The sequence below is a fragment of the Astatotilapia calliptera genome, chromosome 16 (assembly GCF_964374335.1).
Source record: "Astatotilapia calliptera chromosome 16, fAstCal68.1, whole genome shotgun sequence".
Classification (NCBI taxonomy): domain Eukaryota; kingdom Metazoa; phylum Chordata; class Actinopteri; order Cichliformes; family Cichlidae; genus Astatotilapia; species Astatotilapia calliptera.
Window position 1 is genome coordinate 11,281,101 of NC_137437.1, and position 282,163 is coordinate 11,563,263.

At 41.9% G+C, this 282,163-nt stretch overlaps 4 protein-coding genes and 1 long non-coding RNA gene across 7 annotated transcripts in view; 2 read left to right on the forward strand and 3 right to left on the reverse strand.

Annotated features, from left to right (window-relative positions):
• The window catches only part of hspd1 (heat shock 60 protein 1), a 10,230-nt gene extending 9,789 nt beyond the window's left edge, over window positions 1-441 (reverse strand). The window contains exon 1 of the mRNA XM_026143687.2: window positions 302-441. The gene's annotated coding sequence lies outside the window, so the exon portion shown is untranslated. The remainder of the gene's footprint in view (window positions 1-301) is intronic.
• Window positions 442-667: 226 nt separating this feature from the next.
• LOC113007291 (MOB-like protein phocein) lies at window positions 668-14,637 on the forward strand. 2 transcript variants are annotated; one of them, XM_026143693.2, is made up of 9 exons: window positions 668-993; window positions 3,215-3,370; window positions 6,925-6,987; window positions 8,640-8,740; window positions 9,196-9,238; window positions 9,536-9,622; window positions 9,719-9,798; window positions 10,468-10,579; window positions 12,834-14,630. In XM_026143693.2, exons 1-9 carry the CDS (start codon window positions 874-876, stop codon window positions 12,966-12,968), a joined length of 897 nt encoding a protein of 298 aa, XP_025999478.1. In that variant the 5' UTR covers window positions 668-873; the 3' UTR covers window positions 12,969-14,630. The 2 variants fall into 2 exon arrangements, with proteins under 2 accessions (XP_025999478.1, XP_025999474.2); XM_026143689.2 differs by lacking the exons at window positions 668-993; window positions 3,215-3,370 and adding an exon at window positions 6,106-6,252 and having other exon boundaries at window positions 12,834-14,637.
• Window positions 14,638-17,150: 2,513 nt separating this feature from the next.
• rftn2 (raftlin family member 2) lies at window positions 17,151-41,207 on the reverse strand. The gene is made up of 9 exons (XM_026143688.2): window positions 40,750-41,207; window positions 26,244-26,424; window positions 23,988-24,096; window positions 23,584-23,758; window positions 23,170-23,388; window positions 20,074-20,180; window positions 18,770-18,873; window positions 18,601-18,682; window positions 17,151-17,691 (listed from the first exon to the last, which is right to left on the reverse strand). The coding sequence occupies exons 1-9, from the start codon at window positions 40,886-40,888 to the stop codon at window positions 17,506-17,508; spliced, it is 1,302 nt and encodes a 433-aa protein (XP_025999473.2). The 5' UTR covers window positions 40,889-41,207; the 3' UTR covers window positions 17,151-17,505.
• Window positions 41,208-79,443: 38,236 nt separating this feature from the next.
• Window positions 79,444-222,519, forward strand: plcl1 (phospholipase C like 1). 2 transcript variants are annotated; one of them, XM_080291197.1, is made up of 12 exons: window positions 79,444-80,825; window positions 152,837-152,911; window positions 154,685-154,972; window positions 155,102-155,392; window positions 156,523-156,914; window positions 159,701-160,826; window positions 161,840-162,016; window positions 181,696-182,058; window positions 187,768-187,971; window positions 195,025-195,100; window positions 195,665-195,774; window positions 222,304-222,519. In XM_080291197.1, the coding sequence occupies exons 1-12, from the start codon at window positions 80,637-80,639 to the stop codon at window positions 222,310-222,312; spliced, it is 3,300 nt and encodes a 1,099-aa protein (XP_080147323.1). In that variant the 5' UTR covers window positions 79,444-80,636; the 3' UTR covers window positions 222,313-222,519. The 2 variants fall into 2 exon arrangements, with proteins under 2 accessions (XP_080147323.1, XP_026001786.2); XM_026146001.2 differs by lacking the exon at window positions 222,304-222,519 and adding an exon at window positions 202,632-208,864.
• A 37,339-nt stretch (window positions 222,520-259,858) lies between these two features.
• On the reverse strand, window positions 259,859-265,086 carry LOC145421149 (uncharacterized). Its single transcript, XR_013902459.1, has 2 exons — window positions 263,996-265,086; window positions 259,859-262,505 (listed from the first exon to the last, which is right to left on the reverse strand). It is a non-coding gene; the product is annotated as an uncharacterized LOC145421149 (long non-coding RNA).
• Window positions 265,087-282,163: the final 17,077 nt, after the last annotated feature.

Below are 282,163 nucleotides of genomic sequence, written 5' to 3' on the forward strand. Positions count from 1 at the left end.
TTTTAATCACTCGCTATCTTCCTCTTACTCCACACGAGCAAAGCACATTTAACAGTCGAGACAATACACTTACGAGGAGAGCACAGAGACAGCTAGCCTGTCGGTTAAAGTCTGTAGTCACACTCGTGTGTCCTTGCAGTTAGAAGGGGAAGAAATATGTTAGCGCGGAGCTATCAAACTCGAGCCTCCTGAGCAGCATGCGCAGAATGTACTCTACATAAAAGCTAGCGCTATTCGCGAGTATTCGGGCTGTAACGTAAACTGAGTAGCTTCAGACACTTGCAGCAGTGTCCACACTTACCTGTGAGTTGAGGTAAAGGCTTGCTGCTAGCCGGTCTGCAAGACGGAATGATATAACGACTGGAGGAGAGAACAGTCGTGTGGAGTAACGGAGACAGAACTGCACATGGCCTAGCACATCCGGGTTATGTACCGGCCCGCCCAGACTGTGTATAAACCATAACTACCTAATAAAAGTGCTCTTCTTTTAAAATTCATAATGACGTGCGGGCACACGATTACTTGAATTATAGTTCTCGATAAAATAAAGTCAAAACAGTGTGTAAAATAGGCTAATTAGGATAGAAATATGTAGAATTATAAATTAATGCTCGTTCCTGGGCAAACGGTTCCAGAATTTTCTGGCGTGCCATTGGCGGAAAAAAAAAGGGTCAAAGTTGACATTGTGCAACATTGCCTCAGCTCGGAGTGTTTCAAAGACCGAAAAGTCACTAAAGCAGTTTTAGAAAATGTCCCGTACATGTTTTGCTTTTATTAAATAATGTGTGAGCTTTTAAAAAATATTTTGATGTTGGCCTTGGGTGTACTAGAACTTTCCCTTGCGCCTGACGAGTTCAGGGCAGGTTAGTGCGCATGCGCATTCTGGATATTTCTTCACGTGGAGCTATCCTTCAGCGTACCATATTCACGCTCACCAAGGATTCGGGGTGCAGATTCACGCCGGCTCTCAGACCTCACACACGTCCAGAAATGGTAAGGTGCCTGGTTAATTTAAAAAAGGCGAACAAAAAACGAGCGTCAATCACCGCCGAGTTCTTTGATATAGGTGACGCAGTCAGTAGACGGTTTAAATAAACTGACCAGCTTTTAGTTATTCTTAGCCGCATGTTAGCTAAAGTGAACATCAGTGACAAGGTCACGCTGCAAGGGAGCTAAGAATGAGCTTAAACAAATGCACGTTTGTCTTAATGGCAAGCCACAAAGCCTAAAACTAGATGAGGGATCATAAGACCTGTATACAAGTACAGCTATGAGCGCACTGTTAGCTGAAGTAAAAAGGTAAGTAATTGCACTTAGTGTAGCCATTTATTCATTCATTCATTCATTCACACACACACACACACACACATACACACACATAAGGTGCAGCAAGTTTGCGTTTACCGTCAAGCTCAAGGTCACAAACCTCCAGGCATGAGATTTAGTGAGGAGCGACATGCAGTCCCATTGTTCCTGCTGAACTACTACTGACATCATGGCCTCTGAGTCAGGAGCAGCGGAAGTTTCGTTTGCTTGAAAGTAGTTTTTACAGCAGCATCCACTCAGATTGCATTCAGGACAAATGAGGTACTCAAGTACTTTATCCACCGCATTTGAGGAAAATTGAGTGCTTTTTACTGCAGTAAATCTCTTTAAAGGCTTATCAGTGTAGAGGGAGTTATACTTGTCTGTACACATTTGCTTTGGAAAAGTTGCATCACCCCTGTGTAGAAACATTGTCACAAGTAAAGGTAATGCTAATATTTAAAAATGTACGAAATCAAAAGTACTCATTGTATAGAACAGGTTACTACTAGAATTGAGTCTTGCCACTGGTCAGCCATCTTGAAATGTTATGAGACACTTAGGTGGGTAGTTCTTTTGAACCCTTGTTTAAGTAGAAACCATGTCTGCCAAAACTAGATCCTCAACTAGCTTGATACTCAATTTAAATGTAGATGTCTAGTATACATCTGGTTTTCTCGTCAGGTCATAAGCCAATCAAAACACTATCAGTGGCTAAAGTATAAGGAGAAAAGTTGGTGCATCTGACAGAAATGTGGGGCTAATCATAATGAGCTTATGCAACTTGTTAAGAACTTTGTGAAAACTGCTTCGTCTGGCCTTGGATTTTATCTGGTACCAGTGAGCAGGAGGATGTTTGATCCAGGCTCAGGGCTGATTGATGTTGGTTAGTTTGTTTTATCAGTGGAGAGGTGAAGAGTCCTTGGCCTGGACCCCTCAGACATAGTGTGGAAGCTCCGCCTCCTTTCCCTACTTATCAAACTGGGACCAGTCCCACTCCATCACCCTCCTCCATCACAGTCACAAATGGTAAATGGCCTGTATTTATATAGCGCTTTACTAGTCCCTAAGGACCCCAAAGCGCATTACATATCCAGTCATCCACCCATTCATGCACACATTCACACACTGGTGATGGCCGCTACATTGTAGCCACAGCCACCCTGGGGCGCACTGACAGAGGCGAGGCTGCCGGACACTGGCGCCACCGGGCCCTCTGACCACCACCAGTAGGCAACGGGTGAAGTGTCTTGCCCAAGGACACAACGACCGAGACTGTCCAAGCCGGGGCTCGAACCGGCAACCTTCCGATTACAAGGTGAACTCCCAACTCTTGAGCCACGATCGCCTTTACTGAAGGTCACTCATGCAGTTGCTTTTAAACAAATGTTGTCCTTAAAGTCGTGACAGAAAAAAGTTGATCAGTGTCTCTTTGAAAGGCTGCACAGCTGCTGTCCTCCCTCGTGATTTCAGACTCAAGTAGATAAGTGAGGAAAAGTTAATTTTCAGTTTAGCGGAAACTGATTGACAAAGGCTGCCTCTGTCGCTGACCTCCACCCGCTTTCTTTAACTCAAACCCAGCAGTTTATTATTCACTCATGCATTATAACCAGCACGTTTCTGTATTAACTTACAGCTTGACTTAACTGTAAGCATGTGAAGCACTGAATCTAGTTAATGTTCACATTTTAAAACCTTTGCAGCAAATCTGTGTGTGTACAGATAACACATAAGTCAGGGGAGTGGGGCGTGTTACACAAGAGAGCCAACTTAAAAGTTTGGAGTCAAATTTGTAGGATTTTTCTTTTCCTCCAACTTTTTTTTCTAATGATGAATCATTAGCTGCCCAGTTCACCTAAACATAGTGTGATAGTCGTGCTAATATGTCCTGTCTTTGTGTGGTCTCCAGGCTTTCAGAAAATTCCTTCCTCTGTTTGACCGGGTGCTTGTGGAGCGCTTCACAGCAGAGACGGTAACAAAGGGGGGCATCATGCTGCCAGAGAAGTCTCAAGGCAAAGTGCTGCAGGCTACAGTGGTGGCAGTCGGACCTGGCTCTGTCACCCAGGTAAGCATACATGGCATAGCTGCTACAAGAAGAGTGTATGGTTTTTGTTTTATTTTATAAACTAAAGCTTGTTTTAGCAGTTGGTATTAAATTACATGAAAATCTCACAATTCACAATACCATTAATAAAAACAATAATTAAATTAAGAACTCTTAAACAGAAACTTTATTCCCCTCCAAAACAAGACAGTTATGAATCAGTATATCATGCTTGAGATGGGTTTTACTTTGAAAAGATTCCAATATTATAGTTATTGCTTATCCTTCAGTGTCCCTGATTGGGTTTAAAGCAGGGGTGGACAACTCCAGGCCTCGAGGGCTGGTGTCCTGCAGGTTTTAGATCTCACCCTGGGTCAACATACCTGAGTCAAATGATTAGTTCATTACCAGGCCTCTGGAGAAGTACGAGAATTGTTGAGGTCATTTAGCCATTTGAATCAGCTGCGTTGGATCAAGGACGCATCTAAAACCTGCAGGACCCCAATCCTTGAGCCCTGGAGTAACCCACCCCTGCTTTAAAGGGTTAGGCTGATGCAGCATAATTCTTTTTATGTGCACGACTCTTATTTCTGTATACACAGTTGCTCCTGCAAAAGCAAAACTGTTCAAAATAAAGTCTGTTATAGTTTTTACAATTTCTGGTTTTAGTTTTCTGAAGGTGCTGCACCTTTAAATATGATGCATTAAGAGAATAAAATCTGGACTTTACTATTTCCTGAACCCTGGTTACAGAATTGGGTTAGCACTGCTAACATAGTCAGTGTCTGGTTGACCTTCAGACTTGATCTAACCTAACCTAGGATTTTTCTCTCAATGATGCATTTGAAAACTGCAGTAAAAATGTATCTCTAAATACACAGTAGTGAACAGGACTCCTGCTGAAGCACAGATCCTCAGCCATCTGCCCTTTAAAAAGCTGTTAGGATCAGGGAAGCTACGTGTCATGTGACCATCCACTGCATGACTGTATTTTCTTGTAAATTATAGGGTGAAACAAAAATACAGATTTTTATTGATTTTTAAATATAAAAGACTCAGTAACAACTGTGGTGTTACTTCATGCCTAACATGTTTTTCTCCTTCTTTCAGAAGGGAGAAATCCATCCAGTGAGCGTTAAGGTTGGGGAGAAGGTTCTTCTACCAGAGTACGGTGGGACTAAAGTCATTTTGGATGACAAGGTGCGGTGCAGTTTCCTCAGACTCCGTCCACACTTTTGTGCTGAAATTAGTTACATTTTTTCTTGTCTTTTCTCCCATAGGACTATTTCCTGTTCCGTGATGCAGATATCCTCGGTAAATATGTTGAATGAGTCGCCAGTCCTCATGTAAAGTCCCTGACATCCCCGGAGAGAAGAAATTAAGTTCATTCATGTCTGTCTTTTTTTTTTTTTTCTTCTTTGTTCCTGTAAATAATTCTAATCATGTTTTGTTACAATAATAAAAGTGAAGACTCATTGTTGGGCTTTTCCTTTGACACACCTCCACCTGAAACTGTGTGATACTTGTGTAATCTTGGCAGAAGGAAAGTTTAATAGGCTTTTGTTCACATAAAGAAAAAAATGCAAGCACAGAAAAAGCTAAACACAAAAGGTGCTGCTATAACTTTTAGCTGTTTTGGTTTTGCTGTAGTTTTAGGTTGGCAGAGGGTGTTGTAGTTTCAGATGGTGTTGCTGCACTTCAAGTGATTGCTTTAAACCTTTGAAATCACAGTAAAACCCCAGCATTTAGTAGTATAACATTTGTAACCATAGGGTTAACGTGGGCTGGAACCAGGAATGATGTAAAGTTTCTGTATTTTCAAAGCAGAGAAGAAACAAAAACGAAACAATGTGCGACGCTGAGAGATGGAGAAAGATTTGCGTAGCTGAAAGGGAAATGAGAAATTATGTTCAAAAGTAAGGACTGCACAATAAGTTACATCTGCTAAAGTGGAACCATACTGTTCTAATTAATGTTTTTAAATCAAATATCGAACTTATATATAATGTACTGATGAATGTGGTTTTGTGGAAAATAATGCAAACCAGAAGTATATTCATTTTTGACTCATTTGAACTTCAGGCAAAACTGGTTAGTTTGTAGTAAAGTATATATTAGACCGGTACAGAGCAGACCAGTTGTTCATGGTTAATACTAGGTTATAGCAAGGGTAGCAGATATCAATCTATATTTAAGGTTATCTATTAGATTCACCCACTAAATTCTCACTTTTATTCTAACTTTCAAGTGTGTTTGGGTTGGGAAATCAGCCACATGCACCCTGAAATACCTGCTTATATCTTAAATGCATATGACTAAACCCACAACGAGCAGTGCATGTGGAAGGAGCAGCACAGATCAGCTGATCAAAACAAATTATTTATTTCTAAGGAATTCTTTTCTCAGCGTTACTAAATTCGATTTTAAGGTTTCCCAACCAGCCAAATCCCACTTGAGCCTGTAACTAAGGGACCCATGACACAGAAAAACATACAGTAAAACGAAAAACTACAGATTCCTAACTAAATCACAGCGCCTCTCTTTGTAGACAAAGTGAGTAAGCTGGGTTTCCTTATAATTCAGACTTTGAGGCAGTGCACCCAGATTTCATGCGTAGCTGTAAAAACATTAAACACTGTTTTTGGTGTTTGTCAGGTTGGTCTGTGTCTTTCTCATTGGCACTTTGCAGGTATGCGAACCCCCTGCATATTGGCTAAAGAAGAGTGCCCTATCACTGATACGGGTCTCCTTACATAAGAATGAAGTTTGAGCCTCTTTGTGTTACCGTATCCGCTCAGCAGCTACAACACCGCGGCTGACGAACATCCGGGTATTCTGTCGAGATGGTCATGGCGGAGGGTACTGCAGTTCTCAGGAGGAATCGGCCTGGAACCAAGGCGAAGGTGAGTTGTGGTCTGTAGAACCACTCCAGCATGAGTACAAGAACCCTCTCCGCGGCTGGGAGAAGCTGCGTCTGTGATGCTGTACAGCATTATCGTCCTCATTTTCGCGACAACTTTGTCGCAGACAGCGTATAGGAAGGGCCTGACCTGGAAATAGCCAGCTAGCTAAGATTAGCGGTTGCTCCGTCTAGTTCCTGGAGTAATGTTAGCGACTCTTGGTCCTGCTTTCCCTGTTCTGAATAAGTGTTCGGCTTGAATAATTCCTTCGCCAGTTTGATGATACATTTTTACACATACCTCGATCCACGCGTCCGAGAAAAATTGTTAATTTCGCCGGAGCTTTGCAGGAAATAGTCATATCCCAATAGACGATACATAACTATGTAGCTAGCTATCTGCCTTCGGAGCTCAGAGTAATGTAGGAAAACTATGGCTGTTAACTTAGGTACTAACGTTTTACCCTCCGAAAAACTTCACCTGTCACCGACAGTTTGTCATCCCGTTACCCCCCTCTCCGTGTGTGTCATATATGATTTATAAACTGCCAGGATTGGCAATTTCTTTTCATTTTACGTCAGATGACAGTCACATTATATAGACTAGCTTTTGGATAACTGGCGATACATTCCAAACACTGAGTGCACACTAATACTGTCCTCCTTCATTGTGCAGGATTTCTACAACTGGCCAGATGAATCATTTGAGGAGATGGACAGCACCCTGGCTGTCCAACAGGTGGGTTGACATTTCGTGTGTGTGTGTGTTCCCCACTCAATTTTAGACTGTCTGGTGCTGCTGTCTTATCGCTTGAGCTTAAAGTTGCTCAAATTAGACAAGAATTTGACTACATAGAGCTCGGAAATCGCAAAGCATGTTGATAGGCACCATGTTGTTCACATAAACAAAACAAAGTTAGATCCTAGCAGGCATTAGGGAGGAAAACGGGCTAATGAATTTAATGTTGCACTGTAATAATAACCTTATGTTTACTACGTACTTTAACTAAACTGTACTGTGAGTCTGAAGAATGAGTCATTCAGATGCATAGCAGTTTTGGCTTTTATTATGGCAGGTCGTGTCATTGCAACATTTTGTGCTGTGGTGTAGCACCAGCTGCAGGAGCTTTTTTTTGTTCTCCACTGATACCAGTCATTGATACCACCTTGACTTCTGTGTGTTCACTTTCGTAGCCCGGCCACGATCACACTATCGCAGAATCTGTTTTTCAAAATCAAAGCATGAAGACTTTCTTTGATTCCAGCTATGCTGCCAGGTAGCTACAACCCAGATAACTGACACACCTAGGGTGTGTAGCATAGCAACAGCCCTACAGCATGTAACCACAACAGTTAAATATAGTGTAATTATAACTTTGTGGTATGAAATTCCTGTGATCACACTAACATATTTTTCAAAATGTTGTTGAAGGTGATACGTTTCCTTCTTCCAACTGCTACCCAAGCCAAGCTCCTTGTTGCTGCTTCCTGTCTGGAAAAGGGTTTCCATTCTAGTCACATGTGCTGTTTTGTCATTTTAAAACGTTTTAAATGTTTTAAAACGTTTATATATTCCATTATCAACTCGAACTTGCTTGAAAAACAATCCCATTATGCATTACATTAGTGATGTCACAATCCTGAGCTCTATATTCGGTCAGTGTAAATGTTGTTAAAGGTTTAAAAAACTGTGGGGGGATTTCACACTCAACCTAGTGAAGTGAGTTTATATGTATAGTAGAATTTAAAACCAAACTTTTAACCAAAGAGCTCTCTAGGTGAAACTGGATGAAGTCCTGACACAGAAAAACATTGAACTGAGGGTCAGTGACTTTAATCAGCCGGTTAAATTTGACATTTTTGACTGTGCTTGCAGGCATCATGTGTTGTCTTTACATGCCTTTGTCGGAACATGATTTTGAGACAGTTTGCAGTGTTTGCTGCTTTTTCTGACTTTAAGTAACCAAAATCTCTCCAAATTCCTCTGTGCCTTCTTTTAAGCAGTAGGGTTAGCACTGTGAGCTTTGGATTATGAGCTGTGCTTGTTGTGACATCTTGTTTTTAATAATGTTGTCACTCAAGTTTTTCTCAACATTTCTGTTGTTATTTTCTTTTTTTCCATCTGACTCACTCCTAACGTACCGGTGTGGCTGACAGTAGCCCAAACATTTACACATGTGCTGCTCTCTGCTGTGTGTGTCAGCCTACCTGGTGCGGCTCTGACTTTATTCCAAACACATTATTGGTTTGGTGCGGCACTGTTCGCATTGTCATTGGCCTTTCGTGATGTATGAACACATTCACTGTGTGTTCATCATGTGTCAGGTGATGAAAGTCAGACTGGACTGTAAGTGAGAGTCTGTACTAATGTGTGTGTTTTCTCTGTGTCAGTATATTCAGCAGAACATCCGATCAGACTGCTCCAATATCGACAAAATCCTGGAACCTCCTGAGGGTCAGGATGAGGGCGTGTGGAAGTATGAGCACCTCAGGTAAGAAGTCTTGGGGCACATATTTCTAAACAGGATCAGAGCTGCAGACAAGCATTTATAAAATGTCCTTTTATATTCTGGCAGCTCCTACACAGTATAGCAAATATATACTGTACTTTTTGTTTCTAAAACATGAAATGTTTTGCAGGCTTCATTAGTTCTGTGTTCAGTCCTGTGCTTATTTCTACTGTGTGCAATCAGTTTTTAGTAACATCTCTGAAGAAATTATTAAATTAAGTTGAATATGTAGACCAGTGCCGTTTCTAGAGATTCTTTGAACCAGTTCTTTGTTCAGATATGAGGAGCTTTCAGATAAAAAGAAAGTGAAGTATAGGCGATCGCTACTTGCTTAAATCTTGTGCTCACAGTTGGGCTAAAACCTGGCTGCAGAAGAAAAAATCATGTGATCAGAGGATATTTTGTTTTAACTCTGCTTTCATTGGATCCTTTTGTAGGCAGTTCTGCCTGGAGCTCAACGGGCTAGCTGTGAAACTGCAGGTGAGTACACTAAATCACCACAAACTTCCTTTGGTTATTTTGGGGTTTGAGCATTCTTTCGCCCCTAGAAATTCGCCTTAATCCTCTATAGATCCCGAATCAGGTCTCATTTAAGGTTTAAAAAAAATAGTGCAGTCTGCAAAAATGGTCATTGACACATAAGTCAGCAGCATGTAGGCTTGCTACTCTTTGTAAACCAGGAATATTTCTCTCTAGTGCAGAACGGTTCAGGAATATCAAGTAGTTGGTTTAGTAAGAGACTGTTAGCTGCAGTGATTTTGGTGTTTCTGCCTGCAGAGTGAGTGCCATCCAGACACCTGCACCCAGATGACAGCCACGGAGCAGTGGATCTTTTTATGTGCTGCCCACAAGACACCCAAAGAAGTGAGTCAAAGCTTCCAGCTGTCACTCAAGCTTTTCAAGCAGCTGCTCTCACATTGATGGGTTTGTGTTTGTTTTGTGATGCTGCTGCTTCCACAGTGCCCTGCCATCGATTACACCAGGCACACGCTGGACGGAGCTGCCTGCCTTCTTAATAGCAACAAATACTTCCCCAGCAGGTCAGTCGTTTTCCATTAAGCAGCTATAATTTATAGAATAGTATCAAATCAATTTCAGGTCATTGTTTAGCTGCTAAGCTGAATAACCAGACTGTTTCTGTTCACTCTTAATACTCTTGAGGCATCATTTTCAGCAGGCATCCGATTTCAGTATCCAAGCTCCAAAAGTACTCTTCAAGCTTCAAATTGACTCCAATAGGTGCTTCTACTAAAAAATCTCAGATGATTTAAAAAATGTGACCTCGATCTAAAGGTCAGAGGTCAAGTTCTCTAAAAACCCTTGTGAATGTGACAACTTGAGAACGAGGGGGGGATGTAGGATTTTTCAAATTCATACCACAGGTGTGTATTTTATTAAAAGTTATGCACAACTGTATTACTTTAAATTGCTGTTTGACAGGCATCAGCCACCACAGACATGACTTGATTACATGAGAGACGGAATAAAGTGTTGGAGGTGGGGTGGTAGTGGGTTGTAAAGTGGCTTTCATGTGCGCACACTGTAGACAGGCTAAAGCACATTTATTACAATGCCTTAGATGAGGTTGGATTTGTATGGAGAAAGTAATGGGGCACCTATACATTTCACCAGCAGCTGCTCAGCTATGGAAACCCATGCTGTGATGCTCCCAGTGCACAAGCTAAATCACCACTGGTTTGTGTCTACAGGGTGAGCATCAAGGAGTCATCAGTGGCCAAGCTGGGCTCTGTTTGTCGTCGCATCTATAGGATATTCTCTCATGCTTACTTCCATCATCGCCAGATATTTGACAAGTATGAGGTAGGCGTTTACAACCTTTGCTTCCCATCGCTCTCTGGTTGTTGCTGTCAAGCTAGAAATTCTAAAATGTGATTTTATTTGTTCCTTCCTGGTATATGGATTTGTTTTTTCTTTTTGCTGTTACAGAAATCAAACTTGAAGAGGTCATAAAGACTGTTATAGTCTCTCTTGTATTTTTAGTGTGTTCATCATTGGTTTTAAGTAAATGTGCTCTGTTCAAGTTAATTTTTCCCCATTTCATTTCCATTTCAATTGCTAAATTGATTGTAACAAAACATAGAAAAAGTGAGGCATTCCCCATCTTTGAGTGACTTCACACAATAAACTGTGGATCAGTTCTCTGCAGAAATCTAAATGATGCTTACGAACAATCACAGTGCTTTACCTCCACTGTGCTCGGTGGCAGCAAACTACACACAGACTCCACGTCAGTGCATCAAATCAAACTTTTAGCCTTTTAATGGTGACACTGGTGAGCAAGCACGTTAACGTTAGCCAGCTAGCTGCTGCGTGGGATATAAGCAGTTTGTTCACAATAGCTTAACAAAAGACTATTTATACAAGTCCATAATGTCTAAGGAAAGAGGAATTTGAATGATGTGTCAACTAGTTACCATCAGCAGGGCATCCCATCCAAGGAGGGTTATTTTGAGTTTTTCTTTTCAATTATTTGTCGACATGTCCAAATCACAACTCTGAAACTGTAAGTGAAGATTTAAGATTTGCACATTTGTCTTTTTTTAATCACAGTTCTCCTCCTACTTCATCTGCCTCACCCACCACTGCTGTGTCCTCCCTTATTTCCACCTTATCTCCTGAACTCAAGTCACGGCTCCAACATAAGAAAATGTACATAAACATGTCTATTTATTACAATATTGTTACAGTTTTTGTCAGAAGATGAAACATGAGACCCTGCTGTAGCCAGCTGAACAGCTGGTTATAAGCTAACATTATGCTAGCTAATGTTAGGTTCAAGTGTCGTTAAAAAAAGAGAAAGAAATCACTTGTGATAAGCTGTTTGATTATTCTTTATTTATTTATGAAGTGTTTGAAGTGAATTCAGCAGCAATGGCAGTAGGGCTGGGCGATATGGCCTAAAATCCATATCATGGTATACTTTGAAGCATGTGTGGTAACAACATATCGCGATATAGTCTTCTGTATAAAGTATTTTACACACTATAAGGCGCAGTTACAAATCCTTTAATTTCCTCAAAAATCGACAGTGCACCTTATGTATGAATTCTGGTTGTGCTTACTCACCGCAAACCGATTTTATGTGGTACATGGCGTGCAGAAATCTGTCAAAAATGTTTTAGTCTGACTTTGGTAAGCTATGAAGCCACACAGCTTGATGGATTGGTGGAGCATTACGGCTACCGTAGTCAGGAGCCTCTCGGAGTAATCTGGGTCCAAAACTACGTGTACTTCAGGTCCCAAAGTCAAACGAACACTGCGGCATCACTGAGAGTTAAAAACTGTTTCTTTCATCTTTAATAAAATGATCAGCATTGCTGCTTTACCAGGTGCAACAATTAAGTTTAACATCCAGACGTCCATGAAAACAGGATTTATTAAATTTAGTTAGAGTAGAGTTAAAAGTTATCAGGAAGTTAGCTCTCTAGCTTCCACCTAAACATGATATGGCATGTTCTGACAGAGATTTCTGAAAAAATTCAAATGTACAGCTCTGCTATCACTTCCAACATAAATGAAGACAGAAAACTAAACAGCAGTGACATTTGTAGGGTTACTGAAGTTGGGCTAGCTGGTATATAATGATGTGCTACGTGATCGTAGCGTCAGAGCTAAGCTATGTTAGCATAGCATTAGCACAGTGAAGCTGGAGGATGAACGCTAACTTTTTTCCACTCAATAAAAGTTAACGTGAGGGTTCCTGATGGTTAGGGACAAATGCAATTGCATGGCAGGATGCTGTAAACGGACCAAACTTCTACCGTGTACAGTTTATACCGCCCAGCCCTAAATGGCAGCATGCTTTGTTCTCTGCCATCATGAGGATTAAGGTTCATATATGCTTATTTCTCAGAAAGTAAGAGGAATGTGATCATAGGACAGGAGTGTGTTCTGAATCCATAAAGTAGAAACACACAAATGCCTCTCACCGTTCAGCTTTAGAATAAAACATTTCCAGCAGTGGAGTCTCGTGGTCTGTTTCCAGCCTCTTATAGAACACTGAACTGGTAACACACTGGCTACTGTGATCATTGCTACATATGTCTGTGTGCAGAATGAAACGTTCCTGTGTCACCGGTTCACACGCTTCGTGATGAAGTACAACCTGATGTCCAAGGACAACCTGATCGTTCCCATCCTGGAGGAGGAAGTGCAGAACACCTCTTCAGCTGGGGAGAGCGAAGCCTAAGAGACAGCTCCTGCTGCTGCCACCATAAGGGAGACACATGTAAACATATTTCTACATTACAGAGGAGACTCATTCATTACACACACACACACACACACACACACACACACACACGCACACACACACCAGTGTATTGAGGCTCCCGTCTAGTAACACTGTCCATGTCCCTCCTCCCCAGTCACCTGTATCTCTAAAAGGATGTAAGGGTAAAGATGACCAGGAGCAGAGTTCAGTCATGCCTGCAGGACACAATTATTTTTTCTATTTCCACTCAGAGGTTGGGGGTACAGCCCTGCTCTCACTTCTCCTGTAGGGAAACCCTGTTCATAATCCCGCATGTCCACAGGATCCAGCTTGTGTGCTCACGGCTCCGTGGCTGCTTCCCAGCACGCTGGAGGCATTTAGTTTTCCAGCAGATGAAAACACTCATTTAGATCAATTGTGGCTGTACTTGAATTTAATGACCCTCTGTGCCTCTTTACTTCACTCGCCCACCAGTATAGCCCATCTCAGATTTATCTTCACTATATTTAGAATAAAGGGATAAATTTTTTGTTTTTTAGCACACATGAGCACCTATAATCTTATTTTAGATAAGAAATAAAGGAATCATAAATACCGTGTAAATAAGGACAACTTTAACAGCATTAACCATGAAAGCTTAAATACTGATGGGGGAACTGCAGTGTGAAAGGTTTTACCCTCCAGCAGTTCCTGATTAGAGGAGCATTCTTCAGATTTGAAGGAAATATGCAGCAGCTTTAAAGCTTGCAGTCAGTGTTTTGTATGGTTGGCTAACGTTTTAACGTTTGGAGCCCTTTTTAGTTCCCACACACTTTGACTGTCTACGTTATAACACCTTGTACTGAGCATAGAACACGAAGCAGTTCTTGCAGGTATTCATCCATCCTCAGCAGCGATGGAGCCGTGACACCACGCTGCCTCTCGCTCTGGACATCGCAGGCTAATCTTCCTCAGGCAGCTGGATTTGCAGAAAGCCTCTGTAACTATGGTGACCTGTATTGTTGAGAAAGGCCCACACTGACAGCTCTCCCTCCTTCTGTGTATATAAACCCTCTGCCACTCCTCCCTGTTTAAATTCACTCATGTTTTCTGTGCACTTTTCTCCTGACTGCTTCTGTTCTTTTTGCTTGTATTGCCTACCAGTCTGATTTGGGGGTGTCCCATGAGATGGATCACTAAATTAGCCTGCTGACTTAATAATGCTATTAAAACACAATGTAGGTGTGCGGTTCGTGTGGTAGTGAACAAAGAAAACCGTAATCTCTTAGCTCTGTATGTGTACTAGCAGTCAGATAGTCTCTTCGGCCTTTGACGTGTATAGGAAGGCTGTTTGGCTAACTCTGATCCTGCATCGTGACATGTCCCCACTTCATAATACTGTGTCCAGTGTGCCTGATGTTCTCATCTCCTGCAGCAGTGGGCAACGTTTGGCTGCTTTAAGCATTCAATAAGTCATCCAGGAAGGAGAGAACATTGGCCACATTTACATGTCGGAGCACAACCTTCTTTTACCCTCTCCCTCATTAAGTTATTTTGTGGGAGGAGCCTGATCCAACCCACTTTTTTTTTTTATTGGACTAAAAAAATTTTTTGTTACTGTTGACATTTTCATGTCTGTTAATAAAAACAAAAAGACTATTATTCAGACGTGTGTGGTCGTGTGGTTAATCAGTGAGTCAGACATGGGAAATACTGTTTAATAAAAAATAACAGCCACGATAAAGGAAGGGAAATGTACAACTCTCGGAAAAGGGAAAAGCTAGAATATTAATACTGACAGTGAACACCCATTTAATACATTTCCATTCAAACTAAAACAGCACCTTATTTATAAAAGTCCTCAGATTAACCTGAAAGTTGATCTTTAAGGAGACCTGCTCTGCTTTCCTCATTTCCTGACGCACTGTTCTGATCATCGAGCTCATTAAACAAAGCAAACATTAACATAATGAGTTCAGGGTATGTACACGTTGGCCATTTCTACTGTTTGCTCTAATAAAGCCCCCTCAGGCTGCAAACACAGAAGCCCCACCCACCTGTAAACGCTTAACGAAGGGCAGCCAATCGTAATAAAGTTGGCTTAAAGGAAGCTAAAAGTGGCTTCAGACGGGATGAACTGAAGATCAGCGCTAATAAGAACGGTTCACTGGGAATAGTGCAATGTGACTGTTGAAACCAGTCCAAGATCAAATCTGAAAATGAGAAGAACAGGTCCGCTTAAAAGTCATTCCTGATTCATAAGGTCACTCCATATTTTTGTCCCAATTGTGTCCTATTATAAAGTAACTTCCCTTTATAAAATCCCAGAACAAACAATAGTTTAATCAGGAATTGGCATGGAAGCTCTCCCTCATCCTGAAATCTCAAATCTCCCTTCGAAAAATTAGTTTCCAGGGTCTTTTTTTAAAAAACATTTTGATACTATTCACACAACATGGCACCTGTTAGAAATTCATGTTTGTGGCATTTAACTCACATTTCTTGTATTTGTGCATCACAGACTGCAAACGACATCGATCGCTTCTATTTCAAAGCTCAGCTTTAGAAATGTTTTATATAAATGAGACAAATACACTTATCATCTAATATACTTATACACACACATGCACAACAGCAGAAAAAGAGCCCTCCATCCATTTAGGATGTGTGTAACACTGAATGTCTGGAAAGCAGCAGGAATATTAGCAGTACCTTTAAAATGAAGGAGGAAAAATAATACTTTTAAACAGGATGAGCTGTATGAATGACTTCCAGAGTAATAGCTGAAAAAGCTGTAACATCTCAGAGAAATAGGCTTTTCTATACAAATATACTGTTTCAGGCACCTCGCTTTCATCATGTACTGGGGAGGCATATAGGTTAACTACATATCCGTACGGTGGCTCAAGTAGTTCAGTGACTTTTCTCTTTTTGTGTGGTTACCTGGTGAAACTACAAAACAATTGTGAAACATCATATGTGACAATAGAAACAAAACTTCAGTGGAGAGCTAAATATCAGATAAATGTATTCCAAAACATGTAAACTGTGTGATGATCTCATCATCAGAACTTGGATGTAATGAGCTGTGGGTGTAGCTCTGACTCAGACCATGTGCTCACCGACTGTATGAGTCGTCCTCTCTGACACTTGGAGTGACCAAACTTTACAAAGCGGAGCGTTTTCATCAGTATGATCCAAAATACGTCACTGAACTGGTGTTTATAGAGGTCCAAGCAGGGGGCTGTTTCCTCATAGACTTGTATAGGACCTGCAACCTTTGGTATCACCCCCTGGTGGCCATTAGAAAGAGTGCAGGTTTAAGGCACTTGTGTGTCTGCTTCACTTTTCAGACAAAGAAGCCACGCCCACCATTTATACCTGGTATGTTTTCAGCACAGAGCCTTCATCACAGCGTAAGAGCTACACACTGAAGTGATGCTCCAGTTGCCCTGTGTCACGCACACCAACATCCCTCACTCTCCTCACGTCACACACCTGACAGACACTTCCAGTTCACCTTTAAACTCCAAATGCTCCCATCTCCTCCTTTCACACGTCAGAGCTGCTGCCCTGCATCGCCACGTTTTAGCGCAACACCTCCACCACCCCGGCATCTTCCTCGAGGCTCCAGGAGTCTTCCTCGTCGATTTTTATGAGCAGCACATTAGCAAAGAGAGAAAAGAACTCCGAGTCCAGACGCTGAACTTCTGCTGCTTTTCTGACTGAAAGTCAGTTATACACACACGCCAGCAGAAAGCGCACACAGCTGGGGCTTTAAACCAGTTATGAAAGAACAAGTCAAATTTTTACTGATCGAGCTCCATCGTGTACGATATTAAACCTAATAGAGCCACTGACACCACACAGTGATCACACAGGACGATGGCAGCCGCACCGAGCAGCTACATCCACACACTTCAAGCTGAGGTCACCGGTCATATGTCAAAGTCTGGAATGTGCTACTTTCTTTTTCCTTCCACAGTTTCTGGAATACATTTATTACTGACAACTGATTACTTGACTGAAGGATGTTGTCTCACTGATATATAAATCTAAAGCTGACATTCATGAACTTTCTCAGGAAACATGGATTTTAGAGGGCTGAAGTAAGAACAAGTAGGCCCTTTTAACCCAAACTGCCTGTGACTTTTTCCTATTATGTTTAGTTATAGTTCCACATCACTTTTTGTACTCTTTCTAAATAACTATAAACTAAACTAGATTTCTTCCTGCTTCAGTATGTTTCTGAGCTGTGAAGGAGCATAACTCCAGACTGTAAGCAGAAAGCAGAGCCCCGCTCCTTCAAGTTCTCACAATAACATTAACATATTTCCTGTGCTTTATAATACTGGGAGCACCTGTTATTAGGCGTGCATCACTCTGCACATCTAAGTCCAACCGTTTTCTCGTTATGGCTTCGTTAACAACATTTTCAAAGTGCAGAGCTCCTCTACATTAAAGTCTCTGTCAGATGGTGAATAGTCTGAACCTTCCACAGTTCATATCTCTTTGCTTGGGTACTTCCACCTGCTTACATACAGGTGACCTCAGCTTTCCCCTCGTCCTGCTCAAAGCCACCTTCCTCCATGTGGGATAGGGAGCTGGGGTACCCTCCTCCGAACACTGGGAATCCCCCGATGCCTCCCGCAGGCAGAGCAAGGGTGTCTGGAGGGTCGGGGCTGCTGGCTGCCCGACTCACAGAGTGACTGGACACAGACTGGAGACAGAGAGGGACACCAGTCAGAACCCATAACAGACCATGAAATGACACAGATGGACTACGATTTAAAATAAAAATCTAAAGACAGATTTTCTTGAGGGCGGCTCTGCAGACTGGCGACTGGAATAAATAAAGCAGCTTCATGAAAACTACACCTGGAATAGTTTGCAGGTAACTGCTGTTTTGTTTTTCTGCCCTCCTACGAGTTTGCAGTACTACTGCAGTGAACTCCGAGTAGTACCGACTTTCTCCACCAGGGGGGGGACTTTAGCCACACAGAGGATATTCCTGCTTATCCAACAGAGCCATTTTTCATTCATCTTCATCGGGGTGATGCTGGTAATACAGGTCAGCTCTTTACTTCCACTAAACACTGCTGCTGTTCTCCAGTCACAACATTAAATAAAAGCAATGTATACTTTCTAAAGAAAACTAGCATGTTTAGAAGTGCTTTCTTGAAAATCCCAAAGAAAAAACTCTTCAGCTTAATGTGAGGAAGCTACGCTGAGAGGTGGAATTATGAAATGTTGGCATGGGTAAGGAAATTAAAGGGAAATTTGCATCCCTGCTGGCGTCTGAATTTACAACCTCCTCACACACACTGTAAACCAAACTGACTTTGGGAAAGCAGGAGCACAACACTGACATCGCTGAGTGCAGTGATGTCTATTCTAGCTCTGTTTCGGGTCTCCACCTGCACCTGAGAGACTTATTAGCAACTGAAGTTGCTTAACATCCCAACGTGTTCACCAGCTCGCCTCTTTCACTGCTGCACAAGGCTTTTGTAGGTCTATCCAACAGAGAACGCTGATGCCAGATGCAGATTAAAGACTATTTAAACATTTGCTTAACGTTCAGCTGCCTCATCATGTTTCTTGGCCACAGCGAATGTGGAAAAGGTCTCACCTGGTTCCTCGGCTGTCCGGCTGTCTCACCTCTGACCGGCCTCTGGAGGAATACAACATGCTTTGTGGCCAGATTCCCGTCACTGCACACATCAACGGGAGCATGGTCAGAAATGAAACTGAAAAACATGTTTCAGGAGAGAAAACATCTTCAAAGCATCTTCTTCTACCTGTCGTGCCGGATGATGGGTGTGGGCAGCACGCACGTGAGCAGCCAGCCAAACTCAGCCAGAGTGTGGAGGAGTGGCCCGTAATCTGTTTTCACATTGGAGTCCTGCAGGAGAGCAACGTGTCCAGATATAACAGAAGGGCTCAGAAAAAGCAACCTCTCTGGCTAAGAGCCAGCCGTGAGTCTCAGTAAACACCACTTCTGACTTGATTCCATGTTAACATTTGATTATTTTAGAGCCGCTCATTAAGGGGAGCCTTTGAGAGCCGGTTGCTCCAAAGCACACCTGCTTTAGGGGGCCAGGATCTGGTCTCTCAGGAGTTCCTTGGAAATGCGATGTAGTTATGATGATTGGTCTATACTGAGGAATGAAAAGCTGGCAATGATATTGTTTAGAAATGCTGTGGGGGTTTTCTCTCTCCATGGAGACACTGATAAAGTGGACAGCTGAGCTCAGAGAGCTGTGAAAGAACGACTGGATTGTGCTTAGTAAACAAAGAGTGTTTGGGAGTATTTTAGAGCCAACAAACATGGAAGAAGCTGCACAATTCTTTGCCTCTAGTCACATCCTAAGTGTATAACACTTCACACTGGACCTCAGCTCTGCTCTAAGGTGTCATGTCAGGGTCCTCAACCAATAAGCACAGCAAAGGTCTCAAACCTGTGGCTCCTGAAACTATTTTATTTAACCAGTTACTAACCTATGGAATAAAAATGAAATCAGTGGAAGAAACTACAGAATTTAACAAAAGTTGATTTCAGTTTCTAGACCGGATTTGCTGTGATGCTTTTTCTTCACTTTCATGCCTAAATATGTTTTGTGGCTCTGTGCTTTGCTCTTAACCGATCCCTGGTGTAACTACACGGTGAGTTGTGCATTAATGGCATTATAAGTTTACCAAACGAATATTTGTAAAGACAGACAGCAAAAGTAACAACGTGGAATTATCGAGTCAGCCAATCCATCACTACAATGATTTCTATTGATTAGATAAATACTGTCATATGGTGTATAATGTGAGGAGGTATGAAGGTATAAAAAAAACCAGATGCCTCACCAGCCGACCAGCTTCAAACTCTTCAAACCGTCTATTTGACTTTCTAATTCTGTCCCAGGTGCTCACAATGTTAACCACACGTACACATACGGGTCATTTTTTATCTCAAACTGTGTTAAAAGCTACTAATGTTCAAAAAGAACTTTTTTTTGTCTTGTTTAAGCCTCACAGTTTAACCTAAGCTTGCTCTTAAAGAGTGGATAAAACATCTCTGTTCCACAAACATCTCTCCAAAAATCTCACTGACCTCGATGACGGTCCACTGCTCGACAACAATTGTGTCATTGGCAGGAGGAGACGTGCTTCTCTCCTCGTACACGAACAATCCCTCCAGCGATCGAGGCACCGGCTCGCCTGAAACACACAAACAGTGGCAGTGACACAAACGTCTGTTTGGAAGACACACGGTCACGTTTTTGTGGTGAAAACAGAAAAATTCATCTTCATATTTTTGTGTGGCATGGTTCTTATTGATAAAGTCACAGTTGTGGAACTCAAACTGCTCAGAGGGCGCTGGATGACATTACGCAAGTCAGCTTTGTGAATCAAGTGGTCTAACTGTGCAGTTTCACAGCTAAAAAGAGCAAACAACTAAATGCTGCTATGAAAACGTACAGAACAACAATCAAACATTTACCAGATTCTTGACCTTGTCTGGCAGCACATACATGATTCACACCGCTGCAGCTAGCCAAGTTTCAGCTGCTGGGGAAATGAGAGCGTCGCTGGGTTGATAATGACCCAGTTATTAGAAATAGGTTGAGAGTTCCCACGTGTTCATGTGTGAGAGGACAGCAGCGCGGAGGGTTCGTGTTGTAGTCCGTCTGTACAAACCTCTCCATCACCCTGCACCATCAGCGAGCTGCCTAATGCTCCCCGATTCATTAGGAAGAAGGATAACAAACCCAAGTTATCTGATTCTATGCACGCAGTAAAACGACTTAAAATAAATTCATAAAAGACTAGAAAGTATGACTCGAGTTTGCACAAAATAAACTGTGGCCAAAATGAAACACATGAAAAACATATGCGATCCATTTCTATCTCATAAAAAACCCAAAAACCAAAGACTGACATAAACACAAAAAAGTCACTTCCTGTTTTGGCTCCTTTCTCCCACTGCATCTATATTTGGAGCAGTCTTCCCGACTTTGGCGACCTCGCTTCCTGTTCATCTGCAGAGCACAGCTCTGCAGCTTCACTTGGACTTATTCAAGGTTATTGGGAGGCTCGTTGTTCCAGCGTTTTGGACAACGGGGGGTAGAGCAGGTCATCTACTGATCGGAAGGTTGGTGGTTCGATCCTGTGCTCTTCCTAGTCTGCATAACCCCAAGTTGCTCTCCGATGCATCCATCGGAGTATGAATGTGTGTGAATGTGGTTAGTAAGCACTTAAAAGCATAGAAGAATGGATGCCTGTGGCATGTTGTACAGAAAGCTTTGAGTACTCTGGGAGAGCAGAAAAGCTCTATACAAGAATCAGTCCACTTACAACGTGACACAGGTGGCTTTAGATCAGTGTGACACATTTCAAACTTGTTTTAGTCTTTTTAACATTTTTTTGACAACTCTGGTTTCATTTGTGGATTTCAAGCTGACGTCAGACTAGTTAAACATTTGGAACAGGTTCTGACTTTGGGCCCATTTTACAGTGTTGTTGGGCTGGACGTTAGAATCACAATCGTGTTTATTGGCCATGCAAACGCGCAGACACATACAAGTTACGTTAGATGGTGACTCTCAAGCACAGCAATGTCAATCACAACAATAAGTACACAACACACACACACACACACACACACACACACACGTGTGTGTATTGTGTATACATACACAAAGCTGTGTAAAGTTTAAGATTGGGTCTGAACTTGGTTTTGGACCATCTTATAACTTGTATTGGGCTGTGATGTTAAACAAATTGCTACACTTGTTTTGGACAAGGATGTGGAATGTTTTTATACCTAATCTTTGACTTGGTTTAGACTTGGATTAGCTTCTAGCTGTGGCTCTGGTTTGGGGTAGGGCTGGGCGATTTGACCCAAAATTCATATCTCGATATTTTTTAGCTGGGTGGCGATATAAGATATATATCTCGATTTTTTTTAAAGCCATAAGTTAAGAACAAAAAGAGTTCTTAGTCACACTGTGTCCCAGATGTCACACAGGCATTTTTATTTACATACAGCATAGATTTACATGAAGAAATTACTCAAAAATAAATTATCAGCATTTATTAAACAATCATGCTCCATAAATAAAAGAAAACGATGTTGTTTTTGTGCATAACAAAAAGCTCATAATTGTGCAGTCAAAATGTAAACTAACAGACGCTGAGCATAATAACAAAGAGACAGATTTCACTGCTGCTCTGTTCCCAACTTCTACTGCATGACTGACAGCCTGGAGTTTGAAATCCTCTTTGTAACCATGTCTCCGAACATGTGCCATTTATGGCCCTTATACACACACAATACGGTAATATTACGTCGAAGCACAGTACGTATCACTCCGCGAGGCTCCAGACTACAGTAGCCGCAATGCTCCGACAATCCATCAAGCGCTGCAGCTCCGTAGCTTACCAAAGTCGTAAAACATTTTTGACAGATTGCCGTCACCTAAAATCGGTTCGCGGTCAGTAAGCACAACCAGAATTCATACATAAGGTGCGCTGTCGATTTTTGAGAAAATGAAAGGATTTTAGGCCGTGCAGCCCCTGTGGGCTGCATGTCGTTAGCGTGGTTAGCTCGCTAACACGTTGACGCCGTCCAGCCCCACAACTCGCTAACGGAGATTTGCCGTGTCCATCTGGTCGCTGCCTGCAGGTGAAGCTATGGGCGAGGGGGAGTTGTATTCAGTGAAGGAGAGGCGAGGCCGAGTAACGTTGCGTAGAGACAAAAGTGGACGAAAGAGAGGCAAACTTGTGGCTCCACAAGTATAATTATAACGTAACATAGACTATATCAAGGATATTGTCACATCTTATATCTTGTATGAAAATATATCGATATTTTTTAAAAACTCGGTATATCGCCCAGCCCTAGTTTGGGGCATAGTAGAATGGTTTGAAACTTGGTTTTGAACCTGACTTTTGGCTTGTTTCAAACTTGGCTTTGGTCTGGATGAGATTTTGCAATGACTTTGAAAGTTGGTGTTGGTTCTGAATCTGAATGGGTTTTAGACCATTTTCAGACTGTTTGAACAATACCTGTTGTCACCGGACAGCTGAGGTTTCTTCAGTCTTTTAGTTTTGGAATCATGACTAATGTTTTTAAGTGCTCAAGCCTGCAGAGGACAAACATACATGCACCGCTCCGTGCTTGTTTAACATCCACCATCAGACCAACCTTTAGGTGTGTCCCAGTAAACAAAGGAGTCTACCAGAGACCAGCCTTTGCGATAGTAGGCGGCAGTCAGCTCCAACCAATCAGCCTCCAGAGCACTGACCACGTGGCCTTTCCTGGAAACACGCATGGAGAGTGCCCCCTGGTGGTACTGACAGCCCAGAGAGTCCAGAGGAGCACAGCCAGGAGCCCATGAGTGGAAGAAGACCAGCAACCTCAAATCTGGAAGGAGAAGGAGCAAAAGTATGACTCATTTTACCATTTTTCTTAAAAAAATAACATAAAATACAAGGTTCAAGGGTGAAATCTTCTCGACCATTTGACAGTCTAACACATAACACCATTATTGTCACCATGGATGTGAACCTGAGGTCACACAACCAGTCAGAAAGTCCCCACATGAATATCTTGTCTTACCGGGACTGTAGGTGTTGTCATCCAGCTCTCTGTCTCCAGGCAGTGTTTCAGGAGGTGTACGTGGAGGCGAGCGACAGGCCCTCTTTGGACTGTGCACCCGGCCATTGGTGATCCCACTCACCTGCTGGAGGACGGAGCCAATGAATCGAACCCCTCCCCGTGCACTGCTGTTCACCTACAGCAAAGATAAATACAGATTAAGAAGTTTAGATGAGGTGAATGCATTTTCCAACATTGCTTTCAAACATTTTTCAGCCATTAAAAGTATTTATTTATTGCTTTTATCATACATTGACCACTCATTTATCTTGAATCCATTGAGGATGTCTTGATCGTAACATATATACTAAAAATCCCTTCTTTGATACTTTGATCTGACTAATGCACCGGTAAAGATGGCTGACCCTATCGATGAGTGCTCTGACAGTGTCAGCCGTCAGCGAGTCTCCAGGTAAAGGCCACTCCTCCACCCTCAGCACCGGCACGCTGTGATACATGGATGCTGTCTGCTTACTGAAATCACATAACAAAGATAAGTGTTAGACCCCAGGGAGACTTGTTCAGCAGAGTCCAGCTGTCACAGAGCTGCAGACACAAACAAATAAATCATTTACATGCTCAGCAGGCTGCTGCTACTGTAGTGATAAGAGTACGCACAGACCGTTGTAGCACCATTTCAACATGAAGGTAAACGTTTCACTTTGTTCTCATCAGTATGAGGAGACAGCGACTCGATACGAGCATAACACCACAGTCTGCAGGAAAAAAATCCCCCCACACAACTAACAGAAAAAAACAACACAACGCTCCACAAACCTATGTATTTTTCGGACCATAAGGCACATTAAGTGAAACAAAGCAGTCAGATAAGTCAAACTTTACTCAACTCATTCTTCTTGCTTCCTCCACTTCCGTACCATTGATTCATTAATGTTGAATTCTCTCCAGCTGCTCTATTCCCATGTTGTTGCAGTATATTAATGACTAACCTCGTATTGTGGATGGATTATCTCAGTTGTTCTCGAGTGGAAAAAGGTTAGCGTTCATCCTCCAGCTTCACTGTGCTAATGTTATGCTAACATAGCTTTGTCGCTACGATCACGTAGCACATCCTTATATACCAGCTAGCCCAACTTCAGTAACGGACTAAAACATTTTTGACAGATTTTTGAGCGTCGTGTACCACATAAAATCGGTTCGAGGTCAGTAAGCACAACCAGAATTCATACATAGGTGCACCGGATTATAAGGCGCACTGTCAATTTTTGACAAAATTAAAGGATTTTAAGTGTGTCTTATAGTGCGGAAAACACGGCAATACAGTGGTCCCTCGCTATAATGTGGTTCACCTTTTGCGGCCTCACTGATTCGCAGATTTTTTTGGTGCAATTTTGCATTTTGTTTTTTGTTTTGTTTTGTTTTACAGCACATTGTGTTCTGTGTCCCGATCAGCTGTAGACCATTGTCAATTAACCTCGTGCTGTGTCTCCTGTACAGTACAGAATGCGTTCAGCTTGTCAAATTTACATAAATCTTAGATCGCTACAGTGTGACTCTGAAGTGCTGCACTTTTTAAGTTTTCTCTCCAACAAACAACAATGTCGATGAAGCGTTTTGCACCGTCAAAGGCTCCTGCGGTAGCACCTAAAAGGCAGAAGAAGATGCTAACCATTGCACATAAACTGGGACTTCTGGACATGCCAAAGGAAGGTAGAAGTTACCATTCTACTTGCTTCCTCCACTTCCGTACCATTGATTCATTAATGTTGAATTCTCTGGCAGCTGCTCTATTCCCATGTTGTGGACCTGAAAACAGGGTTTGATCTTTGGTTTCATTCTATAATACTGGACTTATTTTTCTACGAAGGTTTGAACTTTGAGAGTGTTTAAACAAGAGAGAAAAGTGTGAAAATGTTCGTGCCTCGTATTGGTTGATTTGTGCAACTTTACCGTCATGTTGCTAATAATCATGTTTATTTCCTCTGTGGTTGATTTTAGTCTCCTGGTATTTAGTCTGTTCGTGGTTGTTTTGTGTTGCTGGTAATCATTTTTAGACTCTTCTGGTTAGTTTGGCTTCCTTGGTGGCTGTTTTATGTTTCTCGGTTTCATGTTTAGTTTCTTTGTAGTTTTTTTCCGAATGGTAGTCGTGTTTAGTCTTGGAGGTTTTATTTCTCTTTGTAGTCAAGTCATGTTTATTCTGTTTGCGGTTGTTTCAGCTGTGTATGGTGATTCTGGGTCCCTTTGCGACTGTTGTGTGGGTATTGTGGTTTTGACCTTCCTGGCAGTGGGTTTTATATCTCTTTGTGGTGGTTTTGTCGCCCCCTTGGGTCCCTCAGCAGAGCCCAGTAGGCTTGAGAGATCAGACATACTCCATCCTCATTGGCTGCTGAGAGATCCCTGTTGTCAGGTGAATTTTAGCCAACAGAAACTGAACAGTAGTCAAACCAAAACACCGTCTCCTCTCTCTGCTAGCACGCAAGTCAGACCTCCTATCAGCAATCTGCATTAAATATGCAGCTGACTTCATTTATCTTTCATATACCTACTAGACAACATCATGGCAAAAGCTTTCTTTGACCATGACATACAAGAAAAAAAAAAAATCAATAATAGGCCAGTTTTAAGATAAATTTGATGACGTTGGACTAGGACTGGCGTACCTGGGTCTAGGACGGGCCAGGATGGCGCGGTAGAGCAGGCTGAAGGGAAGCGAGCGAGTCCGACCCACAGACAGGATGATGGGGTGAAGTGCAGCCAAGAGGTAGCCTTGGGTGTAGTATGGCTGTAGGGCCTGAGGCAACTCAGACAGCGAGGACACATACTGGACTGTCGGACGGCTACCTGCACACACAGACATCATCTGCTCAGTTTTCAAACCTGCGCTCAGAGTTGAATGACACATCCGAAGACTTTGACACACAAACCATTTATTGATTATTCATAAATCAATCCAACTTTTATGACGTCTGAAAATGACATGTGACCACCGGCTCCATCAATCACCTTCCATGATCTACCATCAAATAAACACCTTTCCCCTTACGACTCTAAAGCCTTAAGGGGAAGAGATCCTTTCTGTTTTCATTTTATCCATTTGTGAGCCATCAGAGGTGTGAAGTGAGCAGAGAGAGCTGGAGAGTTTGTGAATGGCGGAGTCTTGTGCCATTTTTCCTAAAGTCCTGGCTGGAAATCCATGCGGCTATCACCATACTTCCTGTGTCCACAAAGAGCAACTGTTCAGAGGGGTTTGGCTACACGCCGTTTGTGCGCGCACACACACACACACACACACACACACACACACACACACACACACACACACACACACACACACACACACACACACACACACACACAATGCATTCCAAGACTTTAAAGAACAATTTGCACATTTTGGACAAAGGATGATTAAAAACAAGGAAAGAAAAAGGACACAAATGATAAAGAGCAAGAGCCTTCAGAGCCTTACTCCTGTTTATACAGTCACATTGTGGAGATTCATTGTTTGTTCTGACAAAACTTCCACTAATTGAGCTTGACTGAGGGTTAGGGCATGTCAGCATCAACACAGCTTTGTGTGTTCTTCTCATTATTCTGTGTACAACTCATGTTGTGGGTGGGTACTGATGTTTAGGTAGAAAATTAATGTGGTTACAGTCTCCTGATGTCAACTCATCTTGTGTGTAACAGTATTACTAATCTTGCGAGATACAAGTTTACACAAACAATGTGGGGAATTCCCGTCTCCCTTACTGGGACAAACTCTGGATAAGACTTAAATTTAGGGAACAGAGTGAAAGACTGTACAGCAGCCTGTGAAGCGATGAAAACAAGACTGTGTGTGTGTGTGTGTGTGTGTGTGTGTGTGTGTGTGTGTGTGTAAAAGATGGCAAAAAAAGCATTCACCCCACATTCTCGTGAACAAACACCCAAGAGACCTGGGAGACCAGCATGCAGCTGACATCACTGCAGCCTCTGAATGAGCTGTCTGGCTGGCTCCCTTCATGAGAATGAAGACCACCAGAACCTCAATAAAACCAGTAAACACCAGGGTCGGGCGACTGCTGCAACAGTTTACAGGCATTCCTGTGGGCTTAAACCCCGCTTTCAATGCTTGAGGTGAATTTAAATTTAACACATGTTGCAGCTGCTGGAAAACAGTGATGCAGCTCTAAAGAGAACTTGTGCACAGGACAGCAGTCATGAAATGAAGTGAATCCAAGTACCTCAACACAGAGAAAGTCCCATAAAAAGTGGTAGTTTTCCTGGAATTTATGAACTTTTTTTTTTTGAAAAACTTTTTGAACTTTAAAATATAAAAAAAAAGAAAGAAAAAAATCAGACGTACATGATAAAAGTTAAATATCGCTGTTGTAGCAAGTAAATCCTATATTTTGATGCTACTGGTTGCTACTTGTTTGTTAGTAGGCGTTGCTTTTACGTGCACTCAGTCACAGTTCACCGTGCCAAATCTTTGTTTTCATTTATATTCACGATATTTATATTCAGTCATTTATTTCTAGGGGTGGGTTTTGATAATTGATTTATCAATTAAAATCGATTCTGGCTTGGATAACGTGATATTGATTCATTAAAATCCTGAATCGATTTTTTAATATAAATTTATTTTGCCCGAAACGCCAGAATCTCAGGTTAAACCTCACAACAGTTCAACAACCAGCAAACAGCTAAAACAGTAAATGAGAGCAGAAACACGGATTCTGCACAAAGACGTAAACACAAAGCGTGGACCCGCCGATGGATCAGAATCAGTGAGGTGTCGCCTTTCTCTCACCCGATGGCACGACACGGTCGGGGCTGAATGCCGACAGCTCGCTGATTCTGATGTTTCGGCAGGTCCGCGCTTTGTGTTTACGCCCTTTTTGCGCTGATTCTAAAGCTGTTAGTTTGATCTCTCTCCAAACAATATTGACCGAACCAGCAGCAAAAGCAGATCCAAACTACGCTTCACATAAACATCGTCATGGATTCCCTCCGACTTTTGCTGTTTTGCTTCCACCACACTTCATGCACAGCCCTCTCTCTCTCTCTCTCTCTCTCTCTCTGTACTTCAAGAACAGTTTCCCGTCTAAAAATCTGTTTTCTACATTATTCGCTTGCTTGTTACGCACAAGTCTACCGTTGTTTACAGCGCTGTCGGCCGCTGTTTTTTTTTTTCCTTTTTCTTACTTCTGAAAAGAAAACCTAATTTCTGCTGTTCAATAGGCTTCTGAACAAATGTCAACTTTTTAAAATTATGCAAAATGCAAAACGCTCAGCTGTGTCTCTAATAAAACAGCTGTAACGTCAGAGGTAATGTTCATATGTTGATTAATGGTTTTCTTTCGTTTTTGATGTACTGCAGAATATTTTTATAAAATCCCAGGCCAGGAAAATCACCTTCATGTTTTTCTGTGTTTTATCTTCAGTTACTTTGACACAAAGGCATCTGCTGTGACGCTCACACCTTTGATAAAGTCTTGCGAGTGTCAGCTTCCTTTTTATAGATAGAAAAATATGTTAATGTACTGATCTGAATTATAATATTTCTGACTGTCTGAGGCAAAATTCTCCAGATTTAAATCAAATTGAATCGAATCTAATCGAATTGAATCGTGGATCGAATCGATTCGGGACCTTGTGATCGGAATCGAATTGATTCTAGAAATCAGTGACGATACCCAGCCCTATTTATTTCCTTTGCAATGCCCGTTTATCTTTCCATTTAAACAAAGACAATATTTAACCAGACTGAGCACAGCAGAAAACCGTTTGCCCCGTCTCATCAGCAAGACCTGAACAGAATTAACCTTGACCCTACATAACCTCATACCTGCCTGTCATAACAAGTGCATAAAATGAAATACAACCCCCTAGTGGTGATAAAGATAGGGGCACAAGAAAAATGACTCCTACACCAGTTATCTTCCTATACTACTGTTTTTATTAGCTCGTGGTTTGTTTGTTTTTTTAGACAAATATGAAATTGTAGCAGCTTTTGTTAATGCTTTTATTTAAAGGTAGCAATTTATCTTCGGTTCTTTAGGCTAATGTAGCAGCTAATGTTCAAAGGATTAGGCTAGTATATCAGCTAAAATTAACTTGTTTTACATGCTGTTAAATTGTTTAGGCTAACATAGCAGCTAATGTTATCTTGTTTAACATAATGTAGTACTTTATATTAGTGCCTTTATTTTAAGCTAGGAATGTGTCTTGTTTAAGCTAATTTTAGCTTGTTTAGGATCATGTCACATCTTATGTTAGCTTGTGTAGCGGAACATAGTGGTTTACATAGTTTGTTTAGGCTAATGACGCAGCTACTGTATCATGAAATGAGGCCTGTGATATAGAGTGGCCACATCAGAAAAACAGACCACCACAACTGGAGTTCAGTGCTCCCAGGACGTCTGTGTTAGCATCCAAATACACCTCTAAACAAGGCTTTTGTGACAGCCTTTTGCTCGTCTCCTCCCCCGTTTCAATCCTCACACCCCCTCCCATTCTGCTGCCACTTGGCCCATGGACCCGCACACTGAGGCCTCTGTTCAGTGGGGTATGGGAGAAAAAGGAGGAGGTGGTGGAGGGGATGAAGAAGGGAAGCTTAGAAAGGACGTGGTAAAAATGTAGAAGCCGTTCAAGAGGAGTTGAATAACAGGAGGGCACACAGAGGGGTGACAGAGCTGAGAGAAAGGGAGGTAAAGCCAAAGGGAGATGGAGGGGGGAGCGGGTTACAAGACGGATTTCACAAACCCATGTGTGAAGGTGTGAAAAAGGGAAAGCTGCCTAGCAACGAGGAGCAAATAAATGAAGAGCGACATCCACACTACGAACCTCAACACGTCTGTTTTTTCAAGTCCTTGTATCGTTTGTAGTCGAGGAATAAAAACGATCAGCAGGGAGAAAATCTAAGGTTCTGGAATTACAGAGCCAAAGCAAGTTACACTTTCTGCATTAATTTTAGAGAAATCTATAATACTGTAAAAGCAACAAATTAAGGTCACTTGAAGACTGTGTGCGTGTGATGGGGATTAACAAAGAGTTTGTTCCTTTATTAAAATGCCCATTTAATGGTATGCAACAATTCAACAAAATCAGCTGCCTCTGCGGTGAGTCGTCCACCCCGTGGATGAAGTTTCTTTCTCAGACCGTTGTCTGATGTCCATGTCAGTGGGGAGTCTGTCTGACTGAGACACTCCCAGAGGAGACAGTGAATGACACCGAGGACCACCACATTAATGCTTTTGGCACATAAATTCCACACAGGGAGAACAGGGACTAGTATGTTTTGAACTTTATTCTTATGTGAAGTTATTGTCCTCTATTAAACAGGGTTGGAGGGAATAAAAAAGACCCAGCATAGCATCACAATATGGCAAATAGGGATACCAAAATACTTAAAATACTCTGGGGCACTACAAACGAGAGGGTCACCTCATGCTCAGGGCTCATCATGAGCTGAGCCCAGCCAACACTGGGCACACTTAGCTGACAAAACTACCTCATGACTTCACACAAGTGAAGAAAGGAGAGCAACCTTTAGGTTAACTGCAGTCGCTCAGAGAGATTGTTGAAGGTTTGGACTTGAATAATAGTTTAACATGAATTTCTTTGTAGACAGACGACTGCTGTGTGATTTTTAATGATTTATCACAGTTAATTGATGTATTTCCAAAAACAGATTGCATGTTAACTTGACCCCATCCAGTTGCAGACTGATAGCAGACTGACTCCAAGTTATGGCAGGTTTTAGTAACAATGTTGGTGTGATTGATTGATCTCACTTTGAACCCCCCAAAAAAAAGAAATAGAAAAAAAAAAGAAAAAGAAATGTCATAACTTATTATTGAATAAAACTGATACTGACAGTTTAACTTTCAGGACATTATTAACCTTTTTTTTTTTTTTAAAGATGATAAATTGCACGTGTTATTGAAAGATACTAAAAATCACAACAATATCATATTGTGAGCAAAGTATTGTCAAATGGTATCTTGGCTTGTCTGGTGATTCCCTCTTTTAAATGGATCGTAGATAGAGTCATTATCTTTAACGTATCTTTTTTTTTTTTTTTTTTAATACCAGCGTAGTCTCACAATTAATCTGTGTAGAAATGTCGGCCCCAAAAAAGGATGCTATTACAAAACAGTAATAGTAAAACACACATGCACAGAAGTCTCTATCGCTACATGTTTATTAATTAATTATTAACGCAAACAATATTAATTGACACATTTTAGTTTTCAAAGCCACTATCAGCTCATCTGCTTCAAATACGAATGCTGCTGGTGAGGAACAGTAACTGATCAGCAGGATCAAGAGGTGAATGCAAACCTCTAAGCTGTGATTATGGTACAAACAGTGTGTGTGTGTGTGTGTGTGTGTGCGTGCGTGCGTGCGTGTGTGTCTGCAGTCTCCTGCAGCAGACCTCATACCAGAAAAAAAGCGATCCAGGGCGTGTCTGAAATCAGTGGGTGCTGCACAAGTCCTGACATGATCACTGTTTGCCTAAAATCAGATCTGGATAAAAATGAGGAAAAGCCAAAACAGCTTGAATGAGCTCTTTAGTTGTTAACTCGCTTCATCAATTATAGGAAACAAATACCTCCAAACTGCTGAGCATTTGATGTCAGCTTCCTACACCATGTAATGTCTCCCGCTGGAGAGACCAGTCCACTGCTTCAAACACATCATGTAATAAAATGAGGCCCACAGATGGTTTCCTGTCATCATCTCCAGCTTTTTGAGTCAGGGGCAGATCTGAATACTAGAAAAGCAGCTTTCTGTTTCTCAGTTGACCAGTAAGCATGACTGCTGACTGTTGGCTGTTAACGTGCTCAATGCTAATGTTAGCTTTCCTAACATCAACCCCCCCCCCAAACAAACAAAAACAAAAAACACCAACAACACATGTACTTTCAATATGTATCATTTCAGATTATTCATGTCATTCATGGTTACATTTTTAGGTCTGCATTACCTTTCAGTGTCCTTGAAATCTCCTTCAAATTTAATACCTAAAACACAAACTTTAATCTGAAAGGATCTGTCGTGGACCTTTAAATACTAGGATTAGACTGAGATTACAGACAACTGCGCTACCCTCTGGAGATAATAAATAGACCTGGCAGGCAGAAACAGTAAACGCCTCATCACAACTGGGACAGTCATCTAAGGCTGAGGTCAGTCAAACCACTTCACAACCCAATCCTCTCTCAGAGGAAGGCGATTGAAATCACCGTCAGTCATGAATAAACATCACTCCAACCATCCTCCAGTTTATTGATGTGGTCCTCACGTCACCTTACATCACCATCTACTCCCTGATTTCCCTCAGTCCTGTTCAGTTGTTGCACAAAGCTAGTCCATGAGCAGGGAAATACAGGACAAGGCTATTCTTCTGTCAACACTGCTTCTAGCCTGTACAGGAGTAACTCACTTGTTACAAGAACAAACAGGAGTTTGAAGGAGCATGCTACACAGGAACCTATAAAGCTACCTGGCATTTTTATATGAGACAAACAAACATAAGAAAACAAACTGCGCGGAAAACTGCTTCAAAAAGCGAAGGTATTTCTGTAGTCTATTGATACTAGATAGTGGAAAAGGGGTGGGATTAAATAAGCTTATGCTTCTTCCTGCTCCTTTTTGAACATGGACGTTATTTGGAGTTGTGGTTGCTCGTTTTCCTTTTGTTTGCTTTGTTCATTTGTCTCTTTTAATTCTATTTTTTTTTATACTTTTTCAACATGTTCAAAATAAAGATTCAATCAATCAATCAATCAATCAATCAATCAAGGTAACACCAGCAATCTGTTGGGACGTTTACCGTGTAGCTGATATGAGCCCATTTAAGTCCACTATTACAACAGGCTACATCATCCATCACTTTATGTGACAGGCTGAGTTAAGCTTAATGACGCTCTGTTTCTGGAAGACTAATAATTTTCTCTTCATTCAGGAAGTCGTAAACAAGCTCTCAGGTCTTAAGAATATGTTGATTTTTTTAAAATAAAGAGCTATATATAATTTTTGTAATTATTATTATTTTTAATTATTATTATTTTTCTGTGCACCTTCTTGATTCGCAGAATCTCTACAGCTGAGGTAAACAGTGCAAAGGAAAGATGACCCATGGACAAAGTGTAAACACATGCCTAAACAAAGAGGAATCATTTAGAGATGATTTAGCCATCATTTAAAACGTTTTTAGAAAGTTTCATTTACAGATGGAAATTCTGCATTTTAGTGTGAAAGCTACCAAAAACAGACGGGAGATGCTGCAAGTTTGTTGGCATAACATGATCGGGATGCTCAGTGCTGTCCGGATGTAAGATGCACTGTGAGCAGTTTGCTATGAAAAGATCAATAACTACAAAGACTCAGCTCGACATGCTTTCTTTCCCCTACAGAAACAGAATATGCATACCATATATGAGATATATATATATATATATCCCTCCGCTAGTGATAACCTCAGGAAGCATTAGCCATTGATGTACTGCCTCGGGCTCCAGGCCCCAAGTCCAGTCTCCTCTCAAAGTGGAATCAGGCCAAGCTGACTGGGAGCACTGGGAGATACATGATGGGTGTGTGAGTGTGTGATCGCCACTACGTGTCCCAGAAATGCTTCACTGCTTCAAGGAGAGGTGATGATGTCCTTGAACAAGGGGTAGAATTTCATTTATTTATTTAACACACACCAATTAGTTAAACTGCAGGAATGTCTTAAAGACATAAAGACCTGGATGGCCGCTAACTTTCTGCTTCTTAATTCAGATAAAACTGAGGTTATTGTACTCGGCCCTGAAAATCTTAGAAATATGGTATCTAAGCAGATTCTTAATCTGGATGGCATTACCTTGGCCTCCAGTAACGCTGTGAGGAAACTTGGAGTCATTTTTGACCAGGACATGTCCTTCAACGCACATATTAAACAAATATGTAAGACTGCTTTCTTCCATTTGCGCAACATCTCTAAAATTAGAAATATCCTGTCTCAGAGTGACGCTGAAAAACTAGTTCATGCATTTATTACTTCCAGGCTGGACTACTGTAATTCATTATTATCAGGATGTCCAAAAAACTCACTGAAAAGCCTTCAACTAATCCAAAATGCTGCAGCAAGAGTGCTGACAGGGACTAGAAAGAGAGAGCAGATTTCTCCTGTTAAATCCAGAATTGAATTCAAAATCCTGCTCCTCACATACAAGGTGTTAAATAATCAGGCCCCATCTTATCTTAATGACCTTGTAGTACCATATCACCCTATTAGAGCACTTCGCTCTCGCTCTGCAGGCCTACTTGTTGTTCCTAGAGTATTTAAAAGTAGAATGGGAGGGAGAGCCTTCAGTTTTCAGGCCCCTCTTCTGTGGAACCAGCTTCCAGTTTGGATTCGGGAGACAGACACTATCTCTACTTTTAAGATTAGGCTTAAAACTTTCCTTTTTGCTAAAGCATATAGTTAGGGCTGGACCAGGTGACCCTGAATCCTCCCTTAGTTATGCTGCAATACACGTAGGCTGCCGGGGGATTCCCATGATGCATTGAGTTTTTCCTTTCCAGTCACCTTTCTCACTCACTATGTATTAATAGACCTCTCTGCATTGAATCATATCTGTTATTAACCTCTGTCTCTCGTCCACAGCATGTCTTTTATCCTGTCTTCCTTCTCTCACCCCAACCGGTCGCAGCAGATGGCCCCGCCCCTCCCTGAGCCTGGTTCTGCCGGAGGTTTCTTCCTGTTAAAAGGGAGTTTTTCCTTCCCACTGTCGCCAAAGTGCTTGCTCATAGGGGGTCATATGATTGTTGGGTTTTTCTCTGTATCTATGAAGCGCCTTGAGGCGACTTTTGTTGTGATTTGGCGCTATATAAATTAAATTGAATTGAATTTATGAAATCCAGTTGTGATCCTACTTAAAAAAATAATAATCTAAAGATTTTCATACATATTTAGTGGATTTTGTTTCCCTCAAAAAGGCCCTCTGAGCCAAGGACAGGACCCTTTAACAATGAGGTCTTGTTTTCCCAGCACAGGCACCACACTCACCCTCTCTGCTCTGTTCAGTGAGAAAGCAGTGAGGCTGAGCTAACAACAACGAGCAAAGCTCTTAAACCCAAAATGTGACATTTGGGTTGTTCAGAGTACTGTTGAGTCAGTTCAGTTTTACTTATATAGCACCAGTTCAGGACAACAGCTGTGTCAAGGTGATTTTACATAGTAAGGACCCAACTACCCGCCTCCACCATACAGCTTTGTAATGTGTCACTTCCTGTTTGCCAGTGAGACACCAATGTCCAGTGTAACTCATCCTTATTCAGGATGAGCCAAATTACTGACAAACTAATTAAATGAATAAACAGTATTCTGGGCAAAATGAGAAATGTTACATTTAAATATTTTTATAACTGGATGAGAGCCGACTTGCTCACTGCCCCACAATCTCACTAGTGCACTTCACTGTGGGATGTTTCCTATGTTTGCATATTACATTTCCCAACATTTGGCATAATACTGGACAAACAACACAATTTTTAGAGGTACTAACAAAAATCTACCTAAATATTAAACAAACATAAAGATACCCAGCGATTCAACTGCTTACCTCTGTATATTGTGTATTTTATTTTATATATATGCACACACACACACACACACACACACACACACACACACACACACGTATATATATACATATTTGGTATACATATTCAGTAAAGCGCATACATTCTTATATTTGTACATATATTTATCCTCATAATTCTCAGATTCTTATTGTATTTTGCACACCTCTGTTGCTTGTGAAGCTTGCACACAAGAATTTCACTCACATGTGCTGTCCCAGTGTACCAGCACATGTGATGTGACAATAGAAGTGATTTGATTTGATGTGTTTCATAAATAAATATGCACAGGCATACAGTTCAACCTGACCTCTGGTGGCTGAAAGACATCTGCAGGCCAGGTGCTCATCAGGAATGTTAGTCATGCTCTCAAACATTAAACCTACATAAAATCTGTCCTTAAAAACAATCCAACTGAAATCTGATCACCAGCCAGTAAATGTGGTGCACATTTGGTGGCACAGATTGGCTTTTTGAGGATCATTTTCGTGGCTCATTTGGCAAGAAAAAATCCAACTGACTAAACCACTACAGACCCCCCACACCCCCCCTTTTTTTTAATACACAAAATCATAAAATGGGGAGATTAACAGTCTGTACTAGACCTTCACAGACTGGAATCATTCCAGTTTATCTTTAGCTGTGCCAATTATGGAGCTTCACACTCAGCAAGAGATATTTGCACATTTCAAGTGAGATTCCATGACACGGATCCAAGAATACAGGAAGCCTGAACATTAATGTGCTATTCTCACACTTAACTCACAAAAGAAAAGAAGCCCCCTTCAGACAAACAGTCATAAACATGCAGCGCTTCTGAGCCTCGTGTCGAGGTTTGATAGAGATATAAGTGACCGAGATTTACAGGATAACTTCAGATTGTTTATTAATACTCTTATTGTCATTTAAGCCCACTAGCCCTGGTGTGATCCATCACTTTGCTGCTGAGCACAAATTAATTTTGTGTTACAGAAATGAATCCACTGTGAAGCAAGGACTCCTCACAAAGCTCATTATTGTTGTAACTCGTGTGAACCAGAGTTTGTCTAAAGTAGATCTATGACTCACACACACTCTGTCTAAAATACTGTATTTATAAGTGTGTCTGAGGGCAAAACCCATGACTGCCCGCTCATGACTGGCTCAGAGAACCAGAAGATTTAAAATAATTTTCCACAGTGGGTCATGAACCCACTGCTGGTGGGTCATACACAGAGCTGTCAACAAGAAAAATTCCCATGGCAACATTAAAGATTCCACAGAACATATAGAACAATCCAACGAACCTGTTACTTTTATTCACCCATATGTTATGTAGTATCTAAAGTATACTAATAAAGTTAATCACCATCTGAACTACTTTTTAGAACCGTTCCTTAAATACAAGTACCAATAACATGCTACGAAAACACCTCACTACAAGTCAGACTGTGTATTATTAGTAAAGTGCAGTTAACCCTTTAAAGCCGGTCAGAGCGGACACGCTCCATTTTGCGTAACTATTTTTAAATCCCGGTAGTACTGCAGCCACGTAAGCTAGCGCAATAATTTTTTTTGTATATGAAACCGGAGGAGTTGTACTTACATCTTATGCCATCAGCTTGTCCTAGGTCACAGTTTCCTTCCACATATAGCTTTGCAAAAACTGCATAAAAAGCACTTGCAGCAACAAAAACATAATATTCCAGAAACACGCTTTGCCGATCCGATCAGCTGTTCATAACACTTCCTACGTCCATCAGCGTGAACTATCGCATGTCTGCCATTACCTGCCCGAAACCGGAAGTGATGTCATTTTGCGGAAATGTACGGTAGTTTTTTTTTTACCATCGGGGCCTCATGAGCCTATACTTGTGTTTTTAAGAGTTATGTTTGACTTTATGATTTTCTGTGTCGTTTCTGGGATGCTTAGGACTCATATTGCACAGCTGGAAATAGTTTATTTTGATGCATATGCTGTTATTTTGCAAATTTGCAGTATAATATTTATTTTCGTTTTTCCTGCAGTATATGAAAATTGGTATATTTCAAAAATAAAACTATGAAGACACTTAAAATAAATTTCCTGTGGTGGGAAACTAGTTTGTGCAACTTTTTTGTATTTACAGTTTTGAGGGATAAGCCTCTTAAATTTCTCTAACTAGAAATATATGTTAAAAAAACAAAAACGATTTTAAATTTTTTTGTAGTTTATTGCACTTTTTTGCAATTTATGTGATTACTATGCACTTAATGCATGCATATTATTAAAATTCGGGCTATAATGGTTGTATTGATGTATAGCAACTTGAAATGATCCCAAAAATGGCTCCACAGCATGTAAAAATATAATATAAGCTCTGGCAGACTTGGTTCTATGGTAGGTCTTAAAGGGTTAAAGTAAAAGTAATGATTCTGATGAACAAATGTTCAATCAGTGTTATACGGATCAATATTACTGCTGCAGATGTTTAAGGCTGTGTTCAGATATTATGGTTAACTGTCACTATCTAAGGCAGGAGTTAAAATCTTAATGAAACATTAAGGTGGCATATTAGCAAAAAACAAAACAAAAAAAATCCTATACTTAGCCACTAATTTTATAATACATTTCACCAAAACTACTACTGTTACTACTACTACAAAAATAACAAAGATTATAATAGTAACTATAATAGTGCAGAGAAATCTGCAGCTTTATCAGTCAATAATGACAGCTCAGACAATGGTAGCTTCTACTGCTACCTTCTTGCAGACAGCACAACAGGAGCACTTTGCTCCCCTGACCTCCTCTAACTTTGGCCGCAGTACTTCTCCCCCAATTCATCATTGTGCTGGCCTGACGTTAACGTGCTCAGCTCCCATTCAGAACTTAATCACCATTTCCTTCCAAATAGGTCACAGTGAAAACAGCCAGTCGGGAGACCAGATGAAGGGATTAGCCTTGAAAAACAGCAACCTTCGCATATGTTCAAATGAAACTCCACATCAGAGCAGGTGGTGTTGTTTACTCTGGAAGGATGCTGCATTTAACTGCATAAGAAGGTACGTCAATCTGTGTGTCCGTGTGTTTGCTGAGGTAACAAGTGACTAGCAAAGGCAGGGAGGAGGGCACAAAAACAAAAAACCTTTGGTGACCTATTTCATGATAGGCTAGGCAAACAGCCCTGTTACCAGGAGAAACCAAGAGTTAGATGCTAACTCATTACATGTATGCTAAACACTTGAAAGTAAACTAACAGGTCATTTCCTTTTTTTCTAAAACAGTGATCTGGACATCAGATGCTTCCTGTCTGGCTGTAAGGTGCTTTTATTACACTTTTCCCCGGGGAATAACAAACTACAGTATCATAACGTTTGCTATTTATGGTTATTTTAGGGCCAAATAAACAAGAGGAATGCTTGAATTAGAAAAAGGAACACTTTCAGGCTTTTGTTAAGAGGAAACGGGAAAGAACCTGAACTATTTGTTCAGCTGAAGGGTCCATTAAAATTAGCAACAATGGTTTACTTTGAGGCCAGTCTAAGAGGTACCAGAAGTAAACTAGAGATGCAACTGCAACTGAATTAGGTGCACTTGTCTTATCTAAGCAACAGCCCCAAAAATATGCACTTTATACATTTATAAAACAGAGGAGAATACAAAAAACAGCCAAATGTTTAGTCCTTTTAATTTGAAAAACTGACAACAAGCCTACAGCTACAACAGCTGACCAAAAATGTTCAATCAACATTTTGAATAATCAAATCACTGCCTCAGAACATCTCACAGCATACTTGATTGTAAGGCTGGGAGATTAGCTAAAAATTAACCTCTTCAGATCCTCTGACCGATATAATCTGCCCGTGTTGATTGCTGTTATTGGTTTTAAATTCTGTTAATACTTCCCCATTGTATCTTGTCACATGACTCTGCCCTGTCCAGCCTGTGACATGGTGACAGGAGGAAAAGTCAATCACCGAGCAGACACTAATACTACTACTACTACTACTACTACTAATAATAATAATAATAATGATAATAATAATAATAATAATAAAAAACAATAATAATACAATGATATTTTTGTTTGTTTTTAAGTTGCTTCATTTGTTCTGAGCATCAGGTTAAGAATCCACCAAAACTGTTGCCATCCATTTGCTGTCAATCAATTGATTAATCAACTAATCGTTTTAACTTTGAAGCACTTGGAAAATGTTAAAAGTTAAATGTAAAATTTTTCTCATGAATCATTTGCTGTATAAAACAGTAAACATGTTCCAATATCAGTATAAACAATAAGATTACGCAAATAGATTTCTGATAAGACAAAGAAAACCTGCTATGTGCTCATGAATATGATGTTGCAACACAAAAAGCGACGGACTATCAGAAACTGTTAGTGGGTCATTTTCTGTCAGTCCGTTTATCTTTGCTGTAGTTTGTATTCAGAGTGTGAAGCAACAGAGGATGAATATCATCGTTATAAGAAATATGTGCAGCTCTAAAACACTGATGGGACATCTTCAAACAAGACATTTTCTGTCAGCTAATCGATTGATGGATTAAATATGCCACACGCCTACCTTCCAAGCTGAAGTCTAGCAGTACATACTCGTACACGGTGTCTGTTTTGGTCTCCACCTGCGGTCTCTTCAAGGTGGAGTAGATTTTCCCGGGGCTGCTATCCTCCGGGTCTTCTAGTTTTCGCAAGCCGCAGCCCATGGCCTCCAAGGCGGGGACTGGCGTTACTGTGGTGGGAGCACCGGAGGAGACTCAGCCTGTCTTTAGCTCGCAACTTCAACTGGACCGCCCCATCCCGCCTCGGTCCACGCTGTTGATTCCTTGGAATTTATTTTGAATTTCCACTGAAAAATAGCAGGAAAGGCTTTTGCTCGGTGGTTTTAAGAAAAGAAGTGAAAAAAGCCCGAGAGATGACTTCGTAAAGCGGCTAATGCTTAAAGAGTACGCCGCTGAAGTGGCTGCACGTCAGGAGCGTGAAGAGGAGGAGCGCGAACCTTGGAGAAAAGTTTCCCTCTACAAACAAGTTAGCAAAAAGGCACCAAGAACACAACTTCCGCTAAGATTTCAAAATAAAATAAGAAAAACAGGAAACGGCTCATTTCAATTACATTTGAATGCACGCTGGGGTTTGAGGATTCTACAAACACTACTGCTTTGCTTTATTAAGTGGTTCACTTTCATACCGTCGCCATTTTTGGTGAATAAAAAAAACAATAAAATATTTAAATTATAAAAAGTATCAATATAAAAGCTGCCATAAAAACTTATACTTGTTGCTCATGTGTCGTCTGAGATCATAACATTAGTAAATATCAAAACTTAAAAGCACAAGGAAATGCAAAATATTACTATTATATGCTATACTATTATAAGAAAACTAAATGAACCAATTACTTCTCAGAACCAAACAGAACAAAAACCTAGACCCAAGCACCCAAGAACCGACGACCATGACTAAAAGGGTATGTTTCCTGCTTTCTTGTGTTTTCTGTTTTGCTGTTGTGTTGCTTTCAAAGACTGTGCGGGTGTTAAAGCCTCTTTTTAGTTTACTTTGGTCTGTTTGCTTCATGGAGGCCATTATGTGTCTCTCTGTGTTGTTCTGCACGTTTTTATTGAAGGTTTTCTTTCTGTTTGTTGTCGTTTTCACTGTTGGGGTCCGTAGTCGAAAATATAAAGCATTACACTTTACTTTTCTTAAAAGTCACGCAATGCATTACTTTCTTACTCTCCGAAGAAAGTAATTTATTACACTACTCATTACGTCACGATTGTTTTACTCACTAACATAACCTGAAGTGTGCAGTCACATACCATTACAGTCTTCCACGCCAACGCATACACTCTTTCTTTTATTGTTTAAGTTTGAACACAATGCTGCTAACATAAAGCAAAAAGTGGTTTAAAGCCAGTCCAAAGAGACTTCAGTGTCCCCACGGTGATTCCACCGTAGAGACATGTAAAGGTAGAAATGAAGTCTACAATGCTACAAGCCTGACTCCTCGTCCCTCAGCAGATGTTTGCAAACAGTCGATGTTGTGTTAGCAGTATAATACTTTGATGCATTTTGCACTTTACCGTTGCACTTTGTCCTTTGCTGATATAAAAATCTGCAAATCTCTGCTTCTCAAAAGTTAGATACCGCTCCACCACTGTCCTCCTCACTGCACACAAACCACAATCAGCTGACTGTAGCACAACTGAGCAGGAAGAAAAGGACACATTCGATGCTGGTGTGTAGACAACTCAACAACCTTTGTGATGCAAGCAACAAGATAATTGTAACCATAAAGTGATTACTGACTTCAGTACAATAACTTGTTGCACTGCAGTGACAAATGTTACACTGAAACATGTTTTTCCTCCCTCCTTTGGCCATAACGATGAAAGCATGTTTACAGCATTTTGAGCCCCTTATGATAGTTATTCTGACTCGGAGATATTGACTAAAGATACTTAAAAAAAGAATTGTTGGGTAACTTTTAGTACTCAAAGACACTCATCCTTTCTAAATAATGAAACGACAGCAAAATAACTAAAGAGAGTCTGAGTTAGAAGTTTTTGTCGTCATAAAAATAATAACAAGTAGAGCGGAAACCAGAGAGAAATTCAGGTGTTGGAGACGTGTGACCCAGCTTAAACTGTCGAACACATTATTAAGGAGCAGTTCTTTGGAAAAATGTCATGTGTGTCGTTCCGTCACTAATGAGGGCGCCTCCTGTGCATCAGCCTGCTGTTCTGACTCCTAATAGTCTTCAGTGGAAATCACAGAGTGACAGAGGTCTAAGGTCAGCATTGTGAAGGTGTGTGCAGGGGTCACTGGCTCAGTCTTGCAGTTTGATGCCACATGTTCTGCTGCCCTCCAGCTCTGCTCCAGATGTTTTTAATTAGCACCCAAAGATGAAGCGACAGCAGTCAGCCTCTCAGTTCCAGATAGCTTAAAGAGTGTGAATCCATACAGTGTGACACGAGCATGCTGGTAAAAAGGGCTCTGATTAAATTACGCACTGGCAGCTATGTCAGTGAAAGCAGATGGGCAGATGGCTGACAGCGGGACAGGGAGGCGGAGGTGCGACAAACTGTTCAGTGATTGTGCGTGTGGCTCTGGGAACTACACAGTGTCTTGGATACATTAGTGAAGAGCAGGTGATGTGGAGTATTTCCCTCACTCGATGTTTCCTCTGTTAATGTTGACTGATTATTGAGAGTTTGGTGCACTGAAACCCTAAACTGTTGCCAGACAGACTGTGAGACAGCTGGCCTTTTAGTCTGTGTTAAAAGCTTGGTAATAGTTTTCATATTAGTGCCACTTCCTCAGAGCTCTGGCGCAGCTGTAAGAAAAACCCCAACTTATATCTCCTGAGTCTGGGACCCCAACTCTGTTCCTAAGTTAACTCTCCAACCCCCACCACCCCATGCAATATGATCTTCTAACACATGAATAAAGTGTTATTTTTTTATCTGTGTCTCAAGTAGGTGTTTTACATTTCGGGTACCTCCTTAAGTGTATCATTGGCAACAATCAATGCAGAGGACTCTAGAAGAGAGTTTTCACCATATGTATATGAAAGAGTAGACACTGTGGAAAGGCTGTGCAGTGTAGGAGATGCTTTTTTTTGAGACAGCCATAATACAAACTGACATAATTTGGAAATCTTAGTTTTCTATAAAACGTTTATTAAAGTGACTACAGACCACAGTAAGATTATATTAGCAGGCACCTATTAATATATAAAATAATTATGGTGTAATTTAACCTACTAAGCCCCGAACTCTTCCACAGCATGCATTTTTAATTTCTCTTTGATATTTGGGCATATTGGGGCCCATGAATGTAAAAACAAAGAATTACCAGATTTTTTTTTTTTACCATATTTTTGTTTTTAAGAAAAATAAGAGCCACATATGAGGATATTAAAATTTTCATAGAACAGTAGCAGTATAATATCCTCGTAAGTGGATATCAGGCCCATGTAGAGCAAAATTGAGTATTTTAGTCTAAATAACCCAAAATGTGATGTCCACATATGTGGACACAGGGTCCTAGGAGGTTGAATTGATATCGTGCCTGTTTTTGCTTCGTTAATGATGTTTTCACTCATGTTAACTATTGTTTGGTCTGAAGGAACGAAAGGAAGGAGACAAAGGAAGGAAGCAGCTTGATGGATGAAGGGCATTATGAGAGGAAAGGAAGACAGCTGCAGAAATCACAAATATACACAGATATTTGACATTTATAAACTGTGTGTAAAAATATGTTTGTTATAATTGTCCTCCAACTGTCTGTGTGATCTTATTTTTGGGTCACGCTTGCTCCATGTGGGTTGTTTTTTTTTTTTCATTTTTACCCAATGCACTGCATACATAGAGCTGCATAATACTGATTAATTAGAATGCTTGACTCAATTAGGGGTCAAGTTCAGTGTTACCTGGCTTTATGTTCAAAATTAAAACAAACAGCTTGCAAATGACTACCACCTCAGCCTCTCCGTTAAAGGGAAATGTACCAGAATGACATGAAAATAATGTGAGCACAGAAAAAACCCTGCCAGACACATGATGACCAAACCCACAGGGATTTGGGATGAAACTTCTAAAATAACTCTGAATAGTTTAGGCCTGTCTGAGCCTCAAGCAGGAAAACCACTGTCATCCAGGAGCTCCACCCAGTCAGGATGTGCTGAGAAGGAAACCCGGGGTCCTCCTCCACTAAACACAGACTGGAATACAGGAAGGAAGGAGACAGTTTATACGGCAGTACATTAAACGTTTATGGCATTAATGTCTTCCTCCTAATAATCCCATAATTACTACAGACATTATTTTTATGTAGTGAAAAAACAGCACACAAATGAATGCTATGTGGCTTATTAGTAATATGGTTTTGTATAGAATAACAATTTTATGAAACGGGCTTCTTTACTTCAGTGATACAGTACAGGTATAGCATCAAAATGCACTTAAAGTACTAATGTAAAAGTACTCAGTTCCAGATTCAGAGGCATCCCCTGCCCCATATCTATGTATCTTTAATTCTTTTCTCTGCCTTTTTTAAACATTTAATTTGAAATTTTTTAATTCTATCAGACTTAAAATGAAAATATATTTAGCGTATAACTCATTGCAATCTTTTTTTTAAACAGGGTTTCTTGAGATTTACAGTAAAGCAACAGATGCCACAAAGTATACTGTCAAGGTACAAATAATTGAATTTTGTATCATTGCCCTAAAGATGAAGAGGCTGAGTCGCTCAGAGCTGATGGTTGGGTTGATGGCGCCATCTAGTGTTAAAAACACACACATATGCATTTTAAACTGCTGATCATGTGTTGCTTTAGCTTATTTTAGAGACCAGTGGACTTCTGTATTTCTGTGGGCTTTTTCAGCTATATTTATTTGTTTATTTACATATTTATCTGATTATTTTACTTCCTAACTTTTCAGAAGAAGAAGAAGAGGTAGGTGTACAGCCTCTCTGTATTCTTGATAAACTTTACTTCTCACCATCATTTAAGAAAATGTTTTCTTTATTTTATTTCTTTAGTTTCACACTACTTTTTTATTCCTTTGTAATCCCTGCCCTAACTCCTGCCATCAAACACAAAGTGACAGATCATAAGACATCATGCATCATATATTGTCATGGTCTGTGTGCAGCAGGCAGGAACGGAGGACCCAAGTGCAGGACTCAAGATGGCAAAACTAAACTCAGAACAGCTTTATTTGGTGGACGCCAAAAAGAACAGAAAACTAACTAGACTGGGAATCATGACAAGGCTTAACAGGCAGACAGAACACACAGCCAAGTATGAGGGTACAACACAACGCAGAGCAAGGAAAATTGTGTGTGTAAGGTGTGCAGCAACATCTCCTCAGATGGACAGGGATGCTCAGAATGGAAGTGCTGTTTGTGTAAATAAAAGCAGTTGGTGGTGGTGTAAAGTATTACCTTACTAACTTCTGACAGGCTGCACAATGAGCAGACGTCCAGGACAGCTTCCTGTTGTCTGTGCATTATTGTTTAAAGAAAAACATTCGGTCTCAGCGTGATGCTGAAAAATGAGTTCATACATTTGTTATGTCTAGACTGGATATTACCAAGTTGTTCTAAAAGGCCCATGAAAGCCTTCAGCTTCTCTTCATATTAGCTGCCCTCTTAAATCCAACATTGAATTTAATCCCAAATGATCTAAAAGACCTTGTCGTTAGTCCCAGTAGAGAGCTTCGCCATCACACTGCCAGCTTACTTGTGTTTCCTGTAGTATTTAGCATTATAATGGGAGGCAGTGCCTTCAAGTTTTAGACCCCTCTCATCTAGATCCACCCTGGTTTCGGGAGACAGACACTGTCTTTACTTTTAAGAATAGGCAGTAAACTTTATAGTTAGGGCTGGATCAGGTGACCCTGAACCTTGTGGTTATCCTGCTATAAGGTCAAGCTGCTGGAGTCTTCTTTAACTTGTGAATTTACATGTCACTATTGCATGTCATTAACTTTTGTCTGCTATTTTGTGTACCTTGTATTTTGGCCTGTTTTTCCTACTAAATAAAACTGAAGTAGTTATTTTTGAGAATCAGAGAGAATGCTTAAAGTTCAGTTCCCAGGTTTACTCTAAAATGAATGACCACTAACCGAGCCAGAAATCTTGTAGACGTGGGTGAAAACCTGAATTTTACCAGTCACAGAAAGACTGACATTTAGCCTACTATCACCTTAACATTCTGAGAAATAATTGCCATGATCAGAAGAAGTTTGGTTGACTCAGAAGTGAACTTGGAGTTGGGACACGTTTAACAGGTTTATCTACAGAAAGTGTGAAGGGTTTGGTGATGGGGCTCACAGAGCAAGGGCAGCTGGGCTGATGATGGAACAGGCAGACAGTGATGGCTTCCATCGGTGTTTCAGAGCTGTGACAAAAGAGAAAACATGAACTAAAATAAAGAAAGGAACTATCAGTGCTACCACTAACAAAGCTGTTTAATCAGCAGAGGTGGGAAGTAACAAAGTACAAACACTCATTTACTTGAGTAGTTTTTTTCTGACTACTTTTTACTTTTAGTTCCTACATTTCAAACAAGTATCTGAACTTTCTACTCCTTAAATTTTCTTTTACTTACTTACTTTAATTACTTTTGGTTTAAGTGGGAGCTATTATTCCTCGTCTCTGCAACACTGGAACGACTGCAGGTATGTATGGTTAGGCTACTTCAGCATCTAGCTAGCTGTACAGAAGACGAGTGAGCATTTATGCTTTGAAGTGACCTGAAACAACATGTTAAAGGGAATAACATGTTGTTTCAGGTCATTTCAAATGCAGCATTTCTATGAGTTCAACAAACATCAGCAACACACAAACTGTTTGTGTTCAGTTTGTTGCAGAGTGTGTTGCTAGCTCAAGGTTCAGAGAGCTAACTTCACTCAGAGATGGAGTGTCATGGTCCTGGGTCGGTGACCCAGCGCTTTTAGTTTGTTATCATTTTCTAGATGATTGTTTAAGTTCTGTGTTATTTTCGATCTTCCTCTGAGTCTGCGTCTGTATCTGTCTGTCTATGGTGTCTCCCCATCTGTTTGTGAATCTGTCTGTTTAGTTCAATGTCTTGTCTGGTTCCATGTATCTGAGTTTCCTGTTTTATTGTGAAGGTCCGTGTCGTATGTGAGTGTGATCAGTTTACGTTTCCCCTGTCCCGTCAGCCCAGATTCCTCCCAGCTGTGTTGCCCTCCTGTCTCTCATCCCCTGATTACTGGTGTGTGTATTTAAGCCCTGTGTGTTCTCCTGCCTGTTGCCGGTTCGTCTGTGTTCCTCCGTGTCAGTCTGTGTTCCTCCGTGTCAGTCTGTGTTCCTCCGTGTCAGTCTGTTACCCTGTGTTCCTCGTCTGCGTCTCTCTGCTATTCATCATCCGTTGTCATATGCTCCCAGGTCTGTTATTTTTAGTTCTCCCAGTTTAGGTTTCTTTAGTTGTTTGTTATGCCCCACTGTTTGTTTGCCACTACACCTCTGTAAATAAAACCACCGGTATCTCATCCACTGCCTGCATCTTGGGTCCTCCTTCTAAATCCACACGGCTCGCCTCGGCAGCCGTGACATGGAGAAAGATAAGAAAGACAGGACAGGAGAGGAGAGGAAGAAGAGAGGTTAGATTTAAAGGACCGCTCAGTGGGGTTGGATAAACTGTATATTTAAAGCTTACATGTAAGTCCTCATGTTTGAAACCAGATATCAGGTCTGTACACGTGACATTATGTTTTTTTTTTTTCATATCATGAAACCTGCTGCAAAACAAACTTATTTAAAGTCTGAAAATCATGTATTGCGAGCAGAATCATCTGAAGCTCAACGTGGCACAGAACAAAGTTTGGATTGTGGACTTTAGGAACACCAGGAAAACTTTGACCCCTGTTTCAACCCAGGGGGTCAATGTGGATTTTGTGGAGGACCATAAATACCTCGGATTATATGTAGATAATAAACTGGACTGGGTTAAAAACACCACTGCACTTTACAGGAAGGGCCAGAGTTGTCTCTACTTTCTGAGGCAACTGAGGTCCTTCAACATCTGACAACGCTCAGGATTTTCTGTGAGTCTGTTGTGGTCAGTGCTATCCTCTTTGCTGCTGCATGCTGGGGTAACAGGTTGAGGGTCGTTGATGCCAACAGACTCAATAAACTGATCTGCAAGGCCAGTAATGTGGAAGATGGAGCTGGACTCCCTTAGGGTGGTGTCTGGGAGGTGGATGTCGTCCAAGGTACGGACAATGTTGGATAATACCTCCCACCCACTCCATGGCATGCTGGCGTGAAGAAGTCACAGGTGAAGAAGTCACAGGAGCACGTTCAGTGATAGACTGAGATTATTAAAAAGCACCATTGAACGACACAGGAAGTCATTCCTGTCTGTGGCCATCTCCCTGCACAACTCCTCCATCTAACACACTGTAAACTCTGCAATAGTTACATCCTTTCTGCACATGCCCTGTAGTAAAATAGCAAATGACAAAGTTCACAGGTTAGAGTCAAATGTCAGTCATTTATATTTATTAGGGATTAATAAAGTATTGTGATTCTGCAGACAGGACAAACCGTGTACTTAGAGCTGGGCGATATAACGATAACGATATGTATTGCGAAATAACTTTTTCTCGATAGAAAAATTAAACTATTGCGATAGACCTCACCGCTCTTGTCCTCTTAAAAAAAAAAAAGAACAGCCAATCCAAATAAAGTAGCGCAGAGCCGAACCAATCACAGCGCACACGTAACGTCACGTGACTTGTTACGTACAGCACAAGAGCCAAGCCTCACATGTGTATTTGTTTGGGAAGCAGCCAGCCACCGTGCCGCCCGGGTAATGGAGGAAACGAGTGTGCTGACTAGAGAAAAATCAACCGAGAGCTTGGGTGACCAGGTTACCAAAGAGAAAACAGATGATGGTTCCAATGCCGGAGAGACTGTCGAACGGAAGAGCCATAGAAGTTCCGTAGTGTGAAGGTATTTCGCTTATCAAGTCTGACAAAAAACAGAGTAGTGCGCACTGTAAATTGTGCCGAAAGCAAGTCTGGAAATACAATAAACCGGTGCATGCTCAATCTCTGACTGGAAGCGCTAATTCGGCTTTTGTCAGACTAAAGTAACTGTTAAAACTGTTTGAAAAGCTAAGCTATACAACAAGGAGAGATTGAGAATTTCCTTTTAGTTCTCAGTTTATTTGATATTGACAAAAGTTAGTCAGTTTTGTCTGTTCTTCTGTAAAACAAACTAAGATTTATTTTTAGAATTAATATTTTGTTTCTAAGTGGAATTGACAATTTAGTCTGTTTCGTTTGTTCTATTTTGAAACTTAAACGCTTTAGCGGCTGCCTTTTGTGTAGTTTGCAATATTTGCCTTTATTTATCTGAAAAAGTCTCACGTTCCTTAAGTACATCTACCCTGTTGAACTTATTATGGGAAATAAATATTTAAATAAAAACAAGCTGCTGATTATTTCACATTTTACTTGTGAGCAACGGCACATTTAAATCTTACAAATATAGTTATTTGGCTTATATCGTGATAGATATCGTTATCGCCTGAAATGAAAAAAACATATCGTGATATGAAAAAAATCACGCCCAGCTCTATGTGTACTGTCAGTATAGAGGATGGAAATCAGCCAGGACACGTTAGGAAACATCTGCTGACATCTTATTGAATTCAGCCGTGTACATCCACAGAGAGCAGCAGTAGCCCAGATCAGCTGATCACAGCCTGTACATATGGAAAATCTACTGAAGCTCTGATTAGAAATTACTGAGTTGTGATTCTTTTCCTCACATTGAGCCAATAAAACTGAATTTAGGGTCCCACCACCTGCTGAATCCCTCTGTTTAGACGAAAAGTCAACCTCTGCAATGTTGGCAGTACAAGTAGGATTAAAAATTAGACGAAAATAAAGTTTGTATTCCCATCTACTGATTTTATTTTATTATTACATTAATATAGCAAGAGGTCCAGTTAGCTTTGCCCTAAATATCTGGTAGAAACCAGATTCCAAAGAGCTGCTTTTTACTTTCTTACTTTGAGTACAGAGCCTGTATTTTTTTTTTTTAAACTTTTCCTTGAGTAAAGAAGTTGAATCAGTACTGTAACTTTTACTAGACTAGTAAACTGCAGACTAGTAGAATACAGACATCACTAGTATCTATACTTCTACTTAAGTACAGAATGTGTGTACTTATTGACACCTCTGATAATCGGGTGCAGAGCGGAAGGCTTCCTTATATACACAGATGGGTAATGAGCTTAAGGAGAGCAGGTGCAGCAGACAGAGATCTATTGAGAACTGGAAAGACGACATGATTCCAGGAGGACCTCACAGAGACAGTAAGACCTGCTCACTCACACACATTCACAGAAAAGGAATGAGCGGGAGAAGGAGAAACAAAGGAGAGAGGAAGAAAGGAGGAAGGAAAGGAAAATATGGGGACCAGGGACATTAGACACTTGGAGGATGTTCATTCAGCCTTTTTTACTTTGTGGTAAATAAACAAACCACAGATATGACCCCAAACTATTTTATGTTACATAGCTGGACATTCTTGCTTGATAAAAAAGAAAAATTATTCAGATTAAAGACATTTTTTCCCAGATCGAGTAAATGAAAAAATATGGAATTATCTTTTTAAAACAAATACCTACATAAATCTGAATATGCAAATTAGTCTGCAGTTAAAAAGTGAAATTTTGCAGAGCTATTGCACCTGGCTGATTGAAAGGAAGCATGGCAAGAGAGCTGTCGGTTAATACAGTGGAAAAGATTAAAGAACGAATTTAAGCCGTAAACCCAACATGGAGTGTGCAAATACAAATAAAGCAGGAAGATTAAGAAAATAATAATATACCAGTAGATAGGACACTGCAATATGCCTTTGATATCTGAAAAATGCACAACAAAATAAATGAAAAATAACTGTCAGCAGTCAGTGTGACAGAAGTGAAGAAGGTGGATTTATGTCCATAAAAGCCAAGAAAACCCAGCATTGATAGCTAAACAGAAGAAAACAAGGTTAAAGGGTGCAGAGAGAAGCAGTGGTGGATTGTGGATGACTGGTGCAAAGTGATGTTCACTGATAAATCTGTATTAGCTAAGGAGATGATGCTGGAACCTTTGTGTGGTGCCATTCCAGTGACACGTGGAACAGGCATGACTACTGGAAGAAAAGAATGAATTCACCCACTCATTTGTGATATGGGTTTGCATGTCAGGGAAAAGCCCAGGGGAGCCATTACCTCAACTGTAAGTGCACAGCTTACAGATTTTGGACACTTTTGTCATCCCACTGACAGAATTTAGGCTCACTGGAGATGCATTCATTTTTTAGGATGAAAATGCATTTTGCCAGACATCAGTTCTAAAGCTTTTCTCGGGAAAGGCCTCAATGAAATGGCCCACAAACAGTCTAGATCTCAGTCCAAATGAACATTTATGTTGGAATTGGAGGAAATGATCCATGATAAAACTGCATCCTTCCTGTGACCTCTATTTCAGAAAGTTGGAACCAGCATGATGGAGAATATCTGTGACGGAGTGACCCGTCTCAAGGCAGAGTCCGCTGAGTATGGCACCGCCACCATTAGATCACCACCATTAGTTCGATTTGGCACCCGGGGCGGCGTATCTTTCTGACGACCGAGTAGAGGAATAAAAGGGGTGAGGAGCAAGTTGTGAGCCGCATCGGGGGAGGCTAGATTTTGGTTCCCACTTACTTGTTAAGGGCGTCGGTCGGGGGGACGTGCGGGGGATCGCCAATCGTGCAGGGTGACGCAAGCCGATGGTATGGGGGTGTGGGGTTTAAATAATGAGTTCACGTGTGTCTGGACCGTCATGAGAATGGCCTCATTACGTGGGCCGTTAATGTGTATATGAAGTCGGGTAGACTTCCGGGAAATAGTTGAGAGCCTGTATCAATGTATATGTTTTGTGAGTGTATAATGAAAAAGAAATTCTGGGGGAGGGAGACGGGGATTAAAGTTAGAATAAAGAATTGGTGGTGACGCCAAGGGGGAGGGGTTACGGGATATAAGAGACGGCGAGCCGGATATGAAGGGGGGTGTGTGTTGTAACATACAGGCTGTGTAGCGTGGCTCTCAGTTTTATGTCTTTGCAACCATCTTTTTATGCACTGGGGAGGCCGTTTCAAATAAAGTATCCACACTAATACCTTACCGACTACGCCTGTGTTTGTCCGGGAGAGGTCTGGAAGGGGACCCCGTGACATATGGTGGCAGCAGTGGGATGGCTAGTCGGAAGAGGAAAACGCGCCTCCCAGCGAAGCGCACAGGGCTGCGGTCCCAGCAGCATGAGCTTCCGGGGGAGAAGACAGCAGAGGAGCTGGCGTGGGACACAGTGCCGGCGTCATCTTCTTCAGCAGAGGAGGAGGAGATTTCCGGCAGGATTGGTCCGGAGTTGCCTACAACCTCGACCGCAGCACGTGATGGAGAACTGATTGCGATGATGAGGGACTTCCTGGCGGGACAGCAAAGGAGAGAGACGGTGTTATTGGCAGAACTCAGGGGGCTGAGGACCGTTCCCTCTCCTAATGCGCTGTTGCCGGCGGATGCAGCTAGTCAGCAGAGCTCAGGGCAAGTGTTAGCGGGAGCTAGCACTACGGCCGCTACGGCTACACCGAGCACGGTAACAGCGAGTAGCCCCAGGATGGTGCTGCCTACCCCGGCCCGGCAGCGAGAATCCCGGCCGTCGTTACTGGAGGAACCGGCTCGCCAGTCCCTGGCAACGACAAGCAGCCTCGACCAGACGGGCGGAGAGTGGAGGCGATCGGAGGGGCCAAAGATTCCACCGTACCAGATGGGGGAAGATATTGAGAACTATTTGTTGCGCTTTGAGCGAGTGGCCAGAACCTGGAGATGGCCGGAGAATGAATGGGCCTGTCGGCTAGTTCCGTTGCTAGCGGGGAAGGCGTTGGAGGCCTATACCGCAATGGATGAAGAAAGAGCCCACTGTTATGAGGATTTAAAAGCTGCCTTGTTAGTTAAATTTGACATTTCCCCGGAGACGTATCGGCAGCGGTTTCGCTCTAATATTATTCCACCTGGGGAGAGCCCCACCGAGACGTACTACCGGCTGAAAGGACTGTACCGGCGCTGGCTTCGACCAGAGCAGCATACGAAGGACGAGATGGGAGAAGCGATTATTTTGGAGCAGCTAATTCGAGTTCTTCCAGGGGAGGTGAGGACCTGGGTGAGGGAGCATGAGCCCGCGGACGGACTGGCCGCAGCCAAGTTGGTGACGCAGTATTTCAATGCGCGGAGAGGAGCGGCCCCGGTCCGCTCAGCTGGGACGCCACAGCGATCGTCCCCGCAATCCGCGGGTCTGCCGAAGCGGGAGAGTAACCCCGAGCCATCCGGGGCCCCCAAGGTATCCACTCTACGAGGAGCGGGTAAGGACTTTCTTTGTTATTACTGCCAGCAGCCAGGCCATAAAGCCTCGGTGTGCCCCATCCGGAAGGCCAAAGTCACTGGGGCCTGCTATGCACCTCGGCTGGAGGCGGAACCAACAAAGGTCCAGCCAGCTGAGGGGCAACGCTATAAAACTGTAAGGGTAAATGGGCAGCAGGTTACTGCTTTGCTGGACACTGGTAGTTTTATGTCATTAATTAAGCAAAGCTTGGTACCAGTGAACTGTGTGGACTATAGTCGACAAGAAGAAGTGTTATGTGTGCATGGTGACAAACATCCCTACCCAAAGGTGGAAATAACAGTGACTATTAATGACCAGCCATATTTATTGTCTGTTGGGGTGGTACAGAATTTGCCGGTAGAGGTTATTCTGGGGATGGATGTGCCTGTGCTTATGGATTTGTTGCAAGAAAAAGAAGAGCGGGACACAGAGACAAAAGGGAGGGAATCGAGGAATGTTCAAATGAAGGTGTTAGGCCCAGTGGTCACTAGGGCCCAGGCGAAGGCGGGATGCCAACCCCTGCCAGACTTGGACAGTAGTCTGTGCGAGGGTGGCACGAAAGGGCCGAGAAAATCTCGTCGCCAACGCCGCTTTGAGAAGCAGCTATGGTCCCAGGGACCGGGCAATAAGAACATGAAATGGGATGTACCTGAAAATATTTCTGTGTTGCAAAGGGAGGATGAGACGTTGGAAGTGTTGTTTGCTAATGTGCCTGAAGGGGGAACAGGGAAATGGGGAGGAAAAGAGAAGTTTGTGGTTGAGAAAAATGTGTTGTATGCAGTTGATGGGGACCACCAGCGGCTTGTGATCCCTGCTAGTTGTAGACCTCTCATTCTGCATTTAGCTCATACCCTCCCCTGGGCAGGCCATTTGGGTCGCCAAAAAACCTATTTACGGGTTAGTACGCGTTTCTTTTGGCCGTCAATGTATACGGATGTACAGAAGTACTGTCGTGCATGCCCTGTGTGTCAGAAAACTTGCCCAGCGCGCAAATCGGATCGGGCTCTGCTACAACCCTTGCCGGTCATCTCTATCCCCTTCCGTAGGGTAGCTATGGACATTGTGGGTCCGTTAGTAAAAAGTGGTCGGGGTTATCAGTACATATTGGTGGTGTGTGATTACGCGACCCGTTTCCCAGAGGCGTTTCCGTTGCGAGCGATCACAGCCCCTAATGTTCTGCGCGCACTGATACAGTTGTTTTCTCGGGTGGGGATACCTGATGAGATTTTGACCGACCAAGGGACTAACTTTACGTCGAAGTTAATGCAGCTCTTCCACACTCAGTTAGGCGTTTCGGCCATCAAGACGTCACCGTACCATCCACAGACAGATGGGTTGGTGGAGAGGTTTAATCAGACTCTCAAACGGATGTTACAGAAGTTTGTGTCAGACACGGGAAAAGATTGGGACCAGTGGTTACCTTTTCTTTTGTTCGCGTATAGAGAGGTTCCACAGGCGTCCACGGGGTTCTCCCCCTTTGAGTTACTGTATGGGTGGGAGGTACAGGGGCCGCTTGATCTCGTTCGAAAGGGGTGGGAGTCTTCGACCGTGGCTCCAAATGAGAAAGGGGTGGTGCAGTTTGTGCTGGAGATGAGAGAGCGGTTGGAGCGGTACCAGGCCGAGGCCGAAGCCAATCTGCGGGATGCTCAACGAAGCCAGAAGATCTGGTATGACCAACAGGCCCGGCAACGTGAGTTTCAGCCCGGACAAAAGGTGCTGTTACTTCTCCCTTCTTCCAACAGTAAACTGCTGGCGAAATGGCAAGGGCCCTATATCGTGCTTCGCCGAATGGGACCAGTGACGTATGAGATCCATCATCCGGGAAAAAAGAAACCGAAACAAACCTACCATGTGAACCTCCTGAAGGAATGGGTGGAGCAGCCCCGTCCGGCTCCGAGGGAGGCACTGATGGCCAGGGTGGTGCAAGGAGGAGGACAGAGTGAACCTGAGCAGGCTACGAATCCAAGGTCTCCGGTATTGACTCATCTGACCTCACAGCAGGCTGCGGAGCTACTGAAAATTCTGCAGGAGACGCCTTCGCTGTGTTCCGTTAACCCAGGTCGGACTACCTTGGTTGAACACGTGATCCGGCTAAAAGAGGGACAGCCCATCCGGCAACGGCCCTATCGGGTTCCGCAACACTTGGTGGAGAAGCTGCGACAGGAGGTGGAGAAGATGCTGGAGCTTGGAGTGATCGAGCCGTCCTGCTCCGAATGGTGCAGCCCGGTGGTCATTATCTTCAAAAAGGATGGCTCTTTACGCATCTGCATCGACTTTCGAAAGCTAAATGCCATCTCCGAGTTTGATGCGTACCCCATGCCGCGAATTGAGGATTTACTGGAGAAGATTGGGGCTGCCCAGTATATCACCACTTTGGACTTGTGCAAAGGCTACTGGCAGGTGCCACTGGAGGAGACGTCGAGGCCGTACACTGCTTTCAGGACCCCTGCCGGGCTCTTCCAGTTTACCGTGATGCCCTTTGGCCTACATGGGGCACCGGCTACCTTCCAAAGGCTGATGGACAAGTTGTTACAGGGCTGTGACGGTTATAGCGCCGCCTACCTGGATGATGTCGTCATCTTCAGCCACACGTGGGAGGAGCATATGCAGCATTTGTCGGAGGTCTTGGGAAGAATTCATAAGGCCGGGCTGACTCTGAACCCCTCGAAGTGTGAATGGGCGCGGCAGGAGACTCGCTACTTGGGCTACCAGGTGGGACGAGGAGAGGTGCGACCGCAGCTGGATAAGGTGGAAGCTATCCAGAATTGTCCTCGGCCTCGCACCAAGAAGGAGGTGCGGGCTTTCCTGGGACTGGTGGGTTGGTACCGAAGGTTTGTGCCCCAGTTTGCAACAATGGCGGCGCCGCTGACGACATTACTGGGGAAGAACCAACGAAATCCGGTCATATGGACCGCAGCATGTGAACAGGCGTTCCAGGGACTGAAAACTTGCCTGTGTTCGACCCCCGTGCTCTGGAGTCCGGACTTTAAGAAGCAGTTTTTGGTCCAGGTGGATGCCTCCAAGAGCGGCCTGGGAGCCGTGTTGGTTCAAGGGGACCCGGGCGAGGAGCACCCGATCCTATATCTGAGCCGCAAGCTGCTGCCGCGGGAGACCAATTACTCGACGGTGGAGAAGGAGGCTCTGGCGATTAAGTGGGCGCTGGAGAAACTCCGGTATTACTTACTGGGAAGAGAGTTTGTGTTGGAGACTGATCATCGGGCGCTTACCTGGATCCAGTCCATGAAGGATCATAATAGCCGACTTACACGCTGGTACCTCTCACTGCAACCTTTCAGGTTCGCCATCCGGCACAGACCAGGTACACTCAATGTGGTGGCGGATTACCTCTCTAGGTTGCCGCACATCGCCAACCTCCGGGGGGAAGGGGATGATGTGACGGAGTGACCCGTCTCAAGGCAGAGTCCGCTGAGTATGGCACCGCCACCATTAGATCACCACCATTAGTTCGATTTGGCACCCGGGGCGGCGTATCTTTCTGACGACCGAGTAGAGGAATAAAAGGGGTGAGGAGCAAGTTGTGAGCCGCATCGGGGGAGGCTAGATTTTGGTTCCCACTTACTTGTTAAGGGCGTCGGTCGGGGGGACGTGCGGGGGATCGCCAATCGTGCAGGGTGACGCAAGCCGATGGTATGGGGGTGTGGGGTTTAAATAATGAGTTCACGTGTGTCTGGACCGTCATGAGAATGGCCTCATTACGTGGGCCGTTAATGTGTATATGAAGTCGGGTAGACTTCCGGGAAATAGTTGAGAGCCTGTATCAATGTATATGTTTTGTGAGTGTATAATGAAAAAGAAATTCTGGGGGAGGGAGACGGGGATTAAAGTTAGAATAAAGAATTGGTGGTGACGCCAAGGGGGAGGGGTTACGGGATATAAGAGACGGCGAGCCGGATATGAAGGGGGGTGTGTGTTGTAACATACAGGCTGTGTAGCGTGGCTCTCAGTTTTATGTCTTTGCAACCATCTTTTTATGCACTGGGGAGGCCGTTTCAAATAAAGTATCCACACTAATACCTTACCGACTACGCCTGTGTTTGTCCGGGAGAGGTCTGGAAGGGGACCCCGTGACAATATCGTTTTTAATTAGCATAGCCCAAAGAGTTCAGGCTGTTATAAAAGCCAGACGAGATGGAAGAAAGTGCTAACAGTATTTACTTAAGTTTCATTTATGATTCTATTCTTTTTTTTATGTTCCACAACCAGGTCACCGTGTCCATTTCACACTTTGCGTGTGAAAGAGACGCATGCAGAAGTTGCAGTAAGCTGCAGTACCAGCAGAGGGAGATATTTTATTTCAAGCCAGCAGGAAAAGCATTGAAAGAGAGATTACTACATGTTTACATCAAAGGTCGTGTCCAAATTCATGGGCTGCATCCTCCTCAGGACCCGGCCTTCGCGGTCTACGTGGGCCGGGTCCTCAGAAGGTCGGGTAGGCCGGAAGTAAACGGCCGTGAAATTGGACGGTCTAGCCTTCTGATTAGCGTCACCGCTGTCTCGGTGGAGTTTAATAAACTCAGCCGTCTGCTCCTTGCTATCTAAAATATAACGGGACACTGGCGTAAATTCTCGACTGTCTCATACTTCTGTTTAATCAGTTTTCTGTTTGACGTTTAGTCAGCTGTGTAAAAACCAAGGAGGAACCCACCCGGGGGGTTAGTAAAGTTTTATTTTATCTAATCTAATCTACTAACTTTAATCTCAGCCAAACCGATTTACTCACGAACAAACAAAACACTGAAAAAAGCCCAACAATAACATTTTTAGGTTGTCTAAGTGACTTATATATTACGTTTAACCCGAGCAGCGAAAGTCCGCGGTGATCTGAAAATGATGTGCCGGGAGTTGTGCCGTTCTCGGCCGCATCAGTAACCCTCGAGCTCCCGGCTAGCTGTCGAGCTGGTGGGTAGCAGACGCCTCCGAAAACGTCGAAGCACTTTTGCAAATATGTGATATCTTGATAAACCGAGCAGATATTTGATGTTTACACAACTACTTTCTCGCCTGAAAATATGTTAAAAGTTTATTTTGTGACCCAGAAAGATTAGTATGAGTAATTTTAAAACTTAGTAGCGACCGCCATTGTTGGAAACTGGAGTTTGGCTGGGCCGCGCTATGAATTCTGGGATATGGTAGGCCACGAAGGACACACCCGACCCATCCTTCAAATTCGGGGAAAAGGAGGACGCATTTGTCGGCTGCATTCGGAGGAGTCTACGAATTTGGACAGCCTTCGGCGCGTCGCTGTGACGTAATCGGTCTACAAATGCAGCCTCAGGAGGATGCAGCCCATGAATTTGGACACGACAAAAGACTGTAGAAAACATGGATGACTCGACAGCTCCCCAAAAATGAAGCCAAAACGTCTCTATCACCCCCTGGTGTCTGGCTGTGGTATAGGTCATAAACCCCGCCTCCTCTATGTTAGCGGATGGGACTAATTAATTCTCCTCAGATAAATTTTTTCCAAAGACTCTTTCTTTTGTTATCAGTAGTTCTCATCACACTGATTTTGTCACGGTTTAGCATGGCAAACCGTGGGAGGTGTGGGGAAGGAGGACCCAGGCGCGGTGCTCTATGTACAAACAGTGCGTTTATTTACAGTGTATGGTACAAAACAACAATAAATCCCCCGTGCTCTTTCCCTGACTCCCGTGTCGTGTCTCTCTGTGAATAGTCCGTGTCTCAGTGCTCTCTGCTCCCGTGTCTCAGCACCCCTCGTGCTGGCTGCTGTCTGGCGCTCCACACTTCTCCTGGGGACACAATAGGGCTTTGGAGCGTGATATCACGGGAGCTGGGCCACGCCCCCTCCCGCCATGACAGTAGGCCAAAGAAAGTACACGGAAGCGTCAGCTATGGTTCGTACGTGCTGTGTTGTCGGTTGCAACGTTAGATCACACGATAGGGAAGGCAAGAAGCTGGAAAATGGGCTCACTTTTAATCGTTTCCTCTCCTGGAGGCAACGGGAGGGATTTCATGTATCCGATATTACTAAACGAAGATGTCAGGCTTGGATTGCAGCGGTCAGATGAGCGGATATCGAGTTCTCTGCCATCCCCAATTTTTTGTTGGTTTGCTCGCAGCATTTTCCTTCCGGTGAGTTCTAAATAAATTCATATCTCTCTTAATAGGCTTTTGGTGTATTTCGAATGCGCTGAGGTCATAGATAATTAGATAAAACATCGTAATGTGTGATGCTATAGAATCACGTCATGTTGACGGAGTAGCTTAATATTTGGCATTATTGCAGGCAAACCAGCATATGAAATATGAAACAGAAAAGAAAATTATGTTTATTTTTTTTTATTCAAGATCTGTTCACCTGTACTTAGCAAGTACATACACATGAAATGCAAACTATTTACATGGCAACGCACAGCTGGCAACCTGGCTGTATCTTGGTCATATGGTCAACGTACTCACAACGTGGAGGCTTAAAAACGGCCAAATCTTGTACCCAACTAGAACTAGATGTGTGTCTCCAGGAATTTATAATTCCGAAAATGATTCGCCGTGTATGCGCTGACTCCACAGACAGGGTAAGCGAAGATATCGGGATAGGACAACGGCGGTAGGCTGTCTGGGTTTCCACTCCACTGCCTTATTTCATACGGGTCCACATTACCGATGCACGCTATTTTTTTCCAAGTATCATCTCTTGGCGTCTGGGCACAATCGGTCGCGATACAGCCCTTTGTCTTTTGCGTTGATTTTAAGCAAGGTTCTGGCAGTCCCGCTTCCAACACAGTGTGTTTGATTTGAGGCCTTCTGACATGGTGCCACGATCCCACAATGCACTGCGGCGTGACGTCAACTCCAAAGCCCTATAGACGCAGCCGTCAGGACACATATAACCGCGGGCATACACACTAACTCAGTTCAACTGGATGACTAACGTAGATTCTCATGGAATGATCCCATGTCGGTGGGAGCTCCAAGACTCTCCTAAGTAGCTCCCCTGACGAGGCCTGATCAGCAGCAGGTGTGTGGCTTCGGGTGTGGCCAGACCGTCAGCAGGGCCACACCCACCAGGCCTGAAGGCGCCCACCGAAACACAAACACATACACACGCAAACAGGGAGAAGGGCAGCAACACCAAATATAATAATAATAATTAATAATAATAATTAATAATAATAATAATAATAATTCATAACTGCTCAGGGATCCTGGGTCGCTCAGACCCAGGATCCCTGACAGATAAGTTTGATTCTAATTCCTACCGTGGCGATGTTAAATTGGGGTGTAATGTCATCATAACAGCTTTGACTGGCAGCTGCAGTCATGGAGAAACTTGTGTTGTTAGGATGCCTGGGTCGTCGACCCAGGGTTTTTGAGTTTTTGATATTATTTATACTTCCTAGTTTTTGGTTTCTTTGAGTTCTGTCTTATGGCTTATGTCTCTGTCTTCTTTAGTTGCTCTGTCTCCCCTATCACCTGCATCCCCTTGTCTAGTTCGCGTCTATGTGTATCCTAAGTTCCTATATCCCCGTGTTCAGTCAGTGTTTGTGTCTGCCCTGTTCCCGCGTCTCTGTTCCCTTTGTAGTGCCTGCATATGAGTCTGTGTCTTTGTTCAGTCTGTGTTATGTGTTTCCTGTTTTACTTTGAAAGTCCATGTCTGATGTTAATGTGTCTGGTTTTGCTTCCTCTTGTCTCGTTAGGCCTGATTTGCCCCAGCTGTGTTTCCCTCCTGTTACCCATTCCCTGATTGCTCCCTCTGTGTATTTAAGCCCAGTGTTTCTCTGTGTCTGTGTCGTGATCTACCGTTTACGTTGCTGTGTGTTTTGCGCATCCACCGGTGTAAGTTTATTTTGAGGTTTTTCTAGTTATATGATGTTTGCGTTCAGCATTAAAGCTGTTTTGTAGTGATAGCCAAATGAAGCTTTCCGAAGCACTGAAGCTTGTATTGAAAAACGGTTCATTACTCGAAGCTTTTCAACACAGTCCTCTCCGGTGACATCTGGTGGTGAAAACTTTGAAGAGCAGCTTGAATCTGCAAAATAAAACGGACTGCTCAATCATCGCTGCTCACTCAAGAGTGGAGTCCTCTCCGATATTGGGCCACCGTTCCGTTGCTTTGAACATGTAATTGGTTTTGTTTTCTCGATTGGGGGGCTGAAAAAATGTAATGCGTATTTGCGTAATACATGTTGATCAATAAACTTTCCCTATTTAAACATGCACTATGGTGTGGCCTTTCTTTGCTCATAACTCCTTGATGTTGGTAAATACAATAAGTGAGCAATATATATAATATACATATGAGACTGCACAGCACATTATGGAGTATGCCCCTGCTGTGAAGTCCTGCCTCCATCTACTTGTCGTTTAATCACTGGACAGCTGGACAGGTTCATACAAAATATTAGATGAGGCCAATTGTCCTATACATATTTTTGACCTAGGGGTGGGATTGATTGTGAACTGGAAAGGGAAAATGCTTAGGAAGCTGAGTACGGCTGCATCGTTACTGATTTGTAGAATCATTTTGATTCGATACAGGATCCGATTCAATTTGATTGGAATCTGGAAAGTTTTGCCTCAGTCAGAAATATTACAATTCTGATCATTTAACAGTATATATCCATAATTTCGTATCTATTAAAAGAAAGCTGACACATGTGAGACTTAATTAGAGATGTAAACAGAGAGTTATGAAACCTGCAGCTGCAGAAGCCAGCGAAGAAAAAAGAGGCAAACACAGCGCGGACCCGACGACACACCAAAATCTGACTCTGACGCGTCGGGTCCGCGCTCTGTGTTCACGTTTGTATGCAGAATCCGTAAACCTGCTCCCAGTTACTGTTTTAGCTGCATGGTGTTTGACGACATGTTGTGAGGTTTAACCTGAGATGCTGGCGTTTCAGGCATAATAACGTTAATTTACAAATCGACACGGGATTTTAATGAATCAATATCACTTTATTCAATTTAGCATGGATTGTAATCAGAAAAGCGATAATCAAAACCCATCCCTAATCAAGAACTTGCAAAGTAAAAACATGATCTATGTAAGGTAGCCCTTTTGTTATTTACATTTAAAAAGAGGATCAGTGTTACTGTGCGCTGGCTGAGTCTGTTTCTTTTCTTAGAAATAGTTTCTCCTGCCCTGGAGAAAATCCACTTGCATGGAACAGAAGAGGCTGTGGAGTGCAGGAACCACACTGCAAGCTGGTAGATATGCAGGTATTCCTGGGTCCTGCAGACTATCACCTAAAAACAATAAACAAAATGATTTTCTAAACTGTAGCAATGTAATGTACGTATAGTGTCAAATACATTTTTGTAGTCTTCATTAGCTTTAATTCACATGGAAGTGTTCCTAAAGTCATATGCTGTAATGATATTTACATTATGAAAACATGATTTTGGACATTTCAAGTTTTTCACTTCGGCAGATAAAATGAATTGAGCAAAATCAACTCAAAATATTCCCACACGCCAGAACGTCCTCTCTTCCTCGCTGGCTCCATATCTGTCAGTGGAATGATCACCTCTTCGCTCTCTGTCACCATCAACACACTCCACGAATCCCGTGGATGATTCACTTCCTTATATCCGTTTGAATCAGGTACCGAAGCAGTTACGTGCGTAATGAAGCTTCGGACGTCACTGGTCACGTGACTTTTGCCAAACGAAGCAAGCCTCGACACAGTGCTTCTGAACCAGTGTGTTGTTTTTTTCGACACACGCTCCGGAGCGTCAGCTTCAAGCGGGCCATCACTACTGTTTTGGTTTAAGTTCTGTCTCCGGAGTCTGCACCTTGGGTCCTATTCCTGTCTGCACACAGCCACACCTAACAGAAGATCGCGACCATACTATGGACCCAGCAGACTTTGAACTCCAGGAGCGACGCCGAGCAGCCTTTGCCCAGCTGGAGGAGGAACTCCGCTGGAAGCCATGGCTCACCCCTGACGTCGGGCGCATTTTCCATGGCACTCGGTTGGCTCTCGGCGGTCCCCGGAGCTGCCAGAAGTCTCCACTTGTTGCTCCGCTAGCACGCAAGATGCGGCCGTTTCAGTTGGGAGTCCTCCGGGTGGCTTCAGGCACTCACGCTCCGGCCTCAGCGTCACCATTCTGTGCACCGGAGGCTCAGTTGCTCACGCCGCCAGCTACCTCTGCCCGAAGGAAACGGCGCTCACGTCGCCGTCATATAGACACGTTTGAGCAACCTCCGGTGGTGAGTCAAAAGGACTACACTTTCCAAACTCCACATGAGCCAGTTTTCAGTGAGCCTGCTCCTTTGCCTTCCGGTGCTCCTTCGCCCAGGGCAACTGCGGTCCAGCCATCTCCTGCACCTGTATCAGTTCCTCAGGTGAGGGGGGCTAGGGCCCAGTTTGTCCCTGCTCCAGTTTCCAGGCCAGCTGAGGCTCCGCTAGTCTCTGCGCCCATGTCTATTCCGCGGGTGGGAGCGGCTACTGCCCAGCAGGCCACTGCACCGGTTTTTGTCCTCGCTGGAGGCTCGGGTGAGCCCGTCCAGCAGTTTTCCGTAGGCTCTGAAGCCATAGCTCAGCTTAGTGCTCATCCACCACCTCACCTGCCATTACTACCATCTTTACAACAGTCGATACATATTAGACTTCTCTCCATAGCTCAGACATTAGCTCACCTATCAGCTCAGTCACCTGCTCAGTTTCTGCCTCAGTTGTTTGCTCAGCCTCCTGTCTCCGCTGGAGGGTCCGAGGGGCCCGTTCAGCCTCCTGTCTCCGCTGGAGGGTCCGAGGGGCCCGTTCAGCCTCCTGTCTCCGCTGGAGGGTCCGAGGGGCCGCTTCAGCCCCCTGTCTCCGCTGGAGGGTCCGAGGAATCGCTTCAGCCACCTGTCTCCGCTGGAGGGTCCGAGGAATCGCTTCAGCCACCTGTCTCCGCTGGAGGGTCCGAGGAATTGCTACAGCCGTCTCTTCCTGCTGGAGGATCTGATGGGCCAGTTCAGCCTCCTGTTTCCGCTGGAGGGTCCGAGGAATCGCTTCATGGCCTCCTTGACTCCGCGCTCAAACCAGCGTTCCTCCCTGTCCAGGATGTGTACATCCTTATCCTTGAAAGAGTGTCCACTGGCCTGCAGGTGTAAATAGACTGCAGAGTCCTGGCCTGACCTGTTGGCTGTTGATCCGAGGGGCCAGTTCAGCCTCCTGTTTCCGCTGGAGGGTCCGAGGAATTGCTACAGCCGTCTCTTCCTGCTGGAGGATCTGATGGGCCAGTTCAGCCTCCTGTTTCTGCTGGAGGGTCCGAGGAATCGCTTCAGCCGTCTCTTCCTGCTGGAGGATCCGAGGGGCCCGTTCAGCCACCTGTCTCCGCTGGAGGGTCCGAGGGGCCCGTTCAGCCTCCTGTCTCCGCTGGAGGGTCCGAGGGGCCGCTTCAGCCCCCTGTCTCCGCTGGAGGGTCCGAGGAATCGCTTCAGCCACCTGTCTCCGCTGGAGGGTCCGAGGAATTGCTACAGCCGTCTCTTCCTGCTGGAGGATCTGATGGGCCAGTTCAGCCTCCTGTTTCTGCTGGAGGGTCCGAGGAATCGCTTCAGCCGTCTCTTCCTGCTGGAGGATCTGATGGGCCAGTTCAGCCACCTGTCTCCGCTGGAGGGTCCGAGGGGCCCGTTCAGCCTCCTGTCTCCGCTGGAGGGTCCGAGGGGCCGCTTCAGCCCCCTGTCTCCACTGGAGGGTCCGAGGAATCGCTTCAGCCACCTGTCTCCGCTGGAGGGTCCGAGGAATCGCTTCAGCCACCTGTCTCCGCTGGAGGGTCCGAGGAATTGCTACAGCCGTCTCTTCCTGCTGGAGGATCTGATGGGCCAGTTCAGCCTCCTGTTTCCGCTGGAGGGTCCGAGGAATCGCTTCATGGCCTCCTTGACTCCGCGCTCAAACCAGCGTTCCTCCCTGTCCAGGATGTGTACATCCTCATCCTTGAAAGAGTGTCCACTGGCCTGCAGGTGTAAATAGACTGCAGAGTCCTGGCCTGACCTGTTGGCTCTTCTGTGTTGTGCCATCCGCTTTGCCAGAGGTTGTTAGGTTTCCCCAATGTATAAATCCTGGCAATCCTCCTGGCACTTAACAGCGTACACTATGTTACTCTGTTACTCTGCGGGAGCGTGACACAGTCGCTCCACCTCAAGACACTACTGCGCAGACTCCAAAAATGCAAGATGGCAGCCTCCACAAGCGGGATATTTTGGCTTCATTTTTGCACAATGTCGCGTCGTCCATGTTTTCTACAGTCATTGGTTTACATATACATACATATCAGCCACCTAGCTTAATCCTTTTTGGTGATTAAGGACCCTGGAATGTACGTCATGCCTTCCTCTGCTCTGCTGGTAATGCAAATTCTCTCCACTCTGGTTTTTTCCTGCTGTGGAGAGGTGAAGAGTGAAACAGACACGCTGAATTGGTCTATTACACACTTTGCTGTGATATTGGATTGTGCTTGGTTTTTTCCTTTAACGAGGGAGTTCTTTCTCCCCGCTGTTGCCAAGTGTTGTTCACAGGGTTTTCTCCTTGATGACTGGATGAATTCTAAGCTAACTTGTTCCTTAATTCTGTAACAGTTACACAGGTGTAATTAATTTTGAGAGATGTTTGACTTAAGAGGTAAGAAAAGGATTTCAAAGTACTTGTTATTAATCTCTGTCTGTCTTCCACAGCATGTCTTTATCCCGTCTTCCTTCTCTCACAACCAACCAGTCACAGCAGATGGCCCCGCCCCTCCCTGAGCCTGGTTCTGTCTGAGGTTTCTTCCTGTTAAAAGGGAGTTTTTCCTTCCCAATGTCGCCAAAGTGCTTGCTCATAGGGGGTCATATGATTGTTGGGATTTTCTCAGTATGTATTACTGTAGGGCCTACCTTACCATATAAAGCACCTTGAGGCGCCAAATCACAACAACAGCTGTGATTTGGCGCCGTATACATAAAATTGAATTGAACTGAAAAGCTGCCACAGAAATGTACTTCTTCTGAGCAAAGGAACCAGAACACAACATGAAGACATTTGAAAAGGGAGATTCGTGTTATGAAGAAAGAAAACTCCTTCATTCTGTGTACAGCAATTTGGTGAACAACAGTTGCTCTGTAGTGCAGGTGTAGGAAGCTTTTGTCACTCTGACCCAGGAGACAGAGAGAGACAGATTTGCAAAACACCCTGGGATATGTAGAAGTTCAGTTCTCAACACCTGTTCTTCTTTCTCTTCTTCACAGGTGAGTACTCCCTGTGGAGCATTCGGAACACTTTGACATACAGATCCTCCCCCACACACCTGGCAGCATACACAGCACAAGGGAATATTCGAGAAAACTTGGAAAATTGTTTTGTTTTTTTTTCAGAAGTAAAGCACCAAAGCCCAGTTTAGCAACAAAAAAAAGTATATTATTTACCAGGCTTGATTTGATGGTCTTAACACATACAGAAATAGCTGTTCTGTGTCAATGCTTCCACCTTAAGCTGTATAAAAGTGGGTTATCTGCTGACTGATAGGTGGAGTAGTGTTTCAGGCAGATTTCTTTTCATCTACTGAGATTATAACTGGAGCCAGAAGGCAACATGAAGAGCAAGGAACTAGCAGGAGAAGAATTTGCCTGAAAGAAGACGAGAACAGAGCAGAAAATAGATGTGCCAAGTACAGCAGCAGGGAAAAAAAAGAAGGAACCACGGGACAGGTCACGCATGGAAACCTGCTGGATGTGATAGCAGAAAAATATTTTGATCAAGGCCAATGCAGACAGAAGAGAAGGGTAAACATCAGACATGTAGAGGGTGTACTGTAGGATTTAAATCTCTCATCAACAGCAGTGCAGAGAGGTAGTGGAGATGAGACCAGTTTGAAAAATGACAAAAAGGGAAAGGAAGTGTGTTCCAAACTGTAGTAGCTCATCAGACCAAGCATGCAGGGTGTTATATGTGATGGCCTGGGTGCTACCTCTGGACCTGGCTTAGTCATCTTCATGGATGATGGTGCAGGTGATGACAGCAGCAGGATTTTGCACACAAACAGTCCTTGTTATGTACTCACTGTCACTGCTATGCACCAACTCACACCATAGACTGTATAAAGATAGTCAGCCATACAGCTCTCCAAAAGCCAAACCAAGATATGAATAGCTATTGTACACATAAGTGTATCTCCAAAATGAGTCAGTCACCATATGTTTTGGTAAAATGCCCAACTTTCAGCATCTTAGTTGGGTTTAGATTTTAAAGGACTAATTTGAAATCATGATTGTTTTTTCTATTTCAAAGATCCTCCATCTGTGATGTAGCTCACTGCTTTCTGCTTATTGAATCCTCAATGTTAGCATTTCAGCTGCTGCCGTGCTGGTTTTCTGAAGCCAGAATTGACCATATTTAGACCCCAGAGTAGCTTTCTTTATCAGCTAATGCTAACAAGCACGGTTAGCTATCTGTTCCTGTAAACTGTATGGGTGCACTGACACACAGACGTGGATGCAAATGAGAGACCAGTAACGCATTAATAAACCAGAATTTTCACCACACAAAACTTAATGGGCAGGCTGCACCTCACAGCAAGCTGTGTTCCTTAATCAGGCACTAATAGCAAAGACATGGTTGAGAGTTCGAGTCCAGTTTTAATGGGAGGCCTAGTACACAGGTGCCATTAGAGGAACTCCAGCTGTTTGGCAGTTTAGCATCAGCTTGATTTTCTAGCTCCAGAGGCTGTGGCCTGTGCATCACCTAATGCCTCCTACTCTTCAGGTGTATTGCTGCCCTCAAATTCTCTTGTCAAAAAGCTTCATGTTTTCCACCATCAATGATTGCATCCAGGCTCTGAGGAGGCAAAGCAACTGCAAACCCTGATGCCACCTCCATCGTGCTTTAGTGCAATTTTAAAGATATTTCAGAGTCCTTTAATTCACACCATTTTTTACCCAGTGTCACGGTGTGTGATGGCAGACCGTGGGGATGTGGGGAAGGAGGACCCAAGTGCTGGACTCTTTATGATGAACAGTGCGTTTATTTACAGTGAAGTAAATATAACACAACAAATCCCAGTGCGCTCCCCTGACTCCTGTGACTTTTCCCAAAACTCCGTGTTTAGTGCTCTCCGCTCCCGTGTCACCACACTCCCCGTGCTCGCTGCTCTCTGCTGTTCCACGCTCCTCTGGGGGAAACAATAGAAGCAGCCGCCAGGACACTATAAAACTGCGGGCATACACACACTGAACTTGTTACACTAAGACACTGACATGGAGTCTCACACAACGATCCCACGTCAGTGGGAGCTCAATCACACTCTTAGATAGCTCCCCCGACGAGGCTGATCAGCTGCGTGGCAAACAAAGGGAGAGTAGCGACTCATAGCATGTTAAATAAGATCTGATAAAGCACAAAAGGAACGTGAGACACTGCAGAGAGCGAATGTATCTAAAGACAGAGTTTCCATGACACAGAGAAGGAGCTTGTAGGATCACATGAGCTGTTTCTCAGCATCGGGAGTTTGTTTTTCAAGGTCCTGACGAGAACAGCACGCACCCTTATGCTGACCAACATTTTACACACCTGCAAGAAGCCTTTACTCTGACTTTCTCACACTGCGGTGGCAGCATAGCATGAAGGCACGAGTTTCAGCAGAGGGACACTCTGGAGCAAAGTCATGTTCCCGTTTTTATCCTTTGCAAAGTGTCACCCAGGAGTCAAAGCACAAACTTAGCTGGCACCTCTTCTCAAAACTGGTTTGTCAAGTCGCAGCAGCAGTGAGCGTGCTCACATTTGAATGTCAGTCATAAGCCTGGAATTCCAAGTTTCAGCAAACGGGAAGCTGAATGAATCTCCACTTTGGAGAGAAGTGGCCTCGTATCATCTTCTAGCTCTTTTTGCATGAATTAAAAGCCTCACATTAAAAGATCACATTATTAAAAACAACAGTAAACCTATTATTCTAAATGATAAATGATGCCACGTCACACCTTGAAATATTTTAGATGCCTTCCCTTCACTTTAACCCTGATGCGACCGTATTAAGGACGTCACTGTGACATCAGACAGAGCCAAGAGTGGAAGATTGAGATTACTTGTTCACACGCAGACCTGTATCATGTGAAACTTAGCCATATTTAATTTAAGCATGCATAAATAGAACACTAGAGAGAAAATAAAGAAAAGCACAATTCCAGTTTACCTGCACGTGACCTGACACCTGTCTGTCTCTGTTGTGGTTTCATGGGTCATGCTACCTTTGCCTTATTATTCACCTTTTCTCTGTCTGTTTTTGTTTAAAGAGGGTGACTAATAAATCTTTAGAAAAAAGATTATAATCTTGGAACCTTGGGAACATTTCTCTTGTTTTACCCATATGCTAAATCCAGTTTCCCCCTATTAGCTACCATTTTGCTCTGCACGCCTACTTGTTACAAGGAAGCTATTGCCCCTGTGGTAAAATAACTTACACAGCTTGAATAGTCAGGCTTTGTGCTTTCAAACAATACATAATTTGATTTACCAATAGGCCAGCGTCAATCAATTCAAATTACTTTTATTGCCTAAAAGAGGGGTGGGAGACATTGTTAGCAAAAAAAGGGCTTAGCTGTGGAGTCACATCTATGTGGGAGAAGGTGAATTCAGCATAAATCAGACGATCTGACGGATGAGAACAGTGGATTGATAAGACAAAGGGAAAAAAAAGTGCATTTCAAGTTTAGAATACAGAGTAACTTAGAGACTTTCACTCGTAACTTTTAGAAAGCAGAAAGAATAAGTCACACATGCAACATCCATATTAAAATCTTCCTGGATTCCTGCCACTGCTCCCAAACAGCTGATGAATGAATCACTGCATCCTGCCTGAGGCTCTGACGAGGTGGCTGAGCCTCACCACCATCTAAAGACGTCAGATTAACATTTTCAGAGCTGATTCTGTTTTCTTCCTGTTCCCTTTAAAAAGACAGAGACTATTAAAATATTCTGCAAGGAAGCAGAAAAATCCAACTTAGCGGTAAGAAAAACGCGGATTTGTGTATTTTCCTTTTTGTGTTTCTACGTCCTTTGCGTGCCAGTGCTTGCTCTCAATATTGAGGAATAAATAGTGAGATAATTACAGTAATGTAAATAACTAATAAGAAAAGATTCCTCTCTGCTTTCTCTTATTCTTTTCCCACTATCATAAAGTTCTTCATGCTCTTTCATGTTCCCGTCTCTTTGACCCAGGAGTTCATAGATAAACTTTATAGTTTGTGTCTATTTGAATATCTTCTGTTTGCTTTCTGTTACTATATTTTCTTCATGTATTTCCTAAGTGCATTTAGTCTGAAGCTCTTAGTTCCTGAGTACAGTTTTGTTTATATTGCTTTCCTTTTATTTGATTGATTGATTGATCATACTTTATTCATACTTTATTTCTCGTTAAGTCTCCGTTTCTGTTCTTGTTCCTGTTGGATATTGATAATCTTTTGTCGCTCGTGTCTTGCTTTGACTTTTACTTCCTTTATCTTGTTTCCCATGATTGGTTACACCTGTTTTTTAACTCACCTGTTCCACATTTACTGAATCAGCCTTTGTGTATTTAAACCCTCAGTTTGTGTCTGTCCTTTGTTGTGTTGTCTCTCATTGCTCTGTGTTTTGTGAGTACTTTAGCCTCTGAGTATCCTGTGCCAACTTTTCCAGGACCCACAGAGCTCCTGTAAAACTTGTATATGTACACGTCACATGAGCCTTAGGGGGTCTCCACCTCTGCTGCTGGCTTGGTCAAAGTCAGTCCTCAACCGAACCACTTGACGGTCTTCCTCGCTGGTTGCCAGCCTCCAGAGGAGAATCGTGACGTGCCCCATCTCCTTCATCGCTGCCTGCTGCCTCCTTGACCTCCAGTCTCCAGCGTCCTGCATTTTGGCTCCACAATATACTGTTTATACAGCAGAATATGATACAAAAATGTCAAGCTGTTCCTTTTATTTATTTTTGTTAATATAAACACAGCCTTGAACAGATGAAATAGGATGGAAAAGTTTAAATCTACAGTAGAGATTTTCCTTTGAATGATTTTGTACTAAAATAGATTTAAACTCCAGTAACAGTAAAACAAGCTTCTCCATGTTCCTGGTTATCATGGAGACAAGCTTCATAACCAGAACAATAAGTACCACGCTATCTATTACATGTCTAAAAATAAGCAACGGTGATTACACCTCCGCCCACCTGAAAAACCCTGACATTGTACGTGCTACTGTGCATATTAGAAACACACACCGTGTAAACAGAAATGTACAACCAAAGGAATGTGGTAACTTAAAAAAAACATACACAATCTTTAAAACTGTATCTGGAGGAACAGATACCATAATCTCTATAACATTGCTTTATGGGAAGAGCTTTCGAACTGGTGTAGCAACCTTTATTCAGCAGAAACAGAATGATGTGGTTTGCATAACTGCCACCTGCTACACAACAAATTCAAGGGAAGACAGCTGACCTCAACTTGAATCACAATGCATAATAACAACCATATGTATGTGTTGTGCTCGCAGACAAACGTAGCCACGATTATAAAATGTAGGATTCATCTCTTTGATAGAAACGTGCACAAAGCAGGAAAGAGATTTTCTCACGGTGCACAGGTGGATTCATGAAATCAGCAGCACTGGCACACCTGGAGGCACTGAGAGTGAGTGCAACACATTTTCAACACATTCAACTGAAAAAGAAAGAAAAGAGAAAAAGTATTTGCATATATTTCATTAAAATTTGTATCTGTGTATGAAAATGCTGTGTGGTCTATGTGCATTGTGCAGATACCTGAAGGTCTTTTCAGTTTAAAGAGATATTATTGACAAAAGATATAATAAATAACTAAATAAACGGCCAGCAGCAGCAACAAATATTGAGAACCGTTTAAAATAAAAGGGAAACAATAAATATTGAGAGAACAAAGTTTTTAATCTTCAGGATTATTGTACATCTATTTAAATGATAAATTAACAGTTATGTTACAGTAATGTACAAAGTCACAATAAAATCCCCGTGCAGCATTTCCTGTTTGCCTATAAGTTTTAAATATAAGCAATGATGTATATTCTATTTTTTAAATATAATATTTAATATATTTGCAAGAGTTTCAAGTAAACTTTTGTCATTTATGGGTTATTGTGTGCAGAATTTTGAGGTGAAAAATGAATTGAATACATTTTGGAATAAGGCCTTCTGATCAATCTATTACCCTTTAAGGAGGGGTCAAAGGTCAAACATGACAGCACTACCCATATTGGTTTTGATAGAGACAGTAAAGCAGGGAGAGAGAGGGGAAGACATGCAGCAAAAGGTCGGGGGTTGGACTTGAACCCGGGCATACTGCTCGCGGTCCTTAAGGCATGTGGTTGCCCACTCACCCTGCTGAGCTAAACCGACGCCCCCTTGTACAGTATTTTACAGACATTATATAGACAATACACGGCGCACTTAGTGTCATAGAATTATAGTTTCTAAGTTTCAAGGTTTTTTGTCAGTTTTGGACCAATAAGTCATTAAGATGACCTTGAAGGCCTTGGTGGTTGTAAGCCAGATTTTAATGTTAACATGGGCTCGCTCTGCAACTCTAACACATTTTATCAGCATGCATTCAAAGTTTCTCAAGGTATCGTGCTCATAGACAGAATGAAGAAACACAAGCAAACGCTACCAAAACACGACGTAATCGTAATTATTAAACAGAAACTAGAGTTTGAAATGATAATAAAGGGAGGTGCTGTGGTGTCAAGGCCTCAGATGCAACCCATGGTGGTTCAGAGGGGGTCAATATTGGCCAGATCAGGAGTTTTTCTGTCGTTCGGTGGTCAGTAAATTGTTCTTTTAAATAAATTAATGGGTATATGGTGTAACATTCCTCTTATCTAGACAAGAGTAGCTGCTCTGGTTGCCCCCAAAGGCTGAGGAGGATGCTGATCTAGTGCATACCACAGTATGTCCCAGTGCTATGTGTGGCTGTCACCCCAGCCATCTGAACCAAACCAAGAAGAGGTAGGAATGCGTTCCAGGTGTAGTGTTTCCATGGTCAGTTACTGCCATCCAAAAGGAGTGGACGGGGGTGACGAACCCACATGGCATGAAAATAATCATCTGTGCTCCTTGAAGTGCACTGTGAACAGGTGTCTGTGTTACTTAAACTCATTTAAACTGCAGGTAGCTCAAAGTCAAGTCTCATCACATGTACTTCCCAATGTGTGACTTGGCCTCCAAATCACAAATGTCACTCTTCATCATCTGCTTAACCACCGCGGTCTTAGTGTCTTCAGACAGACCAGTTACCTGCATTAACCCGAGCTGGGTTATTCCAACAATAACTTCTTGCAAATGTGGATCGTTAACACTTTCATTACCAACCTGCATGACATAATTATATTTATGTTTGTAAAAATATGATTGTATGAATTCAGCTAACTTTTTCGATGGCCCTGACCCTCAGAGCTCACCCATAGCACCACTGCTGTCCTTGTAAAATTCCTTCAGCTGCAACACATATGATAGGCTCCTGTCAAAATCACGGCTATTTAAGGTCACCCGTGACATTTCAACAGTATTAAAATCGAGGCCATTCATTAAGCCTCCACTTATTCTTTCTGAGCCATTCCTTGGTGGATTTGCTGGTCAGCTTAAGATCATTATCCAGATCAAACGTGTACTTTGGAATCTGCAATTTTCAGACAGCTGGTGTCACAATATGTTCAGGCAGCATCTGATATGTTGGAGAATTCATAGTTTAAATAGGCCTAATAGGCCTAATCTCATACACCTTATACTACTATAAATAGATTTGAAGGTGTGGTAAATGTGAGTTCAATTCCACCATCTCCACACCATCTTTCTGTGTGGAGTTTGCATGTTCTCCCCGTGTTTGCGTGGGTTCTCCCCGGGTACTCCGGCTTCCTCCCACAGTCCAAAGACATGCACTTTGTGGGGATAGGTTAATTGAAAATCTAAATTGCCCATAGATGTGAATGCGGGAGTGAATGTGAGTGTGATTGTCTGTCCACCAACCTATGACTCTCTCCCCCACCGATGTAGGAGCGGTGCTGAGCAGGATCAATGTCCACAAGGCTGCAGGCCCTGATGGCATCCCCGGGCGTGTTCTCAGAGCGTGTTCTGGGGAGCTTGCAGGAGTGCTCACAGACATATTCAATCTGTCCTTGGCCCACGCTGTGGTACCGGCCTGCTTCAAATCCACCTCCATCGTCCCGATACCCAAAAACTCCAACCCATCTTGCCTCAATGATTACCGCCCAGTAGCACTCACCCCCATCATCACTAAGTGCTTAGAGCGACTGGTCCTAGCACACTTCAAATCCTGTCTCCCCCCCACCCTGGACCCCCACCAATTCGCATACCGCTGGAACAGGAGCACAGAGGATGCAGTCTCCATCGCAATGCACTCTGTCCTCTCACACCTGGACAACAACAACACCTACGCCAGAATGCTGTTTATAGACTTCAGTTCAGCATTCAATACAATCCACCCCTCACAACTCATCAGGAAACTGACAGACCTGGGTATCAGTTCCCTCATCTGCAAATGGTTACTGGACTTCCTGACCAACTGCCCCCAACATGTCCGGCTGGATAACCGCTGCTCATCTACCATCACAATGAACACCGGTGTACCACAAGGCTGTGTGATGAGCCCTTTCCTCTACTCCCTCTTCACCCACGACTGCAGACCTGCTGATGGTTCCAACACCATCATTAAGTTTGCAGATGACACCACGGTGATTGGCCTCATCAGTGACAACGATGAGGCCGCCTACAGGGAGGAGGTGGATCGTCTGGCTGAGTGGTGCGACAGAAACAACTGCTGCTTAACACCGAGAAGACCAAGGAGCTCATCGTGGACTACAGGAGGAATGCTGACCCACATCCACCCATCCACATTAAGGGGACGGCTGTGGAGCGTGTGAGCAGCTTCAAGTTCCTGGGAGTCCACATCTCCGAGGATCTCACCTGGACGACAAACTGCTCCAAGCTGGTCAAGAAGGCTCACCAGCGCCTCTTCTTCTTGAGGACTCTGAGGAAGAACCACCTGTCCTCAGACATCCTGGTGAACTTCTATCGCTGCACCATCGAGAGCATCCTGACCAACTGTATAACAGTCTGGTACGGGAACTGCTCTGCCTCGGACCGGAAGGCGTTGCAGAGGGTCGTGAAAACTGCCCAGCGCATTGCCGGAGCACCACTTCCTGCCATAAAAGACATCTACAGGAAGCGGTGTCTGAAAAGGGCTGGGAAAATCATCAAAGACCCCAGTCACCCATCACATGGACTCTTCACCCTCCTGCCCTCTGGGAGGCGCCACAGGAGCCTCCGGACTAAGACCACCAGGTACCGGAACAGCTTCTTCCCCACAGCTGTCAGACTCCTGAACTCTGCCTCCTGACATCTGACCCACGTTAAACTCATGGACTGAACATACACACACCCACAATGGACAACTGTACCCTCAAACACAATAATAACATGGACTGAACCACCACTCACAACCACTAGTACTTTATATAGCCTCTGTAGAAACTATCTACACCCTCACTTATCTTAACTGCACTACTGTATAGCTCTGTGTAAATAATCATTCTGTACATTCAATAATCTTTAATCCTACAACTGTTTACAACTTGCATAGTTCCCATTTCTGTATAGCTGTATATCCCAGATTCTGTAAAGCTATTTATTTCATATTCTGTATAGTTTTTCATATTTATATTCATATCCTGTACATAGCTTGTACTCACTACAGCCTGTACATACTTATAGTTATAGAATATTCACAACATACTTCATACCGTGTACATTATAACATACCATAATAGACCCATTTCTGTAATATACTCACATATCTATATTATTGCTAATATATATTGTAATATATCTATATCACTAAAGCACTTCTGGATGGATGCAAACTGCATTTCGTTGCCCTGTACCTGTGCATGTGCAATGACAATAAAGTTGAATTCTATTCTATTCTATTCTATTCTATTCTATTCTATTCTATTCTATTCTCTGTGTGTTAGCCCTGCGACAGACTGGACACCTGTCCAGGGTGTACCCCGCCTCTCGCCCTATGACAGCTGGGATAAGCTTCAGCGCCCCCCGCGACCCTGAAAAAAGGATAAGCGGAAGCAAATGGATGGATGGAGGTGTGGTAAATGTCTGGTTGTACTCTTTTCATGTGATATACCTTTACGTTGCTGTTCATGATGAAAATGAATACAAAGTGGCAGTTTTATGTGGCATTTGAGTATATAACAAATAAAATTTGTTGATATATAATAATGTTTTCTTTAAAAGTCATCAGCTTCCTTGGGATGGGCTTAGTTTTCATGAAACCTGGAAACTACAAGGCAACAATCTGTGCCTCCTCTCCTTTTATGGGAAAATATAAACAAATGAATTCCTTCTTTCTCCGAACAAACCAGCTTGCATACTTACTAGCAGCGAGGTGCCACTGGCCAGCTTTATGCACTAATAGGCCTCACCCACTGACCAAATTCCACAGCTGTGTGGCTAAAGGTCCAGCCATACACACACACACACATTCATATCTACTCAGTTGGGAACACCTTCAAATAATAATTCAGGGGATTCAGTGAGTTTAAGCCAAATCTCGACCAGCTTCAAAGTGTTTCCACTACATGAGAAAGGTGCTGAAGTTCAGCTGGGATTTAGGACTCTTTCATGTTGGCTTTGTGGCATAAAGGTATATTATTTCACATGAGCATTGTAAGTATACTCTCTCTGCAGGATCTGCTTAAACAGGAATATTGTTGATATATAATGGCAGAGGCTCACAGTCACACCTGTTTAAACGCAGTCAAATTTCACATTATTTATTATTTAAACTGGGATTTTTAGGCTCCTCGAATAAGACTGTTTGGATTTCATGATGAGTTCGAATTAAAAATAATTTTTGAAAGTATTTGGAGTTGACTGCCATGACACTTAACACATATATTCATGACTCCCAGAGGATGAATCCGATAAAGTGACTTTCAGCTGCTCCCTTACTCACAGCAGGTAGCTTCACATGTTTGAACCAACAGATTTTCTTTCTTTCTTTTTTTTTTTTTTTTTTTTTTTACACCAGATAGCCTTCCTGCCACAACTCCAGAGAGATTTGTGTCTCCTACCAGGATTGAACCAGGGATTTTCCACGTGGTAGGTAAAAAAGGAAACGACGAGCAAACACTTTCGATGTATGATGATAATCCCTTTGCTTAGCAGTGCTGCTTTTAATGACATGATAGCCACGTTCCCCAGAGGATGAATCCTATGGATTATGAGGATCTCCTGACTTTTCTTCAGCACCTCATGGTGGTTTATGTTAGGTTATTAATAAAATGTCGAGGCAGTGAGAGCCCTGAGATGTCTCAGATATTCTTGTTCCCCAGAGGATGAATTATGTAGACACTGATCATACCTTTTGTTTTTAATGAAATGAAGACTTGTTAATTTTTCTCCCAGATAAATTCTACCCTTTCTTTAAGCTTCCAACTTGATGATTTCTGTCTGTAGTATCTAAATCAGATGGTCAGCACCTGTCACCTGCTTTGAATAATGTGGTTGGCTGGGGTTCCGGCTTCCTTCCACAGTCCAAGGACGTGTGTGTTAGGCTGTCAGCTGTCCGGGGTTTACCTCGCCCGAGACAATAAATGGATGGGTGTTTTGCATCCGTCTTTCCCAATACTTTGTGGCATCTGTCTGCATCAGTTCACCCTGTTTATACGTCACTGCGAGAGCAGTAAATCCCTGTTGCTGCCTCTTGACCCTGATCTCTGACCTCCCTGGAAGAGGCTGCTGCTGTAATGAATGAATAATGTAACACACTTTTATTGCACCTCTGCACTAGTCATTACTGGTTGCCTGTCACTCTAAATCAGCATCCACTGAAAAGGTCAGAGGTCATAGGTCAGGCTTGAAGCACATCTGTCTCAGTTCTCAGTTGCCTGACCATGAAACCCAGAAGACGGGTTGGTCCTCCTGGGTAGTTTGATGAAATGGCTTGTTTTGATGGGAAATTCCCATTTCCCCGCATTCCTCTCAGTGGGTCAAAAATATGTTTTACACTAAAAAAAGAAGTTCAGATTCGATGTGAGAGGCTCAGTGGATTTTTTTTAGTTTCATTATCTGGTTTTCAGGCTATGTTCTACAATATTTGGGACTTATATGTGTAACCTGGGATGTCTAACAGCATTAGGTATAAAGGCTTTTTTTCCCGTCATATCAGACCTGAACCTAAATGTTACTTTTATTATTCATTGTTATTGTTTGGCCAGTTTATTTATGAATTCTTTGCCAATAAAACATCAGACTATAGTCAGAGTCAACACATCACTTTTCTTTTGCTCTGCTTGCATCTAGTTTTGAGGTAAGCGAAGAAAAACACCAGAAACAACATTTTGATAAAAGCATTCATTTACACTGAAAACCTGCCTAAACTGAATGCGTAAAATCTGTTCCTCCTCTAATCCAGGAGCTGAGCTTAATTAGAATCAAATATATGATCCATTTCAGCACATCGGACATGATTTGCTAACTCTGTGCGGATAAAATGGTTTAAATTTAGGCTCAGCTGGGAAATACAACCAATACATTAGCCCACATAATATCCTGTCAGCTCCTCCCCACGAAGTGTTAGGAGTCTCTCTCGGTCCCGTGAACTCGGTCGTCCACCTATCGGAGGCTCTGAGTGGCTCGGATCTCCCCAGCCGCCGCGCGCACTGGCTGCTCCGCGCGTCATTCGTGCTTTTTGGCCGGCGTGTGGGAGGAGCTGGGTGGAAGCGGTGAAGGGAGGGGTTCGCGGGCGAGAGGCGGCGCGACTGTCAGTTGTGTTCCGCGTCCTCGTCAAAAGTGGGCTCTTGTTGGTCTGAGTGCAGCCAGCACAGCCGGAGCGGCTGTTTCAGTGAGAGCGACGCGCTGCCAGGAGGCTTAGGTTTGCTCCTCTCCGCACTTTGACGTCCTCGCGCTGTGGGAAGAAGGCAGGGGAGCTGCGCAGCCACGCAGGCTCTACTCTGAAGTGTCCTCCAACATTTTCTCTTCAGCAGCAGAAAAAAAAGAAAGGAAGAAAGAAAAGGCGCTCCCCGAAGCTTTACGCGCGCTCCCATGTAGTCCCGCTGTTCGAGCAGCAGAGGAGGCGGACGGGAGACGGAGAGGACTTGTTGCGCGTCTCCGGGGGACGCATCAGTTCAGCTTTCATCCAAGTGTGTCTGCGCGCGCATGTGATGCTCTGATTGGAGCGGACATGGACTGTGGAGATCAGCTCCGACTAACAGCCTGAAGTCAGCGCGGATTTGTGCTCAGCGACTGAGAGAGTCTGCTCACAATCAAGGAAACCGGGGTGCTTAGTTTCCTCCAGGCGGACAGAGCTGCTGCTGCTGTCGGTGCTGAAGACAGGACTCGTTTCATCTTTAAATGGCATCCAGGCACAGCAGAGGCAAACTTTATTCGGGTCAGATCCGACGAGTTGATTAATTTTCCCTCTCAAATTACTTTTAAACCAACTCCTCCGTATCCTCGTCGACATGTCTGAGCGTGATGGATGTGGAGATGGGCTGTGCAGCGACGAAGCGCCCGACTATATTCCACAGAGAGCGCCCCGCGGTCGGCGCAGCGGTGTCATCCTCCCCGGCGGCGGCGGCGGCGGCCAGGACACTGATACCATCCTGCTGGAGTCGGTGAAGGCGGCACCTCGCCGGAGCAGCATCATTAAGGTAGTGTAACGCCAACCCAGCTTGCCACACTGTTTATTTATTCATTTATTACTTGTTGTTCTGGCTCAGTTTTCCCGTTAAGTCATGAGAACATGAGCCCGAACGCCAAACACTGGATCCGTTGGATCCACTTTGATTCATTCACGGTTGGGAAATGGCTCAACAAGTGACACGCCTCCTCAGGAGGAAGCCAGTGAAGCTGCAGGGACGAAAATTTTGGGAATAAAATGTCACAGCTTGCTTTTAAATGTTTTGACTTTCCAGTCCCTGTGACGCCAGGGTTCACGGACCACTGCACCTTCCCAGTGCCATCCAAGAATTTTCATGGCGCGGATGCATGCCAGCACCCACGCATGTCATAGCACACTTCCAGCTTATAATGCCTGTAGTGTATTTTATCTTTTAGGTAACATGTACCTAAAAGATAAGTCCACAGTTTGTGTCTTTATCATTTGAACAAACAAATGAGCTGAGCAAAATGTGCACAGTTCTGAGCCAGCTGCAGGGAGAGGATCGTGCACAGCAAGGGTGAAAGAATGCGAGTTGTTTATGGATGAAATGCTCTGATAAGATCTTCTTCACTGTGCTTCCCTGCACTATGTGTACTTCCATCCTGGCTCACACTGTAAATAAATGTTACCTGGTTCACCCTCGTCTCTAAACTCAAACTCACCTCGGCTTACGCTGGAACGACCCCTCACCTGCTGGCCCCCTGACCTCTGACATGCTGCTCCAGCCTCACCTGTGCTCGGGTTGCAGGTCACTAAACTTTCACAAGGAGCTGAGTGAGGAGGATCGTGTTTGAGGGATGTCTAACATATCTGCTCAGCAGGATCCTCTCCACCTCGGCTCACATGTCACTTGACTTGTAGCAGCAGTGTATGTTAATAAAACTCCAGGTACCGAGCTACTTAAGTACAATTTTAACCCTCCTGTTGTCCTGGGGTCATTTTTTACCCCAGAGGACAAAAGGAGTGTGGCAATCAGGAGGACATTACAAAGTTTAAGCTTCTTCTCCTGCCTGTATGAAAAATTCACAATGCAAGAAATGAATAAATGAGATCAAACGTCACTAAAATTTCGTAGTTTGTGTATCACTGGTGTAGCCCACCTGGGTGGGCAGGTGACTCATATACTTTTAGGCTGTTGCTGTTGTGAGGTCTGGGTTCAAATCTGCCTTGGGGTCATTTACCTCTGTCTGTTCCTGTCTTACTCTCCAGTGTTGTGTCTCAAGAAAGCCCCCCCCCAAAATAAATCCTATAATTTCACTGTTTCTTGCAGCATGTGCTTGCAGCAGGTCAGTTACCCTTTTTCAGTGCTAGGGCTTCTCTAACTGTGGACTAAATGTGGAGATATATATGCACATTACATCGACGCCCCTAAATCAACATCTTTATGCGCGTCTCAGACAGTGTAATATATTAGTTATTATTAGTTTTTTCTGTAACTGTGAGTGCTTTCAGTTTGTGAAGACAAAATTTTGCTCCCAGTTTCTATATTGTGATGTTTGTGCTGTAGTCCTTCCTTCACATTAGAGGCAAACACTGAGGTTTATGACCTTCTGAGTCCGCTTCCCATCTGATGCTATCAGGTCATTCCCATATTTCATGTCAGCAGTCAAGTCACATGGGATGGTGACGTTTCTGGCCCTCATCAGGGGTGTACACAGGCAGAGAGAGTCAGCCCCATCTGGGTGACCCAGCTGAACACAGAGTCCTTTGACAGCTGCCGGCAGAGGAAGTAGATAAAAAGATGGACGGATGAGAAGCGTGATGTCGGTGACAGCCACTGTAATTAATGGAAATGTGTCAGGATGTCAATTACTGCTAACAATCAAAAACAAATTGGATTATGATCCACCGAAAACCCCAACTTTCCCTGATTCATAAAGTGACTGTGATGCACTGCTCATTGTTGACCTGTGTTTAGGAGGAAAAGACCTTTCACATCCTCTGATAATAAGAAAGTTTGTTAATATCAAAGCTATAGTCTTACCTTTTGGTGTAGTGAAACCATATAGAAATATGTGGCTATAACTATATGGACAATGACAGTTATTGTGAATTAATTGAATGTGGGGGTTGTTGTGTTACTTCTTAGGAAATCATCCCCACCAGCAACCAGATTCATTAAGAACTAAAGCGTCTTAAGAAATTTGAAATGACTGCTCTGATGTTTTTTAAGTTACAAGTTCGTCAAAGTTTAAAAGAAGATGAACAAAACAACCACAGAGACACTAAAGCTGACCTCAAAGCTCAAAACCACCACAGAGAGACTCAAACATACAAAGAGATGTAAAAACTGATAAAGTCTGATTTATGCATCATTTTCTAGTAGGATTGCACTTTTAATTTATAAATACAAAGCAGGAGTGACATAGTGTTCAAAGTGAAGGAGTCACACATTTTTCCTCCGTCTACACACACAAACTGGGATCTCTTGAGATGAAACCAACAGAGCTTTTTACTTGAAATATGTTACCCTTTACCTTCAGTGAAAGTGAAGTGAAAGGACGCGGCTGCTTCCTTCACATCTCACATTACTATGACAACAAATGCTCACGTGCCTGCAACACCCACACAAGTTACATGTCTGTGGGTACACACACCCCTGTTATTGCAGAACACCACATCAAAACACACACACACACACACACACACACACACACACACACACACACACACACACACACACACACACACACACACACCTAAGTCACTCCTTGTCCAAACTTTTGCACTGATGCAGCAGTTGCACCTTTTAGCTTTTAGCTCAGGACCTTAAATGTAGCTAACAGCAGAGATCATTATATCAGTTTGTTCTCCTCTAAGAAGCTTTAAAGGGCGTTGAATTCATCAAATGGCTCTTATATGAAATTATATGTATATATGTACACGGAAACATTAGTATCGTAACACTTTCATTAAATCTGTCACCTTTCTCCGTACCTTACATATTTAATATGTTTGAAAAATTTGCTGTGTCCACTAGAATATAAAGTAATGCCCATGGGTTCCAAACAATATTCGGCTGCACAGGAGGAGTTTGTGGCGTCACTCTAGATATGTGTGAGAACACTGAGTACAGACAGGGAGTGAGGGGAGATGGTGACAGGTATGACCTGCAAAACAAGTCACTGGATAAATGTTTGTTTTGGACCTGGGTATTCTTGAGTTTTTTGGTCCAATTTTTATCCAGTCAAAAAAATCGTGTTGTTCTAGTCTGTGTCGCAGTTCCTGGTAATCTGTCAGTACTGAACCTGTTCTCAAAGAACAGCAACCTTATTAGCAGACCTCGAGAACTCATGCACATTTGCAACAACATTTTTATTAAGCAACTACAACAAGTGTTGGGATCTCTGGTGATCAAATGTTTTGGAGTCATGGCTGACAGGATTACACAAGTGTATGTCTGTTACCTCTGAACCGCTGTTGTTCATCTTTTCCCCTCACAATCTATCTGGGAGAGTTTCACGCCCATCCAAACCCTGAAAACCTTCCAGCAGCCAGTCACCTCTTGACCCCTGTTGCCAGAAATAGCTTGTCCTCCTTTTCCAGTTTAATAAGCAAATAATTGTATGTGTAGGGCCTCAGAGAAAAGCCCTCTGTTGCTTTTTAAGGGTGGAGGGGCACAGAGAAGAGTGTAGTAAGAGCAATGTGAGCTGGTTTAAAATGCACAAACTTGCTTGTTAGTTCATTCGCTTTAATTTTTTTCTCGCTAATACAAATTAAGTAACAAAATTGGTTGAAGACCAGAGTATCTTTCAAAAAAGAATCAGCAGAAAGACGCCTGAATACACAGCAAAACTTGAAAGTCTTAAACTGTTCCCACCTCATCATTCAGGCTCATTCATGAGTTATAATTCAGGTTGTAGTTGCTGAGGCAGCTGCCAGACGCTGCTTCATCACGTATAAAGAGTGAGCAAAGGGGACGTTAATCTCAATCAAGTTAAACACATTAGGCTCAGGCTGTAATATCAATTTTCCCTAGCAAACCATCAGAAATTAGCTTACGACATTACTGTGTAACAGACCAGAAGGCAAAACATGCACTCTGTGGTAGACATGCCAGTCAGGCTGGGGAGTGGGGTGTAGGATTAGCAGTGAATGAAAACAAACACACGCAGACACACAGGTTTTCAGGATCGAGCTCAGGGGAAGGCTTGGTTGGATGTCTCCCTGACAGGCCTGCGTGTTGGCTGACTGCTCACTGCTGGAGTGCTGAAGGACACCATCTCTCTCCATCTCTGTTGCTGTAGTGTTTTGAGCGTAGAGCCTTGATGCCTCACAAGTTGACTAAAATTAAAATTGCAGCAGCGTTTCCAGGAGCCATCGAGTTTCCTAAACATCACAGATGTTTAAGAAGTGAGACAGGAATTAATGCATTATCTAATTCTTTTTCACAAGCAACTTGATGGAGATATATTCATCTGGCTCTGTCTGAAACAAATAATGTAACCACTATGCTATTCGAGCTCTGGAGGCCAGGATTACTGCATTGGAGACTCGGCTTCGTACCCTTGAAGAACCTGTAGCTACCCAGGCCTCTGTAGCCGGTGCATCCAAAGGTAGCGTAGGCTCCGGAAGGACCCTGAGCAGCCGGGGAAACAGGATGGCTGGGTGATGGTGAGGAGGAAGCATAGTCTTAAACAGAAGCCCCAGGTACACCCCCAACCTGTTCATGTGTCTAACCGCTTTTCCCCACTCTGCGACACACCCGTCGGGAATCAAACTCTGGTAATTGGCGATTCTGTTCTGAGACATGCGAAGCTGGAGACTCCAGCAACCATAGTCAATTGTCTTCCAGGGGCCAGAGCAGGCGACACTGAGGGAAATTTAAAACTGCTGGCTAAGGGTAAACGTACATTCAGTAAAATTATAATTCACGTCGACAGTAATGACACCCAGTTATGTCAATGTTTGTAAAGACCCTTTGGCTGGCTTTCTGATTTTCTACATCTGAAGATATTCATCAAGAAGTGTTTATCATAGATTCCGACCGTGTAAGTAATACTTTATACTTTGTGACAAATATTTGGGGAACATCATGAAATGTAACATCCCCAGTGAGTGTGCTGTCCTGTGGATGGCCTGAGTTCAGCCATGGTGAATTGACTGAGATGTGAAGTAGCCAACGTTGTTACTGGCCAGCATTGCAGGGATTAGACAGTCCTGCAGAGAGGAAAACTAACGTTTCTATCTGGCCCAAACTTGGATAAGAGAACACCCGGGATATTAGTTGAACCATATACAACAACAATTGCTACATAATAGCTGTCTGGAAAGGTCTGATGCTAAATGATTAGCAGTGAAACGAGCCTAAAATGGCTTGTGTCAGGTTAAAACGAGGGACTGTATAAAGCGTCAGTAGGATTCTTTTAAGCTGAATTATGCAAAGCTACTTGAGTAGCTGGAGTATCATAATAAAAACATAGAGCTGGAAATAATAATAGGTCTCCTTTTAAAAGCCTTTTAAAATCATAATGAGGTGAAAACATAAAGGTTTAGAAGTGCACAGGAATGTGGCTCTCATCCATTATCCCAGTCTGCCTCTTGCCCTCCTGCAATCCGCTCTCCTTGTTCTGCATCTTAACCTTGCCAGTCCCGGCAACTTTCTTCCATTTGCCACCACTTTGATTTTTGTTGTTTTCCAAGGCATCATTGTTCTGACTTCACTCTAATTTTCGGCCACCCCCTGCTGTGCCGAGATGTGAACAATGATTTGCTTGCACTGTACTCCTGGAAACCCGTCAAGAGTAATAACAAAGCATCCCTTGTGGTTATGTGGATTTTGTGTGTGATCAGTTGCTAACCACTAAGGGCCCTCTGTCTTCCAGTATCATTCAGCCACTGGTGCCACATCTCTCCGAGTACAGACCTCATCACAGCTGCTGGTCAGGAGTTTGTGTGAGTGAGAGCGAAAGAGACAAAGCACATGTGGCTCTGTACACACACTTGTTATTGTTATCATTTCTCCACACTTGTGCGTCTTTTGGCCTTGGAGGGTTCAAAAATAGAGAGACGGCAAAAGTTATGTCTCTTCACCTCAGAGTATAACGTGAAATTTTGTAGTAATAAAAAAACAGCTAATACAGGAAGAATGTATTATGGTGCCTGCCTTTACAGCGTAGTGTTGTGTGAAAATAACAGATCCATTTCTATAATATTTAAAAAAATCTGATCCATGTAATTGTAGGAAGTAGTAAAAAGCTGAATGCAAAGAGAATTAGCATAGGTACAAAAAGTAACTGTTAGAGCCTGACTGATTGATCAGTAGGCCAATACTATACATTTGCCGATATATTGGTATTTGAATGATCAATAGTGGTGGCTGTAGCTCAGGAGGCAGAGGAGGTCATCCACTCATCAAAAGGTTAATGGTTCAGTCTTTGGCTGCTCCAGTTTCCAGACAAGATACTAAAGCCCAAGTTGCTCTCCAATATGTTGATCAGGGTATGAATGCATGTGAAAGAAAGCTTGTATGTGCTTGTATAAATGGTTGAATTAGGCAAGTTCTATAACACACATTGAGTGCTCAAGTAGAGAAGAGAAGTACTATTAAGGAACTAGTCCATTTACCAATAAACGAAAATTAAAATGGTAAAGAAGAGATGGGAGAACGAGCAAGGGGAAGACATTCAAGGGTCCAAAGCCTGCATTAGCCTTATATGGCTACCTGCTCAACACAGCTGGGGTTTCACTTGATGCAAAAACAGTTAGAAAAGAGCTCGGGAGCCACCTGCAATAGCCAGAAGAAGAAGGCTAATTTAGTCTTATGAAGGTGTACCTATAAAAATGAACCATATAAGAGGGAACGGGATCTCAGAGAGTGTCGGGAAAAGGAAAGTGAGAGCACTTTGGTCTCAGCACATTATTGGAGAAAGCTATAAAGCAATCTCTGAAATCTATCTGAAAGCCCATCTATCTACTATGAGGCAAGAAATAGAGTATCTTTTGAACACAGTGAAACAAATAGATCAGGTAAAAGCTAGGTACCATAACATCACAACATCTGCTCATCTGCCTTCCTGATCTGATACACGTGGATACTTCACACATGAAAGGCAAATTTAATAGAGTTAACATTATTGGGAATGTCCACTTACTGTGTCAACTTTACCTCTGGACAGTTTCAGCGTTCTGGAAATCTATTCTCCAAACAGATGAGCCAACAGTGGAGCTGTTTTGTTACCACTAAAATAACCATATTTGGTGAAAAGGCAACACTGCATCCAACTAAAAGAAACTTTTTTCTAACACTAACATTATTGACCGATATTAACTATTAGAACATTGAGGACTTTGCATAATGAAAGGAACCAACGAATCAGGCTTATCGAGACATTCTTCAGTAGAATGTCATGTTGTTGGATATGGGTTTGAAGCCTGACTGAAAATGGGTCATTCATCAAGAAAATGGCCCAAAGCATTCCAGCAAAATAATCAAGGCGGAAAAAGACTAATTGACAGTCTGCATTAGCCATGTCAGAGTATGTGATCAGAAGGCTGTGGCAAGGAGCAGTGTGCAAAAACCCCTGAACCGGGGAAAAGACATGCTTTTCTTTTCTTTATATAGAAGTTCTTTGGTTGAATAATTGTTGGTAATGTGGATGCAAGAAGCTTTTGACAACTGTTAGTTTACATATATAATCTAAAGGCATCTCAATCAAATAAAATGTTACTAGTGTCACAGGTAATAGAGAATGCATTTAGCTATTTTGCTAAACTAGGCTAGTAGGCATTGAGCAGCACAAGGATTTTTTATTATTAAATGGAGCGCCTACATTGATTTCTGTCAATTGCAAACATGCATCAGAATGAGCTTTTTGTACAAGAAAGGAAAAAAGGTATTTTTGGCTATGCTATTGCGACGCTGCTTGTAACAATGTGGTGTGTAGTTCTCTTTGTATTTCACAAGGTTATACAAAGTAAAGGTCCCACGTGTGTCACGGTAAAGTATTAAGGTCACATGGCTTTGTAGGTTAGCGTATGTACATTTAATGGATCGTGTTTAACTTGAATAATCTGACTATAATCAGAAGTTTAACTTTTTAAAGGAAGCAATCACTTGACTGATACTTGAGGATGTATTTTATAAGGAGCTATAATCAAGTTTGTTGTAAGTACGGGAAATACAGCTCACAAGCGAGGAGTGCACATCACTGATGTGCACATGATGCACATCAGAAGGCTTCCAGGCCAATCTGAGGAAAGTAGAATTTTACAAAAGGTCTTAAAGAGACAGGAGCTAAAACATCAGAGAAAGAGGCGTAGAAGTGAGCAGCTGAATAAAGGGTCTGTATCAGTTAAAGGTAGTAAATGATGACCTTGGAAAAAAGACGCATTTGCTTAAAGCACGTGAGAGTGTGCTCGTATTTGTTGTCAGAGTTAATGCGACCAATATGGGATTTTAACGGTGAACTTCACTGCAAAGTCGACAAGGTCTTTGGTGCTGGAACTGCAGACGCTAGAGCGTGGAGAGGATTTTGGATTTGAATAAGTGAAAACACAGAGTAGTTTAAAGTTGAGTGGGTGCCATGCAGGGTGACTGTGGGCAAGGATAGAGGAGAGTTGTTTATATCTACAAATCACTTCCTGTTTAAAGCTCTCTGATGCATCCATCCGCATAAACACATGCACAGCTGTCTTTCTGTCACTGTCAGTCTTTGGGTTTTTCCCTGTGAAAAAGAGAGGGACAAAGAGGAAAAAGAAATGTCAGGAAGCAAAGAGAGCAGAGGGATGTTGAGATACACACACGGAAAACTGCTCAGTGTGTTTTGACGCGTTGTAGAAAGCGAAGCGCCAAGAAATAAATGTGAGGGAGGGTACTGAAAAAGGAGCGAAGGAAAATTTGTGTCATCCAGGCAGATGTAGTTTGCAGTGTGTGTGTGTTTGTCTGAGTGTCAGCGCAGTAGTGTGTGGCGTTAACCTCAGGGTGGATGTATCTGAAAACTCTAGAGACTGCATGTCAGCTTGTTTTGCTGTGTTGGGCTTCAGCCTGGAGAGCAGTGCACAGACACACCAACAGACATTCAGATCCTAAATGTTACAACAAAGGCCATTTTCTCACTGTGCTTGCTAGTTTGAATCCCTTGCTCAAAAACACTGCTTCTTTGGGATGACATGGAATTTGATCCCAATACCACTGAATTTCCACCACATTAATAATGCACTACAAACATACTGCACTAAAGCATATGCACATGGTATGACTCTATTTATATTTCGAGCTGCTGCTGTTAGCATTGGGAGATAACATACTAAATTAATCCAAAGCATAAAGTGTATGTAAGAGACAGGTGTAGGTTCCAGGTGAATGTGATGTTATGATGGCTATATCCATTAGAGCCTAAACAATTTATCAGCGAGCCAATATTAATGACCGGTTATTAGCTATTTGCTGATCTATCGGTACTGGCTGCATTTATCAGCCTATCAATGTTCCCTTTTTATATAAGACCTTAACAAGATGCACAAAAGATTTGCTTAAGGCCCACAAACACAAATTCCTCTTTTTATGTTGTAAAAATTAAAACTTTCCAAAACCTCAAAAATACTTTTATAAATTTCAAGTTTTGTCTGACCAATGCTCTGAAATTAAGCCAATGTACAGCCGATTACCAAACATAAAGACAGCAAATGTAGCTGTTGATTTCAGTTTCCTGTCATTATGCTAAGTTAAGCTTATCTTAATTGAGTTGCACAAACATCAAAGTTGTATAAGAAAATATTTATCATCTTTGTAGTGACACCAGGTACTGTCTATGAATCACAACCCAATCACAGTAGACTGAGAACGACGACGAATGTTTCTTTAATAATGTCAGAACAAGACAACGTAAAACATTTTTGTCTGTTGTTTTCTTTTTGCTGGCAGTGCAGGAATGTCGTTTGTGATGTTATCGTGATGCAGTCATGAACTTTATTTGTATGAACTGTGATTCCACTGACCTAGACCAGCTAATCGTCATGGACTTGGTTTGGGGGTGAAAATGTGCACATTTCAGTGTAACTGTCTCTGGATTGTAGCTCTGGTCTTTTGTCTGGCCTGTAGCTCTGTAGCATGTTTTCTGCAGCAGTGCTGCATCATTACAGTGTGTTCGGTCCAGCTGACATGTTGCTTGACAAAGACAGTGGGTGTGTCCTGACTTACCAGAAACTTGTATCTGGTCGTGTGTGTGTGTCATTTACAAATGTTTGTTGCTGTCTGAAGAATAAACAGCTGTCACGTGATTGTGAGCTTTTCTCTGTAAGCATGTATGAGTGAGTGTCTGTCAGTGAGTTTGTGTTTGCAGGACATGTTTCATTTTTTTCAGAGAGGAGGAATGTGCACGGCTGCCAGGGTTGGCCTCTGTGACTTCACTTGGACTAGCACAGATCCCTGGCAGCACATACACCTGCTGCCATGGTAACCACATATGACAAACTCCCTCCACATTCTAACCTACCCCTTCCGCTCTCTGTGGTGTTGACCTGTAGTACTCAGTTTGTGGTTTCTGTTTACACAGGTTCATTGTGGGTTATCAATTAGTTTTTCTGACACAAGGCAAATCCCCATAAGCTAAATAATTGATTTTAAAGTGAAGATCTGGTTGAAGTGTTTGGGTTACTGTTCTCACTAGAGTCCTTTTAAAGGATGGAAACACAACTGTGCTGAAGAAATGTGTTGGCAGTCCTGTGTTGCTCATCGAGACCAAGCAGGTCTTAGAATGAACACGTTTCTTTGTCACTGCAGCACATCAAGTCAAACAGTCTAGGAATGTTCTTGATAAGTCTACCCATGCCCAGTGCTGTGGTGGGTCCATTTGTAGATGTTAGATAGATCCTTTCCCATTTCCAGTCTTTATGTTAAGCTAACAAAAACATATTTGGTGCTTTTTTGCTGATGCTTGTAGATTAGCTTGGCATTACGACAGTAATCAGACAGCTAACTTTGCTGTTTTGCGATAAGCTCTGTGGTTGGCTGTAGATTAGCTTAGCATGACAAAAGAATCCCGAATAAACAGCTACCATTGCTGCTATATGACAAGCTGATCTGCTACTGCCTGTAACGTCATGTACATGCTAGTCTGTTAGCCCTGAAAATGTGTCATATTCTCTGCTGCTTATCTGGGTCCAGGTCACAGGGGCAGCAATCTAAGCAGACCTCCCTCTCGGTGGCCAATTCCTCCAGCTCATTTGGGGGAATACTGATGTGCTTCCTGCCAGCTGACAGATATAATCTCTCCAGCGTGTCCTGGGTCTGCTCTAGAAGAGCGGTCTCCAACCTTTTTTGCGCCACGGACCGGTTTATGCCCGACAATATTTTCACGGACCGGCCTTTAAGGTGTCGCGGATAAATACAACAAAATAAAACTAGTACCGGTACCGAAAAAACAGAAGATTTATTCATAACACACGTGAAAAGACCCGGGAAAACCGAGTTAACGATAAAAACAACAACAAAATAACGCTGAAAACCGATAAAAACCCTGAAAACCATACATTTCACACCTGAGCCTCAACTCTCGCGGCCCGGTACCAAACGACTCACGGACCGGTACCAGTCCGAGGCCCGGGGGTTGGGGACCGCTGCTCTAGAATATATGCCTGGAACATCTCACCTAGGAGGCGCCCATGTAAAGCTTTCCCGTAAAGCTAAAAATATTACATTTTAAGTACCTACAAATGTTTATGAACAAGAAATTCTTTCATGTAAAATATTTTAGTGCCTTGATTTGACTTTTGCTGCCAGAATCACATACATTTTGTCATGCAACAAACATCTATGTGCCTGCGCCTGTGCATCTGTGGAAATTTACATTACAACACACTAACTACACATGCACCTCCGGCAGTAGTGATATAATACCAATGAGTACTCGGCCATGGTGTCCCCAGCTGTCCATGTCCATGTCAGGACCAGAGTATAATCAAGGCAGAAGTCAGCAATCAAACTGAGGCAGGTTAATGTCATCGACTGTTTTAACTATTTTGTATTTAAACTGTCAAGTGGCAGCTATTATTCTCCTGTGTCAACCTCAAGTTTCTGAATCTTATGGTACCATGGTTATGTCCATTTGAAGAGTGTACTGCGAGTGTACTAAGATGGGTTTTCAAACATTGCTCCTGTGGAGTCCGAATGGCATGCTGCTTGATGTGGATGATGGTCAAATGCTTACTGGTTGATAAGTGAACTTGAAAAGGGAAGGAAGCTACAGCAGAGTTTACCTGCAGACTAGTTGAACCACATATTATTGATACTGTACCCATCTGACACAGACCCACAGACTGGTCTGCCAATGTGCCACCACCACTGAACCATAATTTCTCAATAACAGAGCACTGGTAGCATTTTGATAGTGGGAAACATACAATATATGGACAAAGTACTGGGCCACCTACAGGAGCAGCTGGGCCATGCCGTAAATCTCCCGGTGCACAGTGTTGGTGCTGATGTTAATCCCAAAAGAGGTTTTGAAGTCTGAGTGATTGAATCAGAAGAGCTTTGGCAACTTTTGTTCACTATGTGCCTCAGCACTTGGCAACCTCACTCTGTACACTCTGTAACTTTATGCATTCTGCCACTTTGTGGCTCAGTTACTTGCAGTTGGCTGTAGGATATTCAAGAGGGAAGAAAATACACAAATTTGCTTGTTGTAACAGCGCCATTCTGTTAAAATATGAAATTCAGTAAGCTCTTTAGAACAAACCATTCTTTCAGAAATGTTTGTCAAGGCAGGCTTGATGGCTAGGTGCTTTGTTTATATATATATATATATATATATATATATATATATATATATATATATATATATATATATATATATCTATATATAATTTTTTTATTTTTTTTTTGATGTATGTGTATGTTGTTAAGATTGGATTGAAAACACCTGAATTCAAAGATTAAGATGTCTATTAGTGATGGGATTTCTGGCTCTTTCGGCTCCAAACCGGCTCTTTAGGTTGTTTTGTTGCTTTAATTAATTTATTATTAACAACAATATAAAATTATGTACAAAAGGAATTACTAATGTAAAAAAAAAGTGGTTTTATTTATATATGTTTATACAGAAATATATGCAGTGGCCCCTAGAGACAAAGCATGTACAAACTCCAAAACACATCTCTAGCGTTAACTGAACTTCCAAAACAGAGCTGCCTAGATCACTTAAATTACACGACTGAAAGCATATATGAGTGCTTGTGTATTTATACACAAGCACTCATATACAGGGTGGGCCATTTATATGGATACACCGTAATAAAATGGGAATGGTTGGTGATAAAGTCCTGTTTGTGGCACATTAGTATATGTGAGGGGGCAAACTGCTCAAGATGGGTGGTGACCATTTAGAAGTCGGTCATCTTGGATACAACTTTTGTTTTTTCAATAGGAAGAGGGCCATGTGACACAAACTTATAGATAATGTCACAAGAAAATCAATGGTGTGCTTAGTTTCAATGTAACTTTTAAAATTTTCTACTCTCATGTGAAATTCCAATTTTAAAGCTTGTCATGAATCGCTGTGTGGCAGGCAGGAATTGGACCCAAAATGCAGGCCCTTAGACACGAGGGATGAACTCAAAACCACAGCTTTGTTTGCTGGCATGGGAAAAATGAACATACAAAGCAAACTAAACTGGAAACAACTGAAACTCACAGGGAAACCACAGGGCAATCCGCACAGCATGACAGTACAACACAACAGAGAGCAAGGGCAAACACAGGGCTTATATACACAGGGGAGTAATCAGGGAATGGGAAACAGGAGGGAGGCACGGCTGGGAATAATTGGACATAACGAGACAAGGGGAGAGAAACTAGAAACACTGACGAGAGACACGGACCTACAAAATAAAACAGGAACTCACACATGCAAAGACACAGACTAAGAAATGCAGACTTGACACAGGAATACACAGGCAGAAAAGACTAAACACTGAACTGCGGAAGAACAGAACTAAAACCCAAAGAAATAGAAAAACAGAACCAAAATACATCACAATAATAGAAAACACAAAACGCTGGGTCAAAAGACCCAGGATCATGACAAAGCTGTTCTAGTGTTTTTCAACCTTTACTGATATTAGAATTTGTACTATTTTTGATTTTGCCTTCAAATTCTCACATTTGTCAAGGTTTCCTTCCTTCAGATGATTCTGTTGTTACACTGGTGCACTCTCTCCTGTATCAGCTTTATTCAGCCTTGGATAGCAACAGAGGAAAAATGGTAAACGACACAAAGGGTGGCAGCTTCACAGTGAGCCAGGCACAGGTACAGAAGGACAGTCAGGTGTTTTGAAGGCACAATTTGTTGGGACACGTCATATGGAGTTATTAAGCAGAAAAGGCTAGAGCAGAAGAAATAGATCCAAGGGTGGAACGTGCAGAAATGTGCAAACAAACAAACAAGCAAACAGTGCAGGTGTTTGTCAGCCCGCAGCAATATATTGTCACAATATTGCTTCTGTCCCTCACAAAATAACATTCTGCTGCCTCTGTTAGGTTGTTTTTGCCCCAGACGGTAACATTTCATCTCTTCTCTTTTTCTCCAGGTGTTGATATTGCCTAAGGTTGATTGTCTTGTTGTTCTGTGTGCAGTTATACAAATTTTGCACTCTCAAGTACTCTCCTCACGTTTCAGTGGGTTTTATACTATTATGTTTTTGCTGCTGTGTAAATTATAATTACATTGGTGAAATTTACTGGATGTTCCTAGTGATCCACTTCCTGGTTGATGAGGGGAAGAATGTACTGATTGAATGGTAGGACTACGAAGGGCTGTTTAAAAAAACCAACACCCCCCCCCCCCCCCCCCCGTCCCTGTCCAAACCCCCCCCAAACAAAAAACCCCCAAAAACCCAGGAATCAGCACAATTTCATAGATAAGGTTGAATAATGTGTATTTAAGTAGTTTTTATTTTTACTTTGTAGGTTAGCATTAACGTTTGCTACTAAATTAGCCAAAAATAGATATTGTTAGTTTTTGCATTAGCTAGTAGAAGCTCGTAGGCTGGTTCACTCGGGAGTCCAGACTTCCGAGCAGTGGTGGTCCTAGCTTGTTTGGCGCCCTGGGCGAACACTCCCTCTGTAAACCCCCCCCCCCCCCCCCCCCGCCCCCCACACACACACACACAAACAAAACATATTAAGGATTGTACATTAACATAAAGCTGTTGTACACACACACATATGAAGAGAGAGAGAGTATGCGTAGTATGCAAACGGCTACCAATGTCAGGCTGTGATGTCAGGCTGACCTGACATCACAGCTCAGGTCGGCTATATCAATGTGAAACAATTTGGAAAAATTGTGGAAGACGCTGGATTGATTTGTTCATTATTTGCATACTGGAATGATCTTTGAATGTTGGAAAGAAGAGTGTACCATTATACTGAAGTAAATACTGAATAACTGACAGATTTGTAACATTTCAATAACATACTGAATAGACTAGAATATATAAACCTACAGGTAACAACCAGTATTATATTAATCTTATGTATAGTCCTTAATCTTATTCATGACCATTATTGTAATGTTACATTACGACAGTTCAGCCTCATACAGAACTCAACAAGCAATGACTGAAGCACACACTTTATCTCTTTTCAACATTTGACATATAAACAGAACTCACATTGCTTATTGAACAAATAACAAAGGTCAGACGTTACAATTATTTTATTTTATTCTAGTCTCTCTCACAACTAACAACAGCCAGATGGTGTTCAGAATCGAGTTCAAAACACATAATTTGATGATTTCTGGAACTGACTTCACATCAGTCTTCTTCTTCTGAAAATGCTCTTGCCTTCCTTTCTGGATTAAATCAAAACAGGTTTTAATTCAAAATAAGATGTTAAATCAAAGATGAGTGAAAGATTCAGTTCAAAATAGATAAAGTTGAATAAAAGGATCCAGTTATGGAGGTTTAACTTTAATTTCAGCATGATGGATTTGCTCCAGAACATGAAACAGATATAACCTAAGTGAGTTATCGCTCCACTGACAGGCAAATGCCACCGAGGGTTTTGAAGGCAGTGTGCTGGGAGCAGGCTGTTCTAAGCGGGTATCACAAATCCTGACTGCCCAGTTAGCGGATGGCTGGCGAGGGATACTGGCTGTCATACTAGAGGGAATGGACATCTCTGAAAATGTTGGCAAATAGGAAATAGCTTGATAAATCTAACACATATTTGAAAATTAGGCAATTCTCACCGAAAAACAAGTTTTATTGTGATAGCTGCAAATAAAATGTCTACAAAGCTGTAACATTTGTTGCAGGTTTATACAAGGTTTAAGTGGAAACTATATAATAAAAGACGTAAAGACATCTGAAGACTAAGGCTTCCTCATTTCACACTCACACATACATGTACAGTGACTTAGCTGCTGAGGTGACTGCTCTGTGTGCTGGCTGGTGGACAATCTCACATACGTGGAAAAACCAGGCACTCCTCTTTGTCTCTGGCACACTAACCTGAGTTTAAATGTAAGTCAGATCTCTCTGTTTCATAGACGCCATCCATGACTTGTAACCTTGAATGAGGTCATCTTTGGTTTGTTTCCTTGGCTACCAAAAGGAGAATAAAAACACTGACTTCCTGGACTCTTTGGCTCTTTTCTAATGCACACACCCATTTCTTTATGCCAACAGATTTTTGGAGGGTCTCAGCTGTGAATACAATCCTCTGAGATGAAACTGTAGGGTGGATCAGGCTCTTGTTTTCAGTGGAGCTTTAAGTCAGTGTGGAGAGAAAAAGAGAAATACCACAAAACATTTCCATGGCTTAGCTTAGCAATAACCAAGATGTTCATGAAAATGTGACCGTATTGTACACCAGGAGAATTCTGCTGGATTTCAGCCTGAAACCTATTGTGGCTCCAGTCGTTATGATCAGCTTGGATTCTCTCCCACTTGGGCCTTTGTCTTGTGACCTTTTGGAAATTGATCCGTTTGAATGATAGTGCAGCACATGACAGCTAGCATGAGACCGTGAAACAGCAAAGCTAATTTTGCAACTATATAAGAAAGCACGATTGCCATTACTGATGACAGTTGGCTCACCTTTAATTCAAAAGCAATGATGTAAGAATTTAGTAAAAGCCGGGTGATGCAGTACCACCCGAAAGGTTGGACACACCTCATCATTCCAGGATTGATCTCCACCTGAAGCGTTTTCTGAAATAACAACAAGTGATTTGGAGTTGATATACTAGTTGGCTGCTTTTCCATCACTATCATCCATCACATTACCTAACAGTCCTTAAAGATCCTAGAGGAGCATTTTGTCCCTTCATAAATAATGATGAAGATTTTAGCTCAGTGTGTCATGTGACTTTATAGTACCCATGTGGCTAAATGTTTCCTTGAACTCTTGAGAGCCAGTTAAAAACTGTTTAATGTTAAATATTTTCTTAAACAACTACAAACCCAATGACATGGTCCTGAGTCTTTAATGGACATCTCTGCTGTGGACTAATGATTCGTTCTTTTAGATTTAAGAAATATTGCTGTTCAGTCCTGTGAGTTTCGTTATGTATATTTCTAGCTCTTGGTTCTGTTGGATTGTGTTAGTACCCTTTTATGTCCAGTGTTCCTAGTCTTGCTTTTGTGTCTTGTCATCAGCATCTCCTGTGCTAGTGAGTCATGTCTCCATTATTGTTTACCTTTTAGTCTGTGTTGTATAAGCTGCTTCCTGTTTTATTTTGATAGTCTCTCATCTCTTTTGCATTATGTTGACTTTTCCTTCCCCTGTCCTGTTATGTCTAATTTGTTCCTGCTGTGTTCCCCAGCTGTCTGCACACCGTTAATCACCCTCCTGTGTATATCTTGTCTCAGACTCCCTTTGTCCCTTGGAGAGAATGTCTGCTCACAGTGCTGTGTGTCCCAGTCCTCATTTATTTCTACTTTAGGTTCAGTAAGTTTCTGTCTTCCTTTTACGTTTTGGTTCTTTGTGTTTTTGTACTCTGGACAGCCACCTCAGTAGACGGCACGTTTATGTTTCATCCCATCTGTCTGAGAGTCTGCTTTTGGGTTCTCGTCTGTTCTACACACCCAAATACAAAAATAAATATCCATAAACCCAAATTTTACTAACAAAAGAAGACAAAATATATAAAAGTTTTGGACCAGGAAAATTAACAGTTTTAAGAAAAGAAAGATCATTTTTAATTTGATGGCATCAACACCTCTCGAGAAAGTTGGGACAGGATAACAAAAGGCTGGAAAAGCAAATGGTACAAAACAGCTGGAGCAACAAAGTGGGTCAAAAATCAGTAACATACCTGGGTTTAAAAGGAGCATCTTAGAGACGCAGAGTTTGTCAGAAGTAAAGATGGGCAGAGGTTCCAGTCTGCAAAAAACAAACAAATTGTGGAACTGGTTTAAAATAATGCTCCTCAAAATATCATTAAAATATTCTGGGAATCTGGAAAAATGTCAGTGCCCATTGTACAAAGCCAAAATGAATATTGGATTTGCGTGAGCTTCTGGTCTCCAGGCATCACTACATTAAAAATGGGCATAATTCTGTCATTCAGATTCAATCAAAATTCAAATTCTTTTTGAAAAACCTGGACACCATGTCCTCCAGAGTAAATAAGGGAGGCACCATCCAGCTTGTTATCAGCACTCAGTTCTGAGGCCTGCAGCAACATATGCTGTCATCCAGGTTCTGTCTTTTTCAGGGACACCCATGCACATTTCAACAAGATAATGTTAAACTACATACGTTGCCTTTTAGAAAAGCATGGCGTTGTAGTAGAAGAGTCTGAACTGTCCTGTCTGTGCTCCAGACCTCTGATTTGACACATCATCAGTCAAAAAAATACACCAGAGAAGATGCCCGACCTCTATCAGACAAGAACCAGATAACATTCTTCTCCCAATTGCCCAACAACTGGTCTCAGTTCAGTTCCCAGATGTTTGCAAAAGAAGAGGGGAAGAAGAGGGCCCCATCCCAACGTTTTTGACATGTGTTACTCTAACGAAATGAAAAATGAGCCAATAATTTTAAAAAAAAATGGTACAGTTCCTTAGTTTTTATGTTCTATTATAAATAAAATATGGGTGCATGAGATTTGGAAATCGTTGAATTCTGCCTTCATTTATAAGTGTTTATTTATTATTTATTGAATTGATTTATTTAAGGGCAGCACGGTGGCACGGTGGTTAGCACTGTTGCCGCACAGCAAGAAGGTCTTGAGTTCAATTCCACCATCAGGCCAGGTGTGGAGTTCGCATGTTCTCCCTGTCTTTGCGTGGGTTCCCTCGGTGTACTCCGGCTTCCTCCCAATTACAGTCTTTAGACTTTAATTGATTAATCCCATAGGTGTGAATGTGAGCACGAATGGTTGTCTGTCTCTATGTGTGTTAGCCCTGCGACAGACCGGCGACCTGTCCAGGGTGTACCCCGCCTCTTGTCCTATGACAGCTGGGATAGGCTCCTGCGACCCTGAAAAGGATAAGCAAATGGATGGATGAATTATTTGAAATATTTATAGTAAATATTAAAGTCTCAGCTTTTTCAGAATTGGGTTTTTACTTGACTTAGAAAACTTTAGCAGCTGGGTGGCTGTTTCTTTTTACAGACTAAGTTTTATGCTTGGTATACATAAGTTAAAATTCCAGTTCCATTGTACTGCCCTCGAATGGGCATTTTAAAGCATTCCTGACACATTGCATTCACAGGACTGGGACAGACATAAGTTGACAGGTGCACCGAGCATGCTGAAAGGACAGTAACGTTTCATTTTTAATGCCAAAGAAAGTGAAGAAGCGATGCATGTAGCAGGTAAAGGTCAAGTCTCCTTGAGCTACTCGGGAGGCAAACCTTGAATCTTCTCATCCATAGTTGGATGTGTTATCTATTGCACCACTATCCCTTTGTGGCCTGGCCTTTTGTAACTCCTTTGTTTCTGTAGCAGTTCTCCTTAACAGGTTTATTAACAAAACAAATGCCCTGTATGAGGGTCAAGCTCATGACCTTGCTCACGCTGCGTACCACACTAATGGAGCTCAGTAAGCTGTAAAAGCATGTACAATGGATTCTGTGGTGATTAACCATCTTTCACTAATCTCATGATTAGTCAACGTAGAAAAGTCAGCACCCCAATAATAAATACTCAATAAACTGGTGAGACAGTAGTGAGACATCAGCCACCAGACATTTTCCTGACACAAAACCTACATCTATTAGTTCATGTGTCCCTTTTCAGGTTCAAAATCACAACTGAATCAGATTTTTAAGATCTATCAGGATTGATTTATAAAAACATATCTTCAAAACTCACTTGTGAATGTGATGCTATGAGAGAGCGCATACTGGAAAATATACCTAACTTCAGTCCATGTAAAACGCAGCAGATCCTGGAACAAGTCATGCATCAGTAGTTAGGAACACTAACTGCAGCTGCTGTGACCCAGATTTGAACAGGTTTGCTGTAACCACAATGCAGAGTGGAGTCCTAACCACTATATGATCACAGCTACTCATTGACCTTGAAACCCTGCTGTTGTGATGGCATCTCAGCCCTGCTAATGCTGTGGCACATGAGCTCTGAATGTTAACATTAGTACTTTTTTCTATGCCCTGTTCACTACACTGCTAGCCCTCCACACTATGCCGTTACATTAAGGGGTTGTTTGACGCCTATGGTCCTTTAATTAGCAAAGAAGTATCGAGAACATAATCAAATTGCTTGTTGAGTTGTTCACATGTGTGCCTAATGAAGCAGATCCTAATCTGGCTGTGTCATATTATATTGTCCATAGAACATGGCATAAAACTGTCACATCACAATATCAGTGATGCACAGGAACATTTTTTTTGCAAAATATGCGAGAGAGCTGTTCTTGGTAAAGGTGGAAACAGAAAACTGGTTTTACCACTCGAGAAAAAAACACATTGTCAAGTACAACTAAGGCACATGAGGAGGAGATACAGAGGTACTCTGTGGTTAACCACCTTTCCATTACCTGACGTTACCTAGTCAACAGGGAAATGTCAGCATAGCCATTGTTGACCTTAAGACTCTGTTGTTGTAATGGCATCTCAGTTCTGCTGATGCTTTGGCATATGAGCCCTGAACACCATGCCTTTGAGTTTGAGTTTTTGCAACATTGCACAACAACAGATATGATTGTGTAATTGGCAAACAACTGTCGAGAGCATGTTGAGCTGTTCACGTTCTAAAGCAGGAGATTTTAATAAAAGAAGAAGCCTGAGGCTTGGCAATAGACAGAGCTACAAATACAGATGCAGCGTTCACATGTTCACCACACCAGTGTTTGGCCTTTTGTCACATATGGTCACAGTGTCACTTAAATCCTCCTGAGTGGCACTAAGAAATAATGGCCAGAAAAGAGTTTTTGTAGAGTCGTCTGGTGCAACACATCTAAGGAAAGTTGGGACAGGACCATGTGTGGGAACTGTGGAGACCAGTTTCTGGACTTTGTGAGAAGAATGTTCTCATTCTTGACTTCCTGACTGACTTCTTTGTTGTATTTTTCACTTTCATGTTTTCAGTTGCTGAGAGGTCTGGAGCACAGGTAGACCAGTGTAGCTTCTACTACAGAGCCATGTTTTTGTAATAGCTCCTGTGCACAGTTTAGCATTGTCTTGCTGAAGTTTGGAAGGCCTTCCCTGAAGCATGACACCATATGTGCTCTAAATGTTGTATTACATTTCAGAATTGATGTTGCCTTTTCAGATATGGAACCTGCTGATTCCACCGATGCACCCCCCATACCATTGGAGATGCAGACTGAGTGCCGATAACAAGCAGGATGCGCCCTCTCCTCTTTAGTCAGGAGCATGTGGCGTTTTCTATTATTAATTTCAGATTTCAATTTGTCTGTTCACAGAACAGTTTCCACTTTGCCTCGGCCCGTTTTAAATGAGCTTTGGCCCAGAGAAGAGAAACAGCGTTTCTGCATCATGTTCACATATGGCTTCTTCTTTGCATGATGGAGCTTTAATCCCTATCTGTTGATGGCACAGTGAACTGTGTTCACAGAGTGATTTTCTGGAAGTGTTCCTTAACCCATACAATGGTTTACATGACAGAATCGTGGCCTTTTTGTAATGCAGTGCTGCCTGAGGGCTTGGAGATCGTGGTCATTCAATACTGATCTCTCGTTTTATACCCAATCACGTTACTGACCTGTTGCCAGTGAACCCAGTTAGCTGCAAAATGTTCCTCCAGCTGTTTCTTTTTAGCAACACTTGCTTTTCCTTTTGTCACCTTTTGTTGCCCCGTCTCAACTTTCTGGACAGTTGTTGCTTCCATCAAACTCAAAATGAGCTCATATTTTCATGAAATAGTGAAACCTATAAAGTAGAAATGATTCTAGTGAAGCAGTCTGCAGCGCTGTCATCCTGACAAACAACTTTAATAATTTTGGTTTGTTTACCACTTTTTTTGTTCTCTGCATAGTTTTATATGGTGTTTCATAGCTTTCATGTCTTCAGTCTAGTTGTGCAATAACAGTAAAGAAAAGCCTTTAATGAGCAGGTGTGCCTGATGTTTTGACTTGAAGTAATAAACTGCATTTGGATTTAGACTCCACTCATGCATCAGCATTCTCAAACTGATGATCCATAACTTAACTTCTAGACATGATTCTGTGATGTCTCTGATTTAGTTTTGACATTTGTGCAGATGCTGATCAGACCTCGTTAATGAGCATCCGTGAGAAGACGAGCTGGTGCACAGACAGCCAGACATAAACAGATTTTTGCAAAGCAGGCATTCCACTTGAGGACAGAAAGACATGTGGGACACTTATACTGCACACACATCTATGCTGCAAAGCCCATTTTGGGCCTCTATTCACATTTAAACAGGGGCTAATTAAAATAATTACCGCTCTTGAAGCATGAAGAGATGTTCTCCCCAACACCGCCCCCCCCTGCAGTTTTTGTTGCTGCTGCAGGGATGGAGGCGTCATTAGGAGTCTATTCACTCCTGAAATAGTCTTCGCCTCGCCGTACGAACATCCCTCATTTTTTGTCTTTCTCGTTCATCTGTCAGCGTTTTCTTTTCCTCTTATTAAGTCATAATTGCCAACATTAGCTTTGAGGGGATTTCTGTACGAGTTGTATTTTCAAGTTGCACTTTTTTTCCCCTGTCATTGTCAGTGAAGCAAGAAAACGTCATTCATTCAATAGTTGGTTATATACGTTCACTTCTCACATGTGGCAGGTCGAGCGATTTTTCTCATTTCCTGTCCAGCTGAGCTCATCCCAGGTAAAGTTTATCTGAATATCATTTGTGTTTTGAAGGAAGAAAGTACACTGAATTCACTAAATCCTTGCAGAGATGCATCAGTGTTCTTGCAAAGTTTGCGCAGTCACATTCAGTACCTCCCTCCAACGAAACACAACCAGTTCATCCTACTGGTTTGCTGACAAAACAATATTAGTTACTGGATGTAACTAATGTTTATTTAATAACGTTTATCTACTAAATGAATGCTCACAAATCTCAGTGAACTCAGCAGTCATAAGAAAGTGATTACTTGCATTTTTCCTGTTTAGTTTTTCTTAACAAACAATGAAATGGTTACAAATGTAACGTTTTGTTGTCGCCTGATGTTACCTCATTTTAAAAACTAGTAAGGACTAAATATTATTTTTACCATGAGTGTATTATAAATCAATAAATAATTTTTACTTTTTTTTTTCTCTTTAATTTTTTTCTGGCTCCACAAAGTGCCTCATTTTTCTCAGGAGGTAGGACCATCTCTCTGGTTGTAAATCATCAGTGTGATATAATAGCATCCATTTCCACAGTGTTTTCGGTTTTCTACAGGAGGTGGACTCTGTGATGTGTCGTCCATCTTTATATACAGTCTGTCACACATTTGTACACAGCTCCCAGGCTTCATAGCAGGCACCACATCCAGTATGTCGGACAGAATTTATTTTTGTTTCAGTCTCTGTATCAGTCTGTTGTGGCGTTCAGGTGGGGCCAACAGAGCTGGGGCTTCCTGTGCTGTAGATGTATATCTAAATGTGTGTGTTTGTTTGTTTTCCTGTGTGACAGATTGACAGACATGAGGATTAATCCATCAGTGAAATTCATCTGACACCAAGTCAGGCAGACATATTGCTCAGAGTATCTGGAGGCTTGGAATGATTTCAGATGCAAACAGGACTCGCTGCACATCACTTCACTGTAATAGGCTCTGTTATTAGAGACTCTATATTAGTGGGCTAAGTACGACAACAGACTGTGACTTTCCAATCCTATTAGTCTCCTTTCTCCTGTGACACTTTGACCTCAGGAGTATTTACTGATGATTTGTCATGGTTTTGTAGAGATAATCTGCTGCTGCAAAGTCTGACAGGATTACTACGAAGCCGAGCTATCCCATACCTCCGTTCAGTTTCGTTCTTATTCCTATTCAGGGAATGCAAATGTGGGGTGGGAGGTCGGCATTTTACAAGCAGCTAACATATAACTGCTTATTAACACTGTTTCTAGACTGCTTCCAAATTATGCCCAATGCTTTCACAGTGGATACTGTAGGAATGTATGCGCCCAACGAGGGTGCACCAGTAGCGGAATAAATGTTAATCCAAGTTTTGTGATTTTTTTTTTAGCTCTTTGTTGTCAAAAAAACAAGAAAATCTGCAGGAAGTAGCTAAGTGAGCCACTTTGTTCATCATTTAGGGTGTGACACAACCACTGTGATGAAGGAAAAATGTGTATCCTTAACTGGTAGGTGAGTGGGTCCTCCTAGGTAAAGGGATGCTGCACTAAAAGCCTCCTTGTGTTTTCTTCAGTCCCTAGCAAATTGCAGCTGTCACAGTTTGCATGTAAAACACTGACTTGTCTGCTAACACTCATTAACTAGTAGTTAGTGGTAGTGTGGTGGTTTGTAAACTACAGCCAAATTCCTGCAACCACTTGCTAACCAAACAGTATATACAGTATAACCAGATTTGCCTGTTGGTGCCAGATGGTCATGTAGTACTTGTGACAATGTAGGGGTCCTACATTGTCACAAGTCCAAAATGACAGACAAGACAAGTAAATGTCAGCTGGTTGCTCGGCATTTGATTACAAAATCTGAATGGTAACAAAAAGCTTTTATTTGTAGCATGCCATTAACTGTTAAGTTTTAAGAATGCAGTCAGTGGGGAGTGACTTTAGAGGCAGCCTGAATTGCCACTAAAGGAATTACAGGTACTTTCATAGTAGCCCTGAAATTCAAACCATATTTAATAATAATGTATACTTTAATATTCCCATAGGAAATTCCTTAGTCCTCTGCATTTAACCCATTCAGTCAGTGAAGCAGTGGGCAGCTACCAATCCAGCACCCAGGGAGCAGTGTGTAGATTTGAACCCCCGACCTTCCGTTTGGTGGATGAACACTCCACCTACTGAGCTATCTCTGCCCCTGTGCCCTCCAAAATTATATATTTTGATAAAGAAACCACTAAAGAGATGTTCAAGGAGAAGTTAGCAAATCAAGAGCTAGTTAAACTAATATCCACTGTTTGACTATCAGAATCAGAATCCGCATACTTTATTAATCCCTGAGGAAATTATGTGGGTTACAGTTGCTCCAGGGAGCAACTGTAACAACTAGAAATCCTTTGATATGCCCTGTTCTTAGTTCCCACGTGATTAAAATTATAAATATGTGTGTATATGTATATGTATATGTATATATGTGAGTGTGAGAACCGTCAGCTAGTGTTTAATAAGATCATTAAATCCTGATGAACTGCCAGCTGTGGATGTGAGCAGATCGTGCACGTACATGCTTGTGTTTTGAGCCTGTTGTGGTTTGACTCCACAGAGATACGAGACACTAATTGGGATAAATTTAAACATTGATGACATGCGGTGTTAAGGTCACTATTCAGAGATTAAACACAAGTCTTGGTGATTGAATGTCAACAATTAGCAGTAATTAGCCGGCTCGTGTGTGACTTCACCTTCACTGTTAACAACAGTACTCTCACGCTGCATCTTACTTTCTCACTTTGACAACTTCTCCCCACATATCAGTTTTTATAAGGCGCCAAAATTTGTGATGGCTGAAATGCAGATACCATTTCTAGTGCTTGCTGAAATATACGTGGTTTTTAGAGCTACCCGTGTTGAAGCTGCAGTGACTAGAACCCGAGCAATATTGGATTTTTAAGACTAATACCAGTACAATAAAAAACAAAATCTTCACTGTACAGCTGATACCGCATTAAAGAACAAGAGTCTGTATAGTGGTGTATCTATGCATCCCACATCTTCTCTGTTAGGGTTAATTAGTTAAGTTATTAACAATCATTAGTCATTAAAATGTGAATTCCTACAGTCTTAATAATGAGCTGAATAAGTGTTTGTACAGCGCTGACACACATCTTCACCTGGTGACATAGCTATTTATAGAAGCAGCATTTAAAGTTTCGATTGCGGGATGATGGGCATTTAGGATTCCCCTTGCTCTCCCTCCTCCCGTGGCCTGTCTGTCTCTGCTGCTGGCATATCGTAAACATTTCAGTCACACTTAGTTGCAGCGCTGGCTGATTTATTTAGCACTTCTCTGTATCAGCCTGTGCACAAAGCTGTCCTCTCTATCCCCACCTGTCAGCACAGCTCGCTTCAACTGCCTTCTAGCATGAATGTAGAAACGTACACTCACTCTTCTTCTGTCTTCAATTCATTGCTCTTCTGTCCTGCTCCCATTGTGTCCCACATTGCTCTTTCAGTCTCAGCGCCCTATCAGGAGCCCCTGTCCATCATACTTTCCTCTCAGCTGTTTGGACTCACACTGATGAATGGCACCCTCTTCACAGTGGGTTTTCTCGCCACACATGTTGCATTCTTTCTCTTGCCTGTGGCAAATGGAGAACAGATACTTCATATACTCAGGGTTCTTAAGCTTGTGATGAAGCAGGAACAGAACTTTGACTCTTTAAAGCATTTTAAAAGCACTTCTACTTAGTAGCACAATTTTGAAAAAAGATTATAGGTCATGTAAGCCCTCAAGTATGGCATCTGTTTTCCCCAAAGATCATTTGCAGCCAAGCCAAGAAGGAATCAACTTGGCAAATGGGTAGAAAATTTATCATGTAGGAAACAATTTGGGGGACCGAAACTGCCAAAATTGAAAATAAATCACTGTGTAAAGTAAAATGCCACCTAATGCACCAATATTTTCAAAACGAATGTAGACATTAGTTTTTATTAGTTTCATTAGTTTTATTTCTGAATGTGACACGGGCGGTATTTGCAAAGCCTGGGGTGCTTGGCGCCTAAGTGCAGATGACAGTCAGGACTGGTTCTCCGACCTAAAGGCACAGGGAACAAACCCTCTCGTCCACTGGGAGAGACCTCAATGTACAGGCAGCAAGCCGAGGGGATACTAGGATACACACCCCAGCCCGCTGCCTCTCACCAGGGGCAACTCTAGACGAAGACAGAGTCCAGCTCCTCTCTAGGAGGCTGGTTCCAGAGCCCAAGCCCTGTGTTCAGGTGAGCCTGACTATATCTAGCCGATAACCTCAAGCACTACCTCAAGCTCCTTCCCCATCTGAGAGAGGTGACATTCCATATCCCAATTGCTAGTCTTGGTAGCCGGTGATCGGTCTGCCAGGACCTCTGCTCCTGGCTGCCACCCAACACACATAGCACCCAACCCCTACAGTGGCTCCTGTAGGTGATGGGCATATGCAGTAATGTGAAATAGTACGGTATGTAAATTCACAGATGTCTTATCTTATTCTTTAATTATGCTTGATAACAACCTACCTATTCAATCGCTCCATCACACTAGAGAAAAAATAGGACTGCAGCCTTGGTTGCTCACTAGTGTTGTGCGATATTGCAAATTTTGGGACAGTATTGCCAGTTCAATACTGTTACCTATGAAGGCAGTAGTATTTTATGACTGACGAGATGAATCATCATCAATTTGCAAATTCTGAACAGATTTTAATGATCACTAAATCAGAAGAGACACGGTGGCACGGTGGTTAGCACTGTTGCCGCACAGCAAGAAGGTCCTGAGTTCAATTCCACCATCAGGCCGGGGTCTTTCTGTGTGGAGTTTGCATGTTCTCCCCGTGTTTGCGTGGGTTCTCTCCGGGTACTCCTCCCACCGTCCAAAGACATGCAGCTTGTGGGGATAGGTTAATTGGATAATCCAAATTGCCACTAGGTGTGAATGTGAGTGCGAATGGTTGTCTGTCTCTGTGTGTTAGCCCTGCGACAGACTGGCGACCTGTCCAGGGTGTACCCCGCCTCTCGCCCCATGACGGCTGGGATAGGCTCCAGCGACCCCCGCGACCCTGAAAAAGGATAAGCGGAAGTGAATGGATGGATGGATGGATAAATCAGAAGATGGGCCCATGTCCCTTTTTCAGGCTGTGCCTGGCCAGGCCCCCAGGAGTAAGGCCAGGCCACCAGGCGCTCGCCCTCGGGCACCCTCCCCGGGCCTGGCTCCAGGGCGGGGCCCCGGTAACCCTGTCCCAGGAAGGAATAGGCTTGACCGTGCGCTCATAGGGGTCTTTTGAATCGTTCTTTGTCTGGTACATCACCTAAAATCAGTTTGCCATGGGAGACTACAAGGGGGCCAAAGTCCCCCAGTCAACATTCCTGGGACACACAAACCCCTCCACCACAACGATAAGGTAGCGATTCACAGAGGGGAAAACTGGAGGCGTCATTCAAATTCTTATATAACTTTTTTGTCTTTTTGGCTTGTGATTTCAACTTGCTAACTCTGCAAGTGCACAGGGTTAGCAGGAGAGTATGTAACTACAACTGTACAAATATACAAAAAGAACAATGAGAAAGTTTCTTGTGAGATTATCAAACGTGCATCATTGACACAATATTAATACTTCATTTTTAAATCAAAGTTATTTTGACACCCACTACTGACCCAATGCGCAATAGATAATATTCAAATACTGATAACAATATCGGCTCTAGCTACAACTAAATAATATTTTATCTACAATTTATACAATTTGAGTCTCTAATAAAACATTATTTGGTCTGTCACTGTCTGTATTTCCTCTACTTTTCTTTAGAGTATGTTTATCTATTTATATCAGTATATGGCGTATTTTTGGGGTCTTGCAAATGTCTTTTCTAGACGTCTTATTAAAGTCAATAACGTGGACCTGGTGGGAGAGAGTGTATAACAGAGATGCCTTCGGGCAACTTTTCTCCTTTAAGCCTTTGTGCCAAGAAATGTGCAGGTAGCCCTACATGCACGTATAACTTTTGTTTTTAGTTATCTGTTTTGTAAAATTACCTGCTGAGAGAAGGCAGGTCTTATCTGAGCTACCAGTGAAGCATGAAACTGGACCAAATGCAGATACTCTTATTGCACACCTGAGAGCAGCATGAGGCTGATAGTGTGTGTATTTGTGTGCTCTTGTGTGCTTTCACCTGATGTAATTGAAATTCGGAAAGGCATGACCCACTATATCCACAAACTAAACCATTAGTTGTGCAGCAGCGCGTGTCAGCCTCATATCCACTGACTGCAGTGTACCTGCAATAGAAAAAGAAACTCAATCTTCAATAAACTGGAAGGGCAGATCCCATTTTTCCTTTTCTTCTGGGACAGCTCCCAATAATCATCAAAACTGCATCGTTTTTTTTTGAAAATGTAGTTTATCGATAATTCTGGCACAACAAGCCTTTAGTTGCAAGGCTTGTTGCTTAAATGGGCTCATCCATGACCAGTTTTCTGATTTGATCACCTGTATACGACTGTCATTGTGTGGAGAGCTCTCCCCTCAAAATACTGCCTTAAGGAGGTTTTTGGAGATCCACATGAAAAATCAGCTACTGATGGAGCTTTTCCAGAACAAAGTTCTGATTGTGGAACCACAGAATTAGAAACATGTCAGAAACCAACCCTCGCTTTCACTAATTTATGCCACGACTGCAGCAGCATCATAAAGATAGATGTTATACTTTTCTCTTTTCCTGCAGCAACAGCGGCGGCAGCAGCAAATGTAGGTCAGAGAAACTAAGGTAGTTGGCCGACCTCGTATTTGCAAGCTTTTAGCATCTTATTATGCAATCCTGCTGCTGTCAAACTGTGCAACCAGCTCTGCTATAGCCCACCAGGCACTTCATAGACAGTGGACAGAAATATGACCAGTAGTTGTTTTTTATAATGTGGATTCTACGTAAAGTAAGTTTGATGATATAATGTGAAATAGTATACTATGTAAATTCACAGATGTCTTATCTTACTCTTTAATTATTCTTGATAACAACCTGCCTGTTCAATCGCTCCATCACACTAGAGAAAAAATAGGACTGCACACAACACTAGTGGGCAACACTAGTTCAATACTGTTACCTATGAAGGCAATAGTATTTTATGACTTATGAGATGAATCATCATCAATTTGTAAATTCTGAACAGATTTTAATGATCACTAAATCACTGATTTTTACTGTCCACAATAATTAGTCAACGCAAAAACACACGTCAGCTTTTCATGTACTATACATGAAACACATTGGGTCAAGTTTTGCTGTTTAAATGTGCTATAGGCTATAAATAAAACAGTGACATAGCGCTGCTCAATTAATCAAATTTTAATCTAAATTACGATCTGGGCTTTCAACGATCATTAAAAATGACTGAGCCGATTATTAGCACCTCCCTCGAGCTTTACTCTCGCGCTGCTCCGTGTGGCAAATCGAGCGCACCTCTCTGCGTTTCGAGCATGCCTCACAACAATTAAGAGGACCCGAGCTTCGGGAAAGCTAAGCAGAAGTTATTTGGGGAGGAGAGGATAATGGCTGCTGAAGAAAGAATGCCGTTGGTTGAAGAGAGAGGTAAAAGAGCTTCAGTGGTGTGGAAACATTATCGGTTCGCGGAGTCAGACGTGGATCAAGTAGACATAATGTGTAAACTTTGCTACGGTGTCGTAGCTGCACCACAGAGCAACACTACAAATTTATTCAATCATTTGAAGACACAAGGCACAGACACAAAGTGACATACGATCAAACAATGAAGGAGCATAGAGAAAAACTCTCAACAACACCTGCTTCATCCTCACAGACCTCCATTCACGCACGCTACCCTGTACAACGCCACTAAATATCCCATCAGCTCCCAGAGACACAAGGAGATAACAAACGCGGTAATGTTTTTCCTCGCCAAAGACCACTGCTCAATTTCATTTATTTTTTATATTGCAAACATTTGCACTGTTATCAGTATTTGCACACTATGTTATATTATTTTTTGACAATCTTAAAAGCCATTATTCAATACATTGTTATTGTTAAATAAATATCATCAAATAATCGAGATCTCAATTTCAGTGAAAATAATCGTGATTATCATTTTTTCCATAATCGAGCAGACTTACAGTGACATTTATTTTATTTTTTTATCTCATAATTATCATTTAAAATAAAAACCATAGGCAACAGTTCCACACACCAACATCAATCCCTGTCCTGATGAGGACACGTTTTTCTTTTAGCGTTTCGGTATGAAGACAAAGCCAACAACACAAAGCAAAGTTGGTCCAAAATGGCTTCAGACAGTGATGAGCAGCCTGACTGCTCATAACTGCTTTTACTACCAGCTGAAGTTCAGCCTCTGGCTGCTGGGCTGGGCTTTCACTTGGCTCTATCATCACTCTGGGTCCCGGCTAATGTTGTGTTAGCATGCTGTCTGCCCAGGAAGCTTGCAAAAAGACAAAACTGTGTCATCAGTATAATACAGTTGTTTCTGTCCTGGGAGTGGTTTGCACTACTCACCACCACGCTCTTTTCCTTTTGTGTAATCAAGATAAAAATCCATGTCCACAACTGAAAGGCTGTAAACCACTGTTTGATGTTTTTTTCTCTTTCTATCCACTTGTGCAGATAACTGAAGAGCCTTTTCTAACTCTTTAACACGTTACAGCCAACACTGATCAGCAAACAGCAAACGCATTAACACCGTCTATAACATTATATAGTTAGCAATATGCTATAACCAGTTGATCTTCAGGCTGGCAATAGTGAGACACTCTCACTATTGCCAGCCTGAGCTACAAAGTGATATTACAACCATGTAAGGCATGCTTATCTCTGTGAAATCTGTTCATTGCAAGGTAAATGATGAGGTTTGCATAGCTCTTTCAGGTAAATTGCAGCGTGGGTGAACTTTTAAAAACTGCCTTGGTAGTTCTAAACTTTTACAAAGTACTCCGAACAGCAGCTACTGTTGCCATTTGTCTATTCATTGCCATTTAAAACAGATGGTTCTGGACATCACTGCAAACTTTATTATTCATTGTTCACTTGAGAACTCTGGAAACTTGTTATCTTCACAGCTGCACCATTCAAACAAACTTTGTTTGTGTGGGATCTTTTGTGGAAGTTATTGTAATGGTGTAAAACTCAGCCTCACTACTGCAAATAAGATATAAGTAAGAATCAGATCCAGGGTCAGTTTGCATGTTCCACATAACTTTCTGACACACACTTTGGCCCACATGTTCTCCCGAGGCAGCCTGCCAGAAGTTAACAAAAAGGGTGTTTCGACATCCAAAGCCAAAGAAAACCTGATTCACGAGCTACTGGTACCGGGAGGTATTTGACTAACCAAATTACATCCTGATGTGAAAACAAAATAATGACTCTTTAATTTTGCTCTTGCATATATTTGTACAAGCCTCTCATAGCCTTTTGAGAGACTTGTACAAAACTTCATCACTTTGAAATTTGAACCAAAGAAGTGTAGTCGCACGCCTCTTTAGTCCAGCAAAGCCTCTGTTCTCTGTAAATGCCTGCTAGTGTGTGGCTACAGGCATCAAAATGACAACACACTTTCAGTCGTTGTAAACATTAATCATGTCGTGGCAATGAAAAATCAGGCCTCTCCTTACACTCAGTAAAAGAGTACATAGAGTACATAGGATTGAGTGTTTGTCTTGTAGCTCATTAGTTCTTTAAATTACATACCCCATGTTCTATTTGGATATATGTGACATGTTAGTGTGTACATGACGTTCTCACTGTATTTCTGTGTTATTTATTGTTGGCATTTGTGTCCCTGATGGCATTACGGTGTTGTTGGGGGTCCTAGCTGCCCCTGTGGTGCCACATTGCTTACAGTAAAGATTTTTCAGAATGAATCCATTTGTTGAGGAGTCTAGAGCTTCACATCTGTACGAGCGTGCCTGTCACCGTAGTGGCACTTATTTCCATGGTTACAGTGATCCAGGATGGCCTATGAAAGCTTGCCTCCTGCAGACATTGGTGTGTGCTCTCATTACAGCCCAGTGTGTGTCCTTTCCAGCTGAGAGATGGGTAAGGAGAAGAGTGACGGAGGGCAAAAGCAAAGCTCGTGGGAGAAAAAGGTCCTAGTAGTATGGGAGTAATAAAACAATAAAAACTTCTCAAGAGAGACTCTCGACACAACAATGGAGAACACAGATTGATGCTGAGAGATGAAGAAAATGAAACAGCAACTAAAGCTGTGATAGTCGTGATGGGGACTGTCACTGGGGATCCTTCCAGTTATTAGTGCTAATCACAATGAATTAAGGGTTTAAACCTAACAGCATTAAAAGCTGCATACTATGTGAATCATGTCATGTTCCCATGAGATTATTAATAATGCACCCAAAAGCATTTCCTCTGTTGTATATCTGGTGTGGTGTGATGCACAGCTGCACAGTAAATGTCGCAATATTTTCCAATATTTTTTCAGTAGAACTTTTCCTTCTAAAAGTAAATTTTTTTTGCACACCACCGCAGGTCGGTACCAGGACCCTTGGAGTTCCACAAGTCTCCATATGATTAAAGTCCTTCCACAAGTATGCCTGCCAACTTGACAAGTATTTGTTATTATTCTTGTAATGTTTCTGACCATATTAATATAAGAGCAGAGAAATCTGTGAACACTATAGGTCAATGAACATGATGCATCCAAAAAACACCCCCCAAAAAGCTGTTACAGGTTGTTTCAACAGACTGAGATATACTGGTGGTGGCTACTATTACCACACATAGGTTATTTTATGACTTACTGGTCCATTACGCTAAACAGGATAAGACTGTCCACTATGGCCCTTATATAATATTAATAATAGGTTATAAGGCCTATGTTAGTCTAAACAAATGATCTTTAGCTGATAATTTAGCCTACACAGGCCAGTGTTAGCTCATATGTTATCTTTAACAAACAAGCTTAATCTGCTGCATAGTCTTATCCAGACATTTGACTCAGTAAGACAAGCCCCAGTTTAGCCCAACTAAAATAATGCTAGTACTAAACAGCTAACTATTAGGATAAACTTAAAGGTGCTGACTAACTTTATAATTTTAACTTTTTCCTGACAAATGCGTGGAAGGCACTACTTTGTTTGTCTTTTGTAATTTGCAGATGACTTTAGGTGATAAATCTGTAATCTCAGAAAATGTTAGTCTGGAATGATTTTACAGCACATATCTTAATAAGTTAAAAAAAAAAACACAAGCTACTTGGGATTTTCTGTAATATACAATAATAAAAGTATACATAAAGTCTCAAATACACTTTCCTCCAATAATATTTGGTTAATTGTCCCTTAGTAGGTATTAGCGAAAGGCGACACTGTTGATAGCCATGAACAAGCTTCTGCTGGATGGATATGTGTTCATTTAAATTGGTTTGGGAAGGCCATTCCAGAAACTTAAGCCTAGATGACTTCATTCATGTCAAAACAAGTTTTGATGTGTGTTTACATCAGTGACTGTAGAAATCAGTCTACAGTCACTGGTCGAAACAGTGTCCAAATTTGGACCATCTAGTGCTTGATTTGAAGTTCAAAAACTGGGGGATAGCCCTCCTTCATTATTCCATCCACTTTGTGTAATGTACCAGTAGCCCCAGAGCATGATGCATGATGCTATTACCATATTTGCGAGATGGTGCAGTGTTCTTAGATTTAAAAACCTCTTCTTCTTTCAGATCCTGACAAAGTGGTGACACATCTGAATAACTTTTACTTAGATAAAATGCTGAAACTAATGATCTTGGAATCTGCAGTTGTTTGGAAATAGCTCCAGAAGATTTCTACTGTACTCTTACTTAGATCTTCACTGAGTTTTTTGGACTTTTCTATTGTTCTGAGTATCGACCAACCCAGTTAAAAGAGATTGTAGCCACTACCACTTGCAAGTAAGCTTTTTAACCATTCTAAATACAAACGCTAACAAGACAGGCAAGGAGAACGAAGGAAGTAAACACACAGAAAGCCACACGAGGAGCTAACCATCAAAATAAAACAGGAAGTAAACTGTCACATGAATAAAATCAGAGAATGGAAAACAAGGCAGAGAAAATGATTCATAACTGAAACCACAGTGAGGAATCCAACGATACAAAAGATTTTACACCTCTTGAATCCATTTGAGGAAAAAAAATAGTCTCAGCACCTTTAGCAATACAAGGCAGGACTGAACTCATCAGAGATGGATTTTGTTTTGTTTGAATACTTTTTCTGGAGTGTCAGCAGTTATTAGGTTAGTTCTGTTTTTGATTAGCACTGTTTCTTCAAGTAATTGGCAGGTAGGCCAAGAAATCACAGCCCTGCATTCAGACTGTCTCAGGTTCTTAGACTGCTTTTGGATGTGCTTTGAACTTGGGTATCAGCTAGTCTTTTGACTTGGTTTTGAACTGGAATCATGATTTCAAACTTAAACTTGAAAATATGAATGTCGGACAGTTTATACTGTTAAGAGGCTAAAACTCTATTTTACGCTGGTTTTAGTTTTACTGGTTGGACTGGTTTTGGACTTAAATAATTTAGTACTTTAAGACTGGTTTTTGATCTGACTCTTGGAAAACTTGTCATAGTTCATCTTTAGGTGTCATTTTATTCTTTCTGAAGTTAACCCCAATAATGATGCTGGACTGATCAGATGTCTTTCCAATATGCTGCATGATCAATGAATGATCTGAGGTGTGTAAATTATGTGTACTACAGTATTATATGAGCAAAAAGTGAAGTTTTTAGAGGAAGTATATGCTCTATAATTCAACCTTGACATAATAACATATCCTTTGTATTTTAAAAAATACAGAATAAATATCTTTGGGTAGTGACTAAAAGTATTTTTCAGAGTTACAGGGGATTTTGGTTTATGCCAACACCCTGTGTGCTTTTCTGCATAGTACTTGAACCACAAAAGCTGTTTTGTGCTATAAGGGATTTCATTAATAAGAAGCACGAATCACACAAATACTCTGCACCTTAAACCACAGCATGTAACAAGGATGGGGTCATACTGAGGAACAGAGATGTGGATGGATGGACGAGAAAAAGCGGAGAATGAAGGAGTTGATGATTGACTAAGAAAAGATGGGTGGCAACACTGAGACAAGAGAGCTGGCGGGAAAGATACAGCTAGCCAGAAACAGATTATGATAAATGTCATTCTATTATTGCCTGAATAGAATTTAGGACAGCAGAGGGAGGGACGGCGAGACAGAGGAAGACTGAGAGAAATCGAGCAGCTGAAGTGAGAAGAAGTGTGTTGGCGGTTAGTAGAACGGTAAGTCCAGAAGTGTGTCAGGACATTTTGCAACACCTGTACACACACCGTGACACACTGCTTAGAGTGTTTCTCCTACTGTAAGAAGCAAAAAATGTTTGCTGTGAAAAAGTATTTGAGACAAGTTTAATATATACAACTCAATCCAAAGCCTGTGATCATTTTATAACCTTTCAGTGTAACTATAGCCAATGGGCAAACAGTTGGACACCAGTATATTTAAAGGCTTCAGATAAGAATTACTCTGAGGCTAATTAAGATTCCAAGGGGTACATAGGACTAGAAATTTCTTCATAGCAAGTCATCCAAACCACGCAGCAGCAGATTAATTACTAATCTCATGTTGTGGATCTTTGCTGTGCTAATGTGTTTACGTTATCTTAACAATAGCTCTGTTGATATATGTTTATTAAATCTCTCAATCAGGCATTCTAACTTCTCTAACTTTTCTCTGTTAAACTGAGTAAATCCTCTTCTTTTGATGCCTAGAATTTTATTGTAACACCTGAGTGAGCAGCTACACTGAACATATTGGAGATGAAAGAATTTTATCTCTCAGCAATGCTAGTGTTTGAGTTTGGGAACCAAATAGAATAGAATAGAATAGAATTCAACTTTATTGTCATTGCACATGCACAGGTACAGGGCAACGAAATGCAGTTTGCATCCATCCAGAAGTGCTTTAGTGATATAGATATATTACAATATATATTAGCAATAGTATAGATATGTAAGTATATTACAGAAATGGGTCTATTATGGTATGTTATAATGTACACGGTATGAAGTATGTTGTGAATATTCTATAACTATAAGTATGTACAGGCTGTAGTGAGTACAAGCTATGTACAGGATATGAACAGGATATAAATATGAAAAACTATACAGAATATGAAATGAAATAAATAACTTTACAGAATCTGGGATATACAGCTATACAGAAATGGGAACTATGCAAGTTGTAAACAGTTGTAGGATTAAAGATTATCGAATGTACAGAATGATTATTTACACAGAGCTATACAGTAGTGCAGTTAAGATAAGTGAGGGTGTAGATAGTTTCTACAGAGGCTATATAAAGTGCTAGTGGTTGTGAGTGGTGGTTCAGTCCATGTTATTATTGTGTTTGAGGGTACAGTTGTCCATTGTGGGTGTGTGTATGTTCAGTCCATGAGTTTAACGTGGGTCAGATGTCAGGAGGCAGAGTTCAGGAGTCTGACAGCTGTGGGGAAGAAGCTGTTCCGGTACCTGGTGGTTTTAGTCCGGAGGCTCCTGTGGCGCCTCCCAGAGGGCAGGAGGGTGAAGACTCCATGTGATGGGTGAGTGGGGTCTTTGATGATTTTCCCAGCCCTTTTCAGACACCGCTTCCTGTAGATGTCTTTTATGGCAGGAAGTGGTGCTCCGGCGATGCGCTGGGCAGTTTTCACGACCCTCTGCAACGCCTTCCGGTCCGAGGCAGAGCAGTTCCCGTACCAGACTGTTATACAGTTGGTCAGGATGCTCTCGATGGTGCAGCGATAGAAGTTCACCAGGATGTCTGAGGACAGGTGGTTCTTCCTCAGAGTCCTCAAGAAGAAGAGGCGCTGGTGAGCCTTCTTGACCAGCTTGGAGCAGTTGGTCGTCCAGGTGAGATCCTCGGAGATGTGGACTCCCAGGAACTTGAAGCTGCTCACACGCTCCACAGCCGTCCCCTTAATGTGGATGGGTGGATGTGGGTCAGCATTCCTCCTGTAGTCCACGATGAGCTCCTTGGTCTTCTCGGTGTTAAGCAGCAGGTTGTTTCTGTCGCACCACTCAGCCAGACGATCCACCTCCTCCCTGTAGGCGGCCTCATCGTTGTCACTGATGAGGCCAATCACCGTGGTGTCATCTGCAAACTTAATGATGGTGTTGGAACCATCAGCAGGTCTGCAGTCGTGGGTGAAGAGGGAGTAGAGGAAAGGGCTCATCACACAGCCTTGTGGTACACCGGTGTTCATTGTGATGGTAGATGAGCAGCGGTTATCCAGCCGGACATGTTGGGGGCGGTTGGTCAGGAAGTCCAGTAACCATTTGCAGATGAGGGAACTGATACCCAGGTCTGTCAGTTTCCTGATGAGTTGTGAGGGGTGGATTGTATTGAATGCTGAACTGAAGTCTATAAACAGCATTCTGGCATAGGTGTTGTTGTTGTCCAGTTGTGAGAGGACAGAGTGCATTGCGATGGAGACTGCATCCTCTGTGCTCCTGTTCCGGCGGTATGCGAATTGGTGGGGGTCCAGGGTGGGGGGGAGACAGGATTTGAAGTGTGCTAGGACCAGTCGCTCTAAGCACTTAGTGATGATGGGGGTGAGTGCTACTGGGCGGTAATCATTGAGGCAAGATGGGTTGGAGTTTTTGGGTATCGGGACGATGGAGGTGGATTTGAAGCAGGCCGGTACCACAGCGTGGGCCAAGGACAGATTGAATATGTCTGTGAGCACTCCTGCAAGCTCCCCAGAACACGCTCTGAGAACACGCCCGGGGATGCCATCAGGGCCTGCAAATATGTTTGGACCGGGAAATGGCTAATGACATAAGACTTGTTGTAGTATTAATGAGGTAGTCTCCTTCTTGTCCTTGTTTTATGTGTTATATAAAGTGTTACAGTAGTTCCTATAAATGGAAGACGCTCATATTGAAATGAAAGTCCTGTGAACCACAAAGCTGTGGTAATCTTTCATTGTGCCGTCTGTTATTCTCTTATTTTATCAGCTACAATACATTTCACATTAAATGTTATATTTTGTTTGTACTTCACTGCATAGTAACAAGAGTTGTATATTGATATGTTATATGAGCTATGAGAGAGATTAGGGCTGGGCGAAATGGCCTAAAATTCATATCTCGATATTCTTTAGCTGGATGGCGATATACGATATATATCTCGATATTTTTTAAAGCCATAAAGTAAGAACAAAAAGAGAGTTCTTAGTCAGAGCTGTGTCCCAGATCTCACACAGACCCTTTTATTAACAATAACAAGAAAAAATTACTCAGAATTATCAGCATTTATTCAATGATAATTCTCCATAAATACAGCATACAATATTGTTGTCACTGCTACATTTCTGTGATGCTACCAGAAATTATTTCCACTACTAATTAATTACCCTTGAGCTCAAAGGTCCTATTAATAAACGGTTAACGAATGTGTATTTATGACGACGATTTGTGAGACTGGTAAACTTATGATACGTACGATGGTCTTTCGTTCTACACGGTGCATTTCAAGGTCCTGCACCCATCCGTCGGTAAACTGTACCTGGGCTTGTTGCAGTGACCGGAAGTTACTAAACTTCATGAGTGTGTGCACTCACTCCAAGAACCGTATGATTATAAATATGCATATAAATATGCTAAGATGAGATAGCTGACTTCATCTAACTAGCAAATGTTTTCCAGGCTACGTTGGTGATTCAGTTTTTTTTAATATGTATGATATTTTTGTCATGCGATTTTAAAGCTGGTCCTACAACCGCATCCAAGAATAACATGCAGCTTATCTCAGAACTGTCGGTGAAAATTATTCTTGGAGCTAAGTTTAATTGAGCTGCATTTCAAAGAGGTGCAATTTCACAATTTGTGTATATTTTCTAAGTTCACTATTTTGTCATGTGTTGAGAAAAACACAGATTTAAAAATTACATGGTCTAATAATTACATTTAGCATAACTGCAACATTATTTTTTCGTTGTTTTTTTTTTAAAGACTCGAAAGGACTTGAAATTCAAAGTTTCAGACTTGTGACTTGACTCGGACTTTTACACCAGTGACTTGAGACTCGACTCTGACTTGCCTGACATTACTTGAGACTTGACTTGAGACTTGAGGATAAAGACTTGAGACTTACTTGAGACTTGCAAAACAATGACTTGGTCCCACCTCTGGTGTTGACCACAGAGACAGATGTCATTTCTGAAAAGCCTCTGTGTGCAACCGATGGTTTAAAAAAGTGGGTTAAATAAAAGTTTCAATTCATTCAGATATTTTGTATTCAAAGAAATTTAGGCACTATGTGATTGAAAATAACATTTATTTTTGGATGTTATTTAAACATATCGTGATATATATTGTGTATCATGATATAGCCCAAAAATATCGCGATATTAGATTTCTTCATATCGCCTAGCCCTAATTGGAATGTCATGAGAGTAGAATCTAATAATGAATAATAGAATTTCATAGTAAAGGATGGAAACTCGAGAGCAATACAATAAACAACAAATACAAAATATTAAACATTATTGTGCAGCACGTAATATCGACAGCGCACAGTGTGCTTTGAGGTAGGAGCCAAAAAGGGTGTCGTGTACACCTGTGAGCATGAACGCGCTCGTTTTTAAAAGGTTCCTTCATGTAATGATCTGCTAGAGGGTGTGGGGAGCCACAGCCCCGTCCTCCAGGGCATGAAGCAGGTATGGAGGAGATCAAGACTCCAGACATCTAGAGGCCCTCAGAGCACAAGAGACCAAGGAAGACCAACAGAGGGGCAGCTGCACCACTATCCCAGAAAGAGCTGAGGAGAGTCCCAGATGAGAGGTCACTCAGCAGGAGTGAGCCGGTGTGTACCTGGGCGCCCACCCCCAGACACAAAGAACCACCAACGCACCAATGTCTGAGGGCGTCTGCCACCGGCAGGGGAAGTGGTGGGGGGAGATAGGCCTCCATACCTCAGAGGTCCTGAGATGTCCCCAGAGAGGTGGCGTCTGATACCCAACCTGACATATAGACACAGACATACAGGCACACACAGATACAAACATCCATTCCCACCGTCATGCTCTCATATGCACTTACTCCACACTCAACCAACGTGGAGACAGACATAGAGAGACACTGTACACACAATCACACTCCCCAAGCGTACTCTAAGAACCGGGTCTAGGTACCCTTGCCCCTGGAGGGGGAAACTGCACCCAGACCCAGGTGGTGTTACCCTTTTCCCTGCGGTGGGGAGAAGCAGACTGCCTCGACTCTGCAGCAGCAGGGAGGCTCCAGACCCCAGTCGGACGACCAACTCCTCCTCCTGGCCCCCCGCTCCAGCAGGTTGCAGAGAACGGGAGTGTGAGAAGACTCCAAACCTCCCTCCGCCCGCTCATATGTAGTGTTGATGCATGTGTGTTCTAAGGTGCATTTAAAACCCAGGAGGGCATGGAGCTACCTGCCAGAGAGCAGTAGGTAAGCGCATAGCCCCTCCTGATAGCCCTCAGTGTTTATGTGTATTTAAAATTGAGAGGTGGGCAATGATGCCAGGGGTGAGGTGTACACCCTGATGGTCTTTTGGAGCCCGTGTAGCGTGCCCACCCCCAAGATCCTATATGTATGTGTTATGAGAGTGTGAGTAATGTGACTGTCTAAGTTGTGGGATAAAATTGAGGCACAGGCAGCCAGAAGGGGACAGCACATGCAGGGCCTGCACCCCAAGGCCCTGCATGTGTGGGTGATTGTGGTGGAGCGGGAAGAGGGAGGCAGCTGGAGATGGGGAGGGAAGGAAGGGAGGGGCAAGTGACCCCTCCCTGGGGCCAGCTCCCCCACTGACCCCAGTAGGCACCCCCATACTCCGCAACCCGCCAGGGAAAGGGGGCCCAGGATGGAAACTCTTAGTACAGAATGGATTGTCATGACACAGCAGAATCGACTGTAATGTCGTAGCATAGAATGGAGAGCTAAAATACAAATTCAAATTTGATAACACTAAATGGAATATCAGTATAGAATGGACTCTCATAATACCACCTGGAATGTCATAGTATAGAATGGAATGTCATGACGTAGAATCAAATTTTGTAATACAAATTGGAACGCCAACGAGGCAGCACGGTGGCACGGTGGTTAGCACTGTTGCCGCACAGCAAGAAGGTCCTGAGTTCAATTCCAACATCAGGCCGGGGTCTTTCTGTGTGGAGTTTGCATGTTCTCCCCGTGTTTGCGTGGGTTCCCTCCGGGTACTCCGGCTTCCTCCCACCGTCCAAAGACATGCAGCTTGTGGGGATAGGTTAATTGGAAAATCCAAATTGCCATTAGGTGTGAATGTGCGAGTGAATGTGAGTGCGAATGGTTGTCTGTCCCTGTGTGTTGGCCCTGCGACAGACTGGCGACCTGTCCAGGGTGTACCCTGCCTCTCGCCCTATGACAGCTGGGATAGGCTCCAGCGCCCCCCGCGACCCTGAAAAGGATAAGCGGAAGCAAATGGATGGATGGATGGAAATTGGAACGCCATAACATAAATATTAATACTCCAAAAGTTGATTCTGTTCATCTGGACGTACCGTTTTGTGGGAGAAACGTTTCGTCACTCATCCAAGTGACTTCTTCAGTCTCAGCTGACTGCAGCTTATAAACAGTACATTTGCATAATGACTGAAACCAGCCCACTGAGGGAACAATGGGCTGGGAGGTCAGTTCCTTCATTATAATTATGCAAATTCTCATGACCATTGATCAACAACCACTGACCAAAACCCACTGATCAAAGACCACTGATCAATGGCCATGAGTACCATTCACAGAGAGTTGGGGAATGGCTGCAATCACATCATTGTAAGATGGTGAAAGATGTACCCTTAGGCCCCCTCCTCGATTCAGAGATGGTCTTTCCCTTTTCACGTAAATGGCCTCCTTGACTCCGCGCTCAAACCAGCGTTCTTCCCTGTCCAGGATGTGTACATCCTCATCCTTGAAAGAGTGTCCACTGGCCTGTAGGTGTAACCTGGCCTGACGAGGTAGCTTTTCTGTGTTGTGCCATCCACTTCGCCAGAGGTTGATTGGTTTCCCCGATGTATAAATCCTGTATAAATATAATCCAGAATCAACTTTTGGAGCTTTACTTTCCTGGATGATTGAGCATGCATCAAGACATAAATATTAAATTATTTATATTTTTATGCTTTTTAAACTATATGAATGTATTCAACTCGTCTCTCATCTTATTTTTTATGGAATAGAATGTGAGTATAGAATTTAATGTAACAGTACAGAAGGTAATGTCATAATACAAAATGAATGCTTTAGTATAGAATGAAATGTCAAAGCAATGCAGTATGGCATCATACTCCAAGGATTTTATTTATGTACCCTGTCTCCCACCAGTGGGAGGGTTTGCTAGTATAAATAAGAAGAATGATGAAAAACATAAAGAGAATAGGCGTTTGCAAGACTTGCTTGTTGCTGAACTTGCATGCTCGCTATGCAGGCGTTTTTGGTCTATCTGAAGAAAGTGAAACTCGGCCAACAAGCTAAATATGTCTAAAGGAAACAAAGTTATGTTGGTAGTTGACATTAGGTGAGCTGAGATGTGTGTTAACTGGTACTGACTTGAGGTTCTGTGTGCTTGATTAAAAATAGAAAACAGTGAAAGTAAGACACAGAAGACTTGCCCAGCTGTGAGGCCCTCACCATGCTGCCAGCATGGGCTAACTGCAAGACGATTGTGTATGTGTGTTGGAGGAGGCACAGGACAGGAGGCACAGGACAGGTTTTCCAGCTAAAGAGTCAAGCTAAGCTAACACTTACATATATATATATATACTAACTAGCATGCTCTATGGAACACTACAGTTGTTTTTATTCTTAAGAAAAAATAAACATTATGTAACGTAATTGGCTTATGTAACAAAGTGAAGTCGCTACACATAGAAATAAGTATGCCTACACACACACACACACACACACACACACACACACACACACACACACACACACACACACACACACACACATTTACTTAGACAAATGCACATGAGAAACAAATGCAGGTCGCATGGTCATATGAAGAAGAGGTAAACACACGCGTTCACACTGAGACATAAACACATTTAAAATAAACAGGAGCTCTATTACGTGCAGCACTTATGCATTTATGTCATTTTCATAGTAAGCAACAGGCCTGCGCACACACACATTGTGACCCCAGCAGCCCACCGGATATCTTTGTGTGTTTGTGTTGCTGTTGAAAGCAACATGGGAATACTGTCTGGTTAGTCTGATTCCCACACACACAGACTATGGGAGCAAATTCATGTCAATGAGCATGACTCTTGATTTTGCCTGTGCGCTCTTTGCAAGGTTTCTGTTCAAGAGGACGTTATACATCATTCACAATTATATCTGCTTGCCTGGACATGCGTCTTCCTCTGTGTGGACATAAGCCTGGTTGCCTACCTCTAAATAGCTCAGTGAAGGGGTTAAAGTGAATCACCAGTAATCCTTGAAGCTTTTCTGTTGCAAAGGCCAAACATATTTAAAAATGTTAAATCTTGGTTTGTCTGACTGTGCCTGAATAATCCTATGTAAGGTGCTGCAGAGCACTAGACTAAATGCATGCAACGTTGTGCTGCTAAAGTGAAACACAGCTGTGATGACGATGTGACGTAAGGTACTTTCTATTTACGAAACCGATGTGCGACTCTGCTAATGTCAGGTGAAATAAAAACGAAACGTGTTATTCACTCTACTGCATTTACTATGTAGGGTGTGGTGGATGAGTCACTGCTATAAATACATTAATGAGAACTGGATACCAGAGCTTAACAATAGGTCAGTTGAATGAAAACTGTTCTCTTGGCACAAATGGGAACAGCTGCGCATGCTCATTAGTGTTATCCCAAATGTTACTGCCACCGGTTTCTGCTTGGCCAGTAGACTTTATGTTTTCATAACAACGTGAATATAAAATGCACTTAATTAAACCTTGATTCAATTAAATTCAATTTTTTATATAGTAGTCAGATCACAACAGTAGCCATTACAAGGAGCTTTATATTTTAAGATAAAGACCCTACAATACTACGCCCAAAGACAACCCACCATGAGCAAGCACTTTGGCGATAGTGGGAAGGAAAAACTCCCTTTTAATAGGAAGAAACTTCTGGCAGAACCAGGCTCAGGGAGTGGCAGCCATATCTGTGACAGGCTGGAGATGACGGGAGGAAGACAAGACAAAAGACAGAGATTAATAATAACTCATAATTAAATTCAGAGTGGTGTATAAACACATGGTGAGTGAAAAGCGGTGAGAAAAGGAGAAGTGCTCAGTGCATCATGGGAAACCCCCGTCTTTGCAGCAATCTAAGGGAGGAGGTCTCTTGATCCAGTCCTAACTATAAGCCTAACCCTTAAAAAAGAAAATCTTAATCCTAATCTTAAAAATAAAGAGGGTAGAGTCTTATCCAAAGATACTTTGGACAGTGACAGCTAGACCCAAATGGGTAAATGAATGGGTAACATAGTTACTACAAATGGGCAAAACAATAACTACAGAGAATAAAAGATGTTTTTTGTTTGAGACTGTAAATAGTTTGATTTCCACTGTAAGGCGGGACATTTTAACATCAGGATGTCGTGGTATTAACTGCAGTTTTTGGCACTTCTGATTCTATAATCCACAAAGATTCATATCTACATTGTACTGTATTAACTGTTTGTCCCTTTGAAAACTGGTCCAGTTTGCTGGTGGGTCATGTTTACACTCTCCAAGCATAAGGAAATACTTTTAATTCATCCTGACCAAACTGGTTTCATAAAAGGTAGGCACTCATCAACAAACACACGTAGATTACTTAATTTAATAGACTACTCACACAGGAAAAACATTGAAACCACAATATCATCTCCAGATGCAGAAAAAGCGTTTGACAGAGTTAACTGGAAAATTTTATTTGCAACTTTACACAAATTTGGTTTTGGAAACTCTTTCATAAACTGGCTAAGAATATTATATAATTCTCCAACAGCTTGTGTCAGAACAAATGACCAAACATCCTCCAGCTTCTGTCTCCTGAGGGGCACCAAGCAGGGATGCCCACTCTCCCCTTCACTGTTTACAATTTATTTATCGAACCACTAGCAGCAGCACTTAGACAAGCTACAACAATTAAGGGCATAAAATGTAAGAACGTAGAACATAAAACCAGTCTCTATGCGGATGATGTGTTGCTTTTTCTCCAAAACTTACAAATCAACCTTTCTGAGGTAATTACTCTAATAAACTGGTTTTCAAGAGTTTCAGATTATTCAATTAACTGGTCAAAATCTACAGTTCTTCCAATTAACTGCTCCTTCCATAATTCTTCTTCTGCCCCACTACAATCTGGAAATATTAAATATTTAGGTATTAATGTCTCTCCTAAGCTTTCAGACTTAACTAAATTAAACCACACCCCACTTCTAAAGAAAGTAGAAGGCGATCTGACTAGATGGAAATCTCTACCCATATCACTCATGGGAAGGGTCGCCACTATAAAAATGATGATCTTGCCAAAAGTAAATTACTTATTTTTAATGATCCCAAACAAACCATCACAAGATTGGTTCAGATCTCTGGATTCGTATATTTCTAAATTCCTTTGGAAAGATAAACCCCCGCGTATCAGCTTAAAACGCTACAAACCAAGGATAAAGGAGGATTAGATCTGCCTAATTTTTATTTATTTATTTTTCCTTTTGCCTGTCCCGTTTGGCTCTTTTGCCATCAGAATTGTTGTCTAAAGGCAAAGAAAGATGCCCAACGGATTTACTTTACCAAATTGACCATCCCGGCCTTGCCGTAATGGTCCATTTGATTCACCTTTTATTGTTTATTTTATTTTCACTTACTGAATACGGGACAGACTTGACTGGGGGAAAGAAGGGGAGAAAGAAAGAGGGAAAGAGAAACAGCTGAGAAGAGGGACGGGGGAGAAGGGCAAAAGACAAAAACCAACAGAACGGGCAGAAAAAAAGACTGTCCCAGAAAGAGCTGAGGAGAGTCCCAGATGAGGGCTCACTCAGCAGCCGCGGAGCAGAAGCCAGGGGGAGTTGCAGTGACACGCCCGTGAGCTCCGCCAGCAGCCAGCCGTGCCTGAGTGACCGAGCCCCAGGCCGAGAGGCCGGGGGCACCCCACCTCCGAAGTGGCCCGAGCGAGCCCCAGGCTCCAGGCCCCGATAAGCGGCTGGCAAGGAGTGAGCCGGTGTGTACCTGGACGCCCATCCCCAGACACAAAGAACCACCAATGCACCGATGTCTGAGGGAGTCCGCCACTGGCAGGGGAAGTGGTGGTCGGGGGAGATAGGCTGATAACAATTAGTTCAATCAACGCGGAGTTGCTTTAACCCCAAGTTAAGCGCGCGCACGAGGATACATAAAGCCCTGATTAGTGGAGCACAGATTAAGCGAGTCACCATGGAGACGGAGGGAAAGAAGGCGCGGTCAATGTATTTTACAGCGCTTGAGGCCGAAATTCTGATGGCAGTATAGGGCTTTGGAGCGTGATGTCACGGGGGTGGGCGATAACATGCAAATTTTGCGGAAAAAAAGTAACACAGCCTCAGCTGCAAAAGAAAGGGAGCATGCATGGCAAAACATTGCCGACAGAGTCAATGCATGAGTGTTAATTTAAACATTGATCTAGGGATTTCCACCCATTTAACACGTTATTTTATTATATTTTATTTTATTTTTTATTTCATACATTTTATTTTGTGATGTGATGTGAGCGCAGGTGCAACCCAACAGGCCCCAAACGTGCCTGGCAGCAAGTAAAAATGAAATATAAAAATATAGTCCAAACAGGTAAGGTGTAATTGTATTATGAGCCATAGTGCTTGGTCTGTTTGTCCCATGTAAATCAATTGCAGTTAGAGGCTACATTAATTTCCCCTCTGTAAGCACTTATTGAAATTATCTGAGCACATTACAAGTACATATTTGCTTACTCTGTATGCTCAAATGTGACCCGTTATAGCCAACAGAAAAAAAGCGGAGGCCTGAAAAACAGGTGGGGGTCCTCCACCACCACCACTCACAGAGGCTGAGCAGTTGGCTTCCACATTTGTGATAATGTTGGCAGCATCACATATGATCTTCACAGTGCAGAGAACACAAATTAGCATCCATTACTATAATGAAATAATTTGTTAGTTTGACATGCTACAGGGAACTATGTACCTGTACATTAATGCTGTGGAAAGACTTCCTGTTCACATAGTCTCCTTCATTTACTGAAGGAGCAATGATTGGAATGTGAGTGCCATCTATACAGCCAATCACGCCTGGGAACCGTGGGAATAAATGTAAAATTTAAGTAGTAGTTCAAGTATCACCACATCATGAATTAAGTTTTGTTCATCCTGCTACCTGCAATTTTGTGGCATCCCTCTTTGATAAATCTTGTGGGTCTGTGACCGGGGAACACCACAAACGAGTACAGGAGACGTTTCAGTGCAACTGTAACATTCCTGACTGCCCGACAGACGGTAGCCTTGGAAACGTGCTCAGCGTCACCAATATTATACAGAAAGCTCCCGTTTGCAAAAAACCGAAGTGCAATACAAATAATATGTACAGAACTGAGAGGATGTCCGCGATGTGTCACATGAGCAATATTAGGCCTGAGGATGTTATTCAAATAAATTATAGATTGTGCTGAAAAACGGTAACGTTCACACAGGAAATCATCAGGAAATGATAAAATGTCCAAACGCACTCTAATCACTCTCTCCCGGCGGAGAGCTCTGCGGAGTATTTGGGCTTCACGATCTACTGGCTCTTCAAGGAAGGGACACGCCATGTCTGACACTTCCTACAGTCAGGTTTCCGACAAAGAGGCGGAGAAAGTCAGGGTTAGTTGAAGTAAACCTGCTAGGGGGCAGGTTAGCTTCACGGAGTGTGTTGTCATAGTAACTCGCTCAGAATTAATCTAAACTCGCTTTGTGAAACCGAAAACCCAGAGTTTTCATTAACTCAGGGTATACTTACTCAGATTTTGCTCTAAACCGGCTTCCTGAAATAGGGCCCAGGCAATTACATCCATGCTCTTTGGTTCTGTCCACCAGTGCAGATGTTTTGGCGCGGAATATGTGAAGACTTATCAAAGTGTCTGAAATGTAAAATTCCAACCTCCCCTTTAGTGTGCTTGTTGGGCAAAATTGGATGATGTCACTACAGAAACTAATGCAGTCCACATGATTTTTACTGCCCTATGCATCGCCAAGAAAACGGTCCTCATGAACTGGAAAAATAAAAATAATCTTAATTCTAGCCAATATAGAAACCATCTAATAGATCACATTAGTCTCGAGACAGCCTCTGCCACCACATTAGATCACTCCCTCTGGGCTCCTTTGATCGGCTCCATCACCTAGCGGGGGTGGGGGGTTGTGGTTTGGTCCCGCCTTTGCCATTGTGGTTGATGTGAAGGTTGGGACGGGCTTAGGGCGTCTGGAGAATCCCTAGGGACGTTATCCCTGGAGGGCTTAACCCAGGGGTTTTGGACATAACCTGGTTAGTGGCTCTGGTTGCTCTTAGAGGTTGTTCTCCTCGTGGCTGTGTGCAGTAGGGCTGGGGGAGGGTCTGCGCTGGCGGACGTAGGTTACTGGCCTGGTAGCCTGGCTGCCCCTGAGTGGATCCGGGGCAGGCGTGGGGGCTTGGGGTTCGGGGGTGCTTCGCCTCCGTGCTAGGGCTCTGGCTGGGCCTTGGGGGCTTCGGTCCTCGTTGGTGTGTCGCCGAGGTTGTGGGCGGGTGGGTGCACGGGGGCTCAGCCCTGGTGCATCGGCCTAACTGGGGGCTCTTCAACTGGCAGGGAGGTTGTTCCATCCTTGCAGGAGTCCACTCTGCAGGTGGGGGAGAGTCATAGGAGAGGTGGAGAATAAACTTAACCTGTGTGTCTATTGTCTTGTGCAGTCTGGGAGATGATTGAATGTTAGGGTGGGTACAGTTTCCTCTGCGGTGGGGTCGGGTGGGCTGCCCTGGGTCCTGTGGGGCTGGGTGGTCCTGCTGCCATAGGCCCCGGTCTGGATGGGCCTGGGCTCCCTTGCCTTGGTGGGTGCCGGAGGATGGGGGTGCCTACTGGGGTCAGCGGGGGAGCTGGCCCCAGGGAGGCATCTTGCCCCTGTCTTCTTTTCCTCCCCATCGCCGGCTGCCTCCCTCTTCCCGCTCCAACACACCCACCCACACAAGTAGGGCCTAGGGTGTGGGTGTGTCCCCAGGATGCAAGGGAGGCAAAACTTGAAATATAAATTAAGAAGCTCCTTTTAGATCAGAGATGTTGAACTCCAGGCCTCGAGGGCCGGTGTCCTGGGTCAACACACCTGAATCAAATGAATCATTACCAGGCCTCTGGAGAACTTCAAGACATGTTGAGCAGTCATTTGGCATTTAAATCAGCTGTGTTGGATCAAGGACACATCTAAAACCTGCAGGACAGCGGCCCTCGAGGCCTGGAGTTCGACACCCCTGTTTAGGTACAAGATTTAAAAATACAAAACATGGAAATATTTAATACAAGTACTTTCTTTATTATGTATTGTAGCAGAGGTGTTAGATAAATTGATGCTTTTATGAGGTCATTTAGGACACCATATTATAAGTGTAGGAGTGTGAATGATGGTAGGAGTGCGAGATTTCATATTCAAGCTTTTCTTGACAGCTTACAGCTCAATATGAACATACAGTACATTATGTTCACCTAACAATTCATCAGCTGTCATTGCCTGATAGCTGACACGGTGCACACGGCTTTAAGCTTCTTTCATCTTTTGTCTTTTGTTTCTGGTGGATACTCGTTAAATGATAATTCTGAACAAATGCTAAAAAGCCGCAGGTATGATCCTTGGCCTAGGTCATACCTGCGGCTTTCAGACCTGAGCCTGTGTGTCACTGCTGAGTAAAACAAAACTGAACCTTGAGACTGTTTGAGACAACTGGATGCAAAGTTCAGTTCTTTGCAGGATGGTAAAGACAAGCTCTGAGCTGAAAGAGGGATATCCTGACTGTATTCATTTAAATGGAGTCAGATTTTAATTGTTGGATTTTTGACATTTTTGCTGACAAGAAAACCCCCCCACCAACAATAGAAGATTAACCGGTTTATGTCCCACAATATCTTCACGGACCGGCCTTTAAGGTGTCGTGGATAAATACAACAAAATAAAACCAGTACCAGTACAAAAAAATGAAGATTTATTCATAACACACGGGAAAAGACCCAGCGAAACCGAGTTAACGATAAAAATGATAAAAAATAATGATAAAAAAACGATAAAACCCCTGAAAACCATCAATTTCACACCTGAGCCTCAACTTTCGCTGCACAACTCACGGACCAGCCCAGGGGTTGGGGGCCGCTGATCTAGAATATTATCAGTGACAAAAAATGTTTAACCCGTCTGATTGCTAAGACATCATTGGTGATAACCCAACCCGAACCTCAGGCAATCAAAATATATAATTGTTTTTATTGCCAAAATTAACATCATATCTCTATAGTCTGCAGCTACATTGCACCTCCACTGATTAGGCCAAGTAATGCAGCTGTCTTTCCCCAATGTCTCAAAAGAAGAGGTTTGTCAGAAAACACTGATACAGGAAGTCTCCTCCATCATCAGTCCAGGATGAGATCTGAAAAAATGACACCTCGTCCTTTATTATGTTTCTTCTGAAACTAACAAATTTATGCTTTTAAAAATAAAATATTAGTCTTGCCATTTTGTTTCCTCCTGAGACCTTCATCCCAGTCTTTCTCTTGTTTTGCTTGTTTCTGAGTCCAGCTGCTTCCTGTTTCTCTTCAACTCTCTTAAGGCCATTTTCTTTTTTTCCCTTTTACTTTTACTAAATAACAGAAAGGCTGTCCTCTCATTACTCTCCTGCTCATCCTCCAAGGCCTCGCCTTACTCATGTTTTTTGTCTTCACGGTGTAGTTGGTGTATTGAGTGTAATTTTCTTGTCAAGCAGATTTGTCCCCTATAAATAGGGATTTAGATGTGATTCAGTTCTAATTCTGAAAATCTCTTTCTGTGTTCTGTACAATTTGGTTAATATGTTGCTGTGTATCCAGCAGCAGCTCAGCTGTGAGGAAATCCTGTTGTTTCATGGAGGGTTTATTGCATTCTACATAATTTCTATCCATCTGCCTCACTTGGATTTCATGTATTTCACTCTTTCTTTTTAAATGATCGCAGGCTTCACTTGTTTAACTTTGATATAAAAAGAATTTCTAACCATCTCCCCTTCAGAAACACAAGAAAACAACTACGGTGGCCCTGAGAGTTCAAAACACAACAGAAGTAGAAAACCCCCCCAAAACAACAGAAGTGTTTTTTGGTGCCTGTTTGCTTTGTTCCTGTTTAGCAAGAACACACACACATGTAAACATACACATAATGTCAACAATGTATATGTAACGTAGCTATTCTTAGGAGATAATCTGCTTGCAGGGCTAACACAGAGAGACCATTCTCGTCCACGTTCACAGTTATGAGCAATACTCCAGCCCGTCAGTTCAAACCCAGGACCTTCTCACTGTGAGGCAGCATATCTAACCACAGCACCACTGTGCAGCGTGACCTTTTAGTTATAATTTTGACCTAAATTCATTGCACCAAATGCAAGGCATACAGTTTTGTACTAAAAAAGGCAAAAACTTTATTCATTGCTGTTGCTATTTTTAGTTTGCTACGACTTGTTCGTGTGCTTCAGTAAAGCAGGATCTCCTCCAGTCTGTCAAAATAGCAAGTCTTCAACTTGCTTTTGTGGAAAAAGGACGACAGTGCAGGGAGACAAATCTGAAGAGTGGGGCAGGTGGTGAGTGGTGGCGGTGTGTGGCGTTGCCAAAACACTTCTGTGATTGTGAATATAATGGCATGTACTACATTTCAGGTCATTACCGCTCAACACAAAACAGTGTGTTCATGCTCACATTCACACACAACCCTGTTTCTGTTAAAAGAAATCTTGATCTGATGCAGCTCTTTCTGGCTTCTACAGCTATAAGCTGAGTGGCGAGGCTTGATTTGAATGTCGGGTCAGTTTGACATAAAGGTTGGATGTCTGTGATGAAACCACAGACACACAGCTGTGAGTAATAACAACAACAAGATTTGCAGAACAGTCTAAAAATAGAATCCACAGTGGAAGCAATCGCGAGGTGCACAAGAAGACAACCTTGAAGAGAAGGTCATCCAAAGCACATCTGGCTTATGATCTTTTGGGGGTTGGTGTCCCAAACCTTTATCAGTGTAGCTCATATATACAGTACAATTTGTGCCTATGCAGTTCCACAAAACATACTTCTTTGGCAGACAGGAATGCACTCTTATGCTCAGACGTGAATTGAGTGGGTTCACACGTAGAGAGGGCTGGTTTTAAAGCTCGAGGGAATTATTTATCTGCTGTGTAAAGAAACAAAGCCATCACGACTCTGACTCTGGGAACCCACGCAAGTATGACGTGAGAACAGGGCTGGTCATAAAACAGATCAATTCAAATCAATTCTATTTGATTTTCATAGCATCAAACAGTATTGTGCTGTTAGTCTTTTCAAAGTCTAAAGACCACATAAAAAACACAAAATAGAAACATAGCTGTGGCCTCTGGAGAAAACGCTCGGTGGCAGTGGGGAAGAAAGACTTTTGACTTGAAAGTGCTGTTTTCTGTAGTACACATCAGTGCAGCCTAAATACACAAGTTTAGTTGCGGAAATCCTCTCGGGCTCAGCCACTCACACAGGAAATGGGTGTGACACTGGGGTGTTGTACACTTAACAGTAGTGCACACACAAATTACTTTCCTCCTCCTGATTGTTCACACACACACACAGACACACAAAAGAAAGACTGGGAGCATTTCAATTTCACTATCCCATCCAGTGTCCTTCACCTGAGGTTGCTAGGCAGCAGCTGACATCATATTTAAATTAAAAGGAGCAACAGCAATTGTTTTCTATAAGCGTGCGTGTGTGTGTGTGCGTGCAATCCAGTCACTGCTCTGACATGTCGCTGTGTGTACACTGGTTTTGGAGGGCGTTGCATAACTGCTGTCTGGGGCAGTGCTGGACTTGTCTGTCAGACGCACTGTTTGACTGTCTGCTGTGGAGCCTTCTGCAGACATCAGTGCTGCTTTAGGAGTTTCCTCCAGCTCACACAGACATTTGCTACACACACACACACATACTATTCTCTATAGTTGTGACGGCACAAATTTAGATCCTCTCACATTAAAACAGAGCAGACCCCTTTTAGACGTTGAGCCTGATTAGTTAATCAAAAGTCAATTTCAAATACAATTTTGGCTTTCGATGATTATGAAGACAGAATAATAGGGATAAAATGATTGTTCTGATTCAGTTTTGCTACAAGGCATCATTTTGTCCACTTTGTGTTATAAAGCAAGCTTCTCCTTAACAGCTCAAACTCACTTGATTCAATTTAGTTTTATTTATAGAGCACCAAATCACAACAACAGTTGCCTCAAGGGACTTGATATTGCAAGGTAAAGACCCTACAATAATACAAAGAACACCCCAACAATCATATGACCCACTATGAGCAAGCACCTTGGCGACAGTGGGAAGGAAAAACTCCCTTTTAACAGGAAGAAATGACACTATGGCAGAACCAGGCTCAGGGAGGGGCGGCTATCTGCTGCAACCAGTGGGGGGTGAGTGGATGAAGACAGGACAAAAGACATGCTGTGGAAGAGAGACAGAGTCAATAATAACAAATAATAAAATCCAAAGAGTTGTATAAACACATAGTGAGAGAAAAAGGTGACTGAAGAAGAAACAATGAATGCATCATGGGAATCCCCTAGCAGCCTTGAGCTAATGCAGCACAACTAAGGGAGGATCACCTGTTTCCAGCCCTAACTATATGCTTAAACTATATGCTTTATGCTTGCTGTCTAGTTCAGTAGGAGCTAAAAAAGAAAGGCTACAGAAAAGCACTCAATCCAAAGCTCTGTCTGGTATGAATGGGTAAATGTGGCAAGTTGCATAAAATGCTCTGAGTGCTCAGGTAGAGTAGAAAATGGTAAATGTCCTGTATTTGTATAGCGCTTTACTTAGAAAAGTGCTGCATAAAAAGCAGTCTATTTACTATTCTATGAAATCCCCTTTGTTCAGTAACTAGGTGATAACTTGTTAATTAATATTTGAATAGCTGAATAATACAGTGAGCTCACTGGTTGCACCATCCGCTCCGAGCTCCCTGACCTGCACTCAATCTACAGCAGGCGGTGCTGGACCAAGGCCAGGAAGATCGTGAAGGACCTCAGCCATCCCAACAACAGACTTTTCTCTCTGTTGAGGTCAGGAAAGCGATTCCGCTCCCTGAAGACCAACACAGAGAGACTGAGGAGGAGCTTCTTCCCGCAGGCGATACGGTCTCTCAATCACACCACCACACAGTACTGACCCACACATATAGTTCTTACACACACACTGGACATTCTGGACATTGTTTTCACTTCATCACTTAATCACTTTAAGCATATCTGCACTGCACAAGACATAATGTGGATTGCACAACACTGGCCACTATATTCTTCATTTCCAGTTAATACTTGTACAGCTGCTGTTATTGTGTGTATATATATATTTATTTATTTATATTTCTTCATACATTCTTATATAGTTCTATACTGTGTATTGTGTATTTTGTTGTACAGTTATTTCATTTTTAACCTTAATTTATATTTTATTCCTTCCTAGTTAAATTTACCCTTTTTAATTTTTCATATTTATTTCCTATCTTATTCATAGCCTTTTATTTTTTAGGTCACGAGCAGTTGTCTAAGCATTTCACTGCATATCGTACTGCGTATGACTGTGTACGTGACAAATAAAATTTGAATTTGAATTTGAAAATTTTAATTTTAATTTTAATTTATAGAAAAGGAAGATGAAGCGTTGTTTCCCTACAAATTTCTACAAAACCAGGCTTCTTTTTGCAACCATAGATCCCCCTACTGGAAGTGAGACAGAATGCAAGTTTAACCTCCTAAGACCCGAGCTCTTCCATGGCATATATTTTTAATTTATCTTTGATATTTGGCCATATTGGGACCCAATGAATGTAAAAAAAGGCAGCACGGTGCCACGGTGGTTAGCACTGTTGCCGCACAGCAAGAAGGTCCTGAGTTCAATTCCACCATCAGGCCGGGGTCTTTCTGTGTGGAGTTTGCATGTTCTCCCCGTGTTTGCATGGGTTCCCTCCGGGTACTCCGGCTTCCTCCCACCGTCCAAAGACATGCAGCTTGTGGGGATAGGTTAATTGGTTAATCCAAATTGTCACTAGGTGTGAATGTTCGAATGAATGTGAGTGCAAATGGTTGTCTGTCCCTGTGTGTTGGCCCTGCGACAGACTGGCGACCTGTCCAGGGTGTACCCCGCCTCTCGCCCTATGACAGCTGGGATAGGCTCCAGCGCCCCCCGCGACCCTGAAAAGGATAAGCGGAAGCGAATGGATGGATGGATGGATGGATGGATGAATGTAAAAACAAAGAATTACCAGATTTTTTTATTTTTTTTAACCTGATTTTTGTTTTTAAGAAAAATGAGAGCCACATATGAGGACATTTGTTTAAAATTTTGATAGAAGAGTGGCAGTATAATGTCCTCGTGATTGGATATCAGGCCCTTGTAGAGCAAAAATTAGTATTTTGGTCTAGACAACCCAAAATATGTGGGCGCCAGGTCCTTGGCTTTTTCACTTTTCCAGACGTAGCTGACATAGAGTTTATGGGTAGACAGGTAATGATATGTAATTCTGAATCGTGAAGTAGTTAAATCTATAGTTGTATATTTAAAAATGACTTTCTTAGCCTAATTTTGTGAAAAACATAATCTGTTAAACTGCATAAAGGGAAAGGTGGTCGATGACGATACCACATACTGATATGTAGTGTCATATTTTGTGGTTCACAGATCTAAAGAAGTATTATATCCTATTATTTTAACTATATATATATATGGGAAAACTGCCTTTTTGACACTTATCTCCCATCTAAATTAAGCCTTTTCTTCTTCTGGCAAGCATATTTGCATTTGTCAAGTCCAGGATAAGCGTTATTTCCAAAGGGCCCCTTAAGGTAGGGACACACATATTTGATGGATTTAATATGATTTGGTAAATACAAATTGGCGAAATCTAATCTAGTCTGCTGACAAAAGTCATATTTTGTGTGATATTTAAAAGACTTATTTTCCTCCTGAAAAAGTCATTGACATCAATGACCCAACATGTCCCTTTTGTTGCTAGGCAACTCTACTTGGAATCAGTTTTTTTTAACAAAAGACTAAAGTGCTGTTCCCGAGGTACCTCTACTGTCCTACATGCGTCTTTGCCTTCTCTGACCTCACCTTCATTATAATTATAACTCCAGACCTGTAAAATTCCAAGACTTTATGCTTCCCAGGAGCTTTAATGTTGACAAAATCAGTCCACAGACAGACAAACAGACATACTGAGAGACAACAGACATATAAATTGCCATTTTTTAAAACTCTGTATGTAGTTTCCTTTACTGATGGTGTTTCTAAAACGCGTTCACTAAACACTGATCTCTAACGATGATGGTGACTCAGTTTGAAGGACACAGTGTTCATGTTTCCCAAAAAGAATTTCAAACTTTTAAATGATCGCAGAACCAGTTTTGATGAACATTGACACAAAGAAGACAGTGGCATTATTGGATCCTGTTCACATAGGGGCGATCGTGGCTCAAGAGTTGGGAGTTCGCCTTGTAATTGGAAGGTTGCCGGTTCGAGCCCCGGCTCGGACAGTCTCGGTCGTTGTGTCCTTGGGCAAGACACTTCACCCGTTGCCTACTGGTGGTGGTCAGAGGGCCCGGTGGCGCCAGTGTCCGGCAGCCTCGCCTCTGTCAGTGCACCCCAGGGTGGCTGTGGCTACAATGTAGCTTGCCATCACCAGTGTGTGAATGTGTGTGTGAATGGGTGGATGACTGGATGTGTAAAGTGCTTTGGGGTCCTTAGGGACTAGTAAGGCCCTATACAAATACAGGCCATTTACCATTCTTCTTTGCATGGCATGTTAGAGCTTGAACCTGCATTTGTGGATGACATGGTGAACTGTGTTCTCTGACACTGATTTCTTGGCGTGTTCCTGAGCTCATCCAGTGATTTTCATGACAGAATTATGTCAAATGGTCAAATGTCCTCTCTGTGATGGTTTTCCAAGAATGGTCCATGCAAAATCAGAAAGGCCTCATGATAAGTGCATATATATTGTTCAGATTTATTATGCATCAGGATAAACCACCTGAGATGTTCTGACTTGGTGCGGTAGCTTTTATAGTCAATTATTTAAAATAAGTTTTCCCTCATCTTCTTTTTCTTCTTCCATCCTCCTACTCCCCTCGTTGTTTCTCTGAAAGATTCATTAAGCCATTTACCAAGCATCATCTTTTCAGAGGATGCCATCCGACTGTGTCCCTTGCTTTGACCCCATCTTCATGTTTATGTCTCTGGGGAGCATTGAGATGGGTGAATGCTTCTGTTTTTAAATATGAATGTGCTTTGTGTTTATTAGCATGACCACTTCTTCTTTCTTTGAGGTAAAATCTTCTAATTTTCCCTTTTACTTCTGTAATTCTTTCATTTGTTTTATTTCGCTAAATGGTTGAGCTCGAATTTTTCAGCTTCCCATCTGCTCTTCTTTTTGTTCTTCTCTCCCTCCTCCTTTTCCTTCTGTTGCGTCTCCATCCTCTTGATCTCAGCTCCAGCTTAATCTTTTGTCCCTCATCTCTCTCTGTGTCTCTCTGTCTCTTGCATTCTGAGTGTGTGTGTGTGTATGTGTGTGTGTTTATCTGTGCATGCGTGTGCACATTTGTAGATATCAGCTGGTTGTGAGGCCCACCAGAGAAGCCAGGAAGCTTTAAGCTGTTACATAACAAATTCTTCTTGACTTGGAAGTGTGTCATTGCTTTGGATAAGGGCCTTGTGCGGCCACTGCCTTAAGACCCTTCCAGACCTCCCTTGATAGTACTAATGTCTGGATGAAGGGACGATGGAAGACAAAAGAAGGGTAGGGATTAAGGGCAAGCAACAGAAAAGGATGGGAGTGATGGAACAAGTCAAGAAACGAGGGAAGAGAGAGAGAGAATAAAACAACCTGAGGTGATCGACAACAAGCAAGAGAGAGCGAGGAGGTGCATCACTTAGAAGGTCAAACGCTGGTGGGAGTTAAGAGAAATTGAAGGAATGGAGATGAAGCAGCAAAAAGGCAGAGAGGCAGGTTTAGAGGTGAAACTGGGAAATCGCCTAGACTCAAAGGAGAGGTTGCCTTTCTGCCTGTCTGAGTGGGTTTGGTATGTCCTCTCGTGCCACAGTGCTTTAATTTATGTGCTGTGTTGCAGAATGCAGAGACAGGAGGTGTGTCGGCACAGGAGAAACAACAGACACTCCAATCGGTTGTCTGCTTTTTACTGTACTGGGCAAGATTATGCTCCTTTGGTGCACTGAGAATATTTTACATGATGCCAAAACTATCACACTGTAACACTGCAAGGGAATAAAAAATAGTTGTTCCTGTTGACTAGTAATCAGTTAATTGTAACAGTGGGTGAGCAGCAGATGAGCAGTTCTTTCAGAGCAGCAGGCTTTGTTTATTCTGGCTTGGTTTCTGGATTTCTTGTTTTCCTGACACTTTCCAGCTCAGGTTGAGAGTCCAAGGTTTGTGACACAGTAGATACATCAATGAACAATGTGCCCAGAAGAAATCAACTGGAATTGTCCTGTAATAATGTGTTTTGCCAACTTAGAGCAGAGTTTGTTTTAACGAGACAGGCACATCCCGAATAATGCTAAAGAGATGCTAAAGAGACAGAAGGTGGAAAGTTTTTATATATATAAAGAAGAAAATGTCTGAAATTATTCACTTATTTGAACTTAAAATGACAAATAGAAACATTACTGTAAAAGTCAACATAAAGCTGAATCCACGACTGAAATGGTCATGTTTCCATGCTCAAGCAGTTGACATATTCAAGTATCACAGTTTAACCAGTGGCTTTTATTTATTGTGTGTTTGTGTGTGTGTGTGTGAGCCTTTTTGTATCTATAGAAGTAATCAGTCAAGGTGAGGACGAAAGTGTTGTTGAAATCCATCAGAGATTCCCTTCGTTAAACAAGCGCAGACAGCCAGAGAGTAGCCAGACCCTCTTAATGGTCTCTGTGTGTGCAGACCTGTGGTGCAAAGGGCTTTGATTGAAATGTCTCCATCAACTCTCCTGCCCTTCACAATCATCCAAACAGTAAGATGCTTCAACAACAGCCGAGCTGGACAGGGGTCGAGGTTGCTGTGAGTAACCAGGTTAATGCAGGAAGTCAGAGAATGCGTTGCATTGCAATAAAATGCTGTGATTAACTACAGCCTGCAATTACATGCAGGTCCTCGGTAATTAGATCTCACCCTAATCCTAGTCATTTATTTACGCAACAGTGAGAAGCCTTGCAGTTCATGACTGAGTAGCAGAAACACATTTTAACAGTTTAATGAAGTTCAGTCACAGAGAGTTGCATACAACGAGCCAGACTTGAACACACACAGCTACACTCACGGCTGACACATCAAAGACAAAGGAAGAGGACAGAACTATTGATATACTGAGCAAGCCAGTTATACAGGAAATAAAACAAGTCCAAAGAAGACATATCAAAGTAAAACAAGAAACAACTAAACGTGGAGTGAGTAAGACCTGCACTGAACATAAAGGCAGAGAACACTGCAGGACAAAGACATAAACACAGCAAGAGGAACAGACAGGAAACACTGAGAGAACTAAATACACGAGACTACGACTCCACTCCAAACTCTGAAGTTTAATGAACAACAAGAATTGAAAATTAACACTAGAACATTTTGCTCCATCCCTACCCGACAAGATGGGCTCTTCGGTTCTCAGAAAAGGTTTCCTTGTGATTCCATGTACCTGTCTGAAAACTGAGAAGGAAACTGTTCCAAACCGCTCTCTCGTCATGTCCTTGTCTCTGTGGCCTCAACTTAAAACTCATCTATTTACACAGGCATTCAGGCGGTGCTTGAATTATGTGTTGTTTTGCTCGATTTGAGTGTGTCCAAGTTTCAGGTTTCAAGTTTTATTGTCACGTACAGATAAACAGTGTAGCCACATTTACCCATAATGAAATTCTTTGGCTCGTGCTCCTCAGCTTTACACGAGCATATAAAAGTGTGCAGTTATATTAAGAAGAAAATAACAGAAAATAGCAGTAATAATAATAATAATGATAATAATAATAATGATGATGATAAAAGAGAAAAAAGTATTAAATATTTAGAGAATTTAAAACAAGTTGGTATTTACAGGTTGTGCAAATTGCGCTATTTGACATTGATACTTCTATGAAGAATTTTTTTTTAGATGTTTATTCTTTTGATTGCTTTTTTAAAGACAAAGAATGCTTACTTACCAAAACACCTCAAAAGACACCCAACAGTCCATAAAAACAGACACCTGTACTTAAATAATACAATGAAACAGACGCTGAAGTTTACCATTCTGAAAAGACATCGAAATAGAATCCGAAATTCTTCAAAAAAACATGTCATACATCAGTTTTTTGCTGCCATTCATGTAAATATAATTCCAGAGCTTAATGGGAATATTTGGTCTGCGTCCTGGATTTAAGTTTTGATATTTTAAGATGTCCCCTTGGTTTTTTTTGGTAGGAAAAAATTACAGACAAATTAAAAAGTTTAAAAATATATTTTTCAAATTATTCAATTAAATTATTATTTCAAATTGCAGCTTTATTAAAGAATAATTCCTGCTTATTTGGCCACATTTGCATGCACATGCTTTCTGTGCATGCAAAATTTGCAAAATTCTAAATTTGAATCCCCCCAAAATACCAAATGCTACATTTTACACATGTGCGCATCACACACACACACACACACACACACACACACACACACACACACACACACACACACACACACACACACACACACACACACACACACACACACACACACACACACTAGCTAAACCATAATTATTATCCACATGGTCACAATACCCAGGTCACTTACCCAGGTGTTGTTGGAGCCTCTTTGTACTTGCATTGTCAAAAGCCTGAAACGTATGCTCTGTCAGACTCAATGTCATTTTTACCAGTCAGAGATGTTTGTAAGGCATTTATAATGATTAAAATGGAGCTGACTGTGTTGTTTGCCAAAGTGTGCAGCACAGAATCCTTACTGTGCAGGAAACAACAAATATTAGCTTAACACTGGTAGGAATCAGAATTCTAACACCTTTGATTTTGTGACTCACCCAAACACAGTCGTGGGTATGTACTGAAATATCTGCACACACTCCCACCCACAGACTCAAACACAGGCACTTCTGGTCACGGACATCAATTAATCATTCTGGTTTTTTACAACTCCCTCAGAGTGCTAATCAGATTTTTATCATCTTCGACTCTTTCACCACCTTCACACTCCATCTCTTTCTCTGCACTCTCTGTCCGTATCATCTTTCAATAAGTTTCGCCAGCGCTCCAAATACAATTTAGCAAAAAAAAATCACAGTGAACAAGACTCATGAGCTCAGGGAAAAAAGACCTGCAGAGATGTGGGAGAAGGTGCCAAAGCCTTTGTAAACTATAAAGCCTGATACTGTTTACAAACTGTAATATTTCTGCATGAATATTGTCAGGAAAAAGTGACAGTTGAGGCTCTTTCATCTTGTCAACACATCTGCCTGCCTGACATTGAGCTGCTTAGATAAGTTTAAGGTGTCTTCTCCTTTTGTTTCAAATGCTCTGTAGAGCAGTTTGTGGCCTACAGAGCTCTCTTCATACACCACTCGATATTCCTTCTCCACCAGTCTTATTGGACCCATGGTTACAGTTGCACATATTGTTGAAAATATGATATTATGACAGAAGTGTTAAGACTTTAAGCTTAATGTCGGACACACACAGACAGATGACAAGTAATACCTGAATCCTTAAGCTGTCGTTTTCTGTAGGAGCGTTCTGCTGCTGGTAAATGTGGCCTTAGGCAGATTCTTTACAAAAGATTTCCCTCATCAAGCTCATGTCTTACTATGATGTAGCAGCTCAGAGATCAAGGAAGCATTTCATCTCTTCTGTTCTAGTTATCATAGCAGACCTAATTTTCCTATCACTGAAAAATACATGAATGGTTAACTAAATACACATTAGGAATGGCAGTTATTAGTGGAGGTGTGTGATGTGGCCTCAGAATTATATCACAATATTTAAAGGAATAATGTGATAATGTTGTTAGAATAGTGAACAAAGAACACTGAACATCTTATCTGCTTTTCCGTCCTTCTTTTCTAGTGATCTGCCACTGAAGACAAACTACCTAATTCAAAATGTGAATCTGATGCCATGCATAATAATGCAGTAGTAACGACGCAGCATAGGTCAAACACAAGCAGAAAAATAGTTAAGAAGGCAGTTGCAAAGGAAACGTAATGTAAGTAAAGTATAACATGGCTGCTTAGCACTTTAGTATACCAATAGCTAAATAATGTCACCTTGTAACTCTTCAGTAACCTGTCACATGATAAAATGTAAGTGGACAAATATTTTCTACCTGGCTTTAAGCAGCTTCTTAATCAGCTGCTTAAAGCCATGTAACCACATCAGTAATTTCCATCCCCCGTCTGCTTTTCCTGTCACACGGAGCGCAACTGGCGAGTTCTCCAGCAGTGCTTAGTTGAGTCGCTCATCACCAACCAGTAGTATCGCCTCCTCGCGTTCCATCAACACCTGGTTGTACTTGACGCTGTTATTTGTGGTTTTTAAAGCAGCAGTTATTGTGCGCTACAAAATGTAAAAGTTTAGCATTGTGACATCGTGTTTGGACATTTTTACAGCATGTAAAAATTGATGCTGATATTATTGTGATTGATGTGAAATGGCACATCACTAATTGCTATCATACACCATTATGTCCAAAATGACACATTACAAACATAACTCTGAAATTTGAAACCACTGCTTCAAAGATAAAGGTCATTGCATATAGACATGAGAATATTCCGACTGTTGACCTTTATGCTGTTTCTGTCCTCACTTATTGAGGATAATGACTGGAGCTTTGGACGGATGTGTTAGACAGTGCTGAGGTTGTTTTTGGACAATCCCTACTTCCTGTACAAGGAGTGATATGTACAGAAGTAAGGAGTACATTTATCAGCAAAATAAAAAACAATGAAGAAACAAAGTCTTCTGGAAACTATTCTGATCTTTTTCTCAATGTTGCTATTTATGACACACAATTATAATATGACAGATCAGCACTGGCCTAACCATGGCCAACACGCACTTTTGTAATAAACACATGTACAGGCTGCATTTTCTCACATCATTAAACAAAAAAGACTTACATTATATTCAAACCAGTGGCCTGCAGGGACTCACTGAAAGGCACGCAAAGACAGTTGTGTCTGTAGTTGCTGTCCTGAGAAAAACAGAAACAGTTGCTCATGAGCTCAGGAACAGAAGCCTCTTGATTTGAAACATGACATTAAAATATTCTAATAACAAAGTAAATGGCTGAATTAAAAAGCTTGGCCAGCGTGTGACATGGTTAACTGTGTTAACTTAAATAAAGGGAGAGAGATTGCTTTCTTTTGGTATTCTTCACTGACGTATATTTTTTACATTTTACTCGATGAGCTCTGCTGGGCTTGCGGTGCTGGAATGTGACTGCATTTTCTATCGTGAATAAGATTTGGGCTTATGTGATTTACAAATAATTGCGTTCTGTTTTTATTCACATTTTACGCAGCTGTTGAAATCAGGTTGTTAATGCTTTGGTAGTGGCTGTTTTAGCTTTGCCTTTTAAAACTACATTTTTAAAAGGGAATAACTTACTAAAAACAAGCCTCGGTTGTCTGCAACTATTTAAACTCAGTCAACTAGAACATTGGCAAATGTATTTATACAAATCTAAGAGGTCAGCAGTTTTACTTTGCATTCATGGAGCTCATTGATCTTAATTTGGATACATATTGGAAAGTGTTACAGCTTGACTTTAAGTGCAACACAGTGGAACAGTTGCGGGTCATTGTGACACACAGCAAATTGCGGGTTGCAGTGGATGTAAGACTGTGGACGCAATGGCAGCACAGTAATCTATTTTGATAATCTCCTGCCAGTGTGCTGAGGGATAATTAGCCAGATCGTGCCATCAGATTGGGGCTGGATTTATGCAAGTGCCAGGTGTTGTCTGGTCAGTGTTTGTGTCTCTGTGTGTGCAAGACACAGAGCTTTATAAATGAGGCTAACAATTTAGTCAATATATGGAAACACTGAAGCAGTCTGCAGGCACAGCATAGGCATTGATGAATGGCACTTTGTATGCGTTTGAGTGTTTTAAAAGGAAATTCATGTTAATGTCCAAGGTCATTCAACACAGAAGGTCGCTGTGCAGGAGAGAGAACTTGAATGAAGGCTGTTGTTTCTTTTAGTGGTTTGTAAAGTTGCAGGGATTGATTACTGCCTCCACCTTTGTTTGGTTCACAAATCATTAAATGTTACATATAAGACGGTAACATGAGTGACATGAGTTATTGTGGGGGGTTCAAATATTTTCTATCACAAAAACCCCCTTGAGTTTATTGATTAAACATGCACTAAGCCTAACATCATATTGGTTCTCCAGCTCTTCTGGGACGACACCAAGACATCGCCAGACCAGCTGGAGACATAATCTCTCCACTGGTCACACCTGGCCTCCTCCCAGTTGGACATGCCCAAACACCTCGCCTAGGGTTTGTTCTGGAGACATCTTGCTCAGATGCCAAAACCACCTCAGCTGGAGGCTTTAGATGTGGAGGAGCAGTGAGCCCCACTTGAATGACTTGCCTGTGCCCCATACAATGTACAGTTGCGGGAACATTAGTTTTTATCCAGATTGGAAAAGCCAAACATGGAGTCATTAATTCTTACACAGGTTTCATACTGACCTTTTGCCAGCCAAACTTTACACTGGAAACCACATTACAGACCCACAAGAATAAAAGTCTAAATATACCATCAGTGCCACTAGTCTGTGTACTTGTCAGACCAAAATATGTTTAATATATTCCATACCTATTGCGTTTAACTTAACTTATGGAATGCACTTTAGGTTTATTTACATCGTATAGAGCTTCCTGTACGTTTGCCTGTCGAGTAGGAGAAGACAGTTCATGTTTTTTTTTTAAACATTTCGTTTAGTAGTTCTGTGATTTTGCTCAAGAAGATTACAATTAAAATCATAAGTTAGTTTTGTTATTAATACCAGCTTGTGCTTTGTAGTTCTCCTTTCACATGCTACAGCGCTCTTGTTGTTTTCCTTTTACTGACTCAACATAACAGTGCCCTCTGGTCATCAAACCAGCTTAATGCAAAATTGTTTTCCCAATTTGGTGTGGGAATAAACGTGACATGCCTGCATTCCCTCTGGGATAAACTGTAACACTGCTAGAAAGACCTTGTTGTCTGCCATAGAGTAAATGCTTTTAGCTGGTTTCAGACCGGTGGCAAGATTAATGAAAAAGATGAGGTCGTTGAATCATACCATATCTAGTTTGGCTACAGCGATCCAAATTTGTGTGTTATAAAAATAGAAGTAACAGTTAAGTAACAGTTTTGAGCAGCTTTGTAGAACAGACGAAAAGTGACATTTAACCCGCCATTATACAAACAATCCACACAGCACTTTTACATATACAGTGAACACAAAAGAATTATGGTTACAGAGCAATAACTCCAGAATGACACAATTAAAGTTTAGTATTTTTATTAAAAAAATAAACCCATTAATTATACTCATCAGGCATTAGCAGAATGTACTCTTCCCCAGAGGCTGCATTAATATTTTAAGGAAAAATAACAAAGTAAGACATAACACGACCAGCGGCTACGCAGATTAGCCCTCAGCTGTTAGCCTCCTCCTGGGAAGGATTCCTGTGTTATGCCTTTATGCTGATGCAGCTCTAATGTCAGGCAATTTTGCTGTTCATACCGTGCTAACATTTATGTTTGAAAATATTGCATGCATGGCACTTCTTTAACTGTTGATTATCAAATGTTTTTTTGGCTCATGGAGTTGACATAGTTTTAAGATTTGCCTCTGGTTTGCTTCCTGTGGCAGATGGCTGCCCCTCCTTCAGCACAGAGGTTCTTCCTGTGAAAATTGAGTTTTTCTTCCCCGGTGTCACAAAGTGTTGCTCAAAGGGGTTCATCTGATTGTTGTCTTCTCTATTGTTGCTGGCACTGCACCTTACAATATAAAGTGCCTTGAGGTGACTGTTGTTGTAATTTGGCGCTAAATAAAATAAAAATGAATTGGATATCATTCTGTCATCATTCTGTGCTAAAGGTCCATTTCAGATGTTACTCAGAGCAGTTTTTTTCCTCCTGTGAATGCAGTTTTACATTTGTTACAAAAAAAAAGAAGAGTCAATAAAGTAGGTTTTCTATTTAGACCTGTGGTCCCCAACCTTTTTTGCTCCACGGACCATTTTTCCATGTCACGGACCGGCCTTTAAGGTGTGCCGGATAAATACAACAAAATAAAATGATACGAGCAAGACAACTGTGGTATTTTGTAAATATAATAATAAACACAAATTCATTATTAGCAGCGACCGCCTGAAGTGCGCCGACAACATTGAGAGTAACGTCCTCCTCTCTGCCCTTAATGCTCTCTGGTCACTATGGTAACGCGTAAATATTTCTTTCAAAATAAGACAAAACTACAAAACAAATATAAATAAACCCCTGAAAAACATAAATTTCACACCCGAGGCTCAACTCTCGCGGCCCGGTACCGGTCCGTGACCCGGGGGTTGGGGACCTCTGATTTAGAGAATGCATAGATGTTTCTTGTTTTATGTCAAAAAAGAATCATGACATTTTTGGATTTTAGAAGATTAAAACAAAACTGTTGATGGAGTCACACTAGATTGAAGTATACGGAGATATTTTCTTTATTTGTTCATTGTTTGGATATAGAAAACAGTCTGGAAAGAGATTTCTTGTTCATTGGTAGCTCTCAGTTACTGTGACAAGACTGATATTAGCTACAATTTTGCACCAGTCTCCTCGCTGTGTGCAGGTGCTCATACGAGCCTGAGGCTTGTCTTCTGTGCCCATTTGATATAACCAGGTATAGAAATAGTGTGGCAGTCCTTAGTGAAGAGCCAGCTGCTGTAACCACTTTATCTGCTGTCCAAGGCTTTCCAACACAATGAGCTATTGTTCTCTAACCATGTATTCTACTTTTGTCCCGTCTCCTACTAGTCTGCATTTTGTGTCTGCACTTGTTGCATCACAGTCCTTCTTTCATCTCCCGTCTTTGCTTCTTTGTGCTGAATATTTTATTTGTGCTTGTTTGCAAACCAATCCTTCCATTTTACTTGTTTCTTGCATATCCACTTAAGTCCAATCCATTCTCTTAATTTGTCCAGCCTGACCTTTATTACATCTCCTCTTGCCTCCAGCTTTTGGTTCCATTTCTCTGGACTGTTTCTCCATCCGTGCTGATTTTTTCTTTCCCCTGGCAGTTACTCAACAATGAGTGTGAGCGTGATCATATCAGAGTTAAAAAGTGTGGTGAAGTCAAACAAAGGGGAGAGCTTAATGCAGACGGTGGATTATAGCTGGAAACAGGACTTTGCACTAAAGGCTTTTTTAAGGACGTGGCCTTACTTTCCTGGACGGCCTGTGTCATGCAGTGACAGTGGAAACATGTAGTCTCGCAACGTGCACATGCCGGATTAGTAACGACAGCTACCAACATCAATGTTCTCAACTGTCCATACTGCCCCAGAGCATCACTAGCACAGTCAAAGAGACGCAGTTTATGGCCACTCCCCACTCTGATCTGTCCACCTAAATACCCACTGACCTGTTTTCTGTAAGCTCTTCTGTCCGGCCTCTGCTGACCAATGTAATGAAAAAGACATTCTGTGGCACAGTAAAGTGAATAAAGACAAACAAGCTCTCATTTAAAACTCTGACCTTGCTGCTTATCCGTGTCTCTGTGTACTGGGAGGTGTACGGATATGGGAATTGGAAATCAATGTACCGAATAGGACGAGGCAACGATTTCAACTCTTCCTCTTTTTTTTGCCTTGTTCCCTTTCTTTTGTTCAGAGGCAATCACTGCTCTGTTTGTCCTGTCCTTGTCTCTGTTGTGTAGGCCTCCTGTTTTTTTTCCCTGCAAAGAAAAAAATCATTTGTAAAAATCAGAGCAATATTTCAAAAGAAACACTCAAGTAAAAGTACAGTTTCTTTTTGAGACAAGAGCATGCAAAGGATTTCTTGACTGCTACAATTATTTGAAAAGGTGCTTCATATGATAGTTGATGACTTTTATATTTCAGTATTAACAATAATAATAATAATAATAAACATTTTTAAAGGGTGCTTACAGGTAAAGATGACATAGTGAAATATTACATAAAGCTGACTGTAGCTACACTGTGATATTTTCCATTCTTCAGCTACACACTGTTAGGATCAGGGTTTCTAAATCAGTTGCTACTGAGTAAAGTCTAGGATCTGCTATTTCTTTGTGATGTTGATGTCATGATCCGGCTGCGTGCAGGGAGGAAACGGACCCAAACGCAAAATCACTAGAAACAGGATTGAACTTTTGATGTGAACTGACACATCGACAGGATCAGGAGTGAGTCTATTGTTTTTAATGTCCATAGAAGCGGGAGAAAAATAATCATTGTAACTCACCACCGGGAGTTGCTTAACATCGTCCATTTTATGGCGGCATCTGCGCCGCTTCCTACGGGAAGGGGAAGTGGGCGAAGACAGCTGGGCCTCCGGCGTGCAGACTTGACTAGGGGAGACAGAGCAACTAAGAAACACAGAACAACAACAAAGAGACACAGACAGCTACTAAATACTCAGAAAACTAAACAGAATACAAGAAAGCCAAAGCGCTAGACTATAGAATAAACTGGGGCAACAAAGAGAACTAAGATCATAATACAAAAACTCAGAGACACAAGAAACTCAAAGCACTGGGTCACCGACCCAGGACCGTGACAGTTGAGTTCAATTCAGTTTTACTTTCATATGAAAGTCGCTTAAATAAGCGTCTGTGAGTCGTTTGGTACCGGGCCGCGAGAGATGAGGCTCAGATGTGAAATTTATGGTTTTCAGGGTTTTTATCGTTAACTCGGTTTCCCTGGGTCTTTTCCCGTGTTGTAGTTTTGTGTCTTACTTTGAAAGAAACATTTACGTGTTACCATAGCGACCAGAGAGCATTAAGGGGCAGAGAGGAGGATGTTACTCTCAATGTTGTTGGTGCATCTCAGGAGGGCGCTGCTAATAAAGTTACACAACCACACAGTGAATTTGCGTTTATTGTTATATTTACAATATACCACAGTTTTTGTCTTGGTCGTATCATTTATTTTGTTGTATTTATCAGTGACACCTTAAAGGCCTGTCCGTGAAAATATTCTCTGACATTAAACCGGTCTGTGGAACAGAAAAGGTTGGGGACCGCTGGCTTAAATCACCTTTCTTTCCCATTCTGATGCTGGGTTTGAAATTTAGCGGTCGTGTTGACTAAAGTCAACACTGAAGTCAACACAACCTGTTTGAACACATCTGTTCACACTGCCTTATTCGCTTTAGTGCTGATTTTACCTGTTGTCAAGTTCTGCTTTGCAATTTTAACTTATTTTATGTATTTTATGACTATTGCTTCTTTTATGAAATTTCCCCTTGTGGGACTAATAAAGGTATCTTATCTTATTAATGTTGTTCTTTTGTAAGGTGACCATGGATTTTTGAAAGGCGCTCTCAAATAAATTGTATTATTATTATTATTATTATTAAAGTCAGAGAATTGCTGCCATGCGATGTTGATGAGCAGGCAACAAGCAGTAGAATAGGCTTACCCAATGAAGCGAGTGTATTTCCAATATTTAAGGAGGAGAACAGTTACTATTAGCAGACTTCTGTTACAGTATATTATATGTGTACAAATGAAGCACTACTTGCCGGTTGAGCACCAAAGTAAAGGAGTGTACAGCAGAGAGGTGGCCAACTCTGCACTCCATGCCAGTTGCAATTACTGCTATCATTTTAGCTCCAGTGGTTAGAGCTCATTAGAAATCAGAGACAAGCCATTGTCGGGACCTTCGTTAAAAATTCCTTGCAGTAGCTCTAATGAAAGTAAACAATGACATTTGCACATGAACTTGCCAATCAGTCTGACACAAAGACAGAGGCAGGAATTCAAAATCCCAGCAGGGCTCAAAACAGGTGTGTGTGTGTGTGTGTGTGTGTGTGTGTGTGTGTGTGTGTGTGTGTGTGTGTGTGTGTGTGTGTGTGTGTGTTGTAACAAAAGGGAAATAACAGTATTTCTATGTTAGTTCTGCTGCCCTCGGCCTCTCCACTGCTCAAAATGCTCAAAACGTTGAATATTTTCCTACCAGTGAATATTTTTCATGTCCCAGGTCTTTCTTAAGCCATGCCTCAGATTTGTTGAAAGGAAAACAGATTTTCCACCTTTCCCTGGAATATCAGGAGTACCAGGAGGGACTTCTCTCCCAATCCTAATTTTCCAGGTTGACTTATGACTGTTATGACTGTGTACATCCTGCATGTTGATGCTTCTCATTTTGACCTTCAGCCCATCTGTCTTTGTCTTTCTTCAGGACCCCTCAGTGCAAAAGGTGGGCGGAGGCAGGAAGAAGACGGTGTCCTTCAGTAGTATGCCCTCTGAAAAGAAGGTAAACTGGAAATAAATGATCAAAATCAGTTTCACATAGATTAAGCAGAATCTTAAAGGGAATTCTGATTATCTCAAGGGAAGTTACATTACAGTTACATTAGGGAAAACAATGCCTGTAGACTGCAGTCAACTTGTGATCTCCTTGCCTGACCACTCAGTCCAGTCACTGTCTTCACATTTACTTTGGTGTGCCAAGACCACGATAAAACAGGGATTATACAGCAATCAGACAGTCAGATGGCTATTAGTTTTCCCTTGAACTGGCTCAAGTAGGCACTTATATGCCACCTGTTTGCAATAATGGTGATAAATATCAAATCTATTGCCGTCTACATGAGACACATGGTGCTGTACCAGAACCAAGGGCGTGTTGCCACTAGTGACTCTCAGCCACACACTGGGCCATAAATTTGCTGGTGTTGCAACTGATGTTGTAGCTGTTATGATGAGCCGATAGAAGGAAGCAGCGACACTCCTCTGTGAAAACATCAAAACTAACCTGGCTGTCGTCAACTGCATCACCCACAGTTAGAAGATGTTACTGTAGATGAATGAAAATGAAAAAAGATGTGTCCCTCCCTGTAAAGAGACTTACAGATGTGGGTACCATTTGAAAAAAAAAAGGGGGGGGGGGTATGCTGCTGCTCTGTAGGGAAACAGAAAAATGTGTTAGGCTACTGTACTGTATTAGTATTACATTTAGAAATGATTTCATGTTAAATCATGAAGGTTATGCCAAGAAAGAGCATTACATATCCAACTTTTGATCAAGAAGGAAAGAAGTTCAGAAGGTGTTGCACTGTCTTTTTGCAGAAAGCATATGATACGGTACCAACTGTAGTACTGCTGAATAAATCCAGGAGGCAGGGATGTATGTGAGGGTCGAGGCTCCCTCGATGGAGCTGGGAGGCAGGATGAAAAAGGAAGACAACAGACAAAGTTCATAGATGAGACACACGGCCCAGTAGAGGACATCATGAAGTCTTTTTTTGATTGTCTGGTCACAGACTTTCACACCAGTGTCCTGCTGGAGGTCATTTCAATAAGGAGAGATCATTACAAAGAATGAACATGATTTATTAAGAGACAGAGTATAGATAGGTGTTTGGCCCATCTCAGGGGAACAGAATCCCAGCTGTGAAAGGGATTAGAGCAGGGAGAGCAAGGCCGGGAGAAGGTGATTGGACACAAACAACTTCACAGCGTGGGAAAGTGGGAGTGATAAGGCTTGGATTTAGCTGGCAGCACCTGGGAGCGGACAGATGTGAGACCTTATTGAACTTAGCTCAGGCGGTGCTCTTCCTGTTCCTCCTTGCACAAAGCAGCTGATACTGGTGCTGCTGATACGTCCATAACCCTTGAGCAGGACCAGTCTCCTATCTGTCCAGCTCTCCTAGAGTAACTGGCTGCCTCCTACTATAGCCTCCATGCTCTTTTGACTGTGCTAGGAGACACAGCAAACCTGCCAAAGGAGAAAGGAGCTGCAACCTCTGTAGGGTCGAGGTATGGCCTCATTCTACCAATAGCGAAACTAACCCAGCTAAATGCAAAACCAGTGAAGAAACATAAAAGTCGAGGGGGAATAAATGTCAGCTGTCTCCACCTGTAAAACCATTCCTGTTTAACAATTTCTTCCTTTTCCTTACCAGATTAATATCCGACACAGAGACATTAATAGGACATATTCCAATAAATTGAAAGTATATTTTGTCTGGAATAAAGAAAATTCACGTGTGGACAGTAACGTGTTTTTGGTGATTTTAATTTCCAGGTCAGCAGTGCAGCCGACTGTTTGGCGTTCATGCAGGGAGGGTGTGAACTGAAGAAGATCCGGCCCAATTCTAGGGTTTACTGTCGTTTTTACACACTGGATCCAGACTTGAGCTGCTTACGCTGGGAGCCATCCAAGAAAGATGGAGACCGGGCTCGGCTTGACGTTTCCAGCATTCGTGAGGTCCGCACTGGGAAGAGCACCGAGACCTTCCTCCACAATGGCCCTCTCTCCGAACATCTGGCTGAAGAAGCAGCCTTCTCTATCATACATGGAGATGACTACCAGGTAAGAATGGAAAAAGAAATGTGTGTCAGCAGAAGAATAGTGTCAAAACATCTGTGTATAAACATATAAACGAAGAAAATCACTAGTGTACACCCAGCCATTAAACCAGTTATCCATGTTTCCCTACAGTCTCTAGACTTGGTGGCATTGTCAGCTGATGTGGCCAACATCTGGGTAACAGGCCTTCGTTACCTGCTGGCTCATCCTTCCATCGTAGGAGGGGCTGGGGGAGGTGTAGCAGGAGGAGGACCAGGTGAAGGAGGGGGGGTGGCCGTTGAAGGAAGCCTGGGAAGCAAGATGAGGAGCGAGTGGCTGACAGCAGAGTTTGCCCAGGTCGATGAAGATGGCTACGGGATCGTGTCAGAGGACGTAGCAGTCGCCACCATCTGCAAACTGTGCCCTGGTATCAAGGAGGCCAAGGTGACAAATATGTAATACCACAGAAACTTGACTTGCAGTATTAGATATGAAGCACCACCAGTGCATAAATGTATTCTTATCTGAAGCTGTATTTTCTTTGACTTAAGAGTAACAGTAAGCTCCAGCTACACAGACAGAGTTAGAGACTGCCTTCAGACATTATCAGAGCAGCACAAGCCAGATTTCCTTTGGAAGTTGGTGGAGACCAAAAACCTAGCAAAAAGAGAATTATTTTTGGTTCTATAATCAAGGATATGATATCAGATGACTGCTAATATTGCTCCATAACTGTTGGCTATACTATTAGGAAAGTGAGGGTCAAAACTGTAGAAAAACCACAGCTGCTGTTCACTAAAACTGAAACTCTAGTGTGTTTGTGTTGCACATTAAATCTGCAGAATTAAACAGAAAATATGGAGCCTGATGATCTTTAAATCTTTGAACAGAGAAAGTTGAGAAGGAGGCTGTCACACAAAGCTTACTGACTCAGAAATAACTGGAACATTTGAGTTCTGTCATAACGATTTGCTCTAGGTTTTATACCCATAATGCTAACCCCCAGAGCTGCTGAGATATTGTGCATTAACAGAACTTACACATTGTAAAAAACAGCATCATCATTTAAGCTCTTTGCAATCAGGACTGCATTTCAGAACGACATGTTCAGCTACAATCACAGCTAAGTGATGTGTTTCCAAATAACATTGATTGGAGCAATAGGACATTTAATCCCTCTTGATGACGGATTTGTGGCTGTTCTGCTTTTCTCTTTTGGATTGCTGTTGCCTCACGCAGGACCGCTCCTTCTCCCTTTCCCTGCCTCGTGCCTTATTTGCTTACACACAGACTAAGCTAGGAAACTTAGAGAATATAAATGTCTGCACTGGCACACATGGGCGAGAACACAGAAGATACAGAAAGGAGAATTCAGAGTAGACAGAAACGATGGCTACATTGTGTTATATAATTGAATGTGGCTCGCTTTAATATCCTTAATGAAAAAAGACAAGTAAAATGTAATCCTCTTTGCCAACTTCACTGAATGAATGAGACATAATAACTGAAGTTCTTGCTTAATTAACTGTCTGCACTTTCCTATTTTCATCCACTTCCGCTTTGTTTTTCCTCAGGTGCGTCTCCGTTTCAAGGAGATCCAGCGCAGCAAGGAAAAGCTGACCTCCCACGTGACACGTGAGGAATTTGAGGAAGCCTTCTGCGAGCTTTGCACACGGCCAGATGTCTACTTCCTAATGGTGCAACTGTCCAAAGACCGCGAGTGTCTGGACCCTCAGGACCTCCGGCTCTTCTTGGAGACAGAGCAGGGTTTGTCTCTGGCTACCACTGAGGGCTGCTGGGAACTATTGAGGCGTTATGAGCCCTCTGCTCAAGGCAAGGAGAGAGGGCTGCTGGGTCTGGATGGATTTGCCCGCTACCTGCAGTCTCCAGAATGCCAGCTGCTTGACCCAGAGCAACTAGGGGTTTGCCAGGATATGAACATGCCTCTGTCCCACTACTACATCAGGTGAGTCAAACAGATCAACATGACATCTTTTAAAAAAACAAACAAAATTAAAAGGGTTCTTTTTCTGAACCAGTTAAAGAAAAAACTAGGAGTGCACAAACAAACAAACAAACAAACAAACAAACAAACAAACAAACAAACAAACAAACAAACAAACAAACAAACAAACAAACAAACAAACAAACAAACCAGAAATGATTTCTACACCAGAAAATGAGGTGAGCTGTTAAATGTACTGTATATATAAGTATAGTTATGCAAACCCCCTGCAAATCTGATGGGCTTAAGAGTACATCTCAACACCAAACAAATACCACAAGGAACACGTTTTAGTTACAGGTGCCCAAAACATTTCAACATTACTCTGTCCAGTGTAAAACTCGCAGCTGTCATGGTTCTGGGTCTTTTACATCGAAGTATTCTGTTTGATTTACTTTTACTTCATGTGCTTCTTTAGTATTGTGAGTCTTTAGTGCTTAGTTCCAGCTTCTGTTTTTATTAGAGGTGATGTAATTCTGTCTGTTTCCTGTTTTACAAAGTCTTACTTGCAGTGTGCTCAGTTTGAATTGTGTTCAGCTTTAAGGTCAGTTGTGTCATGCTCCTAGTGTGTTCCAGTGCTTTCTTGATTGTAATTAGTTTTTGTGTTCTGGATGTCACAGGCGATGAAGACTCGTATTTTGCTAAAAGGTTAGCAAAGGCGATTTGACGCAAATTAGCATGTTGTCACAATTTCAGTGGGATTGCAGGTGATTTTCTACTGGAAATGTACATTGCCATTACAGGTCAAAACACCTGGTGAGAAAGCAAGTAAACATTACTTTAAGGCCAAGGGGCTTACATGCTATATGTTTTTGTGGAATTACATATTTGTTATGTTTTTAGACGAATGAAACAAGTGTCCCCACCTCTGAGGTGAAGCTAGTCAGAACTAGTCAGAGTGTATAAAATGAGCAGCCAGTTTGAAGATCTAGAAATGGCCTTTAATAACACCATAGAGCAAAATGTGCGTTGTAAAAATGTTGTAGACTGCATATTTTAACACATTATCATGTATACTACTTTAAATTTTCATTTAAAACCAGTTAAAGCCACATTGTTACACTATTACATCATGTCTGTATGCCACTCTGAATTAATTCAGGGACTGGTTGCTTTTTCAAGGCTGGCTGCTGTAATGTGGGTTGTATTCAGTGGCTGAGAGGAGGAGGCAGAAAACTCAGCAGGACAGTCAAAAACTCACAATGACACTGGTACTGGGAATTCCACAGTGCTTGTCAGCAAGGCCCGGTTGCTGCTGTTGAGTGGAGACACTATCCCAGCTTGCATCCTACATCCTGCTACCATGTGCTGGATATTCTCTGGGCACCTTTGCACAACCTGCAACTTGGGTCCTGTTGGCTGTGGTAGACTCCTGCATCTGTGGATCAGGTGCTCTGCCTTTTCTAGCCACTGGTAGAATGTCAGGCACTTCCTTTGTCTGTCGATGGTACATCCCATGCAGGGGATTGGTCATTCCTCTTCCTCTTTCTCATCACCCGCTGTTTTCAGTTGCCTGAGGCACTCTTGGAATGGCTCACCTTGGGGGTGATGTATTTGTGGATGTTTCATGTTTTGGCTCTAATCCTTGCTCTTGAGGTCTTGGACTTCGTGTGGAGCTCCACGCATTGTAAGGAGTTCTTTTGAGGAAATAGATGCCACTGATGGCATCCATCTCCTCCTCTGCCTCCTTGGCTCTTATTTCTACCATTCAGCTAGCTTTCCAGTACCTGTCTTTCCTTCTGGAGGTATTTGGCTGTGCTGACCTTGCACCTTCATCATGCTTCCCGTGGGTCTGTGAGACACCCAGGTACTTGTAGCTCCATAAGTCTTCTTATGGACAGCTCCAACCCTTTACCTTCCCTCTATTTGCAGCCATTCAGCTACACTTATCCAGTCCAAATGACATCCAAATGTCCTCACTGTAGATCCTGGTGAGGTGGATCAGTCACTCCTGGCATGCAGCTTGATGCCATCCATGTCCCAGAAGTGTCTAATGGACACTAAACTTCTTAATTTATATCCCTATCAACTTTTTGAAAAGAGCTGATTGAGGGGATTACAACATAAGGACCCGAAGCACACTGCGTTGCAAGTCTTTATTTTCAGTGTCCTTCATGCTTTTATCAGAGCAGCTTTCCAGTTGCCTTCTTCCCTCCACACCACAGGTCTTGGCAAATAATAGGAAAGGCATGACCAGGTGATGAAGAACAGCTGTGTGGTTCAGCCTCGACTGCTCCACCCCTCCCATGCAGATGAGCCACACACCCTGCCACAGAGGCAAATGCACAACAGCAGTGGGACAGTCCATCACCTTGGTATATTTAACACTTGATGGTAACTTGTGAGACTGCCTTGGAGTTGGCCTCCAGCGTTGTCTCCTTTTGAGTTCCTGATGAGCACTCCAGCATCCGTGTGTGGGACATTAAATTATAGACTTTCCTAGGTGGTGCTCAGGTTGGTCTGACAGGTTTTAAATCCCTGGTCTATGGCTCTATTGGCAAGGACCTGGTGCTGGTGGAAACACTGCACTTGCTAAGCGTCCCAGTAATGGAGTAGCGTTAACGCTCCGAAATCATGACTGCCTGTTAAGCCTTTAGAAAGTTTATTGATTTCTGTATATTTTTCCCTCTTGCCTATATTTTTCAAGAAAAAGATCATTGAACATTGAATTAAATGTTAGTAATATTAAAATGACACATGATTTGTGTTGCTGAATGATTTATTGTTGATTTGTTTTTCACCCTCAGCACCTCATACCGCTCCTACCTGTTGGATGACCAGGTCCATGGAAGAGCAGATCTTGGAGGACTGATCAAAGCCTTGCAGTCTGGTTGCAGATGCCTGGAGTTGGGAGTAACTGATGGCCCAGAGGGGGAGCCTTTGCTCGGGGTTGACTGTGGGCCTGATATCCCACGACACCATCATCATCACCATCATCATCACCACCACCATGCACCAGTCACTATCCGCTCTGCTCTGGAGGTGGTCAATAAATACGCCTTCCTGACCTCTCAGTACCCTCTTTTGTTGTACCTGTGTCACCGTTGCTCCCCAGACCAGCAGCACACCATGGCACAGAGCTTGAGGAAGGTGTTTGGATCACGCCTTTACACTCCAGAAGCCCTGCCGGTCAGCCTGGGAGGACGAGCTACAACCTTACCCTCGCCTGAACAACTTAAGGGACGCATTGTTATAGTGGGGAAGAAACTCCCTCCAGACCATGAAGGCTGTGATGGGGAAGTGTCTGAGGAAGATGAGGAGATAGGCGGAGGTGGACCTCTGGCAGGAAGAAGAATGACAATACCCGGTGAGGAGGAACTGGGTGTGGTCTTGGTGGTGCCTCCACCCTCTCAACCTAGGAAGCTCCGTCTCCACAAAGAGCTGTCAGACCTGGTGGCTATTGCTCGAACTGGAAGTCGTAGCTTCTATGCCCAGCGAGCCAGTCACAAGCAGGCTCAGCAGCAGACTCCCCCCAGTAGTCCATCCTCTCCCAGCACACCGGTGGCTCCCGAGCTGCCTTACTGGACACTGTGCTCTTTAGGCGAAGGAGAAGCTGGACGGCTGACCAGTGAAAGCCCAGAGGACCTTGTTATGTTTACCAAGCGCACCCTAACCAGAGTACGACCCAGCTCCGTGCGTCTGGACTCCAGCAACCCTAACCCACAAGGGTACTGGAAAGGAGGAGTCCAACTTGTGGCCTTAAATCAACAGACCCCTGGCGCAATGTTGGACCTTCACCGAGGCCGCTTCACACAGAACGGAGGCTGTGGTTATGTTCTCCGACCTGCCGTGATGCGGGATGAAGTGTCGTATTTCAGTGCCCACACGCAGGGCTGCGTGCCAGGTGTCCCACCTCAGACCCTTCGTATTAAGGTCTAGATGTTACTCTGTTTTTCCCCAACATTACATTTTTCATTCTGTCGCACTAACCCTCTGAGGTGATGAGATGACTCTAACCTGTGGCAATCGGGATATGTACTTTTGCTCTCTATTCGATTCAGTATCCTGTGTTAGCCCTGCATTAGTGTGTACCCTGCCTCTCGCCCTATGGTAGCTGGAATGCAGGCAGTTAGTGGGGTTAAGTTTGTTGATGATCCTAAATTGCCCATAGGAGCAATGTTTGCCACAAGCAAAACCCTTTTTTATGAGCACTGTAACAGAGATTAAATTAAAATAAACTAGATTACATTACATTGTTCAACCCTCTAAATCAGGGGTCTCAAACGTCAAAGAGCTGTGGGACACTGCTGGCACTGTCATCCTCATGTGAGAGCCACTTTAGTGTTCAAGTAGTACAAAAAAACAAGCAAACAAAGAAGACATCCACAAATATTTCTGAAAATGCAGTGTTTTGTTTGTTTTTTTGTAAGTTTCAGATATTCTATAACAAGACAAAACTGCAAACGTGAAAGCATTTTTTCTTCTCACTCTCAACTGAAGCCTTTCATTGAACTACCAGATAAACAAATTGGTACCCTCTTTCTGGCCGGACACGTGGCAGCACTATAATTATATAATTATAATTTTGTTTGTATTTAACAAAATAAAAATGCAGACATAAGTGTACACATTAGTTTGTGACTGCCAGTGAAAACTGTTTTCTCTACAAATAACTAACAACAAGTTTGTCCTCATGTTGCCTTCACATTAAATCATTTTTTGCTTTTTAAAGAACTTATTTTAACATTGGACTCAACAACAAACAAATCCTCCCTCACAGAAAAAGTCACTTCAAGGGCCAAATTGCATTATATTTCTTCAGGTCAATATACAAGCAGGGGTGACGTGGCCCCTGGGCCGTGAGTTTGAGACCCCTGCTCTAAATACACTAAAACGCAAAAGTGTAAAACAAATTTAACATAAGCTGCTTGTGTTTTACTCTGCAGATTATCAGTGCCCATAACCTACCCAAGCCCCAGGGTTCAGGGGCTAAAGGAGAGGTTATTGACCCATATGTGGTTCTGGAGCTGCATGGAGTACCAGCTGACTGTGCTGAGCAGCGGACTCGCACTGCTGCTCAGAACCAGGATGACCCACTGTTTGATGAGACGTTCGAGTTTCAAGTAAGTTATGTTACTACATTATGAAACTGGCTGAAATGTTTGCTGCTGCTCTCTATTTATTACATTTTTTGGGAATATAATAGGAGTGAGCGGCTTCATTAATAACAGTCAACAATATTATATATAATTCATGTAATTAAGATCATTAATAGATAGTTCCCATTTTTATTGAACTGCATTTACCTCTTGATGTGAATCAGCTGCATTTTAACCTAAACTTCATGTTTCCTCTGGGTAACTTTCTGTTGTCCAAACAATGTCTCGATAGCAGGTATGTAGGCTAAAATTGGGATTCTTTAATTTAATTGACATCTAAACACATCTACAGAGCCATACTTAAAGCAAAAAGTCAGCATTTCCAGGCTGGCATTGCATCCATGACTGGTAGTTTAGTGCTTAAAACGATTACCTGCTGTTTGGAAATGGATGTTATTCACTTCGTCATATGGCTTACACTTTCAACCAGGCAATTTTTTTTCACCATGATGAAGCAGCATGACCTCTGTGACCTCTGTGCCTAAAAAAATGAAGCCGATGCAAAACAGCGACAAAATCCTGATATCCCTCTAATGATGTTGGTAAAGTTGTCTTTTCAGTTAGTTTTTGCTGGGTGGAATAAAAATCATACAGTTGGAGTGACCTTTTCACTGATATTTTAAAAAGATTTTGGTGCACCATTAGGATAACAGACCTTCTCCCAGGTCACATTATTTGAGTATATTGAGAGTTGCACACCATTGACTATACAGCAAACACTGAGAAAGCCATAGTTTAAGCCATTTACATAACCGCTTCAGCGCCTTATAATAATCCTGCTTATAGACTGCATAATATTATTTTGATTTTGTAGAGAAGATTGTTTGGGTTGGTTTTTCCTAAAAAAAGAAAGTAAGCCTGGAGACGTTTAATGGAGCGCAGGATGCTTCAGAGGTTTCAATTCAGTGAGATTACAGTGAGAAAGAAAAGGAGTTTGAAGCATGACATGATCAAGAATCATCCACTAATCTGGTCCTGTCCAGACTCCGATTTTATTGCATAAAGTTGCATTTTAATGTGCGATGTGGTGTGTCCTAGATTATGCATTGATATGAAGAGGAAAATGTCAACACATAAAGGAGTCTCATATGATTTCAGAGAGGTTTATGTCTGTTCTTATTTGGACTGCACCTGCTTAAAACTAAAGTCCAGAGTGCTTAATTGGAGGAGAGTCAAGATCAAGATATAAATGAGATAATATTATGTATTATGCACTTATGCATGCAGTGAATTTATCATGGGAGATGGTACTTGATGACTGGCTGATGGCGCTTTTTTGGTACCTTTTGCTGACAGCGGCTTGCATTACTGTGTCTGAGCTATAATCATAAGCTGTCGCCACGGATATGTGCTCTGCAATCACACGATATACACATGTGTATGTAGCTCCCTGCAGACATAATGTACGTCCTTAAGGACTGAAAAAGAAGGACATAATACCTGTAATCAAGAGACAGCAATTGCACTCTCTTTGGCAGGAGATGACATAAAATGAGATTTGAGAACGCATATGCATGAGATGTAGCTGTGTCCCATTTAAAATGATACCTTCATCTGAGTGCTACATTAGGCAACTTTGGTGGTGGGCCAGCCGTACACAATGTTATTATCCTGTTAGTTTAACGCTTAGACCAAAGTTCATTCTGGTGATCGACAAGAGATCATTCTTCACAACGAGGCTACGAACAGCTTCAGTTTCTTTCTTTGCTGCTCACAGTGAGCTGACAGATAAATGGTGAGTATATCAACATCTATATATCTATGTATCAGGTCTTCAGCTGGACTTTATTTATCATAAATATCGACAGACGATTTATGATTCAGTAACAAGTCTTTAATTAAGGGAAATCACCATGCCGACATGGCTACACATCGGTGTCAAGTTAAAATGAGCTTAGATTCAGGTCTTCAGGAATCAAATGAAGCCCCCTCCTGCACCGACATTGGTGAGAGTGTAAGTGTTGCTTTGCTTTTGCAAACAAAATATGTTGCTATGGTTGCTAAATGAAGCAAAAGGTTAACCAGAATTGTTAGAGAAAACCACTTCCCCATGTCCCCATGTGCTGCCAAGAACAATAAAGCAGCGACTACTCTTAGCTCAACTGCAATTTGCCTTTAATTTTGCCATCTAAAATTGTTATATGTCATATCTATAATAGAAAATGCAGCATTATGAAGCCTTAGTGTTCTTAAGCCTGAATTGAGCTATTTTTGGATCTTCTGCATACTCATATCTGCATTTCATGGCCAGGTGAGACAAAAGTCTGACTCCAGTCTTAACTCAGTTTTGTTACTACATTTTAGTAAGTGCTGCATGTGTACTACGACATACCTACAACGCCAGTATCAGTGTCTTACCACACACTAACCTGATCTTGGCTGAAATCATGTGAGTCGGCTTGTTTGGATTGATTTCTTATATATTCCTTTTCTCACGGTTTTCTTCATGAAATGACAGTGTTCACAAAAACATGAACAAACTGAAATAAATAGAGGAGATGCCATACTTATCTGGGCCAGTATTGCCATGATAAGCCTATTGTTGCCAGCTGATTTTGACAGTGAATGACAGATAAGGTGGTTTAAACCACCTAAGGGGAACAAAACTAGGAAAAGGAGCCTGTTAGAGAGTCACGCAAGGCAAACAGTGTCGAAAATCATCTTATCTGATGCCCACATGGATCACGCCTGACCATAGAAACAAGCTGTATGTTTGCAAAATGTGTTGGGGAATGTTGATCTGGTGCTGGATTCTGAAATGTCCACATAGTTGTTTGACTCTGTTTTGAGCAGTTCTTTTATTTGTCTGATTTGTCCATGTAGCAACTGTCAAAAGGTTTGCTAAAAACTGAGGTCAGCTGGTTTGAATAATGTTGGAATAGCATTTGACATGTTACACCGTAGCTGTCTGTAAAACCAGAGCTGGGCAATGAAATAAAGCTGTACTTGAGATTACATTCTTTCTTGATTTTTCTTGCTTTCTGTCCACGATGAAATTACTCACAGCAGTAGTGGCTTTTCCCTTTTTGTCATCACTGCTAAAGACTTTATTGGATTTGTCACTGGACAAAACTGACCAGGGGCTCTATGCTTACAGTGTACACTGCCAGAGTCTTTAGTCTCATTAGCATTAGAGACTGTAACCCAAAACTAAGCAAGGAACTGAAGGGCAGTGCGCCATGTAACACACATAAGAAATTCAGGACCCTACTAACATGCAAGCTGGCCTTCAAGAGCAGCTGCTCACAATCAGACACAGTTGATTTCATGGTGTGTGGTTAAGTGTGGTGTCAGCCCTTTGCTCTCGTATGTCTTAATAGAAAATTTCAGGCTGACATTCACCAGTCGTGAGTACTGGGGTGCGTTTCATTTGTCAGAAATCCAACAAGTGAAAACATGTTGGTAGAAGCTTTTTAAAAAAAAATAATTCAAAACTTGAACCCTCTCATTTTAAAAAGTAGTAATGTACAGTACATTGTTGTAGCTGTTTATAGCTAGCTAGTGCCTAACTGTGTATAAGTGATGTAAATTTAATTATCAGATGATGAGCACAAGGCTCTCAGCGTGCCCTGTTTTTGTGTTACTACTCTATAATGCACCAGCTACACGCACCCTTCAGGAAAGTGGAATTCAAAGAAGTATAACATAAGTAACCATTTGTCCTTGGTGTCTGCATTTTAGCCACAAGATAAGCATGCATTATTTGAGAAACTAGACAATTTCTATAAAATCAACCCACTGAAATTTATTCTCATAGGATGGCCAATGCAGGCAAAGTGAGTTACTCCATGTGAAGAGGCTCTAACAAAGCTGTAGACGTCATCTGCAGGGCTGGAAGAACCTCCTGTGGGGGCTGTTGTATCAGTAGCTTTCTGTTAACCCTGTGAGGCTTAGGTCATCAGTTACCCATACTTCATCCACCCATTTTCTTCCACTTATGCTTTTCATGGTCGTGGGGGCGCTGGAGCCTATCCCGGGGTACACCCTGGTCAGGAGGTCGCCAGTCTGTCGCAGGCTAACATATAGACACAGACAACTATTTGCACTCACATTCACCTATGGGCAATTTAGAGTCTCCAGTTAACCTATACTCACTAGGTGCATGTCTTTGGACTGTGGGAGGGAGCCGGGTGGTGTTTCCCAACCACTGTGCAGCGGCACATAGGTGTGCTCTGGTTCCTCCTGACTAGTAATCTAAGCGATCGGGGTGAGTAACGGGCAGAACAATTACATTCTCTTCCACTAGAGGGCAGTACAACTACCTGCTCTAATTAAATTGGTTGCCAACTGCCAGTAAAATAGAAGAAGACGAAGAAGAAATTACATAATAGTCATGCTGCGAGTGAGACAACGCAGCGCATAATAGCAATAGATAAATATTTTAAAAGAAAAAGTAGTCAGTCTGACCTGGATCCTGGAGAAAACTCCGACCCAGATGAAGGCCCTAGCATGAGTGGTGATCAGAAGAAAGCAAAAAAGGTATACTGGGGACAAACCGAGCCAATTCTACTTTACCTGGTGTTTGGGGGAAAATAATCAATATGCTTTTGTGACATTTTTGTTTGGTGTTGTGCCGTGTGATTTTTCTAATGTGAAATATGTGCTGTGGCTGAAAAAGGTTGGGAAACACTGATCTATGCTCCTGCCCTTTAAGACCCTGCACTCTTAAACTTAAACTTTTTTCTGATTGGCCAGCTTCCAGAAGCTTGCTGAGGGGCATACCTTACAAACCAACACTGCAAAGCACACACCTTACCCTCACCTCAACTCAATGCCTAATTTTTTCCCATGATTGTTATGAAAACATTGTAACATTATTTCAGCAGAAAATTAGAAAAGATTTGTTCATTTCATTTAAAAACTATTTCCAGGCCTGAAATATGACTTATATGGTATAAAAAAATCTAACTAAAAGAAATATGAATGCATTATTGCGAGCATAATGTAAGCATGGACACTGAGTCTTGCGTTGAGATACTGTCCTGTGTCTTATTGTCTGGCTTTGAAGAAGAGCATTTGGTTTGAAACTGATTGAATTAACTGTCAAAGCTCTGCTCAGCCACAGGCATGCTGCTGAAAAATTGAGAAAGTTGAAATCAGAGCGAACGGGATTAGAGTCATCGTTTCATGCACACGTGCATGCGCACACACGTGCACACACGTGCACACAGACATGCAAACACTGTGCTGCTTGTCTATGCATAAAACTAGTGCTTTTATTTACACCACTGAGACATAGTAACTCCCAGATCAAAGCAAAAGAGACACATTCATAAACAGTTTGGTCATTGTGTAGTTGAGTTCCTTCATCCTAAATGATTCTAAATTATTCTAAATGTTGCAAAGAAAACATTTTTAGGCAGTTCTATTCACAGCAAGGAGAGTGAATGCATTAAAAGTGCTCTATACTGTTTTATGGTTTTTCGTTGTCTTTAGTGATTTAATTCAGAATGTTGTCTTGATGTCAGTAGACAAGTTATTTCATTATCTAATAGTTGCTATTTGGTATCTTATTAAAGAGTTCTTAACACACAGTTTCCATTCTGACATAGGTGATCCTAAAGCCTCTTAGTTTTAGCTTTTTCTAAAGACGCTAAAGAAAAGCGTCTGGACTTCTTTAAGTTGCTTGAAGACGTTTCACCTCTCATCCGAGAAGCTTCTTCAGTTCTACGGTCAAATGGTGGGGAGTTCCAGATTTAAACCTAGTGGGAGTATCCCCCCACAGAGGGACAAAAGGACCCCCTGATGCTGAGTCTTGTCCTGTGGAGGTGGCTCTTCTATGCTATGCTACATAGAAGAGCCACCTCCACAGGACAAGACTCAGCAGTCCATCTGCATCTTAAGGATAAAGGACACTCTTTCGAGGATGCCAATGTTCACATTTGGGACAGAGAGGACAGATGGTTTGAAAGAGGAGTGAAAGAAGCCATCTATGTCCACTGTGAGCGACCATCTTTGAACAGAGGCGGGGGTTTACGACACCAACTCTCTGCCATCTATAATCCAGTTTTGAGATCCCTTCCCAGACGCCTTAACGCCCACTCACATCCTGGGCCATCTGACCTCAGGAATTCGCATGATAAGGTGGGGCCAGGTTTCACAATGAACACACCCGAAACTCTGGCTGATTGGGACCCACGCCCAGTTTCCCACCTTGGCTCAGGCGATTAGAGGATCATCAGGGGGTCCTTTTGTCCCTCTGTGGGGGGTTTCTCCCACTAGGTTTAAATCTGGGACTCTCCACTAGGGCTGGGCGATATATCGAGTTTTTAAAAAATATCGATATATTTTCATACGAGATATAAGATGTGACAATATCGTTTATATCGATATAGTCTATGTTACGTTATAATTATACTTGTGGAGCCGCAGATTTGCCTCTCTTTCGTCCACTTTTGTGGACTCCTTCACTGAACACAACTCCGCCTCCCCCATAGCTTCACCTGACAATGACAAGGCAATGACAAGATGAAAGCGGAAAATCTCCGTTAGCGAGTTACTGCGGATGGCCCCGTGCGTGGGGCTGGACGGCGTCAACGTGTTAGCGAGCTAACCGCGCTAACGAGCTAACCGCGCTAACGACATGCAGCCCGGAGGGGCTGCACGGCCTAAAATCCTTTCATTTTCTCAAAACTTGACAGTGCGCCTTATGTATGAATTCTGGTTGTGCTTACTGACCACGAACCGATTTTATGTGGTACACAGCGCTCAGCAATCTGTCAAAAAATGTTTTAATATGACTTTGCTAAGCTACGGAGCTGCACGGCTCGATGTCGGAGGATTACGGCTACCGGGGAGGAGCCTCGCGGAGTGATACGTACTGTGTGTGTATAAGGACCACAAATGGCACCTGTTCAGAGACATGGTGCAGCTGTGAAATCTGTCTCTTTGTTATTATGCTCAGCGTCTATTAGTTTACATTTTGACTGCACAATTGTGAGCTTTTTGTTATGCACAAAAACAACATTTTCTTTTATTTATGGACCATGATTATTTAATAAATGCTGATAATTTATTTTTGAGTAATTTCTTCATGTACATCTATGCTGTATGTAAATAAAAGTGCCCGTGTGACATCTGGGACACAGTGTGACTAAGAACTCTCTTTTTGTTCTTAACTTATGGCTTTAAAAAAAAAAAATCGAGATATATATCTTATATCGCCATCCAGCTAAAAAATATCGAGATATGAATTTTGGGTCATATCGCCCAGCCCTACTCTCCACCATTTGACCGTAGAACTGAAGAAGCTTCTCGGATGAGAGGTGAAACATCTTCAAGTAACTTAAAGAAGTCCAGACGCTTTTCTTTGCAAGCTCCCAAAGAAACTTTTCTTAAAATCAGAATCATCTTAAAGAGTACAAACTATATTTGTCCCCACAAAGATAGATCTGCAAGTACGCACACAAGCAAAACTGTATATTCTTTATAACAGTGCAGTCAAAGCTTAAGAGCAGCCAAGACCTAGTGACTTTTTCACTGCTCCTTTATATACATATACACATATACATTTAAGAGCAAATATCACATTATTGCTCCCACATTGTGTTGCCGACCAGTTCTGTCGTTTTCATGAAATGCAACTTTTCTACCTCAGCATCATCATACCCATCCAGCCCTCCTGTCTGTGACCCAATTAAGTAGATACTTTTAGAGACGTAGGCAGATAAGGATGACTCAAAATGTTTTGTTCAGGGTTGCTGTTGGGCAGAAGAATGAATTGGGAACCAATTAGTCTTGATGCTGTGGTCAAAAGTTCCAAGGTTGAATGACTGTACATGATGCATGCATGCTTTAATGACTTTCAAAAACAAGACTTGAATGAACAAATTAGATGTTTTTTTTTAGGTTTTTCTCTAATACACACAGGGACAAAAGTATACCTACTGGGAAAAAGAATACATACACCCCCATTAAGATTTGGTTAAATGGCCCTGACCAAGGTGCATATCGATCACACACTTTAGCTAGCCATCAACACGTTTCTGGGACAATTCTGGCGGCTATGTGACCGCTCCTCTTGGCAGAATTGGTAGAGTTTATTTAAATGGCATAGACCTGTTTTTTAAACACAGTACACAAATTTCAGAACTGTAAAACACAGACTGTACTGGAAACCCTATGATATTTGAGAATCATAGAACCTAACAATCTGATAAATCAGCATTTAGGGACTCTCGGTCAACAAAAAAAGCATATTGAAAACATACAGAAATCAAAAAGGATTCATTTGAAATAAACTTATGACATAAAAGAAAGGTAAAGAAATGTAAGATATTTAGGACATTTCTTCCATAAGATGAGGTGGAAACCCTCTTAGAAGTGACCTTTCCAATAGTGGATGATGACTGTGTCCTGCAAGTAGTTCTTGTTATAAAATCGTCAACTCCTGAACTTCAGTATAGCTTTGCAAAACTTTTTGGTGTCTATTATGTCTGGGCACAAGTTTCCAGGGACAGCAAGTCTTTCCATCATGTGGGTGACCAGCCATGTGAACAACCCCTTCTTCCTGGCTACGAATCTGGATAGCGTGACATTTATTCATTACTTTTACCATGAGCCGGGTGACAAATAACTCGAGCTGTCTCTTGCTACCTCGGTTGCAGCGTCACATCCTAAAGAGGCTCTTTTCTCGTTTCTTCCTTAGAGACTTTTTCCTGCACTGTGATGTTTGTCTCAGTTATGTCTTTAGATAAAGTGCCTGCTTCTTATTGATGCAAACTAATTTTCTTTCTGAACAATGTTTACTAGCCTCTAATGATGGTGTTAAGCTACACACATACTGCATATGTCTATCTTTTTGTGAAATGTTGGCTTTAAAACCAGCCTAACAGAGACAATTTTGGAAACTGCATTTTGGACAGTCATTGAACTTTTAAAGGCCTGTTTGATGTTTGAAACTTGGGGTTAATATTAGAAAGGCTCAAGGGCCTGGGAATGTATTGATAGAGGTCAACTCTGTTTTGCTTTGCCATAGCTGCGACTTCATTCTGACATAACACACTCCACTGAATAATAAATATGACACACATACCAGAACTACAATACAATAAAAATACAAGTACCACATCATCAGCGATGAGCCCCTATTAGCACCTTTAACTACATAATAAGCAATGTTCCCTCTAATTTTTCATGTGTCTGAGTGAACGCACAAACTCCCTGAGCGGTCCCTTGGACCACTGTGAGCAACAGCAGACGTGTGCACTGTGGTCACGCCCGCATCGAATCCATCCAACTTACATGGTTTATTAAAATAATCAAATTACAGCATTTATGTTAGACTACTTTTAATTAACTGCTTTAGCCCACTTACAATGAAGATGAAAAAAAAATCTTGTTCATGACCTGTGTAGTGTGTTAACACTATTGGAAGTAAAAATAACTTGAACTCCGACGATTTTGAAAACACAACTTTATCTTTTATTTTTTTTAGTAAAGCTCTGACTTGTATTATGAGTTTGAGTCTGTGGTCTGGGAGAGAGTCCTGTAACTCTCTGTCTGCAAAATACAGTATATAATGACCAATGTTGGACAATTATTTATATAGTTACTTATTTTAAAAAAGTAACTGAGTAATGCAAACAACAAAGTTTTTTGCAGCTGTTTAACTAAAAATGCAGCCAAGGCGTTTTTTTAAATAAACATTTCAACCTATTTACAGAACAATCAGCTGTTCTGCATCAAATTTGATGCCACACAAATTATTTGTGCCACTCCAAAAAATTATTTCTGTCCACTATGAGATAAAGGAGAACAACAGCCTGATACCTGCAGGCCTGACAACAGGAGATGTGTCACTCCTGTAACACCTGTAACATTCAGCAGTCGCCTCATTGTTCTGACACACACAACAAAACTATTCACTAGCATGAATAGTGAATAGTTTTGTTGTGTTGCAAATCTCTCATCTCAAAACCGCAGTCACTCCTAAAATTTCTTCCCGTTTCTTAACAACTAAATGCCATGTTTTGATTGGTCCACATGGTACATTTTTCGACCAATGGGAAAGGGTGGGGGGTGTTTTGGTTTCATCTTTGCTCACAGGCGGAGAGTGCTTTCGAGCATTTTCCTTATAAAACGCCGTTTTTACCGTTTCTTCCCGCAGTAAATGTAAACAACGATAGTATTCAGGAAGAAAACTAAACATTGCAGATATTTTTATCATAACTCTGGTTTTACGTGGCCTATCAACACAATTTAAAAACTGGTATAAAGTCCACACTTTTTCAATTGTTCCGTCTGTCCTGCTCACATCCCCAATGGCTGTACACGTTGTCATTAATGTGGCTTCACTCCACATCAGCCACGCAGCTTTGCTAGCTAAAACATCGGTGTCGGCACATAAGGACGCTGTCATAGCCTGTCAACGACGTTGATTAGCTGCGTATACGAATGTGAATCGCGTGATTGGCTGGACTATGGGATAAGGTGGCATCGTTCTAATCCCATACTGGAGCAGCCAGTCACTCACTGACTAACACTGCAAAACAGAATTGTTAACGTATTTACTTTAATTTCAATACAGGTTAGAATTTTTTTTGTGTGCAACGCAGATTTTTTTCTGCGTACGCATCTTAGAGGGAAATTTGATAATAAGTGAATCTTTTTCAGTTTGAGGCACATGACTATAGTCAGGCACAGTTTGCGGCCTTCATTTAGGCACGGCTTCTTTAACTATGTTTTATAAATGCAATGGAAACTGGTCTGGGGTTATTCACACTAGTCTTACAATGTTTTTCAATTTCTTTTTTTAAACAGTCATATAATGATGATATACACCAGGATAGTCAAAATTGCAGCTACCATAGAACAGTTTTCGTTCTCTAGAAGTCAACCGATTTCCTTTTTTTCTCCAAGTGGAGGTAGAAAAGTAGTAAAATGGTAACAAGGCAAGTGTAAAACATGAAAATGGAAGGCAGATATGAAAAAAAAAGCTTTGGTGGAAAAGCACTTGCAGGTATTTATTCTGTTTCCTTCTCAATCAAAGATAGAGGGGCATGCATTCGTTTGTGTTTCAGTGTACCCGGCCTTGTCAAGATAAAGCTGATAATGTTTTATTGTGAAGCGTGTTTACCCTGCACATTGAATGAATATTCAGAGACTCGCTTCCAGCTTCATTTGTTCATTTGTGTTTGTGTGTGTGTGCTTATATCCTTATTAACTGAGGGGGAACGAAAGTCCCCTGAAGGTGTGATCTGAAGTGCAATATTTCAAACAGCTCCCCTCTGCAGCATTGCTGTGATGCTTCTGCTATTGTGTTGTGAATGCTGATGTAGTGCTTCCGTAGCTTTTTGAGTGATGCTTTATAATGGGAAATGATATTGGATGAATACTTTGACTAAGTGATTGTTTTTATCTGTTGTAAACATTTTATGATGCCCATCTTTTACACCTAATAAGAGATGAATTAAGGATTCTAAATTGGGAGCAAATACATATTGTACAGATGATGCTGTATTTCTGTACAAATAACTGAGGTGAGAAAATGTAAAGGTGTGCTGAATTATTGATATAAAAACCAGTAAACATTATTGAAAGTGTATTTAGTTCACACTAAATTCATAATATAATTTTAGAAATCTTACTAAATGTGTAAACCAAAAATGTGTGATTCAAGAGTGACCAAACTTTTTTTAATTTTTTTTATTTATTTACGTTTTGTCTCATTTTCATTGCAAAAATATTTTGTCAAGTGATTTGGGATTGGAGGCACTATAAGACACACTTAAAATCCTTTAAATTTCTCAAAAATCGAGAGTGCGCCTTATGTATGAATTCTGGTTGTTCTTACTGACATCGAACCGATTTTATGTGGTACATGGCGCTCAAAAATCTGTCAAAAATGTTTTAGTCAGACTTTGATAAGCTATGAAGCCGCACTGCTTGATGGATTGTCGTCAGGAGCCTCTCGGAGTAATCTGGGTCCAAAACTCCATCTGCTTCAGGTCCCAAAGTCAAACGAACACTGTGGCACCACTGAGAGTTAAAAACTGTCTAAATTCTTTCATCTTTAATAAAATGATCAGCGTTGCTGCTTTACCAGGTGCAACAATTAAGTTTAACATCCAGACATCCATGAAAACAGGATTTATTAACTTTAACAGAGTTAGAAGTTAGCAGGAAGTTAGCTCGCTAGTTTCCACCTAAACATGATATAGCATGTTCTCACTGAGAGATTTCTGAAAAAATTAAAACGTACAGCTCTGCTATCACTTCCAACATAAATGAAGACAGAAAACTAAACAGCAGTGACGTTGGTAGGGTTACTGAAGTTGGGCTAGCTGGTATATAAGGATGTGCTACATGGTAGCGACACAGCTATGTTTTTTTGTTTGTTTGTTTTTTTTTGACACAGCTATGTTAGAATAACATAAACACAGTGAAGCTGGAGGATGAACGCTAACTTTTTCCCACTGTGAGGCAGGGCCGTGCAGAGAGGTTTAAAGGGGCGGGTGCTCAAAGTTAAAAAGGGGCACATTGAACCAGGCTGAATAACAACAACACACATTCATCAAGAATCTAATATGGGCAACAAGGCAAAGCAAACGTAGCCGATGTTTTACCTGATGGGTACAATGTTGCTGTTGAGGGGTTGCTGCTGCTCCTGCTGCTGATAGTGCTGGAGGGCGGGGCTGTGTTGATCTGAGACTGTAAACATTAAAAAGTCCATAGGAGAGATGGTAGCTGATTAAACAAGTGTCATGAGATAATAACAAAATGCAAAGATTGGTGACAGCACTTGGAACCATAAGGCAACAAAAAACTGAGAGAAATAATTTAGGCTCTGCTAGAGCTGGGCGATAGAACGATAACGATATGTATCGCGATAGAAAAATTCAACTATCGCGATAGACCTCGCCGCTCTTGTCCTCTTTAAAAAAAAAAAAAGAAAAAAAAAGAACAGCCAATCCAAATTAAGTAGCGCAGAGCCGAACCAATCACAGCCGCAGCGTCACGTCACGTGACTTGTTACGTACAGCACAAGTGCCAAGCCGCACATGTGTATTTGTTTGGGAAGCAGCCAGCCACCGTACCGCCCGGGTAATGGAGGAAATGAGTGTGCCGACTAGAAAAATCAACCGAGCGTGACCGAAGAGAAAACAGATGATGGTTCCAATGCCGGAGAGATTGTCGAACGGAAGAGCCATAGAAGTTCCGTAGTGTGAAGGTATTTCGGCTATTTCAAGTCTGACAAAAAACAGAGTAGCGTGCACTGTAAATTGTGCCGAAAGCAAGTCTGGAAATACAATAAACTGGTGCATGCGCTACGTCCACACGTACCCGGGTATTTTTGAAAACGCAGATTTTTCTATGCGTTTGCACCTTTCGTCCACATGTAAACGGCGTTTTTGGTCACTGAAAACGAAGATTTTTAAAAACTCCGTTTTTGCATTTACGTGTGGACTAGAAAACAGGATGTGTGCGCATTTTTTGACGTCACACTGTGCGCCACGTTATTGTTTCGGTGAAATGAATTTCTACAATACTGTTACTGTTAATTCTACTCTGCAGTGTTTAAATGCTTACATATACACACAGTTACTGTCCCTCCACACATACGACTCGGTTCTGCTTTTATGCCCCAGCTTTGTTTAGTTTTTCCCACCGAGGCTTCTAGACTTCTGATTGGCCAACATTTCTGCACGATTAGGAATCTAGCTCCACCTGCTGCTTTGGCATGTTCATGGCAGCGTTTTCCTTCATTTCTCCCTTTATTAGTGGACGGGATTATTTTTTAAAACGAAAACGGAAAATCTCCGTTTTCAAAAACACCCGTGTACGTGTGGACGTAGCCTCAGTCTCTGACTGGAAGCGCTAATTCGTCATTCGGCTTTTGTCAGACTAAAGTAACTGTTAAAACTGTTTGAAAAGCTAAGCTATACAACAAGGAGAGATTGAGAATTTCCTTTTAGTTCTCAGTTTATTTGATATTGACAAAAGTTAGTCAGTTTTGTCTGTTCTTCTGTAAAACAAACTAAGATTTATTTTTAGAATTAATATTTTGTTTCTAAGTGGAATTGACAATTTAGTCTGTTTCGTTTGTTCTATTTTGAAACTTAAACGCTTTAGCGGCTGCCTTTTGTGTAGTTTGCAATATTTGCCTTTATTTATCTGAAAAAGTCTCATGTTCCTTAAGTACATCTACCCTGTTGAACTTATTATGGGAAATAAATATTTAAATAAAAACAAGCTGCTGATTATTTCACATTTTACTTGTGAGCAACGGCACATTTAAATCTTACAAATATAGTTATTTGGCTTATATCGTGATAGATATCGTTATCGCCTGAAATGAAAAAAACATATCGTGATATGAAAAAATCTTATATCGCCCAGCTCTAGGCTCTGCCTGTGAATCACTCTTTGCTTCTCTTCTTCCTTCCATCCCATCTTTTCATATATCACTCTCCACTTGCTGTCCATCTGAGAACAAGGCACAACTTGCTATTGCAATAAACTATAATCTAATTATCCACACCTAACAACTCTTGCATTTAATCTATAATAAAATGATGACAGAAAAATGTTATAGCCCTGCCTTTAGTAGCCTCACACAGCTCCTGCTGTTTCCTCCTCATGTCCTTACCAGGCATGTCTGGACAATATTATATCATGAGTAATATTTTTTTTAAAAATCCATCTAAATAAAACACACACATGCACGCACACACAGGGACATTTTAGACCTTCTTCAGAATACTGTATATACTATGGGCATCATGGTGCTGATCCAGAATCCTTACATTATTATTTATTACTACAGCTACAATAATAAAGCAATGAGAAGGGGGAAGTAATAAATATGAAATAATGTCATTATGCCTCCCTGGGAAAGTCTATGCCAGGGTGCTGGAAAGGAGAGTTCGTCCGTTAGTCGAACCTCGGATACAGGAGGAACAATGCGGTTTCCGTCCTGGTCGCGGAACACTGGACCAGCTCTTTATCCTCTCCAGGATACTTGAGGGTGCATGGGAGTTTGCCCAACCAGTCTACATGTGTTTTGTGGACTTGGAGAAGGCATTCGACCGTGTCCCTCGGGGTGTCCTGTGGGAGGTGTTGCGGGAATATGGGGTGTCTGGCCCATTGCTACGGGCCATTCGATCCCTATACAACCGTTGCAAGAGCTTGGTTCGCATTGCCGGCAATAAGTCGGACTCATTCCCGGTGGGTGATGGGCTCCGCCAGGGCTGCCCTTTGTCACCGGTTCTGTTCATAATTTTTATGGACAGGATTTCTAGGCGCAGCCAAGTGGCGGAGGGCTTTCGCTTTGGTGGCCTCAGAATCTCATCTCTGATTTTTGCAGATGATGTGGTTCTGTTGGCTTCATCGGATGAGGGCCTCCAGCTCGCACTGGAACGGTTCGCAGCCGAGTGTGAAGCAGCGGGAATGAGGATCAGCACCTCCAAATCTGAGGCCATGGTTCTCAGCCGGAAAAGGGTGGAGTGCCCACTCCGGGTCGGGGATGAGTTCCTGCCCCAAGTGGAGGAGTTCAAGTATCTCGGGGTCTTGTTCGCGAGTGATGGGAGAAGGGAGCCGGAGATCGACAGACGGATTGGGGCTGCAGCTGCAGTAATGCGGACGCTGCACCGGTCCGTCGTGGTGAAGAGGGAGCTGAGTGTAAAAGCGAAGCTCTCAATTTACCGGTCGGTCTACGTCCCTACCCTCACCTATGGCCACGAGCTGTGGGTAGTGACCGAAAGAACGAGATCGCGGATACAAGCGGCAGAAATGAGCTTCCTCCGAAGGGTGGCTGGCCTCTCCCTTACAGATAGGGTGAGAGGTTCGGCCATCCGGGAGGGGCTCAGAGTAGAGCAGCTGCTGCTCCACATCGAAAGGAGCCAGCTGAGGTGGTTCGGGCATCTGACAAGGATGCCCCCTGGGCGCCTCCTGGGTGAGGTGTTCCAGGCATGTCCCACCGGGAGGAGGCCCCGGGGCAGACCCAGGACACGCTGGAGAGATTATATCTCTCGGCTGGCCTGGGAACGCCTTGGTATTCCCCCGGATAAACTGGAGGAGGTGGCTGGGGAGAGGGAGGTCTGGGCCTCTTTGCTTAGGCTGCTGCCCCCGCGACCCGGCCCCGGACAAAGCGGATGAGGATGGATGGATGGATGGATGGATAATGTCATTATGATGATTCCATTTGTTTCACTATCCACTCTGTGCAGGGAGAAAGCTTATTACATTTTTAAACTGTAGAGATACAATAATTTTACTGCTGTAAAATCCAAATTTTGTCTTATTTAAAATATAAATCTAATATAATCTGCTTCTTAATGTATGTTCTTTAAAATACAGCGTGTGTTTTTTAATATATTATAATTATAATCATTATTATGTGGACATGCATATTAGATAGTTTTTTAGTGAAATATAATCCCTCCAGAAAGGCAGGAAAAGCCCGGAAACTTACTTTAAAACTAAATATGTTCTAAATACTTTAAAACTAAATATGTTCCCTAAAACGGTGACAGAGCTACAGACCCATGACAGCCTTACACAGGTAGCCAGCAGCTATGACCAGCACTACTTGTGCAGTTAATAAAAGGACAGGTAATGTTTGTCACGCTGTTGCACACACAGCACGCTCGTTTGTTTCAGTTCGTCAGTTGCAACAAGACAGCTTACCAACGTGTACGTAATAAGCTAATACTCCTGTGTGCTACACACTACAGTGTGCGCTGTACACCTACTTACTGGTTTGTCGCATCAGTCTGTGTCTCTGAGTTAACTTGTGTTTCTCCTACAGCTCCGGACCGCAAAAAATGCGCGTGCTCTTTGTGAGCTCGTTCCCGGCTCGTAACCAGCGCGTTCTGCCGTCAAGGGCGACCATTGGTTAAATGTGATCATGTGACTGATGCAAGCCAGATCCTTTTATTTAGCAAAACTGTGATTAATAGTTAAATATTATTGTTGAGGGGCACAGACAAGACTCCTCACGCACACACACATTAAAAAAAATGATAATAATAATTTTTTTTTAAAAGTTGCCTCAACAAAGGGGCACTTTGGGCACCCATCAGGAAAGGGGCGGGTGCTCAAGCCCCTCTAGCCCCCCCCCTCTGCACGTGCCTGCTGTGAGGGTTCCCGATGGTTAGGGACAAATGCAATCACATGGCAGGCAGCTGTAAACGGACCAAACTTCAGTCAGGACAACAACTGAGATAATCCATCTACAATACGAGGTTAGTCATTAATATACTGCAACAACATGGGAATCGAGCAGCTGGAGAGAATTCAACATTAATGAATCAATGTTAAGGAAGTGGAGGAAGCAAGAAGAATGAGTTGGGTAAAGTTTGACTTATCTGACTGTTTTGTTTCGCTTAATGTGCCTTATGTATGAAAACTGACCCGTTCATCGACAGTGCGCCTTAAAATGCTGTGAGCCTTATGGTCTGAAAAATATGGACTGTAGTCAAAGGAGCTTGCAAAGAAAAGCGTCTGGACTTCTTTAAGTTGCTTGAAGACGTTTCACCTCTCATCCGAGAAGCTTCTTCAGTTCTACGGTCAAATGGTGGAGAGTCCCAGATATAAACCTAGTGGGAGTGACCCCCCACAGAGGGACAAAAGGACCCCCTGATGATCCTCTAATCGCCTGAGCCAAGGTGGGAAACTGGGCGTGGGTCCCAATCAGCCAGAGTTTCGGGTGTGTTCATTGTGAAACCTGGCCCCACCTTATCATGCGAATTCCTGAGGTCAGATGGCCCAGGATGTGAGTGGGCGTTAAGGCGTCTGGGAAGGGATCTCAAAACTGGATTATAGATGGCAGAGAGTTGGTGTCGTAAACCCCCGCCTCTGTTCAAAGATGGTCGCTCACAGTGGACATAGATGGCTTCTTTCACTCCTCTTTCAAACCATCTGTCCTCTCTGTCCAAAATGGGAACATTGGCATCCTTGAAAGAGTGTCCTTTATCCTTAAGATGCAGATGGACTGCTGAGTCTTGTCCTGTGGAGGTGGCTCTTCTGTGTTGTGCCATGCGCTTGTGAAGTGGCTGTTTGGTCTCTCCAATGTAGAGGTCTGAGCTCCTTTGACTACGATGACCTGGATGACTGAGAACCTTCACAGACATATGGAATGTAATTATTTCAAAGGGCTCATACTTTGCTTAATCTACAGCAATACATCATGTTCTAAATCTTGACTTTCAGAACATGTATACTGTAATAGTATATTATTAACAAAGAAATCACTTTGCCACTGTTATTATTCAAAGGCTTGAGCACTGTGGGACATGCCTAACTGTCAATATCTACAGTGAGTTAAAAATATTATTTAAAAATGAGGGTGTGTATTTGCAAAACGGCTGTTTGATCATTGCACATTTGGTCACTCACATAATTACTGATTTCTAATGTGAAATTGATGGCTGCATCTGTTCTACTCGCCAAGGTGGAGCTTATTACTATTACAGCAATAAGATCGCAGTAATGTAAAGGATGTATGCGTATAGGTGAAATACTTTCTAGTGTTTGAGATAAAAGGATACAGATCATGTTTTTAGATTTAACTAGGCAAACACTGCTTGCCTTGCTTGTCTTGGTGGAATGCCATTATTGAATAAACACATTAGATTCAAGATTCAAGATCTTTTTATTTGTCACATACACAGTTATACAAGTATAACACGCAGTGAAATGTGACCTGATACGCTCCTCGACTGTGCAAAATAGTGAGGGAAAAACATTATATACAGTAAGTAAGTACATATATACAAAGAGGACATTATGTGCAATAAGTGAGTGAATTATATACATTAAGTTAAATAGAATAAAACAATCTGGAAATTTACAGGTCAAAATTTGGGAATGAATATTGTGTGAGTGGGGTGTTAAAGTGACATTTGCTGCTATGATGTGAGAAGGATCAGGCATGATATGGGAATATGTGAGTCCTGTCTCCGTTCATTATTAACATTTTAATATTCTGAGAGTAGCTTCTTAGTTATGATGACTCTAATCCCAACCCAAGCCCTAACACTAAAACTATTCAAAAAGGGTTTTTGTTTATATTAAATGGTTCTCTCAAGTCCTGGCAACCAGGAAACAAAGAAGATGGCACACATGAAAAACTTCCCATTATTTCCCAAAGTTCAATTTTGACCTTAGACCTCACAGGGGATAATGTTAGCTGTTACATTGAAGCCACATGCTAAACAAGCCGTTTTTCAGATATTACAAGAAAATGAAAATCTGTTACATGCATTTTGGCCTTGGAAATCTTCTGTCATAAGGTTTCCAATTCAGAATGCCAATATAGGTAGAAATTCCATGTAAAGGGTTTAAATCTAACATTAACCCTATACCCCTGACCCTAAACAGATCTCAGATCTCATTTCAACCAAAAATTCATAGCAGATATCTGCTCTGAAAACCAGGGTAAATTTTTTTCTTCTTCTCTCCCTCAAGTATGAATAAAACTGTGTTTCAGTAAGAGCATGGATCAATAACCAGAATTAGACTTGGAATAATAACATTTAAATTATCCGAGATTTTCCCCCAGAAAGTCTTTTGAGGCAGACGAGGTGTGTTGCATTAATGTAGGTCAGTACTCTGCAAAGTGTTCACTGGCCGTGGTTTTATTTTTGCTCTGGTGCACAGCAGAATGGATTTCATCTCTTTTGTTCATTTCCTGTCCCCAGGTAAATATGCCCGAGCTGGCCTTGCTGCGTTTTGTGGTATTAGACGATGACTACATCGGAGATGATTTCATCGGCCAGTACAGCGTGGCCTTCGAGTGCCTTCAGCCTGGCTACCGTAATGTGCCCCTGCTGGGCCTGGCAGGAGACCCCTTACCTCACACCAGCCTGTTTGTCCACGTGGCAATCACCAACCGACGAGGAGGCGGGAAGGCCCAGCGGCGAGGTCTTTCGGTGCGGAGGGTGGGGAGACGGGGGAGAGAGTACGTCACAGTGAGGCACACTGGTATCAAGGTAGTGGATGAGACTTTTAAGTCAGCCAGTGGCCCTCTCAAAGAAGCGACGGACCTGCGGGAGGATGCTCAGGTGAGACTGGATGTGGACTGACTTTTGATAATATGTGCGACAGGCTTGTGACAGACCCAAGGTTCATTTACATTTCATAAATGAAAAATAAGCAAATATAAATATTTATTTATGAATATATAAATATATAATGTAAATAATATAAATATTTATTTTTATATAAATATATATAAATGACATCCAAACTTTGGTAAAATTATGTTCACTGGATGGCCTCAGAGGTGAAATAGGCTTGTGAACTGACCCAATGTTGATAGGATGCTTAAAAAGGGTGAATGGTGTAGGATTTTATGAATGTTCTGAAATTAGTAAATAGTAAAACTTTATTTATTTAGCGCCTTTCAAGCTATTGATCACAAAGTGCTGTGCAAAGGAAAACAAAAACATTAGACATCAGTACATCAAATCAGTCAGTTGTAAAAAGGTGTGTTTTTAATTGATTTTTAAAAAGCTCAAGAGGTTTGTGATGTCTGCAGACACAAACTAAGGAGGAAAGAGTTCCAGAGTCCTGGTGCTACTACTGAGAGGGCTCAGTCACCTTTAGTCACCTTTGGTTTTCAGCTTCGTACATGGCACAAATAGCAGGCTTTGGTCACCTTAGGGACCTGCTAGGAACATACAGATGTAAAAGTTCTTTGACGTAAGCTGGTGCTTGACCATTCAGAGTCCTGTAAGTGAGAACCAAGATCTTGAAATGTATTCTGGATTGAATGCCAACAGAGTCGGGCGAGTAGCGGTGTGAGGTGAGAAAACGTTGGTGTTTTGGCAGCAGCGTTTGTACAGTCTGCAGATGGTCCAGTGATGCTTTGTTTAGGCAGCTGAATAATGAGTTACAGTAATCTAGTCTTGAAAAACAAAAGCATGAATAACAGTTTCCAATTCTGTTTTTGAGATAATACTATTTAGCTAGGCAATACTTTTTAAGTGATAAAAACATGAACAAACCAGAGTCTGAATGTGACCATCTAAAGTAAAACCAGAGTCATAATTTACCCCAAGGTTCCCGATAAAAGGCTTGGCATAAGAGGCTAATAGATCAAGAGTTTCCATTATTAGAGTTGTATGCTTTTCTGGAGCAAAAACTAGAATTTCATTTTTTTTCCTCATTAAGTTGGAGAAAATTTTTATCCTTGTGTAAGAGATGCAGTTTTGATACCTTGTGCAGCTTAAAAGGATGTATAACTGAATATCATCAGCAGTGATATGAGATATCTTTAAAAGTGCTCAAAGTGTGCTAAAAAACAGAAATAATAAGGGCCCCAAAACCGAACCCTGAGGTACACCAAAACGAAGATGGCTTAAAGAAGACCTATAATTTGAAGTAGCTACACAAAAAGAATGATCAGAAAGATATGAAGTAAACCACTGTAAGGCAGATCCCATTATACTGGCCCAATACCTCAACCTGTCAAGCAAGACCTGGGGATCAACTGTATCAAAGACTGAGGTTAGGTCCAACATAAGGAGGACAGGACAGTTTCCTGTGTCACTTTGCACCAAAACACCATTAAAGATAAGAGAAGAGCTATCTCTGTTAATGTTCTTTAAAACAGCAGTTAGCTGCTTAGCAACATTTTTCTCAATAATAATTGGTCTATAGCTGCCCAAGAGAGAAGGGTCTAGTGTGGCTTTTTTAGGATAGGGTGACTAACCGCATTCTTAAAGTAAATCGGGACTTGACTCGAGGCCAGAGAGGAATTAACAATATGAGGGCTGATGGAGCGAAAAACATCTTTAAACAGGGAAGCAGGTAAAATGTCTAAACAACAACAGACTTTCACAGAGCCAACTGGGTTGGTTCAGGAAGAGAAACAAGTATAAAATGATCTAAATTTACAAGCTGAGCTGGGGCAGAAATGGACAGCTGACAGAGAAAGGTTATTTCTAATATGAGTGATTTTTTTTTAAATTTTCACAGTCGATGTCAGATGACATGGGAACAGCAGGTGAAGCAGGGGTAACAATGTTATTAATAGTGTTAAACAGAACCTTAGGATTGCCTGTGCTTTTAGAAACCAGACTGGAGAACAGGCAGCCCTCGTTTCTCTAACAGAATTAGTAAAAGACACCAAAATATCTTTGACATAAATTAAATGAACTTGCAAACGACTTTTCCTCCACAAGTGTTCAGGTTTCCGGCAAGAACGCTTTAAAGAGTGGATAAGGCCATTAATCCACGGTGAGGATTTTAAAACAGATGCTGATCTCTTTGTAAAAAGGACAGACACTGTCTAAAATAGAAAGGCAATAGTGGTTAGTCAAGACATTTACATCACTAACAGGAGATAACAGTAAATTAAAAGCAACACAGTAATGATTAGAAATAACAACAGGGGCAGATAAGATCCATGTTAAAGCCCAAGGTTAAAACAAGAGGGTGTCCTTTTGTGTAAAAGAGGCCAGATACATGCTGGGTAAAATGAAAAGAGTTCATAAGGTTGATGAAACTCCTCGCAGAAAGAGTCGTCATCGATATGAATATTAAAATCACCAGAAATAACTAGTCTGGACAGATTCAGGGTGAAAGACAAAAAGTAATTTGAAAATACTTTGATTTGACCGCGTCATTGGTACACTATAGCGCATGAAATAAAATTCTCGAACTTTAAAGAGCAGCAGCTCAAACGAAGAGAAGTGACTGACTTTGGATGAATGGCTGGGAAACACCGCAGCAAGGCCTTCTCCTCAGCCCGACGTCCGTGGCTGGCTGATTAAAGAATAACCCTCCGGGCACAGCTCAATGAGGGATGCATAATCTGAGTCGTGCTGCCAGGTTTCAGTGAGCAGTAAGAAGTCCAGTTTTTTGGAGCTCAGCTCTCAGGTAGAATTAGACTTGTCTGTAGAGTGAATAAGAGAGTGGGGGAGGAGGAGGAGGAGGACGAGGCAGCGACAAAGGAGTCAGTGAGAAGAGTGGAGGAGGATTATAAATACCAGCGAAAATAGAACCTGGTCGCTCAGCTCCCACCATCTTATCACTGAACACCAACATGTATGGGTGGGCAATGTGAAAAGAATCCTTTTTTGCACTGGATCTGTTTTTAGAGAGGTATATTGTGATGTTAATATATACCTTATACCCATATATGTGTTGAAACTAGGACTTTCTTGTTCCTGGAGGTAGCGGCTCTGTGCATAAAACCAGTTGTTTAGGTACTCCAATACAATCCAATGCCTCTATACCATTTACCAAAACTGGTTTGACCCAATGATAGGCTAAATCCCAGAAGGCATGACGTGACCTTATGTGAACGATAATCCAGAATCAGCCCAGTTACACTGGCCAAAGCCCAGGTGCTGAAAACGAACGAGGCGTATGTAGTGTCCAAACTGATACTCACACACATAATACACAGTCCCTCTGAACACTGTTAGTGAGCCACAGTGAAGTGTGGCCACACCAGGCCTTAATCAATTCACCTGACTACGTGATTCAGATGACCTGGAATAGCAACTTTAAAGTATAGCAGAAGGCAGGGGACAGAAATACTTGTGCTTTTCTTCTTTCATTCACTAAAAAGTTTTGATATGAAATACTTGCTAAATATAATTTTACAATGTAAAATAGAAAGAAATTAACTGGGAATGTTTAAAAGCACAAAGCAGGATAAGACAGATAAGTCAGTATTTAGGCATTACTGTATAAGATAAGATACAGCCAGGAGTTCGTGGAGACCACCCATGCAGTTAAAAGAGTCAGTATTGGACTTAAAAGACCTAAACGATGTAACTTCTTGGTCTGAAGCCAAACAAAAAGACTTCCAATTGTGTAGAAGTTTAAGGACGAACAGCCCTCGCCTACTTTGCTGTGTGACCTACAGTATAAACTTAGCAGGTGATGTTATAGTCTTAATCACTAGTTACAGGAATTCAGTTCAATTTTATTTACATTGCATCAAATCACAACAATAGCTGCCTCAGTGAGCTTTATAGTGTAAGGGAAAGACCCTACAATAATACAGAGAAAACCCACAAAATTAGACAACCCCCTGTGAGCATGGAAATGGCGACAGTGGGAACGAAAAAATCCCTTTGAACGCGAAGAAACCTCTGTCAGAATCAGGCTCAGGGAGGGGCAGCCATCAGCCACGACCGGTTTTTGGTGAGCTGTGGACGACGAGACAAAAGATACACTGTGGAAGACAGCCAGAGATTAGTAACAACTAATGATTAAAAGCAGAGTTAAAAAACACTCAGTGCATCATTGAAAGCCTCCAGTTGCCAAAGACTTAGAGAGATTTAAAACTAGAGAGCATGTCTGTTTCCTGAATCCAAACTGAAGGCTGGTTTCACACAAGAGGAGTCTGAAAGCTGAAGGCTCTGCCTCCCATTCCACTTTTAAATATCATAGGAACCACAAGTAAACCAGCAGGCTGATAATGAAGTGCCCTGTTGGGGTGATATGATACTATGAGCTTCTTAAGATGGGGCCCAGTCTATGATATGTTTATTGGCTTAGACCTGGTTTCAAAATACCAAGATGGAGATGGCAAAACCACTTCACTAACCAGTTGGTGACTTCATGGCAGCTGTATCCTTTATATACAGTCTGTTTGTAACTGCTGTTAAGTTCACAATATCAATTTAAAATCTTCTCAGATGTCAGAGTCCCAACGTGTTTCTGTTGGTTCAAACTATCCTCTAATATCTTCAGCTTCCTAATAGAACAACCACAGTTTTTAAAAAATGTCCAGGAGGACAATCAGCCACATTAATGATGGAGGAATCAGAGTGCCCATGATAAATGCGGCTATTATGAACACACACATGATTTTCCTGCTATGATGCGACAGAAATGTCTGCTTGTGTGTAATGTTTGGGTGACTGCACGGTTTCATCCATGTAGTGTAGGTCTGTGAATTTAAAAACTGGAATGAATCTCTGGTTGAAAAATGTCAATCCTTTTCAGTGGAAAGCAGAGAGCAAATTTCCTGCCATCTCATTGATCATCCAATCCCACCCAGTCAGTCTGTCAGACACACTCCCACACAAACCCACGCACACACACCGAGTGCTACGCAGAAACACTTTTTACTCACTCAGAAACTGCTTTTAATCCTCCTGCTTCAGTCTCATTGTACACCCTGCTTCTCTCTGTCTCTCTGCCATGAGTCCAGCTGTGGGCTCATCTGCCACAGATATTATTCATCATGCTTCTCTGTGTCTGTCACATTCACAGACACAGATGCACTTACACACAGGTGGAGCATGATAATTGCTAGTCCAGTTGGGGATGTGGCAAGTGGCAAATGGCATTCAGTGCAACAGCAGAGGCTTTATATTCTAGTGCTCATACATGCAGAAATAAACCTTTTACCTTTGTTATGAAGTGACCCTGAATGGCAGTTCAGCAAATGAGTCCTTTAATCTGTCACACTCAAATCTGTGAACCATCCCGATCTTGCATCCCCCCATCCAACACACACTCTAATTGCTTTGATTTCCTGTTCCAGATTTATGCCATATTGTCTCCTTTTTTTGCTAAATGCGCTTAAGCTTAGACTGATTTCACTGGATTAAAGGCAGCAGTGAGTGCCATATTGATTTAATTCACAAGGGAGACAGCAGATGACAGGGGAACGGAGGGGAAGTGAGCGGGCCGTGTCATGATTTTTGGCTTTTCCCAGCTTAATCTTACAGCCGGAACTGTACATCAGATCTAACACTATTTTCCCTCTCTTCTCTGTCTGTTTACCTTCACACCATTTCCAGAGCACCACAGCCAGTTTCAAAGAGCAGTGTGGGCTCCCCACTGTGGCCAAACTGAAGCAGTGCATCCAGACCTTGGGCACGAGGCTACAGAGTCCTGAGGGCACTATGGGGGCCACCATGGTTCTGAAGGATGGCTATCCATGTCTGGAGCCCCTGGTCGGCCTCTCGGAACCAACTCGCAAACTGCTCGCTGCTTATGAAACGGTCAGTAAGACACATTTATTGAGCTAACTGCTTCCTTAAAAAAGAAAGTTGCAGTAATTCCTGTCTTGTGCAAACATGAAGAAAAATTTCTGACGAACTGCACAGACAAATATCGCTGTGAACTGCATCGTAGTTGCTCTAGGAAAATGATTGTAACTGGCCAATCCTGTTTATGATGCAACACTTTTTAGACCATCAGCTTGCACTCGTCATAGTGGTGTAACCTACGTTTTTGCTGCAAGCTGGAGGTCATGAGTCAAAAAGTATTTGCCCTTTTTCCTGATTTCTTAGATTTTTGCATATTTGTCACACTTTGCCCAACCATGAACCATTCTGCTCTCTGCTAGAAAATCTGCAAGGATAATTCCCAGTCATTTCATGCCCTGACGCTCATGCATGTTTATGTTATGCAGCAGGAGAAAGGTCTGAAACAAACCAGCAAGTCCACCTCTCGATGGCTCTAAACCCCCCCAAAACAAAACAAGTCCAGACTCACCGTTTATTCTGATCTTAAGGCGCTTAAACAGACGAATTAAGACAATCCTCTGCAAAAGAGTGGGCCAAAATTCCACCACAACTAGTTATTAGGTTTAGGGGACATTACTTTTTCACGTGGTCTTTTAACAAAGGCAATCATTATTTAAAACTTGGATTTTGCATTTTCTTGGATTATCGTGGTCCAATATTAAAATTAGTTTAATGAGCTGAAGCATGGAAGTGTGATAAATATGCCAAAAAATATGAACTCAGTTGGGGGCTTATAGGGCTTTACTCTCTCTTCACTATGACGGACCGGTGCAGCGTCCACATCACTGCAGCCGCAGCACCAATCCATCTCCCTTCTCCCGTCGCTCGTGAACAAGACCCTGAGATACTTAAACTCCTCCACTTGGGGCAAGAACTCGTCCCTGACCCGGAGTGGGCACTCCACCCTTTTCCGGCTGAGGACCATGGCCTCAGATTTGGAGGTGCTGATTCTCATTTTCACTGCTTCACACTTGGCTGTGAAACGTTGCAGTGCGAGCTGGAGGCCATCACCCGATGAAGCCAACAGAGCCACATCATCTGCAAAAAGCAGAGATGAGCTCCTGAGACCACCCAAGTGAAAGCCTTCTGCCACTTGGCTACGCCTAGAAATTCTTTCCATAAAAAGTATGAACAGAATCGGTGACAAAGGGCAGCCCTGGCAGAGCCCATCACCCACCGGGTGTGAGTCTGACTTGTTGCCGGCTATGCGGACCAAGCTCTTGCTACGAATGCCTTCTCCAAGTCCACAAAACACATGTAGTCTGGTTGGGCAAACTCCCATGCTCCCTCAAGTATCCTTGAGAGGATCAAGAGCTGGTCCAGTGTTCCACGACCAGGATGAAAACCACATTGTTCCTCCTGTATCCGAGGTTCGACTAACAGACGGACTCTCCTCTCTAGCACCCTGGCATAGACTTTCCCAGGGAGGCTGAGGAGTGTGATGCCACTGTAGTTGGAACACACCCTCCGGTCCGCCTTCTTAAAGATGGGAACCACCACCCCGGTTTGCCAATCCAGAGGTGCCCCCCTGATCTCCACGAAACATTGTAAAGGCTTGTCAACCAGGAAAGCCCTACAACATCCCGAACCTTCAGGATAGTAGGGTCTTCCGTAGGGTCTTGACATGGAAGACCCTACCAGGGGACAGAAGCCCCCGGACAACATAGCCCCTGGGATCCCTGGGACACACAAACCCCACCACCACGATAAGGTAGCGATTCACGGAGGGGGTTAGACTAATAATCATTAGTAATCTCCAGGTCTGGATCAAACCATAAGCTGGGGACTGAAGTTTAGGTTTGAATAATGCTCCTGGTTAGCTTCCACCTGGTGGTTTCTCAGTCACCAGGACCTAGAATGTCAGTTAAACCACACCCAGTCTCAGACATAGCTTTCTTTGAGGTCAAATGTCAACCTAATTTTCAGTAGTTGTTTTTTTTTTCAAAACAACCATCTGCACCAATCAGAAAGAGTGAATTTAGCCAATGAAATCATAAATATAATGATTATGAGACTTGACATGCTAGGTGTTTGCAGTGCTAATTTTAACTGTGCTTTGTGAGACCTACGTATATGTAGTTAGACCATGATATGTATCTTCCTGAGCTCTGTGTCACTTACGAGCTCCTCATTATGCTGCTCTTGCTAATTTTGCTCCTTTGGCTGAAACCTTTAGCATCAGAAACTTTTCCACAGTTTGTGAAGTTTTTTTTTGACATCTAACACTGCATCACTGAGTGTGCAGACCTTTGCTTACGTACATTTGCATCGTCTATAGGCATTAATTATACAGCAGCTCTGTGGTGACATGCATGAAACCGTCACCCACGAGCACGCACACACACACACACACACACACCTCCTACTCAATCTCCTCTTGCATTAGATCAGGATGAGACTCTCCCACCTCTTTTAGTGCTCAGCTATTTACTCCTACACATACCTCAGAACAATGTGGTTATTTACGTATGTGAGTGCAGCTGATGATGTTTTCGGCAAAACCCAGCAAATGCAGCCCAGCAGGTCAGTGTCATGATGCCATAGTTGGTGTGATCTCCAATCAAACATCACACCTCTTCAGCCTTTCTGAGCACAAACACACAGCGCTCAGTCACCACACAAAAAGCTCCCTCTCTCTTCCTGTATTCAGCCCTTTTTTCCCTTTTTATTTCTTTCAGTGATTTGAGGCAACCTGACTGATTTAAATGAGAAAATATAGTTACAACTCTTGCTATAGTTAGTTTAGCAAATTCTTCATTATTTAGAGATAGCAATGACATCAGTATGTTCCCATGTTGCAGAACTTTGCCGTACTAACCCAAGCTGCTTGGTCTGCAGTGCTGTTTAAGTGGGTGGTACGTGTCATCCACAGGGATACCAGGACCCAGAGTGTTCCAGCAGAACACTGATGTAATTAGAAGAAAATCGAGGATCAGTTACTTGATTTTATATAAGTTTAATGTAAAATGTCATCATTTGTTTCACCCAATGATTTAGGTTAGGTTATTTTAAAACAAAGAAAAACAGTACCTGTTTACATCAAGGAAGATGGAACCTGCTCAAAACCTACTTAAGAGTGATCAGTTCATTACCATAGTCTAATATTTTCAGCTCTGTTGTATTTCATATCTGCACAAGCTGTGATCAGAAAGTTGTATATTGTCTCAGCCCAGGACACACTGACAAAAGAGATTCTTAATATCAAGAGATTAAGTACACTGTTAAAAAGTTATTTTGCTTGTATTTAAGCTACAGTACATGCCTGTATGTCATTTTGCGCTCAGTTTTGTATCATGTATATAAGTAACTGAGAGATTAGAGTATGTACTGTACGCCTGAGTATCAGTGTAATGGTGAGAGAGTTGACTTGGAAGTGACAGGCAACCAATGTTACATCAGCAGTTACATCAACACACTTTTTTGCTTCATTCAGTGTTTTTTTTAACGTACTGCGTAACACCCTGCACATATAAACGATATACCCCCTAAAGAGTATCCATACTACATTTTGTAAACAAAGAAAGACATTTTGTAAACAAAATCTCTGGGCATAATCTGTACCCGACCAGGTGATTTAGCCATGTATAAAGAGAGCCTATTAACTTATTACCTATCGTTAATTTTATATGCATGTCTTTAGACTGTGGGAGGAATCTGGAGTATGCCCACTCAGAGAGGTGTAGCACGAATATCCAAATTCCACACAGAAAGGCCCAGATGACCGGGGCTTTTAATACTTGATAATAAGTTGCCCATTTAGCTGATCTCTCCATCTCTGGACTTGTTCTACTATATTTAGATTGCTCTCTGGAAGTCCCATTCTTTTCCGTTACATTTTTAATCTCCTCCAGTGTGTAAAAACAGCTGCACTTTGACTTGATTTTAAACTTAAGGAACAAGAACAAAGTACCAGAAAGGTTCTGGTCATTTACATTGAAAGCTATCCCTCAGAACCCTCATGACATTACAGTAGAACTGATGCCTGGACATTGTGACTCTGAGGGAAGAACAACCTCGTGAATGTCTCAAATAATATTAGCATGGCCGTGGACACGCTCTTGACTTTATGTGCCACCTTTGGGGGAAAACAGCTGGAGGCACGCCTCTCAACGCCAACGATGATCCTTCACGATGATTTTTGCTCTCTGTCTGGTTCAGAGTGCACAGTGCTATTTTACATCGTTTCCTAATAGTCATAATGGGACTTCCAGGAAACCTTGAGATTCAAAACCTTAATCTGTAGCCCTGAGATTCCCAGGAGAGTATCTGGAAGAAGAAAATGGTCACATTTAAATCAGGTAAAGGTTAGATCTTGTATGGCCCAGACTATGTGATATGTCACATTTTCAAATACACTACACTAAAATATTGGGCCACACCTCTTAATCTTTGAATTCAGGTGTTTTTAGGCCCTTATATCCTTATATCTGCACAAAGTCAAACACTGAGCAATGCAATCTTCCTTTATAAACATTTATGAATAAATGGATTGTTGTAAAGAGTCTGGGATGCTACCGTTGCAAAAAGTCAGTTTGTGAAATTTCTTCCGTAAATAGTCCATGATCAGTGGTATTATTGCATCAACTGGAGCATTCTGCTAGTTTGTACAAGTAAGAGCACTCCCAGAGCTACAAAATGACCTTGAGCTGGCCACAGGTATGAGTGTTTGGTCACAGGCAGAACAATGTTTGCCAAACCTGCTATGACAATCAGAAACAGACTTGAAGAGGTTGGCCTGGGGCCCAGGCACTCTTAAGTGAGCGCTGAACTCGACGCCTGGCACCGTGGAGCCCAGTTGGTATTTGCCATAGAATGCAAGAATTGGCAGGTCCACCACTGGGTCCCTGTGTCTTTCACAGACAGCAGGTTCATCCTGAGCACATGTGACAAACGTGGAAGGGTCTGGGGGAGCTTCGAACATTATCCTGCCTGTGATGTCGTTCAGCATGACTGGTTTGGTGGTGCGTCAGTGATGGTCTTGGCAGGCATATCCATGGAGGGATTGCTTAGTTCTCTACACACTAGGCAACAGCACCTTGACTGAGTTTTGATATCCAGATATAATCCTTGGACTCATTGTCAGAACCCGTGCTGACGCATGGGTTCCTCCAACAATGCTCGGCCTCATGTGGTGAGAGTATACAGGCAGTTCCTCCATTGACTGGCCAGCCTGGTGCAGATCTGGGAGGAGACCCCTGGACACCATCTGTTGTCTCGTTTGGAGCATGCCCTGATATTTTCAGGCATGCATACAACCACATGTTGGCCATACAAATTACCATTTTAAGCGAAAATGGTGAAAATAGTGAGATTTTGACAAAATCAACTAGTCTGCTGCATAATTTTTTTCACTTTTCGGGGTGTCTTTGAATTCAGCCCTCTGCAAGTTGATAATTTTCATTTCCATGAAGCGATGTGGCCTAACATATTATTCAGTCCATATGAGTCCAGATATCCAGCATGATACTTTTCCCTCATTTACTTCCAATGTGCTTGCAAAGGGTTCGCTTAAAGACTTCCACAGACTCCTAGAGGTAATGGACGGGAACTAAATTTCAGTCTGGCTTTAGAAAAATCCAAACACATTTGAGAAAAAGTGTTACTTAGAGTTATTCATGACACTTTGTTGAGTGCAGACAGGGTAATCGTACTGCTACACTGTTAAAAAAACATCTTAAAAAAATGGTAATATTCCGGCAGCTGGGGCGCCAAAATACTACCGTAAAATAACATCCATAGCATTACATTTGAATTCAACAGTTCGATCTTTCCAATAACGGACAGATATTTGTGAAATCATGATACATTTCTGAATATATTTTTACAATCTAAATATGCATATGTACAAAAAAATATATTTAAAAAACAAGTAAATTGTGTTTTACTATATGTACAGTGATGTTATGTTATTTTACTTTTGACATGTAAGATCACAGTCTACTTATGTAAATTTAATGATATTCTAGAAAGACAGTACAAAACTGTAAAATATACAGTAAGATACTTTGACATTACTATTTTTTGGAACAGTGTATTTTGCTACACCCGGCAGCATGCATTTAGTCTTTTATCCCCAACGCTGTTGCACAAACGTCCTTTTACCATTCGGTTGGTACAATCAGTGTCTCATCTTAAATAACTTGTGCCATCCATAAAGTTTGGGACAAAGATCATTTTTGTTTTTTCTCTGTACATCATCACATTGGATTGTAAATCAAACAATCAGTATGTGATAAGTTCAGACTTTGGGTGTTAATTTAAGGGGTTTTACATGCACAGTTTCAAGATTACAGCCAATTTTAGATTTAGATTTTCAGATGTTCAAAATTAATGAGAGAATCTAATATGAATTTCAATATAAAAAGGTTTTAATACTTGGAGAAAAAGCCGATGTCCACCTGAAGTCAAATATTCTGTTTCCTCCCGTGAAATGCTTCGATGTTGTGAAGTTCTTTTTCTCAACCATGGAAATAATTCTGTCTACAAGCAGCTTCAGACCTTTTGGTGCACCACACTGATGATTTAGCCTAATCTCTCTCTCTGAAAGATTTGTTTTGTCTCTAATGATGGCCTCCTTCACCTGCCCTCACATCTCTTTGGGCATCACCTTTAAAATGACATTAATGTTACTGTGACAATCTTTAAAATACAAATTGAACATTGTGAATCAACTTCAGATATTATGTCCACTTCATTTGACATGAAATACGAGGCAAAGGGCCTCACATGGCCACATGGCCGCAAAACTACTTGTCAGTCAATTGTCCAATTAATTTGAACCTCTGAAAATGGAAGACGGGGCACAGTTTGTAAAACCTCTTGCATTTAAGCTGAAAGTCTGTACTTGAGTCTCAACACAGTGGTGCCTCTGCATATCACTGCAGTAGATGCAGTAGCAATAACATTCATTACTTTTGTCCATATATTGTACTGCCTTCTGAATACTTGACATAGTATTTTTCATAAACCTTGAACATATAAAAGGACCAAAAAGTGAACATAGAAATTGTCTTCCTGTTTGTTCAGATGATTGCTGCCCAGAAACAGCTGATCGAGAATGCTGATGCAGTACAGGAGAGGATCGCTCAGGTGCAGAGGGAAGGTAAAGTATGCAGAGATGGATGAAAGGCTGCGTGGCTGGTGTGAGTGTCGTTTTGATCAGGTCTCATGAATAAAAGATCTGCAGCATGGGATATTCCCAAATTCTAACAAATCATCAAATAAGCAAGTCTGACTGAAACATCTAACAGTAGAGCTTAATTAGGGTGACTCCTCAGAGAATGGCTCTGCGAGTAAACAGCTTTGCATGTGGTGGCTGTAGCACTCTCTAAATTGGGTTCCCATGAGGCACATATTTACAAAAGTATCTCTGTTTGAAATGTTGTTTACAATAAGTCAGCTGTTCTCTGTCACATTTGTACTGGATTTTCTGAACAGCTTATTTTCCAGCGTGTTTTTGCCTTTGGATGATTGACCTTTATGTGTCAGTGCTTTTGCTTTTACGTAAACATGTCAGTCTGGTTTATACGACAACACACATGGAACTGCAACTGGGATAGCTGAGGGAAATCATCCATACGCTTGACAGCTATATTTCACCTGAATTTGATTTGCCGATTCCCAAGCTGCTCTGCCTCAATAATGCTCCTGCTTTCGTGCTTCACAGGAATGGACTTCCACGAGGATCTCTCTCGGCTTGGAGAGAAGGAAGGACTAAAGGGTCGCAAGCTTAACAAAGCCGTGGAGAGTTTCACCTGGAACATTACTGTACTTAAGGTAAAGGAAGGCAGAACATAAATAAATATAAACATTTTGTAGGACGAACTTTGAAAAATGTATCTGTAATTTCAGAAGACAAACAGTGACAATAGCTTCAGGCTGGACGAGGCCTTTACAGACCGGACGCGTCAAATTCGTGCAGATATTTTGTTTGTTGAAAATATTTCTGGGCTCACTTCCTAATGCAGCCATTGACACCGAGCATGTAATTTCACAGGAAGAATTTTCAGCATTATTTCAGCTTGATTTTTTTTTTAAAACAATGATTTATTGATTTTTGGAACAACACAAACAGCAACAAATCAGCACAGCCAAATACAAATAAGAAAAAGAGAAGAAAAAACAAATACAGGTACATGAGTTACAGATATACATGTCTGGGTCAAAATATGTACAGCGTTTCACATTTGAAGTCAAGGGAAAGAAAAAAGAAAAGAAAAAAAGGGGAGAGAAAAAAAAGGGAATACAGACATTAATTATTGTGTTTAAAAACAAAATGTGATCCCCCTTTATGTAATAGCACAGCAAGGTCACGAGGTAGGTGATCAGGCAAAGGCTACATGTCCTACAGAATGCATTACAATTGCCCTTTATGATGGCACTAAGGCGCTCCATTGTCACACCTTGAACATTTCTCTGTACCATTGTGTAACAGTGGGGGGCTGTCTCTGAATCCATTGAAACAGTACACATCGCCTCGCTAAATGTAAAAGTTTACCTAACAAAAGCATCTGTACAGAAGACAGAGAGAGCCCTTCTATAGATAGACCCAGAACGAACAGCCCAGGGTTCAGTGGGATCGACTGGAGAAGGATTGAGCGAAGCTCTATAGCAATATTTTTCCAAAATCTAGTAATTAAAGGACATTGCCATATGCAATGGTAGTAGGTCCCCACATCCGTATTGCACTTTACACAAAGAGGAGAAATCTGAGGATGAATTTTATTTAGAAACTCTGGCGTACGCTGCAGTCTATGTAAGATTCTGTAATGGCTTTCCTGGAGTCTGTTACAGGAAAACAATTTCTTGGCAGATCTAAAAGTTTTGGACCATGCTTCTGCACTAAGCTGAACTTCCAGGTCGGTTTCCCACCGAACCCTGGCCTTATCAGTGGTTACAAAATTCAAAGACAATAACTTCCCATAACAAAGAGAGATAAATTTCTTTTTTGTGATTATTTCGTCATTAAATTTAAGAAGAAAGCTTTCAACAGGATTCAAAACTGGTTAATTGGCTGGAAATTTAAGGGAATTTACAAAGTGCCTTACTTGTAGGAACCCAAAGAAGTGTTTCTGTGGTAAATTATATTTAATTTGAACTTGATTAAAGGCCATAAAACCACCCCTTTCAAGCAGATCGCAAATAAATCTTATATTTTTAGAACACCAATCATCAAATATACTATACTTTCCTCCCAGGTCAATACCTGGGAGGAAAGCTTTATTCCTAATTAGAGGTTGTAGTGCACTAGAAAAACCTCTTCTTCCGACGTGGACAACAATATTATGCCAAACCTTAAGTGTAGGCATCAAAATGAAATTATTTCTGACACCAAGAGGAAGGTCAGCCAGATCAATAGATAAAAGACTAAGAAGCGAAAGAGGGTCACAGCACCAAGTATCTACCGGTGGCTCGCCTTGGTACAGAAAGGAATGTAACCACCCTGAGATTATTTGTGCATGGCAAGCCCAGTAATAATATAAAAGGTTAGGAAGTGCCTGCCCCCCCTCATCTGTAGGCAGTTGTAAAATCTGTATCTTTAGTCTAGATTTCTTCCCATGCCATATAAATTTAGAAAGATATCCCTCAATCTCTGAGAATGTTTTTCTGTTGATCCTGACAGGCAACATTTGTATGGGATATAATATTCTGGGTAAAACATTCATTTTGATTAAACTTATTCTACCCATCCAAGACAGGAGGAGGTCAAACCATCTATTGAGGTCATTCTTGATTGAGCCCACAATTGGTTTAAAGTTCAACTTGTACAACTCTGTTGTGTCTGCGGACAGCCTGATACCTAAATATGTAAAACCAGTGGTTGACCACCTGAAAGGAAAATTAGGAGGAGTGTCCCACCTCCCCCCATCACCCAGTGGCAAAGCTTCAGATTTATCATAATTTATTTTATACCCTGAAAAAAGGCCAAATTGATTAATGATATGTGTCAGTGCAGGAATAGATTCTTAGTGGCTTAGTTTCTTAGTTTCTGGCTTAGTGAGAAAGAGCAAGACGTCATCTGCGTAAAGGGAAATTCTGTATTCAGTATTCAACAAGGTTACCCCACAGATCTCAGGGTCAGTTCTTACAGCCTCTGCCAGTGGCTCCAATGCAAGTGCAAACAGTATGGGAGAAAGGGGGCATCCCTGACGCGTTCCTCTACCCAGTGGAAAAACATCTGAGACCGAGCCGTTAACCAACACCCTTGCAGCTGGGGCCCCATACAACAGTTTGACCCACTTGACAAATTCAGATCCCAAACCAAATCTTTCCAAAACATCAAATAGATACTCCCACTCCACCCGATCAAATGCTTTCTCAGCATCCAGTGAAATTGCAAGAGCCCTATAATTGCAAATCTTGCAATCTACACCGAGTAAACTTATAGGTCCGTAAGATGTACACAGATCTGCAGGTTTATCCTTCTTTAAGATCAGGGATATATGGGCAAGGTTTAAGGTGGGTGGAAGTGTGCCCCTCTCAAGAGATTCTACATAAATTTTTAATAAAGGACCCACCATAAAACTCTGGCCCAAACCCGTCAGGGCCTGGAGCCTTTCCACTCTGTAAGGATTTGATTGCATCTAAAATTTCCTGCGCCCTAATAGGACTGCAAAGATCTAATCGACTTTCCTCTGATTGTATAGGGAGATTAACATTATCAAGAAACAATTTCCTAGCGTCTACAGTATTTTGACACTCAGGGGAATATAAGTCCTGATAGAACTCTTTCATTATTTTGCTGATAAGTTTAGCCTCGAATTGTAAAACACCTTTCTTATCTTTTAGAGAGGATATTGCATAAGAGCCCTTTTTCCCCTGGGCAAGTCGGGCAAGTAAGCGTCCAGGTTTGTTGCCCGATTCAAATAATCTATGCTTTGCATAGAATATTGCAGTTTCCGCTTTCTGAGTTAGTACGGTAGTTGGTCCAGGGCTGATCTGGCTGCATCCAGTTTTTTAAGCACAGAAACAGACGAGGATTTCTTAAACTCCCTCTCCAAGTTAGTAATGTTGCGTTCAAGTACTAACTGTTTGGCTAAGGTGCTCTTCTTTTTCGCTGAGGTGAAAGAGATAATAGAGCCCCTGAGAAATGCCTTACCCGCCTCCCATAGAGTAGAAGCATTAACCCCCGGTAAGTCATTTGTAGAAAGAAAAAGTTCCCACTGATCTTCTAAATATTTTACAAATTCAGGGTCACTAAGGAGAGCTGGGTTTAGCCGGGCCAGTGTCTAGACAAGGGATCATAATAAGGTGGTAATAACTCCATTGAGACTGATGAGTGGTCTGAGAGAGCGCATGTGTTGATCAAACAACCCCGAGTTCTGTCAAGGACAGATCTAGAAACAAACATGTAATCAATTCTGGAAAAAGAAAAATGGGGGCGTGAGAAAAATGTAAAGTCTTTCACATGTGGATTACAAACTCTCCAGGCATCAAAAAGACCAAGATCTGAGCAGAAGTCCATTGCAGCCTTTGCCATTTTTGAAGGTGGTTGAGATTTTGGTGGATTATAATCAGTTTCAGGACTCAAACCACAGTTAAAATCCCCACCAATTATTACGTGATTCGGACACACAGAGGAGGTTTTTGCCAGAAGGTTTGAATAAAACAATCTATCAAAAGTATTTGGTGCATAAACACTTCCTAATAGAATTTGCTCCCCATATAAAAGCCCAGTAATCAGAATAAATCGTCTGTCCGTATCCCTTACAATAGTATTTAGAGTGAATGGTAGATTTTTATGGATCAATATTGCAACGCCTACTTTTAGAGTTAAAAGAGGAATAGTAAATTTGTCCCACCCAATCACGCTTGAGTTTTAAGTGTTCAGAATCTGTGAGGTGAGTCTCTTGCAGTAATGCAATCTGCACTCTATCTTTTTTGAGTGAGGAAAGTATTTTGTGTCTCTTAAAAAAGTGATTAATTCCCTTGACATTGAGAGTTATAATTTTAATGTTACTCATTGTAAAAGTTGTCAGTCATTGGACAAAAATCGTCAACCCGAAGCAAACAAAAGACCAATCATAATAAACTTTTAAACTTTTAACATAATTTTTGATGATTTTTTTGGATACGAATAAACGGATCTGACCGATCAGACCTCGGCATTTGGTGAAAGTACGCTTGTAGCTCAGAACAAACATTGGTACTAAATAACAATAACATAACATGTACAATGATGTGGAAATAATACTGTTTTATAGTATTATTATTATTATTATTATTTATTTATACTATAATTATACTATTTTAGCTCAGGCACACAGATAGATGCAGCTTCAGCTCCTGGATCAGCTTCTTCTCATGAGGATTGGATAAATGCAGAATATCTGTGCCGTACTTTTCTTGTTTAAAAACATCAGGGCCAGGTCATCGTGGCTAGATGTCGACTTCTTTTTTTAAATTTTTTAAGGACATATTTCCTGTAACAATGCAATTAGTTCAGTGTGCGTATATACACTGGACACGTATGTATATATGTTACCAAAAATTCATAATTTGCTGTTGCTTTTTCACAGCGCGCTCGGTCTCGGCCTTAGGTCCTCAAAGACTCTTGGCTCAGTTTGTTTCTGCATGATGTCAATCAGAGGCAGCCAATCAGAAGAAAGTTGACGTAAAGAAAGAGGAAGGGAGTTAATTTTACAGTCACACTCGGTCAGGCAGTGGTTGGTCTATAAAGGGTTAAGCAGAAATTCTCTTTCATTATTTACATTCAAAGTTGAGCCACAACCTCATAGATTCGAAACACCAATTCCTCCACAATTAATGATGTAATTCAGGGGTGGGGAACTCCAGGCCTCGAGGGCCCGTGTCCTGCAGGTTTCAGATGTGTCCTTGATCCAACACAGCTGATTCAAATGGCTAAATGACCTCCTCAGCATGCCTTTAAGTTCTCCAGAGGCCTGGTAATGAACTAATCATTTGATTGAGGTGTTTTGACCCAGGGTGAGATCTAAAACCTGCAGGACACTGGCCCTCGAGGCCTGGAGTTGCCCACCCCTGATGTAGTTGCTGCAGGACATCAGTTTCATGACACTTTTCATAAAGCAATAGAACCAGAATAGAACAAACTGAGTCGAGTCCTCGATTACAAATGTGTCGACAATCTCTCTGCGTTTAAGAATTGGCTGCAGTCAGTTTGAGTCGGACTGTAACTGTAGACAGGTTGGCTCCCACTTTGAGACCTGTGTGCAATCGCCTTGCAATCTGAAGCAGTCCAAGAGGTTGAGCATGCGGTTGAGGGCATGTCTTAGCATGACTATGAGCAATCAATCATTGAATTAAAAAAAGTAATGCAATCATTGGGCAAACTCCACATTTTCCTTGTTGCAAGGAGGCTTCTGTCCTATTTTCACTCTTGCTGAGCCATAAGGCAGCTTGTTATAGACAGAGCCGAACCAACGCCAAGAACGAGATAAATAAGGATTCATCTTGTTTAGGGCTGCCACAAACGATTATTTTGATAGTCGACTAGTCACCGATTATTTTTGCGATTAGTCGACTAATCAGATCATGCATCCATTGGATGTAAAACGTACAGCTTATTGCACCAGCATGTGTCTGCTCTTATATAACTATCATTAGCTTACAGCTAGAAGTGTTTAAGGTCTGTGCTAACTAAAAATAAAGACAAGATGATAGTTTCTTAAATTTTAATGAAATTTGCAGATTGTTTCGTTGGAGTTTAATAAACTCAGCCGTCTGCTCCTTGCTATCTAAAATATAACGGGACACCGCAGTATATTCTCGAGGATCTCACACTTCTGATAATCAGTTGTCTGCTTGACGTTTATTCAGCTGTGTAAAAACAATACAATAACATTTTTAAGTTATCTAAGTGACTTATGTATGTTTAACCTGAGTAGCGAAAGACAGCGGTGGGTTTGAAAACGATTTGCCAGGAGTCCGGTGTTCTCACGGCTCTAATGAGCCTTGCCCCCGGCTCGCTATCGAGCTAGTGGGTAACAGACGTCTCCGAAAACGTCGGAGCGCTTTTGAAAATATGTGGTGTCTTGATAAACTGAGCAGATATTTGAGGTTTACACAGCTACATTCTCCTCTGAAAATATGTTAAACGTTTATTTTGTGACCCAGAAAGAATAATAAGAGTAATATTAAAACTAACTAGCTGCCGCCATTGTTGGAAACTGAGCTGGGCTGCGCTATGAATTCTGGGACAGAGCTGCTTCTTCTTCTTCGGGGTTTAACGGCAGCTGGCATCCTTGTACATGCAGTGCTGCCATCTTCTGTTTCAGTCCCTTATTACACTCTTAAATCCTGCTACTTATTCTTGCGTCTTTTGTGCTCTAACAAAGCTTCAAACGACGTCGTCGACGATTTTGATAGTCGACGTAATCGTGACTAGTTGACTAATCGTGGCAGCCCTAATCTTGTTTGGAGCTGGGATCGTGCAGAGCTGCTACAGGGGAGAACAAGAATAAACATATGGAGCCTGAAATGAGCAGAATTTCAGCTTTTTACATACGAGGAGAATTCCCCCCAACACCTCCTGCATACACCCGTCCCTAATAACAAAAGACTATAAAACTATTTAAATGTTACCTTTTGCTTTCATTGAAGTTCATGACTTTGCAGGTATGAGTCAGACTCACGCGTCTTCCTTTGTGCTGCAGGGACAGAGCGATCTGTTACGTGGGGCTAAGATGGATTCTCTGGATGCCCTGAGGCAGCTGGCTCTGGCCTGTGAAGCCTGTGGACTCACCTCCTCCTCTTCTTCCTCCAATTCCTCATCCTCCAATTTCTCCACAGTTGAGCTGCACTACTCCTCCCACCCCCTGTCCGGCCGCCGAAGCAGCACACACGGCAACGGACGCATCTGAGACCCACCTGCCCACCCCCCCCCCCCACCCCCCGGGTCCAACACACTGCCAAAGATGAAAAGGGATTGAAAAGAGTAATTACAGAGGATAGCAGACAGAAAAAGAAAAGAAAAACCTGGACCTGGGTGTGTAAAGCAACAGATTAGACATAGATTTCTCTATGCTAGAGTGTATTCCTGTATACAGTGCAGTAAATGTGTAGACTAAAGCCTTACGGTGAGTCCAGCCTGCAGAGAGGCTCCTCATGAATGTCTGCCGGTGGAAGAAAGACGTTAAACACAGGAACTTAATTTTCTGAGAGCTTAAATCAGCATTTAAAAGTCAATAGTTTCTTCCTCATTAATGAGGAAATCAGAGACAACTTAGTAGTTTGTGACACTGGAGCCCCAGATGATGACCGTCATATTACTGGTGTTTCGTTTCAGAGGTGAAGTTTTGGAAAGGAGCGAATGTAGAGCTGTTAGTTTGGCCTGTCCCTTGGGAAGGCAGCAAAATTGCCTGTGTGTGTTGGAAATGGTGGAAAGGTGCAATAACAGATTGAGAAAACCTCACAGGTGGAGAGTTGCTGATTACGTTAGCCTAGAATTTTAGTATTTTAGACGTAGCTGCAGAAACGTTTGCAGTTGCTTAATATTTAAAAGGAAAACTGAGGTTTAATCCAGTTAGGATGACCACCGATCAAGTAGAGTATATACTAACATGACTGACAGTTAGTGTTATGATCACTAACCTCTGTCCTTTCACCTGAATAGTGGAAGTATCCTTTTTCTGACTCGTTCTCCTTAAAGCATAGCAGTGTCTGCCTAATTTCTTCACAGCATTCAAACAAAATGAGCTTCAGATGGAGAAAAAGGATCGTATCTCAAATATGAAGGCTTATTAATGAGGTTTGAGAGTTTGGAAAGGTTGCAGGTCAAATCAATCCAGCCGTTTGTGTAATGTATCGCTTCTTTCCAGACTGCAATCTCTTAACCTCTGTAGGCCTTATCTGCCCTGTTTGAGGATTAATGCACTTACTAGATGCCCTTGTATCTCCGAGTACACTCACACATTTCTCCTTCTGGTTTGTGTGTTTGTGCAAAGAAAGCACCAGAAGCTTGCACGCACACACACACACACACACACACACACACACACACACACACACACACACACACACACACGCAGGTTCTTATTATCTCCACGCAATGGCCTGTGGGGCTGTTGGCATTTGTTGTTTGTTAGTGTGGTAATTGGAGAGGATGTGTATGTAGTACTGCATGTCTGCTGTGTGGATCTTGTTACCACCTCACTATGCTGACATGCGGTGTAATGAAAGCTCAGAGTCTGTGGAGGAAGAGCGGCTTCCTGCAGTTTGGATGAAGTTGACTACACTGGTGTAGCAATAATTTCAACTAAAGTAATACACAAAGACTGTATAACTCAACAATAGAATGAACTGTGCAACTCAGTTATAAAAGAAATCAACTAAAACACATGTGATATGATGTGTGGCAGGGGCTGTTCATGGTTGTGTCAGTGATGGTGTTCTTCTGTGTCTGAGCATTAACGTGTGCTTCTTTTTAACACGGGAAACCTGTTCTTAAACTCTGCTGATTGGGGCCAATCTAGCATGACTCCAGAAACTCTCAGCTCAAGCTTTTTAAGGGTGACATGTCTTAAAGTGGGCCTGTTCCACTCCAGAACTCTAGTAGAGTGGCTTTCGTGATTTATGGTAAATAAAAATATTCCTTATTTGTCTTATAAAGTTGTTTTACTTCTTCTGACCAGCTGCCCTTTGCAGATTTGGGGCTTCTCTGCTCAAAGAGCTGTGTGCCTCAAATGACCATATTAGGTAAATCCTGTCCTGTCTGATAGCCTGTCATACGGAGCCAAGAGTAGAAAAACTGTGTGAAACAGAGCAGTTAGAAGCAGACGCTTACTCACTCATTTGAATATTTGGCCACGTTTAATAAGAGCAGCCACCGCTGGGACCATAATGACAGAAAATAGGTACCTTTGCAAACAACACTGTTTTCTTAATTTTGTTTGAGATACAATAAAAATCGCATCTTAGTTCTGCTGGATTGACTTGTGATTGTAATCCAGTGCCGACCAACTTAAGTTCCACCTCCGTGTTTGAAGGAGGAGGCATCTTAACCTAACTTAAGACTAAAAGACATTTTGAATGTTTCTTTTGCCGTTTCAGGAGAGCAGGTACGTGGGCCACGGCTAAATATTGGAGCTTAACAGCCAGTGGCATTTTTAGAGTAGACAAGATATAATGAGAAGCACAGGGTTTACTAACTGACTTAGTCCTGTGCAGACGTGTATGTGCAAAGCTACTGTATCTTCTGAATGAGTCTGCCGTGTTTTGTAATAACCTCCTTCTTACCCCCTACTTCTCTCCATCCTCTTGTTCCTGCTGCTCTTCCCGAGACTCCAGGTGGGCAGTGACAGAGCTGGTGTACTGAGTCATAGCCACAGGAGGAAGCTGACCTAATAACATTTCCATGTTTTTCTTTGGGTGTGTGTGAGTGTGTGCGTGTCTGTGAAAGGGCTTCACAAAGTAGAAAACAAATAATGGCGAGAGAGCAAAGGTTGCAGAATAGAAGAAGTGTCTGATATTGGCTGCATGTGTGGGTCGGTGGGCACACCTGCAGAGCTTCGTAATTGGCCGGGAGCAGTAGACGTGGTGACAGCGCCTGCTGTTTGGGTCTATTAATAACACTCTGACTCACTGGAGGCTTCAAGATGTGAGTTTGTGCTGGAGCGCTTATGTTTGTCACCATACAACGGTGCCCTAATTCCTCACCCGATGATGCTGGATTTCGGTCGCTGGTGTTTCGGGTCCTCTGTGGAGGATTACTGCCCCCAAGAGGCAAGTTTGTGAATGCTTTCATCGGGTCATAGGAGGTGTTGACTGCCTAGAGCTCTCCAGGACTGCAGGGAGGATCTCTCTGCATTAATGGTCTGTGAGCTGCAGGTAAACAAACCACAGTACTAGCTTTTCTGTGTTAAGTTAAGCTTATCCTTGGAATAACTCATCATGTGAAAAAGTATTAGCATCCCACGGAAATTTTTTTTAAAAATATATTTGGACAAGTAAACACTAGATGAGCTTTGAAACAGTGCCTAAAGGCAGGGTGTGAGAAAAACACAGGGTTTAAAAACTTATTAGGCTGTTTGCTGATGAGTTTGTGCACAGATGATGTTTCTGTCTTAGAGGACTCCACGGTGAAAATTAACGCTTTTTATTCAACATAAAGTATGTAAACTTTGACATCTGAAGTTAGTATTGATAAATGATAAATGGGGTGGTACTTCGCTACTCTGTGCACAAAACACTCTTGTCTGCCAGCTCATTCCATAATCCTCCATTCCTTCTTTTTTAACCACCCCCTGTTGATTTTCTAGTCTTTACATCATCACCTCATCAAAAGGGCCTTGCATACATTCCAATCAGTCTCTGATCTCACACATAATTAATAGCTGAATCAGTGTCTGGAATCGACAGTCCCTAAGGTAGTGAAGCAACCCCAAACCGATTATTTCCACCTCCATAGTTCTCATGAGGTTCTTCTTCCGAAGCTGCCTTTGGTCATTCCTGATATAATGACTGAGCAACTCAGCCAGTTTTGTTCTGAGCTTCTTTTTCAAACAGTAAACCCTTTTTGTGGCACCGTTAGTTGCAAGACTTAAAATCCTGGTTTGTCTTTGCATCAAATGGTGTATATAATATCATAATATCATATCATATAAGTTGGAAAACATATGAAATCAATTACCAGATTTGTAGACATTCACAGCTGTGAGTATGATGGCAAAGTCTTCAGGAGCACAGAGAACAGCAGAACGATAAAAATGGGAGCCCCTAATGTTATGGACATTACGTTTTCTATGATGGAACTGACAAAAACCAAAAAGAAAATAATAATTTTAAGTTTTACTTCTTTTAAAATAGGCCCTGTATTATTATTTTTACTGTTTCACCTTCAAATGTTTGCTTGTCCAAATATATCAAGAAACTTTTATGAAGATCATAAACTTCTCTTTGACGTAATGAGTTTTATGCTCTATTTATAAAGCTCGTGATCACTGAGCTGATGCATTGAACAAAGGCAGTATGTAAGCCAAGAAAAATGGCTGCTTGATCTCTTTTTTGGAATTCGACCTCTGTGGCGTGTCAGGAATCTGCACCTGAACCCAAATGTGTAGCTGGATGAATCAAATGAACCAGATCTTTGTTTCTTTTTGTCGCTTGATCGAACCCATTTACTTCTATAATAGCAAAACATATGAGAAATTTTCCAATGAGTGTCCTTTTATACCTTCCAGGCAGCTATTGCTTTCATTTGGTATCTGTATGGTATGAAAGTCAGCTTCCAGGTTAAACCAGTTCAGTGAACATCCTGCTCAGGTTTATTTTATCAGTGATATTATTCTACAGATGCAAGCAGACAGAAAACAAGCAATATTTTCATCAACACAACAGAGAAAGTTCCCTTTCTCAAAACCCTTTTTGTTCAAGAAGCTACCAAACCGACATCACTACGTGCATTGTGATTAATGTGATCAGTGCAACACTGTGCAACAATCAAAACCATCTTGGGACTTCTCAGTAGCACACGGTTTTCTCACAAAAACATTTTCTTTTTTGTTAAAGGTACTTAACAAGTACTTTGTTATTTACATTTTTTTTTTCAAAAAATAACCAAAGGTTTGAGCAGATTTTAAAGAAACAACCTTTCAGTCTTTAACCATCTATTACTGTTGTGTTTACCCGCTGGTAAAATGCTCCCACCTGCTGGTGAAAGCTTGAAGTACATTTAGAAGGGGCTAATTAAAAAAAACTAAATTGTGCTTTTGTTGCGCACAAGTTAATAAAGCTGAGCATGTCGTTCACTGTAGTTTGTTTCAAGCAAGGGTGAGGTCAGTCATGAAGATCTGTAGTCACTGAATTCAGCTCGCAGAAAGAGTGGCATTATCCTGGGAAGAAAAGCAGGGTTCAGCTAATCCAGCACTCGTACGTTTTGTCTTCACGTCACCTCGTGTGATGATGGCCAATGTCAGATGTTTTGCAGTATTAAACCTTCAGTGTTTACCTCTGCCAAAGGTACTGCAGTCACCATTCAGTACAATGCTTTACATTCAGTGCATTGCATCCCATTGGTAACCCACTGCTGCTCCCGGATCCTTGAAGCTATTTCCCTTTATGACTTCAAAAGTGGGAACACATCCACGGAAAGATTTCTCTCTCACTGTGATTCAATATTTAAGCAGAATTCTGGTTTGTTTCAGATATTTCCCATTATTGTGCCAATTGCTGCTCCATGAATCGTGCTTACTCTGCCCTCCCCTCCACTGTAATGATTCAGTACAAAACAATATCAACAAAAAGTGTTCTTACTTGAGTCTGTCTGATTGAAACACAATAATGGGAAATATGCAAGGTTAAAATAAGCCACCATTCACCCATTAGGTGTGAGTTTGAGGTGTGGGAGTGGTAGACTAGCCATGTAAAAGATGGGTGCTACAATTGTACTGCAATGTACCTGTTAATCCATGTGTCTTAACTTAGAGCTAACCCTCCCTGTACTCTTCAGCGTGTGTGATGCTACCAGTGGTCAAATAGTGCTTAACGTTCATGTGAATAATCGGAGAGTTGTTTATACCTGCCGTAGTGACGTGGACAAACATGTGAAACACTTGGAAATGTGTAAAGGTGTTTTAGGTTTCGTAGGCTAATATCTGTGGCATCTACAATGTGTGTATTGGCCTGTATCTGCACCACTGACCTTTTAAACCAGTGCAGTTCCCTCAACTGTTCTCATAGTCCATTGTGTGTTTTTGTAAAGCTGACAGGAGAAATAAAGACCAAAAGAAGAAAAATATTTATTGAAGTGTGTTTTAAAGCTATAAATATATATAATTAATTAAATGGACCTTGCTTTTATTTTGAAAAGCTACTGTGTTTTCTATCTGACTAATAATCAAATATAACAGTATGTATCCCAGCTAAATAAAGACTTCTCTTCCTGACCAAATCTTCTGGTCGTGTATACTTGATCTCGTCCTGCTGCAGGTATGTTTACAATATATGCACCTCTAACATATAACTGTCATAGGGCTTGGCATGGTGTCATGCAAGTCTTTTCTAATGCTGTAAAGTCAGGACGGCTCCAGAGGTTTCTCCTTGGATTATACTTGCTTGCTGGTATGCACACAGACAAACACCATGGCTGTAAGATGGAAGTGTAGTTTCTGACAGATTTAAAGACAAGTTAGCAGCAAAAACACTAGAGCTTACTGACAGCAAAGTCTTATTGAATTAGTAAAATCAGTGAGGATGTGGCAGGTGATTGGTGTGTGTGTGTGTTTGGAGGAAGGGGGGGGGGAGACACATAAAAGTGACTAACAAAGTACAACAGGAAATGACCAAAGGAGACATTAACTTAAGGACAAATAGAGACACAGATAAAGAAACACAGGAAAAACAGTAAATGTATAACTTATACAACGTATGATGCCATTTTAAAATACATGTTGAACACATGAATGCACCGTTTGTTTTCCAAATCAGATGTTAGTACAGTAGCAGGTGTAGCTGTGCCAGCATGGCTGTGGTGAGTCCTCAGTAACTGCTTTTCAGTAGCAGGCCTGAGATACTGAGAGGTTCATGTCCTGTGCATGATGTTAGTCCATGTTTCCAGGAGGGGGAGCCAAACATCAGGCTATTTTCTCATTGGGCAAAACTTATCCCACCATTCAATGGTTTATTTTAATGTCCACTTTATGACTTTAGGGTTTTTTTTTTTCACATCTTTGATTTTTGTGCATATATGTTGTTGAGCCTTTCTAATTTCATGGTGCAACACTGCATAGAATCCAAACACACACAGATGTTCTGTTTATTATTATTACGGGCGATCGTGGCTCAAGAGTTGGGAGTTCACCTTGTAATCGGAAGGTTGCCGGTTCGAGCCCCGGCTTGGACAGTCTCGGTTGTTGTGTCCTTGGGCAAGACACTTCACCCATTGCCTACTGGTGGTGGTCAGAGGGCCCGGTGGCGCCAGTGTCCGGCAGCCTCGCCTCTGTCAGTGCGCCCCAGGGTGGCTGTGGCTACAATGTAGCTGCCATCACCAGTGTGTGAATGGGTGCGTGAATGGGTGGATGACTGGATATGTAAAGCGCCTTGGGGTCCTTAGGGACTAGTAAAGCGCTATATAAATACAGGCCATTTACCATTTATTATGACTTATATATCAAAGGTTCATATTAGGGACACAACAAACAGTTATTACATTTGTTTATTTAATCTGCTGATTAGTTCTATCATTAGTCAAAAGTGATAAATATTTTTAAAAATTGTAAAAACAAACATAAAATAAAAGTAATTAGAAATGTCCATGCTTCCATCTTCTTGGTCTCCAAATATCCAACAGGACTCTAGTGACTCATGTAATATTGGGGTCAGATTCATATTGACCCATGTAAATGGAAGTTTCTTAAATAACTTGGAGTCAGCCTGCCTCAGCCTGATTCAGCTCCATGGTGCTGAGCCCGTACGTGTTGCAGGGACTTGGTCTTCTGGGCCGAAGATGGTTCTTCATAACTCTGGCTGGATGCTGGGACAAATCAGATGCCTGCCTCCCTCCCAGCACGATCTGTCAGTGTTGTGATGTTTAGTCTCCTAATCTAGAATGAAGGGCAGCAAAGTCTCAGTCTTTTCCCATCCCCACCCACTTTCTCTCCCTCGAGAGGTGTTGGGCAGCAGATGGGAAGTGATGGAACTGCGTGGTACTGTAGGCAGTGACATGGCAAGCTGTCAGGTCCTAATGCAGGCTAACATCTGGAGGTTGTTGTCCATGTCACTTCGGGGTCCTCTAGCCCAGGGCGAGAAGCCACCCTGTGGGACATAAACCCAGGGCCAGAGCTGGGCTCTTTTGACAAGGAACTGTCGACGATGGGAGTCAGCTTGCCTTTGACTTCATAAGGAAAGTGAGAGATTAAGATTTAGATTGTACTAGGGGGTAATACTAACTGAACTCCAGTACAGTGTGACGGAGCAGTAACTAGTTTAAGTGGGCCATCAAAGTAAAGGTTCTCAGAAAAATACATTTAGTATGAAACTACATGGCTCTGCATATATCATGAAGCAGCTTTTACAGTGTATTTATCACAGGAAACAGCTGTCACAATCTACAAATAGACCATCATAAGACATCCTCGGCGAGCGGGTGGTGTAGCCACGGCTATAGGCACAGCAGGATAATACAGAGCCCGTTAAAATCGTCAGTGCCATCGAGGCACTATGCTATTAGCGCTTCATGCTTGCCTCGAGCATCCAAGAAGCAAGTGCCTCTTCTATTTTAATGACAGCCCTCACCCAGAGGTAATTTCACAGTGATTAAGGCAAGAGGAAAAAAATTATGTCTTAAAAGTCTCTAAATTGCATCTTATTTATCCACCTTTTAACTAACTACAAAAGGAAGACAGACAATGGCACTGCATGTTTCTACCTCTCCTGGTGAACAATTATACTTGAGACATTATCTGGTCCATTGTTAGATGGGTATTAAATATGGCACCCAGGAGATATGACAGAGTAAAGCTTTGATGGAAAAGTTAAGATGAGAGAAATTAGATGAAAAAACAACAACTTGAAATTATTAGTTTTGAGTGTTTTTTCTTTCTTTCCTCAGATCAAATTCAATCTGCCTGATCTAAACACGAGCTCTGGTTTCAATTTTTAGTGTAGTGTATTTTTTAATTGTTTATTTTTTGTGTAACCTTTATCCCGTGTCAGGTTTATCATTTATTCATTTATTTTTAGCCCATGTGACGTAGCATGACTCAACACATAGCTTTGGCCTAAATACTGGTAAGCTATTCAAATTGCTGGCTCCAAAACCAACTCAGTCCCCTTGCCAAAATGTAAAAAATTGTAAAACCTTTGGTCCTGGTATGTGGCAACTGTATGCATGATTTTTAGGTAGACCTTTAAAATGTTTTATGGCTTAATGTCATGCATAATCAATGGCCTGGCCATTTTAAGTGACTGCTTGGGTGCAATTTGTTTAGTAGTACAAAAATGTTACAGTGGGCACTGTCATTGTTTGCATTGATACTTGAGTGCAGGTGTGCATTGCTCTGGAATCTGACTGATCTGTTCCTGTTGGACTTGGAACTAATAAATCTTTAACAACTGCAGCTTTTACTGAAATGTAGGACGACGAGACTTCTGGACCCACTTTGAGTCTATGGATGGACTGTCAGAGTTATGAAAGTGCAAATAGCAGCGCACTGACAGAATAGGTTATAATATAATTTAGGCTATTATTTTTGCTAACTAAAAATGACATTTCTGTCAGCTCAGTTCAATTGTATTTTATTTATACTGTGATAGATCACAACAGCAGTCACTTCAAGGCACTTTATCATTCTAAGGTAAAGATCCAGCAATAATACAGAGAAACCCCAACAATCAAACATCCCCATTTAAGCAGCACTTGGTGACAGTGAGAAGAAAGAACTCCCTTTTAACAGGAAGAAATCTTCAGCAAAGTCAGGCTCAGGGAGGGGCAGCCATCTGGGGATCACGGTATTCTCTGAATTTTCCTTGCTAACTAAACTCAATGCTACCAACTGCTCCTTTTCATTTAAAAAAAACAAAGTTGCACCAGTCAAACTGGCCGACTTGTATGTACATAAACATATGTCAGCTCAGGAATTGCTATGCATTCTGGGTTGTCACCGCCGTGTTGTTTTTCATACAAAACCAGAACCAAAACAAAGTCAGACCCTAGCAGGTGATAGGGAGGAAAACAGAATAATGAATGCATGAAAAAAGCATCCAAATGACCCGTGACACAACACAATACAAAGAGAAGCTAAACAATGAGGAAAAGGATTGGGAGAGGTCAATCCACAGAGAATGCTTACTTTATTTTTAGGAGCTACTGAGTCAATTTTATTGATAAAGCATCAGGAAGCAGGAAGAAGATTCATAAATGGACAAACGGCAACAACACTCAGATGGTACTAAGGGATCAAAATGTGTCAAAAAGATATTCTCCGCACTAATGTAGCCTCAAGTTCAACTCGTTATCTAACAGGAGTCGATGTGGTCTTCTGCTGATGTAGCTCATCTGCTTCAAGATTTGATATGTTTTGAGTTCAGGGATGCTCGTCCGCATACTTTGGTTGTAATAAATGGTTATTTGAGTTACTGTTTTCTTCCTATCGTCGAACCACTCTTCTCAGCCCTCTAGCATCCGTAAGGTATTTTTGCCCAGAGACCTGCTGCTCACTGAATATTTTCTCTTTTTCTGAACTTTCTCTGTAAACTTCAGAGGTGGCTGTGTGGGAAAATTCCAGGAAATACTCACACAAACCCCTTTGGCACCAACAACAGTGACATATTCAAATCACATAAGGTTTATTCACTGTTCTGATCTGATCGGTTTGAAGTTCAGCGAGCTGTTTGGACCATTAAGTTCCTGCCATGTGGCTGATTATATATTCAATTCAATTCAATTTTATTTATATAGCGCCAAATCACAACAAAAGTCGCCTCAAGGCGCTTCATAGATACAGAGAAAAACCCAACAATCATATGACCCCCTATGAGCAAGCACTTTGGCGACAGTGGGAAGGAAAAACTCCCTTTTAACAGGAAGAAACCTCCGGCAGAACCAGGCTCAGGGAGGGGCGGCCATCTGCTGCGACCGGTTGGGGTGAGAGAAGGAAGACAGGATAAAGACATGCTGTGGAAGAGAGACAGAGGTTAATAACAGATATGATTCAATGCAGAGAGGTCTGTTAATACATAGTGAGTGAGAAAGGTGACTGGAAAGGAAAAACTCAATGCATCATGGGAATCCCCCGGCAGCCTACATCTATTGCAGCATAACAAAGGGAGGATTCAGGGTCACCTGGTCCAGCCCTAACTATATGCTTTAGAAAAAAGGAAAGTTTTAAGCCTAATCTTAAAAGTAGAGATAGTGTCTGTCTCCCGAATCCAAACTGGAAGCTGGTTCCACAGAAGAGGGGCCTGAAAACTGAAGGCTCTCCCTCCCATTCTACTTTTAAATACTCTAGGAACAACAAGTAGGCCTGCAGAGCGAGAGCGGAGCGCTCTAATAGGGTGATATGGTACTACAAGGTCATTAAGATAAGATGGGGCCTGATTATTTAAGACCTTGTATGTGAGGAGCAGGATTTTGAATTCAATTCTGGATTTAACAGGAAGCCAATGAAGGGAAGCCAAAACAGGAGAAATATGCTCTCTCTTTCTAGTCCCTGTCAGGACTCTTGCTGCAGCATTTTGGATTAGCTGAAGGCTTTTCAGTGAGTTTTTTGGACATCCTGATAATAATGAATTACAGTAGTCCAGCCTGGAAGTAATAAATGCATGAACTAGTTTTTCAGCGTCACTCTGAGACAGGATATTTCTAATTTTAGAGATATATGCATCAACAAGCAGTTGAACAGGTGTACCTAACACAGTTGTTGCTTTCAGACTACTATTTTTTTTTTTTTTACCTCTTTATATTATTTAAACATAACAGTTTTATGTTCTCTTGCTCTCATTAACCTGTTCATGTTTGTGATTGGTCAGATGCTGACAGCCCCTCCCTTATCATGTGAGCTCACGTACAGCCAGGCTGGGAACCCCTGGTTTGACTTATCAAGGTGAAAATAGCCTCAGTGTCACTCCTGAGTACAGGCCCCTGTACTCAGGGGACACTAAAGAGTTCAGAAAAAGAACAAAGAAAGAAAGTAAAAACACAGAAAGCCACACGAGGAACTAACTTCTAAAATAAAACAGGAAGTAAACTGAATGAGGAAGAGACATACCAAATACAAAATAACCCTGTAAGAAGTCATAAGCATCATTACGACCTAAAAGCCAAACAAAGCGCACAACAGAAGTAAACACTGTTACAACTTTGTCAGCCAAATACTTACTTTTAATATCATCCCCGATGCTCTTGACTGCAGCCTGATAAGCATTACAAATGAATCCTTTGCTTTTGCCCAAGTTCCAAAGTCACAAACAGAAACTGTCTCTAATTGGATGAATCCCAGAAATGAGTTTCATGAACTGAGGAGATGAAGATCGAGGCCCCATCAAGGCATTTCGTCTCTATCAAATCACTCTCCATTGTGCCAGCTGGAGAGGAGCTTGGAGATACGGATAATTACGCTCACCAGAGTCCATGTCGCACCTCTCTATACCCTCCCTTTCTCAAGGAGGACAAGTTCCTCCTCCCCTACCTGAGCAATCACACACCATCTTCACAGATATTGTATTATAATCACGGCCATTCACAACTTGCTAAAGTTTGAATTTACCACTTCCCATTATCCTCCTGAATCATCCCTCCTCCTCTACTCTTTTCATTTATTTTCTCTCTTGATTGCACGTTTTCGGGCTCATCAGTCACTGTTAGTCACATAGTCCTTTACAAGTGATTGAAACACTTGCATACTGAATTGTAGTGACTCTTTTTTTCTTCCTCTTTCTCACTCACACACATGCATACACTCCTCTGGCTAATGCTGCTAATGTTAATAGCTTGTTCTGCTTTAATTGGTTCCTAAACGCTGTAAGCAGAGTTCCCACTGTGTGTTTAATGAACAGGTAGCACCCCATGATTACAGTAATCTCAACCCACCACCCCGCTGCTACAGACTCCCTTCACACATACATACATGCAAACCTACACACACACACACACACACACGGTCCCTGGGTCTTGTCGTAAGCAAATGGACAAAGGCAATTTGAGAGGCTCCTCAGCTCTGCAGGATGCTGGGCAATTTAAAGACGGGGATGAGAAGGAGAGAGGGACCAGACGAGGGTGAACACAAAAGAAAATGAGAGGAGATGAGACCCCCCCTCCCAAAAAAATAATTACTGTTTTTTTTAAGCCAAGAAGAGGTGGAATCATTTCAGAGCTCACGTGTATGACCAGTAAGCATGTTACTACTGTGCAGGCTGGAGTGTGTGGGGAGAAAAAGCTTTGCTGATTATAAAATGTGTGTCTCTGACTCCATGTTGTGATTGTGTTTGATCCTTGTGTGTTTTTTCTACAAATTTGCACTGCATTTTTCCTTTCCTTCATTTGTTCCCTCTGTCTGCATCTATCCTGCTCTCTGTTTTTGTTCTTTCTCATCCTACCTTCCTGTCTCTGAGTTTCTCCTCTTTTCTTTGCCCATCATTTGTTTTCTAAAAGTTTTTTCCCCCCTCTTGCTTTCTTATCTCCTCGGGTGTCCTTGTTCATACTCCTCTTTTACTTGTTTCCCTTTGTTGTCTTTTGTTATTATTTTTTCTTTTATTGTCAACTCTTTTATTTTCTGCTGTTCCTTTTTTTTGCTTCCTTTACTTTTTTCCTCCTCTCCTCAGTTGTCTTTTTCCATTTTTCATTCATAGCCCTTTCTTTTCTTTTCCTGATTTGCTTTCCTTTCACATTTGTTCCTAGTTTCCTTCCCTCACACCCTTGGCCCTTGTATTCTCTGGTCATTTCCCTTTTCCCCCTTTCCTCATCTCCCCATTTCCCATCCAGCTCCCTTCTTATAGTCTCTTCCTCCTCTCCTTTTCACTTGCCTCCTGCCTCCTCTCCTGTGTTCTTTTCTTCCTCTCCTCTCCATCTGTTAGTCTTTGTCTATCCCGAGGCACAGAGTCAGGAACTCCTCTCCTCAGTGGGCTGATGAGGATGTGGGGTGACATCCACCTTTCTCTCTTTTTTCGGCAGAGTGAGTAGAAACAGAGGTGGGTCTCATTGGAGGCCTGTATATATGTACGGCTGGGTGGCAAACCTCATGTTGTATACATATTTGTTCAAACATGTGCGAGCTGCTCAGTAATCCTCTCCACTTGGTTCACCCTCCCACACGTGTATATAAACATGCAAGCCTCTGCCCATCTCAGCTACTATGGGGGAGATGTGATAGGTGAGCTTAACAAAAAGGGGGATGTGGAACAAGAGAAGGGTCCATGCACAGCTTCTGCCAGATGCCTTTTGTAAATAAGCAGGGAGCCCTTAGAGGGGCGCCGTCGGGCGCCCTGAGTCACCCGTCCCACAGGATGCAATCAGGGTGTCCCCGCCCCCTGCCGTGTATAAGGGGTAAGGAAGGGAGAGGGTCTGGTCTCTGTGTTCCTGGTGCTGACACAGAGGAGCTGTGGGTCTAATTCATTAAACCAGCCTTCTAATATAAACAGCCATTCATTTCACTGCCTGACACTGGGCCGTCTGGACAATGTGAAGAGCCCCAATAGAACTGCCATACAGAACTGTTTGTGTGTGTGAGAGGGAGCGAGCGGTCGGGCTGGGCTGTTTGTGTGTACGAAGTCTCGGAAAGCCTGTCGGTCTCGAGCAGGTACAGTGAAGCTAACCAGAGGCTTTCGTGAGCCTCGACACGGTTCGCTGAGCAACTGAAGTGAACATCACATTTTGTAAAAACAAGAAAAAAACCCACACAAATGCAAATCCAGTCAAGTCCTGAAGTCTGTGGATATTTTAGGACATCTATCAGTTAAACTAAAAATGATTTGCAGCTGGGAGGGTAAATTGTTAAGCATAGTAAGCATTTACAAAAGAAACTACAGTTTAAACAAAACAAGCTAAACACACTAAAAATGTTACTATTTAATTTGGTTTGAAACAAGGGCCGTCACTACAGCCTGTGATTCCTGCAGCAATGGTTCTGCCTAATGTGTGTCAGTTAGGAATGCAATGCAGCTTTCTGACTGCTTAATCATAATCGTATAAATATGTTTGTCCCTCCACCTCTCTGTTCCTGTGAAAGAAAAGGACAAATGATGATTATGATTACATTGACACTCAATAATCAAAAATGTAAGAACTCATGCTTTCTCTGTTCATGTTTAACTTGAACTCAACATGTAGTAAGTATAACTTCTTAAATAACCCTCGGCGAGCAGAGTGGACAAACTACGAGACAAACTTCCATATGTTTCTGTTTTTTAAATCCTGATTCTTTAGTTTAAGTTAACTTGTAAAAAATAAATAAATAGACTAACTCATCTATGCACAAACACAGTTTTCCCATCTCCCACGAGGCCAAATTGGTTAGATCAACCCCGCATTCACTGCGCACACTTGGCTCCATATCTGCTTTTGTTCCACTGCGATAAAGTGAAATGTTCTTCTTTTGTTAATCTGAGAGAAATGAACCAGAGAATAAGCTCTTAAAGACCCACACACAGCCAGACAGTGTCCGAAAACTAGTCCAGTGGACAAATATTCTTTGGGGTACTGGTGTACAATCATAAGGAAAGAGCCCTGTTTTCCTCTGGACTGTATATTCCTTGAAGTAAGGCGCGTAGCAAAGAAAATGTAATGCATTAAATTGTTCACACATCTCCTTGTGTTTTAGCTTTAGGTGGCAGATGGATTCCCACTGACCCACAGACTAGCCAGTTGTTTTTCAGGGACACGTTGACAGTAAGCACAGCCATCATCAACAGACAGACAGGGTGAACACACCCACTGACACTGATACTGAATCTGGAATGTGGGTTTTATGGGCTTACAAATAAACACACACACACACACACAGTATATGTGCACACACATTTTCATACACGCCCATCCATCCAAGCATGCAAGCATCCACCCACCCACACATACAAACACACAAGCACCTAGGTATCTGTGACCACTAATTGTGTCTGGCCAGTGCCGTCCCCAGCAGCTAGGGTCATGGGAGCGCTGGGTAGCCATTGCGGTAGCCTTTTAAACATAGCTTATCCTGAGGCCTGTTATTACCCTGAGAAACTATCATCTTTTTCTCCTCAAAACCATCCTGCTCAGTCAATTTAATGAACCAGGCATTCCAACAAAGGGAAATGAGCAACAGCTCCCACAGTCCCATGCTGCACCAGCAATTAATGGTTCAAGACAACAACCTCTGGGACAGAGAGAGGGCTTTTCTTCCAGCAAATAGGTTTGTCCTTATTTTAAAGAAAAAAGTAATATAACAGGTAAGCTTATTGTGCAATTTCTGACAAATATTTGTATTAATGTCGAGAAGTATTTAATTCTACTACAAAGTAACAATAGCTCTGAAGTCACAACATTACCCAGTGGTGTTTCAGTATTTTGAACATTGTCATCTTGGACTTTTTAACCTGACATCACAAGCTACATAATAGCTCATTCACACTAGAGTAAAACTGGGATGGCATCCATTTGCAAGTAGTTGAAGTGACTGCTGGGTTTTAACATCAAGATCCAACTCGGACTGACTGCAATCACTCTCAGATAGATTGGCAAAGGTTTGCATGTAACTGGTGTCTAATTTATAAATGTATCATCCTCTCTTTGCAACATCGGGCTTAACTTGGCTGCCCTTTGAGTGTATTCTGGTTATAATACTATAACCTCCTAAGACCCGAACTCTTCCACAGCATGCATTTTTAATTTCTCTTTGATATTTGGGCTGATTGCGGCCCGATGAATGTAAATACAAGGAATTACCTGATTATTATTATTATTTTTTACCTTATTTGTGTTTTTAAGAAAAATAAAAGCCACATATGAGGATATTCGTTTAAAATGTTGATAGAACAGTAGCAGTATAATGTCCTCGTAAGTGGATATCAGGCCCTTATAGAGCAAAATTTAGTATTTTGGTCTAAATAACCCAAATGTGATGTCCACATATGTGGACGCCAGGTCCTAGGAGGGTACAAATGCAAAGTTACAAAGTGACTGTTAATATTGCCATTGAATTGCAGAGAATCACAGAACCCGAATGCTGTTCCTGTACCAACTCAGCTGTGGGCCTTAGGCTCCAAGAGGACTGGACAACTTTGGCTTCAACTGAGAAACATGAAAGGTGGGATGGCTCTTCATAGAAGCAGGTATCTTCAGACATACAGCAGATGGATTGATACTTCTCTCCACCTCAAAGGGTCCAAAGCACTTGGGAGCTAGCTTCTTAGACAAGAATTTTAAGCGAATATCTCAGACAGACTTTCTGACCTGGAGAATATTGTTGGGCTGGGGTTCTCCTTTTTGCTGAGGAGGAGGTTAGTGTGTGTGTGTGTGTGTGTGTGTGTGTGTGTGTGTGTGTGTGTGTGTGTGTGTGTGTGTGTGTGTGTGTGTGAGTGTTACAAGTATATTCCACTCATATTAAATGGGTCCTAGGAAGGGAAGCCACCACAAAGAGCTACTTCTAGCTCTTGAGGATGCTTACAATTGACTAGCCGGTGATCAGGTGCTCTTATTTCTAGCATGGAACATGGAAACATGGAAAATGAGACATACAATCAGTTAGGGGAGCCAGGATCCATTGTAGAGCTTGGTGGATCTGATTTTCAGTCTCCCAAGTAATGGCTTGATGACGTAGGAATGCGGCAGGATGGGTTCCGGTTCATCCGGGTCGGAGTCTGCTAAAAAAAGATGACATAGACACGTTCAACAGAGCTGGTTTGTGGGAGCCTGGGCAGTAAGTAATGATGATGCTGAAGTGACTGAAAAATAGCAAACCTAGGTCATTTACAATTGTTTGCTTCTGATGACTGTATAACGGGCCTGGAAGACGAGGTGAGTTGGATTAGAAGCAAAGCAATCTAACTGTAATTTCTAAAGATTCGATGATAGAAATATGCCAAACCAAGAAACTATTGTTGTTTCTGGGATGGGCCAGTCTGTTATGGATTTCACTTTCTCTGGCCTGTGTTCACTTGTCCACTTTCTAAGATACGGCTAAGGAACAAAGGTCACTCAGCTTGGACTTCACATATTTCAGGTTTCACAGTCAACTTTTTCTGTAGGAGACTCTGCAATACTTGCCTGATATGGTCACATGGGACAAAAAATCAGAATATCATCAACGTAACCAGGAAGATTGGAACTTGCAAAAGTCAGAGTTTAAATTAGGCCGACTGATTTCCATAGTGAACGCAGTGATCTTGCAGAGTTGCACTACCATTAACGGTCTTCAAATACACAGCACTGATGAAGGCAGTGATTCGCAAATGTGTGAAAGCAAGCCCAGGAAAGGGCAGCCCCGCCTTTGGTCGGCAGCACTGAAAATCTGCCCATGCCTCCACCCAAGAGAAACCATTGAAACTTTACAGAGAGACTTTACCAGGAAAATGTTTACAAGGTAATAAATAAAGAGCATTGAAGTCCTTTTATGGACTTCTATACATTCTAACTTTGTTTTGTAACCAGAACTTGCAAAACAAATGGCCATCAGCCACCTCCCTGAGCCTGCCCAGAGGTCTCTTCCTGTTTAAAGGGAGTTTTTTTCCAGCTGTTGCCAAGTGCTTCCTCATTGGGACTGTCTGATTGTTGGGGTTTTCTCTATTTTTTCTCTATATATTGTGCCTTGAGGTGACTGCTGTGATTTGGTGTTATATAAATACAATACAGCTGAACTGACCCAAAGGATACATCCATCGTTTGTGTTTCATTAATGACTAATACTTTCCCTCTAACACTTGTGGACCTCTCCTTTCAAAATTGAATAGGTGAGGAGCTGATGCTTACTTTCAGATTGGCCACATGATAGGAGGTTAACATGTACAGCTTATAATATGCAAGTTATACATAAGCAATGTTCCCTCTTATTTTTCATGTGTCTGAGTGAACGCACAAACTCCCTTGGACCACTGTGAGCAACAGCAGACGTGTGCACGGTGGTCACGCCAGCATCGAATCCATCCAAGTTACATGGTTTATTAAAATAATCAAATTACAGCATTTATGTTAGACTACTTTTAATTAACTGTTTTAGCCCACTTACAATGAAAATTTAAAAAAATCTTGTTCATGACCTGTGTAGTGTGTTAACACTATTGGAAGTAAAAAATAACTTTAACTCCAATTTTGAAAACAAAACTTTCTTCTTCTTCTTCTTCTTCTTCTTTTTTTTAATCTTTTTTTTTAGTAAAGCTCTGACTTGTATTATGAGTATGAGTCTGTGGTCTGGGAGAGAGTCCTGTAACTCTTTGTCTGCAAAATACAGTATATAATGCCCAATGTTGGGCAATTAATTATATAGTTACTTCCTCAAAAAAAGTAACTGAGTTATGCAAAAAACAAAGTTTTTTGCAGCTATTTACCTGAAAATGCAGCTAAGGCGTTTTTTTAAATAAACATTTCAAACTATTTACAGAACAATCAGCTGTTCTGCTTCAAATTTGATGCCACAAAAAGTATTTGTGCCACTCCAAAAAACAATTTCTGTCCACTATGAGATAAAGGAGAACAACAGCCTGATACCTGCAAATAGTTTGGTTTATTCATTTTATCTCTAGAAAATTAGTCTCTTTGAGAATCAAAGTGAGGCAGCAGTTTGCTGATTTCTGCCTTGTGACTTTCATATTAATCCCATAATTTCTCCCTGCTGAAGACAATTGACAAGAGGTTATTCATATTTAAGCTCTAATTTGGCCTTTTTTTTTTCTCCTTTCTTCTTTTTTTGTTTGTTTGTGTCCTAGATGGCCTGACTCAGCAGGTGGGGGTAAACGCTGTTTCTGAGTTTTCGCCCAAGCAGTGCAGAAATGTCTCCGCTACGCTCCAGATCACATGGTTGGTGCAGGATGCCCGATATCCAGCTCCATCCCCGAGTAAATTAAAAAAAAACAAGTGACCTGTAACCAATACATGTAACAAAGAAACGTTTTTTAATATAATAAATTACTTTGTTAGTGATACAGAGATGTCTTGTCTTTTTTTTTATTATTTAATGCCAGATGCTTCATATTATTGGGATATTATTATGAACATGACAAATTGTAAGACTATGTCCAGCATATAATGGGTTTCCTATTTGTGGATCATACACAATGATTCACAATGATACACAGTGATTCAATATCAGAATCTGACATTGTTTCAACATTAACAGTGTTTGAAAATTTGACGTCCAATCAATGTCAGCATTCAACATTGATTCAGTATCAAAACCTGACGTTGTTTCAATATTAAAAAAGGGTGCAAGAGTGATGTTAGGTCAACGTCAGATTTAAATGCTGATTCAATAGAATCACCTGATATTGACTAAACATTATTTCAATGTCTCCTTGCTATCTGGGCTGACAACAGGAGATGTGTCACTCCTGTAACACCTGTAACATTCAGCAGTTGCCTCATTGTTCTGACACACACAACAAAACTATTGACTACACTACACACTAACTACACAGGATTTGTGCTAAACGTGGCAAATTTCTCACATCTCAAAACACTGCCGTCACTCCTAAAACCTCCTCCCTTCCTAAACAACTAAATGCCATGTTGCCATATTATTTTTTGATTGGTCCACATGGTACTTTTTTTTCGACCAATAGGAAAGGGTGTTTTTTTTTTTTTTTTGGTTTTGAGAGGTTTTCCTTATAAAACACAGTTTTTACCGTTTCCTCCTGCAGTAAATATAAACAATGATAGCATTCAGCAAGAAAACCAAACATTGCATATATTTTTATCATAACTCTGGTTTTACGTGGCCTATCAACACAATTTAAAAACTGGTATAAAGTCCACACTTTTTCCGTCAATTGTTCCGTCTGTCCTGCTCACATCTCCAATGGTTGTACTCGTTGTCATTAACGTGGCTTCACTCCACATCAGCCCAGTGTTGCCAACTCCTCAGTAAGGAAAATCGCTATTGGCTGTCCTAAAAGTCGCTAGAAGTTGCTAAATGCTAAAAGTGCAACTATTTTGCTGGTAATACTTGAAATGAGTAAAGACATTAACAGCCTATTTATGCAAAATAATTCATAATTTTATTATGGGGGTTATATTGGTAGGGTCTGATTATTGGGGGGGTCATAACCCCCCTAACCCCCGAAGATTGACACTATTCCTTTGTCTTTATGAAGTAGGGTTCTAGCCAGTCAGCTTAGTTTAGCATGAAGACACAATTCTGCATCTTTGTTTAATCAATAACAGAATGAATCACAAAAACAATACACTATGGTTTATCTGCCTGCCTCCTTCACTGGTTCAGCCAGTTGGCAGGCAAACAGTGAAGCTCTCCAGGAGCTGTTGAACCCAGTCAAGGATTTAGTGACCTTTGGACTGAAACAGGCTAAGCTAACAGGCTGTAGCCTCATACATATGTACAGATGGATAACCCTTCAATGCCAAGTGTTTCACAAAAAGTGTCATTTTTATGACCTTCCTGTCACAGGCTGGGTCTCCGACCCAGCACTTTGAGTTTTCTTTGTATTGTTCTTATTTTTTGATATGTTGTTAGTTTTGTGTTATTTCCTATTTGCCTTTAGTTTAGGCAGTTATTGTTCCTGGGTTTTCTATGTTTGAGTTCTTGCATTATTCATCACGTATTTTGTATGTTAAGTTTGTGTTGTTATGTCTAGTTTTAGTGTTTCCTGTTTTATTCTGACAGTGTCATGTGTTCTTTGGTCATTGTATTTAGTTTCACTCCTCCTGGTCCTGTCATTAGATTCATGTCAGTCAGCTGTTTCCTCATGTGTCTCCACTTCCCCTGATCACCTCATGTGTGTATTTAAGCCTTCTGTTTTCTGCATGTCATTGTCGGGTCGTCTGTTTATCTTACCAGAGTTACAGTTACAGTTACAGTTACAGTTACAGTCATAGTCTTCGCCTGTTTTTCCACCATAGTCATAGTTACAGTCTTTGTCATAGTATGTCATAGTCTTTGTTTCTTAGTGGGGTTTTTTGTCAGTTTGCTTTAGGTTCCTGGTTTTAGCCCTGCAATCATCCAAATAAAGGATCGCTTTCTGTTTAAACTTACAACTCCTCGTCTTCATCTGCCTTTGGGTCCTGTTTCCATTCACATCGGCGCACCCCGGCGTGACACTTCCCATAGATCCCAGCTTTTATACTCACACAAACCAATAAATACAGTACTCTGTGCCGCCATTCCACACCTATAAAAAAGAAAGACAGCGTGATTGTGTGGGTTTGATTAAGACATGCTAGCACTAACAACAAAATTCATTCAGGAGGTATCCAGTTAAAATGTTGGTAATATCAGTGTGATGACAAGCAAACAAAAACGGGGTTTCCCAGCAGCAGCGAGAAGCTTACAATATGGTATTGTTCTAGCACATTCCAGTGTTGATAATACCAGACTGGGCTAAAGGCCTTAATCCAACCAATATCTTGAATAAGTGGAGGGTGTCTTTCTGCTAACAAGAAGTGCAGCTATTCTCTCCTCTGTGCATCATTATAGAGAAGAAAGAAAAAAGAAGTTTCTAAATGACGTCACCGCCTAATTTGCATAATTGGTCATGCTAATATAATTGTAACCTACGTTGTTGGAGAGAGAAATAACATCGTGGAAGAGACATAAAGTGAGTAAAAAACGTCCTAAATGCATTTAGAATTTATTTAGAACTACAAATTAAATTTATTTTAGCAATTATTGTTTTTTAATGTCACAATTCCAACCCTGCTCCTTTACCCGGGCTTGGACCGGCAAAAGTGACCCGAAATAGGCACTCTGGTGGAGTTACTTTGTGTGTGTGTGTGTGTTTATAAGTAGTTTTAAACCTGATCCACAAAACAGCATAACAGTAAAAGAAGAACTGACTGCGTTACTGTCAGTGCGCAGCTCATGCGCGATTCATTTGCAGTTCGGACGCACAGGTGTGAACATCTTCTGCCCTGATAGTAGCTGGGGGAGGACTATCCTCTGCCCATGAGCGCTTTAGCACGGGTGAGGTGCCCCCGGTAGCACCCGCTGCTTGTTGAGAGTAAAAGTGATACCTGCTTTCACGTCAAAAAGTTGTCATAAATAAGTCTCCAATAACACCAGAAAAAGTCGCCAGATTTGTCGCTAGTCGCTTTTTAGAAAAAAAGTCGCTAAGGGGGTCTGAAAACTCGCTAAATATAGCAACAAAGTAGCTAAGTTGGCAACACTGCATCAGCCACGCCGCTTTGCTAGCTAAAAAATCGGTGTCGACACATAAGGACGCTGTCATAGCCTGTCAACGACCTTGATTAGCTGCGTATACGAATGTGAATCCATCATTGGCTGGACTATGGGATAAGGTGGCATCGTTCTAATCCTATGCCGGAGCCGCCAGTCACTTACTGACTAACACTGCAAAACAGAATTGTTAAAGTTTTAATTTTAATTTCAGTTCAGGTTAGAGGGAACATTGCCTGTAAGCCTACCCTGCTAACATGCTAAAGCTAAAAGATAACAATAAGCAAACTCCAAAAAAGAAGAAGAAAAAGAAGAAAAACCGCATCAAAATCTTTAACTCTGGCTTTCAGAATTCAGAAACTAACACCATGGCAGAAATATAAAAATCATGCCCAACACTATTCTGTGGCTTCTATTTCACATTTGCGCAGTTGGAGTGAATTTCCTGTTTCAGTTTGAGTATAATATCAGTCGTTTAAAGAAGGCAGAGCCACTAGCTGAGTGACAGCCAAGCCCTTAACTTTTCTTCCCCTCTCAAGGACTTCCCTTCAACTGCTCAGTTGAATTAGCCTTCTGCTGCCTTTATTAGCAGCAGCGGTGGAATCAGAGAAGCCTGTCTGTGTGGATCATGGAGGAAGGCACGGGGTGGGGTGGGGGGGACGCCCGCTAAGTGCCTCACTTCAGATCTCTGATGGGGGTCATGGGGTCGCCGCTCAGCCTCACCCTGATGACTTCTGACACTGCATGAGCAACCAAAACCACACACACACACAATTTCATGAACACACAAAGCCACATCCTTAGGGATTGGTGAAGCACTGATACAATTAAATCAAGTATACTAAATATCCTTCCAGAATTTATTCACATTAAAACGGCAACCTCAAAACAAAACACTCAAACCCACTACAGTTTATTCCTACACATGTTTTTAGAAAATATGGACTGATAAGCTATTTTTAAGCAGCTGTTGCAAACAATTAATGGGTCCACATCAGACTTGTGGCCGATGTTTACGGGAAGTTTCGCCTTTAATCACATCACCAAATTAGCTGTAATTTGGGGTTCTGAGTGAGACTCGTCTCATTTTACTCACTAGTTATGTCTAAACGTACCAGTCTCAGACATGTTGTAATTAAAAATGAAATGTAATCACATATAATACATGTTTTTAACAGTACTCCAGACTTTTCCACTGTCTGATTCTTGGTGGAAAAACAGAGCCACAAACAAAATAAGGGGGAGTGCTTAAAGTTGCTTTCCATCCTCAGGAGATATTAAAATGACTGGGCAACATTTGCTGCACGTACCTGTCAACTGATAACTGAAAGGAGGAAACATTAGAACGATTAGCTACTCAAATACAATGCTGATCCACACAATGCTGCATTTGTGGGAAAATGTGACTACTCAACTTAAAATCCAGGTCTCCCCTTTTTATTTTTCTCTTCATAACTTCAGGCTTTGGAAAGTTGATCCTCACTTGTGGTATTTTGTATATTCCATGTTGTTCATACAACTAGACATGAAATTTGCCTTTAGGAACATATACAACTCTCAGATTGTATGTCTTCAGTGGTCCATCAAGTTAAAATCTGAGTGTCTCATGCACCATATCCTAAATATCTTCACAAATGTTGGCGTTACATTTGCTTTAGTTGTGAAAGACTGCCTTTAATTAAATGTATTCAGTTCTGTCATAATCTTCAATCTGTCTGGTTTCTTTCACTTATTAGAACAGAGCATTCCAGATGTCCATGAACATTTTACCCAATAGGACAGAATCAGTTCTAATGAGTCAACCATGGCCCTTCTGAGGAGCGCAAACTTTTATTTTTATAGCAGCTTCCAAAGTACCTGGACTTGCTGAGGGGAGTTTGCTAGCTGAATGACTTGAACAGAAGGACAGGAACACTGAACCCCACTTTAGTGACATCACAAAGATGGACAGAGCCATGTTTAAATCATCTGATGAAAGTAAATTCCTTTTAGGAAAACTTGAGCATTTTGGCTGACACTGCACATTTACATGGTAGATATTTGACCATCTTTTTGACAATAGTGGGACCATCCATCCCTCCTTTTCTGCTTATCCAGGTCACGGTCGTGAGTGGGCTGGAGCCTGGCTTTATGTTGATTTAAACTTTAAGTAATCAGCTTCATGACTTCTGGTTACTTGATGATAACCAAAACTCATTAAAAAAACAAAGCAAAATGCGTAAAACCCAGCAACAACCTCATTGGCCACTGAAGGATCCTCAATGTTCAGAAGCCAGCTGCAAAGCAACTTTGGTTCTGGGCTTGTGGTGTACAGCTGGCGCTTTATTAGAGCCTGAAATCACTTGCCTGCTGCTTTAAAGACAACCTCATCTAATGGCAGTTTGCAATAAAGTCACAACCTTTCATCTATTATTTTATGATCCTCAACACAAAATTCACACAGTTGTTTTTTGTTTGTAATACAGATCTGCCTGGGGGTCAGGAGATATTTGGTATGCACAATACTGATTGTGTCCCTAACACACAAACTACAGAGTGTCAGAATCTTTCATATGATGTACTTTGGATGAACAGATATTCATCACAGTTTCACTGTGAGGAACATTATCCAAGAATTGTTGCAGTTTTGTGTGAAATGTTATTTTGAAACTCTTTTTTGTAACTAGTCCCATCCCTGACCAGTTCCCAGTTGATCTAATTAGTTACAAAATGCTTCTCCAGCTGTTTCTTTTTAGTACCACTTACTTTTCCAGGCTTTTATTGACCCCGTCTCAACTTTTTTCAGATGTGTCGCTGCCATCAAATTCAAACTCGGCTAATATTTTTGTGTTCTATTGTAAATAAAATATGGGTTTATGAGAAGTGCAAATCACTGCATTCTGTTTGTATTTCCTAATGAAATGTATTACGTACAAGTTTGTCTCACTGACATGAAAAAATTGTCATTATTCACAAACGTAGAGCAGTGAGGGGCTGCTGATAATTCTTATGGCTTTCAAGGGATATTATAGTTTTCATGTGACAGACTCTTTGCAGAGAAAACCTGTAGGAGGCAGGAGGTTTGTGCGTTTTCGTGGTTGTGTAGAGTACATCAGGTGTGTGTGATTATATTTGGGTGGTTGAGGTGGTGGAGCACGCCACGCTTGCTATCACACAAACACAAATGGGAGATGCTCACTGCTGCAGCATTTTAAGGACGCAACTACGTGTCAGCTACTTTTGCGTTTTCAGACACGCACGCACGCACGCACGGACACACACACACACACACACACACACACACACACACACACGTTTTGATTATTCTGAGAACATTGACTAGTGCAACTTGGTTTGGCAGTGCACACTTTTGGGAAATGGAAGCCGAAAACTACGTTTAGCCGTCTATACCTTCACACCTCGTCTCTCTCAGCTCGTCACTGCTGCTTATTTATTGTTGAACCAAAGTGGAGGATAAAGGCTCAGATCCCCCCTCTCCTTCCCACCTCCCTCTCTCGCTGCCCCCTCCTCCTGCCCAGACTGTCTCCTGTGTGTTTATCTTCTCATCAGGGCTCTTTATTGGTAAATAAGGGTGGCCTGCCCAGCCGAGCTGGGCCCTTTCTTTTTCTCCTTTTTCTCTCGCTCCTTACGTCCTTACATCTCCTCTTTACTCCGTATACTCATCCCCCCTCCCCGTCTGTGTGTGGAGTCTAAGTGCTGCTGATATGTGTGTGAGTGTAACTATAGCGGCCAGTGTTTAGGCTATTAGAGCCGTCTATTTACAATCTGGAGTTTCCTATTGATTATGTCTGCCTTCTCTCTCTGTTTACATGAGGGAAATAAATAACACATGTCGCCGAGCAGCTCTGATTCAACATCTTCTTTCTCCTCCAGCTCAGCCTTCTTTCTCAGCGTCTTGCTCCCTTGTTCTCTCCCTCCCCTCTCTTCTCTTTCTTTTAACTGTCACTGCTTTCCAACTGCTTCGCCGCCCTTTGATGGTTTTCTTACAACTTAAAGTGGCTTTGAGTTCAAATGCAGATTTTTAGCGCAGTTGGAGCAATTTGTAAGAGGAGACATAGAAAGCAAGTGACATACAAATGAGGGGCATGCCTTCTTGGACACCCAGAGGCTGTAGTATGTCAATCATGACAGCAAGATCTAGCGACACACATTACACGCTATGTATGTATGTATATCCACATACGATGCATGCAAACAGCCGCCTTCAGTGTCAGCCGCAAACCAAAAAGAAAAACAGGCTAACTCTCCAAAGGAGTGAAAGAGAAAGCCAAGCGAAAGAGAGATGGCTGTTAACTGTGCAGGAGGTAATCAGTCTTGAACGCATCCACAAATCTACAAAAAAGTTTACACACAGCTCGTACTCCCACGCTCCCTCCTGCCACCTCTATTGTGCTTGGGCAGACCAGGCAGTTTGTCATACTGTCCACGATCGCCCCCTCCCACCACCTCTGCGCCTCTTCTCGTGGGCACGCGGTGCTCGGGGAGCCTCCTCAGATAAGATTGGGACTTCTTACGAGGAGTTGGGTCCAATGAGACGCTGACACTCGCCAGCTGTGAAAAACACATTCAAAGCCTGATAATGGATTTGGAAATACAACTCAGCATTCAAAAATCAGACATGAAAGAAAAAAAAATGATGATGAAAGTGTGACTAATAATTTCAGTTCCATGAGTCAAAATGTGAAAATCTGCGATGAGAGTAATTTCAAGTTGAAGACTGAGAAACGAACCTGAAATCTAAAAATAAAAATCTAAATTTAACAAAAGTTATTCACCTTTTGTGGGCAGCAAACTGATTTTAAAGGGTTTTATTTACACATTTTTGTAATTATTATCAATTTATGCGCCTTTCCTGATCTAGTTTACTGAAAGGATAGTTACTATGATAGCTCAAGCATGTTGATCATGAATCAGTCAAATTCATTGATAACTTTCTTTGTGTTTTTTGTCTTATTTGATAATCAGTGTTACAATAACTGTACCAAAGCTTTCAAAATTATAATTACACATTAATGTATAATGAAATATTTCATGTGTATTGCTTGAAAATTGGCTGTCATTATCAATTACTTGTTAAAGGTCTGCAACTAATCATTGTTGGGATATAGTTCATGCACCTCTGCAGTGCTGTGGAAGGTTTTAGGCATACATTGTTTTTAAAACATGATGCTAAAAAACAACCAAAAATGAAAAATACTAAACCCTAAATCCATATTTGCCTTGAAAAACAGCACCAGCGTGCCGTCTCAGGACGCAGTTTATGTAAACACTCCAAACAGCGCAGAGAATTCGCCACAGTTCTTCTGAGATCGTGTAATCCCACACTGACTCGAGGAGATCAGGGGGGCCATAAACGGTCTGCTGCAGGACTGCTTGATCTCCTTGTGGCTGAACGTAGCTTTTTACGACTCTGGCTGGAGTTTATGTTTAGGCTTGTTGTCCTGTTGCAATCAAACACCTCTGATTGCTTGATAGATAACAATCTAAACATCTAAAGTGCTTAAAACTTCTGCACGGTGCAGTTTTGTGTCTGCTGCTTATATTTAAACTGGACTAAGTTTGCATGCCTGCAAGTGTACTGTATATATTTCTGTACTGCTTTACACAGAGAGGAATAAGTGACTTGCTGCGAGTGTGTTTGGGGGATGATGGGGCAGGGGGGTATATTCTCTCAAGAGCACCTCTCCACAACAATCAGAACGAAGATGAGATGAAAGCAAGCAAAGCCATAGAGACATGGCGTGTTTACAGGAGAGGAGCTTGAATAACAGGTTGTGGCGGTCAGCGGCTGTAACTCTAGCTGCTTGTGTGGATGCATATGGAGTGTTATGCAGCTTTTTGCAATGCACAGCTTTGTTGTCCCATAGCGACACCACATATTTTGACCAGCAATCAAATAAACTCTGTCTCGGGTTCTTGGGGGGGCCTTTGATGCCAAAGAGCCGCAGGTTTTGAATTTGAAGGCACTTTAGTGGGGATATAAATGAACACGAGAGTGCTTTAGACAGTACAGCTCTTACGGCATGTTCATTCACCCCACACTGTCACGTTTGGTGCGTTCAGCTTGGTGTGAGATTGAATGCTGAAGAATTAAGCTAAGAATGAGACACTTTTGAAAGCCTACATTTTGCCACAATAAATAAAAAGTGCATTTCTCTTATTTTTTATTTTGTGCCAAAACCAAGCGAACCCTAGAATCGAGGAACTGTGGCTCTTTGTGCACAGTTGCACCCCATGTGTAGTGTTCATTCTTTAAAAAAAGAGTGTATGGAGTGTATGTAGTGGTGACATGAGTGAAAAGTGTGTGAGAAGGTGGAAGTTTCCCCTGTGGCCAAAAGGGAGCAGTAGAGGCCTGGTAAAGACTAAAAATCTACCAGCAGTTCTCTTTTATTACTGACCCTGCACTCTACATGAATCGCTCTCCTCACCTCTGAGTCTCACTCTGCCTCCCTAGTGTGTGTTTGTGTATGTGTGTGTGTCAAGAGGGAGAAAACGGGACTGTAAAATGTCTCTCAGCAACACTGCATATACAGTCCGTCTGAAACAAATGTGACTGATGGACGTAGGGGTGTGTGCATGTGTCTGTGGACGCAGGAGAAAGTGAGTGACAGTGAGCATGACTGCATGGGGGCAGGCTCGTTGTTTTTCTGTTGTTTTTTCCATGTGAACTGTAACCAGTGGCCTTGAGGCTGCCGCAGACATCCCTCCAAATGACAGCCTAATCAGAATACACGTCCGTGTAAAAAGGCACCAGTCGTTGCTCCACTAAGTATAGGATTGCTGCTTTGCTTGGCCATATGTTTTATGATAACCGCTGTGTGTTATAATTTGTGTCCTGAGGGAATTTATCTGTCGGGGCTGAGTGCCAGGAGATGTCACGGTGCCCTGATCAGAATGTTCACATTTATGGGACACTATTTTCTTGTGAAAGTGGGTGGTTTCACTTCATAAGTTGTTCTATGGCACAATGACCCATTTCGCAAACAGGCCAAAGGGGTCATTTTGGCTCCTAGCACAACAGAAGGAATTAAAGTTTTTAAAGTTTGCAGTCGTCACTCAGAATGGCTCCTTTCTACGTGATGAATCGTGATATATTATGTATTATGGGCCCAGGTAGGCTGATAATTCATTGCCATTTTTTCAGATAGTTAGTCATTAATCGACCTGGCAGAACATTCAATGTCAAACATTTTCTCCTTCAAGGTTTTCAGTCAATGACTTTGCTGCTTGTACATGTTCGTAGGATCAGACCATATTTAGAAAACTTACAGAGTAAATTCCAAATTGATTATTCCAATAAATGCCAATATGGAAAGACTTATTGTTTCAGGACCTCATGTTTAATTTTCGCTTTACAAAAATCAATTATTGTCATTGATATGCCCAAGTAAACATGTTAAAAATGAAAAAGTTTTGCCTGATGTAGTGGAATGTAGTAGTAGATTCGAGGGTGTGATATTACATGAAATGTCACTGTTATGTATGTTTTTTCTACTGAAGAGAAAACAAAAAAATATCACATTTAAATCATAAAATTAAAATAATAAATGAAAATATTCACAAGCCACAATACTCATTTTAACCCATTGTCTATATTTATCTTACTCATTTCAGCCTGATATTTTAACTCTTGGACTCAACTAGTGTAGTTTTTTATGATTCAAAGATTAAAATAATCCATATTTCTCTATATCTACCTGCCCCCCCCCCTTCATGGCCTCACACATGGACTCATCAAGAACTCAATGGCGGTGTGGTGAACAACACTAGAGGACAACTTCAAGCCAGTAGCAAAAGTTACCATCAAATGCGGGATTAGGCCTCTGCAGAATAGCAGAGGCCCCCTCAGGGGGGTCATTGACAGGACTGACTACGGACACCAAGTGGAGCAATCATCAGCCACCTCCTGTACACGGATGGGATCAAGCTGTGTGCCAAGAGTGAACGAGACACCGATTCATTGATCCACACTACTAGGATCTGCAGCAACCATATTGAAATGGACTAGACAAGTGTAGTCAGATGGTAACGAGGACAAAGACATTAGTCAGAACTGAGGGAATTGCACTCAGTTCTGGCAACACTGCAGACATAGAGGATAGCTGTAAGTATTTGGGAATCCCAGAGGCAAGTGGGAATCATGAGGAGACAGCTAGGAAAGCTGCAACCACCAAACAGCTGCAGAGAGTAAGGCAAGTCCTGAGGAGTCAGTTGAATGGGAAGCACAAGATCCGGGCTATCAACATCTACACCCTGCCCGTGATCGGGTACCCTGCTGGGATAATGAGCCGGCCAAAGGAGGAGATAGAAGCCACTGAGAGCCAAATCCACCACCCCGAGACTGTATACTAAGCAAAAAGAAGCCGAGGACTGCTGAATGATAGCAACATCTGGAGACATCTGGGCTGAGAGACAAGGTTGAGATGTCCAGGGTAATGATAGTAGCGATTACCCCAGTAATCACTCTCTATCTATCCATCCATCCATCCATCCATCCATCCATCCATCCATCCATACATCCATCCATCCATCCATCCATACATATATACATACATACATACATACATACATACATACATACATACATACATACATACATACATACATAAAAACGTACATACAAGTTAATTGAAGTTTTTATGTTAGGATGTAATAGGATAAAAATTAAATTTAACAAAGTAGTTCTGAGCTGGCACATCCAGAGACCTATACCTTTACCTGCTATATTGACTTGTGTCAGCTTTCTGTCAAGGGAGTGACCAGCAAAGGTTTTTTTCTCAGGCTCTGGTCACTTTGTCCTGTGGCTGAGGCTGGCCTGGGCAGGGCTTGAAGCTGTGGTCAAGATGATGAAGGGGGGGCAGGAACTATTATTGACCCACAAAGGCGCCTTTAGTCCGGGCCAAAGGAAGGCCTTTTCTGGCCAGCAGCAGCCCATGGACTGTAAACACACTGGACAACAACACAGAGAGAGTGAGCAGGGCTGACCACAGAGCTGCTTGGCATCTGCTCACACCCAAAGAGAAATGAGCTGCAAGCGGAGAGTCCACCACTTCACAAGAACACACAAATCACCGATGCCCTGTGAAAACCTCACACCAACACCAGCCGTGATCATTTTCAGCTTTAGCATTATATACTTGTCTGTAAGCAGAGGGGGAAAAAAATCCCCAACCACTCGGATTTCAGCTGGAAAAACACAGAGTGGTCACCCTGAAAACTGTTTTATTTTTACTTCCTACAGACTTCATGCTTGAACAATACACAGATTTTCATTGGAATGTCAAATTCACACAATATCTATTACTATAACATAATTACTTGTCAGATGACTCCAAATAATCCAACACATATTTTTCATGTAGCCTACAGCTGTATTAAAATGTTATGAGAATCAAAATGATTTATGTCTAAGCAAGTAAGTGGAGCACATTGTTCCAGTTCTGAGATCACTGCTGGCTGCTGCTATGTCACTGAATGAGTTTAAAATGACGATTCTCTGGTTTGGTTTAGTGTTATTAACCTTCCAGACTTCTTCAGTGTTAAAAAACCCACATGGGATAAAAACTTTAAATATCTGGAATAATCCTCTGAAAGATCTGTCGTCTTAACCTTTAAGCACCTTTGAGGCAACTGTCATTTTGAGCTACATAAATAAAACTGAACTGAATCAACCCAACCAGCCAAAACTTATTGAAAAGTTACAGTAGCTCATAACCCAACCCTATATTTTGGAGAAAGACAAATCAGACTTTTTTATTTTATTTATTTATTTTGGGGGGAAAAAAATCATCTTCTTTTATTTCCCTGATTTCCAAGACTTAGAAGAAGCTAAAGCTAAAACTTTTTATTCTGACATCTTCTACATTCTAATAATTAAACAAGGTGGAGTTGAGCACTTGTGTAGCTGTGTAGCAAAAAAAAGTCAGTTGATGTGTAAAACTGTTTGAGCAGTTTTTTAATTAGCAGTCTCCTGAGACGGCCAGCAGATTTGAATCTGGAACCTTCTTGCTATCAGGACATACATGGATGTTATTTTAAACCCCATGACTGACCAGTCACCTGACCTGGAACGTAAACATGCCCGTCTGTAAAGCACTTTGGTTCGGCTCCTGTTGTTTAAATGTGCTATAGACTATAAATTAAATAGACGTGACAATCAACACAAAAAACACTTTTCAGGTTTTTTTTTTTTCCATTTTCAAAGAATCATTTATTTAACACAGTCCAGTAGGCTACATGCTGAACTTAGAGGATAGAGACAAAGTATCGATCCCATCGCGCTATTATCGATCGACACCGATACCAGTGATACCAGGTATCGATACTATCGATAATTGGATTGAGCTTGTTGTTGTTTTGTACTTGCAATTCTCATCTGACAAATTTTGGATATATATAAGGATGCACGTGTGAACTAAAGCTTACCTATTACTAACACTAAATAGGTGGATATTAAAAGGTTGCATCAAACACTGAATCTTAGACTTTGTCTGATATTCATCTTAATAATATTGTTCAGCTTGCTCAAGTAAGATTGTTTTACAGATAACTTTAGGTGTTAAATTGACTTTCACTGACATAAGAACCTGAATGCATAAAAATGCTTTATCTTTAAAGTTGAAGCCAGTGAGTGATGTTTGGAATCTTTTCAGAATTTTAAACTGATTTTCATCCATCTCTCATTTCTAATGAATAACTGTCGATCACATTTAAGAAAAATCAGCTAATGAAAGACATTCATAATATGCTATTGGTGTTCTACATTTTAAATGAATATAAATTAAATAATAGCGATTAATGCATTCTCTTTGAATTTGGTTTTTGATCACTGATGCTTGTCTTTAATTTATGCAGATGCCGAGCCACTTATTTACCACAGTTATTTAAATACTGTATGTTCTTCTAAAATATACATAAAGGCATTAATAGAAGCAGGGGGTTCATTCATTCCTTTTGAAAATCACTTGCTCAGGCATTGGACTTATTGATATTTCATCTCCCCCTGGAACAATAGAAAACATCAGATAGCTACCTGGAAATCTAGTGAAAGAATGTTTGGAAAAAGGAGATCACAGAGTCTCTTCAAAACCTCAACTTGTGAAAATAAAGTTTGAACAAGGCGAAGTAAATGAATTTCTGTCAAAGCCAGAGTGGATCAACATCAACCAGCCAATCCCTGAAGCTTAGGGTTGTGGAAACTAGATGATGTTACCTTTCAAGTTACGTTTCTTCTTTTGCTATTATACTTCTTCTGCTATGATATATTCATATATATAAATTCACATAGCTGAAAACAGGAGATTAATGGCCGTTAACTTCACCCTAACCCAGGAGGCAGGAACCTCATGCTTAGGGCAGGCTGTGACATGGCTTTACCGTGGCACCACCTAGGCATACACCTAATCTGTGGCAACCTGGTGGATGCTGAAAGAAAGATTGCATAGGGAAAATGTTTCTACCTGAATTCGATCAAGTTTCGAACAAAGTTTGCGGTGCCCTGGGTCACGTTGTTACATAGCGTGAGAATCGGTCCCTTTATTATATCTATAATCACCAGATTCTCCATAAAGAAGACCCCCATAAAATCTCCATAAAATACCTCCTCATCACTATCATTACCCACTGCCTGAAAACAATAACGCTGTAAAACACTTCTATTTTTACTGGAGTTGTAAAAAAGTACCTGCTGAACATGTATTTCATTTTAATGGAGATGCTGCTTTATTGAGGGTGATCATATGAGAGCCATCAATAGGACGAGGCGAGAGTTCACAGGGAATGGATGTACAAATACACACCCACTCCCAGACACACACACACAAGATATACGTACACATCCCTGATTGATGGCAGCCAGTAGACACAGAGAACAGACCTGTGTTGGGAACATGACCCAATAGATTTCGTATTGCCTTGCTTGCTACTTAACCTGCAGCAATTAGCAGACAGGAAAAGGTCTGGTCACTGAAAATGTAATCACGAAATTAGCTATGCGATACATCAACCTAACATACGTCTATTAAGTCCAGGTTATGGATATGGCATTTGTTCATATCAGCGTTGAGGATGGCAGATAATTGGACGCACTAATCCGGTAATGCTTACAAATGGTCAAATTACATTGAGCAAGGCTGATTAAGGTGCAGTGTTGAACATTACAGGCACATGTGCACAGCGATGCATGCTTATTCATGCATACTCACATACTCACATACACACACACACACATACACACACTTTCGCCCACCATTTGTGTCACAACATCAAGGGTCAAAGTGTGGGTTTGGTTACACACTGCATTGACAAGTGACACCACTCATAAAACAGCACTGTCATTAACTGCAGCATCGTTTGCCAATACATCACACTCGACCATCATAAAAACATGGAAAACACATTGCCGCAGTGGTTGTTATGCACTTTAAACCTTGACCAGCCTATAAAAATTGGATGAAATTACAAGAAGAGTATCAGCCCAGTAATTTTTTATGAGATTTTTTGCTAGCCTTAACTATTAAAATGGGCAACTTATTCTCTCCTGACCAGGGAGCCTTCAAAACAACTCGATCAAAGCTGCAGATCTTGCTGATTCACTGTAAAGATTTAACAAATAGATAGTAGATAAGCAACTAAAGATCTTGGGTTGATCTTGGATTTAATTTGACTCATAGTATTAAAAAAAATAAATCCTCGGCACATTATCAAAATAAGAAAGGAATACACTGGAAATTGTATGTGGTTACATATTATTTTTCACTCTCCTAAAGCAGCACACACCAGTCACAGCTTTCAGTCCACTGACAGATGAAGTTAATAATATTATTCTTCTTGTTATAATGCAATGCTCTGTTGAGCAACCTTGGAACATGGCATCCATTACTGATGCATACAGTACAACTCACAGGGCCATACGCCAAGCACGTCTCTTGACAGTGGCACTCCCTTTTGGCTGCAGTCTCCCCCAGCAGTACACCCGACCTGACCTCCAGGGTTCCCAGATCCCAGGAGTATCAAGCACTTGTAGCATGCAATGAAAAAAGTACAATCCACTGACCCCACAACCAAAGTCCTACAAGGAAAAGAAGCTGTGATTAGTCAGCCATCTCTCATCCAGGTCCTTATTCTGAAGTTCCCATTTACTGTAAATAAATGTTGAGAGCACTATAATTTCAGCTGTCAGGGCTTAAGATGTCTCATCAATTGTGTCAACAAAATAACACCATTAGGTATGATCTTTAGGGGTGAGGTGGGGGGAGCAACTGAATTTCAAACAACATCTTATCTGTAGATTTCTATCCAGGATTCTTTCATTATGGTGTCTCTTAATTTATCATCTGTGGGCGTCCTGAGGTGTCCGGCTGTCTGGGTCTAGGTGGCTCTAGGTTGTTTCCAGTGCTCTGACTGTCACAAACAACATCCAAATAAACTAAAACTTAAAACGCTGGGTCAACAGACCCAGGAACATGACACTGACAGGCCAGTGTTTTGTTTGTTTTTGGCATGAGGTTGCCACACACAATATTAGGCCAGCGGTTTTAATGTCATGGCTAATTTGTTTAGTTATCGATTAATTTTCTGTTTATTGACATGTCAGTTATTTCCAGCAGCTCTAATTGGCCAGTAATTGAATGCCTGGATTTCAGTTTCACTGTACCTCTAAAAAATCTCCTGCGTTTTTAAAAATGCCAAAGTGTGACAGAGTGAGAACATATCTCCAAATGCATTTATTCGTGCAGAACCGCATCAACCGCACTATACTTTTAATAAGTACCCCACATGGCCACTGCAACACACCAATCTAATAAAACATGGCAGATCAATTTATGACTGAATCCGAAATGTCTTGTGCACATGACCTTATGTCTGCCTATTTAACCTAATATAACTAATATGAGCTCCATATATCACTTATTACTGATATGGAATCAATACCGGATTCAATTAGCTAATGATGCTGAAAGGTACTTCCTGGATCCATTCGGATTATGGGGCTTTGTTCGTGGACTCACCTTTGATTGAATGTTGTTTTGAGTATTTTCCTTTTGAATGTCATTTACTTTTTTCTCTTGTTATTTGTTTTACTCATGCTACTGCACAAAACTACTGTCCAGACAGCATTTTTCTCTTGTCTACCTGTAAAGAAAATTAAAACTAAAATCACCACGTATTTGATATCCTACTGTATATGCCTGTTGTCTGCAGGTGGGCTGTGAGAAGTGATTTACAATAAACAAAATGTTCTATTTTGCTAATGTTTTCTATTTTAAAGTTTAATGTCTACATGGAAAAAGAAGCGGGAGTAATTAAACCGTCATGGGATTTATAAATGAAACTTTATTCTACATTGTTGGAACTATTTTTAATCATGAACTCCTCTTGTCATTTGTCCTCTTTAGTCATTAGCAGGAAAGAGCCGCAAATGGAGCAGTGGCTGTCAGGAACCACATGTAAAGCTGGGAATCAGCCTCAACAAGCAAATCGTCAGAAGATCAAACAGAGTCAGAGAAAACACAAAAAAGGAAATACCTAATCTTTTGCTCATGTGATTAAAGATTTGGGTGGGCAGCAAATGATTTTCAGATTTTGAAATGTGTGGCAGTCTGAAGTTTACGACTGGTTGGTTTAGCGCCGTCTTCATGTCTCTCCACAGATGTTTGGGTTTGAGTCTGGACCTTGGTTGGGTCACCGGAGGGCAGTCAGGAACTTGTCCTGAAACCACCCTGGGACCAGTCTCTGGTCCCTGCAGCCTCCAGCAGATTGTCTTCAAGGACCTCTCTGTATTTGAGCTGGTCCATGTTACCAGATAGAATACTTGTAGTACAGACGGACAAATATTTTTCCTCAAGCTCTCAGAAATATTTAAACGCTGGCAAAGGTGAAGTTCAACCACATCCTGGACAGGAACTCCTGTCCTAAGACCTAATACAAAGTGACAAAGAACCATGCACTCTCACAAATAACCCGTAAAAATTTATGACTGGATTATAACATCCACAGTTTTTGGTTGGCTATGACTCAGGTTGTCTACTAATGGGAAGTTTGGTGGTTTGAGTCCTGGCTGCTCCCGAGTGTGAATGTTTAAGAGAAAGCACTTATATTTAGAATAAAAGTGTGACTGGGTGAGTTAGACATGTTTTTATAAAGCAACTTGAGAGCTCAAGTACAAAAACACTATGGAAGAACCAGTCCATTTACCATCTTTGACATTCTGCTGCTGTCCTTACCTGGAATTTAAATAAAGTCATCATCAGTGATGACCCCAACCCCAACTACTAGGCAACAAGAAGATGATTTTTTTAGTCATTTTCCCCACAAAAAAGTTGATTACACTTGTGTTTAAAATATAGGGTTACAGTAGAGTTTTTTACTTTGACCTCAGAGTGTTAAATACCTGCATCATTGTCAAAGTTCATCCACACCTTCTAGATGATTAGAATTCTCAATAACTGGTTTTAAAACAGTGTCAGAGCTACTGCATGTTTTCCCCTCTTTAACTCTCTGAAGTCTGAAGTCATTATCTGTGGTAACCCCAACTCTAACTTGTTCTCCTAAGTGTTGGCAATCAAGTAACAAAGAAAATCATCTTCATTATGTTTTCACAAAAGTCTATTTTGCCTTTCTCTAAAAATGTCGGGTTAGAGTAGAATTATCACAAATGACTTGGATCTTTGAGAGTTAATTAGACTACCTACCTGTTTATTAACAGTAAAGACGGATCCACTTTAGTGTGGCAGGGTTAGTATAGCAGCTTGTTCATGTGGGGCTGAGACACAAACAGCAGTTGGTGGAAGGTTTTCATTCGATTGTGGCCAAAAGTCTGGATATCATCAGGCCAGCCACATGCTCCGTAAACAGAGCGGGCACTGAATACATTAGGCCCTACATTGATTTGAACCTTTCCCTCCAAACGCCGCCTCCCGCCTTTACTCTGTTTCTCAATTTAACTTCCCTTTCACTCTTTAATCTTCTCTTCTTTGTCTCTCAGTGTCGATCATCCCTTATTCTTTTTTTCCTTGCTCTGAAATACTTCAGATGATGATGCAACAGTGCTCACCGCATGATTTTAAGTACAGTTCATTGGAGGCAGATTCCTGTAAATATAATCTAAAAGAAGGTGGGTGTGATGAGCTGACCTTCATGTAAGAAGGCACTCCTACTTGGGGGTCCTAGTTGTTTGGCGGTGTCCATGCTGATTGCCTGCTTGGCCTAATTGCAGTAATCTTTGTAGCAGCAGTGCAAATGGGCTGAATATTCACATAAGCACACACACATTCACCAAAATGGAAGTGCCAATACAGCATTTAAAGGTCTAATGACAAACTGTTGACTCTGTCTTCTTCATATGACAAAAAAGGGAAAATACATGTAAAAAGAAGAGAAGAAGTTTTCACCAAAAGGACACAACAGCACTGTGCCTTCTAATTCATTCATTCACACCTTGTTTATACACTACACATTATTTGCTCCTTGCCATGTCTTTGTTCTTGGTTTATTGAAGAAAGTATCCTCTGGTCTCCACCCAACTATTATCTGCAGACATGGAGCCAGCAGCTGAAGAAGGCAGTGTAACTTGAAAGAAAAACCAAGACACATTGCAGGTCTGTTCATTTATTCATGTATTAGTGCAAAGCTGTGTTGATTTGTTACTGGGGCTTAGCTTGTGTGTGTGTGTCCATATGAGAGTCTGTCAATTTATGTGACAATTTAAGTGCCTGTAGCCTTGTGTGTGCGTGTGTGTTTAGAAGGAGGTGGGGCAGGACAGGCCGGCCCAGTACTTGGTGTTTGGCAGCGGTCCTGTCGCCTCGGCTCTGGTCTGATCAGCACCAAACAGACCCGTTTAGTGCTGAGCCGAGAGTGCAAAAGCATGTCAAGGAACACACAGATGTTTACACACCAGGCCGCAAACACTCCGCACCGACTCACCTCCCGCCTGATGAATAATACACGCACCACCAGACGGGCACTGCTGCATGCATCTCTGTGTGCATGTGTGTTTGCTCATAATGGCCGTTTTGATGAGAAATATGAGCCACCCTAATATTTATGAATGTATTTGATACATTTTTGTTTCCATGGCTGCAATTTATTTTCAGTATTCTTTTTGAACACTTTCAGATGTTTCCTCTTTGTTTCCTCACTTTGAGATGCATATGCTGGCATTTGAATAATAACTTCTCCCTCATCGTTGACTCAGACATTCAGTATATTCACACGTGATGGTTTCACATTCAGTTCTCATGATATCCAAGTGGCAGCTCTTTAGGGGATGAAAAAATCCAATGCAGAAAACTTCAGTTTCTCTAATAGATACTGTAGCCTACTAAATAACAGGTATCTGTGTCTCTGTGATGGACACACACCTTGCTTATCTTTAAAAAAGTTTATATGGGAACATATAATAAACCAGTGACTGATATATGACTATCTAAATGTTATTTTTGTAAAAATTGTTCAAAATCATCAGTCTGAAAAGTAAAGGCACTCTGATGTAGATAAGGAACCGAGACATATGAAGTGTTCCTTATCTTTTTGAGGACAAACCATCCAGCTCCAATTAGGCTATACTTTTAAAATTCATTCAGAATATTACAGGAGAAACACTGAATCTTTCTGTTTGACTGTGACGACAGTAGCAGACTGAGCTGAGGCATGCAGCACAGAAGGAGTTAAAACTCAGTGAGGGGAAAGAAAAGGTCTGCTCTGGAAAAAGAAAAAATCCTGTGATCTCCTTTATTGTTGAGTTTAATTAAATTTTCAGCTCTAATTACAATTAAGCCACTTAGTATGTATAATAATGTTTGCATCACAGAGCAGCACAGATGCAGTCCATCAACGCAATTAAATATTAAAATGACTGTGGCTGTATTAATAGCAACACGGCGTGCTAGCCACAGTGCATGCATGTGTGTGTATGTGTGTAAACACCAGCCAAGCTGTGGCAGGGAGGGAACTCCCTCGACACTGGTGCTGTCGCTTAGAGACCTGCAGCACCATCCTTAGTGCCACCAGTGAGCCCAGTGTGAATATGACCTATATTTACCGTGGTTCTCTCTGTGCCAAAGAAGCGCCATTAAATGGTAGGAAAAAACCCAGTCTGGTGGATTAAAAATCCCCACGAGTGTATGAATATTCCTGAGCTGCAGAATCATCATACTGTACGTCTAATGCAAAATTAGTGTTTTTGTGCAAAATTATTCATGACTGCACATAATGAGTCCGTTTTAAGTCAAAGTGATGATTTGCTTGATTCACCTCTGCGTCTTCTGCTCCCTCTCTCTTTTTCTACCCATCCTCTTTCTGTACTTCTTTTTTATGGACATGTTGCCATGTGCTCACACAGGAAAACCTGGCTTTAGAAACACACACACACACACATGCACATGGAACACCTGCACCTTAACACAAATGCAGAAAAATGCATTCATAAACAAACCCACACAGTCATTCCCTAACCCCCCTCTTACCCTGCATTATTCAGGGAATCAGCGCCTGCAAACCTGGAAAACAAGAAATGTGGTGGGGTGTGTGAGGCGATAAAGGGCAGGCCACTTGATTCACGCTGGAACACAGGAACGGTGTTACAAACTGCTCTGGAGTCGATGTTCTTTTTTATTCATTACCTTGACAACTTATCCAATTTACACACATGTTACTGCTACTGTAGGTTCAACATTTACATGCTGGTAATAAACACACAAAAAGGAAGAATTTGAATACACAGCAAAGACACAACAAAAGTGAAAGCAGAATTATAGTACCTAACACCGCAGCGGGCTGTCTGTGTTGCTATGAATGGATTTCAAAACCAGGTGTGGTTTCACTTGGTGGCAGATCGAAGGACTGATATGGTGCTAAAAGATTCTAAAACTGACATTTTCAGTGACATTTATCTCTTTTTTGCAGCATGAACATCTTTACTGATGTTTTCTTTGTTCATTTAAATGGATTGACCCACGGACCCAACTTTTAACCATAATTCACAAAACTTCAGTAGGGTTAGAGTCGGGGCTTTGGGAAGCCCTTTCATGGACCTAATGTTACTCTGCTTTATCCATTCCAAAACCTGTAGTGATGTGTGTTTGGGATGATTGCCCTGTTGCTTTGTTCCACTACCCTGAACACCCAGTTTGACCTGCAGTCCTCCTCCTTCATTACTCCACTTTGTGCAGTACCGAGGTAGAGCATGCCTGAGTTAGTACAGTGTTCTTACAGTTGAAAACTTCATCTTTACTTTTCCATCTATCTATCTATCTATCTATCTATCTATCTATCTATCTATCTATCTATCTATCTATCTATCTATCTATCTATCTATCTATCTATCTATCTATCTATCTATCTATCTATATATATATATATATATACATATATATATATATATATATATATATATATATATATATATATATAATTTCTCGTCATTGTGGCCAAACAGTTCAGTCTTTGTCTCATTTGGCTTGTCCATGTGGGCAGCTGCAAATTTCAGTCAAGCCTGAAAGTTTCAATTTTAAAGCAGTAGCTTTGTTCTTGTTAAGTTCCTTCTCTGCCCGTGGCTATGTGAAACTCACTTCATGGTTGATAGTGATACTGGAAACTGTTGCTTGAGCCTTGATGGTTCCAGGTTTGTTCCTGGACTTCCTAATGAATTCCTTCTCATCTGAAGTTGACAACTTGGGTCTCATTTACCCCTCGTCCTACTTCAGCTCTCTCTCCTATTATCCCATTGCGACCTAAAGAGCGATCCTCACCATTGCATTTGGAATCTAGGAAATTCCTGAACCTATCTCCTTTGTATAGAAATCAGAGTAATCATCATCTTCTCCAAACTCATAAAAGGACAGTAACTTGTGCTGCTTTGATCAATAACTGATGTGTTCTCGGTCCTGGCTTCGATGCCATATCTGACCATGTGACTGCATGTTCGGCAGCCAGGACCCAGTAGAGCGGCTCCTCCTGATTATAGTTTTATAAGTGAAACAAGCATGCATGAGAAAGGAGGTGGAATAGCTGTTTTATTTAATGAAGCTTTTCAGAATATGAAGATAATATAGATTTTTCCTTCAAAAATCTTGGTCTACAGTTCAGTTTCTCCTGTCAAGTGTTAAGTATTTATAGAAGCCTAAATATAATAAAAAAGTTTTTTGATGAGTTCTATAAACTTCTGTATATTATCTGTATTAATTTTGATTGTGTTGTTTTAGTTGCAGATTTTAATATTCATGTAAATAATGCAAAAGATAGATATGCTAATGAAGATATTTTGATAATTTGATAATGTTCTCAATATTTGACAGATGAAACACATAATAAAGGTCTGGATGGATGTATCTATCTGTAACGGTTTAAAAGTAATTGATGTTGTGGTCAACGATGCAGCCTTTGTATATAATTAAAATCACCATCTCCATTAGTACAGGTAAAGTTAAAATGATCAAAAAATCATTGATTAGACCTGTCTACAGTTTATTCAGGCTTATAAACCACAATCATCTCTACTTTCGAATTCTGTTGATGATCTTGTAAATGGTTTTAATCTCAGTGTATTGACTGTTATGAATTCTATTGCTCCAATTAAGACCAAAAAATGACCTTGGAGGAATAATTTGATGGTTAGAACTCAGAAACGGAGTGTAGACAGGCTGAACATAAGGGTCCTTACAATATTTATATAATAAGTCTTTAATCAAAAGTCAAAATGGGTAAGACAGTCAAAGGTCATCAATAACAATACCAACAACCTGTGCCTTTTTATTCTATTAAGAATTTAAGAAATTTTAAACCTTTAGACCTTTGACAGAAATAGTTCAACAGATGAATCCTACAACAAAATATGTTTCCCACTATTTCTTTAAAAGAAAAAACATTTTTAATTGTGTAGCTTCAGAAATACTGCAGATAGTTACATCTCTTCAATCAGGGCATTTTCCTAGGGCCCTGAAAACTGCAGTTATTAAACCTCTTTTTAAAAACTCCAACTCTGATACTTCAGTAATTATCGACTCATATCTAATTTAACATTTTTGATTTGTGTATCAGAAACTTAATTTGTTTCTCATTCAGTGCCTTTCAATCTGGATTTCCTCCATATCATAGTACTGAGACCGCTCTTATCAAAGTCTTAATTAATATTTAGCTTAATAATGATGCATCAGAAGTTACAGTCTTAGTATTGCTTGATCTCAGTGTTGCATTTGATACGGTTGATCGTAATATACCGCTTGATAGGTTAGAGGATGGGTGGGACTCTCAGGAACTGTGCTTAATTGGACATTAAGACAGCCAGACAACAAATCTTAATGAAATGAAAACAGAAAGTTTTTTAGTTTTAAGCATTCAGGTGTGCCACAGTGCTCCAAGAGTAGTCCGAGTACCCAGGGTCAGACTTTTCAATGTTCAGAGAAACTAAAAATCCCAGAGACTCAAAGGGTATCAGTTAGCATCCTAAATGTTCATGACAGTACAATCAGAAAAACATGAACATGTAAGGCTTGTTTGGAAGGTTTGGCATGAAAAAGCTCCTCCTTTCTAAAAAGAAGATGTCACCACTGTGTAGGTTTGCAAAATTGCATCTGAAGAAACAAGACCTCTGGAACAATGTCCTTTGCTAACATGAGACCAAAGTAGAGATGGTTGGCCACCACATTTGACAAGAACCAAACATGTGGTGGTGTACTGACTTGGACCTGCCTTGTAGTCACAGAACCTGGTCACCGTGAAGTCACTGAGTTGATATAGAGTTCCTCTGTATACAAGAGCATACTAGAGTCAAATGTGAGGCCATCTATCTGACGGCTAAAGCTTGGCCAAAATGGGGTCATGCAACAGGACAGTGAGCACAAACACACCAATCAATCTACAACAGAAAGGCTGACAGAGGAAAAAAAATCTAACTGAAATGGTCCAGTCCCTGAAATGTTGGGCCAGGACATTAAGACAGTCATGCATAAACAAATCTCAATGAAATTAAATGAAACAATTTCTCCATAATGATGTGAGAGACTGATAAATACAGAAAACCGTTACTTTGAGTCATTGCTGCTACAGGTTCTACAAACTATTGAATCAGTGTGTAATTTATATACAGGACTGCACAGAATCCTGTGAAAACCTTCTTTTTCACAATACTATATGGTGTATAAATAAAACTAACACTGCATTACATAAAAACAACAGTTAAACATGATGATTTGAAGCAGTTATATGTAACAAATATGAGGAAATCAGGAACAACACTTTTTCACAGCACTGTAATTATTTGAGGCATACGTGGACTCACAGGTGAATATTTAAGATAAACCTTTATTGGGCTGATGGAAACTTTATTTGATTGGAATGCATTTGCAATTAACATCAAACTACTAAGACTGATGATATCACATCAAAAACGCACATATGGTAATGCAATAAACAATACAGTGCCAGTATAGTCAAGGTTAAACTCTGTTTCTGTGTTCTGTTTCTGTAACTGACTCTCTACTGTAGTGCAGCCTCAGCCTGTCATTATAGCTGACCAAATTAACTATCGCTAATGGCATACACTTTTCTATTGCTGCAGCAAACTCTGTCATGCGCCAGCAGAGACTCACTTCCCACAACAAACCTGCAAATTAGATAAAATTACACAGATGCAGTTAGTCTTTGTCACTGTGCTGAATGAATCAGTGCAGATGGGTGAAAAGTTAATTCTTGATTAAGTAACAGAATTGCATGCTCTTCCTGCAGCTTTGCCTTTTCTCGCTAAGCTAACACTAGCTGCTTCATTAAAACTGAACCCTTTGGGCCTATAGTTTGTGACTGGTACGACTGGGTAGCTTGGAGTACTTTAAACAATGTAAGTGATTTTTTTTTTAAACTATTAACCTCATTTGCGATGATAATTAGATGCAGTCTGTTTATGTCATGTGCCTGGGTTTTTGCCTGAGTTTTCATATAAATATTTGGATTACTGTTTTTATGGTGTTTTGACATCCTTGAAGTTTGTATTCTCTTCATTGCAGATATTTCCTGGTTGTTTTTTATGATTAGTTTCTCAGTTTAGGTTTTCTTTAGGTTTGTCAGTTTTAGTTTAGCTACCTCTTGCAATCTCGTTTCTGTTTTTTTGTTATAATTCTAGTATATATTCAACTCCCTAAGTTCGTGTGCCTCCACTGTATCCCTTTGTATCTTGTTGTCTCTGTCTCGATGCTAGGTGTTGCCTTGGCATGGTTGCAGCAGATGGCCCCGCCCCTCCCTGAGCCTGGTTCTGCTGGAGGTTTCTTCCTGTTAAAAGGGAGTTTTTGTCACGGTTTGGGGCAGCGGCCGTGTGAAGAGTGGAAGGAGGACTCAAAATGCAGCACTTATTCAGATGTGAGGGTGATTTATTGATAATACCAACATAAAGGGGAGATGGCAAAACTGAACTAAGGACGAACTAAACTGGAAGAAACTACACAAAGGAGTGGCAAACCTGAACATGAAGAGAGAACAGCAGGGAGAGCACGCAGGGGATTTCACAAGGTGAGAACACAGACGACGCGACGAGGAGCAGAGGAAAACACACACTATAAGTACACAAAGAGACACTGGGAAATCACACACAGGTGGGGGAAACAGCTGGACCTGATTAACCTGACGAGACAGGGGAACACTAACACCAGGGACCAATAGAGGGAGCACAAACCCAGAACCCAGTGTCTAAAATCCCAAACACAAACCATCCCAAAACAGCCATGAATAATAATGAAAGTAATAACAATAAAGAACATAAACACAAAGTCACTGAGTCATGGTCGCAGGACCATGACAGTACCCCCCCCTCAAGGGCTGGCCCCGGACAGCCACAGAAACACACCACCAGATTCGGGTGGGCGGCAGGGGGCCCAGGACGGAGGGACCGGGCCATGACCAAAGATGGAGGCCCCAGAGTCCCAAACAAACGTTCACAAAAAACTCACAGGGGAGCAGAGTCCGAAACACAGTTCAGGTGGCCGGCCTGGGGCCCGATAACACAGGAGGCCCGGACGGAACAGTTCAGGAGGCCGGCCGTGAGGAAGGCAATGGCGGCCACAAAGGCGAAGAGGGTCCGGGGGCCGGCCGTGCGGAAGGCAACGGCGGCCGCTCAGGCAATGGCGGTCCGGGGGCCGGCCGTGCGGAAGGCAACGGCGGCCAGTCAGGCGACGGCGCCCGGCCAGTAGCCTAGCCAGCGGTCCAGAAAACGGCCGTTTAGCTCCAGACCCAAACGAGGCTGGGCCAGGCGAGGCGGAAGGCACGGAAGCCGGGGCCGCAGCGGGCGAAGATGCTGAAGACGCCGCTGCAGGCGATGATGCGGATGCTGACACGAAGGCTGGACCAGACGAAGATGCGGGTGCTGACACGAAGGCTGGACCAGATGAAGATGCGGGTGCTGACACAAAGGCTGGACCAGACGAAGATGCGGGTGCTGACACGAAGGCTGGACCAGACGAAGATGCGGGTGCTGACACGAAGGCTGGACCAGACGAGGATGCAGACACGAAGGCTGGACCAGACGAGAATGCAGACACGAAGGCTGGACCAGGCGAAGCTGAAGCTGAAGCTGGACCAGGCGAGGTTGAAGCTGAGGATGAAGCCGGACCAGGCGTGGATGAAACCGGGCCAGGCGTGGATGTAGCCGGGCCAGGCGTGGATGGAACCGGCCAGGCGTGGATGAAGCCGGGCCAGGCGTGGATGGAACCGGGCCAGGCGAGGCTGAAGCCGGGCCTGGCGAGGATGAAGCCGGGCCAGGCGAGGATGAAGCTTCAGGCTGAGGCATGGCAGTAGCAGGTGGTAGCGCTGCAGGTGATGGTACTGCAGGAGGCGGCGCTGCAGCCACAGGTGGTGAAGCAGCCACAGGTGGAGAAGCAGCCACAGGTGGAGAAGCAGCCACAGGTGGCCGGACGGGATCCTCGGGCTCCCCAGCTGACGTGGCAGCCGGTGTGGCATGAGGCTGGACGGGCTCCTCGGGCCCCCCAGCTGAAGAAACAGGAGGCTGGACGGGCTCCTTGGGCCCCCCAGCTAGCGAAACAGGAGGCTGGACGGGCTCCTCGGGCCCCCCAGCCGACGTGGCAGCCAGTGTGGCATGAGGCTGGACAGGCTCCTCGGGCCCCCCAGCAGGCGAAACAGGAGGCTGGACGGGCTCCTCGGGCCCCCCAGCGGGCGAAGCAGGAGGCTGGACGGGCTCCTCGGGCCCCCCAGCAGGCGAAACAGGAGGCTGGACGGGCTCCTCGGGCCCCCCAGCGAAAACAGCCGCAGAACCAGTGGGCACTGGGGCCCCCGGCACACATGAAACAAAACCAGTAGGCACGTGGGCCTCTGGCACACATGAAACAAAACCAGTAGGCACATGGGCCTCTGGCACACATAAGGAGGGCTGCAGCTGCGCAGAGCACTGACCCTGCTCAGGCAGTGACAGCCCGGTGCAGTTCACAGCTGGCATCTTGGCCTCCAGGGGTCCAGAGTAAGCTGAGGGCAGTAACCCAGCCTCTGGGGAAGCCCCGGAGTGAGCAATAGTCTCTAATGTTGCCAGCTTTTGAGGAACAGGTCCGTAGTGAAACAGTTTGTCTCCCTGCTCAGAAACAGCGGTAGAAAAGCAGTGTGAAAATTGTGACTCAGCCATTAACTGAACTATGGGTTGCGGCGATGCTAGCGGTGGTGGTGACTGAGTGGCTAACTGGAGCGGCGGTGGAACAGGTAATTGTGTCCGTAGGGAGGCTAACGGCTGAGCTACTGACTGGGAGGCTTGTGGCTGGACACAGAACTGAGTCAGAGAATGGCGATAAAGTCCTGGCTCAGAAGGGGCGGCAGAGAAACAGTCTCTCGGTTTTACAGAGGGTTTGTACACGCCCACTTGCGAAGGATCTGTTACCACGAAGGTGGGTAAGCGACCCGTACAGTCTCCCATCCCGCTCTGAATAGCCCCAGAAAACAGAGTCCCGGAAACTGGGGAAGCCGGAGCATCTCGCTCGCTCACCGCCTCGGGCTGCTCGGAAGTAAAAGCAGACGGGGGGTGAAGCCCGAGGTCCAAAAGAAGAAACTCCCGCTCCCATGAACAAAGCGAGCCCAGAAGCCATGGGAGACCGGTCACCAGACGCTGTAGCCGCCTCTCTATAGTGTGCTGAGACGTGCCACCCGGGTTTTCCAGCCACAGGTCGATGAGCTCCTGTGTGGCATCGATGAGAGTCTCTCGTAGCTCCCTGGACGGATTAAGTGCTGCTGGGTCCATGTTGTGGTCGCGTCGTACTGTCACGGTTCGGGGCAGCGGCCGTGTGAAGAGTGGAAGGAGGACTCAAAATGCAGCACTTATTCAGATGTGAGGGTGATTTATTGATAATACCAACATAAAGTGGAGATGGCAAAACTGAACTAAGGACGAACTAAACTGGAAGAAACTACACAAAGGAGTGGCAAACCTGAACATGAAGAGAGAACAGCAGGGAGAGCACGCAGGGGATTTCACAAGGTGAGAACACAGACGACGCGACGAGGAGCAGAGGAAAACACACACTATAAGTACACAAAGAGACACTGGGAAATCACACACAGGTGGGGGAAACAGCTGGACCTGATTAACCTGACGAGACAGGGGAACACTAACACAGGGACCAATAGAGGGAGCACAAACCCAGAACCCAGTGTCTAAAATCCCAGACACAAACCATCCCAAAACAGCCACGAATAATAATGAAAGTAATAACAATAAAGAACATAAACACAAAGTCACTGAGTCATGGTCGCAGGACCATGACAGTTTTTCCTTCCCACTGTCACCAAAGTTCTTGCTCAGAGGGTCGTATAATTGTTGGGTTTTTCTCTATATGTATTATGGTCTACCTTACAATATAAAGAGCCTTGAGGTGACTGTTGTTGTGATTTAGTACTGCATAAATAAAATTGAATTGAATTAGTTCCTGTTTTATTTTGAATGCTGTTGTCTTCTGTGTCTTGTTCCTGGTTTTACTTCCCTTTTCTTGTCATCTTCAACTGTGTTCAGTTTCACTCTTCTGTCCTCTTCCCTCTTGTGTATTTAAATCCTCAGTTTGTTGTGTTGTTCTGTGTAGTGTCTTCGTTTGTGTCCTGCTTGTTCCTGTGTAGTTCCTGTATTCCTCACACAGTATGAAGTTTAAGATTTCTTTCAGAGTCTGTCAGATTAAGTGGGTAATTTGCTCCAATCCATGTTTTGTTGACTACTTGCCTGATTTTCTAGGAGACTTTGTTTTGTCCACATTCTCAATGCATTTGGCAGCAATCTTGCCAATGCTGCAGCCACCTTCGTACAGGAAGACGCATGGTTCTCCCTCAGCTCCCATCTGGTCCCAGGATGAGGTTGGTTAGGTCCAGGCCAGTTCCTGTGCCAAGGATGAAGATTGGCAGGTTCCCTCCTGTATCTCAGCCATGCCTGTCAATGCTGGGCCTCAGCCAAAGACTGGTCAGCCTGGAGCCTCCCCAGAGACTTCGGCAGTGCAGTTTGAGCTAGTGGAAGCTGTCTTAGGGATTGTACCCCAGGCCTGAGCAACCTAATCAGGTGAACCCAAATACTGTGTTGGGTGACCTGCTAACATTGTGCATCCTGCATATCCTGTGCATCTTAAGCTGATCCTGCCAGATCCAGAAGCCGTGTGCCCTGTGCTGCCTGAGCCTGAGCCTGTGGATCCAGAGCCACCTCCATGCTCGCTGGCCTCCAGAGAGGCTCCTTACTTTCTGCTGGTCTCCTGGCTGCTTTTTGGAGGATTTTCACTGTCTGCATTACCTCTGGCGAGGTCTGCTAAGCCTCCAAGACAGCCTGTGAAGGGTCTCTCAGACTAGCTTCTCCTCTGTACTCTGCCCTGCCCTGCAAATGGGCTGATCTTCATAACTACTCCTCTGCCTAAAATCTGCAGAACTTCTGCAAAATTTTCTCTGGACTCTCCTGCTCCCTGTGTTTGGTTAGTGTAATTCTTTTTGTTGTCATCCACCTGGGTTCTTTCATGCAGACTTTTGAATTTCCTCTTTTATTCTGGATTTTGATGGATTTCAATACTCCACCTAAAATAAAGGTTGTTTATATTGTTTGTTGAATGCTTGTTGAAACCTATTGAAAGTATTATTGTGCTTTAAACCACAACCCTGCATCCAACTGGTAAAAATTCCCCTTATATGAAAGAAATCTTGATTTACCAAACGTGGAAATAAAAACTTTTACTAATAGCATTAAAAATACTCTTGATAAAGCGATATGGGCAATATTATACAAGATGCCAAGATAATTGTGAGGTGAAAATGGGATACCGTGGCAACCCTAGTTCAGTTTTTGATGTATATAGATGTATTGTATTGGGGTCAAGCATTGCGAAAGTACAGCGTCAATATCAATACAAATTTAAATCCACACAAAAGTAACCTATAAACTCATAAAATCTGCAAAGCTACCAGTAAATGCTGCTGTTGGAAGGTAGTAGAAAGGATTTGCACAAAATGTAAATGCTTTACTAGTTTGTTTCAAGATAAAATTATTAGAATAAAACTATGACTCACACTGATTTGTTGATTCAGTGTTCATCTTCGAGCCAGTTTTAGATGTGTATCGTGATGGCCGTTGGAATGTGCGGGGAAAGCTCAGCAGTAAAACCAGTCCACCAGGCCTGCGTCTGGCCCCGACTATGCATGCGCTGATAAATATAGTTGCCGCTGAGGCAGTCTAAATACAAGGCTCTTATTTGCTGTAATAGATGGGTGTCGCTAACCTATGGTGCAATCACGCTAGATTCCACTGAAATATTTCTGCACAGTGGCAAACAAACAAAGGGAAAAACAAAAGCATGGAGAAGGCAATGTTAATCATGAGGCATGGCTAGGCGTCTGCGGCCATGGCAGCGGAGATGGTGTGCGTGTGTGTTTGTGTGCTGCAACAACTGTAACAACCACTACTGACCCTTATGGACCAAAGGACCTTTCACGATAGAGCAAAAAAACCCAAAGGCTTTGTGGGTGTGTGAGTGTGTTCAGTTACTTTATAGTGTGCTAGAGCATGAATGTGTGTACGTGCAGAATGAATAGGGTGATATTTATGACCAGGCATTATCCTGAGGACACTAGGTTGAGTCCAAAGGTTGCTTTGCTGTCTGTCTCTCCCGGTTTCTGGGAGCATCATTAACCAACATTTAACTGCTGGCTTATGAGTACAATTTAACGACCTGGGCTGTCCTCTTGGGTGTAAGTCACACAACACACCCATCCACTACCGTTGCTTCCCTCCAATATCCGGACTGTTAAACCACTATTTATCAACCAATGAAATGGTAATAATCCTCAGATATAAGTGTACTTGGTCACCCTTGTCAAATAAAACTCATGTCTCACATGAATCCTTGAACCTTAGTAAAATCAGGAACATGCATATGGAGGCTTCTTTTCCCTGATACACACACACACACACACACACACACACACACACACACACACACACACACACACACACACACACACACACACACACACACACAAAGTGATCAGCTGCCACAGCCTGTGCTGATTTGCGGGGCAGCTGTTGTAATAGAGCGGGTTGATGTGAAACAGTTTACACACACAATTACTATTAATACCAAAGACACATGCGCCTCTGCTTGCATTGTGCCATCTTTTGGATCTGAAGCGTGACTGATTAGGCCGCTCTGTGTATGCATGAGTGTTTGTGTGCGTGTGAGTATGTGTGCAAGTACATTGGAGAGCGAAAGACGGCGCTAAGAGGCAGGAGGCAGTGTAGCGTGAGGGGCACACCTGTTAGGGACACACAGGAGTAAGCATAGACATGAACAAGCGCTAGCACCAACAGTCTCACTAGCAAGCATTTAGTGACCCTCCAAGATGAGCGTGAGGTAATGACAGGGAGAAGTAAAGGTTCGGTCTTGCTTTGGTTTAGTCTCTGTGTGGAAACAAAATAAATAAATGTCAATGTTCTATAGAGGCATAGCAATATTAAGTCCTGCTCACACTGGAGGGGAAAACAATTCACAGCTCTCTGGTTGTTTTCAACTGCGTGAAGGTGCCTCTTGTTAACGCTGTCTCTTAGCTGAAAACGGAAAAATATGTAAAAGGTGCAGTTTGGTGGGATGCACTATCATCAAGTTAAAGAACACGGATGAAAATGGATACATATTTCTTCTAAATAAGCCATATTTGTTCAGTTATTTTCTAATTGTAATTGAACTTTAACACTTAATATAGTAACTGAGAGTTGACCAGTCTGAATCCTGCTTCCGGGCCCAAACTACTCTGCGTTTAATAAGGCTGTTGTGTTTTTAACATGTTTTAATGTTTTATATCTTGTTCTATTTAATCTCAACAAGCCCTTAAAAACAGTCAGTGATCACTGTCGGCCGCTCTTGGTTTTTATTACCACTAATCATTTTTAAAGCTCAGTTTTCAAAACCTTAGATGTAACTACAGCCCAGTCCATGCAGCAGTATATTAATGACTAACCTCGTATTTTGGATGGATTATCTCAGTTGTTCTCCTGACTGAAATTTGGTCCATTTACAGCATCCTGCCATGCAATTGCATTTGTCCCTAATCATCGGGAACCCTCGCGTTAACTGTTATCAAGTGGAAAAAAGTTAGCGTTCATCCTCCAACTTCACTGCTTTTATGTTATGCTAACATAGCTGTGTAGCTAGCGATCACGTAGCACATCATTATATACCAGCTAGCCCAACTTCAGTAACCCTGCAAACGTCACTGCTGTTTAGTTTCCTGTCTTCATTTATGTTGGAAGTGATAGCAGAGCTGTACGTCTTAATTGGTTTCTGAAATCTCTCACTCAGAGCATGGTATATCATGTTTAGACTTCCTGCTAACTTAATAAATTCTGTTTTCATGGATGTCTGGATCAAAGGAGCTTGCAAAGAAAAGCGTCTGGACTTCTTTAAGTTGCTTGAAGACGTTTCACCTCTCATCCGAGAAGCTTCTTCAGCTTCGAAGAAGCTTCTCGGATGAGAGGGGAAACGTCTTCAAGCAACTTAAAGAAGTCCAGACGCTTTTCTTTGCAAGCTCCTTTGACTACGATGACCTGGATGACTGAGAACCTTCACAGACATGGATGTCTGGATGTTAAACTTAATGGTTACACCTGGTAGAGCAGCAACGCTGATCATTTTATTAAAGATGAAAGAATTTAGACATTTTTTAACTCTCAGTGATGCCGCACTGATCGGGTGACTTAGGGACCTGCAGTGTTTGGGCCCAGGCACAGCTAATGGCATCAGACTTAAAGACCGGACAGAGTCTGAGATGAATTTGTCACAGCTAAATATTCCATGTTAACAAAGTGACAAAACTTGTTTCAGGAGTGCTCACACTTGCTGATGATCTGTTAATCAGATGCATTTGTGAAATCTTTCTTTTCACATATCTGTATGTGGAAAAGGGTTATCCCACTGAGGTATGACTAAGGATCTGGTGTCCTTCAACATTAACCTAGAAGGCGTCTATTCCTGAGCTTTGTTCTGGACATCACTCTTCAGGCTACTGCTCACAGGGGATTATATGATCGTTGGAGTATATTCATAATCTATATATAATAGTATTAAGATCTTTGAGAAAATACATTTTAGTCAATTGAATTAAAGAGATTAAACATTAGATAGAACTACGTAAAATAACATGAGTATGTAGAGGAAATTTTCATAGTCTACGTAAGTTTAACAGATTATTTGCTGTTCGATATATGCTTCTTACTTTCCTGCTTTTCTTAGCTAAATTTATTTGCCTTTTATCTAACCTCTAACCTAAATAAAGATCTCAAAGGTTTTCTTCCAAGACAGGCCTATAAGCACCAGTGTGTTTTCTAATGGTGAGAGAAATCATCCACTTGGATGTGAGTTTATACTCACTTGTCTTCCTCACCACCCTTCTGCTCTCTTTTCTCCCTATTTCTTTTCTATTTTCTTGTTCCCAGGATGCCAGAATGGACCAGATGCCAATTCAAGGGACCCGCATATCCCCCCACCATAGCTCCACACACACACACACACACACACACACACACACACACACACACACACACACACACACACACACACACACACACACACACACACACACACACACATCGGTTCATAATTAATGAAATTAGTGGCTTTAACTACTATGAAGAGCCCCACGTCTGTCTCTGGATAACTGGAGGGAGACAGATAGGGTAGGGAGATGTCTAGGGAGGAGGGCACAAAGCGGAGGGCAAGGAGGGAGAGATTGATGAGAAAGACACAAGTGATTAACAGGAGTGGCAGTAATGAGTAGAGAGAGCTGTGAGCTAAAAGAGTGCGCAATGTGACAACTGAAGCATGGAGAGAAGGGTTGGAGGAAAGTTTGCGTGTCCATCAATGTTAAAACACAAAATACTGCTTTATGGTTTTGTGTGGTTTTTCTGAGCAGTGAGTTAATTATTGAAAAGAACAGATGAACGACTTACAGTGCAAAAGCGATTTTGGCTGTTAGTATGTGCAGGGTTGCCAGATATTTGATTAACCCCCATTAGCGTGAACTTGTGTTTGCCCCCAGAGGAGCTCTTGTGATGACAGTGATCGCCTGATGGGTGTCCATCACTTACATAGTACAGGCTTCAGCCCTGCACAGTTGCTTCAAGAGGTTAGCAGATATTTGCTGCTCCAGCTCTGTAATAATGAGAACAGTATTAATCTCTATCTTCAGCTCGCCAATGAACAGCTCTGCTACCAGTCCTCTGGGTGTCTTTAGTCAGTCTGCGTGCTTCCTGTCCCACCCAGCCTCTATGTTAACACACACAGACAGCACCGCACACACGTTTACATATATCAAGTGCGGTTTAGACTAGGTGAGTAAATTGTTTTTTATTCTTGAGGTATTTATCAACCGCGGTGCCGCCCGTTGGACCAATGGCTTCCGTAATGGATCTGATTAATGGCAGCTTATTAACAAAAGCTCTGTTGTTCAGGCCCTGAGGGCTCTGTGTAATTCTAGAACTCAGTGCTGATATAATGGCCTATTTTAGGAGCTCCGTGATTAAGCACCATTAAGCGGTAAGCAAAGCCTGGCTTTGGACAACTTCAATGGCAGCAAACGTAAACGCAACTGTGTCCCCAGAGCCCCTCCAACCCTCTCTGCCTGTCTCACCCCGTCTGTCTGTCTGTCTTTCTCCGTCTGTTATTGAAATAGAGAGCTGCATTTATATTTAGTTTAGAGAAGGATCCTCAAGGGGCCAAAATTTATCTAAAATTTGTCCAAACAGTAAAGACATATTATGTCGCTGGCCACTGGTAAAATGAGAAGCCCATGTTGTAGAGGAACTCGGTTCCCACTCTGTAAATTTATTGAGGCTGAATAAATCTGTTCATGCATTTGTGAGTTTGTGACGTTTACTGTATGCTATTATGTATGCTATATGTTAGCATGAAGGTTTAGAATGAGTTAATAATTTGCTGCCGGGCAAAACAGTATCCCCAGACAGAGACTGCAATAACTAAAGTCCGTGCAATCAGCACACTAAATCCTTACCTGCTGCTGTGTTGTCTGAATCTACATGCTGAGCTGTTTAGCCAAAGACCACACAGTCAGCCACGAATACAGTAAACTCCAACAGAAAGCCTCTTTCTTAATAAAAGTTCAGTTTAATGTTTGTTAAGTTAGTTAGCCTTCTGTTATTGCACAACACCAGAGTTATTATAGTCGACTTGTATTTGGTCTGAAAAACATAGATGCTTTACCTGGGAGACGTTGTCTTGGCTTTCAACACTACTATAGAGCTATTTTTGACCAGGATATTCAGTTCTGTCAATAAATATTTAAGTCTGTCACCTTTCATTTGGTCAGTCAAAACCAGTAACATCCTAACAACCAGTAACTCAGATGCTGAAAAACTACCTTATGCATTTGTTACTTCAAGGTTGGACTACTACAATCCATTATTACTGGAATTATATTATGTTATTATATTATAATTATTAACTGATATTATTAGTTGGCCCAAGACAGGCCATATTCCTCCCATATTAACTATCTTCATTGACAACCTGTCAAATTTTGAACTGAATTTAAAATTCTGGCTTCTAAAGTCATGAATATCAGACTCATCGTTTTTTAAAGATCTTATAGTAACAATGGTAACCCCAAAGGACCCAACACAACTCAGCAACTAGTGTTTGGCATTTTATTTTATTCACAATGTCACTTCAGCACTTTGCCATACTCACTTTGCCATGCTCACTGCTCCAGCAGCTCTCCTCTCTGGCCCGTTTGCTACATTTTCCTCTCCTGCTCGTGGGAAGAGGAAATCGGCCACAACCATCTGCGCCCCCGGCTATGGACCACTATAAACTTAAAAGGCTGTAAAGCCAGATACCACCGTCCACTGGACCAGATGCTGGGACACACTTTCGGGTGAGGTCGGTCCAGGGGCGGGTCAGATCTGTGAAGCCGGGCAGGAACCAATGGTAGTAACCGGCCAACCCAAGAACCGCCTCACCTCTATTTTCATCTTGGCATGTGGGCAGGATGCAATAGCTGCTGTTTTATCTATCTGTGGACGCAGCTGCCAGCCTCCCAAGTGGTACCACTGTCATGCTCCATGCGATTCATACGGCCGAGCAGGGGGGACAACACATCAGCAAAATGCCGTTGCAATGCAGCAACATCCGCTCTCTGGGCCTGTGTGAGATGGTCATTACAAAGGAAGGAGGTGGGAATGGTGGAATTTGGCACCTCCGGCCCCAACTCATCTCTCTCCTTAAGCATCCTCACCAGAGAAGTGGTTTATCCATGCTTTTAGGAGGTTAAGGTGATATATCTGTGTGGCTCCTGTCTGACCGTACCACCTTACAGTCTATGTCCCCCACTCACCGTGTGGGTCCTTGCCACTTGGCGAGTAACTTTGAGCTAGAAGAAGTGCTTTAAAGTACTTTATCTCCTCGTGCCTGAGTCTACTCCCTCTGTTGCACACGTGCTGCTGATGTTCCTGGGCCTGGAGCAAATTCTATCCTCCCCAGCATGTGCAGCTTTGCTCTCAGGTCCAGGACTTATTGAATCTAATTTTTCGCCGGGCTCGGACCTTTCTCCCAGTTTTCTTTAATCACGTACAACACCCCTGATGAGGTCCATGCCAATGCGCTCAAACAGGACCTCCATTAATGGTAAAGGGCGCAAAGGTGCTTTTGGGATGGCCGGCTGGTTAACCAGCTGACACTCTGGGCAGTACATGCACCACTGGCACACACCTGCCTGGATGCCTGGCCAATAAAATTGAGCCATTATTCAATCCAGAGTTTTGTCATACACCATGTGATTGGCCATTGGGTTGTAATGGCTTCTTGGCACCAACTACTGGGTGTGCTCCTCCAGTGTGTGAATGTCATGACTCACTCGATACAATCTGTCCCTTATCAATACAAAATGCAGAAATAACAGTGCTGCTTCAGGGCGCACTGTCTGACCATCAATTCTTATCACCTGGTCAAAGGCTGAGCATAGGGTGTCATCACGAAACTGCTCCAGTGAAAAATCTTCCATAGAGTGAATTACTGGAGCGGTGGACCGCCTGGGAAGGCTCCGCCAGCTCCTCCTCCTCCCCAGAGCCGGTATCAGATGACCCTGCATCCCCGCTGTGCGCAGAACTGGCCCCACTTGTCCCTACAGGCCACGACACATTGCCCCATTAATCTACTGAATCAGGGCCAATTTGTTCCCTGGTACGAACTAACCGCAGCTGCAGTCTATGCGGTTTTTGCCGATATCTGATTTCCACCGGCACAAAGAGATATTTATGAATGTCCCCATGCACACACTTCACCTCCACCCACTCTGCCTCCAGCAATGCCCCAGGTCCAACCAGGGTTTAGTGGACCAGGGTCTGCGAACATCCCAAATCCACCAGAGCCTGGTGTGTACCCCCTTGGCACCTCACCAGTATGTCTCTCTTAAACTGGAGCCACAGCTCCAGGCGACCGTGGCTCAGGGGGTTGGGAAGCGTATCTGTAACCGGAAGGTCGCCGGTTCAATCCCTGGGCTCTCTGTCCTGGTCGTTGTGTCCTTGGGCAAGACACTTTACCCTACTTGCCTACTGGTGTTGGCCAGAGGGCGCGATATGGCAGCCTTGCTTCTGTCAGTCTTCCCCAGGGCAGCTGTGGCTACAACTGTAGTATGCCTCCACCAGTGTATGAATGTGAGAGTGAATGAATAGTGGCATTGTAAAGCGCTTTGGGTGCCTAGAAAAGCGCTATATAAATCCAATCCATTATTATTATTATTATTATTATTAATAGCCAGTCCCGGTGGAGATATCCCGGTTGCCCACACCTCCAGCACTCCTGCCCCGAAGCGAGCTGGACGTGGCATCCGTAACTTCCAGGACCTGCGGAGAAAACACAGATGAGAAGGGGTTAGTTGGTGGAAATGGCCTCTGCTCCACGGCATATGGGGCAGGCTGTTGGAGGTGGCCCCAGGGCTCTTTCACAGGACCGGGACCAGTCAGCCCATCATTTCTGGCCTCAGGTGTTCCCACAGGCGTTCCATTCGCATCGCCAGGTAATCGTCAGCCACCGTCACCGCAGCCTCGAGGCAGTGGACCTACTCCACCATCCCGACCGGGAGCCCCTCCACGAATTGCTCCAGCACCACTGTGTTGAACAGTTGCGTCTCCCGTGGCATAGGTGCAGGCTGTAGCCACCTGTCCGTGGCGATGTGCAACCTGCTGGTGCACGCAAAGGGTCCATCTTCCATTTTACCGTGCTCACTGCTCAGGCAGCCCCTCTGCTCCAGCAGCTCTCCTCCTCTTCGGCCCAGCCGCTTCTGAAATAATGAAGGCATGATTAGAAGATGCTCACCAGCTGCGAAGCTTTGCCTTCCCTACCACCACGCCCTGAACCCACTGCTCCACTCATCTACTAGAACGCCACCAACCCCACCCTGGCACACCAAATTCATGCAATAAAATACTTTCCTCTCAGTTGACAAGATCAACACCTTCTCTTCTTTTAAGATTACACTAGGCTCCTGGTGGAATTTTAATGGTGTACTTAACACTTCTTCTCTTCTCTCCCCACTTTTCCATCCTCATATGCTACCATTTCATAATCAGAATCAGCTTTCTTGACCAATTATGGCTCCTTTTAAAAGGAAGTTCTTTCTCCCCGCTGTCACCAAGTGCTTGCTCATAGAGTATTATTACTTTGTTACTTGGTAATATAAAGCGCCCTGAGAGTTATTCTAATATGTATAGGTAATATGTAAAAATGAGCTAAATTAAACTAAAAACTACCAAAAATATATTTAAGTTAACTGAAAAATATACTAGAATTTATTTTTTGGAAATGACTAACTTAGAAAACAACCTTAAAAAGATTAAAAATGTGCAAAAACACATCAAGGTTGAGGAATTGAATATATTTATTTAGACTAGGATGTTGATGTTGACAGTGAATCAGCTGCCTACAGAAAGTGTTGAAATTTTATTGAAAGTGCCAAAAATAATAATAACAAAAAATCATTATGATAGTAACACCAACAAGAATAATAACAATAACATACTAGTAATACTGTATTAATACTAACTGAACTGCAAAACAGTAACAGGGAGAGATTAGCTTCCCAAATCCCGAGTAATGTTGGAAATAATTTGTTCTTTATGTTTTTAGACAGAAAAAAACAAAACAAGTTTCTCGTTTCTGGACTTCCACGACCCTGGGTGGCTGAATATGAGCCAGGTTTCAGTAATTAGGTTTCGAGGTTTCAAACAATTAAGACGATGGATGGCTGATAAAATAACAACTTTTAACTGTGCAGATAAACTACAGTTTTCACACTACTGTACTTTCATCAGAGTCAAAGGGAACAACGATAAAACACATCAAAATCTATGATATGATGCTGTAAAGCTAACTATCAAGAGTGACATGACTATTTAACCATAACACTTGACTTTTACTGATAAACAGATATGATGATGAGGCAGGCTTGGCTCAGGTTGTGGGAGTCTCAAAATCCAATTAAAAAAAACTGAGCTGCTAATGTGACCTTGCACCCTGATGTAGTGCCTTCCAGAGGCAAATTTACAGGTGATTTTCTATGACTACATGGTGGTAAGTAATTATTGTGAGGTCTTTATTTCTAACAGTTTTACTTTGAAGTAAAAGTACAAAAACCTTGCATCATAATGCCCATTCATGTCATAAGGAAATGACAGTCATTTTATCTCCTTGCGTCAGTTCCTTAAACGCTGCACCATTATGACGTACATTATCTTTTGAACATGGTCTTACCAAAAAAGCGCACTGTCTTACCTTTCATGGTTTTGTATCTCTTCTGAATCGCTTTCATTCTTTAAATGTTTGTCTTTTGGCCCATCTGTCTTTCTCGCTCTCTCCCTCAACAGGAAAACTCTTCACCCTTCCTGCTGTTTTCACTGTCCACCTCCTCCCTCACTTCCTACCCCCTTCTATCCCAACCTTCATCTCTCCCCAGACCCTGGCGTTCTCCCCTGGCTCCTCTGGGGAGGGCAGTAATAATTATTATGTAAATAAATACGCCTGCTGTAATCACATTCGTGCCACTGATCCAATTAGAGAGCTGATAGTAGGCGGCTGATTGCGCGGACTGGCGGCTGATGGTCAGGGCCTGTGTGCCTGTCTGACTGGCTGACCAAGGTAGCTGGGGGAGCGTGCATTAGCGAGCTAGCTGACTAGCGTAATGAAAGCTGTTTGGTGCCGTGCTGTATGCAGTCATGTACTCTAAATAATGCTCTTTGACCAGGACCCTGCATGTCTGCCAGCCTTGCAGTCTGCTCGCTGCGCTGTCTGTCACTGAGGTGTGCTCTGTGTGTGTGTGTTGGTCTGTATTTCTGCTATCACCATCTCTGGCTCTGGATCACTTTCACCATGCATCAGCTTATCACCAATTACTGTCTTGTTGTGATTCTCATCAGCTTAATGATGCTCCACAGAGACCATCATCAGCGGGGCTCTATCGGCCTCACCCCTCGCTCTACAGCTATATTCGACTGTCAGCTCAGGATTCTCTTAAAGAAAGGGCTTTTCCGGGATTTTTAAGGGGGGGTGGGGTGGTGGGGGTGTTTAAAGCGAATCAGGGCCCTTACAGGAAACTGTAATATTCAAACAGAAATAAATACAATGTAAAAATGTAAAAGTGCTTTTACAGTTTACAGCGGTTACACTGTACATGAGCCTGAAAATATTTTTGGTAATGGTTTTGTGTCAAATAGCTGCTTTACAAAGTCGCAAAACAAATATTTAGATGCTTTGAAATTCATATTTCTGAGAATCTTATATAGTGGAGTTTAATGTTGAAGCTAAAGATGGTTTGAATTTCCTATATGCCACTGGGGAGCTGTTTCTAACACAATCCACAATGTAATAGATGATTCATAAGTTAATAATAAGTAAGTGAAAATAAGCAATAAATTAAAATTTAATAAAAAATTAAAGTGTTTCAGTAAAGCCGTTATCATGGTTCTGGTTTTTGATGTTCGAATTTTTAGTTCTGTCTTGTCTTTATTATTCTAGTGATGAATTTGAGATTTTGTGATCTTTTTTTAAAATTATTCTTTAATGTAGTCTTGTTATGTTCTTGGGATGACTTCAGATGCAGAGCAATTAGTCAACACAGACTGGAAATTGACCATTCGTGTTTCTGGTTTGTGTCTTCTTGCTGTCCTCATCTGCTTTGTGCAGCTTGGTGAAGCTCCCATCAAAAGTGAACCCAACACTGTTTCAAGTGATATGAAGTAAAAGAGTTAGTTCTTTCAGTGTTCTGACTGTGTGCGATCAGCTCTGGCAGCCATGCACTCGGCTGCACCCACCTGGAGTGAGTCGTCTGTTTGCCTCTGTCCATCCTGTTTCTGTGTTAATGCCCTTTGTGTTCCCTGTGCTGGTGATCTTGTCTTTGCTCATTCTTTTTTAGGATCATGTGTTTGGGTCCTCTCCTCATCACACTCCGTGACAGTAATTGAGTAAAATGTTATGTCTTCATCTAAAATAAATTTTAAAAAATTAAAACAGATTAAAAAAAACTAAAGAAGTCTTAAAAAGCTGAGTGTCATCTGCATATAAAAAGATGCAATGGCCAAAGCTATAAATTTAAATTATAGCAGAGAAGGGCCTAATAGCATATATAGTTCTTACTGCTCTTCTTTTGCTTATCATAAATGTGGCCTGGCAATTTTAAACACTCTTTATTGTTTGGGTGGTGGAGCTTTTTAGTTTTCCATTGCCATTAAAATATGAAGGCTCCGGTTTCCCTTTGGTGTATGTTTACTTCACTACACAATACAGCACAGAGCACAGGGGATGGTTTCTGATTCTAGAGGTCTTTAAATTTCTAATTTTTGGATTTCCCTCATGTGCCAAACTGCTACTTGAGTGCTTTTTGGGGGTAAAGGCAGCAGGAAAAATGGGCAAGCGGTCTGAGTATGATAACTCTTTACATTAACAGATACCACAATCCGGGAGCATGGATATGAAAAATGTGAGGCCTGTAGTGGTATCATCATGCTGCCAACCACGCTTTCCAAGGGTGTGTGAACAGAAGAGTGGTTAAAAGAGGGGGGCATCAGTTCTAACCTCAGCATTTGCCCAGGGGCTGCAGTCCCACCACCATGTGTCAGCTGAGTAGACTACTGTTAATGTTGGGAAGTAATATATGGGTCCCAGTGCTAACTCCCTGCCTTTTACATCTCAATCAGGTCACTCTAGTTTATTTATATATTGTCAAGGGGCAGGGGGGAGGGAGCATGGGGGCTAAGAGATGAATGTGGCATATTTTTTTTTTTGCTCTCCCCCTTGCTCTCTATTTAGTTAGCAAAAAGCTTTTATAATGAATTTGAAAGGCGGCACAGATCCAAGCATTTGAAATTCCCAGAGCACTGCTAAGTGAAATACGGAGGGTGGCTGCAGTGGGGGCAGAGAGCGAACGAGGGAGGCCAAAAACATTGTGTGCATTAACTGAAAATGTTCAGTGGAATTAAAACAATTTTAAATTTTTTCCCATGCTGTTTTCTTTCCACATTTCTTCATTAGTGCTCTGCCTCTCCCTCTCTCCTTCCTCCCCTGGGTTCCCTCTACTTTTTGCTCTTACCCAGTTGGTCGCACGCTATTAAACAAACAGTCCTAATATTTTGAGCTGGCTGGCAGTTTGAATTTCATCTTGCCGACGCATCTTGTTTCTCTCAAACCCTGACTGTTTTGACATGCGCCCCGATTAAATTATAAACAAGCAGGCCTCCTGATGGTGATGCTGGAGCCACTAATTTCCCTAATTGTTTGCAGTTGTCTGGGAGGCAAGGCTAGGAGGCCCGGGCCTGATCCCACTGACTGGCACAGCCCAGTTAAAGGAAAGAGTGGGAGGGAGGAGTAAGAGAAGGAGAAATGCAGGAAGACTAAGGGAGGAGAGTAAAAGAGCGAACGGGTGAGGAGGAAGATAAGATAAAACATAGTGGGTGTACCCCGAGAGAAAAAAAAAAAGGAAAACAGAAATAAGAGTGGATGTGTAGCTGGGACATGCTTGGTTGGTTTACTCAGCAGCATTCAAGGAGTATTAAGACCATTGATGTGGCACAATGCAAACCTTTTCCTAGCCAAAACAGATTTTCCTCATGGAAACAGAGGCATCTATAAAAGTGTTGAGGTTTAAACAGAGGTTTAATATTTGTAAAACGTACCCTGAATTCAAATTATTATGATAGCAGCACAATGTGAAATCTAAGGGCCATGCTGGAACCTGCAGGTGGGACCAGCAAGGAAACAATAATGAGATGTGGTGATATGCAGTTCTCCTAATACATCCAAGACTGCACACTGTTCAGGAAATTGGACAGATTAATAAATAAATTATCAGCAGGATAATAAACTGTGTATTTGTACAGTAAAACTGCATCATCACCATACAATGAACCATGAAAATAATAAAATGTTTTCCCTTTCTTTGCCTTCCATCCTCACCTTTTAGCTTATACTAAATGTCACATATGGCCAAGTTCCAGCAGTCATAACACATCACTCCAGCCCATGATATCATCTGGCCTTCCAGTCTGCAGTCTTTTCCAGATCCAGACAAGTAGAGCTGCACTCTAGAGCAAGTCTGATGTGTGACATAATGGCTCATTCTCATTCACACTTTGGTAAACGCATGTGGCCTTTGGAAGATTCTCGATCCTCTCTGTGAAACTGCACTGGTATGTTTCTTCTGGTTTTATTTCTGGGACAGCCATTCCAGTAAAATGAGCTACATGTTAACAGTGTCAAACACATAAACAACGTGAGAGGAAATCTGTGGATTGCATGTGTGTGTTTGTATGTGTCCTGCTCCAGATGGGAGTGGATGAAAGACTTCTGAGCAGAGCTGTGAATGTTATCTATGCTGGCATCAACAGACAGGCATCGTTACCTAGCAGACAGGGGTGCAGTCATATCGCCACTGCCATCACCCAATCACTGATATCGCCAGTGTGTGGATGCACGTTTATGTGTACACGTGTCCAGTGAAGCCTAATTTAGCGTGTCAGCAGAGATGGCTGGTATTGTTCCCGAGCAGGTGAGCTAATACACCTCTGTTACGCAGATTTGAGACCTGAGATGCAACACGTACACAAAGCCAAATTTCTTATGGTAGAGAAAATGGAAAGAGCTGGCAGGATACAAACTGGACTAGACATAAGTTGCAGGTCAGAAAGTCTCAGGTTGTATTTTTAGTACCGACTGATTGGTTCTGGATTTGGATAGAGCATCGTGTCAACAGATGTAGCAGTTACCGTTTTAGGGTGCAAACATAGTTATTACGTATAGTTAAGTGTAACGCTTTCCATTTAAAAAGTTCAGTGGCTTTTTTTAATCAGGATTTCGATTGCCTTTAACTTTTCGCTCATTACTGACTGAAACGTCAACTTGTTAGTCTCAATGAATATTTTTGCTTTTTGTGTTCCTCAAATGTTTTGAAGTTCCACAGGACAAATTCTGTTTACATTATACGTTCTTCCGTTAGGCAGTAAGAAAGGTGTTCTGTGTAATAGGAGCAATAATTATTTTTTTGAGTAATGACCCCAACAGTGACCACAACAAACAGGGGAAAAACCAATGTGCATGTAATTCATTTGCATGAATGTAATGTTTTTAATATGCTGCTTAGAGCTGGTGGTGACTCTCAAAGCGGAGCCAATGCATCTTACAATGCTGTGATTGCAGCCATTCCCCAACTCTCTGTGAATGGAACCATTGATCGGTGGGCTTTGATCAATGGTCATGAGAATTTGGATACTAATGATCAAGAAACTGACCTCACAGCCAATTGTTCATTCAGTGGTGCTTTAGTCATTGTGCAAAGGTACTGTTTATAAGGTTGGGGAAACTTGTAGCTAAGACTGAAAGAGTCACTTTAAACGAGTGATGAAATGCTTCTCCAACTGAAAACGCTACATCCAGATGAACAGAATAAACTTTTGGGGATTTCCAAAGCATGCATCATGACACTAAAGGTGACTGAGCCTTTGCAGTTCAGACCTTATAATTGAGCATTTCCCCGTCTGAAGAGGCAGGAAAACTCTGTAGCCTGTAAAATCTCTTCTTCAATGTATTTATGGTTCTTCGCTTTTTAAAATCTTGAATCTCAGCATTCTCATACCCAACATTCTGAGTTTGGTTGTTCAAAAATATTAGTCCAGTGTAGTCCATCAGCTATGCACAGTGCAGTATGTGTGTTGATTGAAATGGCAAATAAAATAATTTGATAGTCATGAATAAACTATGTAAGAAAATAATACAAAATAAAATGCTCTGAAATGCAATAATGCCCTATAATATTAATAATAGCAATAATAATGATGATATAAAATAACAGTTATAGTAGTGTCATTACAATGTATAAGTAGCAAAAATAGATGAAAGAATAAATCAATCGATTAAGTAAACAAATAAGTAAATGGTTAGGAAAGGGGATGGGCGATTTTTTAAAATTATAATTTCTCTTTTAACCACTTGTAAGTGTCGCCCTTAGAGCAAGCCACCACAGGTGCGGAGGGTGAGGATACCCCAGGGCACGCCCCATTCACCCCCCAGTCCAGAGGCACCTATTCAACCCATACCAGCCAACACTGACATGTCTGCCTTGTTGTTATATTAAAAGCTTGTTATACTTCTGGTGGCCCTAACCTTAGTGATGCATTAAAAGGACTTCATAAATCATGCTCATACTATCCTTTTATGTGTATTACAGTTTTTTATATTATTATTTTTTCTTCTTTAATCCTTTGTTTTATTCTTTGTTTCCTAATGTGTGCATTAAAAGACAATGTTGTTATTATCCTCAATAATAACAACAACAACAATGATAAATACCATGTAAGTGCAACTGCTAGAAGTTTGTCTGTGTGTGTGTGTGTGTGTGTGTGTGTGTGTGTGTGTGTGTGTGTGTGTGTGTGTGTGTGTGTGTGTACCTTCTTGTTTGTATGCTTAGTTAGGCAGTTGTCTATTATTTGTAGTTAGTATCCAGACACTGATTTAGAAGGACATATAAAATAATTAAATTCATTAAATATGATTATTTAATTAATAATGAATAAAATTAAAAGACCAATAGAAGATAAATAAATATGAAAATCAGGTACTGATTACATTTTTTACTTTGAGTAATGTGTAATCTGTGAATGACTTTACTGTATAAATTGTAGGTTTGTGTTACTTTTAGGGGAAAATACATATTGCAGGTTTTAACCCAGAAGTAAGAGCTGGGAGAGAAGGCCAGATCTTTTTCCCACTGTGAAGTTGCTGTTGTCATTTCCAAGGAGTTTTTAATTTAAGTTGTTCCCATGAGTTATTAGCTGAGTTAGTTTTAGATTCAATGATGGATTTCAGTTGTTAGTAGCAGAGGAACTCATCTCTCCCAACTCTATACCTCTGGGTCAGTGCACAGAATGATATAAATTGAATATGTATATAAATATATATAAATTTGAAATAGGTGTTGGAGATGAGTGATTCCCTTTGATTCCCAGGATGAATAGTGGACCTTGTTATTAAGTGCCTTAAAATCAGTTTTGTGCCAGATTAGAGTTTGTTAACAAGGTTCTAGTGATGTTTTGATGATTCTGATCACTTTCGCCCAGGCAGGCAAAAGATTTTTTCTCTTGCAGGGTTGATGGGGATATTTTAGGTTTTTTATTTTTCCAACAGAAGTGGGAAATGCATGTGTCAATAGATTTAAACCAGTTGTCTGTGCGGGCAATTGGAAACACTGAAAACAGGTAATTACGTTATGGAAGTATCTTCATTTTAACTGTGGATATACGGCTGATAAGGAAAGTGGAAGGTTTGTACAGGGCTTAAGGTCATCTTTAACCTTTTAAAGTAGTGGGGTGTAGTTAAGAATAAATCATTCTGACAGCTTGGGTGAAATATTTATTCCTAAATATATTATATTTCCAGTTGTAAGAGACTGTGGAGTATTTTGAGATGCAGAATCCGAATCCCTGTCAGAGAGTGCAGGGATAGTCCATTTTTCCAGTTCATGGTGTAGTCTGAGATTTTGGAAAAGTTGTTATTGATATTGACAGTTTCCTGAAGGGAATTATGTGGATCTTTTAAGGATGACAAAATATCATCTGCATACAAACTGACTTTATGTTCAATGTCTGTGACACAAATTCCTTTGATTTTATTGCTTTTCCTTATTTTTATAGCAAGTGGGTCAATGAAAGAGCAAATAGACGGGGGAGAGTCTCTATGAGGTATACCATGTTTTTATCCATCCGAGTTTGGACAGTCAATATCTCTCATCAAGTATTGTTTGTTTGTTTTCCTCAAGTTGTTTCCTGCAGTTGTTTGGTTCTGTCTGAACCAAAATTCAATAAGTTTGGTTCATTATCCACGCTATTTATATATTATGTATTTAATTTACTTAGTTGTATACTTTTCTCTGGTTTGGAGTATACTGAAGGAGTGCTAGATTTGCTCTTAGTCACTGAAACTAATACTGTATGGTGTACAGTCTAATTGATTTTTGTTTGGTATTCAAGGTCAAGCCTTGAGATTCTGAGTACGACGTATCAGCAGTTGTTGGTTGAATTCTTTCAGCAGCACTTACATTTCACACATCTACCTTCATGAAGAACATGAGGTGGTGGCGGGAAGTGGGAGATGTGGGCATGTGTGCTTCGATTGCTGCTCCTCGACCAAGATGGAGGGATAGACACATTTCGTTCTATAATTCGTTGATCCACTGACTTTTTAACCCAGCACCTTCACAGTCAAAGTGTGAAAATTTTCCACAAATTAACATCCCACAAAAATAATATCTGCAAATCCATCAACCCCAGCTGTGCTTTGCCATTTCTGTTAATCAGTGAAGATTAGCGTGCTACCAGCTGCCAGTATGGCAGTGGATCCATGTAATGCTTTATTGCTATATGCACTTCTCTTCACTTCTGTCCTCTCATTTTATTATAGCACATTGCAGAGAAATCCAGTGCATCCATGTGTTGTTTGTTTCTGTGTGTGCATTAACTACAGCACTGCTCTGTCAGCTGTGTAACTATTTCAGCTGGAGCCCAGCTTGTGGTGATGAATATTGAATACACTGTGTTCCCATGTTAGTGTCTGCGTTTCTAAAATATGTGATAATTCAGGAAGGAAAATTTGTGCAAGTCACATGCTGATCCTGATTTTAATTTATAGACCCAGACTTATTATTTATGTTAACAACAGTAAATATTTAAATCATCCTATTTTTGTTCTGATTGAATAGATGGAAAGCAAACATGGAGGGAGCGAATGTTCCTCCAATCTACAGAATGTTCGTTTGGGTGTATTAAGATAAAACAAACAGAGAGAATAAGTGACAGTGTCCATTCAAGCAGGACATACTACTCAATAGACGACTGATACAGTTAATGCCTAATGAGAATTCACCACTAACATTTGCAAATGATAAAAAGAATAGTTACTAACTGACAGCATGATGCAACTCACAGTGTTTTAGGAGACATTGGGTGGCCGCAGGTGAGAAGGTAGAGCAGCATAGGAAGCACTTCTGCATAGAAATAGTGTTTGTATGAATGAATGAGGCATGTTGTATAAAGAGCTTTGAGTGCTGTTGGATGACACGATATATCCTAAATATATTAATCACCCCCTGGAGGCTGAACGCAGCACAGGTCATCACCTCCTTCCCTCTGTGTTAGTAGACCGGCTATTATCCAAACTAATACAATCAAAGAACCTCTAAATATAATTATAGCATTAAGTTGTATGAGTGTTACCTGATGTGTGTGTAGTTGTTGAGGCCTGTAAAATAGTGTGAAATTTGGGGAGTTGTTGTCTTCACCCATATTTTGCATAGTGTGACTCAGACTCACTTTATTCATGTCACATCCATTCATGCTGTGTCATTTCAGCCCAGTAAAACAGCTGCATGTGAAGTTAGCTAACTCTGAGTTAATTGTTAACTTCAGTTAAATGAAATGACCACACCAGCTACTGAAGGGAACTCGAGCTTCCAGTGCTGCTATCTGTGCTCAAAATGATCACGGGAAAATGTAGTTTGAATGTATTCATTGTTTCTGTAACCCATTAGCTTTGTTGTTGACATGAGTAAAGGAGATATGCACTGACAGGTAACTACAGTGGCACTCACCATTATATTCCATAGACAAGCCACTGTATCTATATATTAGTATAGTATTCACCCCCTTTCTTCATATGTGTTACATGTTTTTAATATAACTTGAGTAGGTAAAACAGTTTTAAATTTAGGATTTCATTTATTAAGAGAAAAAACCAAACCCATGTGAGCCTGTGTAAAAAAAGTAACTACTTCCTTTTATTTGTATTCGGCCATTTTAGGTTTGGACTCTGTGGGAATAATCCCTTTTTGAGCCAGCCTCAAGTAGCTGTTTGTGCTACTGCAAGTTTTTCTGGGGGGCAAATCAAAGCTTCCCTAATTTTCAGTCCTGGAGGCTGAGGTTACACTTTGTTTGAGATTGAACAGCTTCTGAGGCAAGAGATCTGCAAATGAGAAACCACCTGAAACTGCTGGGGATGCCTGCATGAACATGTCAAAGCTCTTTAGTTAAATGCATAAAGTTTGCTTCCCAAGAGAAGTTTACGCTAATGAAGGAATGAAATAATAGTAACTGGAGCAGCCTTTACCAGAAGAAATTTCAACTTTAATGGGAAGACAGAAGATCATGGAAACCCCAGGAAAATATTGGCCTTCAGCTGCTTTGGCCACAACTGGGGAAAAGGAAAGAGCTCCGAGAGCCAAAAGCTGATGAAGGTTCTAAAAGTGTTGAACTTGTCCAGAATCAGCTTTCCTTCAGCTAAAAACTCCCATAAAAACACTGGTGATGAATCATCTGCCTGCAACAGTGCATCTTTGTGCAATAACCAGACTGCAATAAAAACGAGCATGTGACTGCGATTAGTGATCAGTGCTGACTGAATTGGGTTTGATAGGTGAGAAGCTACAGATGACAGTGTGAAGATATAATATATCTGCCAGGCCTGGAAATATAAATAAATACATTCATCTATACATGTAATCACTGACATATATATTTTATGTGCTGGAGTATCTTTAAAAAATTTAATATAGTCAAAAGACTAAGGTGATTACACATAAAGGCAAATATTTAAAGCTCCCTTTTAAACTAATTTTTGATAACCATGGCTCATAAAAGTCATAAATCCAGTATCTCATATTATTAGAATATTTCTAAAGAGTGATTAAAAAAAGGATTTAGATATACCCAGCTTATGAAAAGTATATTCTTTTATGCACTCAGAATTACTGCATTGGCTCCATGAAGGTGATGAGCTTGTGTCACTGCTGAGGCGTTACTCAGGCTTAGGTTGTGTTGATAGCGACCTGCAGCTCATCTGTGTTTTTGGGTCTGGTGTTTCTCATCTTCCTCATGACATTACCCCACAGAACCTTTGTGGAGTTCAGGCCAGGTGAATTTGCTGGCCAATCAAGCACAGTAATACCATGGTTAGCAAAGCATTTAGTAGTAGTTCAGGCGCTGTGGGCAGGTGCTAAATCCTGCTGGACCAAGAAATGGACATGAAGCTTGTCGTCAGATCCTGGTGACTTTGGACCAAAAGCAGCAGAAGCAGCTGATGACATGGCATCCTAAATCAGACTGTGGAAACTTCCTCCGTCCTTTTTGCTTCTTGGATGCTGATTTCTAAATGAAATGCAACATTTTCTTTCTTTGAAAAGAGGACTTTGGCTTGAGTTTTTTCATTTCACATGAATACAGAATACACAAAATTTACCTTTTTGAATTAAATTCAACAAGTAACTCAACAGCTCACTATGTCCACTTTACTGTTCCCATCACTGCCTCATTTTAGTAGTTGTTTCATATGCTCTGTCAGGAAGCATGAGTGGCAGCTGAGATGAAGGCTGATACCTGGGGACGGCCTGAGGCTGCACTGCCCTGCACACACCTGCTTCCCCTTACCCAGCATGCCAGACCTCTGACCCACCCAGCCTCAGAGCCTGAGTCGTGCCTGGGGGAGAGGTGGAGGGTATCGGGGATGAGAGAGCTGATCTGAACTTCTATGCCTGATCTTCTACCTGAAGAGAACAAGCGAGTCTACTGCTGTGGGAAACACTCGCAGCAGCTCCTCTTTAACAAACTCATATCTTATATCCTATGAATGGCGGGCACACTCTTGCCCCATCCTCTAAAAAAATTTTTTGCATTTATATTTCAAGAGAAATAGATTTTCTCCCAGATTTGTGATACATACATGGGTGACTAACCTAAGTTTTGACATTTCATGCTTTCCTAGTTTTGCTTCTTGCCAGGTAGCCTGCTTTTTTAGAAGAACCCTTTATTGTGGTTATTGGTGCAAAAGAGTATATTTTGAACACAACCTTGATCTTTTTCTAAGCGTACCTGAGTAGTTTTACTCATACGAAACTAAGTGGAAAACTCATCCTGCAGACTTGTGGATCAAACTACAGTAGGTTATAACTCCACTACCTCACCTACTTTTGCATAGAAGAGTTTGCTCAGGGATCTTTAGGCCAGTGACAAAAGCAGAGTGCTGCAGGGGCGACTTTCTGTAGCTGTGGTTGATGCTGTTGTTGTAAGGCAGCTCTGAAGTTAGCCGGACCCTAGTCCTCTAACAAAAAGTTAGATTGTTTCACAGACAACATACAAAATTTAGATTCTTAATTTTGATAATAAACGTTTTTGATACTTGTTTACATGTTTTTAAAAAGCTGAATAATCTCTGCAAACACTACTTTTAAACCACTAATTTTATTTTGTAAAACAACCTGAAAACAGCCAAATAAGTCCTTTTTATTTTATATTTGAGAATCCTTGCTGGGTGAAACATGTGGTTCTCACAAATATGCATGTTGATATCTATTATTTTAGGCAAAGCTGATCAGTGAGAATCCAAAGACATGCGTGTTCAGTTAACTGGTGATTCCACATTGGCTGAGAGTGTTTGGATGTCTGTATCCTGGTTCTGCCAAAGGCTTCTTCTTTTTAAAGGCGAGTTTTTCCTTCCCACTGTCGCCAAATGCTTGGGGTTGTGTGATTGGTGGGATTTCTTTCAAATATTGTGGGGTCTTTACTTTACAATATGGAGATTCTTGAGTTGATTGTTGTTGTGAAGTGGCACTATATAAAAAACTGAATTGACTGGTGATCCGTTTCAAACACAACCATAGAATCATTCCAAACAATCCCAAACTCCATATCATTGCTGACTTTGGGAGGTTTAATGATAGATTAAAAAATTAAAAGTTTCCAGTTTAAGATGGGATTCCTTACAGTACAGTTAAACCGCATCCTTCACAAGCGTGTACTACCTTAAAAAAAGGACGTACTGCCTCCATGTACTCAGAGGAAAGTGAGTTTTCAAGTTTCCCTTGAATTGTAATCACAAATACAGCAGTTTTATAAATTAATGCTTTAAACATGTTATTTTCCCAGCTGATGCTTCAAACTAATATTGTCTTCATTATGGCATAGCTGCTGCTGCTGTGGTGGAACAATCCTCGCTCTATGTGTATCCAGTACTTTGGTTTAAAGTGTTTAAGTAAATCCTTTGATGAATGAAATTATTACATTTGCCCTCATCTATATTTTATGCCCCAGTCCAGATTAGTTATTCCAGGGTTTCAAGAAGTGCTGAGTGCAATTTATTTTTAATCACAGCAGCTGTTAGCCTTCTCATATTGAAGATGTTGCCTGACAAAGACCCAGATTGTAAGAGACAAACGTGACCCTACGCGACCTGCTTCATTTTTAATTCAAACAGCATTCAGCATCTTACTGACAAAATAGCCATGTTTGAGTTTTTGTCTGCGCCTCATGCCAAATAAATCCCCTCTCTCAAACACACATCCAATCAAACAAACACAACTGTGGTTTCCAGTCGTCCTCGCTCTGTCCCAAAGCAACATCTGAAAGTATTCTGATCAGCTCGAAATGTCACAAGCCATATATTCAGCAAGAATACGATGAAAGGCTCAGCCCTGACAAGCAGTTGTTAATCTCACCGTAACATTTGGCTAATTGAATGTCTGCTGTTGTTTATTGTTTGTTTCCATGTTGCCCCTCAAGTGACTACCACCGCTGCCTTCTGTTTCTTCAGTGCATTAGTACTGATCTACAGTGTTGCCACGCCACAAACCCAGCAGCTGCCCCAATCCTCTCTGCAGCGCTACGTCAAAGCTCCCAGAGGAGATTGTTCCATGTAAAATCACATTACCCCCCTGTCTTATTCAGTTGTGTGCAGTTTGCTGTCATGGATCAAAAAACACGCTGACAAAATATTTAATAGCAGCGTGTCACAAGAAAAGCTCTTTTCCTGAGATTCTGTGGTGTGTAACAGCTGAAGGGACAGCCAGGTATGACCCACACGTGCTCTCTGAGTGTATCCATGCACTTCTGCTGAGCGCAGCGGGAGGCCACAGGTGTGGGAGCCTATTCGGCAGAGAAACTCCTCTCAGATGCTGCAATGTGGGTAATAATAGTTAGCAGCAACAGCTGTGCCCTGTCTCCCGCCTTCACCTCTAATGCTCTCTAATCATCCCTCTATCAGGCCTAATATCCCACAGTGGTGCCCTCACAGCTGTCTGAGGGACTCTGGGTATCGAGACACCTGTCAATCTCTCTCTCCCCCTAATATGCAAAAACACACAAACAGTCAGACGCCGCAAACAAAAATATCTCATCTAAGAAAAATTCAGCGACCACTGGATTGCACACTTGTGAAAAGCAAGCACCAGGGGTTTGAGTTAGGCATTGCTCGAGTCCTAATAATACTTACTTATCTTACACTGGCAGCCCAGTTTATCCTCTGAAGCTAGCTTGTCTCTCTCCTTTTAAGGCAGCTTTCTTTTGACTGTCCCTCAGAAACAGAAGGTTTGGACAGGAGGTGAGTATGGGTGGGGCACAGCTGAATTTATGTCATTTAAATTTCATGTAAATTTTGTTACACGTGTACAAAGTAAAATGTGACATTTAATGAAATCTGGTCGAATGAAATACGTTCAATTTGCACCAAGACAATGATTAATTATTTGAAGCATTGCTTCATGTTTATGAGGGAAAAGAATCTTGATGCTATATAAATGAAATCATTAAAATTTGATCATTTTGATAATGTTATCTTGTAGAGAAAAGTAAGTAGAAACTACTAACACATTAGGCCTGGAAGTGTCAAATGTTTTTAAAATGGGAGGTCAAATGATCATCCCCCGTTTCCCCAGAGGCTTCCCAGGAGTCATCACCGTGCAGATGCATAGCTCCTATTAGCCATAAGCACACAGACTGCAGCTAGCATCTCAGAGAACCACAGACCTGTGGGTGGTCTCGCCGCGTACGTCGCTGTCTGTCTGCGACTCTGTTCCAGCCGAGCAGAGCTGACTCTCTTCCAACTTCTGACAGCCCCGCTCTTTAACACAGGAGGCTGATAAAACTGCAGCGACACCCCACAGGCTCTCGAGGAGCTTTATGATACTACATATGTGCAAGAGAGGATTTGGGCCTACTGCCGCCTGCTCCGCTCCATCACAAATCCTGGCTCCTAATGACTACCAGCTCTTTAGGACCTGAGGCAGGGGGGTTAAAGCCCACCAATTGAGCGAATAATGAGTTGAATTAGGAGATTTAAGGACGAGGTGGAAGGAGAAGGGAACGGGTGGTGCTGAATGAAAACCAGAGGTGCTTACCGCAAAGCAGAGGAAGCAGTCAGACCGTGTGTTGGATTAGAACGGATGGGTACAGCAGCGGTGAGACGCGCCTGCTTCCCCAAACGCCCTGACAAACACATTTTGAGATGTAATCTCCATTTTAGCACTTACCACGAGAAGAAAGAGGAGACGCAGGCCACAAATACTATTACTGGAATAAATGTCATCACTGAGATGAAATAACGTGGCGGAATACAGCATTTCCATTCAGATTAAGTTGCTGTCCCTTTAAAAGCCGTATTTTGCATAATATTTGCTGGTGCATTTTGGGCTGATGGATTTTGGAGCATTAAACGGAAACCGTGTGTCTCCGTGTTTATGCCAGGCGACAGTTTGATAAAGTTTATTTTTTTTATTCCCTAAAATATCCGCAGAGACCTCCTTACTAATACAATTCTGAGTCCAGGTTTGCTCGAAGAAGAATTGACAGGTTTGAATAACATTACCTTTCAGATCGCACCGTTGGCCACTTATTAGCTTTATCTCGCATAATGTCCTGTTTTATTTAGTTTGAGTCTGATTAGTTTAAATGAAATCTCAGAACTTTGACTAGAAGGGAATGCCTTGTCAGAGCATATTTGCTTAAATTTCCTTAAACATCCATACAGCCTTTAGTAATGGTGCTTTTAAAAGTGTATTGTTTCACTATATAAACACAGGAAGCTGCATTGTCATCCACAATTTCCAGTAAATTCCACCCAAAACAGCCTCTTGGGTTGTATTTTTTTCCCCAGTCTTGGTTTTCTTTGATTGTGAACATGAACAAATGAAGCAATATTTGGTTCCTGTGGCCACACAGTTGACTCGGCCCAGCCTGCTCCCCCACCATCCTCCCTCAAGCCAAGCCCTCTTCAAGTTTATATACAATGCACAACATTGTTCAAAAGACAAAGCGCTGCAAAATGGTCTTTGAAGCCTTTGAACATCATCAAACGAGTCGTTGCAAAGTTAACTTGAGCAGCTAAACATAAACGAGTGAGTCATGCTGAAATAAAGAAATAGATGACAGGTTTCTATCTGATGGCTAATGGTCATACCAGCTTCAACAGTCAAAGGCAAACTTGAACAAAGTATCAGTGAATTCTCACATTTATGAGGCAGCTTCTTCAGATCTGTCAGAACTGTCAGCCTCCTGCAGCATAGACCAGGAAAAAAGGACAGACGGGCTATTTTAAGGGGAGAGCGCAGAGACATCGGTGTACCTCAGCAGGTATAATTATCCTACAGAGGCAGAGTCACAGCGTGAGCTGATTGTCCTCACTCTGAGAAGACAAGCTGAGTGGAAACGCTTCTGCAAGGAGACCTCGGCCCTCCAGCTCATCATCAACACTTAGGCTCCATTGTTTACTGAAGGATCCAACAGACCGACACACACACACACACACGCATGCAGACACACATACACACGCAGACACACACACACACAGACACACAGATTTGACCCAACCCCTGCTTGCAGGTTAAACACTAAGATTGTTATGCCCTGTCACACCTCATCAGACTTAAAACTCGTTAGTGAGGCAATTTAAAGAAAATGTGCATGTATGGGTGTGTGTGTGTGTTTTCTGCTGCTATAGCTGATTGTCCTTAGGTTGCCTGACAAATGAGCTATTTTATTTTACTCATTTCTTCAAGTCAGTATTCAGGATGCCACACGGTTCCTGATTAATCAACTGCTGGTGTGAAAGCCTGTCGTGTTTGTAATGCTGCCAGTCTGAAGTCGCCTGAAGCATCTTAATGTTACAGATACACACAAAATTACAATCAATATGCCATAATAAGACACCTCAGTGTTTCTTTTTTATGTGCATTTGATGATACTAATTAGTTCATGTTAAACTTGGAAAATCTCCAAACCTACCTACAAATTATTAATAATCTATTAATCATAATTTTCTTTTACAAGACTACTCGCAAATTTTTTCCTTTACTTAGTACAAAAGTTTTCTTTCAAGCTTAAGAACTTTCTATACTTTTTTCCTTGACTGATGTTGACTGATTTTACATTATTTTATTTTATAGACAAGTCAAACAAATTCAACTAATGAAATGAACAAAATGTGCTGTAGGCGTCACTTCTTAAAAACTCCTTGGTGGATATTTGGGGGTTTTTTTTTGTTTATTTCATTTTTTTTATGATGACAAATGCTTTCCAAAGCAAAGCAAATAATTTAGATTTACATAAAAACAAAAACTTTTGGGATTATCGGGACCATTGTTGTTTTGTGTTACAGCTGCTAGAGTCATGCAATGGAAAACAGTGCTATGAGACTGCAGCATGACCAAAACGACTGCATCTGTGTGCGATAAACTTGCAATCTTGTTGCCTTTGAAATGGTTACTTTGAAGCCACAGACCAGGTCTTAGGCCACTCACAATAAGTTGACATCTTCAAAGCAACTTTGGTGTAAAATGGCAATAAGGTGGAGTCGGTCTGCTATATCTCTCCCCATGCAGTTGCAGTGGGTGAATTTGACATTATTATTACTATCTATTTTAAAAAAAGTTACATTCACCCGTGCAGACAGCCTCAGATTGATTGCAACAAGCAGGCAATCTCTCTCCTTTTTTAAATTATATAAAAGTCTATTAAAGAGCCGTTAAGGATAGCTAACAAGATGGCAGAGAGGACAACCTTTTTGTGTGTGACCTAATTTACATTATTTTGTGCCTTTCAGCTGCTGGACAATGCTCCTCCAAGAGAAATGAATGAGCTCGATGCTGGTCATGTTGTGGAGGGACCATTATGATCTTGTTGTGTAACACAGCAAAATCAATATAAGAGAAATATAATAATAATATTAATAACATAAATATGCACAAGACTACACTAAACCATATAATCTACACATACAGCTAATTACAAATATGTATTTGTTTTACGCTAATACAAATATATTCCACTGATTTCCTCCAAAGTTAATCCTGTAATGTGAATAAAAAGTACATTTTTGAAGTAAAGTTACACCAATGGTGGCAGCAAAATTTTTATAATATGAATGGTCATTACATTTGATAAGTTGATAATAACCAAAATAATATTTGTGCCAGTTTAACTGAACCTAGAGAGATTCATTAATTCTACTGCTTCTTGTACATTTCTTTTTCAAACAATCTCATAAAAGAGCAAGGGAAGTAATAATATTGGCAGTGGTCATGTTCACAGGACAGGCTCAGTTTGTTTTTATGTCAGCTTCCAGCAGCTCTAATCGTGTGGCACAGCA

Excerpts from the sequence above, each read along its gene's own strand:
- LOC113007291 (XM_026143693.2), top strand. The coding sequence starts at position 874 with ATGCGCATTCTGGATATTTCTTCACGTGGAGCTATCCTTCAGCGTACC. Across the intron at positions 8,741-9,195 it reads TGGAAGTATGAGCACCTCAG|GCAGTTCTGCCTGGAGCTCA; the intron begins GTAAGAAGTCTT and ends ATCCTTTTGTAG. Across the intron at positions 9,623-9,718 it reads CCCACAAGACACCCAAAGAA|TGCCCTGCCATCGATTACAC; the intron begins GTGAGTCAAAGC and ends CTGCTTCCACAG.
- rftn2 (XM_026143688.2), bottom strand. The coding sequence starts at position 40,888 with ATGGGCTGCGGCTTGCGAAAACTAGAAGACCCGGAGGATAGCAGCCCC. Across the intron at positions 18,874-20,073 it reads AGCAGTGGACCGTCATCGAG|GACTCCAATGTGAAAACAGA; the intron begins GTCAGTGAGATT and ends GCTCTCCTGCAG. Across the intron at positions 17,692-18,600 it reads CCGGACAGCCGAGGAACCAG|TCTGTGTCCAGTCACTCTGT; the intron begins GTGAGACCTTTT and ends CTCTGTCTCCAG.
- plcl1 (XM_026146001.2), top strand. The coding sequence starts at position 80,637 with ATGTCTGAGCGTGATGGATGTGGAGATGGGCTGTGCAGCGACGAAGCG. Across the intron at positions 155,393-156,522 it reads CTGGTATCAAGGAGGCCAAG|GTGCGTCTCCGTTTCAAGGA; the intron begins GTGACAAATATG and ends GTTTTTCCTCAG. Across the intron at positions 160,827-161,839 it reads CTCAGACCCTTCGTATTAAG|ATTATCAGTGCCCATAACCT; the intron begins GTCTAGATGTTA and ends TTTACTCTGCAG.